Here is a 258,921-nt window from a genome sequence, read left to right as displayed (position 1 = left end):
GCCCCGTGTGGGCACCCCGCTGCCGCCTCTGCCCTCTCGTTTCGTTTAATGAAAATAATCCTCCGCAGCACAAATGCAATGTCCTACCTGGGTGCTACAAATGAAATTGTAACGCTGTTTGTCATCTATAGGGCCGCATTGTTTGTTTTTGAAAGCGAGCTTTGTTAATCAAAACCACATTCGTCACCAGGCAGCCCTTTCCATCTTAAAATGGTTTTGCAAGAGCATTTCACACTCTTGGGCGATGGCCCAGCACTCTCATGTCTGGACATTGGCACCCGTGCAGAGTCCCAGTGACCGCAAACCCTGCACGGATGCGATGGCAACATCCGATGTTATCCCAGCTCATTCCAAGGCTCTCCACACACCCCAGCCCAGCTCTGGTGCTGCTCAAATAGGGTGTCCACATCACCATACTCAGTTTCAGAACTCTTATTTCACTGCAGCTGGCAGTGGATAAAGAGATGATCATGAATGTAGTGCCTTTTTTTTTTTTTTTTTTTTTGTGGATAGAATTTCTGGATTTTACCTTCAGTCTAACACCTGGGATATACCATAGGCAGATTTTGCCTACCTGAGCAACATCACACAAGCAGATGGGGTTCATCAGCTCCACAAAACCTTGGGTAGATCTCTGGGTGCAGGATCCTCTCTTAGTAGTCATTTTCCTCAGGGTCAAAGCCATGCATTTTCCTTCCTTTGTGAAGAAAAATATTTAAATACAGGCCAGAGTTATGTAAGGAATCCTAAATCTCTCTAGAAAGCCAGGCAGCATATTTGTAATTGTAAATCACTTGGTGTCCAGCATTTATTTGTGTAATGATTTTGGTGGCCCAAGTGGGCGACTTTCTCTTCTCACTAATGGTTTGTAGGCTGTCTGCTTTAGCTATGTAAAGAGGCAATAATTTGGAACACTCTATCCAGTCCAGCTCCAAAATTTGCTGAAAGTCAAGAAATTTAAGAGGCGAAAAAGTGTCAAGGCACTCATTGACGTGTTCACGCATTATAATCTTAGATCTGTTGGTGCTTCCAGTGGAGTTTGACCTCTTGATACTCTGATTTATTTCCCAGGTGAAAGGAGATAAGCAGTAACAGTGTGTGGAGGAAGGGGAATGGGAATATGCACATAGCCTAAGGCAAGAGGAAAGGGAACTCTTCTGGGACTGGGGGACAGCAGGGGCCTGAAGAAGGATATGTGGGAAGTCCATGAAATGGGAATGAGAGGTGTGACGTTCAGAAAGCTTGTGTGAGAAACGGGGGAGGGAGAATCCCTGAAGTGTGCGTTGTTTGGCCCTCAGGAACTACAAACACTGTCTTCCCATCCATCTGCCGAGCAGCGACAGCGCACTGAGCTGAAGTCATCTGGCTGAAGGTTTCCGTGGTCTGGTGTTCTCCAAATGTTCAGTGGCAGCTCTGGGGTGCCAGGCTCTCTTTTTCAACACGATGACGTGCTCAACTGGGGGATTTCCCGAGAAGTTCTGCTCTGCAGGATCGACAAAGTGAATTCTGGCGGATTTGTGCTTTAATAGTTGTCCCCCATCTGTTTTGTTCTGGTTTCCCTTTTTTCACGAAGGCGAACACCCTGCAGGACTGCACAAAGGCCTCTCACTCTCTGTGATGAGCTTTAGCCCTTGCAGTTCTCTTGCCCAAATATGCAGCTGGATTCAGAGCTACAGGGGACACTTCCAGAGTGTATGGGAAGGAGGCTCTCACTTTCAGAGGTTTCCAAGAACGGATGTTGGGTAACACGGGGCAGTTGAGCAGGTTGTGGTTTACAGCAGATTGTTCGGTGAGCGAGCTGAGCTCAGGGAGTTGGCTTTGGCTTCTGGGAGAGCCACTTCTAAACAATAGCTCTTGTTACACTTCCCTTCCCAAAGTAGCAAGAAAGACTGGACAAAACCCTAACTTTCAGGTGTATAACTGGAGCAGAACTGAGGTCTTGGTTCATCTCTGTGTTTGAATAAAAGCACACTTCTGAAGTTCTTCAGTGACAGCTGCTCGCAGCCAGTGGCTCCATAATCCCAATGACTGGAAAGTCTTCTCACGCCCGTATTTTTAAGATGCATCCTTAGAATAGTTGAAATGACTTGTGACAGGGAGTGCTCGGCCTACCAAGCACATATAAGCAAATATTTGCAATAACTGGCCCAGTGTTTGCACAGCACCAAGCACACTGCCTGGACTCCATAAATAATAATACTTGGCACTTGCAGAGTGGTTTCCATTTTCAAAGCACTTTAGTCATAACCCTTGACACCTATACGGCCTTTTACATCTTTACAAGAATTAATTAATCCTCACAATGCCCTGTGAGGTAGGTATGCACTGTAATAATAACAATAACAACAATTAATAATTCATGCATTCTACTCAAAAATCACTTCAGGGATTAAAATGCATCTGTAATACTTGGGGTTTATTAACATTTTCCAGCAAATAATAAAACCCATGCTATTGTGTTAAATCTATATAATATCTATCCATAAATCTTGTGCAGATTGGAGCGAGACTGAAGGCACAGCGAGGCACCAGCACATCGGCAGGAAGCAGATGGCTGGCTCCAGAAAAGTTCAAGCCCAGTCCACGCACAGTCCAGGTGCCAGAGCGGAGCTCGCCACGCACGGCAGCGTGTAAATAAATACCAGCGAACCAGGAAGGCTCTTTGTTCATTTTTAGCTCCTGTTTATGCAGGGGCTCCCCCAGCCTGGCTGTGCGTGACCCCATCCTGCACAAACACAGCACCAGGAGGGTGCAGGCGCTCCTGGCTGAGGAAGGGCAGTGACTCAGCACCGCGCTGAGAGGGCAGGGAGGAGCCTGGACAGCACCAGGCAAACACTTTCCCTCCACACTTTCCCTCGTAAAAATTACCATAGTGTCTTTGATATGCAGGCAAGCCCCAGTTAAACCTGATATTTAAACCAGCGGGACTCAAACCCTGTTGCTTTAAACAGAAGAACCATCAGGCTCCCACGGGGGAGCTCCGGGCTTGGCAGGGCAGCGGAGGGACGGGGCTCCCCACACGGAGGGATCCCCCACAAAGATGCTTTTGTCACTTTGCATCCCAAAGTGGATTAATGTGAACCACAAGGGCACTTCAATCCTAATTAGCAGGTACACTCACACCCTAGCAATTCCACCAAGACTTCCTCTGGGTCAGAAGCACTGAACAGTTCGGCCTGGAGGCCTTCATACTCTTAAGACCTTTTATTTTTCCCTTAATTTGAGGGAGATATCAAGATTAAGGAAAAAACCCAAACCTTTTAAATTATTTGTCTTTGAATTGTGCATACTGAGAAAGGAAACGGAGGTTCACTGGTTTGAAGGCAGCGGTTTTATTTCTTTTGAGGCTGCTGACAGTGACTCTTTGCAGGAGAGGGCATGCTGGAAAAGGGCTTCTTTCTGAGAAGAGAGCATCTTCTGCCTCACCTTAGCATAAATTTATTGGTAATTCATCATTTATTGATCATATATGGTAGAAAATGTCCAACACTGGTGATCAACATAGCAGTACCACTAGTTTCATCAGTTGCTTCAAGGCATACACACAAGGATAACCCTGTAGATCTCCATGAGCCAGGGAGGAGTCAATCCAAAAACAATCATCTCGTTGATACACTTACCAGATCGATTTGGGAGGCTTCTGCTTCCCAGAATAAACAGCAGGAGCAGAGGAACAGCATGACCAGGTGAACAGCCCCTCATTCACAGGCAGCTGATGAACTGTGTGATCCAAAGCCACGAACTGATTCTTCCAGAAGTTTCAGGACAGGAGTTATGCTGCTCAGAGCATGTTCAGCTCTCACTCGGTGCTCAGGCATGTGAACTGTTCAGCACCTCCCTGGTGCTCAGAGCTTCTGCTGGACACGGCTGCTGGCCCCAGCCCTTCTGCACAGGGGCAATTTCACGTTGCTATTTTCAAAATCTACCACAGGACCCCAAAAAATAGTACAGGTGAGCAAGGTCAGGGCTGCTGCAGGATGGGGATGCCTCCCAAACAGCCTGGTCTCACTGTTTCATTGCTGCCGACCTCCCACCCAGAGGCCCATCATTCCCTGAAGGCTGTAAGAGGAACACAGATGTGTGTGTTGAACGTGTCACACCAAGGAGAGCTTGAGATCAGTGCCAGAGGAACGGATTTTTAAAGGAAAATAAAGAGATGCCCACTGCCTGAGCTCCTTCAAGCACCCTGCACCAGATTCCTGCACCTTGGCTTCTACTGGGCCACATGGTCCCTTCTTATTTTTGGAGAGGAAAACCAGTGGGTTTGTTGCTGCAGTCCCAGGGCCTTCCTGCCCATGGAGGGCTGTTGTTTGGGGCAGAGAATGTCCCTGCCCACCTGAGCTCCCACTGTGGTACCTGGCACAAGAGAGAGGACAAAATAAAAGCTGAATGGCATCCCTCGCTATCCACAGTCCAGCCCCAGGAGGACTGGTGGAGGTTTCACACCAGAAGAGGAGAAAAATGAGTGAACAGCCTGGAAAGGTGCTGATACAGACCTCACTCTGGGAAGTGACACACACTGACCTCAGCGGGTTTAGTTACTGCAGGTGCAGCACTGTAGCTTCAGTGTGAACTGGGTTTGTTACAGGCACAGAACAAATTTGTGTTTTGGCTTTAATAATTTGCTAAGGATTGGAGTTTTTTGTTTTGTCGGATTTTTTTTTTTTTTTTGGTTTGGGGTTTGGGGTTTTTTGCATGTGTAAATACGCACATTTTTTAAGATGGAAAGAAAATGTTACATCTCAGACAGGAACATGAAGAGGCCTCTGTTAACTCTGAAGTTATGGCAAAACTGCCTTCACAGCGGGCATGTAACTCAGATGTTACGTCCTACAGTGGCTAAGCAAATCCAAACTTGTTTTATTTTAACACGGTTACGAAAAAGGGTGTGTCCCAGCTGCTCTGGCATACCTCTGAAGTTTCAAGCAAGACATATCTGGTCCTCGTAGGAGATCAAACAGATTATCTCACAGGCTCAGGATGTGGTTGCAAAAAAATTCAGTCTCGTAAGCGTCATAGTGAATCATAATGTAATCTACATTACTTGGTGTAATTACTGCAGAGTAAATAAAGGCACAAGTACAAAAGCTAAAATATTTGTTATTTACCTTGATCTCTGTCACATACTGTTTTAATATTTCCTGTGAGTCCAAGAATCCAGCCAACCTGAGGGAGAGTTCTCTTTCTTGCCCATACTTAAACCCTGTTTTCTTTGATTATACCAACATTGTTCTGGATTTTATGTGAGGGGAGGACAGTGCCAGGACTGATTCTCTCCCTAATCAGAGTCCTGAAAGACTTCTCATGTGGCCTTCAGCAAGCTGTTTATTATCAGGGCATAAGCTTCTATCCATAAAAAGAAAAGACTAACACAGCTAGTAAGGGTGATTATATTATTGTTAACACATAATTATCTATCTCACAAGAAATTTGGGAGGGTAAATTAGTGTTTATGAAGTATTTTTAAGATGATAATATTATTTATGTGAGGGCTATATATTATGCCTTGAGGACAGCAGTTGTTGAAAACCACCGTCTAATTAGGTTTTGCTAACGATGGTGTCAAAAAAGTGTAGGAAAAAATATCAATAGGTACACTTGAACTGGTTTTATTTCTTAAATTATTTGCATCAGCTGCTTTCTTGCAGACAGATATGCTATATCCACTTAGACCAGATGTTAAACATTGTTTTCTAGCATATTAAGCATAAAATGAATGATGAAGGTGGCAGTGCCAAAGCACACCCTGCAGTATGTTATTAGACAACTTGCTCCAGTGATTAAAGCCCTTGAAGTCAATAGAGGTTTTGTAGTTGTTGGGTTGTTTTGTTTCCCCACCCCGCTGGGCAGGGATTCCATCCTGGATCTCCAGCCTTGTCTTTCACTGCGCATCACTGATGTGCTTAACACTTAATTAAAGCACACCCAGGATTTATTCCACTCAATCCCCTAGCAGAGGGTGACTGCAGGTGCTCAGAGGGAACTGACAGCAGCATAAGCCCAGCCAAAAGGATGACTTCACTGGGGCTTGCCGTATTTCCCCTTTTTTCAGTCAATTATCTACATTTTATTGAACATCCACTTATTTCAGTTTTATTCTTGAGGACTTCTGATAAGGTATCAAACTTCCCCAAGCAGGCTGTAATCTTCACCCCCTCCCTATGACAGTAACTGTGAGTGGCTGCAGTAGATTAAGCAGCACATTCCCACAAAACATTTCCAATACGAGACCAAATTTTATGAGCTGTGCGAGCATCCTGTGTAACATTCCTAGCAGGTCCATAAAACACTTCGGGGTATGTGCAAAAAGAAAGATCAGACTGGGTAGAGCAGTGCAATTAGGAATAGCTGTCAATATTTCACAGTGCTTGATGTGTGCCATACCATGAGACCAAAACACTCCCATAAAAAAAAAAAAAGTAAAACAAACACACAAACAAAAAACCCACAACAACAACAACAACAACAACAAAAAAAAAAGAAACCAAACCAACCAAACAAAAAAAAAAAAAAAAACCAAAACAAAACAAAAAACAAACCCAAATCTCACAGTGGAAGAATGAACTGAGAATTATTTCCTCAGCTGAGCCAATATTTCCTACAACATGGCTTTCTGTGAGTCAGCCTTTTTGTGCCACAGAACTTAAAATAGCAAAAGTGAGATAACAGTAGGCTTGTTGGAAATAGAAATTTTCAAGGGATACAAGCAAACACACAGAAAAAAACAACTTTTGGACCTAGAGAGTAGTGATGAGCATGATGGTGATCTGCTGGTAATAGATTACTGCAGGAATATATTAAATAATCCTAACAAAAAGTTACATTTATCTGAGATTGTAAAACTTGGAGAATCCCAGGTACGTGGGAAGCACACCACAGGGATTTCAGCCACTGCCCAATCCTCCTGCAGCACTTAGGGCAGAGAGCACAGCTCCCTGAGTTGTCTCTTTCTCGCTCTTTGATAAGCAGGAGTGGTTTCATCCCAACCCCAGCACCTCCTTTAATTTTGCTTACGCTGCTGAGAAGCCCTGGGCCAGCAGAGAGGAACCTAAGGCAAATTCCACATAGTTCAGGACATGAGTCAATAAATATACATTGAAGAGGAGGGAGAGTATTTCCAGAGGCAGAGTGAAGCAGGGCATGGGCTAGCAAGTACGCAGACTTGTTGGCCACGTACACATCAGTGGTTCTTCAAGGGCTGTACCTGCCAGAAATGAGTTTAAAGCCCAAATGAAATGCATGTCCCTCCAAACCCATCACCTTCCCTATTTGCTTACCTGATGTGCAGTGCACCCACATAGAGAGTTCCTGCTGGGAGCAAAGATCATGCACCCACTGGTGGTAATTCTGCACTGTCAATTAGAAGTGATTAACAGGCAGAAGGGGTGGAGCCCCACTGTGGCCCCACTGCAGCCTGTATGAAAATTAAGATTGTTACAATGTACCCAAAAATAAAAAAAGGCACCTCCACACACCCCAGGTCTTGGCATAGTTGGGGTTTTTTTTCTTACTGGCTTAATGAAGTCTCCTCCACAAGTGCCCTGTGCTCGTCAGATTTCATCTGCTTGCTCATAGTCTGTATGGATAAACTCCATCTCTCCATATTTAGGTTCAATATGTAACATTTGCTAACTAGGTAACATTTGGCCATGGGGTGTTTTGCAAAGAAGTGGCCCCACACAGATCCATGGCACTTTGTCTTTTATTTTTAATTTCTTCCTATCAAACACGGATCCTGTTCTGCAAGGCACCAGGCAGAGGCAGCTGCAGCAGATGTGTAATGTAAGCAAAGCAAGCTGAGGCACGGATACTGCCTGCATTTACACAGCAGGTTATTTTTAAAGCTGAGAGCAAAACCTCCATCTCCTGAGCCTTGCTGGGGGAAGGCTCACTCCATCCAGGCTGCGTCTCGGCGCGAGACCCAGAGTTTCTACGCAAGCACCTTCTTCCCCTTCATCACTCAGGAATTTTTATTTTAAAAAGTCTCCTAGGACATAAAAAACTTTTCATTTCCCACATCCTGTCATTAAGCAGCTGTACTGCAAACAATGAATGATGACAAACCAAAGCAACAGTTTTAACTGAAGCAGGATTACGCTTGGCATCGCTATTTGTTATGTGGCTTACTGGACAGCAAGACAAATGTGTGCTTCTGCTGCCCTTTCCTGCTGCCAGCTCCATCCCCTATTAATACATAATGGCACGATTGGAGAAAACACCGCAGCAGAAATAGCTGCAGGATGAGACCCCAGAAATCAAATGATGTCTGGGCCAGCAAGGGCTGGGAGTCTGCAGTTTTGGATAGGAGCCTTGGTTCCTCTCACCTCTGGCACTGCCTCAGTGGCTATCTGATGTTTCAGGAGGAAGAGAAAGATTTGGAAAAGCCTTCTGGTCCGTGGTGCCCCTCATGCACACACACACACACACACACAGAGGGAGACAGCTGTCCTGACCTGGGGGAGCAGCTCACCAGAGAATTTTAACCAAAATCCTGCTTCCTTGCACTGAATTATTCTTCACTGAGTAAGGTGAAAACACAACCAACCCACGCCTGATTAATTATCAGACAGTACTTGCAGAGGTTTAAGTAATATCACACTTTGCTCGTGCATCCTCCAAAGCCTGGCTGGTAATGATGATATATGGCTGGTAGCAGAAATGCCATTTAGAAACTGGAGGTACAGAAACATCCACCGAGGAGGCTGCCAGCATTACACAAATGGATGTGGATGTACAATCACATAATCCTGCACCAACGTGGCACTTGTGAAGCAAGAGGCTCAAATCGCTGCTCCCAGCAGGGCACAGAGCTCCCTCCCAAGCAGGAGGGATGGCAGCCCCTGGGCAGGGAGTGTGAGCCCTTCGGAGGGGTCACTCCAGCCTACAGGGTCAGGCAGGACCCTGCTCATGCCACCCCCTCCCCGAGCACAATCTCAGGCATGCTGGCACCCAGGACCCCCTCAGGGATCACAGCCAGGGGTAGGACAGACCCTGCACATACGAAGCAACATTGAGCAATGTCTGCTTGGAATCATTCTTGGGTCCTTCTGGGCCACCTCTCCGTGCAAACACAAGACCCATTCAGCCCAGGTCGTATCCGCAGTCGATCAGGAGTCAATGGGATCATTCATGTCCCAAAAACCCTGCACACACGCAAGTTGTTCCTTTGGCAGCAGCCTGGAGTGACACTCCCAGCCCCTGTCATTGCAGCATTCACACTGTTTCACCTCAGTGAGGTCCACAGGCTTTGGGTAAACATAAATAAAGGCAACATTATGGCCCCATTTCAAGTCCAAGGTTGCAAATGGTATTTCTATTTACTATTGAGCATCTCTTTATTCATCAGATACATTAGAAAATCCATTAAAGAAGAAATTAGGGATCTAATGACCTGCACAGTCATTCAAACCCAGTGTTTCAGATACAGGCATCAAATATAGTTCGGTGCCTGCATCTCCTCTTGGCTGATGACTCACTGGAGGTGGGAGCAGCGTGATGAGACAGCCTTACTCACCCTGCACACTGGGAACAGGCTGGGAGCACTCACAGCCTGGAGCCATCCCAGCTGCCCCGCAGGCAGGAGAGGCCACGGGGCTGTGCCATGGGCAGACAGGAGCAGGGTGAGGGCAGAGAGAGCAGGGAGAGCATAGAGGGCAATATGGGCAGTGAGGGCATAAAGGGCAATATGGGCATAGAGGGCACTATGGGCAGACAGCTGCCCATTCACAGTCAAACTGCTGGGAACTGGGGCGGCTGGGAAGGCGAGAACAGCGTGGATGGCTGTGGGATGGCTCTGTGTGTGTGTGTAGAATGGAAATACTTAGAAAACAGGAGAGCACTGCAGCACATCTGCCTCGTCGCTCAGTCTGTCCTGCAGGTGCAGTGGGGACAGTGACTTACCTGCAGCTCTGCAGGGAGTCACCACTCAAGGGCAAGTTGACAACAGCGCTTCACTGTAGCCAGCCTGAGGTGCGAGCAGCAGGTCCCCTTGACCTCCCATAGCAGCTTTGAGCTGGCACATCCCCAGCTCCTTCATGTTCTGCCATCACAGCACTACAGAGAGGGCAGCTTTTCTGATAGGACTTTCTGTCTCAAATCTCTTCCTAATAGCTGACACCAGCCAGGTTTCCCAATCTTAAATTTGCAGTCAGCTCCATAAATTGTTTGAGTGCCGGTGTTGTATATACAGATGTACACTTGAACTGTGGCTTTGTGCTGCTCCATTTCATTAAACAAGCTGAACAATTCAGCAGCTGGTTTTATGCCTCCAGGCACTTGGGTCATCTCTGACTTTTACTTGTCTCAAAGTTCACATTTGCAATGAATGGCTTCTCTGGACAATGAGATAAAGGAAATGATAAAATCTTCCCCGATGAAGTGGCTCCCACCAGCACAGAGCAGGGAACAGGCAGGGCTGGGACTCCCCTCACATCACATCTGAACTGGGGAAGAGCTGCACCATCCCCAAATCTCCACCCTGTTCAGTGTGACAGCAGAAGCCAAGCCACAGTTTAGCTCTCCTTTTCCAGAAGTGTAAGAGAGTCCTTTTCTGCCTTGGCTGCACAGCAGCGTTTGCTTCCCCCACACCCCAGCGAGGAAGGTTTTGCAGCCTTGAAATTAACTGAAAAGATCTCAAGCAGGAGCTCAGCTCAGCAGCTCAGAGCTTGTCACACATCACATCCCCATCGCTTTCAGCTGGGTCTGAGACTGTTTTGCAAGTGACTAACGTGGAGCTGCAAAAGATTTAAAGCTTTCTAATAAATGCCATGTCCCCCCCTTCACTGCACACAGACACAGACACACACACTGCATTATTCTAATGCCCTGCTAAGCTTTCTAACTCCTTCTTACATCACACGACATAATCAGCCATTTGGCCCTGAGTCAGTGTTTCCATGAAGCAGAGTCAGTGTAAAAAGCTTTCAAGGCACTGGGATTGTTTTTGCTTCTGTAATGCTTTAAAAATGCTATATCTTGGGACTGAAGACTATTCAGTGAAAACACGGCATTTCTGGACGCCTTTCAGTTCTTGCATCAGAAATGCTGGCGCTGGGAACCAAATTGTTCCCATATTTGAGCTTGGTACCAAAACATCAAGGTTTTGTTTGTGAAGTTTGTAAAAACAAATGACTATAGACTTGAATATATTAATCACGGGGAAACGGAAACAGCTCGAGAGCACTGTCTGGCCTGCTTTGTACTTTACATAAACAGCAGGTCTTTGCTTACCAGTGGCCACATTTTGGGCCAGATGAAAGCAATTAGGATGGTTCACATGTGTGTTCAAGGCTCAAGGCAGTATCGGGGCATGGCTGTGTTCCAACCAGCTCTGAAATGCCAGAGCCCATAGGTGACAGAATTCAGGGAGGTTTAGATTAGATATTAGGAAAAAATTCCTCACAGCAAACTGCCCAGGGAAGCTGTGAAGTCACCATCCCTGGAAGTGTTAAAAACACATGGATGTGGCACTTGAGGACGTGCTTTAGAGGTGAACATAGAGGTGGTGGCTGAGTTGATGGCTGGACTTCAGGACCTTAGAGGTCTTTTCTGACCTTAACAATTCTATGAATGTCTTTAGGAGTCTTTTGAGGATCTCTTTTGGGATGCCCTTCCAGCTGCTCTATGGGAATTGTATTCCAGCTTCTCAGCAGACATGTCCCAGCACCTTTTCCTTATCCCTAGTGACACTTGGGTGCCATCAAATGTGGTGTGGGGACAGGAGTGACACACTATCCATGTCATTTGACTGCTGATAAATGTATTTCTCATCTCTGCTTATTACATGTAGTTACTCACCACTGCCCTGATTTATTTTGCTTTCCAAGGGGAGGAGTAGTGGAAACACTACTCAGGCCAGCAGCAAGGACAACAGCACGCAGGCATTTTGGAGTATTTATGTCCATTCTTAGCCATCTCCTTCCTTTTTCTGTTTTTAGAAGCCAGAGTGCAATTTTTGCACTGGTTGCAAAGATTACGTGACGCCAGCTGTAACTGCTGACAGGTTTAAATGTCATCTGAGAAAAGGAGTGGGGAGGAAGGCTGTGGTTTGAATTCTAACAGGGAGAAGGAGCTGGTTGGATATTGCTGGTTTGGGGGGGATGTTTAGGAAAGGACCAGAAAGTCTCTTTGCTCTGAAGCGATGCATGTAGCCAGCAGGAACAATGTTTTCTGGAAAAATGATGTATTTGTAACAGAAATCTTCACAAACAGGTCTGCTGTCCTGTTGAAAATAGTAATTTTTTTTTTCCTAACAAAAAATGCTTCCTTTTTCCTCATGGGGAGAGCTCCCAAGCCCAGCCTCATCCCCAGTGAGGCACCATGACCAGGAACACCTTGATTCCTATTTGAAAGGACATCACATGGTGACACAGGGTCTGTCTTGGCCCACAAAACTACCCAGCAAGAAAATCTCCCAATCAGAACTTTTGGCTTTGAATTGAAAGGTTTACTCCCAGATCTTCAAGTATCAACTTTTCAATTTAAAAATCTACATTCTTTGGGGATGATGTTGGGGGTGTTTGTTTGTTTGGTGTGGTTGTTGATTTGTTTGTTTGTTTAGGTCCAGTAGAAAGGACAGTTAATAAATTCCCTTTCTCCTTGGGGTAGAGGTGAGCCATGTGTTGTCTCTGAAAACCAAATAATAGCTCCTGAGTTTATCTCAAAAAAAACCTCTAAATTTTTTGATGGTTATTATTAAGCGACAAGTTTTATCTGCTCTTACCATCTCAGTACTAAGGGGGAAGTTGAAGAGTTTTCTAAGAACTTCTTAAACTGCCAGTGAAAACCAACATTAGAGATAAACCACGGTATCTGAAAATCAGAAAATAGCTTCTCTCCAGCTGTGTTATCAAGCAGCAGCACAGCCCTGTGAAGTGCATTCATTGTGCAGCGACTGAAGAAAAAAAACTGGGGAAAACACTGGGAAGCACGAGGTGTATTTTTGGATGCCCACTGATGTGCACAACCTTCATCTGAGAAAGGAAAAAAAAGCCCTTAATCCCTCAGATATACCAGGATGTCTCCAGATTATCAGAGTCTAAAATTGGAAGAGATTGAAAAGTTATATATTTCTTTTATTTTCAAGAAATGCCTGCCAGAGTCTGCAGAAAAGCACTTGGCTGCTTCCAGGGGACAAGCAAGGACCAGCCATGGTCCCTCCACTCAAGGTAGCTGTGTGTGTGTGTGTGTGCAGCACAGCAACCATGATAATATTTTCACTGATAATTTACACATATCTAGAATTATAGAGTCATTTAGGCTGGAAAAGACCTCTAAGAACATCAAGGGACCTGAAAAACCATCTCATTCCAACCCCCCTGCCATGGACAGGGACACCTTCCACCAGCCCAGGTTGCTCCAAGCCCTGTCCAACCTGGCCTTGAACAATTCCAGGGATGGGGCAGCCACAGCTTCTCTGGGCAGCCTGTGCCAGGGCCTCCCACCTTCCTCTTGAAATACTGAACACAACCTTGGGAAGGATAAATATTGGACCCAATTCAGCTCTGACCAGGCACATGCTATCTGTGGAGACAAGCCACAGGATCTCATGGACCTGTAAAAGGAGTTTCCAGCCCTGGCAGCCCAGAGAAAGCAAAAAGGTTCAAGCAGCAGATTTATGAGCAGCCTGAGCCCAGGGTTATCCTGCATTTTGGAGGCTGAACTGAAGTGGTGAAGGAACACCAACCTCATCACCTCATCACCAGCGGTGCAGGGCAAGCACTGGCTCTGAGCCATCCCTTCTCCATCAAGGGCAAACAGAGCCAGATCTCAATGGGGGCTAAAGAAGGCTCATTCTGAAGGCACAGCAAGATGCCACAGGTGTTATCTTCACACAATCACGGACTCATCAAGGTTGGAAGAGACCTTCGAGATCACGAGTCCAACCATCAACCCAGCCCACCACAATCACCCCTAAAGCATGTCCTCCAAGTGCCACATCCAGAGGCCTCTTGAGCACTTACAGAGACAGTGAGTCCACCACCTCCCTGGGCAACTTATTTCAATGGGTTTTTTTAGTGAAAAAAATGGTTATAATACTTAATCTGAAGTACCTTCTCTGACAATTGTTTTTTCTAATCCCCAGCCCAAGGTTTAGCCTAAGGGTAGAAGGTAGAGGCATGGCAAAGGCTTTTAGAAAAACACTGGTGTGTATTTATTTCAGTGTAGTTAGTTTGGAGCTACAGTAGGATAAATGGGCCTAAGACCTAGTTTAGATGTTAAAGGAAATGTATCTGACACTGACTTCAATAGACTAATTCCAGATTTATATTACACTGAGCCTAGAGCCAGTGAATACACAGCACAGTGATAATTATAGAGAGCAATATAGAAAAACAAATCACCATATTAAGAGAAACAAATAGATTCTGGAAAAGTGCCATGTTTTTAAACTGGGCCACAGTGACTCGGCCTGGTCGGTGCCTATTAGATCATCCTCATGTCCAGGCATTTGGTTTCTATATCTTAATCATGTTGAGAAGCCCAGGCAGAAGAAAGAAAAAGCAATTATCTTTCCCTTAAGAGAATGGTGTGTTTAAATAATAATAATAATGATGAAAGGACACTGGGCCAAATAAAAACCACAGCAAAATGAAGGGAAAGGCAGATTCGATCTGACAGGACTTTCTCAGGCTTCCAGAGAGCATTTTCCCCTGCCCTGCAAACCCCCCTCCCCCAGTCTCCCCAGTCCACACAAAGCCAGAAGTTAAAGGTAAACATCTGTTTCTGCTTGCTAACCTTTCTTTCTTTCCTTAGGAGGCTCTTACTGCTGACAGGGGCACTGCACGTATTTCACTCAAAAGATCAAGCGAGGATAAAGGGAGCGGTTTCCTGCTCCTAAAAGCCTCCCGTGCCAGCTCGGTCATGCTGCTTAAGCACGGCCCTTCGTCATCGCCAGCATGAATGAAAAGCCAAGGCAGCCCTGGGACACCGAGAGAGATCTCTTATAAATCAGAGCACAGAGCTGACTCCTAGCTCTGACATTACCAAGCCACCATTTTTGACCTGTTTGTCATCGTTTGGTCCTCCAGGCATAGTCTCTGCGAGCCACAGCGTGGAGAAGGGTTGGGAGCAGCAGGAATTCCCCTGGGAAGCGGTTCTTGCCCTTGGTTCTTGCCCTGCATGCAGCAGCACATCAGCTCCCCATCCCAGCCACATCCCTCCTGCCTCGCCTGGGGCTCCAGCGCTGCCCCTCTGAGCTGCTCCCCGGGCCCTGCATCTCCCTGTTATGCAATGCCAAGTGACATTTTATTTAGGCTGTTTCAGAGGAGCAGAAAGAAAAAACACCACGCAATGCTTTCCAAATGCCCTCAAGCCCTACTCTTTCCATCCCTACTTTTCATCTCCAGCCGTGGAGGCCCGTGAGTGCCCCTCTCTCTGCCTGGGCAGACCCTGAGCCCCCGCTCCATCGCCCTCTTTCCCAAGCAGGGGCGCCTGCCCGCCGGCTCCGGCTGACCCGGCACACCCCTCGCCCTCTGAAACGTTGGAGAGATGAGATCATCCAGAGCAGCTCTAAGACAAACATCCTGACAGCCCTCGCTAACATTTTCCACAGGTTTCTCAAGCTCCATTAGCTCTTGCTAGATTCTATCGTGCAGCAGTCGCCATAATTAATGGCTTGTGTACTTTTGCACACACGGGTTCTTGTAATCCCACTGCTCCTTTCTAAGCAGAGTCAAAATCACCATCCCAAGGCAGCAAACATGGTCAGTCAATCCATAGCTTGGCAATCACTTAGAACCTGTTTGTTTGACAAATTTCCCTCTGTTCTTCCCACCTATATATATATATTAAAAAAAAACCCCATGGCCGCCTGCCTTGTAAGGGGTGAGGCATAAACAGAAGGGCATAACCCAAGGAAGTAACTCAACTAAAAACCTTCATCTCAACAATTTACCCACAAGGCTTAGGGACCAAGGAAAATAGACCCAAACTTTCTTGTCTGGATCTAAGCCTTGCCTGCAGCCATGATGAGAGGAAGTGATGGAAGCGAGAGGAGAGGGGCTGCCCTATGGAGGCAATGCTGAAAGGGAGATAGAAGAATGCAAACTGTGCATCTTTCCATTCTCCCAGGTGAAGGCCAGCACCTCTTCCTGCCCTGCAGCAGCATCCAAATGTGGCTCTGGTGCTAAAAAAATGGCTGTCATGGGGGGATGTTAATGGGCACATCAGCAGCACCTACAGAGTCATCATTGCTGGTGCCGTGGTTCAGGCAGGAATTGCTGATATTTACAGTGGATACCGTGGTGGTTTAAGCAGTATTTGGGTTTAGGAGCCATTACATTATTGTGAAATATGCACACTGTTGGTGGATGCTTAAAGTGCTGCTACGCTGTGGCATAAACTCAGTATTAATTTTGGCTCCGCAGAGGAAATTGAAAATGGTGCCCTTGAAATCATTATACTGAGTGAAATTCAGCAACAGGGGAAAAGACAGCCTGGAGGGAAATAAGAGAAAATTTACTTCAGGCGGCCAAAAAGATCCCGTGGGACTCTCTCAGCCCAGGCTCAGGGAGGTGGAGGATGTTGGGGGCAGCCTGGTAGGACGTGGGGGCTCCAGCATCAGAGCCCCACACTGTTGCTGTGCCTTCCTTAGCCCCAGCTGCTAGAAACCCTGAGAGCCCCCAGGGATGATGCTGTGCCTGTGAAGTGTCATTTGCTCTAATTTTAGCCCTGTTTATGTAACTGCTGTGTGATGGGAAGGTGCCACACTCCTGGAGGGGCTGTGTTGAGAACTGTACCCACACCCTTAGAGCAGGACCTGTGTCTGCCAGGGCCTTCTGCCCCATGCTCTGGATGCAGGCAATACCTGAAAGGATTGTACCTGAGTCTTACAGGCTGTACCCTGACAGGCAGTAGATTGTATAAACACATGTATATATGTGTGTGTATGTATTTTTTTTTTCAAATCTGTAATATCAATAATGTATATAAAAATAAAGAAACCTACTTCAGCTGTCACCCCAAAACATCCCTCCCACTGACTCCACATGCCCTGACCTCTCTGGAAAGAGCTTTGCAGAACCCAAATGACCAGCCCTGGTCTGTGGGCACAAGGGATTCAAAGTCTGTTTGAATGAGCATCAGAAATAAGTGGGGTTTATTGAACTGAGATAAATTCTTGGAACTCATCCACGTAGAAAGGAAATGCTCAGAATTCATCTGAGAGTTGACTCAGACCTGCCCTTTCAACCTCATATCCTGACATTACAACCTGTCTATAAAAAAAAAAAAAAAAAAAAAAAAAAACAATAAGAAGAAAAAAATTCTCTACTGGGGCTTCAACATATAGCAGAACTGAGCCCAGAGAAAGAGGAAACAGAAAACTACAACCCTTGAATAGCTCCATGGGAACCACTGTTGGTGTGTGCTCTCCTTCTCTGGCTTAGGAGAGCAAAGCCCTGCAGCTGGAGCTGAGGCAAGCACCCGGCTCTACCTGGGCCCCATGGGACCACACGTCACAGGCATTTTAGTTGGGAGCTGACAGGGCAAGCAGCTGTTCCCACTGCCCCAAAGCCTGAGATGAGCTGCAGGGGTGTCTCCAGCACAGCAGCATCCCTGGTCCCCTCAGCTCGTCCCCCACAGCTGCGGGGTGCAGACCACGGCGTGATGGAGCCGGGGCAGGGGCTCCCACGCCTGGGGGGACAATCCCCACCAGCTTTTGGAGGAAAGCTGTGAGCAATCAGTGGATTTTCTTGTTCTCTCCCAGGATTTGCAGGAGCGGAGGTCTGGCTTGGTATGGCTCAGCTTAGTTTTCATATATATAAAATTCTGCTGGCAACACAGCTGCCCCTTATTTAATGCAGATTGTGTGCACTCCCCAAGTAGAGAAACCATTACCTCACCGACTGGATACAATTTCTCAGCTCCCAGCCTTCAATAAAAATTCTAACACCTGCAAACTTTTTAAACAAATTATGTATATTAGAGCAGAACCCCTTCCCCCCTCCACGTTCTCCTGAACTTGCAGCCGTGTGTCTTGAAACCAAATCCTCTCCAAGACATCTGGTCTGTGCTGGTGTGGTTATTACAGGCTCCCCTCTGGTGCTGGTGGCACTGAGCCCATGGACCTGCTCCACAAAGGCCACTGTGTGGCCAGGGCTCCCTCTGCCATGCTGGGAATCCAATGGATCACTTTCAAGAGCGCCTTAAAAAAAAATAAAAATACTAACATTTCTGTTTGTAAGTGCAAAATGAAATAATGGACAGCAAAGGGTGAATCCTCAGCTTGCTTCTGTAGGTGTGGATACTGATGTTAGAGGCTGAAACACCTCACAGAAGCTTTTATCATAGATCTGTGCACAGGGGTACCAGGAAAAGTGTCTGAGCTGCAAAGACCAGTAAGTAGAGGAGAACAGAGGTCTCCAGCTTACATTCTTGGGTGCAGTCCTCTGAAAAGCTGCTCTGCCCCCTCACCCCAGCAGTAAAAGGTGTACACTTGAGCACTTGAACAGCTGCTTACTAAGAGCCAGGCATGTTTCCACCAGACCCAGCACCCAGAAGTGCTTAATTCAGGTGTGTGCCAAAAGATTTGCTAGAGCAGGGCCCAAGAAAAGGCTCATTCATCTAAAGAAGCCCAAACTTGTTTTCTTTTCCCCCAGATCTTCAGAGCATAATTCCCTTCCCAACAATAACCTGAAAGAATGAGAAAAGAGCTGCAACCCCCCACGTCTTCCCACATCCTTGTGCGGCAGGAAAGCCCGAATGGAAACCTCATGAGCAGCCTTGGTCCTGGTGACATTTCCAGCCCAGTCACTAGGTCAGAGAGAGCATGGACAAGTTTAATTAAACATCCAGACTGTCTGGTGTTGCTTTATTATCACCTGAGCCTTCCCACTGCTTCTCAAGTGAGACCTGAGGCACAGAATCCTGAAAACGAATTAACAAGTTTATTTTGGTTGATTGACCCAGACTTTGGAGCCATAGGAGAAAGAACAAGGGCTTGAAGTTCAGCAGAGCTCGGTGCCAAGTATCACTCCTCAGTGACAGCCCAGAGCTCAGCAGGAGATGTTTGACTTTCCCTACCCAACGTCCTGTCACCAGCAGCCTGTGCAAACCATGCAAATGCTGCAATTAGTATCAGAGATAAACCAGATCCATTAGTAGATGGAAGGGGAACTCAATCTGTTTTACAAATGGAAATGAAGTAGCAGCCTCAATTATAGGATTTTTAAAAACATGCAATTTAGCAAAATGTTGATTTCCTTTTCGTTTACTTCGTTCTTTGTCTTTCAGATACTTCAGCTCAAGTAGCAGGCAGTATATTAAACGACCAGATTTTGGCAATGTATTTAATAATCAAGCTCAAATAAGTGCTCTTAGGAAATAATTTTATTTACAGTTCATCTGGGGAAGAATATTAAAGCTTGAGGATTTGGCTAAAATTATTACCCTACAGTAACATATTTTGAAGGAAGGCACTTGGGCCATGGATGACTTGTACTAGTGAGTCAGAGCACAGCATTTGACCTTTCAAGAAAATTCATCATCTGTTTGGGACACAGGGTAAGTTTTGTCCTCCAGCCAAGCTGGACAGTCACCACCACAACAGCTTTAGCACCTCCCTTACCCCTACTGCACCATGAGCCCAGCAGGAAAGTTCTGGGGTTCCTGGCAAGGAGCTGAGTCACTCCTCATCCACCAGCTTCCCTCCTCCATGCAGTTGCTTTATGCACAGATATATTTCACCACATATTCTGCAGCAAGGCTGGAGTTTGGGAACACTACATCAAGATATTTCAGCATGTATATGCCTGTATAACAACTTTGTTTTTTAATTGGTCCAGCCCACGTTACTGTTTAAATAATTGAAGGTGCTCAGCATTAAACATATTTTGCCATGCTTTCCCCATGGCACCTTTCCCACTCCAAACTGTTTGGAAGCTGAACAGAGACTAAGCATTAACTAATTAAATTTCTCAAAACAAAGGTTAATTAGTGTGTTTGTTTTGGATTATGTACGTATTGAATTATTAAACACTATATGGTACCATAAAAAAAAAAAAAAAAAAAGGAAAGAAAGATAGAAAAAGGGCAAGCTGAAAGGAGGAAACATTCCTAAGCCAGCTTCTCTGGCTGCCTTGCAGCAATATTAACCATTTGTTCACAACCCCAGCATGTGCTTAAAAAACACACAGTCTTTCTTTAAGGCTTAAAGCAAAATCCCTCCCAATGCAGGAGGAAGGTCCAGCAGCCCTGAACTGTGACTATGGCAGACTCATGTCATTTTAGGACATTGCATAGGGGAGCTGCACAAATCCCATATTTGGCTCAGGAAACGTGGTGCTGGACACCTCACCTGACACACCTGCTCCTCTTCCAGCCCTGTCTGCTGTGCCTGACACAGCAGCCACTGAAGACCAGAGGTCCCTCCCAGGGCCTGTCAAACAGCAGCATTTCTCTTCTCCCTCCAAAGCACCCCCTTTCCTTTTTGGTCCCAAGGTGGAAAGTTTGCAACATGCAGCCCATCTTCCAAACACTTAATTATACAATTATCTGCCTGCAGGCCCAAGGTAATGACTGGAGTCCAAGAGCCAGACCACACTAAAAGAAACAAGCTGGTGAAGATTCACCCTGATTCCAGTTCTCACTCATACAGTGGCCCTATAGCTGAAACATCAATCCCAAAAAGGATACATGGATAAACCACTGGCAACAAATCAGAGGCAGAGAGATACAGGCTAATACCCATCACATTGTAATTACCTGGCAGTGTGCAAATACACCTACCTGCCCCAAGAGGAGGACACACAGGGCACTGTTTTCAAAGCACAAAGGAATCTAAAAAGCTTCCTTGCATTCTTGAGATTATTATGTAAAGCTACACTTCATATATGCCTGGCCTACAGCAACGGGGACAGTGTCAGGTTTATCTACGTGAGCATTTCCAGCATGCCTATCATGGTGGGTTTGTGATTCATTCTGTCTGAAGAGTCTTATGACAGCTGATATGAGAACCCTTCTTCATCACCAGAATAAGGCTCTGCATTTCAGCTTTCAGCTCATTTTCTGTACAAACAGGAGTCCTGAGTCAGTTACAACATGAATTTCTTCTTTCAAAGCATCCTCCATTGCTGCAGTGAGCAATAACCTGTGTTGCTGCCCAAACAGCAAACAAAAAGTGGACTCACAAGCATTCTCCGATGAGAGATGACCCCTGATTTGTGCTTGCCTAGAAGCTAAGCAACACCTATAAAATCGTCTTCCCTGTTGCCCCATGTAAATATAACATAAAGTTTAATATAATATTGGAGATGCAGCTTCCCAGGACTCTGTCAGATGAACTCTGCAGGAACTTGGGGCTGAAAAGGACAGTTCATTGAGGATGGGTGTCAGAAGCAAAAATGGGTCAGTTCCTGCTCTATCACTTTGTGATTGCTGGAGCACTATCAGGAGGTGCAATCAGAGCTGCAGCTGACACCTCCAGAGGAGCCATAAGTGCCTTCAGCTGCTTGTTGTCACCCTGATGTCCTATTCCTATCCTTTGAGGTCAGAATTCCTCCTCAGTCCTGAGTCTCTCCTGGATTGCCAGTTATTTGTCACCAGACTTTTTTTTTCAGATTCATTACCTGATCAGGGGGCCAAAGTGGATAAACTCATTTTTACAGCCATTGCTTATGAATGAATGCAAATAAAATTGTCCCTCTGAGGGTTTTTTCCCCTCTGCTTAATATTTTTTCCAATGCATTTTTATCAAGGAAATAGTCTTTCTGCAGATCTAGGAAGACAAACCTAATTAAAGTCACTTTATTGAGGGACCTGATACCAACACCTGCTTTAAAGACAAAACTCCCTTCTTTTTAAATTCAAATATTTTTGTTCTGCTGTAGAAGAGAAAACATATCTTTGAATGACACATATCTCAGAAATCTGCTTTCATTCCCCTTTCCTCCTTCCCTAACGATCTTAGGCTTCACATTCACACCCTTTGGGAAAATTGCCTGGGAAACTTTTCTGATGATTCGCTGAAGGTCATCTACAGTAAATGTGGTACAAAGTGAACCCAGATCTCAGGCTTTGCAAATGTTCATTATGTAAATTACAGGAGCTGTGAAGATGGAAATGAGGCATACAGATGCTGTTATGCACGAAAAAGCAGAGGGGAAACTTCAGACTTCACTACAAAGGCAGTTGCTGTCTGTAGGCACTCTCCTTCCTCCCCACGGTTATTTCCAGCATGAAAAGGCCTCAGGTTCTCTGTGGCTGTTGGTTCAGAAATGACTGGCTCCATGCTCCTCCATGTAGGTCAAGGACTGGGATAGATCTTTAAATTCACCACACATCTGGGGAGAATCACGGGACAAATGCAGCTGCAACCTGGATGGGAGGAAACAGGGAGAGCCCCTGTGCAGGGCATTTATGAATTCCCATCCAGGACCCGTATTTCTGGGATTAGTCTCGTTGACTGCCTCAGCCAGGGCTAGTCCTGAGGAGCAATGTATCTGTGTTGTGAACTGCAGTGCAGAGACGCTCGAGTGGAGGAGATAAAGATTCAGCCCTTGATTTCGTGCGTCCTCGGGCACATTACTTGGAGGCCAGATTTTGAAAGATGTTAGAGATCAAAGGATGAAAAAAGATAACCAGATTCATTTTCAGCTCTATTCCTAGGCATGTGTTTCCTGAACATTTCAATAGGAAATAAGCATTTTTGTGCTTTTTAAAAAATAATTCTAAATGCCTTTGGGTAGGTGGTTTCATCATGAGGAGCCAGCATACATTTAAGTGGCAGATCTTAAATTGCACATTGTTTCAGTTTCCTACCAGGAGAGTATAAATCCCCTTTTCTTCGATTTCTCCCAGATCTTGCTCAGGTTTGATGCACAATTCTCCTCTAAACAATAAATACTATTAAAGACACTCCAAGCCTGATTTCAAGCAGCAATGAGTGCTCAGCCAGTAACAGGAGCTACTGGTGTTCAGCTCTGTTGAAACTCAGCTGCTGCATCTCATGTTCAGTTCCTCAAAAATGAAGACATCAGAAAATTCAAGACTGGTTTTGGTAATTTTGCCCTAAAAGCTCAGGAGGGAAGCTGTGATGCAGACATATTGATGATGAGGTGGAAGGACAATGCCCAGCCAGGTGCTCTCCTGTCAAGGGACTGGCATTATCCAGGGCAGATGGAGTGGGAGAGAAGGGCTGAGCCTTCCCCCGTTAACCTCACCATAGATCTGCTGTGACCTGCAGCAAAAAAAGCAAGAAAAAAAGGAGAGGAGCAGTAAGACAACACTGGAAGGGAAATTCCAACTCCTTGACCTTGGGACAACCTCACCCTGCATGTTAACAGACAAACAAATGGGGAAAAATGATGAAATTGCCTCAAAATGAAAAAAAAAAAAAAAAACCAGGAAAAAAAGATTTGTTGAGTCATCCAACAGTGTTCGAATCAAGATATTTTCTTAGCAACTGTGCTAAAAGACTAAATGTAACACATTCTGGTTTGGCTTTTCCTTCGGCAGCAAGATTTATTTGCATTCACACATGGGGATCTGGTTTACAATAAGGCTCTCCAGCCCTTTCCTTTCTTTCATTGTTTCCATCGTGTATCTTGGATAGAAAATCTCCTTTGGTGAAAAAATCCACACCAGACAACCCCAGGGCAGACCATGTCCCACAGTGCCCATCTCTGCTTGGAGAGGGTTTTGTCTGAAGGGCTGTTTTGAGAAGCAGGAAGGTTTTGCCCTTGGCCCCATGCTGCAGAACCTCACTCCCCAAGAGGAGGAACTTGTCCTCCACCAGCCCCAGGTTTCGCAATGCACTTAGGACACATCTTGCACTGGCCTTGATTTATGCAGAACTGTTGGCTAATCTCTTTTATGTAATCACCAATAGCTGTTCCTAAAGGCTAAGTCCCCAAAATGGAAGGAATGAATTAAAGGAGACAGATGTGGTTTGGCCGGCTCCGTGTTCCGATTACAGCCTCAGAAATGACCTCGTTAGTTTGCACCGATTTAAGCAGGGGTTCAACCACACTGCACACCCACCCCAGCAGGAACATTCAGCTTTCTGCCGTGCAGCCCAGTTTCACAGTCTGATCCCGCTCACACCAAAGCCACTGGAATCACTCCAGGTTTATTCTGCTGAAATGCGATCAAAGTCTGGTCAAAAGTCGCCTGAGTTTTTGTTTACCCCAGATCCCCTTGCTTGGCACTGCTGCAGGCCTTGGGAGCTAAAGGAATGCCATTCCCCCACAGAGCTGGCTTCCTTTGGTCACCCAGAAAGACTCGAGGAAGGCAAAAGCCCTGAAGTTCCTTCTGCACCATCTCCAGGTCAAGAATCAACCCGAGCTCAGTACCCACTTGGCCCTCGTGGCTGCACATTGCCCGTGTCTGCAGGCACAACGGGATCCTGAAGGAATGATATTCCCAGCACGTCTGTGATGCACAGCCCTGTCCATCAAACAGGCATTCGGGGGTGGGCAGGGTGCGAACAAGCCTGGTGAGAGACTCAAAATCCTGGAGAGAAGATGCAGTGTCTGCTCAGCCATCCCCCCTTTCCCGCTTAGAAGTAAAGATGCCTTTTGTTTTAGGGACGGAGCCACAGCCTGGCTTGCACACCCTGGTGGGAGACCCTCCTCAAACCCTCCTCTTGAATTTTTCCCCATGGAAAAATATTGCCCAGCAGGGCTGCATTTAAATTCCCTTCCTTCACCAAAGCTGCCCTGTTGTGACCCACTTCAGGGGTAGCTGAAGCAGTCCCACAAGCCTTAGAGAATTATTTCCCAGTTTATGTAAACTGAGCACCAGCTCAGTAAAAACAGGGAAGATTTATGCTTGGCAAACATTTCCAAGGAGCCAATATTTCCCCGTTACTTAGTCGTGGCTTGTGAATACAAACCTCACACAGCTGGTACCTCCACTAATGATCCCATTACAATATGTATTGAGCTGATACTCTGTGATATCTCATTGAGGTATTCATCCATGTCAGAAAGGATTTGTCCATAAAAACATCTCCTCTCACACCATCACAGGAAGCTGCATTCATTCCTGCTTCCTCTGTCATCTGATGCTGCCTAATCCCACTCACTGACATCAATCACAGGGGGAAAATAAGACAATTAACTGGCAATTAATTAAATTATAAACTGTAAGGAAGAGCAGAATATTTGTAAACCTTAATAGCCTTATTAACATGCACATTACCAGCCAGTTGCACAATCCTACGGCTAAGGGTATCTGTGCACATCTGTGACATCACACAGACTTTAATCAAGGGGTTCACCTCAGAGGGCTGCGTGGTGGGATGAGGAACCTGCCTGGCCAGCCTGCAGCTGGGGTGGTACAGGTGCTTTACACCTCCCTTCCTGCAGAAAGCTGGAGTGAGGATCCACAGAGCACGAGGGGTGCTGCAGCATCCCACCAGCTGTGGCTCCTGCGCCTTCCGGACGCAAAGGTGTGAGGATGGCAATCTCCCTGTTTCGTGCATGAAACAGCCATCTCAAGGGGTGTGGAGGCAGCGGGGAGCTCTGCCAGCCCCTGGGCTCTTCAGATGAGTGTACTGACCTGCAACACCTCAGAGGTGTTGCACCCTGCCCAGGGCTCTCTCAGGGATGGAGCAGGCACCCAACCATCAGGACTGGTGAGCCTTGACTCCATCCCAGGAGGGATACTGGCATTTCTGCTGCAAGTCCCAGGACAGGGCCTGATAACCCACCAGTGACAGTAACAGTGGATTGTTGTTATAAAACACACGTGCAATGTGGCTTTGGTTGAAGCTGTTTCCTGGAGGACTAAAGGAAGGTAAGTAGGAAAAAAACAAGAGCAGGTTAGGCACCTTCTGCAAGGTCACAGCAGCTCTTGCAAGGCAGTGGCAGAAACTCCATCACTGGGGAACTGGGCTCAAAGCTTAACGAAGCAAGTGACAGGGCCTGACCTCTGTTTGAATGTCATGAGATAGGAGGAAAAATCCAAGCCAACACAAGCCGTGAGCATGAAGCCACAGCCAGACCCAGATGAGGTACCAGGACTGAAAGCGTTGCAGTGCTCATGTTGGCACAGCATCACTGCCTGGTCCTCAGGTCCCCTGGGAATAACCTTCACACAACACCCTCAGGGTTCACTCACTTTTTTCATACTATTTCTCTACTGGTTTTGTCTTGGAAAGGTGACCAAATCAGTCCATCCAATACACACCAAACCCTTGACTTCTTCCTAGTCTATTTGTTCTGAAAGAAGAACCACGTGAAGCAGGAGAGTAACCTAATAAAGCAGGGAAATTAGAGTGTAGAAGATGGATGGAGCTGTAAATCAGGTCTGCCTCCAAGAGCAGGTATAGCCCAACGAGGCCCTGCCATCTGCCCTCTCTCCAAATCAGCCACATCCCAAATCTCAGCTGTGTTAACTCTGGTTCCAGTCCAGCGTTATTTCTGTAACACGTGAACTGGGATGACATGCACCCAGCCCGTTCATTTATTTGTGGAGTGTGGACTGCTGACTGATGGCCAAGTGCTAATAAAAGCAGTGCTCTCCCTCCTGTGCCATTCCATGCTGGATACTGGCGGCGGGCTGGACCTCTGGGCACACGGCGCTCGCTGGGAGCAGCCGGGGGTCATCAGTGAGCAGCGCCTTCACTTTTTCATTCTTCATTTTGATGGATCTGCAATGCCACATTGTTTTCTCTCCCAGTTGGGCTCTATATTTAGGCAGGGGTTCTGTCCTCAGCTTGTGTTTTCTGGTGAGGTTGGTAGCTAGCGCTGCTCTGCTGTCGGAACGCCTGTCTCCCTTGTCAAAGCGCGGCTGTTTTGGGGATGCGTGAGGCAGTCAGATGTGACAGAAGCTGAGAGGTTTCTTTCACAGCTAGGAAGGGAGAGGAGGAAGCCAAGCACTTCCATACCCACCCTAGGAGCTCCGGTCCCTGGAGAGGGCTGGTATCCAATGCCGGCTGGTGCTGGGAACACCCACGTTCAGCTAACCTGACTGCAGTGTTCACTGCAGGATAATTGGCTCTGAGGAGGCGTTACAGCAAGAAGAAAAAAAAAGAATCAAAGAAGGTGGGACATCAGACATTTTAAAAATAACCCAGGGTGAAGCTCCAAGAGGCTGAAATGACCAGGGGCCAGATCTGGATTCCCTGAGCCCAGCTGAAGCCCGGGGTATTGCTGACCTCTGTGGAGTCTGCTGGGCTGGCGCTGAGGCCAGTGAGATCAGGATCTGGCCCAAATCGCCTGGCCTCCTGCTGCACCCCATGTTGTAACTATCCAGGATGTTGACACATTCGACTTGCCACTCGTTTGTGGGACTAATTACACATTCGCATTTGTCTGCGCTCGCTCGGCTCCTAGCAACTGCAGTCACAGTCCTAATTAAAATAATAGACTGAGATTGGTAACATTACTGATTTAACAGGAAATTAGAAGAGTTACATTCGCAGAGTTTAGGTAATTGACACCAACAGCGCTTTCGTTGTAACGGGTGTTCTGTGATTGATTTCGTTCCCCGGTCAGACCTAAAAGCAGCCTGGGAGCATATCCCACCATCAGATTACAGTACAGGGGAATTAAATGGCTATTACACCACTGCCTGCTCTAGAGCTGGCAGCTGTGGGCTCGGGCACGGCTTCGAGCTTCCAAACCAAACATTAGCCCTAAAATTATAAGCCTAATGGAAAACAAAACATCTTCAGCACAACATGCTCAGTTCTCCTCACGCAAGTGTCCCTGCACGGTGCCCATCTGACCACTCCTGCCTGGGGAGGGGGCTGCAGGAGCACAGGAGCAGCTCCTGCATCCTGGGATGTCTCAAACACCAATGCCCTGGAGGTACCACAGGTTCCCATGGGCAGATAGAAAGGCTCCAAGCACGCTGGTGACGGTGGAATATTCTGGGCACACAGTGGTGGAGCTCAGAGCAGGAGGCGATGGGGAATGTTCAAGGTGTGCAAGATTTCGTGGCCACGTTGAAAGGAGAAGGGTTTCCTGTGCTAAACCCAACCTGAAGCTTGCTCCACATGAAGTTCTGTGTGTGTGGATAATATTTCCAGGCAGCAACATTCTCTCATTCTCCTTCCCTCAGAAAGAGAATTGGATTTCTGGAGATGGCACTGCTCGTTCCCACAGTGGTGTAAATCCAGCTGGGTCCATATGAACCTCAGAAAGATGACTCAGTGACTTTTTTCTGTTAAGGAAACTTCTGACTCCACAGTTTTAGAAAGGTTTGGGTTGGAAGGGACCTCAAAGATCACCTAGTTCGAATCCCCCTACCTTTGGTGGTTCATATGTGTTATTCATTAAATAAATCCTGGCATTTTCCACAAAACAGGCTGTTAGGACAGAGTGATTGTCTCAAAATTGAGGTGGACTCTCTCGGTGCCCGTAGTTGAAGCTGGGGCTGGTATCTTGTGTTGGCACCCCTCTCCCCACAGCCTGGGCCCACAAGGGCAGATGGGTTTCTAACCTGCCCTGAATGTCACGTCTCCTCCAATTCCCTCCAGTGACGAGGCTGAGCTGTCCAGCAAGTTCCCTACGCTGTGTTGTGCTGGGTAGTTCCCAAAGGCCAGACCTGAAAAATGAGGATAATGAGAATGGACAGTTCAGGGAGATTCCGAGGGTGAGGAGAGGGGTGTCCAAAGGGCTTTACACAATGTCACCACTGTGACAAAGTGTGACACTTTATTAGCTACCCCCCCCAGCAGGGCACCTACAATGCTTTTTGTGGGACTCAAAACCACTCACTGAGTTTGACCAGTGACTTCCCAATACTGATTAACAGCTTTTGTATACCAAGAAATATAACCTCTGTCTGAACATCTCTAGATTGAGACACTGTCTTTGGACACACACATAAGTCTGCTTTTGAAGAAATGCACTGCCTGTAAATTATAATGAAAACTGTGTATGAAATGTCAAAATTGCACAAAGTTGCATGAATATTAGTTAATAGTCATCTGCTCCTTTGGACTCTTTTCTATTTGCAGACTTGGAAATGTGTTAGGAAGAACAAAGTACACATGGTCTGGACTTTCGTATCTGATATTAATCCCAGCACAACAGGGCTATAAAATGTTTTCATGAACATATATGTCTTCTGCAGAGAGCTTCATGGGATAATACTGCCAGGAGAGATGCAATGTAGGAAATACCCATCCACGGTTTATAAATCCTATCCATCTCAGCATGTCTCGGGGAGTATTATCAGGGCCCTGGAGAGCTACTGCAAATGCTACTCTTGCAGCTTGCATGGATAATTGTTTATAAAAGTCTTCCTTCCCTTCTGCTGTGCCTGGGAACGATTATATCCAGAAGGCATTTGTTGTGTCCGTCTTGTTTGGCTCCAGCAGCTCCCAGAGGTATCACACCCGGGATGCTCCAGTAAAGCCCTTACATTCCTGTTGGGCATGAACAAGAGGATGCAGCTATGCCACAGACTCTTTTCCCTGTGCTTTATCCAGCTTTTAGGTGGCAAATAACAGTCTGGGCTTTAATCACCCTGTGAGTGCACTGAAATGCACTGGGGCATTTGCTTCTGCAGTGTTTTTGTATCCTAGAGATTAAACCTCTCTGCTGTTAGCAGATACTTGACCCCATAAGTAAAATTAAGTGTCATCATCTTCTCCCTCAGTTTGCACAGCACCAATGGAGCAAATTGCACCTGGGGCAGGTGGTTCCCACCCTGTGTCCAATCCTGCTCTCCTGGAGTCTGTGGGGAAGCTCTGGCTGATCCCAATGGCCCCAGGAATTAATATCCTATAGGTTTGGGTTGGGGGGAAGCCCCAGCTCCAGACACCGGGATCCAGCCGTGCCTGACCGAGCCAGGATCCGCGGCACCCCGGCTGCCTCCCGCTGCCATAAATCGTAATCCTCGTGGCACAGCCAAGTTGGAAACACATGAGAAAGCTTAAAGTAGCTTGTTTGAACACTGAAAAAGCAGGTGGTAGGCTCAGTTTGATCCCGAATGAGGCGGTGCTGGCACACTGCGCTGGCCAGGAGAGCGGGAGCAAGGCAGGGCCATGTGCAGGGATATGGCAGGTGAGCAGCGGGGTGTGTGAGGGAGACGCGGTCAGGGGGATGAGTGAGGGACAATGCCCTTGTCACTGTGCCCAGGGTGGAGCAGGGCAGCATTGACCCTGTCACGGTGAGAGAAACAGGCTGTGGCTGCAGCCGGGCCAACACTGATGGCCAAGGCAGGAGCAGGGCAAGGGAAGGTGTGGGGAGGCCATCCCCACACACCCTGGCCACAGCGCCGGGGGCTGCGCCAGTCCTGTGCGGCCACCTGAGGCCGCCGAGAGCCTCAGGGGGTGACCGCAGCCACGGGCCCCACCTTGTCACCCACAGCAGGCACCGAGGAGCGGGGATAGGAATGGAGACAAGGAGGTGGATAGGGATGGGGACGAAGGTGAGGTCAGATGATGAGGGCAAGTACTGGGATGAGGATGGGAATAGGTAAAGAGGCAGGGATGGGGACGTGGATGGGCAGGGGATGTGGATAGGGGCTCCCCATGCCCCGGCGCCTGCCGACACCAGAGTTCTGCTCAGGATCCCTCTTGCCCGAGGGCAGGTGCGGGCCCAGATCCCCCTGAGCACGTCGCCCCCCGTCCCGGCGGGCCCCGAACCCGCGGCCCCGGGACCCTCCCGCCGCCATTTCGCGGCGCCGCCGGGCGCGGCCCCACCTGCCTCCCGCCCCTCCCCCGCCCGCCGCCGCGGCCCGCGCGCCCATTTCCGCCTGGCCGGGCGCCGCGCGCGCGCGGCCTCCCCGCCCCCCTTCCCCCCCTTCCCCCCCCCCCGGCGCTCAGTCATTCACGGGCACGGGCAATAACGCGCTGTGACGTCACCGGCGGCGCGCGGGCACCGCGCGGGGCTGCCGCGCGCGGGGGAGGGGGCGGGGCCGCGCCCCTGGGGGGGTCCAGGGGAGACCCCGCGGGAAAGGGCTGAGGGGAGACCCCCGCGTGGGGGGAAGGGCCTGAGGGGAAATGGCGGCAAAAGGCGGTGCCCAGGGGAGACCCCCGAGGAGAAATGGCTGAGCGGAGACCCCCGAGGGGAAGGCCACTGAGGGGAGAGCCCGGGCGAAAGCGCTGAGGATGGGCCGCTGAGGGGAAACCCCTGAGAGGGAGCTGCCGAGGGTCACGGTTCTCATCTCTCGGGGTCCGTACCCTACTCTTATGTGGCCCCCTCTCAGCCGCCTGTCACAACCTCCCTCCACCCCTCCATTTGAACACCTCCTCTACCTCCATCCTCTGCGGAATGCGCCAAAAAAGGAGGCAGGAGGCCGCTGGCACGGGAGCGTGTGGTGGGGCCGTGTCAGCCATAGCCCCTTGCACAGCGGCCCTGGGCTAGCCACACGCCTCAGTGGTCTGAATAAAGCCGTTAGATACCCTCGTGCTACTGACGGAGGGACCCCAAGGCTGGAATCTCAACAACATCAATGTTTTTTTCTAAATACACAGAGTCCATATTGAGACACACATTGTCTGAGCTGTCCGAGCCCATAGAGGGAGGGGAGGGCAATAAAAGGCATCATTGGGCTTTGCCTTCCCGTTCCTATACCAAAGATAGAGAATATTATAAATTTAATAGATCTTTTTCATTATTCATAGCTTGCTTGTGGAAAAAAAAATCATAATAGCTTGGTGTGATATGTCAGGCATCTATAATTCATGGCACTGAGATCACACAGCCGCCATACAGTGGGAGTTCACAGAGTGAGATGTTTGTAATTAATCTGTGAAAAGAAAAACAAAGGCAGTAAACTAGGAAGGACAATAAATGAGGGACAGATCCTTCCACCGCACTGACGTGGGATAGCAGTCGGCCCAAAGCGTGAATAATCTTGGCTAAAACCTGTAAAATTAGCCAGGAAGTGGCTAGGAGATTTACAGTAAATAGTAAATTCATCTGGTTCATTAGAAGTCAGGCAGACTGTGTTGCAGTTTGGATAACATGGTGGTAAAAGCAGCAGAGTGGTCTGTGCTTCAGCTGAGCTTGGGTTAAAGTATGAGAAGACAGGAGCTCTCCAGCTCGGGCTGGAGGCTGTGCAGGTGGTGCAAGGCAGCACTGGCACCGTTCACTGGCAGCCAGGGCACTCCCTCCACCTTCCCCATCCCACGGGCTGGGAGATGCCGGCTCAGGGAAAGCTGGAAAGTTTGGGATCCCCTTGGAGATTTGCATGGACCTCGTTGATTTCAGCAGGCCGGGGGCACGTACTTTGAAGTGCTTTGCTGAGCAGGGAGATTTCTTGGAAGCAGAGCCCGAGCAAGGACCCAAACAAATTGTGCTGCTCACAAAGATGCGCTACAGTGATGGAATGAACCAAAGTCCCTTCCTAATTGGAAACAGTGAGCTGGAGTTCTCCAGAACCCCCTTCCTCTAGCTATTGTCTATTTTCATCCCTGTGAAGCTAAAGCTGGTTGCTGTACAGCTTAAAAACTCCCTGTGGTTTCTCACAATAGACCAGCCATCTATGTTGGTTTTCAAATGATGCAGGGAGATTTTGTAAGACTGCATGGCCAATCAAGGAGGAGGAGAAATTAATTTCTCTAAAGTGGATGCTACAAGGAAAATGGAAAAATAAATTCTCATCTTTCTGAGGCTTGTCTATGGCTTTAACCAAAAAATGCTGGTGCCAGGTCCATCAGGCAAAGCCGTGTGTCACAGTTAAACTGCTTTAAACTGAGATGAACCAGCCACAGGGTAGAGGGGCATCATGGTGAGGCAGGAGTGACTCCAAGAGGAAGCCCAGGCCTTGCTCCCAGGGAGATGTGATAGTGCCAGTGCACGGATGCTGGACGCCAGAGGCACTCATTGTTTTGTTTACTCATTCCTGACTCCCTCAAAAAAATAATTGGTTTTCTTTGGTTGCTTGTTTGTTTGTTTGTTTGTTTGACTTTTTGCATTCTTTGGATTCAATTTCTCCTGCAATATGGCCTTAATTTACACTGAGAGGATGCATGTTTATTTATGCACCTTTTTTTTTTTTTTTTTTTTTAATTCTCATTTCTCCTAGGCTGCCAGCACTGTGAAAGGACAACAACCAGGTGGAGATGAGGAACACCATGTCTATCCTAAATCCCCACTGCCTGTACAGCTCCTGTGCCAACTCCGACCTCTGCACAGTCTGGATTGGTGCTGCTTTGGGGCATGTAGGCTCCATATAGCATTAACAGAGAAATCCACAAAAATTCCCCTCTTCACAGTCCCCATGGCATTGTTGGTGCAATCCCAGCCGAGTTTGGGCTCTGCAAGTCTCAGCAATGCCCTCTGGTGACATGTCCCAAGACACCACTGGCAGCACACAGGTCCTCTGCCAGCCAGCCCACAGCTGGTGGAAAAATCACCCAGGAGGGCACTTTCCCCACTCTATAGGTCCTCAGGGAACAGTAAATAGAAACTGGGAATTTATCAGGTTCTCCAGCTTCTCGCCTCAGCCCGATAATCACTTTTTGCCGCATGAGTCCCAGCAGAATCCCGGTGTTTTCAGCATCTGGCAAATAGCTTCAGGGAACAGCTGAGCATCCTGTGCTTCCTGCTGAGGCTGTGAGCAGTCAGGAAGGGCCCTGCAGCCCATGGATTAGGTGCCCTGCTGAGATGATCCAGTTATAGTGCAGCAGGACATACCGGAATGAATGATTTTGACCCTAGCTGGCTCTAACATCGCCATCCAAAATGTGTGTGATTGTGCTTATCCGCCCCAAAGGAGCATTGCGAGGCTGCTTCATTGTTGTGGGTATGGTGCTGAGAGCTCCTGGCACAAAAGACAGTGCAAGTGCAAAACATTTTCCTCTTATTTTATTGGCTTTGCCAAGGAGCCTCCCGTGGAAAAAAAGAGCAGCCTGGTTACCTAAACTGTATCCAGCCGTGGATTCAGGGCAGTGCTGCACTTTGCTGTTGTTTCTCCTGTGATGTTTGTGTGGGAACAGTCCGTGAGGGAAATGGCACAAGAAATCCCTGTTATAAAAGGAAGAGTGGACAGATGGGTTGGAGAAGATGACTCTGTCATGACAATCTTCCTTCCTGTCTACAGTGCAGCAAACACAACACGAGCTTGGACTGAATTACTCCAAAACATCACATGTGAGGTTGCCCAGGATTTAGCAAGTGGGATCCACAGTGCCTGCACAGATCACATCTAACAGCGGATGGCAAGACGTACAGAGCAGCAGGCATGCTGCTCCAATCCAAACCCAAGGAATCCCATCTGCACCTATCCACCTGCCAGTCCCAACCCAAGGAATCCCATCTGCACTCATCCACCTCATTTCACAGCATGCACAGCCTCAAAATGTGCCTTTAAGACTTAGTGAAAAGATGTTCCTGGCTTAGCCCTTAAATCCTTGGGAAAAGGCTGCTCTCCCCTCTCTGGGCTGCCTGGCACCTCTGTAGCCATGGTCATCATCTTTATCCCCATCTTCCCCTCACCTCAATCCCAGTGGTAGGGGTGCTGCCTCATGGCTACTTTGACATGGCAATATTTCTTGGAAGTTTGGTGGAAGCTAGAGCAGAGAATTCCCTTGGCTGCATCCAGGTGAGGGGAGAGACAACAGTTTCAAAAAACATCTTTTGAATGTTCACATTCCCCTTTAAAAATAAAGGAGCTAGGCAGGCAGAGAAAGCCAATCTGGGAGTATAAATAACCAGTAAATGGCAGGGTGTTCACCCTTCCCACACTGGATTACCTAAGGCGTCGCATCGCCTGCTACAAGCTCAAGATGCGGGAGCTGCCAGCAGAGCAGTGCCGTGCCTGATAACCGGAACAGCCCACAGGATTGCGAGCAGGCATTCACGCTCCAAACGTAAACAAGGCAGAGCCACCTCCTCGCCACTTCCAGTGCAGCCACCCTGCATCCCGGGGGGCTGGAACAGCCCAGTGCCTGAGATCAGCCAGGGCAGATCAAGGAGCAGCAGGCGTGTGGCAGAGGGGCATTATGGAAACACAATACAGAAGTAGTCCAAGCTTCCATGTTTTCTCAGAATTGGGTACACAGAAAGCACAGGGATCCTCTGCTATACCCAGGCAGTGCAGGAAAGGCACTGCTATACCCAGGCACAGTGCAGGGGGCTGTGAATCCTGGTTTGGCCTCCTGTAGGGTCACAGGATGCAGAGCTTACACTGTCCCTCGTTTGTTGCGGCTTCTGGCACACATCTGCCCTCTGAGCTCAGGACTTCCCCCAGTGCCTGCCTTCCCAGCAGAATGCTGAGCTAGGAGAGAGCCAGCAAATTACCACAGTCAATACCAGTTGTAATGGCACCTTCCACCCAGGCATCTTAAAGCACTTGGCAAAACCCGACCAGCCACTGTGCATTCTCTCCGCCCTCACTGTGAGGCCAGTGAGCAGCAGTGAGCAGGGTTACGTGTTGTGTAGTGGGTGAGCAAGACCCAAGATGGGCAACGACATCCGTGTGGTGACGTGGCCGAGACAGCAAACAGCACAGCAACCAAAGCCACAGCAGCATCTGCTTATGATCACTGATCATTTTGAGCTGGCCTCTGCCTGCAGATCAGTTGCCAGCTTTTGATGCTGTGATTCTCTAAATAGAAATCAGATGAAGTCAGGTAAACGTATTTTGTACCTGTCCTCTTCCTGCTTGGGACTCATATCCAAACTTCTCATTTTAACCTTGTCTTTATGGTCTGTCGAAATCAAAACGCTCGTGCGAACAGCCTGAAACACTGGGGATTTTCAGCTCAGATCTGAACTTGAAGCTGTTCTCCCAGGCTGTGCAGCGCTTGCTATTTTTAGCTCCATGTCAAAAAGTTAAAGCAGCACATGGTAAGATGTTATGACTCTTAAAATTACTGTAAGAATGTTCCAGGGAATGGTACCAATTCATCAAAAGTAAGTTCGTTGCGTGAGATAACGCGGCGACCTTTGATGCTGTATTGAGTTTGTGGGTCACTGGTTATTAACGTTGCTGCAATTTGTTGAGCAATAACCCAGTGATTACGGAAAGGGAAGTAGCTATTAATATGGTAAAAGGCACACCTAAGCGAGGATGTTTACTCCTGTAGGCTGATGGGGGGAGGGCTAGACACCCTTCATGATGTTTCTATAGCTCTTTTTTTTGATACTAAAGATAAGGACCTGTTCTCCCTTCCCCCAAGACCAGCAGAGTATTGCAGCTGGAAAACAGTACCCTGTCATTTGAAGTGAAGGACGTGAAGGCAGACCACAAGCGAAACGAGGCCTCTTCGTTGGCCATGATGCCAAGGCAGTCTGCTCTCAACACACACAGAGGCTGCAGGATGACCTCTCTTTAACACCCACGTTGTGTCAGGTCTGATCCCTGCTTCTAAAGCCCTCACAGGAGCATCCTGTAAGAAGTCATCGGTGGTTTTGTGCCCAGGGTGACAGTGGCCCCAGGAAGCTGAGCATGAGGGATCTCTCTCTGCCTGGCACCTTGTCTCACTCACCAGTCGTCTCCCAACTCGGGGATGTCTGTAAGCCCCACTTCCAGTGTTTTGACACTGGGATACCCCAGGTTAGATCAGTGATGCTGCTGAGATGAGCAGGAGCATCTTGCACAGCAAGAAAGGGCAGGCAATTGTTCCCAGCAGAGAAGACAAAAGAGAGAAAATGGTCCTATGGGACAATGGATGGGAAGAGGAATTTAAGGCCAGAAGCATCTTCCACACATAGTATGCACCAAACAGAAATATGTACTCTGCAGTGAGATTTTCACCCATCCACACCTATGGATGCTGAGCAAATGTCAGCACATTCAGGTGGACTGCACTTTGTTATGCTTCATTTCTGCAGGAAGGTCTTCTGTTCCCCCTGTGAAAACTGCTGGAACGACACCCAGAGTCTGCAGGACATACAGCCTGCTCGGAGAAGAACTGCAAAACACAAAGATCTGGATATCAGGGAAGACAGCAGAGGGGTTTTTGTGGCTCAGACACAACAGTGACAGGAAGGAAAGAGCCTTGGCTCTTCCCAACAGAGCAGGAGCTCAGGCATTTACTGTTGTGGGTTGCTCATAAACCCCACCAGTCTCAGGCTTGTCACAAAGGTGTAGTGTTACCAAACACTCCCTTATCAGCAGGGTGGGCTGATTTATAGTGCCACATACAGTTACAGCTTAATAATAACAATAAGGATGGTTCTCAGGCATTCCAGCACACTACACCGACATTACCTTCTTGACTTTGCTACATTTACTTCTGATTTACAGTCACATAAACAAGGTGAAAGTCAGTCACCTCAGTTTCAAAGAGAGAAAAAAACAAGAGGGCAGTTTCCAAAAATGGCCTGGATTTGTCTCTGCCTGCATTCAGAAGCATCTATTTTGGAGCTCCCATAGTTAAGTGAGCTGTGAGTACAACTGTCCTCTCAGATTTGTTGATAAATGACTCCTGACATTCCACCTGAGTGTGGAATGTGAACTTCCATTGGTGTAAAGCTCCTCAGTTTATTTTGTGCTGTGTGTTTGTTCAGGTTTCTGGGACTATTCCCTGCAGGAGCACCCTTCTGCTCTTACTCTCATCTCTCAGAATACACTGGTTTCCTCAGTCCTTTGCTCACCAGCACTTTCCTGCCAAGATGTTGAACCTCAACCATATTCTTCAGGTTTAGTTCAAGGAGAGCCGAGCCCTCATGGATTGCTCCCAGCCAGGCTCCTAATTAGCCATCCTTGGCTAAATTTTCACCTAGTTTGGCCACGTGTTCCTGAGAAGCCCACAGGGTTTGAGAATCCATGGCCCTGAGCATTAGAGCAGATGCTGCATCTGCTTCCCCCATCCTCCTTGCAGGGCTTCCTTCACCTGCTGGGACTGATGTGGAGAAATCCAATTAAACATTTATAGCTCTGTAACCTCTTGGCAGGTTTGTGAGGCAGCTTCCCATGTCTGACCTACACAGAGCATGACTGAGCTGTGTTTGCTCTGTCACCTTGGCTTGACCCCCAGCCCGCACAGTCACCAGCAGACCTGTCCCACACCAGTAAAACAAGCCCCTTAAAGGCTTAGGGCAGGGGCCAGAGCTGCGTGGGCAGACATTAAGTGACTTAGGGCTCTCAGCAGCCTGAAGTCAGCTCCATGTGCTTCATCTTACTGTGGGAATCGGACTTCAGATAGTCCCCAGCATTAGTGATCCCTGGTGCTTGGTGTGGGCAGCCTGTGCTTTGTGCTCTCACAAAGCCCACCCTGGGGAACAGGGGCTCCTAAATCCCATAGCGGGTTGGTTGGGTGAACTGCAAGTTTGTCATGGAGTGCCCCACTGAAGCTGCTAAGTGGGGAATTTCAGGGGAAGGGAAAGGGACAGTGCCTTGCCTTTGGGTTGCTGTTCCACCTCAAGATGCCTCTATTCTCCCCTGCTGGCATTAGTGTGGGGAGCTCTTGGTCCTCCAACCTGCAGTATGGCTGGAGAAGGAAATCTAGATGTGCTGGCAAACATTTTGAAGACAGAAAATAAATCCATCCGTCTCTGTAAGAAATGCTGCCCCCAAGAGAAATTTCTTATCATAGGCAAGGCTAAGTGCACAGGCACCAGTGAATTCACCACCAGCATTGATTATTTCATTAAAAATTGCTCACTTGCTTTCTTGTATTTGCTTCTGAACAGAAATGAAACACTGGCTCCTGAAAATAACCGTAGTTAATACACAACCAAAAACCTGACTTGCATATGAAAACACTGGATTTTCCACAGGGCCTTTTCCACTCTTTAAGTTCCTTTAAAGTATGAGCTCCATTAAGATTATAAAAATGTACTGCCTTAGCTGCTGGATTTTTTTACTGTGCTGACAGGAAGACAACTGCTCAGAGGCTGAGTGAGAAGAGCAATCTCAGTATTAACAAACAGTCCTGCACTGACATTGATGATTGATAGCAGATGAGGATGTAGATGGAGAAATGAGGGACTTTCCAAACTGTAAAACAGGGAAAGGAAACCAGGCTGACATACCAGGGCTACAGCTACGTAAGTCAGATGCCTTTGGATACCCAGCAAAGCCTCCTCAGTGCGCTGAAGTCATGCATGGCTTCCTCAGTGTTGTGGAGTAGTTGTTTAGTGGAAAATATTGAAAAGGATAATTTACCAGGTCTTTTGCACAAAGCATACATCTCTCTACCTACATGGCAGTAGCTGTTATTCAGACACCACTAGAGGTGAACTTTTCTCAGTGTGACACTCATTGTGGTCTTCTCTGGTCCAAAAGGGAAATTTCTCTAGGAGCCCATAATTTGGCCCATTAGTATTTTTAATTTTATTGTGTCGTGAGCTGATGGTAACTGGAAGAAAAGAATTCATATAAGATTGTGACTAACAGTAACTTTTGCATTGAAGCCAAGCCAGGCCACTCTAATGGTGCAAAAAAGGTGCTCCCTCCGGGTCAGGACATTTTCCAGTTTGCTGTCCCAAGGCCTTTTCCCCGTGGATCAGCCATGTGCAATGGTTTACAGCACAACTGCTCTGGGGCTGCATTTACACCATCTCCTTCTCAGTGTGGAGTGATTCATCTTTGGAAATGCTGGCTCACGGATGCCATTAGAGGAATGCTGCCCACAATGGCATGCTTCATGGTTCCTCCTAACCTTTGGTTTTCTGGTGACATCAAATGGCAGGAGGGATGTTTTATGATTGCCTATATTGGTATAGGCAAGTGTAAGGATGGGGCGGGTAAATGGGAAAAACCCTGTGTCTCATTCTACAGTGAGGAGGAAAGCAACTCCACGGAAAAAAAAAGAAAGTAGGAGATAAAAAGGTAAATATTTCCTTTGTCTCTAAGGCACAGTCAAGAAAAGGCATCATCATTTTGCTCAGACACTGGTGTAACCTCATGTTTCCCACAAAACATATTTCCCCGAGATCAGTTTGCGCGTATCAGGTTTTGCCCATGAATACTCATGAGACACAAATCAGTCCTTTAATCCATGATTAGAATGTCACCCCACGCTCTGTGGTTGCATCATGATTTGGTGTTACTGTTGAATGGATGCTGTGCTATTTAATTGTTTTTTGCTTAGTGATCTGTTCGCTCTGTTAATATTTAATTCTCTTTTCCCATCCTTCTTTCTAGCCCCAAAAGGCCTGAAGAATAGGAAAACATCTTTCATTTTCTCTGGCTTCATGTGCTATTGTAAGAAAATACCTATTCATGATCTCCTGTAGGTGATAATGATAATATATAGTCATAATGCTGGAATTCTTCAGTGGTTGCCAATGCTGCTTTATAGCTGAGAAAAGAAAAAAAAATTGACCTGATTTGAAATGAAGCAGGTTAGTATGCAGGTTAGTGTGCTTTATTTGCCTTTTCCAGTGGTTTGGATAATGAACAAATTGTCATCTTGGCATATCCTCTGCTAAATTCTGAGCTGAGAGCTGCACATGAGCCTGAGTGACAGCAAGGCGCTGCCCGGTGCCTTGTGTGCTTTGCAGGGGTGAATTCATGAGGACAAATTAGATCTTTGATTTATCCTTTAAACAAAAAGAAAGGGAAACAGTAGCATTAATTTAAACGAGCTGTAGCTGAATTGCATTTTTTGTAGTGATCAATATTCTGGGCATTGTAAGCAGCAGCTTTACATAATAAATAGCTGCATTATGTAATGCTAGTTAAATATAGAAATGGTTATTTTATTACCTTTAGCACACATAAAATAGAGAGTGAGAGAGCTGGAGCCCAGGAGCTGTCTGAGGATGCAGAGAACAGCTGGGCCTGGCTGTGCACAGCAAAAATAAAGCCCATAAAGCCACACAGCTCAGGCTCTGGGTCAACGTCAAGCATTTCGGGGGGGGTGGTGGGGAGGCAGGGGCAGGTCCTGCTCTGAAACACGGCACACCCAGGAGCAAAACATCTCTGCACAATAAAGATGGAAGATTTATTATGAAGGAATGAAATGTGCCACTTTTGTTCTCCCTGGTGTCCCCATAAAGCCTTTGTTTGACAGGCTGGTTTGGGCTCTGGGTAGCTACAGTCCCTTCCATGTGGCTGCTGGCTGCTTTGAGACCAGTTGTGTGCAGACTACAGATCAATTATCTCTCTGCTAGGGATAAACAAGTGTTTCCCTTTTTCCTCTTCAGTAGCATTTGCTATTATCCCAGAGCATAGGAGCCCTTTCTTTTCCTTCCCAGCCACACACACACACACACACTGGTTACTGGAGGGAGGGAGCAAAAGAATTCAAGTTTGTTGCATTAATCTTCATATCCTGATCCTCTTGCAGCCTGCTGCTGCCCATTCACAACAGGCTGGAGGGATGAACCCTTTTGTTATAATTATGAGACATCTCAATCCCATAAACGCCCTGAAATGAGAGCCTCTGGAAATGGGAGTTTGGAAAATTACAGCTGAAGAAGGAAAGTCCCATTGTGAAATCTTTAGCTAAGCAGGAACACTCTTGTTTGGCTGTTTCATAACACACAGGGAGCTCCAGTGGGGGAAATGAGGAGACTTTAATTAGTGCATCAGAGCTGAGATGTTCCTTGTGCTCGCTGGGGCTGGCACCCATTTATCAGGGGCGGAGGTGCTCTCAGAGGGGGCTGGAGCTGGAGCCAGGCTGCTGATGTAGTTAAGGGCTCTCTGCACTGCTCTCTGCATTGCAATTAGAGGGCTCTGAACTAAAAGTTAATCTAAAGCACTGTCAAACTTAAGTAAAATTCAGATCTAGGTCATAGTTCTACAACAAGAGCCTGTAGGTTCTTAATGGACTGAACCAAAATCCTTTCAAAGGATCTTGAAGAGCATCTGGAGATGCTTTTTAAAAAATACAGATTTTGACAGATATCAAGAATACCTCTAATAATTACATGTATTTGATTTTATAAACTACTGTGCACAGCTTTAGTATAAACTAGAGTCCTGCCCAGCATCTGTTGTGCATGTAAGTTTCCAGACTACTGAGCAGCATGTAGCCACTTCAGAGAAATCAATAAAAGTTATGTAGCTGAGCTGATGTGAGAGACAAAGAGTTAAAACTAAATCCCATTTGGAAGTAAACTTTTTGAAAGCAGTGAATTTTCTCAAAGGCTGACTGCTCTTGATTTGCGAGGATGTTCCCAGTACTGATTTCAATTAAAGAGAAATCCTCAGGCATTTCTGCAGCTCGGCGGTGTCCTTTATTCCAGATGGTTATATATTGAGTAATAAACAAAACAAACAAAGACTGTATTCTGCAATGAACTGCATACATCCTGTGCAATCTCTGGGAAATCAATAGGTCAAGGTCTGGCCTTGGATTGCCTCAGTATTGGTTGTCAATAATTCCCCCAGCTTCAGTGGACTTTACATTGTAAGTGAAAAATGAATGCAAAGCTGTCTGTATATTCTCCTAAAAAAAAAAAGAGAGGAAAAAAATAATGCTCTAGACTACACTCCTTTATACAGAAGCAGAAATAAATAGGTAGCCAACACTGTAAACTCTGATTTATTTGCTAGGCCTCCTGAAATCATGAGAGTACATTTTGAGGAAAGCATTCAGCCAAGCTTTGGGATCTCTTTCTTTCCTAGAGAGATTTCTTTCTTTCCTTGTTGCATCCCTAGCTCCCGGCTCTCGCTGGGGTCTGCAGTTCTCAAGAACAAGACTTTGTTTGTACAGTGAGGGTCATGTACCAGCACAACAGCAGTGGGCCTTTAAATAGTAGTGACGATGATGGCAGTAATAATAATAATAATAATAAATAATAAATTGCCATTAACAATTTGGGTTTTTTTGCAAGTGCTGAGTTACAGTTGCCTTTCATCCTGCTCCTGGTAATGTTTTAGTAAGTGTATGTTTTCCACCACAGCAAGCAGCACTGATGAGTGCCAAGGCTGAGCTGGGCACTGGGAACGTGACTTGGGCTGTGTTTCCTCCTGTTTGCCTCCTGCCCCACCAGCCCTGAGGCCCGTGGTCACACTCGACGCTGGGCCCGTCCTGGTGGTGCTCAGAGCTGAGCTCTTTGGATGTGGTGCAGAGCAGCTTTCGAGGTTACACAACTGGGCTTTGTGTCGTGCTCACAGCAGAAAGGTACACGCTGAGTTTGTGCTGGAAGGGGGTGATTTGTGGTCCATCTGTTAATTAAAAAAAAAGTGTGACAGTATGAAGTGTTTGTCACCCTGTGAGGCCAAAGGGACAAGACGAACCCGTGGTCCCCTGCACTGGGAGAGGGAAAAGGCAGAGGGGGGTGGTAAAAGCACCTCAGACACAGTTGAGGCCCTTGTGACAGAATGAAGAAACAACCTCAAGGTACCAGGGCTGTGACACTGGTCATCCTGCTGCCTAAGGGTGAACAGGCAGCCTTATACCTCTGGCTTTACACTTCCCTGGAGTGAGAAAGTACTCAGATTGGAGATATTTTAATGTTTTCCTCTACTCCTGGTGTTACTAATCCTTGTTTTTAAATAGATGGTATTTTCATTCCCATTTATGCCAGCATAACTCAGGAGTTAATCTGGGCAAAGTCACCTGGCTCTATTGAAGCCTGTGGAAATGCACTCACAGGAGATCACAATCAGGCCCTGTGCTCACAGAAAACACTCACTGCACTGGGAGAGCAGAACCATTCTCTGGTGACATAAATATCATGAGCCAGCTTTTGACATGGGCTCTTCCTTCAGGTCTCCCATGCTCTGGTAAAGCCTGGCCAGAGCTCGCCCAGAACGTGCATGAGACTCCATATGCCCTTTAATCCTCCCCACATACTGCTTCCCAAGTCTTCATTTGTATGCATGAATTTGTATCTCTCACTCTGGCCATAAAATCTACAGGATTTTAAATTGATCTGAAGTCCCAAATGCTTTAAAAGAATTTATGTTGCATAATTGCACGGGTTTGCCTGAAAACAAACAATGATGTATGGCTGAAATACTCTCCCAGGAAGATGACTCAGATCCTTCCTTGTGACTTAGACCTTGCTGGGCTGCTGATGGTGCAACTTGTAATCTCTGCTCTAGATGCAGGACAAGGGAAGGCAAACACAGGAGCAATGCATAGAGCAAGGGGCACACGATCAGAAATCATGAGTTCTTTGGAGCTTTTGGAGACACTCAATGTTTTCATTTATTGCAAATCAAGGTGGGACTGGGGACTGTGGAGAAGAAAACCAAGCCCCTGATGAGTTTTACACCACACCATCCCATCTGTGGGTGGGGGAATGCAGCTGGTTTTGTGCCAGTTGGCAGAGCAGCCGTGTGCCTGGCGGCTCCCACCCGTGGGGACAGCCTGTGGACAGCACAAGACACTGAGTGGGGTACCTGGATCTGGGGTGGATGGGTGAGTTTCCCACCCCAGGATGCCTGCAGTGATGCAGCTTCACAAAATGCTGCTGCTTGGAATGGGCAGGTTTGGGTGTTTTGCAATGCAGGCGCTTGCAGGCAGGTCCCTCATGTCTGGGTGTCTCATTGCCAAGTGCTGAGCAGATGATCCTGGCACCTGGGCTGCTTTGTCTGTACCATACAAATGTTCTTGCCAGCAAGTCAGGAGTTCATGTGGGTTTTGCTGTCACTGTTCTCACTTTAGACATCTTCCCATACTTTGTTTTCAGAAAACGTGCTGTATGTCCCAAGGACACACAGCACAATCTGACTGTTGGTAATTAAGTCAATTTTTCAACCAGGGCTCAAAAAGCTTTACTTTGTGAATGTGACACTCCACCAGTGTTTAAATGTCCTTCAGCCAGAGTGGCCTGGCCCAAGAAATCCTAAGCAGGTGTTAATGTGATTCTAAAGAGCTGCTTTTGTTTGGTACATACATAAACCAGTTTGCAGAGGTGGCTTTGCAGATATGGGGATTTTGCCATTTTTGTGCCGTTTGCAGATTTGGGGATTTCCGTTCTGAGCACGCACTGAACCCGCGGCTGCCGCTCTGTGTGAGCTGGTGTTCTCAGGGTGGTGGCCTCAAGTGGATGGCTGCCTTCCTTTCTGTCATTGCCAGCTGGGCTTGGACATCTCAGGGTCTGTAGCTCCCTGTGAGCACTGGAAGTGTGGGGCATACTTCGGTGTAACTTGATGCAGTTGCAGCTTCTCAGCCCTGCCAGCACCCTCCACCCTTCCTTTCCTAAACTGAAAATATCAGGTATGGAGTTACCACTGTGGAGCAGACTCAAGGAACACGTCTGCTTTCCCTTCCAAGCAAAGCATAGCACAGCAGTCTAATGCCGTCAGTTTGCAATGAAAGAATATTAAAAATAGAAAAAAAATAGAAGGAATAAAAAGGTTGACTTCATGGCAGAGCATGAAATAAGAAACTTTTTTCTGCAGGCAGTGCCAAGCATCATCAGGGAACATATCAATTCATAACAGCTGTGGGCAGCTATTTCTGTCCCACTATTTTAATGGGAGAAGCATGGTGAAAGTTAACAGATCTGTGTCCAGCAAGGTTAATTCCGAGGTTACCAGATTATGATGCAAAGAAAATCAGCTGGTGTTTTTCTGTCTCGCTATGAATAGCTCAGTTACATTATTGCTACCGGAAGGGTAGTCAGCTCTTCTCAGTCTGTGGTCTCCCACTGTGGGGGGAGGAACCTGTGAAAAATTGGTTTCCTTTCCAAACATACCCTTCTGCCTTTCTCATTCAGTGCCTACGTAACCAGAATGCTGAAGGGGTGGCTGCTAATATCACAACTGCTTGGGATTGTGTTTTGCAGGAGTCACTCTATTCTGTAAACCTAATGATTAAGTTTTGTTACCTTTAAATTTTTTGAGACATAATAAAAACCTAAAGAGTTGTTAAAATGCTTTCAGGCACCATTTCTGCAAAAATGCTTGTGATTTTCTCTTGCACTGTATCACAGCTCCTGCTGCAAAATGATTTGCATGGCCCTTCCACCCTTGTAGCATCAAAAGCAATGGCAGCATGAGGCCACCATGCTTTTCCCAGCAGATTTCCAGTCCGAACACACGCAGCAGCTTAAAAGAGGGGAAAAAAGACATGCAACAAGGAGATTCACACACAGCTCCATGGAAAGGGGTTTGCAGAGAAGAATGTCTTGACTCCTGTCTGCAGCTCTTTCTCCTGTCTGGGGAGGCTGTAGCCAGTTTGTGCTGTCTGATTTTGATGTACACTGTGAAAATGGTTTAGTTTCCTGACTGTACACATGTAATTTACAGAGATCTATTTGCAATGATGGTTTAGAAGTGAAATGAAAAACTTTCCACCTCACCTTTAGAGAAATCAGTCTAGAATAGAGGTAACCATGTAGTTTCATAATGTGCTTTGAGAAACTGGATAAGGTGTCTGAAGAAGAGCAAAATACTATTGTTGAGTACTATTAACAAGGGGATAGATCAGTTTGAAACTCTGCTGATGAAATAATTCCATCAAAATAAATCCAAAATTATGTGTTCCCCAAAGACTAACCAGGTTGAAAAAAACCCCACATCGGTGGCCTCACCTTGAGTGCTATGTGCAGGTTTGGGCCCCACAATATAACATATAAAGCTAGTAGTGATCATAAAAAGGAGGGACACAAGGATGGTGAAGGGTCTGGAGGGGAAGCCATAAAAGCAGCTGAGGTCACTTGGTTTGTCTAGCTGGAGAAGAGGAGACCAAGGTCAGACCTCATCAGGGTCTGCAGCTTCCTCATGAGGGGAAGTGGAGGGTGACCAGGGGCAGGACCTGAGGGAGTGGCCTCAAGGTGTGTCAGGGAAGGTTTAGGCTGGATATTAGGAAAAGGTTTTTCACCCAGAGGGTGGTTGGGCACTGAACAGGCTGCCCAGGGAAGTGGTCACAGCCCCAAACCTGACAGAGTTCAAGGAGTGTTTGGATAATCCCCTCAGGCCCAGGGTGTGATTCCTGGGGTGTATGTGCAGGGCCAGGAGTTGGAGTCTGTGATCCTTGAGGGTCCCTTCCAACTCAGTATTTTATATGATTCCATAATATTCTATATTCCATAGAGTTGTATAATTCTATATAATATAATATAATATAATATAAACAAGAATATTAATAATATCTGTTTTTCACTCTGGAATGGCTTTCCAGTTTTATTGTTTATTTTTTATTACAATAATAGAAAATAAAGGCATCTCAATAAAAATTAAATGCTATGATCTCTCCAGAAGGGTCTTCCTTTTAGTTTTGAGGAGAGTTCCAGCTGTTCTCTTCTGAATCAAAATGAAGCCAGACTTGAAGATGTCAAGCTCTGCAGTGAGCTGGAAGGTGCAGCCCCAGCCCAGTTCTGCAGTACCAGTTTGCTGTGGGGCTTCCCCAAGGATCTGCTTCATTGCTCAAGCTCCAGAGAGAGAAGGTGCCCCAGTCTTGCATTCATAGGGCAAGTCTGATCCCAGCTGCCTTGTGGTTGCTACGAGGAATAGGAAGACTAGGTCATGAACTTAAAATAATGTTCTTTGATTCTCTCAGGCTATATATAAACTGCCTGGAGGATTCGTGTTGCAGCCTGCTCCAGCAGGATCTCGGTCGCCTAAGTGCTCGGGGAAGGGAATTTTGCTATCTCTGGTTTTGGCAGTGGTGTGCAGCCAGACCAGTGACCCAAACTTGCATGTCCAGGACCCTCACTGCTCCCTGTGCCCAAAATACCACCTGGGACATCACTGCCAGCTGTCATCTGTGTTTGGGGAAGAGGAATAAGAGGAGATCCCTGATTCTCATGCCTTCCTATAACTCAAGGCAGGGAGCAGGGAAGAGGATTTCTAGAGCTTTCTTCCTCTGACCATAGAGTCTCAGTGCTCCAGCTGTCACTGGTTAATCAGCATCTTCCCCGGTGCAGAAGAAGAATCTGACTCATGACTCAGAGTCACATCCCCATGCCTGGCCTCCTCCAAGGGAAATGCTGCCCTCTCCATGGGGATGGTAATTCCAAAAACATGAAAATAGCAGGGGTTTAGGGTTGCTGGCCTTAAAACAGACTTTCAAAAATAGTTTCCTCAGATGTTACCTTGAGCAGTTTCTATGTATATTCTTGCCAACAAGCTCTTGTTAGAATATTTGTGGAAAATAAACTCTGGCGAGCCATGAGCAGAGCCAAGCAGATTTAAGACAAGCAAATATTTGTGGGAAAGCTTGTGTCTGTTTGCACTGTCCACCCAAGACTATCATTTAGCATTTTCCATGAGGACGTAACTTCCCTGAGGTACCTTTTGATCAGAGGAGAGATCAATTACCATGTATCCATTTCCATGTTTTTCATTTGTGAGGCACCAGTGGAAAGGTCAGTATTTCCTTCAAGAAGAATTTGGTTTTGGCTCAGAACTTTACTTGAAGAGTTAACATTTCTGAAGCCATGACCTCAAAACCACAAATAGAAAGAAAAATAACGTAAGATAGATGAGTGCAAAGTTCTGGAAACCCTAGCGAGTGAAAAACAAATTTCAGCATGTTTTGTAACCATCTTCTGGAGTTAGGGAAAAAGGAAATTTTAATGAAATTCACCCTAAAGCCCACATAAATCTGCTTGGTAAATCACAAACACACAACTGAATGTAGGATGAAGGCTGGGTCTGTAGTCCTCCAGCTCTGAAAACCTTTCCCAAACATAGGAGCAGGAAAGCTGGTGTTGGCCACCAGCTAGGCCTGGCTGCTGGACTCCAGCAGGACTCATTCCCCTGAGCAACTCAGTCAACCTTGAAGCTCAGCAGTATTTTTCTCAATGAAAACCCCCGTCCCTTTGTCGTTTCCCACAAATACACTGTGCAAAAGGATGTTATTTGTCTGTACCCAAATAAAAGGATGGAAGAAAACAAAATTAGATCAGTAATTCCACATGTGTAAAATGCCATGCAAACACTGCCAAGCTTTTCCAAGTTAGAAAAGGGAAAAATCAAGCAGCTGTGAAAATCAGTCCTGATTTTCACAAGCCTCCAATAGAGATATCCAAGCATGGGAATCCCTAAACCTGCATGAAGAGCTTGGAGTTATTGATGTCATTATCTCATGAGAAGGGCCTAGAACTCAAGAGAGCTTCTGCTTCTCTTTGCAGCTCTGTGATGGAAAAAAGGATAATTATTCCAAAAAAACCATCTCTCATGACACTTCCTGGCTCCTATTTCTGTACCTCTTATAGTAAGGTAGTCAGAGTTGAATAAAGCAGATGAAAAAATGGGAGATGGCCATGCAATATCAACTGAGATGGAGCAAAAATAGAGGGCATCATCCATAATGCTTTAGGCCAAATATCCTCACATCCCACCCTGACTGATACAAGGGTCACTGCTGAGTGGTGGTGCTTTACTGTAGTAAAAACCTATTTAATAGCTGGGGGTACACGTATGCACTCAAGTGGTTTTGGTGTGGATTGGAATTTTATGACTGGAAACAGGATCACAAAGTGCTCTATCAGATTGGAAGGAGCAGAGTGTTGGGGGGGTCTGTGTTAGATCCAGTTTCAAGATAACACCAGTGTTCATGGGGAGCAACCCTGCTTGAATGATTTCAGCAGGTGTCCCCAAATTCAAGGAGCAATGAGCAACACAACTACTTGGCAATTAGTGCTTCAAAACTTTGCTTAAGGAGAAAAAAAGAAGTGAGAAACCTCATCTCCTTGCCTGCAAGCACGCCGTGCTTTGCATGAGCAGTGCTGTGCACGCTGCTCAGGGCTGATGGGACTTGTGGTATCCAGTTGCACCCGGGTGAAAGCGAGGGGAGACACAAAAATAGCTCTGCAGCCCACACCCCACCCACGGGAAAGCACAAGTCACCCAAGAGCAGTTGCTTGCTGGAGCAGCAGCTGCTGGAACAGCGTTCTCTGCAGCTGCAGCCTGCTGGGCTGCTCCAGGGTGAAGCTGTGCCTGGGGACGAGGATCAGGCTCTCAGTTGCACCTAAATCTTCGTGCAACAGAGGATTTGCTTCACCCCATGAGGCCATGTTGAGAGTTGCTCACCCCATTGCCATCTCCCAAGCACGCTCAGTGTACAGGATATTAGCCCCACATGCTCCCTGCTCCAGTTTGGCCAAACCAGCCTCAAGCTAGGCAATGTGAGTTAAATAATTTTTCCCAGGCCGTGTGCTGTCCTTTTTTCCCTGTGGTTTCTCTTGGAGTTTCCAAGCAGGAGAGGTCTTATCTGGAAGCTCTCACCCTACTCTCAAGCCAAGTTTCTGGTGCTATAGTTGTCTTCCCCATCACTTTGGACCCTCAGGGTAGTTTCTGCAACGAGAAAAAATAATGCTGAGTAACAACCATTCAAGTTTGTCCATCCTCAACAAAGGCTGAAATTTGTTTGAAGTGTAAGGTGAGCTGCCTCTCCTAACCCCCAAACTTGAGTCCCCAAAGGTGCCATCTCTCTGGCCATAGTCCCTTGTTCAAATATTGACTGGGGGCAAACCTCCTTTAAGTTGCAGGTAAAGCTAGATGTAGTTAGGAAAGGGATGGTGTCACAAGCATCTGACTCTCAGGACCAAATTTGGTGGCCCAGCAATGAACCAGGACTTGTTTGTCTTTGGAAGCAGATCCCACGTCCTCAGAAGCTGCTCCGTTTTGTGGTTTCTCTCCAGTGATCCTCAGTATCTCCAAGGATGATATCCCAGGGCTGTCATTCACCCAGTGCCATGTTCCCACCATTTTCCTCTTCTCCATGCCATGGTCCCTGCTTGCCAAAAGGAGAAGGCATTGGATTACTCCAGCTCTGTTACTCCTTGTGTAAGCACTATGGATATTTTTGACTGTCCTTTTCAATTCCTGCTGAAGTCGGTGCCACGGGCAGCTCTCTTAGTAGATTGCTTTTGTGATTTATGTGGGTCCAGAAGAGTCCAAGGATCATTTATCTTCAAACCAGGAGAGAGATGAAAGAGTCATGGTAGTAAAATTTCCTGCAGAGCCAGATCTGAGCATCAAAGAGGGAAAAATGTCATTGTTTTACTGAGACATGACGACGTGAGGCAGGTTTTAATGTTAGGGTATTTTTTTAACTGCATAATTTGCTTTAAAAAGAAAAAAAGTTTTGGGAAATGAAAGGAGGGCAAGCGAGTTTGGTGGGCACTGCTAGGAGGCACTCTCTGGTGAGGGGCAGAAAAAGCCAGGAAGGAGCAGAGTCCAAGGGGCACATGCTGCTCCTGGGGTGTGGAGGCAGCACTGGGCAGGCTCAGGCTGGAGCTGCTGGGTGTCCCTGTGTGGCCACGGTGCCCGAGTGCAGCTGATCCCAGTACAGGTGTGCCATCAGCCCTGCCCCAGGGTGCCTGAGTGCAGGGGACAGGTGTGCCATCAGCCCTGTCCCACGGTGCCTGCATGGGGCCATGTGCTCGCATGGCACAGGGCTCTGCCCCAAATCGTCATGGGCTTGCTCTGAATGTTGGGGTCTGCACAGCAGAGTGGCTGGGCTTGTGTTGTGTGTTGTCCAAGAAACTGTGAATGCCTGGAAGTGTTCAAGGCCAGGTTGGACAGGGCTTGGAGCAACCTGGGGGCATTCCTGCCCATGGCAGGGGCATTTGGTCTCTTCCAACCCAAACCATTCTACAGTTCTATGAAAAATAAAGTTCCTGATGTCAGTGAGTGCAACTGCAATATGGAAACACCACTCAGCCACAGTCCTCCTCCTGTGCTGCCAGTTCAGCACTGTGAGGGTGCATCTCCATGACCAGCTGCTGAACCAGGGGTTTGATGGAGCATCCCCCAACCACAGCAGTGGGTCCTGCGGGTGGGGTGAACATCTCCTGCCCTCACTCTGCATCGGGACTTACAGCAAAAGCATGTATCTTGGGAAATCCGATCACAGCAGAGCATTGGAAAGAAACTGAGAGGAGGAGAGGGATGGGAAAGGGTCTGTTTACATTTGCAGCAGATGCTATCGAGAGGAGAAAATACTTTTATTTCCCCTGTGGACTGCCCGTTGATTTTCTTGCGGCAGGCACTAATGGGAAATAATAAAACCCATTTTAGTCAGGTTGTATCTAGAACACTTACAGGTCAAGCCAGCACTCAAAACAGACCGTTATGGAACATAACACATTAGTTTGTCACCAGCGTCTACAGTGGCCAGGGGATTTTTACCATTTGAAATTGAATTTTATAGGTCAAGGCCTTTCGTGGGCCTTGGAAAACAGTGAGTCTTGTTAAAGTTAGCATGAATGTGAAGGCAGTTACTGGGTGTGGAGATACACAACCTTTGTGTTTGTTAGCAGTTTAAAAAAAACAAAGGAGACCCATGGTAGGAACTGTGATGCAGCTATAACCTCCAGAATATGCTCATTAATTGTTATAGACACAAATATTTCAATATCATCTCCCAGATACTAAATCAAACCCACAAAATGCACAGGAGGCATCTTTCATTGAAAATTACATCCTCTCAGCTTGTAATTTAAAATTCACAGATGACTGTAAAGGAAGCTTGGTCACAGAAGCCTGAGTTTCTTAGAAATGAGTCAGAAGTTGATCATTTGTTTAGGAGTTCAAGATTCAGATAACCTCAAACATCTTCTATGTGGTTTTATACTTCATGGAATAAATAAAGCAGGGATGTGACGTTGTGCCTGAACTGCCACACACAAACACACACACACACACAGATATGCACACACACTGGTGCCTCTGTTTTCTTCTCGCTTGTGTCCTATTGCACTGCCCAGTCCTCATGGGCTGTATGAGGGCACCCATCACTCACACAAATTGCCCAAATTAGAGAGAACTGCTGGCACTGAGGGCTTTATGGTGGTGCCAAATCCACGTGCTGGCTGGCTTTGGCCTCGGGTGTTCCAGGCATTGAACTGGGACCACTGGGATGGTCTCCAAGGTGGGAAGGGAAGCCTTGTTTCTGCACTTTTCATTTCCTGCTGACTCACCTTCCATGTCAGTTGTGATCGTGATTAACAACAGCAACACACCCACCATGTCCAGGCTGCCAATGCCCCTGTGAGCTGAGCTGACCCTCACTGAGCTGAGCCAGTGGGGAGGTGAGGCCATTTCCTTGCCATGACAGGCGTGGTGGGGCATCCTGTATTTGTCTCAAACACTGAGGAGCAAAGTATTACCCCATCCTCTAGTGAAGGCATTTTTTAAGTGAGGTTTTGGCACCATGTGCAGGAGCTACCTACACGCCTTGTGCGTCAAAGCTGTGTGCTGTTAGTCCTTATCTGATCCATGTTTCGCTCTGCTGTTACTCCCTGTTGCATTTTCTCCATTGCTTTACAAAGCAGCATCTTCCAGGAGTGTGCAAAGCCATAGCCCTCTGCCAAGGGGCGTCACTGGATCAACCCTGCCCAGTGCCTTTCTTGCTGAGTTGGCTCCTGTGCTGATCACACACAAACACCACAGTGCTCTGCTCTCCTTCCTTTATCTATTTTTAACCCAACCCTAAGTGTGCATCTCAGGCTGCTGGTTGTGTTGCTAGTAACTGATGGTAGGTGGAAAATCCATACAGCCACTCTGTTTCCCAGTGATATCCACTGAAGTCTGGAATCACTGTCATTTCTGCAGGGTTTTGCTGTGATTCAGCTTTGGTAAAACCCCCTCTCAGGGAGGAATGAATAGCATGGTGTGGCTGTGCTCAGTATTGATTGACATTTTTGTCTTTATGTGGAAAGCTGCATGGGCTGCTGGACAGGAACTGAGAACAGCAAATATTAAAGCTTCTAATGTTTAGATAGCAACAGAGATCTCTAGTTCCTCCTGCACATAATGAAAACGCCTCCTGTGTGCTGTGTGAGGTGCTTGGATGGGCAGTGAGAGCCTCTGCAGAGAAGGTGGAAATGTGAGCCCCTCATGCAGGTGGAAACAGACAGCATGGAGGAAGAACTCCCAAGGCAGAGCGACATCAGTGCCAGAAATAGCACTTCTGTCTCCAAATTGCCATTGCACAATTCTGCACAGCACCTGGAAACCCCATTGCTTTCCTTTTTCCCAAGGCTTTTATTATCCTAAATCTTCTAAAACCTTCCTTGTCCACAGAGAGGAAAGATTACCCGGTAAAATTCAAGGATATAAAACTTGGGGGAAGGTAAAGAAGAGATCAGTTTAGAGAGTGTATGAAATGAGAAGTAATAGTTCAGGTCTGCAGGCTGCTTTTGCTGACTCTGGCGGAGGCGCGCTCGTTTCAGAGCGCTGTGGTTTCCTGCGGGCCTGCCGAGCTCTCTGCAGCACTGCCCGACCACGCTACCTGCCAGCAGCACTTTGATCAGCCCATTTTCACATGACAAAAAAATCACGCTGCCTGTCCAGACCTGGTCCCAGCTGATGGTGGTTTTCACATTGAATCAAGCACTGAGCTCTGCTTTTTGGCTGAGCTCACCGTCGTGTCCAGCTGATCCATCCTGCTGAGAGGCAGCGAGCAGAGAGCAGGAGCTGCTGTCAGTACGGAGGGCTTGCAGAAAGAACCCAAACAACGAGATCCATTTGGCTGTGCTCATGCAGTGTTGGTGCCCATGTTGGAATCACGGATGACTAGAGAGGGAAAAAGGCCTCTGGGAGGTGCAAAGGGTTTCTGTGGGTGGCAGGGAGAGATTACCCAACACAGGGAGGGGAGTGAGTTTAATCAGAATGAGTGAGTGAATCTCCTTGCTGTAAAATGCAGTGACTGCAGACCCACAGCTCACAGCAAGTGCTGATGGAAACCACCCTGGCTGCACGTTTGATGCAACCCTCCACCTAGTTGGCAATTTCACCTGTGTTGCAAGTGCCAGTAGAGCCTCACGGAAGTTAAATCTATGCAACAGCTTCAGGATCAGACATGCTGATTTCTCCTCTGCTACTCCAAGGCTGTTGCACAAGCCTCCAGTGGAGAGCAGAGATGTCCACTTTCTGCATAGCACACAGCCCCCCCAGGATGGGCTGTTCTGCTCAGCATATGCTGTCACACAGTGCTCAGGTCACACTCCCATTCCCAGATCAGGTATTTCACATCCATGTGATTCCTTGAACTTTATTTTTTTAAAGTCTCTTCTGCTGCTGACTCAACAAAGGTCTGTGCAGCATAATGAGAGAACTTTTCTAATGACTCATAAATTTTTAAATTAAACATAAGATGTTTATTGCAGAGATGCACGGCCATACATTATGCATCACTGTTTTAATACAATAACATAATTCTGATAGAAATTATCCATGTGAGCTGCAATCAATTTTAGCTACTACCCTTTGTGTGCTTTGCAATCTGGTCATTCGGCTGTGGAAAAGAGCTTTTACTTGATTACTTACACTGTTGCTAATCACTGTGGCTTTTGGCACTGCCAGGGTGTCATTTTGCTGCCTGAAATTGCCAACAGTATCTGTGGAGGGACCGGGTGTAGCTGTGGCTGCCCTGCCAAACCCCTGTGGCTTCACCCAACACCAAGGAATGTGCAGACTCCAGCACAACACTTGGATCGTTGTTTCATCAGGGTGGGCTCTCATGGGCTGCCACCAACCCTCCTCTTGAGGCCAGGAAAACAGCACCATCTTTCCTCTGGCTCCTGGGTCACCACTTGCCAGAACCCCATGGCTGTGGCCCTGTTTGGATGTGTGGCAATCACCAATTCGCTGATGCATCCCCAAATCCTGTACTCCCTTTCCTGGGTGGGCTTCAAATTTGCCCGTCCTGGGGCTTTTGCTTTGTCTCCAAAGGGAGTGTGCCAGGGCAGTGATGGGGCAGTGGTGGTGCTATGCAGGACTGAAAGAGAAAACAGTGTTCTTTATGTTATATGATAAGAAAAAATCCCAAAGGGGAGACTGCTGAAATCGTAAGGTCGCAGTAAGGATGTGAAGATTTGGAGGCTTATGCTCCCTGGGACTACATTTGCGTGGGTATTATACTATTATTTTTCCTCCTGAGTTTCACCAGCCTCTGTTTCAGAACCAGAGAAAGATACCTAGAATGAGTTAATTAACTCATTAAATTAACTAAAAATTAACTCACCTTCAGGTGAGCCTGAAGGCTGAGTTAACCCCATGTGCTCAGGGTCCTCTCCCTGGGCAGGACAGCAGCACTGCTCAGTCACCCTCCTCACAGCAGTGCTGCTCCTGCTGCCACAGCCTGGGGAAGCTCTGGCCAGGCCCTGGAAGCCTGGATCAGGCTGACCCAAAGGCTTGTTGCTGTCCCCAGGCCAGGCAGGTCCCCACGCTGCCCGCAGTGCCAGCCTGCCGCTGGAGTCCCTCTGCCTGGAGGTGAGGCAGGAAGGTTCCTGCCCGCCTTTGGCCATGGCTGGCTTTAACATGAGGACGTATAAATCAGAGTGAGGACTGGAGCTCACAGCCACCAGCTCTGGGCTGCGTTGGGCTGATTTATTTTGTGTGGGAGCAGCAGTAGCAGTTTATGCCTCTAGTGCAGATTACAAGATAAATCTGGCTTTCAACGAGACCCACTGGTGACTGACACTGACAGAGCTTCTAAATCACCGCAGCTGCCGGGACATAGCCGTGGGCCAGGTTTGGCCCTGCAGGTCAGGTCTCTTTTTGGCTGGTGTAAATCAGCAAGGCTTGGATTGAGATGTGGTGTCAGGTTCCTGTGCTGGGCTCGTTTTTATTTAAGTGTCTATATGGTAATTCCAGCTCAGAGGGACACCTGAGGGCTGCAGGCCTTCTCTGCTTGAGCTGCCAGCTTTGCCATGCTCGGATCTACCTTTTGCAGTGAAAGCTTTAAGGAACAATCAAAATTCTCCTTGTGGGTGCCACACATAGGCTCTTTTTCAGACCCACTTCACACTGCTGAGGTCCATCCATATGAAATGAGTATCATCCTTAGCACTAATATCAATTACTAATATGCTCCAAAACTTTTACACTGACTTTGATCTTACAGACAGATTGTCAGCCAGCAGAAGCTGGCTTGGGCTCCCTGAAATGGCTGATGCTGTTTGCTCCTGGAGATTTGCAAAAAACATATGAATGTGGCACCTGAAAGTATGATTTAGAGGTGAACATGGTGTTACTGGGTTAATAATGGTTGGACTCAATGGTCTTTTCCAATCTCAGTGATTCTGTGATTCCGTGATAATCTGGTCTGGATAAACTCTCCAGCATTAAGGTTGTGAGAGCCTCCAAAGAGGAAATCCTCACTGTGCTCCAACAGGCACTGATCTCTTCTGACACACGTCCTGCTGCCATCAGTGCACGTGGCATCACTGCCAGATGTGTTCTGCAGCCACAGCCAGGGAATCTTCCCTTGGTGGGACTGATTTCACCTTTCCAGGAGCATGCACCCAGAGTAGGATCAGACCTGCAGAGTGGGCAGGCACACTTGCCTGCTCCATCCATGGAGCTGATCCTTGTCCAGGCATTGCTGTTTGACATTGTGGGAGCACAAGCACACATGCATCCTGTATCAGCATCATACCCAGACCATAAGGTCATTTCTAGACAGATTTTATCTGGACAAATCACACCATAAATGGAATAACCTCACCAAAATCCAGTATGTCAGAAAAACAACTGCTCTTTGACATTAATTCTGTTTTGCTTCTCTTAGCTTTTTGCTGAGAAACTTGGTCCAGGACACACCAGAACGCCTGGCAACAGTCTACAGTCTGGGCCAGGGGTGGAAAAAGTGAAAAACCAGCTCTGTTCAGAATGAGTTATCCAGGGAAAGCTACATGTCTGCTGCATCCCTCAGCATGCACCCACTTCCCAGCCTGCCACCAGCCTGGCACAGCACACACTTGGCTGTGGTGTGGGCATAATTGTGGGTGCACTCATCACAGCCAGCCAGTGGAGCCACCACCAGTAAAATAGGTGCATGGAATTTTGAAGGTTATTGTATTTTCTATAAAAATCCAGCAGTTCAGAGAGGATCAGGAAGAAAAACACTCCAGTACCTCCATGATGGACTCAGAGATCGTGGAGCATGATGGATATGGAGATGGACGTGAAACCCAAGGCAAGCAGAAAGGAAGGGAGGTACTTTCCATAGCTTCTTTAGGTCTCTGTGAAACTAAAGCTAAACCACAAAAGTGCTGTTGCTCCTTCTTGGCAATGTTCAGAGGGACTGGAGATACTGAAGTGCCTTTACAAGTGGAAGGAAATATCCTGTGGGTTTGGGGTACATGTAGTTATTTATTAATTTAGTCATCATTCTAAGGAATTCACTTTACTTTAGATAAGCATCCATTTAAAGCCGATTTTTCTACGGTTGCAAATTATCTCTGTGGCTTTCATTACCATCCTGATTAGACCCCTGAGGGCAGAGCATCAGCTGCTGCAACAGGACATTGCCACTGATGGGCCTTATGGCAATTAGTGCGAGTTGCAAATTTATCTCTCCAAGTAACTTAGTAGCTAGATGGCACTGAAGGTATTTTGTGGCATCTACTGTCTCAGGTATGGCAAAGAGATGACTAATTTGCTTGTGAGTGGTAAATATTTGCAGAAATTAGCATTATTCATTTTCATTGCTGTCGGACCAAAGTCTGGTTGCTACTGTCACTGTCTCACATGGCTGCTGTGACTGCAGTAATGTCTCAGAGTGATAAGCAATTAAGACCCCTTCACTAGCCAGCCTGTCACATCCTGGCTCCATAGACACCCAGGGGGAGAGCTGGTGCTAGCACGTGTTAGTCACCTATTGCAGACCTCTAGATTCTACACATGGACACAAGGTAAGACAGGCACAAATGTGGAACAGTTTAAAAAAATGTTGAAAAAGGCTGGGTGCAGAAGAAATCGTCATTTCTGGGACTGTTTATAATTTGTGACTGACTTGGAACACAGCTTTCATTCCTCACCGCAGAGGGGAGTTGCCAAACTTGGGAGCAGCTCTGGTTTTGAAAGTCTCATGATTTCATCTCCTTGGCTGCTGGTATGGTGCTCCAGGACCCTTATTTATTTTATGATTCAGGCAGAAAGTTCTCAGTCAGAATCACAAAATCATTACAGCTCAAACAACATGTTCAGCAATTCAAGACTATTTCTCACCCACGTTCTCCCTCCCTGCGCTGCTCCGCTGACTCCACCACGGTTCTTCAGAGTTTCTCCAGCTTCAGAATTACCTTTTGGCACTGCTCCTGGTGAATGAAAATAGGAAGCTGGATTGCTTCACTAATGATCTTATTTCCAGTTTGTTTCAATTATGCCTCTTTTCCAGTGGGTGTTAAGCAGTTGTTCTGGTCTCACTGGTTCAAGGCGTGTAAAATATGTACAGAAGGTTGTGCATAAGAGGCTCTTCAGGGAAACAGAGGAGCTGTTGTCCTGCTTTCTGAGGAGAAAGCTGGTCCAACTATTCCAGCACTCATTTGGGAAAGAAAGCCTGCCCCAACAGCAGTGGCACTGGAAGCTGTGGGACCCTGCAGTAGCACATCCCACTGCTCACACAGGGAACAGGCTCCAGTGCAGGTGGCTCAGGGGTTGCTGGGGGCCACCAGAATAGCCCCTCATCATGTCTGTGATGTCCCTTTCAAGCACAGGCCATGGAAAAACCCTTCCCAGAAGGCAAATGCTGTAAATGGGCCATTTGGGAATGTAGGTTACCTCTTGCCTGGTTAGACCCAGACTAAGAGTTTTGGGGTGTTTTAATTCCTGCCTTCATCAGCCCTCCCGAGAGCCTGTTCCCCTCAGACCTGTGCTCAGAGACCACAGTGGCAGGAGGGGACAGGGATATCTTTTCCTGATGTCCCACTGATTTGGAGAATATTTCAGAGCTGCCTCAGTGGACCCAGCTGCCTGACAGGAGATACTTCTGACCTACTTGACTGTGCAGAATAGTAGGAAGAAAGAAGATGGTTACATTGCTGGATAAAAGGAGCTGTGCATCTGATTGACCTAATTTTGGTCTTTCTTGCACTCTTTTAACTCCACTGGCTTCAGCAAAGGAGTGCTGATTTACACCAGAAGAAGCTGACCCAATTTCCATGGCCTGCAGTTGCTGTGCATTGGGGCCACGGTGACATTGCTGTCATCCAGTGCCCCATTTTCCCTTGGTTTAGGTTTCTGCAGGAATTCAGGACCACGGAAGCACAATGAGTCTAAATATGGACACAGCCAAGCTGGGATGTGGGGCATCAGGAGCCAGGCAGCCCCTGCTGTAACCTCTCTTTTTCTGTCTCCTTAGAAATTCACAGAGCAAATCACAATGAGAAGCCCCTCTGTGGGATATACCAGGGCTGCAGGATAACACGAGGGTGAGGTTGGCCAGGTGGGTGGAGGATGCTGCAGCTCCATCCTCTCCTAGCACTGTGGACCACCACCCTGGCTGCTGGGCTGTACCTGGATGCTGTATCTGTGTGAAGGTGAAGGACCCAGAGCTGTGAAGATCCCCTCCCTCCTCCTGCTTCACTTCAGCTGTGAAACCCTGTGAGAGCTGCATCAGAGGAGCCTCGGTGCTGAAGTTTGTTAATTAATATGCTACAGTTAACTGTGTCAAAAGCTTCCCTCAGATCAGGTGAAACAGCTCCTCACGTTTCTCTTTGATGGGAGGCAGGGAGGTGTTGGCAGCGGGGCCGAACGTGGTGGAGCAGGCACCGCTTCTGGCAGCGCCTGGGCATGAACTGCCCTTCCTGTAATTGCACATAAACCACAGGAGACAAAACACCACTGCTCTGCTGCTGCTAATACCATCAGGTGTCCTCTAATAACTGGGGAAAAGGGGTCCTGCCAGGGCAGCGCTCACTCCTTGGGACCATTTCCTATTATTTGTGGGGAATAGCAGCCTGAGGTGCTTGGTGGGCATTGACGAGCAGCAGGGAAAGCAGGAATGTCTCCTTGCCTTTGCTTTTATCTAAAATCTGCCTAGGTAGGCTCATTAATTCCAGTTGGGTTTATTGGATGGATTTGAAATCAAAAACCTGCGAAAAAAATATTGGAAAGAGATAATTGTGCTTTATTTCTGAATGCTAATATTTTGAAACAATCAGGGGTAATTGCTGTAAAGCTAAAATGGCTTAAAAAATCCTCAAAAAAAGGTGTTCCAAGTAAGTGGGCAAAATAAATGAGAAACACTAAAAGCCATTAGTTTTTCCTTGCTCTCTGTCATCCCTGGCTCTCCTCCTTCCAGCATCTTCAGCCTCTCAGTCAGCTCAACAAACAGAAATTTTTCACTCAGTCTCAGCATTAAACCCCTCGTGCCAGTTTGACCTTGTCAGGGATGACCACAAAAGGACACAGGATCTGCTGTTTCATGATAAAGTGTAGGTTTAGTTGTCTCAGGGTCATGGAGGGCTGACCAAGTCAGGTCATGGGGTTGAGGTTTCTGGCCTGGGCCGCCTCATCTTACAGCTCCTGGTGTTGGACTCAGTTTACAAACCGGGTGAGCTGCATTGCCTACATTTTCCAAGGTCAGTCTGACCTCCGGCTGGAGATGTGGCCACTCGCCTACTAACTTGGGGAAGGAACTGAGAGCAGCATTTGGAGGCAGTCCAGTGCTGTCTGGCTTCATGACATTCCTCTGTGTGTCCATGCATCATGATCACACCATCCTTCCACTTCCAGGACACACGTGCCCAGTTTTAGGAGTTTGAGTGTTGGAGGAGAAATCTGCTCCCTCCTGCTTCAATCCCAGGCTGAAACCATCCCTGTTTGTCTGTTGTAGAAGCACAGCAAAATGCAGAGCTGTTGTCAGTGCTGTCAAAATGTGAGCAAAAGGCAAAATTCTGAGAAAAGCCTCTGCTTCCTGAGCCTCCACACCTTGAGGAGCAGATGGGCCAGTGCTGCCAGAACCAGAGGCATCCCTGTGTTTAGGTTAGATATTAGGGAAAGGCTTTTCACCTCGAGGGTGGTTGAGCACTGGAACAGCTCCTCAGGGATGTGGTCACATCTTCAATCCTGCCAGAGCTCAAAAGGCATTTGGACAAGACTCTCAGGCGCATGGTGTGATTCCTGGGGTTGTCCTGTGCAGTGCCAGGAGCTGGACCCAATGATCCTTGTGGATCCCTTCCACCTCAGGTTTTTCTACGATTCTATAGTTTTCTGGCCACTTCTGCTTCTCCTGGTTGCCAAAGGCAGAAATCTAAGAGCTTTATCTGATATAGCCATGCAATGGCAGCTCAGGAATCTCAGAACTCTGTTGCTCCCCAAAGAGACCCTGAGGAGTGCTGAAAACCCCACTCACACCAATCCCCCAGGGGAGCAGCAATAGAATTAAGATTTAGCCACAGCCCTGGGTTATTGGGTTTCTGCGCAGACCCTGCCATTGGGAGTGGAAATCAACAAAGGGAATTTCTGCCCTCCACACCTCGCCCAAATAAAACAGCCAGCTGGGCTGGGCGTGCGCTGGGATCGGATGATGGGAGTTTATTACTGCTGGCAGCAGCCTCGGCAGCCCTGGAGCCTGCAAAGGCCTTAAAATATCTGCTTGGGTTTTTCTGGAGCAGCCATGAATCCTTCTGAGGTTGGGTGAATTTTATGGCTATAATCAGATGCCTCCATTACTCATTTCTGCTCTTTCTACCTAAAATGTCTGACAAGTTCAGCTGCTAAAGGCAATCTGTAAAAACAAGGGCCTGGACTGTCAGATCGCCCAAGCACGGCCTCGTCTCTTGCCTCGGCGCTAATGAGAGACAAGGTTGTGCTGCCAGACACCAGCTGGTCAGAGAAAGGAGACAAAGGAGAGCTGAAGTGATAAACTTCTCAATTTAAAGTGACATTTTCTGTGCTAACACCACTCAGGTTCTGGCAGCCTTTGCAATGTTAAAAGAGACCCTAAGAAGGGAGAAAAAAAAATAAAACCCTTTGCCCTTGATTCTCAGATGTCTGGTCCATACGATTTAGTTTTAATACAATAGTGACATGGTTTGGTATTCCATCAATTAAATTCAATTGTCAGGGTGATGTAGAAGGGAGCCTGAACTGAATCCCCAGGTGAAAAACCATCCACCCCTCCCAGTGGTTTTCCCAGTGATGGACACGGACCAGCAGGGCACCAGGTTGGGAAGGCTGAGGGAAGCACAGGATATGACCCTTCCTGATCCCAGCATTGCTTTTATTTACTTCCCCCATGTGCAGGAGAAGCACCACAGGTGGAGCAGCTCCAGAGCTGTGTCGACCTCCTGGCTCTCCCATCATGAGGTGAGATAAGTGGGCGTCAAATTTTGCTGTGTATCATTAAGATGATGTATTTGAGTTGACCTGGAAATGGTTGTCCCCTCCCAAGTGCAACTCATCGGGGAATTTTACAGGAATTCCTCAGGAAATTAGGGGGTGGAATCAATAGTAAGGGAAAAAACTATTTTAGTATTACTGTGAAAAAACACAGAACCTGGCTTCCCATGTCCCAGATGATGGGTGTTTTGGGAGGCTCTATCTAACCACAAGTTGGGTTTACTCAAAAGAAGCCCATGGCAAGGTCAAAAACTCTGTTCCCATGGGGCATTTCCAAACCTCTCCATGTCCCAGCAGCACAGAGGAGCTGAGGATGCCCAGATTCTTGTGCTGGTGTGTGCAGACACATCAGGCATGTTCTGGAAAGACTGGAAGTTTATCTCCACCAATTAAGAAAGAAATGGTCTCCAGGGCAGCCAGGCAGGTTCCAAAAGCACTAAATCACTATGCAGGAGACTCCTGCAGGACTGGGGGAAAATATACCCATTGCACAAGTAATCTCACTAATAGACTTACAAAATTCAAATGTTTTGCACAAAAAATGACAGATGATCTCCAAACAAATAACCTTTCAACATAAACACAGCAAGAAAAATTCATTAAGTGCCTTTTAAAAGCATTGGATTTGACTTTGAAGATCTTTTTCAGATGTTCTTCTCAAGCAAACCAAAACATCAAATAATAATTGTGTAAAGGCAAGTGCTATAATAATAATAATAACGCTGAAAATGCATTATGCATCCTTCCCTTTGATAAAGGTCTTTGTGCTTTTATGAAATGTTCATTATCAGTATTTTTGCCCTGTATCTGAAGAAGAGAAGCTGGTGCTTTAGAGTCTGAGCTCTTCAGCATGTGTGGCAGAGAACACAGCCAATGGGGCATTATTTCTGATAGACTGAGGCTATAAAACTATCCTTCATGTTCCCAGAAAAAAAATATTCCTGTTATTTATTAGAAATTAAAACCAACTTGGAAAAAAAAATCCTTTTTTGTAACAGATTTAGCTAATGTTCTGTTTTCTTATAGTTTATATTAATAATGATTGCTCTAATCTTTTGCTGTATTTCAACAGTTTCAGCAGGTTTATGGGGTAAGATTGTTATTATTTACCTCAGTGACTGATTTTATGGAATAACTGCAGGTTTTCGTGGAGGTACATCAAGTGCTGAAGTGAAGGGACATAAAATAAAACAGCAGTTTTCTCTGCTAATGGAAGAAGAAAAAAAACAGAGGGCAAAAAGGACATAATATATATTTAAAACATTAATATAAAAGCGTTAATGTACAATAAACTCCATTTAGACTGATTGGACTGGTGTTTTTTTATGGTGTTTATAATGGCTATGGAAAAAACACGGAGAAAGTCACATCAGGGAGTGATCCAGCACTGGTGTCCCAAGAGAGGACATTGTCTCTGCTTCCCTGTTGTGATTTTGAGGATACTCTGAAATTTTTAGTTCTTACACCACTGAATACAAATGTGCCTCCTAACTGGGGCTGGCCAAAACCTCCTCAGAGACTGGAATGGGAAAAAAAACCAATAAACCCTTATAAAAGTATTGCAGTCCGTGGGGCTGGCAGGCTGGGACAGCCCTCCCATCCCTGGCACAGCAGGAATGGAGCTCTGGGTATCAGCCCCTGCTCTGAGCCACTTTGGCACTGGAGCTCCAGGAGCAGTCAGGGATCACATCCAACATCCCATGAAGTCAAGGGGCTCCACTTCAAAGCCAGGAAATACATTCTTAAAAGCTGAAACCAGTTTTGTAAACACTTAGGCCTAAGTCTGGAAACCTCTAAGAATGTTTTGGGGTTTTTTAATTCTTATATGATAATTGCAAACATGTGTGCCCTGCTCCCACTGCGTTTTGGAAGCATCTGCCTTTAGATGAACAAGCCCTGCTGCTCTCTGGGCTGGAAACTCCCCAAATCTCCACAAACGTGCAAAAGTGAAACCTAAGAGCCAGCACAGCCAATATTGAGGGTTTCAGGAGGCACAGCCTGTGGTTTAAGGCTTTAAAAGCAACAATTGCCCAGGCTTTCAGATACCAAAGGATTTGGCAATGGGATTACCATAGCAATCAATGGCACACGAAAAAGCGAGCACAGAACGTGATTTTTTCTTTCCCTGTTTGAAGATTTGCTGTGGTCAAAAAATGATAGCTCTATTTTTTGCAATAAAAAAGGGTCTGCAATGATTTCTCAGATAATTGCAGCCATGACGGATCTGATACATCACACAACTCTCATCCTTCCTCAAGAGCAGCGTGGATGAGCACTGCAGAGCCCAGGCAAGAAATAAGCACCTTGCAGCTCCTAAACACCATTGAGATTTTAAATTTGAACATTGGGAAAATGTGGAATAAACCAGGTAATTTTTCTCCCAAACAATGACCCACATTTTTCAGTCAACTTGAAAGCTGGCTGGAAATATTCAAATTGTCAGTTCTGAGAAAAAAATTCAGTTTTCCCTGGCTCCTCCCAGAAATATTAGGGTGCACCAGAATGCAGAAGTATAAATGGAAATCAAAGACACAAAGAATTCATTGAAAAAACAATCTGTGTACTTACCCAACACAGTTGCAGTCGTTTCCTGTGTTGTCCTTGCAAAATTAAGAAATGCTCGGAGCTAACCCTTTAAGGGATTGCTACAGACACCACAAAGGAAATTTAACAGTAACTTGGAGGGATTTTTTGGTTTATGATGTTATTCCTTAGACATTAGGAAAAAAAAAAGGAATTGTTTTTCTTTTACAGAGGCACTAGGACAAAGACGGGATGCACATAATTCTGTATGCAGATGACTGTTGTTGCTTCTTCTCACACAGCTGTAAGATTTGTGCCTTTGGCACCCATTGCTCCTGATAACCACACACTTCTGATGCTGTTTTTTAGCAGTGAGCTTACCATCTTCAAAATTAGTCATTGCAGAAAAATCTGTATAGTGGCAGGGATGATAAAATGAAATTGTCATGAGAGGGGATGAAAAACCTAACAGCCTGAATTCAGGTCAAGAGCAGCACTGATTATTTTGAAAGAAGTCCTATATTTATAAATCCTTGGCAGTGCCATCAACTTGTTTGGTACCAGACAGTGAAATTAGGATTTTCTCTTAGATGAAACCCTGACCCAAAAGAAAAGCACTGGCCTGTACATTTAGTGCCGTACAGGCAGTGAGTCTGTGCTCTCCTGTTGTAACTCAACCAGCCAGCTGCAAAATAGGCTTTTCGTGCCCCTGCTCTGCCAAACCTGGCTGCCAGTCAGGTCCCTGCCTGCACTGAGCCCTGCAGGACGGGTTGCTTTGATGTGATCAGATAAATCAGAAGAGCCCAGGTACACCAGCTCTCTCCAGAGCTGCATTTCCTCCCAGCCTCCTGCGGCTCCAGCCAGCCCCACTGTTGTTGACATGACCTCGGGGGTTTCCAGCATTTCCCCAGAGGGAAGGTTTCACAATGGGTTGAAGTTCAGACTGAGGAAAGGTTTCCTGGTGTGCTGCACTGTTGGCTTTTATTTTTCTCAACACCAAAACCCTCTGTCCAGCCCCCCCTCTTGCCCCTTGGATATTTTCCTCTTCCAATGCAGTCATGCAACCCTTAGTGCCTCCTCCCACCCTGGCCAAGCCCCTCTGCCCAAGTGCTTCATCATTTTTCTTGCTCTTCCCTAATTCTGGCCACTTTGTCAGCACTCCTCAGCTCATGAGCTGTCCAGAAATACCAGGCTGGTATTTTCAAAGCTGTCTGCAGGAACTGGGTGGCTCTTTTTTTTTTCTTTTTTTTTTTTTTTTTCTCCTCTGCTGGCGTCTAAATCTCCGAGACAACTCAAAAATCTCAGCCTGTGGATTTAGAGGACAGGGAGAAGGAAGCACCCTTCCCACATGAGGAAGGCGATGATGTTGCTTCAGGCTCAGCTGAGTCCCTGGGGTGGCTGTGCTATGCTGGGACACCAGGAGTGTTGCCCCATGGCTGCACTCAGATCCCAGCACTCCAGGGATAAAAGCATTGCCATGCTCACATCACATGCCACGGTCGCATCAGCCCTTCCATTGTCACACTGCCTGTAGGACACTCTCTGCAGGCATTTGCTGGTAGTAAAGAGAGACAGACACAAAAAAATCTTTAACTGAAGAGTTAACTTTGTTTAAAAAGATAGTGACAAATCATATTTCTCCACACAAATCTGTGCTGAGCCAGGATCCTCCCTTGTGTAACTTCTGACTTCAATAGGCAAGGGCTGGTCGCAAGCCGCAATTAGAGCTGGCCAGGAAACGGCGGGTTTTGTCTCATGGCAACTTCTGAGGTTTCAAAATCTGTTTATGTTCTGCAGAGGAAACGAAATCAAAACATTTCTAATATGAAATGGGAGCCTGTCAAAATGTCCGTTTTCTGTGCAGCAAGCTCCTCGTTTCGCTGTGGCTTTTCCCCTGCCCTCTCACCATGGCTGGGGCACAGGCTGTGCCTGCAGCTGGGAGCAATCACAGGGTTGGTGTGCCTGGGTGCCAAATGCATCCATGCTCAAAGCCACCCATGTGTTTTGATAAAAATAGATGAATTGAAAACACCGTGACCACTCTCTCCTGGAGCGTTCAGCTTGTTTGGGATCAGGCTGACCTGGTAATGCATTGTGCCAGCACCCCAGGGGGACAGGGGCCAACCTAAATGGCCCACTCCTCTTCTGCTCAGTACATCTCTCCAGAAGGACCTGAAAAATCTGATTTTTTCCCTAAGGTCTAGCAAAAACTTTTAAAATATCTGCTCTGTGGGGATATGAAAGGCCCAGTGGCATACTTGGCAGGAGTGAACATCTGCTTGGGAATCGTTGGCATTTCCTCTCCTGCCCCACATGTTTGCTGACTGTGCCTCCACTGCTCTCCATCCCAGATCCACTTCCAGCACTATCCATCCCAGATCCACCTCCAGTGCTCTCCATTCCAGATCCACCTCCAGGGCTCTCCATCCCAGATCTGTCTCCACTTCTCTCCATCCCAGAGTGGCTCAGTGCAGCTGAGGGTTCTGACATAGCTCATAAAGCCACACCAGAAAAGCTCACTTTGTCAACCTTTCCATGAGAGCTGCTAATCAATTCATGGCAGTGAGTGAGCATAGTAAGAAAGGGTGAAGAACTTTAACAGGGGCATTACCTTCCCAATAGCCTGAGTGCCTTCCATAGCACACTTCAGACATAGAAAGCCTTTCTCCAAATAGCTTTCTGCTGGTTATATCACCAACAGAAAATAGTGAGGAAGGTGGATTTCTACAGCATGACACAGGCATGTCTGTGCTGCCCTGAGTTTGTCCTGTCCTGACTCCCTTCCTCCACTGCCAGCCCAGCTGGGCACCTGTTCTGGGCACTTCCCCAGGCACTTGCCAAACCAGAGATACAAATCTCAGCACTGCACGGTGGCAAACCAAGGAGCATGATCTGAGTGGCTTTGAGCCATCAGTTGGAGGAGATGGTGGATAATGAAAGGATGAGAGCAGGAAAACCTCTTTCCCCAAAGTGTATGTGTCTGACATTAAAGAGCCTGAAAATTTCTCAAAATGCTTCACCTTTTTTTTTCCCAGACAGCATCTTTCAACCTAAAGGTTTCAACCTAACCCTTAAAAAAATTACCTTCAATCAGCTGAGGGCCATAATCTTTGCTTTGCCACTCTCTTTGAACAGGCAGGCACTTACGGACAGCTCTACTGACACAGGGAGACAGGTCCCAGCTCTGCTCCTTCACATTCCCCAGAATAAACCCGTGTGTGCAGAACTGGAGACCACCCTGCTGTAGGTGCTGCACCACCCACATGCCCCTTCCAGAGACAGGCTGAGAAAAGAGCCAGTAAGTCCCTGAAGGATTTGTGAAGGAGAGCCAAGTCATCGGCAGTGTGCAAGGGCAGAGAGGACAAGCAGCAACCCCGGGGCCAGGGGACCTGTTGGAGCTGTGGGTAAGTCAACAAGGAATGCTGTGCTCGTTTCATCTGGTAGCATTTGGTCCATTTATTTTAATTGCAAATAAATGCAAAGCAGAAAGAAAGGCTTGTAGTTATTGTTGGAGCAGAGAAAACATTTTCTACTAAGAGAGGGCTGGCCTTCAACCATCCAAGTAAAACCCATTGCCTAAACAATAGAGCTCAAAAGATGAGCAAATTGCTGTTTATGGGCTGTTCCAGATCCATACCACTCAGGACGAAGCCAGGACTGAATACATGAGCAAATTTGCTGCCTAACTCATTACAAAAACAAGCCTTCTGTGGGATTTGAGCCATTTTAAATCATTCACTCAGAGCAAAGAGGAAGGACCAGAGCAGCAGCAGACAGAGCAAAATTAGTGAGAGCATTATCAGTCCAGATTCACAAATGCTGGTGCAGGCAAAACACATGTGAAGGTCACAGCATTAATGTAGCTGGCTTGTGTAGCCTGAAGAAACAACCCAGCCAGTGCTAAAGCCAGCCAGCCCACCTCAGCGTGGGGAAGGGAGTGTTTCCCCACGCACATTCCAATTCCCGTCCCAGCACGGGCTGGGAGTCCTCCCTTGTCACCCTTGTGTGTGCTGAGCAGCTGGACCAGATTTTGCAGACTCAAGCTGCTTTGGGAAATGCAATGCCTCGTTGGCATCGGGCTATTCAAGCTGGTGCCCATTATGCCTCTGCCATTAAATGCTATGAAAACAGGCATTGTGCACGGAGGGGCTGAGCAAACCTTGTTATACAGTAATTATGCAATCAGTGCATCATCTCATTTCGGTGGCTGGGGTGTGGAGGGAAAGTTTTTGTTCCTCGATGCTTGCAGGGGTCTCTACAATGAAATGCATACAGACATATTTACAGCCACTGGCAATGAATATTCTGAGCAATGCTGACTATATTGAGCTGCTGTGATGTTGAGAGTGACTTACAAAAGCCCCACACATCTGGTTAGGCTCAAAAAGACTCTTTGACTCAATAGTCAGATTTCTGCAATTGAAATGCTCTACGATTAATGGCCCCTTCTGGAATAGGGTAGGAAAAAGCTTTCAAAACCGAATAAAGTTTTGGGGTTGGAGTTTTTTGTTGTTGGTTTTGGTTTTTTTGGTTTTGTTTCTTTTTTTTTTCTTTTTTTTGAGATTTTTGCAGCTCTTCCCCTGAATTTGAGAGGAAGCCAAAGCTTTTCAAAGCTTTTCTAAAACAAACAAGCAAATCAAATTCCCTCTCCACCCTCCTGGAGAGAGAACACCCTGGATGAGCAAATCACCCTTTAGTAAGATGCTTTCCTGCTGGTGCAAGTCCCACAGGCAGAGCAAAAGCTGGAATTTGGGTTTCTTGCCCTTCATTTTTTCCCATCCCTGGTGCTCTGCGTGGTTTGGACTCAGCTGTTTGCTTCAGCAGGGGACAAATTTCGCCGGGGAGGATTGTATGGTACAAGCCTGCTGAAAAACAGTTTCCAAAGAAAGTCCAATCAGGATGGGTGTGTTCTGTGAAAACTTCAACTTTCCCTGTATCCACAATTTTTACAGAACAGTGCTGGTGGAAAGGCTCCCTTTTATTGTTTCTTTCTATGGACACACAGTCTTGTGGCTCTGCAGGGCAGAAACTCAAAGAGCAAAGCAGAGTACAGGATTTCTTCTATCCAATGGGCCAAATTCTGCACTGGTATAAATAGACTGAACTCTGCTCAGGGGGACCATGGCCATTTATACCAACAGAGGACTTGGCCTGCAGTCACAGCCTGTTTCTTTTTTTAAACCCCAGGAGACATGACCCAAACCCTGTGTAGGCAGACTCAGAGCCTGGCCACCATCACTTTCTAGGCACTTTCTATTTTGGTTCCAGCCCCACTCGCTGCTCCAGCCCATGCCCAGGAGAGACCTGGGGAGGACACGGGGACACGGAGCAGGTTTGGAAAGCCCAAGGACATCCCCATTTTCTGCTGGGTCTCAGGAGACAAGCTGTCAGATGATGCAGCCTGGATCAGCCTGGAGAAGATCAGGAGTAGATTTGGATGAGGTCTGTACTCGGGCTGTGGGCACGTGTCCCACCTTGGCTTTGCACATTGCAGATGTTCATGGAAACTCCCTAGAAAGGACTTCCTTGGCCACTTCTCCTGCACTGCCTGCTCCAAACTGCTGCATGTTGCAGTTCTCCATCCCTTCCCTGGCCACCCCACAGCTGTTCCCCTCTACATCCACGTGCAGAAATTGCTGCCCATTGCTGCTCGTCCTCTCCCAGGGATGCAGATCTTCTCTGGTCCCTTGGCAGAGGGGCCCTGGGGACTGAAATGAGGAGCTGTGCTGTGTCCCCTCCACACAGACTGTGGCTGGGGAATCCCAGAGCTGCCACAGAGGTGGCTGAGTTTCACAGGGGAAGCTTTGAAGGGCTGAACAACTTTTTGGGGTGACCATCAGGGCTGCAGGTTTGGGCTGGCACCAGAGCTGAGCAGGTTTTCTGCCACTCACGAAAATGGACTTCAGAAGTTAATAGATTTACACATCTGCTTTTTACAGAGCATTTTAAAACAGCAACTCCTGACCCCAAAAAAAAAAAAAAAAAAAGACAAACCAACCCAACCAACACACAGAAGAATTCAATAAATCATTAAAGCGCTGCATCCACAAGCACAGCCATGCCTAACCTTTCAGCTTCTGCCTTTCTGGGTACATGAAAGCCAGAGGTTGCCATGGCCAACCAGCTGAAGGCTGCAGATGAGAGTCAGTCATTGCTCCTGTGAGCCAGCACTGCTCACACCCCAATCTTCACTCCCACTTGTGGAAAATCACTTTTGCTGCTGCCCCTGCAGAGGTGGCAGTGCTGGCTGGGGCTGCTGGCACAGAGCACTCCCCCCTGCCCTCCCCAGACTATTTTTAGGTTGGTTTTCTGGTAAAATAAAACTCAGTGTTCTGGCTCTGTTGATGTGTTCCTGGCTGCCTGTCCATTGGCCCTTGAATGATTTTTGCTTCCCCTGGCCAGGTTTGGTGACACTGATGCTGGCAGGATGAAGGCAGGCTCCTCTTCATCACTTCAGTTCCCAGCCCAAGGCAGTGCCTGTGCTGGGTGATGCTTCCCATACAGGACACACAGCCTGGCATGGGAAGATATTTCCACTCTCATCCTCCTTCTTTTTTCTTGTGTGACATTTTTACTTCCTAAAAAATTGCATGTGCCCTCTGGACAAGTGATTAAATTAGAAGATCAACAATACATGAAGAAAGAGCAGGATCAATTCACAGAGAAGTGGCTGAAAGCAGTTTATTACATCTTTTATATTTTTTTTTTTTTTGCTGGGAGATCATTTGCCAAGTCATTAAAGGGAAGAATCAAGTGAATGGGATGACCAGCAACAAAAAACTGCCTTATTCTTAACAAATTTGTATGATTACAGTATTATTTTGAAGAAAATAATTTTTAAAAGAAAGAAAGAAAAATTGGATGAGATTGCTTTTGAGGTCAGATTCTGGACTCAATTATCCCAATAGCTCACTGATTTACTGCAGCAATTCAAGCCATCATGTTCACATTTTCCATCAAATTAGTGGACAGAACTCTGATGGCAGCTTGTCTGATGACAGACTGTGTATGTACATCCAGTGCTTACTTACCAAAATACAAACCATCACCATTTTCCCTGCTTGCACCCCCAGATCAGGAGTCTGAAAGAATATTGTGCAGGCAGTGTTGCAGTGCTTCTTGCACCACCTTACATCAACATCCACCTCCACCTCCTTTTACACCAACAGAAATTCAGAAGCCAGGTAAGAATGAAGTCCCATTTTCAAAGAAAAACCTTCCAAAATGAGAGAGGTTGCCAGTTTTTGTCAAATAATAATTTCCAGGTGCAGTCAGCTGTCAAAGCACAAGATGTGCTGAACTGGGCTGGGAATAACACTGCTGAAATCACAAAATATACTGCAATCCCAGAGAAAGAAATCCTTGGAGCTCCAGGAGGGGCATCAGCTTTGTTGCCTTACCCTGGTTTCCTCTTGCTCTGTTTTCACCTCATTTGAGCTGCTCGTGACTGGCAAGAGCATCATCTTCTGCTGGAATCTGTCTGGGCTCAAGATACACAAGCCAGAGAAAGATCCAAATCTTGTCAATTTCCAGCAGACAGGAGATGATAATGCTCTTGAAATACGTCCAGCGTTTCAAAACCCTTGCCATAAAAAGGCAGAGGATTATTCAATCCTGGAAAACAGCAGTGTTAGACCTTCAGAGTTGGGTCACCACATTTTCATTGAGAGCTGGATCTTCTGCTTTTGCTCCATCATCTGCTCTTCACATGACCCACTCAGCAACCACATCTGATTAGTCTCTGTATGCCAGGTGCTATTATTTTTTTGTTTGAATTAATGCCTCCTGGTTTTCTTTGAATTAGTCCTTCCTGGGTGTTTTTTTTTTTTTTTCCTTCTATTTCCCATAATATAGCTGAATTATCTTCTCTTACCCAGAGCTTGCATGCCTGGGTATTCCCTTTTTGCACAAGCTGCCTTGTTGTTGTCATTTTATGGCTGGGATGGGAGAAAACAAAACTCATTTTCATGCAAATCCCCACTGTCTATCAGACATCATAGTTGTCAAGCAGGTCATTAGAGGCCTACTGTGTAAAATGAAGATTACTAATTAGAGCTGAAGAAATAATTTGCAACAAATAATTTATCCAATGAATTTAGATTTTCTTTCTCCTTGTGGAGTCTCTGCAAGCAGGTTGTTTCTTTGCCAGAGTTGGGTATTATTTGAAATGCTTTTAACTCATTATGCTCATGATTGATTCATGTTTTTCAGTGTTACTTTTTTTGAGCTAGATGGTTAATCAATGTAGATCACAGGATTTGAGATTTACCTCCTGGCTCAGGTGTCAAAATATGGCTGAAATGAATAAAAATCAGTATATGCTTTAAAAGTACATTCCATGAACCCTGATTTGTGTTTCTGAATATCACAGCACAAGAGCAGGTTGGGAATTTTCCATTAAAATACATTTTTCTAGCAAAAATAAGCTACTGCAAAATCTATAATTTCATCCTGAGGAAATCTTGTGTAAGTCAAAAAGACCCTCCAGCCTGTGGTGTATTATGCAAGTCTTGCGAGTATGTATCAACAAAAATAGGAAAACCAAGGAACTTATCCTGCAGGGAAAAGGGGAGCAAATGCATCCAGCTGCCAACAGCCTCAAAGGCCTTGTAGGACCCTACACACATTAATTATAGAAGTAACTGGAAATGAAATCTTATGTGTTGTGATTCATAGTCAAAGGAAACAGGATTTAGCAAGACCTGATCAGTTCACTACAATGGAAAATGTCAAAACATGGATTTTGGATAATTTTGATTGACCATTTCTCTTCAACCCATGACACATTCTGGTACTTTGGCTCAAAATGTTCATCTGATTCAGCTTGAAAAGAGAAGCTGAAAATTTCTATTGATTTTCATCCCGTTACAAAAGTCAATTTTTGCAGACATTAATTCCAGTTGATACATTCTATGAACACTCAAAGAAAGGTGGAGCATGAACAAAGCTTCTGTCTAAGCAGAATATTCACAGCCTCATGTGGCCAAGTGAACACTGAAGGGAGGGCAGCAGCTACTCCTAATATTGTGGTTGCTCTTGTTGTGGCAGTGGATGGGGTTCCATCATCTCACCTGGTTTCACCCAGCAGAAGAACAGGAGCGAATCCCACCAAAATCTCCTCAAATTGTTGCCGAGTCTATCAGCAGGCAGCAAGCACAGCTGGAAAGGCAGTGACACTTGCAGGAGGTTTTACACAGCTGGGAGGGTTTTAACCGTTTCTCTCAGCAAGTTATTAAAAAATGTGTATTTGAGGGGGCTGAGAGAACAGAAAAACAAACCAGGCCTAATTGCACCAACTCCCAAAGAACAAGTCAGTTAAGGTCTCTGAAGGAAGAGGCTTCATCTTCAGCTCCCAGAAACAGCCTGTGTGCCTGCTGCAGCTGTTGTTATTTTAATGGGGACCAGGATTTGAGTTGCAATCCAGTTCTCCATGCTGCTTTGGACTGGGCAGAGCTGGTGCCTCGCTGTGGCCGTGGGAATCTCGTTATGGAGAGCAGGATCCACCTCTGACTCCAGATCCATCATCCAGCTGGGAATCAGCCTGGCCATCTGGGTCAGGCTGCCACCTCACTGAAGGCTGCCTTTGCAATCTCTCCTTGTGCTTTTATCCCTCAGCTGAAATTGTTAATGAACCCCCAGAATTAGCCCATCCAAGTAGTTTATTTATGGGTTTAGTCCAATGACCTGGTGAGACTCGAGGTTGCTGCAAATGGTCCTGTGTAATGCAAGGCCCAGCCAGCCCAGACCCTGGCACTGGGTCTTAAATACCTAAAGACATTCTCAACAGCATTATTTCTGTATTATTATTTTTTTAATGCTGAACTGTGTGTTTTAGAATACACAGCTGTCTTTGTTCAGAATAAACCAAAAATAGCAGATTTTCCTCTGCTTAGCTGGGTGTTAAATTATTTACATTTCAAAACCCATAAGTAGAAACAATGACTGCATTTCCAGAGCCTGCTCCTGCTGTCAAATATCCTTTTCTCTTCTGCAACCTAATTTAGACTTCCTTTTTAGAGTTGCAGTTTTGCTCCGTTTTCAATTATGTTAGAGGAACCAAGATTTCAGGCCATTATCTCATCATTCCCGTGAACAGCAACACAAGATGTGCATGTGCTGCTGGGACACCAGGCCTGGCTGGGAGGACATGGCCACTGAAGTAAATCCAGAAGAAACCACTCTGACACAGAGGGTACTGAAAGCCCAAGGAGAAACCCCAAGGTGGGACAGGACGCAAGGTGAGGGCTGGTCTCTTCTCTCACAAGCAATTGGATAAGGGGAAATGTCCTCAAGGTGTGCCAGGGGAGCTTTAGATGGGATATTGGAAAAAAAATGTCTTCATGGAAAGAGTGTTCAAGCATTGGAACTGCTGATAAAGGCTGATAAAGAAAGTGGTAGAGTCACTGACCTCGGAGAGGTTAAAAAACCACATAGATGGCATTTAAGGAGATGATGATGGACTTGTCAGTGCTGGATTAGTGGTTGGACTCAATGATCCTGGAGATCTTTCCACCCAAGTGATTCTGTGATCCTGAGATGCTTCTTGGGGTCAGGGCTGCAATGTTAAACCCAAAGCCTGGAGAGCAGCCCAGGTGAACAAAAGTGCTTTGATGGGGCTGCAGGTTGGGACCTGAGCAAAAGATGTCTCAAACACCACATAATTTCACCAGGTTGCTTCTCTGAAGGGCTGGCTGAGCCTTGGCCTTTCTTTTCTAACCCTCAGACTCCCCTTGGCACCTCCCTGCTTCCCGATCACCCTTGCCAGGTGCTTTGCCCTGTGACTGCCAAAAGCCTTGCGCAAATGCCAGCCACCTTTGCCCTGTTCCCAGTTAAATCCCTGTGTGCATCACCACCAACACCCTGACCAAAAACCACTGGGGCCTGAGTGTCAGTGTGAAACAAGGATAAACCTGGCAAAGGAACATAGACATTAGGTCTATTTTCCTAGACCTATTTGTTACTCTTGTAGCAGAACAGCATCCCATTGGTGCCTACTCTTCTTGGACACCCATAAAAGGAGTATCTTGCACCTAGCTGGAATCTCAGCATTGCCAGCCCCTGTGATTTTAATACCAATCTTCTGATATTTGGAATTTTTCATAAAGCTGTGGCTCTTGGATGCAAGTAATTAAGTGAAGCTCATCTTTCGCTGAGAAATGAGAAGCAGTTTCTAGTCTGTGTTTTTGAAAAGCTGGAAAATGTGCCTATAGGCACAGACTCCAAAAGGCAAATTAAAAGAACCAATATGTTTTATTTCTTTTTAAAACAATTGTGATTTAGGGAGGGGAATGGGGGGCTCAGTTCATGATTTATAGATTCTGCACTTGGCAGCTCTCCAGTCTCAGTGGTGGCTCCATGCAGATGGATCTGGGGCTTTCTGAGAGATGCATCGTGTTTTCCACCTGGTTCCTCACAATACTTTTAAATAAATAAAATATTTTTTAAAAATCTCTGTAAGATGTATTCTACAGCAGGCACAATTTAAAAACTGCACATGCCATTTTATAGCCTGGTTCAGATCTGACCAGATCTAATCTCATTGTTTCGATTCAAATGGGAGATACTGCCATGCTGCTAACATGCTGAAGGACATGTTTAACTGGGGGGGATGACACTGACGGTTTGGTGGCACTGTGCATATTCAGGAGGGCTCAGTGCTGGGATTGGCCCTTTTGAAAAATCCTGCTGTGGCATTTGCATCACCTCTGTAAGTTATTTCTTAACCTCATGGCGCTGTGGCTTCCTTTCAGACCAGGAGAAGCACCTCCCTCCCTGCTGTGCTGTCCCTCTGTGGAGACAGGGGGAGTCCCCCGGGGCTGGGCTGATTCAAGAGCACCTCAAACCTGCAGACAGCCCCAGCTGAGCCTTCTCCCAAAACTGCAGTTATCTTTGGAGAGAGGCACCTGTGTGGTTTAGGGACAAGGCTCTCCAGAGTTCCTTCCCTCACTGGCAAGGATGGGGCTGTTGGGTGGGATAAAGCATTTCTGGTGGCATCAGACCCATCACCTTTCCCTGAGGCATCCTCTTATCCAGAGAAAGGGCATCGAGCAGCCATCCTAGCTCCAACAGCAGGGCTGGCACAGGGCTCTGCATGGGTGGCTTGTGCTGGCCCTGGTTTCTGGAGCCCCTCCCTGTTGGGGCTGCAGCCTCTTTCAGGGTCAGGAACTGCCCATCAGCTCCCCTTTCCTGCTCCCCAGCCTGTTCTGACCCAGAGGTGGCCTCGTGCCTGTTTCCAGACTGAGATTCCTCCTCCAGGTGCTCCTTGGGGTGTTTATGCTGTAGCACTAATCCGCAGGAAGCAGCAGGGCCGTGCTGGTGTTGGCCGATCCTTGTCAGGGATGTTGGAGGCCACCATGGACAAGGCTTCTGCAGGGTTTGGGGCTGAATCCCCGAGCTCTGAGCACACCCCAAGGTGCAGGAATCAGCAGCATCCCAAACCCTTCTTCCTAACAGTGGGGCACATCCTATTCCTGCACCCCTTCCCTCTCACTTCACACCTGATTTTTTTGGTGAAAGCCATCCAGGCGGCCGCAAGCAAAGCAAAACCCCACCGAGGCTCCTCTGCCAGAGAGCCTGCCTTTGCTCATGCTGGGGTGCAAACCAGAGCCACCATGGCATGTCTGGGGTGTCACCGTGTCCGGGGTGTCACCATGTCCAGGGTGTCACTGTGTCCAGGGTGTCACCATCTCTGGGGTGTCACTGTTGTCCAAGGTGCCACCATGTCCACAGTGTCACTGTCTCTGGGGTGTCACCGTGTCCGGGGTGTCACCGTGTCCAGGGTGTCACCGTGTCCGGGGTGCCACCATGTCCAGGGTGTCACTGTCTCTAGGGTGTCACCGTGTCCAGGGTGTCACTGTGTCCAGGGTGTCACCGTGTCCGGGGTGCCACCATGTCCAGGGTGTCACTGTCTCTGGGATGTCACTGTGTCCGGGGTGTCACTGTGTCCAGGGTGTCACCATCTCTGGGGTGTCACTGTTGTCCAGGGTGCCACCATGTCCACAGTGTCACTGTCTCTGGGGTGTCACTGTTGACCAGAGTGCCACCATGTCCAGGGTGTCACCGTGTCCGGGGTGTCACCGTGTGAGCATGAGGATGCTGCTCTGAGGTGGCCACAGCTGATGTTGCCTGGTGAGGCGAAGGGAAAAGCTCCACCTTAAACTGCAGAGAGCACCTTAAGCTTTCTCCTGGCCTCCTGCCACCGAAAATGCTCCAGGCGGAGCTTTAATCAGAAGGAAGCCTGTGCTCTGCACTGTGGGGGAAGGGGTGGCCAGAAGGACATTTCTCCATTGATTCTTCAATTTTAAAAGTTTATTTCTTGCATGGTGCTGGGCTTTTTTTGTTGTTGTTGTTGTCGGTCTGGCTATTTTTTTCCCCCCTTGACATAGTAAATTTCAAATTGATTTTGCAATCCTGTCTCCCCCATCCTTGCACTCTCCCTTTCAAAGGCAATTGAGACCAGAGGCTCCACTCGCCACCCTGGCATCCCCTCATCCCCTGAGATGCTCCCTGGAAGGGTTTCAACAGCCGGGCGTTCAGCAGGGACGCTCGGGGGTGGGGGGAACTCCATCCAAGGACATCCTTCCCTTCTCCCCTCCCCCCCAGAGGCATATTTTGGGATCAGGGATGGTTCTGCTCCCGGGGGTCCTCGGATGAAGCCTGATGCCCTCTGCAGAGCACCGAGAGCCCCTCCAGCTCTGGGCTGTGTCCCCAGCCCATGAATCTCCCCCAGCCCAGCCAAACAGGGTCTGTTTCTCACCAGGCATTTCCTGCTAATCAGACCATTAGTCCTTGTGCTGATTAACCAGCTAGTTCTCAATTTAATTAAAACATATGCTTTTTGGAAGAGCCAGAAGTTTCAATCATATTTTATTCCTATCATTCCAGATCTGATTGGCACCAACCATAAGCATCAGCAATTAACCCTTTCCCATGCTGAGGGGGGCATCTAGCTGCTAATTGACTATTCTCCCAGGGAAGCTGCAGATTTTTATAATGCTGCTTTGCACCAGAGCCTGAAGATCTCAAGGCATTTATCCTTTCTCGGGATTTCATTCAAATACAGAGGCTTTGCAGGTCACACCATCCTCCTAGGCTGCTGGAAAGTGGGAGACTTCAGGAGCCTAGTAGGAATTTAGGGCAGGGAGGGACATGATCTGTCCCAATTAACCCGAGCTGTGGGTGTGTGAGAACAGAAATGCCCGAATGTTAGTTCTGCAGTGAAAATTGTGAGCGCTGGGCTCACCTGGAGGAGAGCCTGGCCATGGCCAGCTCTGTGCCCGTGGAGCATCGGCCCCACATGCTGCAGGGGAATCTGGGACAGGGCTCTTTTTTTAAAAAGTAAAGCTTTGGTATCTCATTACCAACCTCAAAAATATTTGGCTATAACTTACTTTTGAGGTTTGGGCTAAGTCCAGGTACTCCATCAAGAGAAAAGTCGAAGCTAAATAAACGAGTTCAAGCTCAAACCTCTGCAGCCCCGGCCGGGGGCGTTCCCCTGCCCCCGCCCAGGATGCCTGGGGTGCTGGGAGAGCCCTTCTAAGAAAAACTGCTGCACAAAAGGCTTTGCAAAGTATTTTCCAGAAACAGTTAAAGGGTGATCTTTCGCCTTGCAAAAAAAAAAAACCCGAGCTAATAATTCGCTCCTCTGCGTTTCCCCATTATGGCAGGCTGTGCCTACTGGGATTTATTTCTCCCCTCCCCACCTGACCGTGTTTCCCACGGCCCCTGGGGGCACAGCCTTGTGTTTTATTTCACCGCCAGCCTGGAGCAAATGGGATCTTTGTAAAACATCTTCCTCCTTGCTTTGTGATCCCTGCCCTGCTCCCCTCCTCACATGCCAGGTTAAACCCCCCCAGTGCACCCTGCAATGCAGGGACACCCTAAAGCAGTGTGGGGGAACCCTTGGTCACCCCACAGCCCCAGTCCTGGGCAAATTTGCTCTCTGCTTTGCACACTGCAGCCAGGGTCCCCTTCCCATGGCACCTGCTGGCCCAGCACTGTGCTGGGTGTACAGGGTTCCCATGGGATTTAGGGAATTGCACAGCCACTGCTTTTTGTGCAGATATTGCTTCCATCAGGAATGGTTTCCTATATCCATCTTCCCAAACACATGTGGCCAGATAGAAATAAACAAACACAGATTCACCTGCTGGAGAAGAGCTGCCTGAAATCTCTCAGATGGGATCATGTTCAGTTCCAGCAGGAATATCCGTGTGGAAGTGCTGGGCAACCCCTGGCCCTGGCACTGGCATGGGCTGGAGGTATTGGCCTCTCACCTCAGCTCTCTGCTTTCATTGTGGCCACCCCCTGAGAGCTCTAATGGAATAAGGATCATAAAATCATTAATGTTGGGGTAAGACCCCTGAGATCATCAGTTCCAACCATTAACCCAGCCCCACTGCCAGGCTCGCCACCAATCCATGTCCCCAAGTGCCACAGCCGCTCATTTGAGCACTTCTAGGGATGGTGACTCCACCACTTCCCTGTCAAGGTGGTGCAGCTGTGGCAGATTCTGTTTTCCACAGCCAGAATGTCCTCACCCATTCTGAGCACACGAGTTGCATTTGCACTGGAGGAACTGCACTGTGCCTGTGTGTGCAACAGCAGAGCGAGCTCAGAGTCACCCAGCTCTGCTTCTGCCCACTCTCTCTGCATGGGAACAGGGTGCTGCTCCCTGGCCTTTGGGGTGATCCCCCAGAATGGTGCCTGGGGCTGCTGGATGCCCTCTCACCACGGGCTGCACACACAGGAGCTGCTCTGGAGGGCCATCCACGAGGGATGCGTTGTCCCTCTGCGCTCACAGCACATTTTTCTGCTTGAATTACTGCACCATCAGCCAAATGAGGAGGGACTGTGAATGATCACAAAAGCCAGGGAACTCCTAGGGTTCAGCATGCCGGGAATATCAAGCTACTGTCTGGAAAAATACAAAAAAAAAAAAAGCTGTTGATTCATTCCTGCAGCCCCTGACATATAAATTAGGTAACCAACATGACCCGTGACTGTTTCTCTGAGAGACTGGCTGAGACATGACAAATATGCCCTTCAACATACCAGGGCTGATTACTAAGAGTGCTATGGGAATAGCTCAGAGCCTCACAGTTACATTAGAATAAACAAGATGCCACTTAAGGAAAACCACGGTGCTGTTGGAAAGCTCTGGGGTCCCATCTGCCTGGCTGCAAAGGAGCTGTGCTGGGAGCCCTTGGCATGGCAGGATATTGGTGATATTCAGAGAGTCTTTGGGGAAAATCCTTGCTCTGAATGATAGGAAAAGGACTGTAGACTGTTTTTTTTGTTTGAAGTATGGGGTTCAGGTTTGTGTGGGCATCTTTCCTGGTCATCACTGTGGACAGAGGGTGTCCCTCTGGTGAATTCCCACTCTGCAAAACCATGAGCTCCTGTGCCCAGGAGTCAAACTTCCCCAGCCCTTGAAGTCATGCTCTCAGTATAGCCGCTTTTGAAAGCAGCTTTCCAGGCATCCAAAAAAAAAAAAAAGTTATTTTGTTGCCATCATGCTGGATTTATTACATGTTGACAGAGCTCAGAGCAGGGCAGCTCCTACCCCCTGCACAAAGCTGCTGAATCACTGGTGGAAAATGTTGGGTTCAGTGCTTGCTGGGGAGGGGCTGGACAGAAAATGCTTGTTTGGGCTATTCCCTGTTTGTCTTAAGGCCATAAAGCCTGCACATGTCCCAAAGACTGAGCCATGAAGTCCCAGTCTCAGGAGATGCTTGAGGGGTCTTGCCAGTGCTCAGGTAACATTTCTATTCCTCTCTCAGCTGCCTGACCCATTTCAATCCTTGAGCTCCAGCGTGCAATTTCACTCTGAGTGGCTTTGTTTCAAAGGGTGACCAAACGGCAAATCAGCCCCTCCAAATCCCCAGTCATGCGCTTTACATTAGGCAATTAAACTGAGCAATAAATATCACTTTGTTGTGAAAGAGCCTCCATTTCCTTTCCTATTTTAATAACAATAATGGTCAAACTTCTGTTTAAGAAACAGTTTCTGGTTCTATTAGGAAATGTGCCAACCTATTCAAAGAGACACAAGATTTGTATGGAGAGGTAACAGCTTTTATTAAGCCAAATTATATAATTAGTAAAAAAACAGCCAAGCTTTCAGGAACACAGTCCTTTCTTCGGGTCTGGGGAGAGGCTATGCTCCTGGCAGCTGCAGAACAGCTGTATGTCAGGATTGCTCTAGCCCAGGTCTCTTTGATCAGCCTGCTCTGCCTGGGGCAAGGTGTCTGGCACTGGCTCCCACACTTTCCTGGGTTTAAGGGGGGCAGCTACACTTTGGGCAATGTTTCTCCTCAGGTTACACTGAGCATAGTTTCAGGATTAGGTATATATATTTTTTAATTTTTTTTTTAATACTGCAAGTTTGCATTTATCTTGCAGCTTTTGGGAGGACCTCTGACCTATAGCAGCCCTCTCTTTCTCAGTGTTGCAGCCATGCAAGCACAAACCTCTGTTAAATACATGCTAGCCCCAAATGCCCTGTCTCAAGCTGTATGAAAAGAGCTCACATTTGGGTTTTTTTTTTTTTAATGTAATTTTTTGAACCTCCAGTTTGAGCACACAGGATTCCTGCCATTTCTGCTGGCACAGCCTTTGCTTCATCTTTCAGACTGGAAGCCTCTTGGGGCAGGGACCATGGTTTTAATTATGTACAGCTCCCAGCTGAGCAAAACCATCAGTCCCCATTAAGAGAATAAATAATTACTTCAGTGAAACACAACTCACTCCTGGCTCAAACTCATTACTGAAGTGTTCAGAGGTCGTGGTGTGTTTGTAAGCATAACTTAAATAAGATATGCGGGTTGGACAACCCATCAGCAAAATGTCAAATTAGCCTCCAAATATATTTTGGTGGCAGATTTTTCAATTTATCAGTAACACACATCCATTGCTGTCTGCCACTGCACTGTGTCCCTGGACTGCACACGGGGATGTCCCAAGAAGATTTTCAAAACTGGGGAGAAGAGCCAGATTGAGCTCCTGGTATCTCACAGGACAGGTTTGGGTCAGTGCTCCTCAGCAAAAATGACATGCAGGATGAACCCTTCTTCAGCAAGGTGCCACAAAAACGTGTGCAGGTTTAACACCCAGGTTGGCCAGGTGCTGGGGAGAGGATTCCATGCCTATGTCCCATCACAGCCCTGTGAATGTGCAGAGATTTTAAAAGATGAATCACCAGCAGAAGTTAATTGGGTTGTGTCTGTCACCTCCCCTTTTTCTGCCAGTCACTAATTTACAGAAGAGCAAGATCTAGATGGAAAGAGGATAATTAAGATGGGAAAATACTCCACAATTCCCAGGAGAATAGTACAGGTGGCAGATTGGAACACAGGATTCCCTCTTGCTTTACTTTGTGCCCTGCAGTTCCTGAAGGGTGTTTATCCATGAGTTATTTGGGATCAGACCTTGGAGCAACAGACTGCCCTGCTCCCTCCAGGACTTGTGCCTCTGGACCAAAGGTTTTTTCTCCTCTCTCCCAGATAGCTCTAGAGAACAGCTGATACTCTGCCATGGTGTTGGATGCTCACCCCAGCAGGGTCCCAGATCATCATCTCCCATGGTCATGGTGTCTCCTGCCGTGGCTCAGCCTCCCCTTTGCTGGCAGCATCTTCTCATCAGGTACAAGAGCTGCCAGACCCATCCTCCAGCCACTGGAGGATAAATAATAAAATATTCCCTATTTTATATTGCTCCAAAGCTTTTGAGCAGCTGTTGCAGGTCACCTTCAGCTGAAGCCTCCATGCCCAGCCACGCTGGACCTCACTCCAGGTGTTTCTGGGCTGCTCTGCTGTCTCAGTCACACTTTCCTCTCACAGTTTTATCACCTGGATTTCCCCAAGAGTGGCTGTTGCCTTTGTGAGCTGCTGTGAGTGCTCAGGCACTGCTGATCAAACAGAGCAGTCCCCAGTTGTCCTCAGGCACTGTTGGCCACACGTTCCCCATGTGCCCCATCCCTGGGGCAGCTCTTCAGCTCCTGCGTCTCCCTGGCACTCACCAGATGGTGACACCAAGCTTTATATCCATAAAGTATCACCTCATGGATATCTTATCCAGGAGGTGACATGGAATATCCACTTCAAACCCTCCAGAGCCACCAAATGCCACGTGCTGAGTATTAGGCACGGGATTGTTCAAAGGAAAAGGATAAAAATCACAAATGTTTAAACACTCAGCAGGCAGACACCAGAGAAGCATTGGACCCACACAGTTAGGAATCTTTTTGGGTAAAAGGGCTGAGATTATTGCAGGAAGTCAGAGAACAATGCTTGACTATTTAAGGACAACTGGTGTTTCCTTTCTGAACATCAGCACTATTTATTTGTTTTGGGGTCCAGCCAGATCCCATTTGATATCTGCATTCTGGTTAAGGTGGAAAAGTATTTGCAAGGGCTTGCTCAATGTTACCAAAACAGAACTGGCCTATATCTCTATTCATGTTCAATGGCACCTTGGAAACCACCCCTGATTGCCACGAGATGTTATGGATACCAGAAATACAAATTGATTCAAAAAGCTGTAGAATTCTTGAAAAATGGTCCAGTGAGGCTGATTAAAATTAAACATTAAAATTAAACATCACAGGTCACCAGCAGTTGGGAAGATGCTGCCCGACCACTTTTGCATTGTCCTAATGTTCTTTCCAAGCCACCCAGCACAGAACATTGAAAAAGAGAGGATATAAATGAGCTTTTGCTATGACCCAGCATGATACCTTGCCTGTGCAAGAGGAGCATTTTCCAGCCCCACTCTTTCCTGAGCAGGGCTGAAAAGAGCTTCCCTGCCAGCCCTACCACTCATTTCTGATTTTCTCTATCATAATGTCAGATTTCAAAGCAACATCCAGAGTTGATCCCACGCTGTCTTCAAAGGTTTTGTTACCAATATAGTCTAAAAGGAGTATTTAGGTCTAAATCAACTGACATCTTGAGGAAGAGAATATGGTCCTGTTCTGCTTCCAAACAAGATGTCTTTCAGTCTGTGAGTCTTGAGCTGTAGCATCTCTGCTGTAGAAGATTTCAGCTGACCTCTAATTCTTCCTCCCCATCTTGTAGCTTTCTGTATTAACCAACACCACGCCTGAAAGGTCCTTAAAGAGCTTTCTAGTGTCTGCTTTTGAGGATGACACCTTTTCAGGGGGGAAGTGTGGCACAGGATGACATGAAATAGGAATGTTACCTCTTAAAACTTGCTGAAAGTTGCTTTCCAAGTCCCTTATCTGAGCATGGAGGAATTTTCCATCCAGCCTTCACATCCTACTGAACAGGAGGGCTCTTCCCTGCTCTGCAGTGAGGCAGTGGACACTGTGCTACAGATACTGTGTTATCTAAACTAGGGTGAGATCCCTGGTTTCCAAACCCAGCACTGACATGTCTCCAAAGAAAAGGACAATAAATTCATGGAAATAAAAAAACCCAGCTGTCAGATCACTGTGGTTTCCTCACAGGTTGGCATCACCACTACCTTGGGGGATAATGAGCACAACCAGCCAAGCACTTGAATTTCCACACTCTGGTGAGGTCAGGGCAATTTTCTCCTAGAAGGGAACAGGAACCTCATTCCTGTGTTCACAAGTTAAGGCTGCTCCTCCTGTATTTTTGAATAATTCTGTGATTCCCCTCAGACTTAGGAATGAGGAATAATTTCACACCAGCAGCACAGCATTTCTTATGCTTTATCTCTAACCTCACCTGACATGTAAAAATTTCCATCACCCCATCATAAAAGCAGAGCAGAAAGCCCAGTGAAGAGTCATGGGGCAGCGCTGAGGGTTAACTCCACAGACTTCAGTGATTCACAGGAAAGGACAGGGCGAGCTGTGCTTGCATAAACAGTTAAAGGTTATTTCCAAATATTAACCATGGCAGCAGAATTCGCAATTTCTTGGCCAATCACAGGCAACGTGAAAACATCAAAGCTTTTTTCTGCAAATCAAATTCTGGTATAACAAACTATTTAACCCTTTCTATTAAGCAGAAATCAAGGAGCCACAGCAATTAGGCTAGAAAAGGGGAAATAAGCCGGTGAAGCCAAAATAGCAGTAGCACATTTGGCCAGCCCTGCAGAAACGACACAAAACTGGCTGGATTCCAGTGTCTGGTTGCTTTGCAGCTCCAGGGCAGGTCTGGCTGTACAATCTTTACATAGAAATCAGACTCGCCCACTCCTCCCTCCTGCTTTCCTTACAGCAGACAGCGGTAGCGGGGGGAGTCCGTGGGCCAGATAAAGTTGCCTTGGTGCTTATTCCATTAGAGGCAAGGAGATTTTCTCCGGGTTTTTAATTAGAAAAAAAACCCAGCCTGGACCCAAACACACGTCTCCTGCCCGTGTGTTAAATGGCTTAATTTCCCCTTCCCTTCTACTGCCCTGCAACTGCTTCTATTCCTTATGTCATCGCTGATGACAGAGTTTGCTCCAGGCCCTCAGTAATGAAGTGCAAAAAAAAAAGGTATTAAAAATACAGGCCACTTCTCTGGCTGGCTGAGGGCTGGCTTTTAGCACAGGGGAGACGTGAGGGGAGAAGGGGGTGTTTCTTTCTTCTGCCTAAATAAAGAAAGGACTCCACAGGGCAGCCTGGAGCATCAGGCACTGCTTCCCCCAGACAGCTCCTGCAACCCCCAGTCTGGGAAAATTGTTGGTTTTGGCTTCATTTCCAGCTGGCCCGATCTGGGAACAGGTATCCCACAGCTTGCAGTGCTCTGATGTTGATTTACAAGTGCCCCAGTTACAAAATCAGAAGTCCTGAAGCAATAGTAGCATTTATTTACAGCAAACTTTCTCTCTTAGTCACCCATTAGCAACTGCAAGCTGTTAATGAGTGTCTTGCTACTGTTCCATACCGCTTTGTGGTCAGAGCTCATAAATTCACTTTGAGTTCACAATCTCATTAGGTTTCTTTCCTTATTCCTCTTAATTTCTGGTCTTTTGGGCCGGATTTTGTTCTGACAACTGGTCCTGATTTGATACATTAACCTCACTGAGGACACAGTTACATTTAAAAATGACATTTTGTTCGCACTGCTCATTAAAGTGCTTTGAGTATTGCAGATGATCCAGAGGCTCACAGCCCTTAAAACTCTTTGTGTTGATGTAAAGATCATTTTGTGTCTCTGAGGAGAGCCATCCCTCTGATGCACCTCTTCATGCAAGGAAACATGAAAGTGACAGGCTGTCCTGTGGCACCAACGCTCAGCCTGCTGGAGGGCAGATGTCAGCCTGGGCTGCAGTTCTTGTGTTATTCAGTGTGTCCCTGAGCAGGCTGGTGCCCTCACACAGACCCGTCCCTTCTCTGTGTCCCCATCACGCCCTGGGCAGCCCTGCTGCTGCTGGGGGATTGCTGGAACTCCCCAGGGTACCCAGGAGCAGCAGCCCTGGCACCACGGGCTGGGTCCAGCTCACCCCACAACACCCAGCCTGTGCTTTGTTGCCTTGCTCAAAGCAGGCATACAGAGTGCCTTTACACCCCCAAAAACAAAGTCAAGCACTGGTGACTTAACCAAAATCTAGAAGAGCCCTAATTCTACTGAAAGCCTAAAAAACAAAAGAGGAGAAGTAGAAAAGGCCACTGTTAGGGACCCTCAGTCTCTTTATAGGAGGAATCTGAGCTGCCTTAATTCTCTCCAGCTGAGCTGGAGGCTGAAACCCATCATCTTCACCTAGAGACCAGAGCCCTCTGCACTCACTGCTCAGGAGGAGACCTAAGGGCTCAAGGTGATGTGGAGCTCATGGGGATCCTGCCTGCCTGATGTTTCTGCAGCTCTGCTGAATTACTAAGTGAAAGTTAGAATTGTTTGGGGGTTTTTCCTTTGTTCCTATTGTTTTAGTGCGCTGTGGTCACATTCCTGGGGCAGTGTCTGCTTTTCAGATTGGCAGACTGTAGGTTAAGCTTTCAATTGATTTATGGCTTGTTTTTCTAGGGTGGTTAGCTAGCTAACAGAAGAGAGCTAAAGGATACACACAACATATATTATCTTGTTTTCAAGATCTTTCCAAGGGTTTTGGCTCAAGGGCTAATGGAAGGCCCCTCTTCCATGTGGGAAAAACATGAAGTGGGAAGAAAAGTGTACTTGTACTCTTTGGGAATTGGGGTTTGGAGGTGTTTTAAATTATTTTGTGCAAACTTCAGATGTCCTTATACACTGAGCAGCTTGCAGGCTGGTGTGTATTCTCATAACAGCCCCAAGAAATGAGGAATTACTGATTCCACATTACACTCAGAGAACTGAGGCTCAGCAGGAGATGTGTGAGGGCTTGCTAATGGCAAATGCAGAGCACTGAGCTGCCTGAGCTGCAGCAGCATCCTGCAGCAGAGCCATGAGTGACTGCTGTCCTCCCTCCAGGTACCACTGCAGCTCCCGGTCTGACCTTGGCTTAACCCAAGGTTTCCTCCCAGAAACCAGAGCTCCCTCCCCAGCTTCAAACCAGAGCTTTGGACCTGTCCTGGGAAAGGCTGAATCTCTGCTAAGGAGCAACAGGCCCTCTCTTTTCTGTGTTTTCCTGTGGGACAGCCTATAGAAATAGGCTATATTATATGTATACACAGCCTAGAGAATAGACTACAGAAATTCTGTGTTTTGAGTAGGTACCTTCTGGTAGATCGTGAGCAGCTTTGGGGTAATCTACCTCCTCAAGTCATTGTCCTCTGCCAAGAACTGTGTTCAGGAACACTAAACCAGAACCAAAGCTAAACACAGGAGATGCCTCCTGAGAAGCACAGCGCCAGCAGCAATCCTGCCCCAGCTCTGCTGCGCTCTGCTACAGGTGTGAGAATAGACAGCAGAGCAAGAGAACACCTGTGGCACAGTAATTGTTGGCCTCCACACCAAGTCTGGAGGCAGCCCAGCCATCCTGGGCCCTTGAGGCTGCCCTAAAATGCTCCAAGGGCTCAGGGATTCCCACATTCCCTCTGCAGCCAGCTTCACACTGCAGCTGAGCACCTCCACGAGTGAGACCACTGCTGCTGTTACCCCCATTGCTGCAGATGGGTTGATGTGGAGCACCCTGACCTGGTGGGGATGCAGGGTGTGCAAAGCCTGGTGTGATGCCTGAAGCAAACCCTCACTCTCAATAACCTCATTTTTTTTCTTTAAGAAACGATGCAATCGTGCCAGTGCATAACCTAATGTTTTGTAGACCTGTGGGATATAATTATAATATTACTGCCAATAATTATCACTACCAAAGACCCTACTTCATTCCTCAGCACTAGATGAGGTCCAACAGATCTTGGGGAAAGCGAATATGTTTAACTGGGAAATAAGAAAATGGAAGGAAGAAGAAAATCGATAGGATCCTATCATATGGCTCTTCTTAGCTTTCGATTTCCCTCCCCCAAACGTTTCCAAAACAGCAGGAACACGACTTGGCTGTAGGTCTGTATTATGCAATAGTGATTTCTTTGTTTCCTCTCACTTTAAGGTTTAGCAACAGGGAAGAAAAAAACCCTCCCATATAGAAACGGGGGAGGGGAGGTGTTAAGACGATGCTGGCTCCCTCCGAGCTATTAATGGTGAATTGCATAACCACTGCCGAGGGGTTGCTAGGTTTTACCACGTCCCTGCTCCCTGTTAAATATTAACAGAGCTTGTACTTTGGGCGGTGTCGCTGCTGCCGAGCCTGGCTACGGCCGCCAATCCCATCGGGCCGGGTTTCCATGGAGCTGATGGCATCCCTTGTCTCCATTCACAATGGAACCTCCCGGTGCTCGGCTGAGCCCATCCCCGAGAAGGAGGATGTGCGCACGGGCACAGCAGTGTTTCTGTGTTTGTTTGGTGCCTCCTGGATGTGCCTTGTGGTGTTTTGCCCTAAAACCAGCCAGGTTTGGAAGTGACGCCTGTTTTGTCTGTCCTGGTAGATCTGCAGAGCCACAAGGTGCCTTTAACCCTCCTGGTGCCAGCCCTGGCACAGCCACCTGTGCATCGGGTTCTGCTCAGTGGTTGAAAGGGCAAGCTGGGATAGGACAAGGGGGAATGGTTTACCCTAAAAAAACGGTAAGGCAGAAATTTTTGAGATGAAAGTGGTGAAACACTGACATAGGTTGCCTGGAGAGGTTGTGGATGACCCATCCCTGGAAACATTTGAGGTCAGGTTGGACTGAGGTCTGAGCAAACTGCTCTAATGCAAGATGTCCCTGTTTGTTGCAGGGGGTTGGACTAGATGGCCTTTAAACAACCTTTCCAGCCTAAAACCATTTTATGATTCTCCCCTGCTGTTCCTCCTCCTCATCCATCTCTCTTCTGTTTCCTGGTTTAAATTAGACTGCAAAATCTCCTGGATTAAGATGCAAAGAATAAACGCAGTATCTCCTAACCCGTGGGTTTGCCTTGTTTTCCCCCAGTAACATAACTCTCATCAAAACCTTTCTGATTTACATTTAAAGCATTTTAATGGAGTTAATGGCGCAGATTTTCAACACATTGGCTTCCTGGGACCAGTTTAGGGCCATGCTGGGACTAGTTTTCATCCATGCTGGATGCTGAGAGGCTTTGCTTGCTGTTGGTCTGTGGAGCAGGGCAGTGCTGGATGCTAGAGATCTGCATATTCAATGTGCATGTGAGCTCAAACAGGTTTTTTGTTATGTCTCTAATTAGGCTAAGTAGGGTGTTGGATTCAAGTGCTAATTAGAAATGACCACTCTAAAATACATTAGGACATTTAGGGCTGTGTGCTGTTTGCATATTTGGGTGCCAGCTCCTGCTGACCTTTGTGTGAGTGATGTGATGAGTCCATCCACTTTTTAACCAGTCACATTATTTTATTTCTTCTCTTTTTACGACAGATACACCATGCCTAAGAAAATGAGTTTCTAGCAATGGAACTAAGCACACATAAGGCATGGGGTTGTCCATGGCAGAAAGGGGAAGGACGTGTTAGGCAGTGAGAGGAAGGAACTGGCAGTCAGGATTGGTCCAGCCTCTAAAAAGTGATGTGAGTACTGAAAGTGGGGGGGATGGGGGTCCCTGGGAGTCCAGTGTCTGCTGGAAAAAAACAATTAGTGGAAAAAAAAACAACCTCTGGCTTCCTAAACCTACCCTGCAGGGTGCACCTGAGGGCAAGGCTGTGTGCCTGTGGCTGTGGCTTGGCAGCACTTTGGTCAGTGCCTCGTGGGGTGGCCCAGGCACTCTGTCACCACTTGAGGGGAACGGGAGGGCAACCCAGGTGAGCAGCCAAGGTGCAGGTCTGAGCTGAGAAAACTGTTTTTAAATGTTGCATTCATTAACTGGTGCTGAACTCCAAGCTCTCCTTAGCTGGGCAAGGACTGTTGGGTTTCAAACTGTGCCAGCTCCTACACGTTCTGCATGCCAGACTGGTCCAGCCTTCACTGAATCCTTCACACGTCTGGCTGATCTCCTGCACCACAGGGACAAAGTCACGCTGGCCCCGTGTCAGCTCTGTGGTGTGGCACATCCCTGTGCCCACAGCTGGGCTCGCGTCCCTTCCCTTCCCCCATGGAGTGCCTCCCCTCTGCAGCCACCTGGGACTGGACAGGAGAGTGCTGGAGCAAAGCACAGCTCAGGATCTGCATGAACAGGTGGGAGCTTGGGCTGGGGAGCATTCCCAGAGCAGGATGTGGCCAATGCCAGTGCCCTGAGCAGGAGCTCTCCCTGCTGAAGCCACAGGGCTGTCCCTCCCAGCACAAGAGCTGTTCCATGGAGACCCACATGTGCAAACAAACACATGCCAGCTCAGCACTTTTGAAGACTGTTAAGAGATTCTTTTCAAGTACAGGGCTCAGCACACACTGTCCTTTTATTTCCTTTTGTAATTTTTTTTTCCCCCAGTCCCTTGGGAATAATTAAACACATCCATGCAGGCAGGAAGGCCGGGCTGGCTGCTGGCCTGGCAGACAGGGGGGCTCTGAGCCCTAAAGATGTGTCCCTGCTGTGGCTCTCTCCTGCACACCCCCAGTACTGCACAGGGACTCATCCACATGGAAAAACAGCCTTGAAAAACAGCCTCACTAAATTTTCATTAAAAATTCATAAGCGTTTGGGCAACACTGAGTTGTGTGAAGCCCAGACTGGAACACAAACAGGCTGCACCTTGCCTGAAGTCTCAAAGCAAAGGGGTTTTTGTAAAGCTGGTGTAAACCCAAGCTGGTCTAGGTCCAATATTTGCTTGGCTCCAGTTCAGATTCATTCCTGAATTTGAACTGATGAACTTCCAGCCATCAGGTACATTTATGGGGGATGAACATGGACACATCTATGGTTTAACAGAGCCATAATTTCTCCCTGAATGCTTTATTGTTTGAAATTCATAAATAAGGTGAAGTGAAAAGGACAAGCCCCTTTAATCTATGAGTGGTGTGCTAAATGACAGTGGTAAATCTCTGCTGGCTCCATGGCAGGTAGAGCTGATTTGCACTCCCAAAATGGCAGTGATTTTATCCCACAACACTGAAGGTGTGGAGATTATATTTTTGAGGGGAAAAAAAAATCAGCCCTACTCTGGATCAGGCTTGGATGGGAGCAGTCAGCAAGGCATTGCAAAGAGCCTGGGTGTATTCTGTTATCCTGGTGAGGGAAATGCCCACCCTGCACCGGCCCTGAACCTTGTCAGGCTCCTTTCTTACCTCATCCTCCACATTTCTTATCGCTCCTGATCTGTTTATTGCTCTGGTTTGAATGCTTTTATAGCCTGCTAGACGAGGCTGTCTCAAGGCCAGTGTGTTCAGGTGTGCCAGAGAAAGCTCTGCCCCCCGCAGCGTGCAAACAACCCCACTCCCCTCCAACACTTGGATGATTGAAAGTCATTTTCATAGAATCTTGGAATGCTTTGGGTTGTGGATCATTAGTTCCAACCCCCTGCCATGGGCGGGGACAACTTCCACTGTCCCAGGTTGCTCCAAGCCCCATCCAGCCCAGCCCTGGACACTTCCAGGGATCCAGGGGCAGCCACAGCTCCTCTGGGCACCCTGTGCCAGGGCCTCCCCACACTCACAGCAGATATTTTGATGAGCATTACACAGCAGTGTGTGATCTTTAAACCCCAGAAGTTTACACAAGATGCTCACAGGGCTGCCAGTGCTTTAAACCACCCACCTTTTGTGTCCCCAACCAAAGGGTGTCCCCTGGGCTGGGGGACACCCCGCTGGTGTGGGGCTGCTCTTTCAACCTGTATTTCAACCACAGTCAGGATGGAATGAGAAAAATCAATAAATGCTTGCAGGTTGAAGCATAAATATCCCTTCTGTTTAGGGCATTAATATTTATCATTTGGTGGAGAGCTTGCGCACGGTGTTTTAGTGTGTTTTATTTGCAAAGCACCCTGGGGTGGTTTTACACAAAAGTTGCTGTATTGAATTTTCTCGTGATGTAGTATTAATTTGTACAAACTGCAAATTGATGCTGACCTGGTCTCTGATGGGCACAAGCTCTCAAATTTTAATTCATATAAAACCTGGCCCCAATCTCAGCAATGTGAGCTTCAGTGCTGGGGACTGAAGGGAGACCCTCTGGGAACTGTCAGTCAGAAAACAAAATTCTGGAAAGGTTTTTCCCCTCTGTCCATCTCTTAATGGCTCTAGCTGAGATGTTTCAGCTGAAGAAAACTCCACCCCTGCAGCTTCTGCTTTGAAAAAAAAAAAACCATGAAAAATCTAACTCAATCTCCTTAAAAAAGAGGGATTAATGCTTTCCAGAAAGAATTTCTGTCCTCCTTTCAGTCCCAGTGGAGTTTTCTGTTAGGCAATCAATAAGTAATGACCAGGAAAAGACTTTAAAGTCCCTTGTTGCTGTCATATTACCAGATTGTGCATCCCAACCTCAAATCGAGTGAGCTGAGAAACTGAAAAAAAGAGAAGAATGAAGAAAAATCGGAGGAGGATGAGCATGGACTCACCTTCCATCATATTCCCTGCCAGGGGTCTGCTGGGGAGATGCATTTTTGGGGTGGAGCACCACAGTGGCTCTGTTAGAAGCCCCAGTCCCCAGGGTGGCCCAGGCCCTCCTGCTGTGGGACCCGATGGCCACGAGGTGTCCAGCCCTGTGGGACACAACAGCAGCACTTCAGCATCCAGAGAAAAAAGTCCTTTAAAGGACTGTGGGAAGTTTAGTGGAAATAATAAATTTGGGGTTCTTCCTTTATCCTTGTGAGTATTTTTTTTTTCATGAATGTGAGAGCTGGAGAAGTCTTTTTAGAATTAAATTGGTGTTTTATTGGAAAAAGTTCTGGTGTCCTGGGGGAGAGATAAAATTGACACGTTATTGGCAACGTGGTTTTCAGCACATGGCTGCATACCTGGCTGTTCTGCCAGGGCTGAGGATGTCTGGGCTCAAAGGAAAGGGCTGGGAGAAAAGGAACCCAAAAGACAGACTTTTGGAAGTGGCCAAGTGCATGCTCTTGCTTGCAGAGCTGAAAACACAGGAGTCCAAGTCACTCCAGGAATCACAGTATTTTTAATTTTTTCCTCGAAGTTTTAGAAAACTCAGACTAAGCTGTATTTTCCTCCACAAATCTCCCAACATTTTTTGGCTTTCTCTTCCCAGACACTTTATAAAACCATCTCAAATTCTCGCCTGGAGTTGGCCTCTCTGAAATTTATTTCCAGTTCATTGCTGGCCAATAAGGGTGACAAAGTGTGTTTCACGAGGAGGAAAACCCACTTTGTGGTTATTGAGGGCCAGACTCGGAGACCAGATCCAATCACACAGCAATAGTATTTGCAGCTGTTTGCCCATGACATTATTTCCTGGGCACCTGGCTTGTACTTACATTTAAGAACTTGTAAATCTGAGGAAATCTTGGATTAAGGTACCAAAATGTGCCTGCAAACATTTGTGCCTGCCATTTTTCAGCTGTAATAATGGGAGTCCTGTTAAAGTGAGGATGAAAAATTGGTCCTGTGTCAATAACCCGTATGAATGATGTTAGAGAAAACTGGCAAGTCATCAAAAGACCCTGTTCTCCATTTAATTCTCTTCCTAGCTCATTATGGATTATCACGTTTTGTCTAGTTAGTGGCATGATTATGGAAATAGAAAAACTGTTTCTCTCTGCTTCTTATCTAAAAGATGAATGAGGCACATATAATTGGCTTAAGTTATCATTTAGCAGTGAGCTCTCCTGATGCAGGGCTTTTATTTTGTCCTCAGCCTGAAGTCCTGAGACACACTGAATGGCTGCTGTGCTCCCCTGGTTGTTTTCTGTCCCCAGTGCCCCCATGCTCAGCCCAAAACAATGCTCCTGTTAAGGGCTTGAGGTACTTTTGTTGCCAGAAAAATCAGCTGTAAATAACTCATCAGGTGGAGATGATCATCAGGGCATAAATCACCAGCACTGAAACAAGAGCTGAACGGCCTGAGCACATCCAGGGAGCCTCATCCACCCTCCCCTGGGACTCAGGGCTCATCCTAAACCTGCCTGAGCTGTAGCTGCACCTATGGTTTCTGGGATCCCAGAAATGGGATTTATGCTCCAGGCAACACAGGCTCCCACCTCCTGGAAAAGAATGAGGGATTTTGAAAGCATTTTTCTTTTTAATAATAAGAGAGAATAAAAATGGCAAGAAAAGGGGAGGTGCCATGGCCAGGAAGGGTTTTTCACCCCCACGTTAGGCTCTGAAATGTTGGAGGTGCTCTTAAAGAAGCACTTTCCATTGGGATGCTGGGCTCTGGTTACAGCTCTGGGAGCTCATGGGGACCACTCAGTTTGCACACATTTGGGCACTAAATAGCCAGGGTTTGGTGCTTAAAAGCATCTGCCAAAAAGTCCATCAGTCATGAGGATCACTGCTGCTGTCATTGCATTTCCTGAGGCCTCAGGGGACACTGGCCAATGAAGGTAATTGGAGACTATAAAACATTAGGAAAAGCCATAGCAATTTTGAAAAGGACCTTTTTACCTTCCTGTGGTCTCTTATATCTTCACTCTGAGAGAAAATGTTGTCTGAGAAATAAAGGGGAAATTTGTTCATCTCGACTTTCACAGTGAAGAAAGAGCAGTGGGAAGGAAAGAGGATGCTTTCTGTCTGGCTTATAGTATTGGAGCTTAGTTCTCCTCTAAGCATTTTATCCAAAGCCTATTTTTAATAATGCCAAAATAATAATTGCTGAAATTCCTCTTTTTTTCTTTTTCTTTTTTTTTTTTTTTACATGCAGAGCATCATTGGCAAAAATTTTTTCGCAGCTTCCCTTGGCAGTCAGTTGGAGCAGCAGAATTTGATGGACCCTGACGGTACTGGGGGACAAAGGCAGCTTTAGAGGACAGAAAACTATCTGGGCAACAACTCTCTCAGCCCAAACTGCCTCTGTTGTGTTCCTCTGTTGCCTGACAATATGCTCTCAAGAAAACACAAAATGTTGTTCTCTTTGTGGAAAATTCTTGCAAGGTTTTTTTTTTTTTTTCTTTTTGCATGTGTTTACTGAAATAAGGAAGGAAAAAAAGCCAAAAAGGAAGCAGAAAAAAAGCCCAGGAAAATTACAGAACTTTTCTCTCCAAATTACCTCTGTTGTAAAAAATGTTACAGAAGACTTCACATTCTAAAAATACCAGCCAGCTCCACGAGCTGTGAGTGAATGTAGACCCAAGTGAGATGAGGATCAGGCCTAATTTGCTCATAATTATGTTAAACCCATATAAAATAATTTTCCATTTTTCTGGAACCAACCCCCAAATTGCACCTTTAATATCTAGGAATATGCCAGTGAACAATCCATTATATTGTCCTCCCACAGTTATTATTTTCCAAAGTGACAGGGAGATGACAGGAGTCTGTGGCTCCAGGTTGTGAATGAGCAGCAGGAGCAGATGGGTTTGTGAGAAGCAGCAATCCTGCTCTCCTGCTAAAAATGCTACAAACAGGAACCCCCAGCTAACGTGCCCCGAAAATGCAGAGCAGTGGAACTGTCCCCAAGCAGAGGATTTCACAAGGCTTTCCAGGAGGCATCAATATCTGTGCAATAAGGAAATGGAGCTGCAGATGCTAATGTAGTTATTGCACTTTGTAAAAAAACACAGGGACAGCTTCAATTATCCCACCATCATGTACTAAATAAGGTCGAATAAGCAAGGTTTAAGATAACAGGAGGAGTTTTCAAGGCCATTAATGTGCCTCATGGGATTCACCCTTCTTTTGGGTAATGGGGAGCTCCTGCTTGTGTATATACAGATAATAAGGATTTATAGCATCATAATGTGCAGTGTTTTTTCGTAAGGGACACGATGAAAACATGGCAACATGACAGGAAATATTTCAATTATTTAGTTGCCTACTGGCATGCCAGGATGGGGCTGTCTCTGGTGCTTCATCCTCATCTCAGCCTTTTGCCTCCTCTCTCTGCCTTGTCTCCCAGCAGCTCTGGTGTTTCTGCTTCCAGGAGTGCACAGCCCCTCCTTGCCAAGCAGCTGCCTTAAAAAAACAAAAAGGAGAAAAGTCATACAAGGGTCTCTTTGCCATTCCCAGTTTTCCCAGCAATTTTACAGGATCACAAGTGGGCTTCACATGTCCCTCCATGTGAAGGGTCCAGCAATAGTTCTGCTGGTTGGAGCTGCAGTGGAAAGGAGAATAACTCAGAAAATGATGCTCTTAGGGTGAATTTTCACAAAGGGTTCTTCCCATAGTCCTGGTGGGGACTTTGAAGGAGATCTGAGCAGAAAGGGCAGGTACAAAACCAATGAGATGCTGGAGGAAACCCTAAGGAATCAACAGGTGAGTTCTTCGCCTCCTTTCTAACCAACCAAAGTCAAGAGAAGTTTCTCCATCTTTTTCCATCTTCCTCTGTCTTGTGGGCAGTTTCACAAGCAATTTGGCATCTCATAATTTGAGCTCTTCATTGTCCTCATTCACTGTGATTTTTCTTTTATTATTATCTCTCTACTGTGCCAGTTTTCTGGACCCTCAAGCATAAATGTAGGACCCTGCTGCAGTCAGCTCTTCACCATGGTGTGAGCTGTGCCACCACTCACCCCTCAGTGCCAGGCCAGCCTGCCAGACCATGGAAACTCTCTTGGCAATGCCATCACCCCATCTGGGTGACACAATAAACACAAAACCTGACAACTGGACTCAAATGAAATATGTGTGCTGCAATGTGCAAGCATGACTCAGGCACTGCAGCCAGGCACTCCCTGGAGTCTGGCTGTGTCCCAGAGACATTTTTCTCCCTGGCTTTAGTTGACACATCCAGGCTTGTACATTATGCTTATATTTTTGACAGGTTGTGGTGTAAAGAAGGTTATGATTTCCTCACTGGGGGAGGACCCAGGCTTAAGAGGGCCTGGCTGACCTTTTAACTGGCTTCTGAAAATTGTTCTGCCTCTTCCCTTCTCCTGCCAGTGTGGGACAAGTGCTGGAACACTTATCCTGGATCCTACATCCCCCTTACCCCTTCTTCACACATGGCTGTTTAAAGGCATGATAGGGGTTTGAATGCCCAGCCCATTGACATGGAGCATGCACACCCTGCAGCTCCAGGCAGAAATATTTATAAATCAATACCACATCCTCTGCAGTGCTAGTGCATGCTGCTGCTACACATGGGTGCATTTTTGGGGAAGGGGAAGGACATGCTGGGAAAGTGGCAAGGTTGGACCACGATCCCCCTGGCACTGGACACTGCAGGGAGAGGGGAAGGGGAGGGTGGGCAGCACCCACAGGCAGGGAGCAAGGACTGGGCGAGGAGCAGTTATCCTGTTAAATGAGAGTTTTACTATTTCCCTCAGTGAGAGCTGAATTATATCCTTCAGCAGGAGCAGAGTTCGATTGCTGCTTTTGAAAAATGTAGCTGGAATAAATACTGTATGTGTCCCAGATGGGGTTTTCCCCTCACTGCATTCTCTAATTTCCTTCATACAGGAGGAATACTTGTACTTGCTGCTTTCCCTCCTTATGCATTTGCTATGAGGGTTTTTGAGCCCAAAGGCCCTCACTTTGAATAGAAATGAAGCTTCTGGTGTTTCCTCTATTTAAGGGAGGCAAGCAAAGCAACTGGAGGATGTATTGCTTCAGCCCTGACCTATTTCTATGCTCAGCACATTTTTTCCCCTCCACGGACATGAGGAATTGTCCCAAACCCTGGGGCTATTTTCTGCTTCCAGTTCTCTGGAATGCCCCTTGCAGCAGGGCTGGAGGGGAGCAGACCTTCCTGAGGGGCAGCAGCACAGGGCTCTCTCCTTTTGCTCCCTGGGAACTGTAAGAAAAATGTCATTTATCAGGGAAGGTGCTCCACACGTATTTAACACTGAAAGGGAATCTCAGGAGCAGACACATAAGGCAATTACATGTGTGTTTTTCAGTCCTAATTAGACTGAACTCCATAATTGTGAGATGCATTTCTGACTCTTTTTTTTTTTTCCATTAAAGAAATACCCCCCTCTTTTATCAAGGCTGAGCTAAACCCCCAGTGGAAAGGTGAGGGAAGGAGGAATAATTAATGATGATGAAGATTCTGCCTGCCATGGGAGCACTGCTGCATTTCCCATTAAAGTTTCCCCCTGCAGCACAGGAACCCCCTTTGTGATGCTCCTGGGACCAGAGGGCTGGCCAGGGCTGGGCTGTCCCCAGCATGGGGGCAATTAAGGGACTTTTAAGTTGTCACTTCAGCACAAAGGGGTGTGTTTAGCTCCATGGACTCCAGTGATCTTCACAGGTGTTGAATGTACAACAGAGCTCTGAGGGGATGGACATTCCATTAAGAGTGTTGCTACCCTTAGCAGTTATTTACGTGATGGAAGGGGCTTGGAAGGGCTGAGATGTGCATTGGTAAGAGGGGTGTGATGGTTGCCATCTTTCCAGTAGGATCAGTCATCCAGAAGAACCCAGACACCCAGACTGGGAGGATTGGGAACAGTAAAAGATCTGGGGTTTGGGTGATAGGGCTCAGCTTGGGGCAGATCTGAAATCCACGATGGCAATTCATGGAGGAGAATAAAATATTTGGGAGGGGGGATTCATACAGTTTTAAGGCAGCTCACCTTCCTTCTGCCCAGCACAGGCACCGTGGTGCCTCACACGGAGCAGGCAGGGGCACAGAGGTGACGTTGCTGATGTCACACGTGGGCAGCATCGGTGACAGCAGCAGGGTGGGTCAGCTCAGCAGCCTCTGCCCAGCTGGGTGCAGATGGTTTTCACCACACACCAGCATGACAAAGGCACCTCTCCAGAGCTGAGCCATTCCATGCAGTGGGGGTGTTATTTAGGATGGGGAGATGTGGGGGGGGTGACACAGCTTTATTATGCCTCAGAAAAATAAATTCGGGAGAGATTAAAAAAAAAACCCACTTCCATTTGAAAAGAGGGAGGAATAAGGCAGATAAAAGATATGAATTTTTCCTCCAAGACAGACTGCTAAATAGGCTCTTCTTGTTCACTGAGGCTCAGTAATGCAAGTTGACAGGATATTAAGGTTATTCCAGGTTCTTCTGTCTCCCAGGGTCATAAGCCTTCTGCTATGCATGTTAATCCATCTTAGCATTCCTCCGAGTAGCTGCATAAGTAGGGCAATCGGTTTAGTATGTATTCTTTCCATTTACAGCCTAGTTGGGAGGAGAAACCTACTAATTAACAGAATACCCCTAGAAAATCAGGAGTCATTTTAATAATAGAGAGACTCGGCACAACGTTCTGCAATTAAAGATAAACCTTCCTCTGAAATATTTCAGGGGTGAGAGGAGGAGGCCATCCAAGAGAGAAGGACCCTGGAGGCGTTTATCCTGCAGCTCTTCCCTCTGCCCTTCTCTTGCCCTGGCTGCTGCCACCTAAGGCTGGTGAGCCACATCCCTCTGTGACTGAAGAGAAAACAAGAGCCTGAGTCTCACTGCAGCTCCCTGCCAGCTCGGGATTTTCTCCCAAATGGCAGCTGAAAAGTTCCTGTCCATGCTGTGCCTGAGGATTCTCCCACAACGTGGGCATCATGCCATGGACTATTAACCCCCTTTTGCCACAGCCTGTCTGACCAAGCCATGCCTCCCCAGCCCTTGGTGTGCCACACACCTGAATATATCCCCCTTTTCCCAGGTGATTTAAAACCCCACAAGATTCAAGCAGCTGCTACAATGACATCAGTGAATAATGTTAAAAATAATAGTGCTCGTTTTGAGGCTGAAAAGTCAAATAACTGCCCTGAAATTTGCCACTTTCTCACCTTGTTCAGCATGAATCATTCCCAAGTTCCCAAGTGCTTTCCAAATTATCTAATATTATATTATATTATAATATTAGATAATATATTATATTATAATCTCTAATATTGCCTGAAAACAATTTCTCTATCTTCATACTTGTGCTTGTTTTGGGGAGTACCTGAGCACAGAGCAGAGGGTGACCAGAGCTGGGGGTTCTTCTGCCCCCCACTTCTCAGCTGCTGTGGCAAGAGGTCCTCTGAGACTGAATGTAGCAGCATTCAATTAAAATGAATTAGTAAAAATAACTATAAAACTATTTTGCTTTTAGCTGCCCTTTAACAAAATGTTTTCGGATTTTTATTTCCTTTTATCATTTCTGCAAGAAATGAGAAATATTTGCCCTGATCTCTGCTTGAGCCAGAGGTTTTAAGCAGGCAGCTGTTCAGATACTTCCATCCTTAAGTCTTCCAGCAGTGATGGGAACGCTCTTCTGCTCCCCAGCTGGGGGATGGGGTTTGCCTGACCCTGGATAATCTGTCCTTTCTGCAGCTATGAGCTGCAGGAGAAAAAAACAGATGTAGCACTCCTTGATCTCTGACACAGAGTGAGTTAAGTAATTTCACCTTTAAGGTTGGGATTTTTTTTCTGAAAGAGAAGGAGACAGCTCAAAGCCAATATCCCCTTCTAGGGAAAGACTTGATGTAGATCAAAAAAGGCACCTGAACTACAGCCAGCAGAGGCTGGTGGGAATAACCCCACTGCTGACACGGATTTGGGATCAGGTCTCCATGTGTGAACACTCTACCACATCTACCAAGGCTGGTCACTTTCCCAAAGCATTTGCTGTCAGAGATATGGGCAAATCTCACCACAAAAGCAATGGCATTCCTGAGGACAAGGAAGAACTGGGAAAAGGGTGATATTTGGGATCAGAGATCTCTGTAACACCCTCAAAATCAGTGGTGACGTGGGGCTGCACCAGACACAGCACGGCCACACAGTGCTTGAACCCAGCAGGGTTTTATTCCTGGAGAGGAGATGGAGAATCATAAAATATTCTACATCTCCACTGTCAGAAACTGGAATACAGCACGACTGTGAAATCCAACAGAGAAGGCAGGGGGAAATTCAATGAGTGTATGTATAGATAAAACTGAGATTGTTTTCAGTTATTGAGATGAAAACATCTCTTTTCTTGTCCACTATCAGCTTTGACTTAAGTAACAGACTGTAACTTCAGTTTAAAAAGTGCCATGGCTTTGACAGCACTGGGGCTGCCATCCACCAGGGACCTTGCTCAAGCCTCACTGTTCACAGAGAAAACAGTCTTAGGAAAAAAATGAAGTAAAAAAAAAAAAAGAAAAGAAAAAGCTATGGTGTAACATATTAGTGGACTAATTTTTACTTACAGGTGAAATATTTGAAATTCAGGGATTGACTATATGCCACATGCTAAACAACTTGGATGTCCAAATGACAGAACTCTGCCTTTTTGGGAGGATCAGAGATATTTGCTTTCCAGCAGCTTTTCCCTCAGGTTTTGTGAAGCAGTCACAACAGTCTGTGCTACCAGGGGATGCTCCTGGCCCACTCTGAGTGCACACTGGGGCGTTTCCCCATGCCCTGACTCTGCTGGCTGGACAGGCAGAGGTGTGCTCACTGACACTTCTCACCACTCAGCCAAAGCCACTTGAAAATACAGATGGACTTGCTTAGGAAATCCTGGATAATATTCCATCTCCTTCTCCATTCTGGGGAAACCAAATGAAATAAAATGATTTACAGAAGACAGCTTTATCCCCTTTTATTAACAAGATATAATGAATCTGTGAATTCATGGAATAACTCCAGTGATTTTGAACTGATGAGCAAAGGATGAGCTGGTCTCAAAAAACAAAATGCCATTTAGCCAATGGAGTAAGCAAAATAATTAATGATTGCACATTTAGAACAATCAATAAGGTGGTTACACAAGATATTATATGATCCAAGATTAATTAGGGATGACAAATTCCCCAGAAGGATGAAACATAGGACAAATATGAAATCTAAATGAGAATCCAGTTAACAACTTGCAAGAGGAGCTGATTGCACTTGGTGTTCCAGCATCCCGTGTTGTTCCAATCAAAGATCTCAGCACAAATCTGGGCATTCCAAGATGGACATGTGCATTGTGGGATACATGAAGTAAAAAATCAGTGGGCATGTCAGGAGGCTGAGAGGTGAAGGGAAGGCTGAGGAGGCAGGAGCCTGCCCAGGTGATGGGGCTTTGCTCTCTCCAAGCAGAGCTGTGTCTCAGGGCTGCCTGCAGCTGATCCTCTAGCAGCGGCCTCGACAGAGCTTGGGAAAACCTCCAAGGTTAATGCAAGTGCTGGAAATCCTCCTCCAGCATCTGGACAAGGGCAGGAGGTCCCACACCCAGCACTTTTCACTGCTCTGCCAGGGAGGCATCTGCCTGTGGCCAAACAGGGCAATTCCAGCCCCTAAATTCACTCTGCTCAGCTGGGGCACCAGGACAGGAAAGGTCCCCATAGCCTGTGGCTCGCACCAGTCTCTCATGATAGTGATACAAGGCAAAGCTCATGCACTCCATCTTCTCCTCCCTTATTACACATCAGCTGAGTCATTCTAACTGTGTGCTTTTCTAACCTCACTGAGGAGGGCTGAAATATTTGAGTGTAAACCTCATCCTTGGGGGTTTAAAGTGATTGCACAGTCTCAGCTGACCAGCAGCATTCCTATGGAAGTTCCACTGCCCTGGGATATTGCTACATGAGCTCAGCCCATCCTGCCTCATTACCCTCAGAGCTCTCCAGCAACTGTTTTGTTGTTTTTTCATCCTAGGTAGAGAAATCACAGACCTTTCTATATCATGTGAATGGGGATGTTGCTTTACAAAAGGCTTTGAGAGTTTGGTTCCTCAGCTGCAGCTCTGAGGTGTGTGGAGATGCTGATGCAGACTGGGTTCTCTTTAGCAGCAAACCAGTCCGTCCTCTGGGAGCCAAAACTGGGATGCAAGGGATGATCTGACACGTAGCTCCAAAGGTATGTCATTATATCCCAGCAGAGAATGAGCTGCCTTCATGTTACATGTAGTAAATCACTTCAGATTAGTGCAGTTTAAAGCCAGGTTGGGGTGTTCTTAATTTAGTGGAAGCACCTCTTTATAAACCAGTATCACCATTTTGGCCAAATCAGGAGCTGGACTTGGTGACCCCTGTGTGTCCCTCCCATCTCAGGATATCGTGTGATTCTGTTGCAGGAATCAAGTGCATCAGCTGGACCAGGCCAGGAGTCCCCCAGCCCTGTGTGTGGTGGTTGGTAGCAGCCTGCACAGCTCACACAGCAGATTATTCTCATTGTCTTTTTCCCCCCAAAGCTTTACATTCCCGTTCTCCTGGCAGCTGTGAGTGGTGTGAGCCCCCCTCAGTCCCCCCCAGCCTGTGAGCTGCCATCCCTGACTGTCTGACCCAGATGCTGTAACTACCACATGGGTGGCCGCTGATTCTTGCACTGAGAGCTGGTTTAAATCATCCCAGGCTATGAGTGAGTCTATTTATTTTAACACTGTGAAGCTTGTTCATTCTCTAGACAGTGTGTTAGGGCTAGGGGCCAAAATCCATGCTGATGTATGGCTTTCACCATCCGATTTATAATTTAGTGCAAGGGGGCTGGGGAAGTGTAAGCCAGGGCAAAAGATTGTGAAGAAGCTTCACCATGCTCCCATCTGCACTGCATTTAATTTACAGGGTAGATTAAAATCATGGAACATCTTTGACCTCGTTTCGTTTGGGTTGCCTGCAAGATTTAGCTTTTGTTTCATCTTTTTGCTCCTGGGGACCGTGCAGCCAAGGGGAGATTCATACCAGGAGCAGAGCCCGCAGTTTCTCTCCTTTTGTTGAAAGACACAGCGATGCAAAATGGGAATTAAACCATTTTCTCAGTGCAGCCAGATCAAAGTTGAACTGAAGGAGATGCCAGCTCTTCTCATTGATTTCAGCTTTGCTCCCCTGGGACTGGCAGCGCAGGAAGGCCACATGTGCAAGAAACTGGTGCATCAGCTGAGAATTTCTCAAGCCAGTGTTTTTCTTGCAGCCAGGTGTCCCACAGGACACCCTCTCTGCTCAGCTTCTGCCTGATGGCTCATCACCATCCTCCCAGGGAAACTGCATCCAGCATGCAGCGTGGCCCAGGTGCATTGCCGTAGATGCAGCCATGCCTCTGGCTGCAAACAGCCCTTCAAGGTGGGAGCTTCTCACACCCTGAATCATTTATGCCATCACAGCAATTAGCTGCCATAACCCAGAATAGGTGCTTGAAGTGGGACAGCTCTCCTCTGGTTTTCTGTGTATTTATTCACCAAGGACATGGCCCAGTTCCTCGGCACCACCTGGCCACACTGTGACCCTCCAGTCTTGTGTCTGTGGCAGCTGGACTCAGATTTTCCTGGCATGGGGCAGAGTTAAGGTTACTGACTGGCCTTTCCCTGCCCTGGCCACTATCTCTGACATTTGGGAGATCTGGGGGGCTGGGAATTCTCTAGCTCAAGCATCCCTTTGAGGTGACAGCTGCTACAGCATTCAGGGTGACACACAGTCTCCTAGGGGAGCTCACAGAGCTCAGGGTGAAGCTGGATGGATCATTTTGATAGCCCAGCAATTGTTTTAGGATAAACCAAAAAATGCTAAAAAGCAATGCTAAGCTGGGCAGGGCAGTGCCCTGAGCAGCCCCCACTCCTGGTGCTCTTGTGCAGCAGTGCTGCACCAACTGTATTTTGAGCTCACCTTGAAGGACATTAATTCTCCTCTTCCCATACCTCTCAATTGTTTTTCAGCCTTGGAACAAAAGCCTTCATTCAAAATAAGCTTTTAAATCTGGTTGTGGTGATTAGTGAAACATGCTTTAAATCCTTCACTACACTGCGGAGCTGTAGGTAAAGGATTCTACAACTAGCCTTGCCACTGGTTAAAAAGCTTCCAAGTACAGGAGTAAATTCACACACACACAAAATCTGTTTTCAGATACAGTAGGGAACCCATTAAGCTTTGTGTGGTTATGCAAGCTGATACAAATGCCTTATTAATTAGAAAATCAATCATGCTGTCCAGCTGATTGATGCTAATCCTGCACCGAAAGGGGGGAACAATACTATCATCAAGACTATATCATTTCTTCCCATTACAGGGAAGAGGACAAGACTGCATTTCTAAGTGATTCTGCTGTAATGAGCTGCAAGAATATACACCATGTAGTAAGGGCTCTTTTAAGATGTGGCACATTATTTTGATCAATAATACTCAAATTCATTCTGGATCCTGAATCTAAGGAAGTTTCATTTGAAGATTAAAGGAAATTATAATACGATCAGAGACGATCACAGAGGAGGGGAGCTGTAATTATCCAAGGGGCAGCATTAATAAATAGGAATGAGTCCAAACCCTGTGAAATCAGAAAACAGCAAGAATACACTAAGGCTGCTGAAAGTGTTTCACAGCATCCAGCTAATGCATTAAAAAGGATAAAATATATTACTTAAAAAATAAAATTAGTATCGGTTCAAAATGCTAATGTCAGGCAACTATTGAATGATAATTGAAGGACCCAGTCAATTCTTCACCTGTCCTACATTACTCTCAGTCAGCCCTGCCAGCTTGAGGATTGGCAGCAAGTGGTCATAGCAGCCATATTCCTGCCGTCCCAAAGCTGTGTGGCTGGCCAAAACCTCCTGAAAAATACTGGCTAGAATCATACTAAATGACTGGGAAATGGCTGGAATACACGAGTCAGGCTTTGAAGAAGAAAACAGCTCATTATCATGTAAACGCATGTTGTCTTGGTTCCAGGCTAATTGTTGTATAGCATATCCTATATAACACAAGACAAAGCCCCAAGGCTCACAAGCCAAGGAAAATGCAAATTACACCATTGACAAAGCTGAAGGCTCCATGCAACTTTAATTGAGGGGAGGGTGAAATGGTTTTGTGAGACAAATGAGCAGGGAGGTAGCATTAGAAAGACAGAGCTCTCTAACACACAACTAATAGGCTTTAACATGGCTGAGGAAATGTTCACCTTAGCCACCGAAAGTCAAGGATATTCACACTTCCAGACCTCACCATGATCATTCCGTGCCCATGGTATTTAATATTTCTGGAATAGTTCATGGAAGTGCTCCGCACTCTGATGGCAGTTTCCTTTTTTTCACGTGTTTATCACTGTTTGTTGTACAGGAGAACATTGAAAATTCAACGAGGATTTGGGCCTTTCTTGGCTAGAAAATGTCCCAAAGGCATTCTTGCCCTGTAGAATGACCACTGTACATTCACTGTGCTGATACACACCACTTCCAGGGGCTGGCAACTCCCAAAGGCTGGGATTTAACAGATCAAGGGCCCACGTTAACCTGGAGTGCTGGTCTCCAAACCAAGGGGCTCCAGCCCATGGTCAGTAAGTGGGATCCACCTCTGGGTTGCCCAGAACAATCTGCAAAGCCTCTGCCTGCTGTGCCATGGCTGCTGGCCTTCTGTGGTGGATGATCTCTCTGTCCAGAGATTCAGGCATTCCTACAAGACATTTAAAGGAGGTGGGAGATGAAAAAGTCACCCTTTTGGTGTGAGGAACAGGCATTGAGAGAAGGAAAAGAGGTGTGAGGTGAACCACTGGAAGATAACAGAAGAAGCAAAAAATAGAACTGTTCAGCCAGGCTTCTAACTGATGCAAATCTGAATGATTCACAAAGAGAAATCCAACTATTTCAGGGGAAAGGCACTGGAAATGCCAGATACATAATGTGGGAAACTGGCTCATCAAGTAGTTGTTACTCTTCCACGGAGAGGCCTGGGTGAGCTCTTTGGAGGAGCTTTGCAGAGGCTCTGGAGACACAGTTTTGCAATGGTTCCTGCTGCCTGCTACAGCCTCACCTAGTTTAATTCCAGTATGAGCAGGCCCTCCACATGTCCTGGGCTCAAACACCAAGTGGATCTCCATGCTGTTCCATGTCCTGTGCACGCTGCAGCTGAGACATTTCCAGTTTCACAACGCAGGAACTCAGAAATAGATGTAAATTTACACGTTCCACTGCAAACAGATGGTGTCTTTGGCTGGCTTTCGCTGTGTTCCTCGAAGGTAGCACTGGGTTGCAGAAGTGGATCTTCCTGCAGCAATCTCTTCTTACAGGGGTTTTAGGACTTGTTTTGGTTTCCCATTCACATGGCACACTGGCAGGGGCTCAATGAACATGGGGGGAATTGCCAACCTACTTCCCGTGCCCAGAGATGTGATAACTGCTGGAGATGGCCACAAAACAAAGTTCTGGTTCTCACTTCTCTGTGGCACCCAGCAGGACTGGCATGAGCAAAGAAGATACAGCCCATATCCAGAATTTGTAGCTAACCTGAAAGTCTCAGGAGGACACACTGGAACTCCAAAGTCACCTCCTTGTGCAGATCTGGGGAAAAAACTATCTGAAGGAAAATGCCTGCTAGCCCTGCTGATGCTGAGGACGTGACTGTAACATAGGAATATTTGGCCAGGTTGCAAAGGGACCTTCTCAGTCCACAGCAGTCATTGGCTGTGAGGATGTGTTGCCTCTGGAAAAGGACAGCTCAGGGAATGGTCCTCTCAGCAGAGCACATTTCAGTCCAATTCCAGCACAAAAGGTCATTCACAAGGAAATGGTATCTGGTGACATGCTTGTGGGGAGATCTTGCTGCAGCTTCCTGCTTCAGGGGCTGGAGAGAGCTCGGCCACTTGTGGCCAGTCTGGTCATCAGCCTTTGTGAACAATCCCTGCTTCCTCCTGCTTTCTGCAACCAAAACCAATTTCACTGGAGTGCAACAACCCCAAACCTCACAGAGAAGGTCCCTGCCCAGGGTGAGGGGGAAGGGATCTCCCCGCACTAAGATGATGGTTCCAGAGCCCAGCTCAGCTTTGTGTCCAGTGCCACTGATGCCTTCCAAGAAACTCATCATGGTCAAAACCCACAACTCTGCATCTCTTCTGATTCCCTTTGCACCCCCACACCATTTATCCTGGGTGGGATAAGCCAAAGCACAGCTACCAAGGAGCATTTGGGCCCAGTGACAGCTTTGGGGAATCAGTGTTGGCTGAGTTCCTGGGACTGGTTACACAAGGGGAATGTGGGCTCTTTGAATCACACAGAGAAAGGCTTTCCAGCAGTGAGAAACTCAGGAGAGGAATACTGTGGATTGCTTCAGCTTTTGAGCTGACACTGAATTTACTGGGGAGGAGATGAAGGAGAGATGGCAAGAAAGAAGAACAACCCAGCAACAAATGCACTGGGGGAAGCAGCTCTGGGTATTTCTCAGCCATTCACTCAGAAAGTGAAGATATGCTGCTCTTCAAGCAGCCTATTTAACACTGGCACTGCACAGTAAAGGGAACCTTGCCAGCATATTTCATTAAAATACCTCTCCATCAGTTAATAATCATTCTCTGTGCTTTAATAGCACTTCCCCTTCAAGATTTCCAAGTAAAGCCATAAAAGTCAGCTCAACCTTGGGAGAGAAGTATTCTTAGAGATATTTTAGATGCAGAGAGATGGAGTGACTGGGAGATGTTCCCCTAAAGTCCTGCATTGCTGCCCCAGCCCCTCATGACAGCAAGTCTTTATGCATGAAGTCAGATAACCCAGTGGCTGTTTGCATAATGATGGCCTGAGTTAATGGCCAAGCCAGAAATCAAATCCAGGATGGGTGGATCTTTTCCACTGCTTTTCCCCTTCTAATAAAAATTTCCACAGATGCTGTAGATGAGAAGTTATATGCCAAATTCCAGGAATAAGCAAATTGAAAACAAATTTGCTGTGTGATCCAGTAAAGTGTGTTTACAAGAGGACTACTGCTACCGTTGCTGTCACACTGGTCTGCTGCACAAGGAGACCTGAAATTGGATGAGCAGCACCCTGGTTCCCAATTCCCCCTTTTGCTGCTCTGTGTAGCTCAGAGGTGGCTTTTTCATGTGGGTCTATTGGCCTTTGAATAGAAACATCAAATACTGATTTTTCCAAGTCAGAACAATAGTCATCTTCTTTGATTTTTGTCTGTGGTTCAGACAAAGACATTTCCCAGGAAGTGGGAAATTTCCTGGCAGTGAAACATGGTGGGGAGTCCAGCAGTCTGGGTTCAGATCTGAGCTCCCAAAGCAATAGCAAGGCCCACAAGGGCTTGTGTGCCCTAAGCTCCAAGTGTTTCACAATTACCTTTCCATCCCAGACACTCTGGAAACACTGATGTCTACCTTCCACCCTCAGAGACATGTAAGTAGGAAACCACACATATTTCTAGTAAAGCTGGATGTAATCCCATATCAGAGAAAGCTTCTTATGTTTTAATATTTAGCTTTAAAATATTTATATTTATTTAGCTGACTATAAAAAAACAAACTCACAACCAACAAAGCCTCAAACGCACAGAGACATTTTCTACATAAGGGAATTCCTTCTCAGGGAGCTGCCCTGGTTTGCAAAAGGGAGACCAGAGGAGATCCAGAGGCCACTGGAAGATGCTTGAGAATATCATTACGGTGGTGTAAGATGCCTGGTCTTTGTCTAACAGCAGCATGCTGTGCACAAAGTATCTGAAGTCATGCTTTTGGCAGACTGTGAGCCAGGTTTTGAGGGCACCAGCTGAAAATGTTGTGGGTAATTGTGCTAAGGAACAGTTCTGTGTATCTTTGATGTCGTGGGGCTGCAGCCTTTAGAGATAAGGAACAGAACAGCACAGAGCATCTTATCTGGTCAGGGTCAAGCCTGCTGGAGAGGACAGAGTCAATGTCAGAACAACATCCTGCCTGCTCAGTGCCTGGTGACATGCACAAATATAATTTTTTACAGTACAGATGTCCAACCCCTCTTTTTTTCTGCCATCCGACCTGGCTGGCAGCCCGTGGCAGGGAGCTCCCAAGCCCTGCACTCCTTCTCCTCAGCCAGACCAAGAAAGGACAAGATAGGAAATGATAATAGGCTTTTCCTTCTTTTGATACAAATGGCCAGAGGAAGCACCACCTTTTAAATTAGCTGTCATTTGGGAAGCAGTCCCAGGATTCCCAGCAGAGCGACTCTGTCCCAGCTCTGCTCCACAACTGCAACCAAGGCCACCCGGACACCCGGCACAATGTGATGCACAGATGTTGATAAATTCTCCCATGTGAAAAAAATATTAAGTCATTACAAACAAAACAGCCTCATAAACAGGGCTTAGGAAAGGATGATAAATCAAGTTCGTTAGGCAGCAGAGCTGGTACGAGCCGCTGCCTCAGCTAATGCAGATTGAGAGTTCAACACATGCTGCATAGATCAGCATTTTAAACACATACCGTTTACCAGCCTTAATGAATACTAAAAGCCCAATAAGCAGGAGCCAGAGCCACTCAGACATGGTTCCATACAGATGTCGGCAGCGTTGTCTTTCATTTTATTTGCTAATGAGTTATCGATAGCAGTAATTTGCTGCTGATAATGATGCAGGTTATAAAAGAGAAAAATTAACAAGTTCTGTTAAATGAGGAAACAGGCTGTATGCCCTGCTCTGTCCTGCTGTGGGAGCCGATGCCAGGTGGAGTTGCAGCAAAGGCATTGAGCTCCCTGGTCAAGGCAGAGCTGTGGTGATGCTCACTGATCACCACTGGGATGCTCAGAAGTGATCCTGGGCAGAACCCCTTCTCCCAGCATGGAGGGAAGTGATGAACCAGCTGCTGTTAGCACAGCTCTAAGTATTGCTGCAAGGGTGGAAAGAAGGGAAAAGGGCAAGTCAACGTGGTGTGGGCATAATAAAGCCAAAGGCTGAGACCACTCTGCTCCAGCATTAGGAGGGGCTCCTTCTCCTAGGTTACATCCTCCTTTAGGCTGGGGACTCTGATAACCCTGAGCTCTGCTCCTGACCCCACCACTGCCTTCCCCAGATCTTGACTGGCTCCCCTGCTGCACAGCTGTAAATTCTGATCACCATCCTCAGCCAGGTGTGGGAGTACAGACACATTAATATAGGCACCGACCTGCCCAGCTCACTGTAAGAACTGATTTCATACCGTTTGTGAGGAGCTTCCAGGAGGTAACCCCAGACATGTGCAAAATATTAATTTTACCCATTACAACTAATGGGTGACATTTTTGATAAATGCAGAAGGCAAAATAACTCAAAGGAGCAGCTCCTTACTGAGGAGAGAAAGTGTTAGGAGGAAGGCAGGGGTGACCTTTCCTGAGAGGGGACAGCAGGGGACCAGGCGTGGCCTGAAGGTTGGTGCCTTCAGCAACCCCTTCCTCACACCTGGCCTCACATGCACAGTGATTTGTAGAAAATCTGCATCTGCTCATCAAGCTCTGAGGTAGATGCTGTAAAATATCCTGCATTTTGTAGGTCAGATGAAGTTCTGCTCTTTGCTGAGCACCCTGAGCTGCTGGGTGGGAGCAGCATTGATCAGTTCCTGAAGTGCTGGTTCAAACCAAGCTGGGCAAACCTCCAGCTGCACACAAAGTCAACTGGGTGCTGCCTGAAGGAAAACACTCTGGAATCTCAGCTCTGGGTGCTGGCAAAGGAAAATGTTATTATGGTTGGTGGTGTTAATGAGGGTCCAGCCTCTCAGTCCCTCGGATAACAGGTGGTGAGTGTGTGGTGAGACACTGGCTGTGCATCCCTGAGCCAGAGTTTTTGTAGGGCACTGATGTGTGCAGCAGACCCTGCTGCAGTTTATTTATCCTAGTGCTGGTGTGGTTACCCCCTCCATGGATGCAGAGCACTCGGGCACTTCTTGGAAGAGCAGGAAAAGCATTGCTGAGTTGCCCTATTTTCCATTTATTTTCTATAAAAGGAAGTCACACTGATCTACTTTTTCTCTGCTGAAAGTGAATAGATATCCCTGGCTCTCAGCTGGAAAAGCCTGAGGAAAAAAAAGCCTGAGAGTATTTTACTGTTTGCAACCAATGCTCTCCAAGTCCAGTGCCTGCCACTGGCAGCTCCTTGGAACTCTGTGGGACCCAAAGGGACAATCACTGTGACACAGAAAGAAGGAAAATAGTCACAGATGTCATCTGGGGGTGAGCAGGTTGCAAAAGGTTTTCCAGCCTGGCCCCACTGCCTGCCAAGCACAGTCCGTGGCTCTCTGCCTGGCTGGCCCATGAGGTGCTCCTTGCCCATTTCCCTGTTTTGTTCCATGTTTCCTTCCAGCAGGATGAGCTACATCCTGGGATGGCCAATGCAGAGAATCCCATGGCTCTGCTGGAGCCAGGGTCAACTCAGCTGGCACTTTCTGCTAACAAACCAGGTCCAGATTGTGGCTGGAACACTGCACAGAAAAAGAAAAGCAACCTCACCATGAATGTGGGGGTTTCACCTTCAGCTGTCTTCTTTAATAGTTTTTAATTTAATTCAGACTAATAAATGCATTAATGGTTATAGCTTTAGGTTTATAGGTTTAGGTGCCATTAGTTAAGCCCTGACACTAAGGACTTCATGAATGACCCCAGTCAGGCTGCTCCTTGCTGTCTGCACCTCTGCCACCACAGGGAAATTAAGGGATAGATGGAATGTGGATCAGAACCTGCAGGCAAGAGACTGCTATGGAGTCCTAATTTAAGCCTGAAATCTTTGATTTTCCCTCCCCCACTTGCTGTTTCCATCGTGGTGCTTATGGAAATTAATTTAAAAGTATTGTGCAATTAAAAAAAATTAATGGTTTCCTTCCTCTGGAAATGAGAGCTTTCTTCTGAGCAGGAGGGAGGGGTTTGTGAACATGTCGTTCCTTTTTAGGGGGCTTTTCTATCCTCTCATGTTTTAATTAATTTTTCTATAGTTGCTTCATTAATTGATATTTATGTATTGCTTGTTGTGCATAAATCCTGGAAACAGCACATAAGAGGATGTTCTCATTACAGCTCTACAAGTGCTTGGCCAATACTGGAATATTAATAGTTGGAATTGCATGGAAAAGTACAGTGTGTCTCCCTTTCTCTGAGGTCTCTGTCCCGTATTGTGCTTTCAGGGAATTAAGAGTTGCTTCAAGAAAGGCATTTTTTGTGTGCTGCAGGGACGCTGTGTCTGTGGAGGTAAGAGCCAAAGTGATGGGGGTGCAGCTGAGGCACAGCCTCTGCAGCTCTGAGTTTTGTGGGTCTTGTAAAACTGAACATAAAGTGCCTTCATGTGCACACCTTTCCCAGCCCTGCTGGCTGGTGGTTCCGCTTCCCACTGGGAAGGCCAGGCAAGAATCCAGGCAAGGCTTTTCTGAAGGGATTTATCTGTTCCTCTTTAGCATTTGTTTGCCTCTGGACAGTTGTTTTGTTCCAGAAATCTCTCAGTAAGTGGGGACCACTTTTGTCACTGTGTGCCAACCCTCATCCCCTCTGAAATCTGCTTCAGCCCAGCAGCCTTTCCATCCAAGAGGCCAATTTAACCTTACCAAAAGTAATTGTCCCTGTCTGAAGAGAAAAATAATTTTAAAAGCCCCTTGGAGCAGACTCTGGAGCAGTTGTTCTGTGTCTCTGGGATCATGGCTATGGTTTAGCAGAGGCTCCCTCCATCACCCACAGGTGTGAGCATCCTGCCATGCCCACAGGGGTCCCCCTGCCCTGAAGCATGTGCCCCTGGTGTCCCTGTGTCCAGCCAGCTGTGGCCCAGTGGCACCAGAGCACAGCAGCTGCCTGTGGGACCCCAGCTTGTGCTGACACTGCTCAGTGCAGGGGGGTCCTGTGCCTGGAAATCAGGGTGTGGTGTCTCTCTTCTCTGTGCTCACAAGCTGTTTCTAGGTTGGCATTTCTCTGTTGTCTCATGGCAAAAAAAATCTCACCCACAGAGCAATCAGCCTGTATCCTCTAAAGGCATGGGGCTGCTTGAGAGGCGAGTTATGATCTGCCCATGGAGCTATTGTTATTTGAGATTTTATTAATCATTTACTACATTTTATGAGGTTAGTCACCTGCATCATCTCTGGGCTGACACAATAATTTACCACTACAAGGATGAAAAATAAAATAAAAGATCATTTACTGGCAGCTCACAATGCTCTTACGAGGTTACAAAGGCAGCTGGTGGAAAGAGATTTCTGCTGGGGAATGAAAATAAAACAAAAAGGGATGATGAGGCACAGCCAAAAGGGTATCACTGAAGATCAGTTTTATACTGAAGCGTGTGATAATCAATTATTCAGAAACATGGTGTTGAACTATCTTTCCCCATGGGTTTATAAACCTCTCACTGGCTTAGCTCTGGTAACAGTTATCCAGAGATATGTAAGGGTATCTCTAGAAGCCACAAGGGGACATTGATATTAGGCACATAATGAAGATAAGGAGGATATTAGACAGCACAAACTAGCTTGTCTCCTGCTGTAAACGTACATTGCTCCACCAAGGTCAGTGGTATCTCTGCCAGCTCTCTCCAGCTGGGGGTTGGACCCACAAGCTGTCACACAGGACTTGGAAAGGCACAGGCATGGGTGCCCCCATGATGCTCCCTTTCAAACTGGGAGCAACAAACAGGGCTAGGCTTTGGGGACACTGCAACTTTTCTGCCAGCTCTGCTTCTTGTAGCAGGACACTCAAGGCAAACCAGGACAGTGACCATTCTGTGCACGGGCAGGACAGGGACACAGCTGGCCCTGGGGAACCAGCAGAGTGCTGCACCCAGGGGAGAGGAGATGGACATGAGGCTCGAGTCTCCTTAAAAGCATTTTTCAAAATAATGGATAAATTATTTACCAACTGTAAATGGCCAGGATAAATCTGTTGGTGAGCAGCAGCACAGCACAGCACAGTTAGTTTTGACAACTGACAATTTACAGTCCTTGGTAGACCACTGTTAAGGATATTACTCACTTAAGCCTCCCAATACAGTACTTAGAGCATAACAAACAGTATCCCCAACCTCTCCCTGTTCAGGAGGCCATCTCCTCCTGGCTCCCCAGGACTTGGCTGTCTGGCTTCTCCAGCAATGCCTGGCGCTGAGCCCTGCCAAAACAGAAAAACAGCCCTTCCCCCACTTGAAGCACGAATATAAAAATATGCAAAAGTCACATATTTTGCAAATGCAGAGTCTTCCTAGCAATAATTAGCTCTAAACATTCCCCTGTCCTGTATAATAAATGAACAGCATAGTAAATGTTAGGAGAATAATTCATTATTCATCACGAATAACAAACGAAGGGGAAAATTTACCATCCGCTAATATCTGAAAGGGCCCCAGCTCTTCTCTAATCATGTAGGGATGCTGGGTGCTGAGCAAGAGGCCCCTGTTCAGCCACACGGGCCCCACAGCTGCTGCTGGGGTGTGCCCTGGCCTGGTGGCCAGCAAAGTGCCAGTGGTTCTGTGACACAAGCTGTGCAGAGAGAATCATGGAATGTCCTGGCTTGGGAAGGTCCCACAGGGATCATGGAGCCCAGCTCCCAGCCCTGCACAGAACCCCCCAAGAACCCCAGCATGGGCCAGGTGAGCTTTCACACGGACAAGGATGGGGATGCATCTCTGCTGTCCTTTCCAGCCCAATCTCTTTCCCAAAGCCCGCTGTCTCCCTGCACAACTGTCACAGACCTGGGCATGTCACACTCCTGCAGCCCTGGCAAAGCCTCCTGTGCAGTGCTGTGCTTTGGCTGTGACAAAGAGCCCTGAGGTGACAAGCAGCAATCAAAGGCATGGCCACAAGGGTAAAAGGGATGAATATTTTTTGGCCTCATCAGCTCTGTGGCACACACAACACCTGTTCTGCCTGCCTGGCTGGGCAGGGGGTTCAGTGCTCACACCACATTCAGCGCTGCAGCCCAACCCAACCTTGTTTCCTGCCACTATCCATCTCCCTCTTTACCTCCCTACCAGGAGCTCTCCTTTTTCCATTTCACAATATCAGATTTCTTTTTCCACGTCCACAGCCAATCCGTTCTGGTGTTGCCTGTGCCCTCCAAAGAACACAGTGCTGGATCACTCCTCCACAGGATTTAACCCCCTGCCAAAAGCTCCCTCTTTTGCCCTTCTCTGGAGAACTAAAAGCCCCCCTAATACCCCTTTCCTTGGGATCTTAACACTGCTGCCTGTTTGGGGGTAGCATTTGTGTTCTCATTGCAGTGTTATCTCTGCTGATTATTATTTGTTTATTGTTCTTCCCTCACTTGTGTTCCTCCAGTGCTCCAGATGACAGACAGCACATAAATCACTGTAAGGGAGCATGGCAGAATGAGATGAAGGTGTACAAATTGTCTGTGTGTGCATGTGGGCAGATAAGGAAAGCTGGAGCATCATTTTGGTGCCTTCCACAGCCAGGAGTCACACTGCACAGAGAACACAGGGAATCTGTGCTCCCAGCCCAGGCATCCCCTGCATCCCTGACTGCTAAGGGTGACCAAGAAAACAACCCTGGAGAAACAGATTCCCTAAAAATCTCTCCATGTACCATGCTTGCCAGCTGTCCTGACACCAGCAACCTCTGCAGATTATTTTAACCTAGGATTTATTTTAAAAAATGGAAAATGCACATGCCCCATCCCTGGAAGTATCCAAGGCCAGGCTGGATGAAGCTCGGAGCCACCTGGTCTAGTGGAAGTTGTCCCTTTCCAGAGCAGGGGGGTTGGAAGAAGGTAATTTTAAAGGTTCCTTCCAACCCAGGCCATCCTGTGATTCTTTAATTCTATGATTCTGCATGCACCTGGTAGATCTGGATATAAAACCCCTGCATTATGATTTTAGGAAGTTATTATTTTTTATTCTAACCTTACACCTATAATATTGTTCCTGGATGTGAATAAGCACCGAAACATAAAAGGTTAGTTAAAAGCATCTGTCTATTACACAGTAACAGCCCTCATGTGGATTTAGCTTGGTGAAGACGTTTAATGTTTTCCAATGATTCCAGCTCCAAGTTTTGCTAAACTTGCACTTTTGGAGACTATTTTTGAGTGAAGACTTCCATAGGATAATCAAGATAATGCCGGCAAATTGACTTTTGACCTACACTATCTCAAAATATTCACAAACCTGCTGACTAACTGGGTATATTTTTGGTTCTGTGGACTTTCCAACCCTGAATGGAGTGATTAGCAACAAAAAAGGGTTTTTATTTAAATCACTGGGAGCTAATGAAACTCTGGCGTGTGCCAGCTGCAGCCTCAGACGGATGTGCTGTGGGGCTGTGCTGAGGAGGGTTTGGCACCTCAGAGGCTGCCACTGTCCATAAAACCCCACCACCCCAGCAGGACCTGGGCTTCTCTCACCCACCCAGACACCAGGAGAATCATGCAACACCCCCAGTCCAATAATATTTAACCATGTAGCTGATGATCAGACACCCAGAGGAAGGCTGGAAGATGCTTTCTGAAGACAAATGAGATGAGAAGAGTCACCCCAAGCATTGCAGCCACCTACCAGCCTTCCTGGGGGGCTCCTTCCTCAGGGCTGTGTAGAGGGATCTTTCTGTTTCATGGTTCCTTACACAAAATTTCTGGCTCTGGAGGACTCACAGATTTCCAGGTGTGTCATGATTTTATGGCTAGATCCCACAAAACCTCCCTGCAAAAAGCCAGCAGAGAGGTTTTTCAGATACCTACAGAGACCTGCAGATCAACAGGGTCCCTACAATGATCCATCAAATGCATTTCCCAGAACCTGTGATTTAGACAGGCTGCTTTAATGAGAATTACAGCACTCATCTGAGCACACATGAGGGGGTGTGAGCTTTGGTTTGACCCCCAAATATGTGCTCCTCAAAGACAGCAAGACAACCCACCTGCTTGCAGCTCATAGCACTGACCTGCAGAGTGGGACCCTGGGGAGGGTTGAAGGAAAGTTGATGAACATTTTGACCCTTTTAATTGGCATTGTGCCTTCTCAGGCTTTATCGGTCAGCTTTGAAGTCTCACCAGCTCCCTTGTGAGGAATTCACATTTGGCACGCCTGCATGAGACATAATGTGGCAACAGAGGTAGCTCTATATGTATGGTAATTTTTAGAGTTGAGTGACATTCCTTGAATGGATAAGTTCACTGAAAAATGCAGGAACCAACGGTATTTGCGAAAAAAATTAGAAAGTGTACAAATGTTTCATTCTGACATGTCAGAAAGAAATGGTTTGGAGATATGGAGACATTTTGCTTCAACATCTTCAAAACAAAATATTTTGACTTTTTGTTTGGAAACAAGCTTTGTTGTTTAAAAACTGACCTAAATTTTAGGAAAGGATTTTTTCAACCAGAATTCTATAATAGAAAAAGACCATCTCTCTTCCTGTTGAGGAAAATACTTGAGTTTACTCATTTTCTCCCTGTTTTTGGATTTGACGACCAATCTAAAAAATCCATATTCATCTACTTTTCTCACTGTTTTCACTCCTGTCTCATCTCCAGCTGCTAAAAGGAAGCAACGCCTTCATCCAACAGCCTATCTCTGCCTTTTCTCAACATCCCTGGTTTTGCTGTGCAAAAAGAGGGGGCTGAAATGGAGCTTTTTCTGTGCCTCAAAGCATGGTGGCACCCTGGGTATGTGTGACCATTGGTGACTCGGTGGCCCTGGCACAGGACATGGACATTCCTGCCCACCCCATGGTCATCTTCAGGCCCCACTGCACCTGGGTTTGCCCCCAGCAGGGCTCTGCCCTTATCAGGGCTTTATTTAGCCAAGCAGGTTAATGAATAACCCCGTGGTTTACCAGCAAAATGAACCCTTGCCTGTGTCTTATCACCCGATCAGGCACACAGAGGGGGCAGAAGAACAAAGAGGGATTTGTTGTGTTCTCTGTTCCTCACCGCCTGAAATGGCTGAGAGGGCTCAGCAACGTGGCTGTGTGGCTTTTGAAGGCTGATTTATCTGCTTTCTGCTTCCCTTCCCACCCGTGAGTTTCGATTCCAGAAATAGCCTTGATCAAACAGTCGCTGTGGGACCGGCCCTGTTTATGGCTGGCTCCGTTTCTGCTCTGGCTCTGGCACTCTCACACCATGGTTTTGCTGGTGTTCAAGCTCACCTTCCTCCCCAGTGGTGCTCGCTGCAAAGCAGGGACCCTCTCAACCATCAGGCACATCCTTGTGCTCAGGAGGTTGTGGTGGGTGAGCCCTGTGCTGCAGAGCCAAAAGGCTCAAGGACATCTCGTGTGGTGCAGCTCTTCAGATGCTGCAGCTCCCCGAGACACCTGAAGCCACTCACAGCCTTGGGGTATCTTATTCTAAGGTCTCTTCATTAGCAGCAGATGAATTTGGGGTTTTAGTGTGCCCACAGACAGGACAGTTTTGTGGGAAAGGGCTGTGAGCTGCCTGCAGCACTCACACTTTCCTGTTGTGGCAGTCTGAGCACCACTGGAAGCGTATCCCGACCATGGAGCGGAGCCAGGACTGCAGCTGTGCCTTCAACACCTCCTCAGTCTCACTCTTTCTGGGCCTTGGCCACCTCATCTCACTGGTTTAAAAGTTCTTTTGCCCAGAGCCTATCTGGACACCAGACACAACATTGTCACGATGGGGTAGCTGGACCCTGCTGCCCCAGAAGCACATCCACCACTTTTTGCCTCCCTCCCTGCAGCTCTTGGGGATTTTGCTGCAAGAATCAGGATAGCAAGCAATTCCTAACAAACTGTTATTTCCTTCAGGTGGTTCTCATGCCCTTCATGACACCAGAGCCTTTACCTGTCTGTAGCTAGACTCAGCAGGAGGAAAGGGATGCATGAGCTATACCAGTAAGGAGCAAATCAAGATGCATTTCAGTGCCCTGCCCAGCTCTGGGATTAGAAAATTCTGATTAATTCACTGTGCATTGTTAGTGCCATTTTCTTCTGTTTTCATATAATCATAGATGGTTTGGGTTGGGACTTTAAAAGATCATCTTGTTCCTCCCTCTGCCATGAGCAGGGGCCTTCCACTCTCCCAGATTGCTCCAAGCCCCATCCAAGCTGCCCTTGGACACTTCAGGGATGGAGCATCCACAACTGTTCTGGGCAGCTTGTGCCAGTGTCTCACCATCCCACAGTAAAGAACTTCTTCCTAACATCCAATCTGAATCTCTCTCTTTTAGTTTAAGACCATTAAGGCTCAAATCACTATCTGTCCATGTAGCTTTAAGTCCTGGGAAAGCCACAAGGAGGTGTCCCCAGAGCTTTCCTTTCTCCATATTTTAGTCTATTCCCCTTGCCTCCTACCTGTCTCTGTTTCCTGTAAGCCCCGGTGCAGATCGACTCTCAGTGGCTGGAATGGAGCAGTGACAAATCTGCAGCATGGGGTTCAGTGGCCTTGCTGCAGTGACTCAGAGTATGCATAGCTGCTTTTAAAAGCAGCTCCTTTCTCCACAATTCAAAAATAATTTCCAGTTCTATTATTATTCTCAGCCCAAGGCAACTGCACTGTGGTCTTCAGTGCAGACAGCTCTGCCAGTCACTCCTGTTAAATACACTGAGTTCTCCTTCCACTTTAGGGTTAATAAAAATTAAATTTGCATGGCCAAATATAAGCAGGGATTTCATTCCCATGAGACCATGTCTGCATTATTGAATCCCAGTCTTTTTCATGTGAAACAAAAATACACCAGCCATATTTTTTTTATGAAATAATATCCCCCTGAATTATGTTTCAGGGGAAAAGGGTGAGTTTGGGCTTTCCACTGTGATCACAGCACTGAGGAATGAGTATTATCCAGGTTCCAGCAAGGGAGGGGGAAATAGATGCAGAAGACACATGCACAGCAGTGCTGCTGCTGCTCTTAGCAGAGTCAGGATGGGTTTGGAGACTGGCAGGCACTGGATGAACACCCAAAATGTCCAGACTTTTGCAAACTGTGCTGGAGTGACCCCTCAATGCCATATTTGTAAATATGTAATAACAAATTCCTCCAAAGATATTGTCTGTGTTATTTGTGTTCCATGAACATCTGCTCCTGTGTCGTGATGCTAATGAAGAGGGGAGGTTTGTGATTTGATATGTGGGATTTTTCACTTTCCACTTCCCATATCAGCCTCAGAATCATCCTCAGGATCATTATCTCAGGATAACCCATAGCTTTAAAAGAGGCAAAAAACCATCAAATAACTCACTCTTTCCCAACACTTGCCCTGGTGCCAATCCACAATGTTGAGATGCCAAGCTGTGGCTGTGTGTGCTGCCATGGGGTAAGGACATCCCTGGTGGGGCTGAGCCAGGGAGAGGGGGAGAAGCTCAGCCCCTGGCATGGGCAAATTGCCTTTGCAGAGGAGGAAAACCTGGAAAACCTACTTTTAACACAACAAAGTCCTTAAGAAGAGGCAGAAAACCCCCTGTCATCACACTCTGGATATGGCAGAGCCAATGTGTTTATTGTGGCTACATAATAATTATGATCCATAGCAGTAATGAAAATTAATGATTAATAACACAATGTTAACAGTTATGGTTATTATTTCTGATCTTCATACATTTTTTATAGAGAATTTCACTGCTAGGCCTTCCATTAGGCAAATCTGCTTTCACAATTGATGTTATAATAAGAAATAGGAATCACCAGGAACCTTGTTCTATATTACCTCTCTTAAACATGAAAGTAGCTATTATTAAATATAGATTTATATGTAAATAAACAATCATTTTAAATTATTTTCATGGCCCGAAGTAGCATTTAGTAGGTAATAACTAAAATGCATTTAGGTCAAAAATAGTTAAATAGTTTTAAACATTACTCTTTTACTGGCTTTTTGTTAAGACAAAACAAAGGCATGAGGTTCCTGGGAGAGTTATGGTTACAGAGGGAGTGAGCTATCTGAAATACAAATTGTCTGCCTTATCAGACTTCTTTTAAATGGCTTTTCTTCAAAATTACACAGAGTTTTGGAATTTCCCCTCCAAATTCTGTGTCTGCACTTTTGGCACTTGCTGTACCTATGTGGTTTCATCCCAGAAGGGTGCTGCAGACAAGTGTTGAATCTGCACAAATGTTTCCAAATCAAAACAGTCAAAGTGCTACTCTATTTCCCTGGTTCTCTGATGTTTAGAAATAAACATTGGCAGTGCTCATTTAGGGCGTTCTGGAGCATTTCTGCGCATGTCAGCAGCACGCTCTCTCCCAGGCTGGTGGAGCTTGCAATTTTCTCTGGTGACTCAAAAGTGCAGGCTTGGAAACTGTATTTTAAAAAAGGGGAAATAAGACAAAGTGCTGCATGGGAGACACCTGCAGCAGCTGTTTACTGCAGCCAGGGCACCCTGGTGGCGCCTGGGGACAGCCAGGAGCAGAGCCCGGTGCTGGATGTGGCACAGCATCACCTGAATCCCAGCCAGCAGACAAGTGCTCCTCCACACATGCCCTCAGTTCTCTCCCTGTTTTTGTCTTTTTTTTCTTCCCCCAGCTTTCATAAATCTCCAGCCCCTTTGTTGCACATCTTATTGTCTCCTCTCTCTCTGGAAGATGTTTTTTCCACACCTCGCCTAATCCTATGTGTAAAAACTCCTTTACATTCCTGTTCTTTGATGGCATGCTTTGCTCTCACCCGGAGAACAAATTCTAATATCTAAATTTCCAAAAATTATTTCGTTTAATCATTCCCTACTTCTTATCTTGCCTGTCTTGACTCCCTTCTTACAAGTCTTGATTTGCTTCTTTTAAGATTTACAGCGACGTACAAATTGTTTCTATTTGTGTCTGTGAAGTCAGTTGTGAGGTGTCTGGGGAAAATTTGCTTTAAAAACATAATAAGAAAATAAACAACATCAGGGAAAGCTAAGCTGGCTTATTGTCAATCCATTTTCCACCTTAGGAGGATTTCTTTTTTTTTTTTTTTTGCATCATTTCCATTATTGCCTGATTTCCATTATTGCTGTTTTCTGGGAATCGCTCCAATGGTGGGACTGAAGGGTCATAATTGGGTGGAATACAGGGCTGGTGATGCCAGCTAAAATGTGCACGCACTGTTCTTTCTGCTTAATGTTACCAAGAGAGCAGGATGCTGGAGAAAATGCATGACCTACTTTTATCCTCTGCATTAGAGATACAAGGTTGTGAGGCTGGTTTAAAACACATGCAAAATCCAAAGGGGATCACTGCCATGGCTTCCATTTACACTGGTGTGAGTAAAATCAGAATTGCAGAGCAAAGATAAAGAGAAAAGTGCAAATATTTTTGTGTCTGCAGAATGGCTCCACCCTGCTATTCTTGGGAAACTTCATGTCCAATGCTGCTGTGAAATGGCATTCAATCATCCCCAAGTGCTTTTAATTATGTTAGCAATGTTATTGTTGCTGTTATCATCTAAGGCTATGACTGAAGCCCTATTTATACAGAAAAGTAATATCGTTTGTTGAGCTGATACACCGATAGGCTTTCTGGCATATCAGCCTGAAAAAGAGTTTGTGTGCCTGAAAACATACCTGCTTTCTTCCCCCAAACCATCAGTTTGGTCTAATAAAATGTATTACCTCTCCTTGTAGAATTTGTCTCATTTAATTATATTAGCATTGAAAACAGCTAAACCAAATTGCATGAGATAATTTGTTTTGTCCCAAACCTGTGCTGTCTGTTCCAGCTGGGACCCTCTGTTTCCAAACAAAGCTGGAACACTAGCTTGCAATTATTACCAGATACATATTAACTAGTTTTAATGAAAAACGTCAGATAAAGCATAATGAAAATCAGATCGAGCATTAAGCATCAGGCTTTGAATCAATCTTTGAGACAGGACTGAGGATGACAAGGGTTGTGTCCAGCCCTACTTCTTGGTGCCAGCACTGGGTGTGAATGGGACCCAGGTCTGTCCCAGTGAGGCAGCTCCTGTACCTCCACCTTGCTGCATTGTTATTTTTGTACTGACCCATTTCTCTGTCTGGCAGAAACCCAAAGCAGAAGCCCCAAAGCACTTGAGCTCATTGTATTTCAGCTCAAGACAAGCAAGAATCATCCAAAAATCTTTGGCCAAAATTATTTCTAACCAAGTTTCCAGCCAAATTTGTAAGCTCAAGGGAGTCCATGAATCATAAATAAGCAGCCAGACATTTTCTGTCTAACTTTGCTTCTAATTACAAATGGGCAAACATAATGGATGGAGTCATTAATTGCTCAAAAATAACACTGGGAGTTTGATGTAATGGGATCAATGCTTAGATACAATGATGAGGAATAAAAGTATTCAGTGCATGGGCAAAAAGAAAAGCCTCCTGGCTAGCAAGATGGAAACAACTTTTAATTCTTCATTGTACCTTGACTACAAGATACATACTGCAGTGTTGAATGTCATGTTTGACTTTAGGCATTAGAGGATGGCGTTGTTTTGATCACGTGCACACTGGCCTGCTCTTCACATTTATTTCTCAGGAGTGAAGATTTTATTTCCTGCAGAATTTGCAGACTGAAAGAATTAATCTTTTGTATGCCTTCTTCCTTGGAGAGGTTTTTTAGAAGGAATATATTCAATAGCTTTCTATCTTTTTGTGTAAGTGCTTGCTCCCTCTTTCCCCTTCTCCACAGCTTGTTTACTCAGGGAATAAAAACTTGACCTTGACTTTAAGGTCTTTGGTGTTTCAGACTGTGCAGTCAGCAGAGAGTAGGGGGAAAAATCGATGTGAGCCGTATTAGACAAGTGTAAGAGTAATACATAAGTGCTGGGAACTCATGCTGGAAATGGAAACAGCTGAGATAGTTCTTAAAGGAGAGCACATCCCACTGATGCATCTCTTGTGGTTAAACCCCCACAGCCCATCTTCTTCTTTCTGCACCCTTTCTCTCTCCAGCTGTCTAACACATCCTTGGGGACATAAGAAGACAGGGATGAACCAAAGGTACCCATCTCAGCTTGATGGGAGCTGGACTCGGGGAACAAAGAGGCTCAAATCTTCACCTCCCACCAGATCTGCCTCTGCATCTGTGACTCTGGATATTACAGGGCTCCTGCCAACATCTCAAATAAAATGCATGTCAAAAGAATCAACAAGGCAGGTGAAAAAGGACAGCACAGCAGAAAAGAGAGGTGGTGCTGTTAATGAGGGTGTCAGTGACTGATCACATTGTGCTTGTCACCAGTGGGCTCACAAAATACCCTGTATATGCTGTGTTTTGGGAGAAACTCTGTTGTTTCCTTGCCATTTCTTGACTTATGGGGTGAAATCCAAGTTGAGCTGTCTCAGTGTACGGTCAGGACATTGACGTCCAGGAGGCAAAGCCAGACTTTATCTCCCAGCCGTGCGTTTCCACGAAGCTGGATGGATCATTGCCATTTAAATGCAATTCATGTTTGCTTCAATGTATTTAAATATCAGCGAAATGTCCTCAGCAATAATAGCAGAGTGTTAATAAATATGAGTATGAAATTCTTAATTAATTAGATGACATTAGATTACCAGTTGTGTTCTCAAAACAGCTCAAAAGTACTCTTTTAAAGGGAATTAATATTTAATAGAAAAAAAAAAGCAACAGCATACTGAAGTCTAAATTAAATGTGTGTGCCTTCATGGCTTTTACAAGTATTTTACTCATAATTTAGTCTGCCAAGGAATTGCATCATAGGTGTTTTCTGCAGCAGTGGGTGCTGCCTTAGGAAGTGCACTCTCCTTCAGAGCCTGATTCCTCTTCTTAAACAAGGACCTGGGCACCTCTCTGTGGGCAGGGAAGCTCCTTTGTCCCCTCTCCTGCTGTGGGCAGTGGCTCCATGTGCAATTTGTGCCCCCAGCAGGAGTCAAATGCCACATTTCATGGGATTATCAGGTTAACATTCCCACACCTGGGACATTTGGGGTCACATCCCAGGTATGGCAAGTGATGGTCATGACCAGGGAAGATCCCCATGCAAAGAATCTGTGAGGTTAATGCTCTGCATGTGGAAACAGCTGACTTGTCACAGCAGAAATGTCTATTCCCCAAATAAATTAAGCCCATGTAGGTACATCCTTATTTGCAAATAATCTATATGTGTCATGAAATAATTTCCATTTTCCTCCTTATGTAGCAGAAAATGAGGCAGAAGACAGCTGAAGTGAATTTCAAGCTGAAGCCCTCTAAGACAACCACAGTCTTGTCAAAAAACCCATTATTCAGGATAACTTGAGAAACCAGCTGCTAAAATTCAGTCACTTTTTCCAGGGCAGAGAAGTGTATTGACCCCATCTTCAACACAAATAATCACCATTAGATCCCCTTGTTTTTAAAATGGGTTTCTACAAACTATTATTTATCCTGCTTTCTCAGGACTGCGCAAATTAGACAAAAAATAGCACGAGGGTCTCTTTTCACTTTAACCACATAAAGCAAGTATGAATAGTTTTGGCCATGGTTTATTTTCATGACTGTTTCAGAGCTCCAGATGTTACTGCTCTAACCCACCCTCCATACCAGCAGGGTTTTGTTGGTACCACTCTGTTATAAACACCACTAATGGTAGCAATAAGAGCGAGGACATCATAAGTCATCTCATCCCCTGCTTCAATTTTGCCCTTGCAACACCACGTCAGGACATTTTGCTGGAGCTGGGGGGAAGGAGGAGTATTGATTTTCTCAAGATTGCTGTTTTTTTCTCATCCTGTGTAATGCCCAGGGTTGGTATAAATTGTGCCGGGAGCACGGCGTGGTGCAGGCATGGCTGGGGCTGGGGCTGCAGCAACGCCTGCTCGCTCAGACACTGCACAGCAGGGACCTTGCTGGAAATCTCAGTGTATTTTTAGTTGAGCTATGTGAGGGATGAAAGTAGGGCATCAACGCTCAGCAGAACTGCACAGACAGGTTTTGCATACGGAGCAAAGCTGGAGAACGCCGTGGGGGTTGGGCTTCTCCCTCTTTTTCTTTCATTCTGCTGACTTTGTGCAAAAGTTGAACGTCAGGTTTTACCCAGTGAACTTACATGAGTTTGTATAATAGATGTGTGGGGGAGAAACTGCCTGTTCAGAGCCAGAGCAGGACCAGCCTGGTCTGCGTTGCCAGTGACCCCATGGGGGACAGTGAGAGAGCTGGGGAGGGAAGAGGTGTCAGCAGCTTCCTCAAGACATCCTCCTGGTGTTCCTGGCTGGGAAACCGAGCAGGAAATTGGCATCACTCCGGGTGCTTCTCTCCAGCCTTATTCTGTGGTCTGGAAAGCAATTTGAATGGAAAATGAAGAGAGTTTGAGGAAGGAAAATGGGACACAAATTAAAGGAGTGTAGTCTGGGCTTGATAAACTCTTCAAAATGAGCATTTCTCCCCACCAAAAGGAAGTATTTTATTTTCCCTGTAAAGAGACAAAATGAACAGCAGGGACTATTGTTGTGGCAAGAACACCTGGAGATGTGCGAGCTGCAGCGAGAGCTCGCTGGCAGGGATAGCAATGGCATAATTTGCAGCAACATCTGCAGTTAGCCCAGCAACCACCTCTCCTCATTAATTAGCAGAAGCAGCAGCTTTGCCAGACAGTCCCATTGGCTTTTGCCTTGTTACTCTACCCCTCAGCTAATGAGCCATCCTCTTCCCTTCCTGCTGAGTGAGGCCAGTCTGACTGAGAACGGGCACAGAAATCCAGTGTGCAGGAAAGGGGGTGGCTGGGCTTGCCATCATTTTGTATATCCACCCTGCAGGTCATATTTAATCCAACCACATGATTCAGTAGCAGTGGGCTCTGGGCTTATGGACATAATAGCAGAGGTTCACTGATGGCTCCCCAGTCTCTCCCTGTGTATCTAATTTTATGCTGCAAGGCATGAAGCCATGTATGTACAGGCCTGGCTTTCCTCTCTGAAACTGTTTTAGATTACACACAGTTTATTCACAATTCTGCTTTGATCCTCCAAGCTGACAAACATGTTCTTTGACTTTGCCTCATTGTGTCTGCCTGGAGATGATCCATGACACTGTCCTTCAGGAGTGATTTGGTTTCCACCAGTGAGACAATATCACAACCCAGCTCTGCTTAACCCCCATTTCCACAAAATAGTCCAGTTATGCAAGAAAGCAACACGGGGATCAGTACACAGAGACCTGGTGGGCATCTTTGCCTGGCCAGTCCATGTCATCTCCACAGGGCGCTGTCCCCGTGGTGAATTACCGCAGCAATGGAGAAATTAATACAAGGCACAGGAAGGCAGCAACCCTCAGCAAGTCCCTGGGAAGCCCAGCTTTCTTGTCCAGGGTTGCACTTATGATTAAATGTCAACTGCTGCACGTGGCTGTTACCTGGGGAGCTCCAGATCTTGCTGCAGGGGAGTTTCTGTCCAGTGGTGGCTGCCCATGCCCGTGGTGGCGCAGGCAGGCTCCTGTTTGAGCCTCAGGCAGTCTCGCTCAAGTCATTTCATGCACAGTTGAATTCTTTGCATAGTGGGGAGGGGGACTTATTCCAAGAAAACCCGATCCAAAATGATCAAGGTGGCTTAATAACACGAGGCAAATGGCAGTGCTATGGCCCTGCTAGACAATAGCAAAACACATTCGGATGCGCAGCTCAGACCTTGCTGCATTACACATGTAATTAGGTTGTTTCCATGGTAATGATCTAATTATGGTCTTCTTGGCTTTGTGTAATCACATTTGCTGCATTTTGGCAGAGCTGTTTTCCTTATTTTTGAACTGCAACACTTGGCAAGATGTTCTTTCTAAAGCCGAATAATAATTTTTGCCTGATGGAAACCGACAAGTCTGTGAGCTTTTATTTAAAGCAGGGTTGAAGGTACAAGACGAGACAAAACTATATATATAGAATATCTATAATATATATGTATATATAAAGAAGAGGTTTTATCCCCGTAATTTCTATTCCTCCTTCCTTCCTACCTTTTTTTTTTTTTTTTTGGTAAGTACTTAAACTAATGAATTGTAGCAGTGGCTGCCACATGGGAGTGGAAACTCCAGAGACCTCTTTTGTGTTCCTGGGGTTAGGGATAGACTGACCTTAAAAGCATGAGATTACACCTCTCTTTGCTTTATTTTCCATGTCTGGGGGTGATACTGACTTCAGACAAGATGCATATGCAAAATGTGCATTATTTCTGATAAACTCTTGCATCTCCTGGTAAGAATGATACCTTAGAGAGAGCTGGTGAAATCCTGGCCCCATAAAAATCCAAGGGCAAACTCCTATTGATTTCCACAGTGATGCAATTTCCCATGGGGCTGTTCAAACACCTTAGGAAAAACATCAGACAGAAAAAGCCAAACCTAGCAGTCTGGATTCCCCACCCTGCTGCCCCAGAGCTGGGCAAGGAGGGCGATGTGAGACTTTGGGGACACAGGTGGCGTCTCTTTTCTCCACCATGGCACTGCCAGGGAATCCTGCTGACGGATTTGTTGCTCCCAAGTGGGATCCCCTTTACCAAACCCATTCCCCCCCTAGAGATGAGCTCATTCCTCTGTGTTATAGGGCAGTTTTGGGCAGGCACAGAGTTCAAGGCTCTGCCAGAGCCCATGCTCACAGGGATTTACTGTGGTCCCTGCTCTGTTGTGTAGGAGAGGTGCTTATTATAGCCTTTAATCCCTCCTGAGGCAACTCCCTCCTTGGAGTCAGCTGCAAGATCTGGCTGTTACTTATCACTTATAAAGATTTTTAAAGCTTTCTTGCAAAACAAAACATATATTTCTGGCTTGAGCAATAAGGGATCTAGGGAAAGCCAGGAGATGAAAGGTCAAGCAAGAGGAGCTTGTGAAACCACACTGGAGCAGAACTGCAGGTTGTAGTCAGCCAGGAGCTTGTACTGCAATTGACAGGGCTATTCATGGAAAGGGTTTTGATTAGAGTTGCCATGACAATGGGAAACACCTAAAAAAGATCTATGAAATGTTAAATCGGCGTCAAGCCAAGAAGTTAAGCCAAATCCTGCACTCTGGTTATTCCTGTGAGTCAGTGCCTTTCATCACAGCCTTGCTAAAAGAAGGATTTGCTCGTCTGACTTTGAAGATTTGGGAAAACAGGTATGAAATGTAAATTATGATGGAAAAGATTCGTGCTGTAAAGAATTCGCTGTGGAAGGATGTTGGAAATCTTGTAAATACTGTCTGCAGCTCTTGCTTACTGCACTGCACATACACACAAGGAGTCCTGTGATTCTGATGGACAGGTGGGGATTGCTGTGTTCTGAATGAATGCAATATAGCACCCACTCTGCATGGCCTCCAGGGTCTAGGGATTGAAATTTCCATCTCTAAACCTTTACTGAGAGTTTTCAAATCCAAAATGAGTGGCACTGAATTTCAAGGACCCAGCAAAAATAATTCACTTTTGAAAGCAAAGTGTTTTCTCAAGATATCAGAGGTGAGAAAAAAACCTGGTGTTGCCAATTTTTGAATGAGTAATGATGTGAGGGAGAATGGGGTTTTTTTCCTTCATTAAAGGTATCTCTGGATACAGGATTGCTGGAGCTTCTATCAAGACTGTATTCCCCTGTCAGTTTGGGTTTTTTTAAATTTTTTTGCAGAACTGACCATACTGTTGGCCCAGAGAAAGAAAGTTATGCTGTTGAGCCATATGCTTTCCTGTTATGTTCTGCAGAGAATAAAGTGTGATTAGCTATTGCCACTTCAGTTTTAGCATATTGACACCTCTCAAATGCCAAGATATGCCCAAATAAGCCCACAACAAATGCTTGTGAATGGACAGGCAACTGCATAGCAGTCATGGTGAAAGTCAAATAACAGCAGTGGGGTGGGGTGGGGTCTCAGGTCTGCTCTGTCACTTCTCCTGGTGATGTGAATGCCTTTTGTGGGGATCTTTCACATCTAATTTGACTTGTGCACCTTCCCTGAAGAACACCCTGATGGAACAGCTGCCCAAAGGGGACAGGTTGGATCCTCTGTATTTTATCCATTCAGGACAGCAGTGCAGGGTACAAAACACAGCCAGGAGAGACATCATCTCCTGCTTCTCCTCCTGTCCCCACCCTGTCTAACAGCAGAGCAGCAGAAAGGACAGGCTTGTCTCCAAAGGGAATAATGGTATGTTAATGAGAGCCCTGCTCCCTGAAACTGCTGGTTCCTGTGCCTTGGCTCTGGTTGTGGTATTGGAGAACATAGAATACCATATTTTACTGTGCTGGCTGCACAGATCCCCCTGCTGTGCAAATCCTCATGTGTGAACCACAGTTACCACCATCTCTTGCCTTCCAGGTATTGCATGCTTGTTGGGCTGAAATCCGAGCTGAGGAGCCTGTCCTGCTTCCCACAAGCCTGTGAATTTCATTAATGCCACCAAGGGTTTTATGTCTGCCAGTACCAGATTCCCCCCCAATTTATTCTGCCCTTGTTCCCTGCTTTTGTAACCCAGATATTTGCATAAAGCAGAGCAGCAATGCCAAGTGCTGGTGCCTCTGTTCCTGCTGCACAGGCTCCATATGCTGCCTATCTGTGTCAATTCAGGGAGCTCTGCCATTGCAGGAGGACAATTTTCAGACTGTGTGTGTGTAAATTAGAGCTGACAGTCTGCAGCTTTAATTCATGGACTGAAGCTGATCTTTGCTCACACCCTACCCATCAGATAACCTCAGCACCATGATCAATACAGCCAGATAATTACAGCTAGCAGAAAAGCTAAGTGCAGGTTTCCAATGGTTTTTTTCATCAAAACGAAGTCCTAGGGATATGTTCCTGCCAAGGCTCAGACAATTCTCCTTTATTACACCAGGAGCTCACACAACCCTAATACTATATAATACTTTTTACGTGAATACCCTTAACCAGAAATTCCCTCTCATTTAAATCTAGCTCCTCTATCTTGGTATGAGTCTCTAATTCTGCATGTGTAGGGGGAAACTGTCCCTCTGTTTCCCTGTTGATCTAGTGCCAAATCCACTGACGTCAACAGCCAGGAGGAGAATGACTGAGAAAAAGGAAAACCTGATCCATGAAACTTCAGAGATTTCTGAAGAAAAGCCTTTGGGCTTTTCTACCTAAAGCTGGTTGATATTTCCCACTTGCACCTGGCCACCCCAGAACTCGTTTTTCAAACACATGTTCTCCTTTTGCTCTTTATATATTTGCTTTTCCAGCTGTCATGTGAAGCTTGTCCTTTGCAGGCACTGACTCAGGAGGAGATCCTGGCAAGCAGAAAGCCATTTCACACTGCCCTGGGAAACACGAGTCTACCTGGGGATATCCTGATTTTCTGTGTCAGGTGGAGCACTAAGGACGACACTGCTGCTGACCACAAACTTTGACTGCCAAGCCTAAGGATATGTCACTGTTCAATTCATGGTGCCAAGTGAAACATGGGTGTTTTTCTTGTTTTCACTTTACAATATAGAGAATCAACAAAGTCCACAAGGCATGGATCAGGGTACCCCAGTCAGGACCCAAGGAATAACTCAGTGATGGATAAAAACTCACCCCTGTGCACCAGAGTAATGCTATAGGAGAACCCTCTTCATGGGAAATGTTGATATCCAGCTCTGACTCCAGGAGCATCTGGAATTAAAGAGCAGTAGTAAGCCTGCAGCAGCAAGAAAGCGAATTCACTGCAATCATTATTTGCACAGCCATAAATTCTCTGGGATGAGAAACTTTCACACAGTTGTGAAGAAGCCATCATCAACACGGGCTCTGGTGCACATGCACACACACAGAGCATATGTACACACAGAGAGATCAATAGATTGCATATGGTGCACATGGCATAATTCATGACTCCTCCTGAAGGCTGTCACAAATCTGAGAGGTATTGGTTAAGAAGAGTACTGGGGTAGTCTTTTAATTAGTCCACAGTTCGGCTGCATTGTAAAATTTACTCCCTGGCATTGCATCCAAAATTGATAACCTTTCAAATCAAAGGAGCATCTCGGAGTCTGCGTTTTTGCCGATCAGAGGTGTTAATGATAAAAGCACAAGCCCAGAAAAGTGACACGATAGACAATTGCTCATAACATTCAGAAATGTTTCTCAGGCCATGGTGTTATCCTATAAAAATCAATGTGAAAATATATGGGGCTCCCAGATGTCTTACTCATATCTGCAGATTAGCTGCTTGATGCTGGTGGAAGGAAAGCTGCCCTTTGCTCCTCTGGGGTGAATTCTTCCCAGGAGTGCTGTTAAATGAGCAGGGTTTGGCTGTTACAGGGCCTCCAGCTCAGGCAAATCCGTACAGGAAAGGAACAATTCATGGTGAACTCAGCCAGAACTCAGCACCCTCAGTGAGCACCAGCAAAGACCCTGAGAGGACGGTATGGCACTGGTTTGAGAGGATTTGGGTGTTGGAATAGATGACTGTGGCTGTCTGCCACACAAATAGTTTGCTTCAAAAGATACATATTGTGGTCTCTTGGCTTCGTAGCAGCTGTTGCCAGATGTGCCCTACTTTTTGTTAGGATAGGAAAGAGAAAGACATTATCTTCAAAGCTGGTTTGGAGATATACTGAGTGCTTCAGTGCAGAAATAGCTGTTCTCTGAGCAAGTTTATGTTGTGCAGTTGTTCCTTACTGCTGGCCAGTCACATTGTATGGCTTTTTCACACCTCAAAATGCTGCTGAAGTTGATGGCAAAAGCAGAGTCAGGCAAGCTTGTGCCACTGTCTGGAGCTGGGGCTGTCATTGGTGTAACAAATGTCATCTCTACCTGAAAAGTAATTTATGCCAAAAGAGACCCAATGTGCGATTGACTGGCAGGGAGCTGTTGGAAAACATTTACAAAATGTAACCTTCCTTCATTCCCCAAATCAATTTGTTTTCAGTTATTTTGAAAAGTTTATTTTCAGTTTTGTCCAATTATAGCCATTCTTGCAATGAGCTTTCCTTTCAAGCCACATGGTTCTTTCATATTGAAATTTTTCTTTTGGAAAATGTCTAAAAGTGAAGTGCATTTCAATCACTGAATACTCTTTACCTTCAAAAATATTGAAAAATATTGCTTAGGCCAGCCACTAAATATTCCAGGGTTTGCTATTCAGTGATTTACAAACTCAACTGATGAGATACTTAACTACCACTACAGCAAATTAACTGGAAAATCTTTTGCTCCTTAGGGAACGGCCCAGAAGTGTCCAAAGAAAGGCAGGAACACAAGAGGCTTGTTATGACATCAGACTTACTTTTTTTTCTGTATTTATTACATCTGTAACCATACTGCAAGTAGTAGATTAGAGTTTCCCATAATAGATACACCCTAAATAGTTTATGGGGTCCTAGAGGTCACCATGTTTGGTTTGTTCATTTTTATTTTCATCAGCCCTGGAGGGAAAGTCCATTCCCCAGTCTGTTGAGGAATTTGAGGCTACTGCAGGTGGTGGCAATTGTGGATAAATATGGCTTTCTTTGCAAAAAGTAGTGAAACTCTCTCATTACATTTGGTGGTGGCTTTTCCTTGTGACTAAAAGAGCTTTCAACTTCACCAAAGAAAACAAAGAAAGGAAGAAAAGCCTTTTGTTCATGGGTATGTAATGACAGGACAAGGAGGAATGGCTTCAAACTTAAAAAGGGTAGGTTTAGATTGAGTATTTAGAAAAAATGCTTTACTGAGAGGTTGGTGAGACACTGGAACATGCTGTCCAGAGAATCTCTGAATGCCCCATCTCTGGAAGGGTTCCAGGCCATGTTGGACAGGGCCCTGAGCAGCTAGTGGAAGATGTCCCTGCCCATGGCAGGGGGGATTGAAACTGGGTGATCTCTGAAGTCTCTTCCAACCCATACCATTCTATGATTCCATAAACAGAAGGAGCTTGGTGGATAGTTTTCCGTATTTCCAGTAACTCTTCCCACTTCCAGAAAACAGTCACAAGAAGAAGAGGTACCACGCTTGGATATACTTCAAAGTGCTGGTTGCAAATGTCACACTGGCCCTGCTCCTGCCAGTCTGCATGTCCTGCAAATTGCCAGCTCCCTCCAGGGCCTCTCAGCTTCCTGACAGAGCCTTGCCTGGGAAGGGTTTTGCACCTGTGGGGAGGGACCGGCAGAGGTGTGTGGTTTGGATGCTGCTGGCTGTGGGTAAAAGCCTGGCAGCAGTGGAGAGCCTGGGGAAAACCCATTAGTGAAGAGCTGAGGCACCCGATGCTGTTATCACTAATGCCTTCAGCACAGGACAGGGTTGCAATCAATTTCATAATAAATCAACCCCATTTTCTCATATGAACCAATTTATCTGCCAGGCTGACTTGCCAAACACTATTAGAGGCTGAGGTCAAACTGAAAAAGACGTATCATGTTTTCAGCTTCCCCTCCTAACTTTGTATCTCCAAGGCACACTCTGCAGTCACCGGTTCTCAGCTCTTCCCCCTCCCTGGAGACTTCTGCTTCAGGAGACTTTCATTTAGAGACGATGCAGACACAGCAGGAATTATGTATTTAATGCCAGCCACTAACACGATAACTAAGGCTGAAGCTATCACCTGTCTTTTGTCACCCCCGTACAGTATTTATGGAGATAGAATAAAAAGATTATTTGAAAGGCTTGATTTGCAGCAGAACCAAGAAAATCCTGGTTTACTACAACCAAGCCAATGTTATGATTTTTATCTGTATTCATTTAGACTACAGCTCTGGTGGAGACACCCATCTTAAAGAATTAGCTACGGTAAACAAGATAGGAGAGAGATTTGAGAATGTTATTTATAGAAGGAATCACACAGAGATGGCCATAAAATGAGTAATACATAACAAACATGGATAAGGATACACAAAAGAAACAAAGGAATCTCTGCCTTGAATGGTCATTGCACAGCACAGGCTTGTGGAAAATTCACGTACAGGGGAGTGAGGAGCTGGGAGCTGCTGGCAACCAGGAGCCTTGGGCTGCACCAGATGAGAGCACACGGGTGTTTCACTGTTCATCTGACATTACAGAGTGGCCCAGCCAGCCACTGCCACTGCCAGAGCAGCCGAGTATCGATTATCCCATCTGGAAGAGTTAAGGGGCTGCTGAAAGCTGGAATAGCAATAATTGCATCAGCAGTTCCCATCCTGGGCGAGCGTGCACGTGAGCAGGCATGGAAACAAAGGGGGAGAGGTGCCTTGCAGGGCAGGGGCAGCTATGGATGGCAAAAATGGGCTTAGTCTAAAGAAAAACTTGGATCAGGAAAACAAAACCAAAACTGCGGGACAAAAATGTTAACTTGCAGCCAGGCAGATTCAAATCAGGTACAAATCAGGCATGAGGAATGAATTCTCCAATAACACAATTACCATGGCAGCAGCACAAATGCCACCAACACCCAGGCATCCCTGGCAGCAGCTTGGCTTTTTCCATACTTGTCTCCTTGCAAATCCCTACTTGCACCACTACTTCCATTAAACTAATGGAAATAAAATCCAGGTTGCAGCATGTGTTTAAGGAAGTGCTTCACAATTTATGATGCCAACAAAACAGTCAGAGTAACTTTGTTTCAATCAAAAAAGAAGAAAGGATTGCAAGGGCTATTAAGGCTCATACTTGTGAAAAAAGAAAGCCAAAGCACTTCAAATGCAAATCTGGGTGAAGCATCACTGCTCAGAAAGGGCAGTCAGCAGAAGTTTCAGTGATACAGGCAGTTACAGGAGATGCCAAGGAAGGTGACTGGTTTGACTCTTCCTTGCAGAGGAAGGAAAATACACCTTCCCTCTGGTGCATTTTTTGAAATCTTTGGATTTTCCACTTACAGCACTTACCTACTGCACAATAACTCAAACTCTTTTTATTGCTGGCTAGACACTTCTAAGACATACCCCTTAATATTTTTCTCCTAATGCCAATTAAAAAAAAAATCCTCCAGGCAGAAAAGAACTGGTCAAATCTGCAGTAAACAAGACTATTTATGATGGTCTTTAAAATATTATGGATACAAAGGCATGAAAGGAAGGATGTACTCTCCTAATCTTTTCCTTCCAAAGAAGCTGACCCTTTTCTACCCCAGACTGTGTTTAGCTGATGCATATCTTCATATGCAAATGTGATTTGATGTGAAGCCTGCTGGACTCAGTAGAAGTTTCCTCTGGCATTTATCAGCACTGAGCCAAGTCCATACTACTAATGAAATTTCTTAGATAGCAATTACAACATTATGAGTGGTGTCACCTTAGTTATAAATACAGAGACAATAATATTCAGTTTGACACAACCTTAGCTTTCCTGAAATTTTGGTCCAGAGGGTATCTCTGGATATCAGGGTATCTCACTGCTCAGCCATGAAGTTGACTACAATGAGTAAAAAGCAGCAGGAAAGTGGGTAAAATGGTGAACCTCTATTCCATTTATTCTGAGTGGAAGCACAGTGAAAGAAGTCGGTTCCACAGAGCAACCACAAATTACTTCACCACAGCCTCAGAGATTGTAAGTGGTTTGTGCTGGTGATTTGGATATCAACAGCCAAGAAAATGCAATAATATTATTCAGAAATTTCACCCATGTGATTTTTGTAAAATGCTAAAATTGGAAAATTGCAAGGAAAATATTTTAGGTTGTCACGAAGTTGTTCCTTCTCTCCTTCCCCCCCACCCCCAAACCCCTCAAAAACAAAACCCCAATGGTCTAGAAGCAAATATTTGGTTGACTAAAGCCTGTTTCATCCCATCTTCAGTTTAAGCTTCTGAAGGAATTAAAAATAGAAACTTTTAAACTAATTAATTTAAAATACTGCAAAGAAAAGAATGAAATTTTCATGTCTGGGTGCCAAAATGAATCGTTTAAACTTTAGAAGTCTATTTTCATACACAGCTTTTGTTCAATTAAATTGTATTTTCTGAGGACTTTTTTCTCCTAACCAAATTGTGAATGGGGAGTGGATTTATGCACAGCAACACATCTGGATAAGGGGCTCTGGTCAGCTGAGATGGACAGGAGGCAGGGAAGGTGAAAATGAAGGCTTGCCTGGAGGCTGGGGATGTCACCTGGTGTGCTGAGCTGTGTCCCTCAGCAGAGGGTGGCTCCACCACTGGATCAAAGAGAAGCCCTGCTGACCTTTAGGCTGCCCTTGCCCCACCTTAGCCTGGCACAGGTCACAGTAGCTCATTCTCCCACTGACTTCCACACGATGCTCATTTGGGAAATCTCCCCTTATAAATAATCATGGCAGGGAACTCTGCAATAACAGTAAAATACCCGCTATGAAGCAAGTTGCAATTTCTTCCCCCGTATAAACCTATCTGCAGAAAATGATACCACAGCCACTTATGTTAAACTGTCAGTGAGCACATCCCTTAAAAGCTTTTATTCTGTTTTTAATTTACAGCGCTTGACAAGGAGGAGACTTGAGTGTCGCTGGTGCCGATCCCGGCGTGGCTCAGCCCATTTGCTCTGGCCAAGTGCTGGGCCAAGTGCCCGACAGCCCCAGCTGTATATCCTGGTTTTTCATTAACAGAGATTGTCACTCCACCACCTCTGCACTCTGTTTTTATCTGCCTACTGAGCTCTGGAAACCATTAGGTGTCCTTCTCCATTAGGCATTAAAAACAGGTAGACATGTTTGAGCAAGAAGCTTTCTCTGGTTGTGTGACACTTCCTCTCCTTTTTGCCTAAATGTTCTCATTTATCCCATAATGTTTTAGACACTTTGGGATGGACAGTGCACCAGGAGTGCTGCGGTCCTTCTGGTTGTGGCAACTGGGAAGGACACAATCCCAGGAGGCACCACTCTCACACAGAGCAGCTCACAGCTTGTGACCCCTTGGGCTCCATCGACTGCTTTGGGGACATTTAGGAAAGACAGCTAAGACAGAGATTCTGCTTTCAGCTGACTTCAATTTACTGCAACTGTAGCTGCACTTCCACTGGAAATCAGTGTCTGCCATCAATAAAGCTCAGAACCACGTTTAAACTTAAGGGAAAAAAAGACCAAACTTTGGGATACTCTGTAGGTGAGCCTGCAAGCAGCTGCTGACAAATCCTGATTTTTGCAGGAGAAAATATCTGCACTTTTTAAAGAGTATGGACCCTGCTCTTGCTTGGTACTGTGCCAGGGCAGCAGTGTCTCTCCCAGACCTTCACCCCTGTGTGATCACCACTGCATCAGATGCTTCAATGTCACAGTGTCAGCTCATTAGTACAGGGAAAGAGCTTCCCCTGATTAGCAGTGCTGTCTGATCAGTAGGTATTTAAGGAAGCAGTCTCTGAGTGTTGCTTTCTGCAGTATGTATTAGGACAGCCCAAGGTTTCTGACCCAAGATACATGCCTGTGGTCAGACACAGATGGATGTGGGACAGGGAATCATGGTTGTGACTCCTGAACTTGGCCCAGGAGCAAATTTCAGGAGCAAATACTCAGTCAAGCAATGTGGAAGTCAAGAAAGAAAATCCTCCTGCTCTGGGGAGACAGGGAAAGCAAAGGAGATGGCCTCGGCCTTCCTTCCTGCCCCTACACCCACCCACCATGGTCTATGCTAAGGGAGCATTGTTAGAGATGAAAGCTCCAAACACCTCAGTGAGGCAGTGTGTCAGGGCCTCTCCTTGCATCTCCTCCCTCGGTGTCAGCAGAGTTCTGTCTGGGCTGGTTATATTTATAAAGCTGCAGTGAGCAGTGTGAGTGTTGCAATCAGCTCCCAGTGCTAAATATGGCTTTGGCAGATACTCTGGAGCTTCTCTAAATCCCCTTCCTTAGGGAAGGAGAGCATCTCAGACTGTCTATCACCCTGGCTCTGGCCAGCCTCGGCACGTGGCAGTGCCTGCTGTCCCCAGAGGCTTTTGGCAGGGCTTCACCTCAGGCAGCAAGGCTGCTAGGAAGGGAGGGAGCAGGTTAGAAACAGAGGGCTGAAAAAAACCATGAGGTTAACCCCTGGTAAAGCCACCTGACTTTTATTCTATTCTTATTTATGCCCTGGGCGTGTCAGGCTGGTCCCTGCTCAGTTTTGGGCAGCTTGTATGGCTTGGGCATCTGGGGCAGCACTTGCTGGATTCCTGGGTTAAAAGCATGGGTTTCAGATGGTGGTGGTCTCCAAAAATCAGATAGAGATGTTGTGAAATACCAAAAGAAAACCTAAGAGAAGCAATATGGCTGGGCTTAGAGACCTGGAAAACCTGAGGCCTCACAGACAGCAGTGAAACCATCGCTGCTGTGGCACATATTTGAACTTCTGCCAGGAGAAAACTTCTGAGGTTTAACTAACAAATGGAGGCATTTTTCTGCCACAAAGAAGCACTCTTTTGAGTCTGGGAAACCTAATCCACTTGCAGCACTGATGGCTCATGGAAATGTTTGGCAGAGGGAGCGGAGCAAGGCAGGGCAGGGTGCCAGGGATGTGGTGGAGTGGAGGTGTCCCATCCAGCAAGTCGTGCTTCCACCCCTCTTCAGTTCCTTTTAAGAGGGGCACAAGTGTCTACCAGGGCAGAAGTGCCTCCCAGGATGATTACAGGGACTTTTCAGGAGCCTTATGGAATTTGTTTCAGAGTGCCAACATCCAGTGCACAAGAAATTGCATCTTCTCCCAACAAGCTCTCCTTAGAACTGGTATTGTCTCTCTGTGACTCAGTTCCCTCTGCAGGTCATGGACACATGCCTTACATCTTGTATGTGTTATAAAAATAAATACATTAAAAATTGCAAGATACCCAGAAGCACTGTAAAAAGCACAGGTAAGATCAAGGGGAGTTTTCCCATCCTTGCCATCTTCCCTGCCTACACATTAAATAACAATGAAGATGCATTAATTCTGTCATCACTAGAAAAGGGACACTTGTCCTTTCCAGTAATTGTTGGCTTCCAAACATCACCCTGACATTCCTATCACTTTTACTCTTCTCTCTTGAAATACAGGATTTTTTTGGAATATATTTCTAGCGTAGGCAAAAAGCACAGAACTTCTTACAGACTAAAGTGTGTCCTCCAGGCTAAAGAGTCGTCCTCCTTTGTCCTGAGCCTGAAATGAAGCCCAAGATGAAACAGGATGCTCAGTTGCCCACCTGGGAACCTCGGGACAGAGGGGCCAGGGCAGAGCCTCTCTGGTTGCTGAACTGACAGGCTACCAGAAGCCCCACTGGGAAATGATTGATTAGTTTTGCCTTTGCCATCTGCTAATTAGCTAAAGGAATGGATTTGCAGATCCAGAGAGCTGCCCGAGGGGAGGAAAACAGCCAAAGACGTTGGTACCCTCAGGTCAGTGCTGACAGCATGCAGCAGCACTTGAAGCTCCCAGCGAGGAGCAGCTCATGGGTCACGTTTCCTCCAGCCAGGAGCCACTTGCTGCCCCTGCCCTGCTGCCTCCATGGTGGGAAAGGAAGGAAGGGAGAGACCCTGCTCCAGTGCTTGACTTTAAAAGTCGCAATGACTTTAAAATGAAAGTGAGGGAATCCATAAACCCCTACATGTTTGCATGGTTATTGTCAGAGCAGAGAACTGCAGGATCACCCTGGGGTTGAAATCCAGCCCCCAGCTGTACTCAGGCCTTGATATCTGGGAGCAGCATGGGCAAGTGAAGGGCAGGGTTTGGTGCCAGGACTGGATATCATTTCATGTGTTATGTCCATTTGATTGCCTGCTTAGAAATTATAAAAATGTACTGTATTTTAAAACTGCAGTCATAAGACAGCAGTTTCCATCTGAATGATAATGAAACACACTCCAAGGTTACACTGGGACTTCGCTGGTGCTATTAGAGATCAGCTCAAAGCTACAAAAGAAAAAATATATTGCACTAATAAGTGTTCCTCGTGTACAAGTTCCCCTACAGGAGTAATTAAATGTGACTCTTTTTTTTTTTTTTTTTTCTTTTAGATGGCTGATTTGTGGGATAGCTGTCATATTTTTGTCTGAGGCTCCAAAAAGAAAATTTGAAGACTGCGATATTTTAAAGACAGTGACTACTCAACATGGGGAGAATTCCCACCTGGCTATGACAGGAGCTACTGCTGGGGAAATGTGCTGCCAGGTCCCTGAGTGAGGCCACAAGGGTGAAATTCAATGTACCACAGAAAAACAATGCACGGGCTTGACCCTGCTCTCTCCTTCCCATGGAAAATAGCTCAGGGCTTATGGCTGTACCTCCCATGGAAATGCTTCCAGAAATGGGAGGCTCAGCCTTTCAGGATCTTGGAAAGTCTCTGAATTGCTGGGAGGCATCACCCCACACTCTTCCTGGCCATGCAGATGAATCCAGCTGTGCAGCCAAGGGAAGAGCCCAGGAATGGAGCTGGGGGTGCAGTGGGGATCCACCTGCAGGGTGCATCCAGCAATGCATCCCTGGCTTTTGACCTAAGCTGAACACACACCTTTTGTCAAGCACTGGAACAGGCTGCCCAGGAAAGAGGAGGAGTCACCGTCCCTAGAAATGTTCAAAACCCTTGGCAGGGTTAGGTAATCGGTTGGACTTGATGATCTTGGAGGTCTTTTTCAACCTTTCTCACCTGGAATCCTACATAAACATTAATCATCATAGGGGCTGGTATTTCAAATGTGACAAATTGCAAAAGAACTGCATGAAACTGCCTATAATTACACCTCTGTGGCTCAGCAGATCACAGCAGGCTTTTCCAAGTGCCCAGTAGCCATTCCCCACCCGTGAATCTGTGCTAGAGAGGGAAAACTCACCAGCAACGTGGGATTGTCACTGACTGCTCTGTCCAGGTCTGGAGGTGAACAACTGCTGCTCCAGATACTTGGGCTGGAAAATGGGTAAGAACTGGGAGAGCAGTGCAGGAGTGGCAGGATAGGGGGAACCTCGGGGTCTCCTCTGCAGAGGAACAGTGACAGATTTGACCTGATAAGGGAGAGAGGGGGTGGCCAGACAGGTCCACTGAGCATTTTATGCCACTGAGGCCAAAGGAATTAGAGTGGGGGCTGGGAAGGAAAAGCTTGACTCAAGCTTTCACAGACATATATCCACACAATTAAGGTCAGGGGCTTATGGCAGTCAGTTCTATTTCTGTTGTTTATTTATTTGTTTTCCTAATGGTTTGGTTTCAGTGCTGGATGGCTGCATTTGAGCCCTGCAAGCTGCTGATTTTGCAATCCTTTCTCTCTGGTGAAAGTGTTTTGTTTATATTACCAGGCATGTGTTATTTCAATTTTTGTTTATATCTCCTGTATCAATCAGTGAAACAGTCTCAAGAAACAAGGCCAGGCCAAGGAGAAACACGCAGGTTTTGTTTGGACTGAGATACAGCATTCCTGAAAATTGGCTGCACCTCAGAAAAACTCTGCAGATAATGGTATTTACTGCTCCCCTCCTTGCAAACAGAGCTGAAACCCAGGCTTTTCCAATGAGTGACTTGATAGGGAAGGCAGAGCTGATTAACCCCTGGCTTCCCTCACTTTATTAGCTCTTTGGATGGTAAAAAAAACCCTTTTCTGGGCAAGCTTCAGGATGGGCTTGGCCACCCTGATAGTCTCTTTCATCCGTGCTGAGGGCTGGTGCTCAGTACCTTGCTAACAGGGCAGGAGCATCCATGGATGAAACCAGACCTGTGAACAGATCTGTGTACATCCATTTCTTACCTCTCCCTCTGCCTACCTCAGAAAAAAATACTGTCTGCTCAGTGTCTGCTGGCAGTGCTGTGCACAGGCAGTGGGGTCAGACCCCTGCACCACCAGGGCTCAGCCCCAGCACAGAACCCTGAGCTGATGGTGAGCACCAGCACGGCCAAGCCTGCAAGATGGGCTTGTCACCCTCAGCTGGGGGTGCTGGTAGGAAATCTCTGGGCTTGGCAGACCCTGCAGAGGCTCTCCCTGGCTGTTGTGATCTGGTCTGTAGGCAGAGAGGGGGAGAAGAAAGCAGTGAGATCACTGCCACTGAGGACCCAAGCTGTATTTTCACTTTGGACTTGAGGTTTTCGCCTATTTGAATTAAAACAAGAGATTCTTCCAAAAAGCAAACAAGGGGAGGGGGGAAAGAGTGCCAGCCTACAATTGCTGGATAGGTCAAAGAAATGGGTTTTCTAACAGGAATGTGACAGCTCAAGGATTTACAGATGAAAGCTTAAGGACACGTGCATATATTTGTGCCTGAGATGAATGTAAAAGAACATAAATACCAGTTAAAATGTATTCAAAGAAAAAACCCAACACTCTCGTACTCCGATCATTACAATTCAAACAAAGCAATTGTCAATTCCCTAGCAATTTATATTTAAATGCACAATATAATTCTCATGCTAAATTGTCTATTTCCAGAGTAGGCCTTACCCAGAGTGTGTGGGGGAGGCGGGAGAGGAAGGCCATAGCTGGACCTGTGGACAGCCACTGGTCAGGGGGAGCTGTGCTGTGCAGCTGAGCTGAGTGACCTATTTTTCTGCTTTCCTCAAACAAACAGGGACACTCACTTTTCAGCAGAGAAACCCAGCGACATTTTCACCTCAAAACCAGAGGAGATGGGTAGATCTGGAAAAACGGGATCAAGATCAAAATGTTCAGGGGTAGCAGGGCCTTAATATGACATTCTTACACACAAGCAGGTCCCTCATCAGACAGAGAGGTCTTGTCCTATTCCGTGCTCAAAACCAAGCCCTCTCCCAGAATTCTTCTTATTGCAACATATTTCTGCTAACAAGATAAGACTTGCTGTAACATCAGCCTGCCTACACGTCATCCACTGCCTGCTTCCCATCTGTTAGTCTTGATATTTCCTTAATCTCTTTCTCTCACACAGCTCCATGAATAGTTCCCCTCTGTAGCACAGGGAGTGAAATTGGAGAATGCAGAGCTGCTCTCTGGGTAAGGCATATATTAGTTTGAAATGAGAAGCTTAAAGGCCCAGGCAGGTTGGCTATTCCCTGAGACAGCAGAGAGAAACGCAATGAGAAAATGGAGGGAGAGCTGAATTTGAAGTGTCTGTTCTTTAATTATAAATGTTCTTCCTCCAAACAGCTTTTCTTAACAGCTGGTCATCAATTACGCAGAGTTACTGAGGTTTTCAGACAGGAGATCAATAAATGGGATTTTTTTCTTGGCCAGGAGAAACCATTACATAATGGCTGTGTTTCTTCCCTCTGCTTGCCAAGCTTTCAGGAACTGGCAGGCGTTCAAGACAGTGAAGCTATTCTTAGATGAGGGGCACAGCATCAAGCTCAGCAGGAGCAGCAGCAGCAGCGTGGTCCCCACTGCCTGGAGCCCGGGGGGGCATCCAGGGAGGGTCAATATGGGACAGGACACATCAGCCCCCCCACCCTGGGGAGGGCACAGAGCTGGATGTGGCTTTTGGAGGATGTATGTTAATGAATCAACAGCCTCAGTGCAGCAGCATGTCCAAGATGCTTTTAGAAACATGCCAGATTTAAATAAAAACAGACCAGACAGATGGACAGGCTTCCAGAGCTATCCTCTGCTTCACAGAGGAACCTCAGGATGTAAGGCAGAATAAATATACCTGTGTTGTAGCAACTTGAGAACTGTACACCTTTCTTGTCTGGTTTATATGTGTTATTTGCAGTGAAATCAAGGCTATCTGCACAAAAAAAAAAAAAAAAGAAAAAAAAAAAGAAAGGGAGAGCTGCTTTTTCACAGCCTGCAACCTTTGCTGCGTGTTCCACATAAATCAGGCTGCTGCTGTTTGCTCTAAATGGAGGATCTCATCTGTGTCTTTGCAGATGACCTGTCTCACACAGACATGACACATAAGCATTTCCAGAGACATTTCTGTGACCTGCTATCATGCCATAAACCATCTGGCTACCTCTATAGTAGCAGAGCTTAAAAACAAGGCCACTCCCTTTGCAATCTGTGGCTTACAAATAAAACAAAATTCTGTGGAAGGGTTGTGCTGCCACAACCTCGGGTTGTCACGTGCCAGCCTGGAGCTGCAGCAGCGTGTTCCAGTCACAGCCAGCACTACATAATGAATTTGTCAGCTCCTCATGGCACAAAGCTGCTGTATGGGGTGGTGCACATCTACCAGCCCTTCCTCAGGTGAAAGCAAGCAGGGTAAGGTTCATTAGGTTAGGCTTAGTAGAAACATAAACCTAAGAAAAAACCAAATTTTTCCCCTGCCAGGGGCTGAGCAGGGGAAATGCACCTTTTCCACTTCTGGAGGTCATCAGCATCAAGCAAGGAGGGCAGGACCAGGGTGGGCTGAGAACCAGCCTGAAACCACTGGTGTGAGTGTCTCTCTTGTGAGCATCACCAGCAAGATCCCCACCAGGGTGGTCCTTGGAGGTGTTCAGCAAAGCAATGCAAAACCAGAAAAAAAAAACAAAAAAAAAACCCCAAATATTTTCATGGCCCAAAACCAATGTGAGACTGCTCAAGCTGCCAGAAAGGCCTGGTGCTCTGGGGAGAAATGAAAAGACGTATTTCAAAGCCCAGCAATAAAAGCACATTACAGCACCTGAGCCAAAACGTGCTCTCAGTTCACCTTCCAGGGTAAGATCCAGAACAAGGCTTGGCTGACATCCACATGTATAAAGGCTTGGTCTCAGAAAGAAGGACTTCCAAGGCTGTTCCCAGTACAAGAAGCTAGAGCACAAAGGCATTTGTGGTGTTGGCTTTCCCCAAGCCCCAGGGGTCTTGCTGTGATAGTTCCAGGCATTACATTGCTGCAGATTTTCTTGTCTGACCCGTGAGCAAAGCAAGTATAATTCAGTCATCTTGTATCTGACAGCTCTTCTATCTGCCTCTGCAGATGATTTCCCTTAAAATAAAAGTATGGCATCTACTGCCAGGTAGTCAGTGAATCCTGTTTGCAAGCAAGATAACTAACAAAACGCCTTGAAGAAAACTAGCCAAATGTTTAAAACAGCCCCTGAAGCAAAGGCTTCACAAAGCAAGTACACATCACAAGAGCAGCAGTGGCCTCTGTGATATAATTTCCAAGATTAATTCATGCTTAATAAACAGCACAATAAAGCCAGTTGATAGCAACTCTTTTCTCCAGGCCAAGTAATGCTTATTGCCTTTATCCTATCTGATGCATATGCAGAAGGGAACTTGTGCCAGCCTTGCTATGAAAAGGCAAATTACACTTTATAGGTGAGACTGAAGAAATAGATAGAAGTGTTTGCACAGGGTAGAACAGTAACCTGAAGGGGTCCTGAGGTAAGACCTGGTTTTCAGGGGGGTTCAAGAAAATCCATTTTCCTAGAGGGGAGGAGGTAGATCCTGCCTGGTATAGGTAGAGGTGGCATTGGCATCCCTCTGTTACCCACAAGAGAGAATCAACCTGCAGCAACTAATCCTGACCTGGAGGGGTCCTGGAAGCCCCTCAGACCCCTTTAGCACCAGCCCCACCACAGACCTGCAACCCTTTAGCCCAGCAGCATAGGCACACAACCTGCACTCATCTCACACTTCTCAGCTCCTTCCCAGCCTGCGAGTCGCTTGTGTTTTTCACTCTGCTCTGGGTCACCCACATTTGCTTTTTCCCTGAAGAAGGGGAAAAATAAATTAATGAAACATCACAGCATGCAAGACGCCCTCCCCCTCACCGCCTGGCTTCTCCTGTTAGGACTGCCAGTGCTTCACCTCCTATTTGATGTAAATTCAGCACCAGACAGAGAGGCATGGTAGTTTCTGTGGGCAGCAGAAATGAAAGGGAATGACAGAAGCAGAAAAAAAAAGAAAAAAAGAAAAAAAAAGGAAAAAGAAAGATCTTACAGCTCTTTGAATGTGCTGGCTCTTTGTTTGAGGTATACAAAAAAAAAGACCAACCTGCTGAAGGATTTGTGTCCTCAAGATAATAACCTGTTCAGGAGACTTGTCTCACCTTTCAGTGGAGTTCCTCAGAAGGGATCCCACCTCTCAGGCGGCTCCTGGACAACAGGGTTATTTTTGGCCACGGCTGAGATTCTTTTCTGAGCCCTTTTCACCCCAGTTTTGCCCCAGGACCCCTGCTCACCCATGGGAAGGAAGGCAGCCACCCTCCCTGAGCCGTGCATGCTGCTGGGCTGGAGCAGGAAGCCCCTGCTCAGGTGTGGTGGGAGCATCTGCAGGAGCGCCCTTGGGAGGGCAGGAGGGGCTGTCCCCACTGCAAAGCCAGGACACCAGCCTGCAGAAGAGACAACAAGCAGATGGACGTGTCACAGGCCAGGCCCTCATGGGATGAAGATCAGCAAATTGTCCCCAGACCTGTACCCTTCAGAGCAATGGATGTGTGCTGCCTGCAGGCTGCCAAGAAAGAGTTAAATTCCATGATTCAGCAGGCATCTGCTCAGCTCCCAGGAAAGCTTCTTTGCTCAGATTTATGTCAGTCTTGAAAGAAGGGAACCAGACCAAACTAAAGCAAATCAACTGCATTTTAGGAAAATATCCTTTTTTCCCTGAACTTCTGAGAATTTCCTCATTACATCTGCTATATTAATTTTTTCCTTTCTGTGACACAGTACTGCAAACTTCTAGTCCTGGGAATAACTTCAAAACATTTAAATCATTCTCCATTCTGCAGCGTTTGGATGTTAAAGTACTTTACAAGTGTTTGTGGGTGTTGGCCAAGATTTTCAAAAGCAACTATTTTATTCTGTGTGCCTGCATTTTTGGATGCCTCCCTGCACTGTAAATTTCTGTAATGGGGCTTCATTTTCAGGGGTGCTGGCCCACTCAGCCTCTGCAGATGGAGTCAGAGAAACAGAGATACTTATCTTTTTTTAAAACCTGATCTTTAATTTGCCAATAGCTTTGTGAGAGAGGAATGGTCAGGAGTTGGGGGATATATCCAAGGTCACACAAGAAGGCTGGGACAAGCCAGGCATGAAGTAAACTTTGCTCAAAATTACCTTAATTGCAAGACCATTCTTGTGCTAGCTCCAGCAGAAAAGAAGTACTGTCTTTAAAGGAAAAGGTTATTATTTTCATGACCAAAAGAGCTCTTAAGGAGAAACAAATGCACTCTTGGCAACTAAAACCAAATCTAGTATTTTTTTTTTTTTTTTTTTTTTTTTTGGTTTTGTGTAATTTTAGCTTTCTGGGAAAATAACGAAGATACTGAGGGCAAAAGATGAAAACAAATGTGGGATCAAACAACATTTTGCCAGAAGGGCAAGCCCGGAGTCCTGGACAGTTTGCCAAATAAAGACAACTTGGCTGATAAGAGTGGCTCAGCAAATGAAGCATGTGAAGAAAAATTGTAGTAATCAAAAGGGGCCTCTAGTCTCATTTATTTATTTTTTTTCTAACATATGACAATGACACAAAGGTAGAAAGGAGATATGACATTTAGGCTTTCAAATCATCACTGCAGCCTCGGAAAGGGCCTGACTGATGGATTGGGTTAATTAACTATCCATTCCTGGAGTGTCCAGCACAGCAAAGGCCGGCTCAGCTGTGGCCGGTGCCACACGCAGGGCTGGAAGGATCTCATACAAAGAGCTTTGGAGCAGGGAAAGCAGTTCCTGCTTAAATAACTCCTAATGGAGGGCTGTGTTTGAACAGCGATGAGAGGCTTTTATGTGCCTTCAGCGCTGTGAAAGAGCTTAAAACGTGAACTCTCAGCTCTCTCCTGGCCAGAGGAGATGAATGAAGGTTGTCATTGTTCAGGGCGTCATCACCATCAGAAGAAATTTTAGACTCCGCCGGGAAGGGGAAGCAGTTTTTCATCTGAGAAGCCTTATCTGTTGTGCAGAGCTGTAGTCAATACAGATTTTCTCCCGGACAGAGACAGTACAGCTCATTCTTGCCCCACTCGTGCTCTGTCTGGCTGCTCAGGTGCCATAGGTGTGCTCTGCAGGACACCTGAAGGACACGGTGACAACGTCCCCGTGGCAGGGGAGCAGAGCCAGCCCTGGTGGTCCAGGCTGTCCCACTGAGCTGTGAGCTGCAGGGTGCTGCAAGGACAGGGCAAAGGCACAGAGCCTGTGTGTGCAGGGCTGTGCAAGGGAATGGCAGCCCTGGGAAGCCTCCTGTGAGCTGTTAGAGCAGCTGCAAACACTGTGCTGACACATATCATGTGTCACTTTGGCCTTTCCATCAGCCAGAAGCTAGAAGGAGCAAAGTTATTATTATAAAGTTACTGTTGCTGTTCCCTTCCGTGGCTGCAATTTCTAGACCATATTCCTTAGGGAACGCAGCATTTAATGGGATCCAAAGGCAGGATTTAGCTCATGGCAGTGCAGTGGTCAGGAGGAACAGGTTTGGGGGCTAGGAATGCTTATTTGGTGCTCACTTCTTAGTGAGCTGCTGATACAAAAAGAAACGTGATTAGTACACAGTTCTTGGGGGACTTCTGCAGTCCTGACTGCTCAAAAAACTATTCTGTTGTTCATTTATGCTCATATTAATCACACCTTATGACCCAGAGGGTGGGGTGGCCTGACTTGGACCTCCATATACCTGTGTATAAGCTAATATAGTTGTCCATCTTCCCTGGTGAAGGAAATTCCGTGGGCAAGGGATACCAGTAATCACTAATTCCTCTTCTGAACAAATTGAGTGTAGCAAGACTTGACCACAGTTGCATTTTTAGCAGATTGAGGCCCATGATTTCAGACTGAGGTACCTTTCCCTGTACAGTCCTGCTGCAGGCTCACACTGGGGTATTTTTGTAGCCATTTCTCAGAAAGGGATCCCATATCCCTCTGAAAAAAAACCAAACCCTAAACGGGATTAACACTGTCAGTGTACAGAAAAGCAGTGGAGTGGATAAAAGGGATTGCTAGGCTCTGAATTCCCCATCTGCTGGCTGCTAGGTTGTGACAGGATGGTCTGAAATTTGTTCCAAGAGAGGAGTACATAGCACAGAGCATTTCCAAGAATAAGGCTCTTTTTCCAGGAATTAATTCTAAATTTCAACTATTCAAATTAACCTGCCATGAGGCCCCCAGAGTGTGCACTCACAAACAGGAAGCTCTCCACTCATGGGGAAAAAAACACATTTCTGAATCCTGCACTTGACTTAAAGATGTGAAACCTGTAATTCTTCTACTAATTTTAGGAATGCATGGTAGGAGCAGGAGGCCAGCAGAAGCTGAGAAGCCTTTTGCTGGCAGCAGTCAGAGCAGAAACAAACCAAAAATTAACTAAAACAGTGCACACTTCTCAGAAAACCAAGGAATTATTCATGCAACGGAAAGGCTTTTTTTTTAGTGGATGAGCAAATAATTTTGCATAGCTGATGAACCTGAAAATTGCAAAGGAGAAAGCAAAGGGAACTTGTTTCTGAGGGTTATAATTTGCTCAGTGCTGGTGCAAACCCTTTCAAAGTGCCTTGCTTTGGCCCCTCAGCCACAGACCCTCAAGGAGCAGAAGGGAAGGACGTGAGCTCTGCAGCAAAGTGTGAGATGTTCCTGGGACTGAAAACGCTGGAGATTATTGGTGCCCTCACTGCCATAAAGAAACAGCCCCAGCAGGGGAGGTAACACCCGAGGAGACGGCACTGCTCATCCCCACCCCACGCCTTCCTCGCCTGAAGCGCTGAGGAGCATTTTCACACCTGTGAGATTTTCACACCTTGTGCCCCACGTCTCCCCCAAGTCGGTCAACAAAGCCACAGCAAGGTGACAGTCAGGAACAGGGTGCAGGTTATATCAGCCCTGAACACAGCTCTGTTCCAGGCACATCAGACAGGCCAGGGAGGTGGCCAGGGAGCAGAGGAACAGCTGCTTTTCAAGCCCTACTCCATCCCCCATGGTGGTGGAGCACAAGTTTGCCTTGCCTCAGTCCAATTCCTGTGTCCAGCTGCACAGACACAGCATCTCTGGAGATACAGTGGATGTGGCCTCACTGTTTTTGCAGAGGAGACTAAAAGTAATTGAACAAAATCTGTTTTCGATTAAAGAGACTATATCTCATAGAGCTTTTTTCTTTTTTAAATTGCACTTAAATGGCTTTTATGTAGCTTGTTATTTTGCAATAAGATTAACACCAAGGTGGATTGAATTACCTGTTAATTCAACACATAATTTACTGGTACCTCCATGTGCCATCCAGGATATATTTAAAGACGTCTTGACAACGGATCCATAGAGCACACAATAAGGACATCATTACTTAAGAAGATACATCCCCAAAGAGACACATGACATTAACCCCATCTGTAGATGAGTAATCAGAGCTAAATCAGGAACATTCCCATTTAATCTAAAAGAAATGGTGCCCTATAAATTCCACATACAAAAATCCTAGCAATTTACCACATGATTAAACCATAGTGATTTTTTTTAATATACAGCAGTTTTGCTGAAATATTTTAACTTGGGATCCTAAAAAAAAGATTTATAGCTCTGAATGCAACGCTCCTGCTTGGAATAATCAATACTGATTTTAATATACTTTTTAAAAGATTTAGTTCCTTGTTGCGGAAAAGATTTAAATTGCAGGGTGCCAGCAACTGATGAATTATGATTTAGGGCCAAATCTGTTTCACTTGGAAGAATGGTGATTTTAAATTCAATGAAGTTTCTCTGATGAGTAGAACAAGGAAGTTTTGGCCCACATTTTTCTTGAAAACCCACCAATAAAGTAATTATCTTGTCACGCTGTCAGCCATGTGTATTTATGGCTGGGAAGCTTCACGCCCTGTAGACATGTGACAAACAGGCACTTTCTCTTCCCCCAGCTCTTCCCCCAGCGCTGCCTTGTGGCACAGCGAGGGTGGGAGAAGCACCAGGAAGGTGGATGTGGGGTCACACCCAGTGCGCGCACGGCTCCATCCCTGAGTGTGTTTACTTTACACACCTGAGGAATGCTCTGCAAGGTTTTGGTTTCAAATGCTGGGTAACAGGGAGCCTGGTGGGACTTTCCTCACCACTGCACGCTGAGATGGGGTGAGAGCCCAGCCAGGGGCCACCAGCCTCTCACTTCAGTGCCCTGCTCTCACCCGAGCGATTAATGCTCTACATCTGCAGCACGATAGTTGGATAAAAACCTGGTATTTAATCTTGTCCATCCCCAAGCAGTTCGTGATTGCTCCCCAGAGTCTATTCATGAGCGCTTTGTTCATTCCAGCTTTAAATGACTCAAGAGCTGATAGGGACTCCACCACCTCCCGTAGGAGATAAATCAGTACACTTAAATAAAAGACAAGATGGTATCTAGCATGCTGTTCCTACAAGATTCACCATTAGTTCCTACCCCAAGGCAAGCATGAAATAAACATTCCCTGCTCCCGGGTTAAGTGCCTGCCTTTCCTTTGGTACAGTGTGGTACGGATTGTGCTATCATCAACATAGGAAATTAACTTCTCCCCGACGCTGACAGAGACACATTTAACATACATAGTTTGGCACCACATCCAGCATTAATTTCCCAGCCCCAGACACGAGGAACGGAAAAGCTTTATTAGATCACTCAGTCCTGCTCACTGTTAGGCAAATGATTTGCTTCTTAGTGACAGCCCCTGGAGTTTTCTCCAGTCCAAATTGTAAAATCCCGCAGCACAAAGATCACCTCCCTGTGGACTGCACATTTGTCTACACGTTTGTATTTACATCTGCATTTTCTGCATCTTTCTTAAAACAGCCCTTATTTTTCTACATGCACTTTGAGGATACCCTTTCACTAATTCCTTCCCGCTCCTTTTTTGGCCCTGCTGTAGGATTTTTCACAAGTTAACCAATCCATCTCCTCATAATGACTGTGAGGTTTTCAGATTTTACCTCTACTAGCTAATGTCTTTCTCATGCAGAGGCCTGAAGGATGGAAGTGGCATCTCCAGCAGGTTCCCCATGGCCAGTGGGTAGATGTGCCCCTGTGAAAATGCCTTTGTTATGTCCTTCCTCCACCAAGGCCAGATCCCAAAGGTCTGCCAAGCTCCCCATTTCCACCAGCACCCTTGCTTCTTTCTGTGATGAGATGTATTGTTTCTCTTCACATGGATTAACTGCAATTTTCCTATTTTTAACATTAATGTTATTTTACTCTAACCACATTTTCCCTCATATCTAGGCAATTACAAGACAATTCACTGCAAATTTTCATGGGGATAGTTCATTACGTACTAGAAAATGTACAATAATGAAGCGTGAAAAACATGGCAGCTTGCAGTGGCATTTCCTTTTCAGACTGTGAATAAAAGTGGAGAAATAGTGTTCTGTAGAGCCTAGGAAATCTTTGAATTAGGAGAGAGTAAGATTTTTTAAAATTAAAAAATAGGGCAGAAACTTCCCATATAAATGATGGTGTGACTAATAATGTATCAATCCTATTTTTAATTCCTCCTACAGCATTTCAATTGCCTTTTAATTTTTATGATTTTGCAGGTTAAAAAAATCCCCAAAAAATCCAAAAAGAGACGTAACATGTGGCTACATGGTTGGAAATCCATGGCTCAATGATATATGTACTGTAAATGTTTGCTTAATAAAAAAAAAAAAGGCAAAATTCAGTACCTGAAGGGTTAAATCATACTCCTAAATGTTGATTCTGCTATCTGAATAAGCACCTTTTGCCAAAATTGTCCTTCCTCAGAGTGGAAGATCAAACATCGTGGTGACAAATTGGTTTATCTCAGACCAGGTGCTCAAGTCAAAAGATGCTTTCAAAAAGGACAAATCTCAGGGAGGAGAGAAATGGCTGTGATCACATTGGGCTCTCCTACACGAGCAAGCTCCCAGCACACACAGACAGAGCAGGCACTGTTACAAGAAATTGTGCAGCAAGCTTGCCTCAAGCATTCCTCTCTCCCACAGGCTGTATAATAAATGCAAGAAATGATTCAAAAGGACCATTCTTGCTTCCCTCAGACATATTTTGCTAAACCATAGCAATAAAGATCAACTCCACCAGTTTCTTTTTCTCCCGCCTCATGTCTTTCTGCATCTGTCAACATTATACTTCATCTAAAGAGTGGGTTTTGTATTTTACAGCTCCTCACAAAGAGGCAGGCAAGAGATGGATCTTACACCAGGCACAGACGTACTGGGGACTGGGGGGAGTGTGGGAAAAGGGTGTCCTAAAGGTTTTGGGGACTCTTGTACCTCACTGCTAGCACTTGATGCAGGCATGTGTACGCACCAAATGTAGTATTCCATCACATCAGGTCTGCATCTGCTCCTCCCTCCACTGGAAGGAATTCAAAATATTTTCTGGTTGCTGCCCTTTAGCTATCAAAGGCAGCACTTGGAATAGGAACAAAATATGTAATGGTTTCAGGAAAAGTTGCTTCTCACAGATCCCTAAAAATGGAAATAGTTTTAGTAGCAGTGTCGGAAGATGGGGAGGACTGGGGATTTTATGGAAGAAGGGGGCATTTGAGGAGCCTGCAGGCAGTTCACACTGCTCACTTTTAATGCCAGAGCTCATCTCCTGAGCCTGAGGAGAGCAAAGGACAGTTTTGGGAGCCAACATGTTAAATGCCTCAGGCTTTCCAGTATAAAGACCAAGAGCTGTGAACAGGCAGAAGTGTTGCAGCAAGCTGCCCATGGACCTTGCTATCGTGACACAAGAGAGGTTTCTGTTGCTGGGGCATCTTTGCACATCCCTGGCTTTCCAGGAGACAGTAACATTATTCCCTAGCAAAAGCTGTCCCCAGGTCTTAGCATTTGCCCTCCAGCAGCTGATTCTTTTAGCTTTGCAGGAAATGATCCTGCACACCCCCACCCCCAGCCTCTGCTCTGCCCTTGAACAGAGGTTCCCTGAGGATCTGCCTGCAGTGCTGAGCCTTGCTTTCCCTGGAAACCCTCTGGGGAGTAAAGCCATGGGAAATGCTGGATTTACCTCTGCACCCTATTGCCAGCTTGGAAAGGAAGATAGCCCATTATTCCAGTGGGCAAAGAATTAAGTTGTCAATTATAAAACTGAGAGAAGGGCTCCTATAAAGTGAAATAAAGGAAGAAAATGCAGCTACACATTGCATTTAACCAGATTCTTTCTGAGCTGTTTCAGAGCCTCAGCTGAAGCAGTGGTTAAGCTCCAATCCAGGGCTGGCTGCTCTGGGGCTTTTCTTCCAGCCAAGGGTGCTCTGTCCCTCTGCCAGGATAATCCTTCTAGCTTAAAATAGGCTCTTGCTGCAAGGCTCTCACAAACATTACCAAATCACTGATCACAAGCAGCAGTCCCTTATGCATTTCTTATTAAATTAACAGCATTTGCTTTGAGTTCCTCATGAAAACCAAACATGGATTCTTCACAGGGAAGAAATATTTGGCATTTTGGTGATTTCAATAACCTTGTTAACTTCCTCTTCTTCCCAAGAACAGAGGCTAGTGTTGATTGGGGCGTCCTGATGAAAAAAAAAAGGCCATTTATAAAACATTATACTCAAATGACTGATGAAAACAAGAAGGATGTGGATAATCACAGACAAAAGAGATTGGTAAGCACTAGAGAAGAGTCCAACACACATTGTGTGGATGAGGTAGGTTGAGGGGCTCCAGTAAAGGATATAAAGAAGGGAGGACATCACACAGTGTGATCATCGTAGCGTCCTGCACAGGGCCATGAGTTGGACTCGATGATCCTGATGGGGCCCTTTCAATTTAACACATTTCTATGATTCTGTGACTGAAATATATGTAAATTGCTAATTTACAGCATCATTTTCATTTATTCTTCATCAGCTATAGGCAGCACTTGCATTTAACCCTAATAATTCACCATCCTGTATGCAATCCTGGTGTTGAACCCTAGACCTTTCTAAGGTGAGACTGGCACAGAATGGGTGCATGGCAGTCATGTAAATGGACTTAATTTCCAAGAGTCTCCTGACATGACTTTCAAAAGCACTGGGAACTAGAGGTGTGCAGAGTCAAAAAGAGACGGAACGGCGAGGTAAAAGAGGAACTCGGGAGTCTCTAGCTCCATTTCCTCAGCTATCACCAGCAAATTCCCTTCTTCTGCTTTCTCATTATCAGTGTTTTTTTTGTCAGAGTTAACATCTGATGGTCACTGCCCTACTCAGGGGCCCTGCCCTGCCCTGCCCTCGCAGGGCACTGCCCACCCAGCTGGTGTCCCTGGAATCAAGCTCAGCAAACTTCTGGAGTTCTCATTTCTCCTGGAAGTGTGTGCCTGGGAATGCCCAGGGAGTCTCACTTAGCAGAACAATGAAACACAGGCCCATTACTCTGCCTGTCAAGTTACTTACAAGCTTCTCCATCACTGCAGTACCTACTGTCTTTATATTGTTGTGGATGAAAGGAATTTATCCCCCAAGGTAAGGAGATGTTAGCCCTAGCCTATGAACCTTGAGCTAGAGGCTAAGACCACACAGGGAAGTTTGTGGCTCATTGGGGAAATTCACTGTTCTCTAAACCAACTTCCAAATCCTGCTTTCCTCATCAGCTCTTCTCCATTTCATTACAGCACATCCCTTGACATCAAATAAGGCTTTTGCATTTATTTTTCTTTTATGTTCCAAAAAGAAACTTCTGGCAGTCTTTCGTGAATTTAATATTTTCTTGAAAAACAATATTTTCACAATGATCTCTAATGAGATTCCACAGCCACCCCCAGAAACAGATCCTGTATTTCCAATTCTTGCATGAAGCAAGGAAGGGGAGTAAGAAACCACATCATTTATTTTTTTAAGTGACAGAAAAATACAACTCAAACAATCTTTCTGAAACCTTGTGAGAGCTCAGCTCCATTTGGTCATGACAAACACTCCTAGGCTGCATATGCTCCTTGAAAGTTTAACTCTGTCTCCAAACCCACTGAAATGAATGATTTTCCATTGGGGTCTACCTGTAGAAAAATTCTCATACACATCAGAGGGGCAAAACCAGGTCTGATCTGGTGCAAATACTCCTCTAACAGGCTTTAATGCCCAAGTGTGTTTATGTGGCAATGTCCACAGACAGTGAGGAGCTTCCTCCTCTGGGAAAAATTGCTTATTTTCTCGTAATATGGTCCATGCCCAAAGCCAAACATTTGCTTCTCGAGATGTTCCTACTCCCTCCAGATAAATCATCCTGGCAGGAATGACTCAGCAGGGGATAAATTTCATCAGGGGCCAGGATATCACTTCATCCTTCCTTTCAATGTAATCGGAGGTTTTTAATCAGGGACTCCTTCTGATTACTCCCAAGTGCCATAAACAACCAGGATTTGCTATCATGCCTTTGGATTATTACCAAAATCTTAGTGATATAATACACACCATGCAAAAAAATTATTACCACTGCAAGTAGAGAAAATGCTGGCAATTAAAAAGCACTAACTTCCATGCTGGCTGCTTTAAACAAGTCCTGCTATTATAATCTCCGATAATAATTAATCCTTATTCCTTACACAATCCAGAGGTCCTCTCACAGATTTGAAGAAGCCGCATTTGGGTTTGTTTGTTAATTTATTTATTTCTTTATTTATTTATTTTAAGGAGTGTGGTCATCAAGAAATCTGTGAGACCCAAGGAGTTGATTGATCACGAGGTCCTATCAAATGTCAAAGCTGGCCCTCACTGACCTCCCATCTATTCAGAACTGCTTTGATTTAATCTACAAGCTGGCTGCCTCTCCTGCCTGTGAGTTCTGTCTGTAACCCATGTGTCAGTGTTTTGAGATATGACCTGCTTCACGCTTCATTCATCTCGTCTGAAGGACGGAAATTAAACTGGAGGGTCAGCGAGGGGCACAGCTCAAAATACACACACATTAAACTGGAGTCTTTTGTTTGGGCCCATCAGAAGAGTTAGAGCAGCCATCAAAAATAATATTCAAGTGGAATTGATTTTCTTTTCCCTATTGAAATTTGTAATACTAATAGATGTGGAAGGGTGGCAAGCCTTGTCACAGAAGGAAAAATAATCATGGTGCCTTCCTAAAAGGCTTGTGACACTTTTAATCGTATCAGTTTATGAGTGTGTGAACACCTCCAGGTTTAGGAGTGTGCAAAAGGCAGTATTTCCATTGTACATCCAGCATTTCAAGCCTTTTTACGCTGGTCATAATATTACATCTTGAGCTGAAACACAGCGGGAAGTTCACAGCCTGGATCACAGTGTTTTAAACCTCATCCATCTTCCTTGGGTTTTGTTATAATTTGGAAAATGCTTAGCTCCAGTTCTTGTCCTGTGGAACACAGCCAGCAGCTCAGATGGATAATTCTCAAGGGTGACCACGGATTTACAGAGCAATTTTCATTCTGACTTTTCCTTGGCCAGGAGAGTGAGTGTGAAGGATGAAGCCTCAATGGCCATGCGAGCCTTCATGCACTCCGACAGCTCTGTCACGAGCTGGAGACTCACAGATGTGCCCCTTGCCTGAACTGCAGGGCAAGCCAAGGCTCCTTCAGGCTGGCTGCAGGTGGACCAGGGGAATCTCAGCTCCAAGGGTACCAGGATGCACCCTGAGATGCTCATGAACAAACCACATGCACCCCAGACACTCAGTGGGACATGCAGCTGAGAAAGCAGATGTTTCTCTTTGCAATCCCTTCTTTCTCACAGGTGTGTAAAAAATTCCCAGCTTGCAGACACAGTTTGTAGAATCACAGAATATCCTGAGTTGGAAGGGACACAAAAAGATCATCACTCCAACTCCTGGCCCTGCACAGGACACCCCTGGAATCACACCATGTTCCTGAGAGCGTTTTCCAAACGCTTCTTGAGCTCTGTCAGTCCTGACCCCTTCCCTGGGGAGCCTGCTCAGTGCCCAGCCACCCTCTGGGTGAAGAATCTTTCCCTAATATCCAACCCAAAGTCCCCCTGACACAGCTCCTTGCCATTCACTCAGGTGCTGTCACTGTCGCCACAGACAAGGAATCAGCGCCTGCCCCTAATGAGAAGTTGATATCATGGTTGATAAAAGTTCATTGCACCAACCTCTTGGGCATGTAGATTGCTACAAAGTGATGGCATTTAACTAAAGTCCACACTAAAAAAAAAAGAGCAAATAAAGGGGCTTGCACACAGCACTCCCTTGAGAAAACTGGTGATTGTCACCATTTTTGTAAATCATCTTGTCAGTTCAGCAATATAAAAAAGCCCAAATCCCTCTGTTTCATGTCTTTCTTCAACCTAGTATCTGTTAGAAATTAATTCAATTAAAAACCCTAACAATTTAAACTAAAAAGCTCAAGGAGACAGTGTTTTGGAGGGTATGCTGCTGCTTGCAAATCTGCCTGCCAATCAACAACAGAAAAAAAATATAGTGATTTGTAAAGATGTTTCTTCATTGGAAGAAAAAAAACAGCATGATATTTATCAAAGGCACATTTGCCCTTGAGCCTGAAAAAAGAAAGCATGAAAATGCCTTCAAATTCTTTTTAGTTCTAAGGCATGTCTTTTTGTTCATGCTTAACTGCAGAAGAAAAATTAGGAACAAGTGTGTGCATATCAGTGCATGTGTTAGCATAGGCTTTAATTGGCTAGGAGTAAATTAATGGCTGCTTGCAATATTTCTGGCAATCTGTTATAAGCTATGTAAATTTTTAAAAGAGGTTTCTTGAAAAGGCTGGCTGAAATCCTGTAATTCATATTCTGCTGGGGGAATTGATTGGAGAAATAATAATGAAATGTTTTACCTCAGTGATGAATCTCAGTTTTGTAGCACTGCAATTTTTTAAATATTCTTGTAAATAATGCTATGAGTGTTTCTAAGAATAATCTACTTGAAATAAATATATCTGTCTCTGAATTAATAGCATTTTTTCACTGCTCTTTTTTACCTCTTTTGTAGGCCAGCATTCCAGGGGTTCATTGCAAAGCCAGCATTAGCTTTGATATTATTATAATAAATTAAAATTCAACATTTGTTACCATGTGACCTGCTCCCACAGATTTTATTATCAGTTTTGCTACTGAATTCAGTGGGAATTTAATCAAATCTTTAAGAGGAAGTTCCAGTTTTATAGAGAGGAGTTGGAAATGGCCCAAGAGAGCACTGACACTTCAAGGTGAGCCTGCCTGGGTTGTTTTGGTGGGAGCCACTAAACATTGATTGGGACAGTGGAAAAACATCTAACTTGGCTGCCCAGGGCACTCATTAAGGCTGCAAGAGGAGAATTAAAGTCTCACGTGAGGCAGATGAAGGGCGTGGGGCTGAACCTCCCACAATCACTCTCCTTCAGCACACCCAGGGAAAGGGAAAAGCTCCCATGGCAAAGAACCAACTACTGAACAACCTCACTCCACTGATGGATCCAACAGCTGCCCCTGAACCACACAGACCATATGGGCTCAGTGACCAGCTCTCAAGAGCACAACACAGATCTTTCAAAGGTTCACAGTGCCATACCCAGGGTTTCCCTCTGGTTTCCAGGGAAATCACAGTGATTGTGCTCCAGTTGAACACACACCATGTGCCCAAGCAAGTTCTAATTGCTGTTCACCTGGGGGATGCACAGGCAGAAAGAGATGATTCCACTTTTCTGGGGAACAACCCCAGCAGCAGGAAATTCAAGCCAAAGAGTCCCATTCCTGAAACAACAAAGAAAATTGGAAAGTTTTATTGCTTGTCCAAGGCAGGTAATACTGAATGTCTTTCAAGGAAAGCCCCAAGACAGGAACTGGCTAAAAAGCTAATTACTGGTATAGCTTTTATTATGGCTGTAAGTATAGCTCCTGTAATGTGCCTGACTGCCTTAGCTCCACTTTTCTCTTATCTTGTATATCTGACATTTTCCTTTTTATTGCTTAGGAGCATGTAAGAAAGTATCTTGTACTGTCAATAATGCTGTTATCCTTTAATAAAAAATTAGAAGCTACCAAAAAAAAAAGAAAAAAAAAGAGTGAGGGAGGGAAAGAGAAGGCTATGAAAAAATATGGCTCAATGCCTAGAAAACTTCAATATGCTGTAAAGGGAAAAGACTGCTAATTAGGTCTTGCACAGCCTATTCTAGTCCCCTCTGTGCTGCTAGAAATTTAACCCAGCTCACTTGGCTGATGGTTGGAGAAGTGGGAATAGAGTGTGGGAGCTCTGAAATCAGATTATTGAGATGATCTATGAAGTAATGAGTCAGTGAAATGCAGCTGGATGCAGGGATTTCACTGTTGGGCTCAAAACACAGGGAAAAGGTTCTTAAATTAAACAGAAGGCTGGTCCACCCCATGGCTCATCATTACACTTGGCTGTACTGAAGCCTCCCACCAGACTGGCCCCACGTTTGCTTGTGTGCTGAGTGATGCAAAGCAGGGGAAAAAGGCTTTGGAAAAGCTGACTGCTACTCCAGATGCTCTCAGAGATCAGCCACGCTGCTTTGGAAAAGAGGAAGAAAATGACACAGGGAATACCACGACAACTCTGCAGACCACAAGAAGACCTTGTGAATGCCCTCCTTGAGCTTCTAGCTTTTAACATCTCCATCCAAGCTCCATATTTCTCTGGGATAAATAGGAGGCAAACCCGTGTAGAGTGAAGAACATGAACTGGAGTTTGGGAAAGACAAATGGGATGGAAATGCATCTCTCCGAGCAGTCCTCCTCAGAGGTCTCAGCTCTCCTCCTTGCACCTCCTATGGCCCAGGTGGGCTTTCCCAGGAGCCCCCAGCTGGATCTGGTCCCTGCTCATCCAAGAGAAACCAGGCAGGAAGTGGTTCTCACGCAGGACCTCCAGCACAGCTGCTCACGTCATTCCCACTGTTTTTCATGGACCTGCTGTTTTGGGAACAGCTGCTCCCAAGTCATTTAGGTTTGATAACGTGGGGTTTTCCTCCCTGCACTTACTAATGATCTGCCTGCAGCTTTTGCTGCTGTTGTTATAATGACCTGGGTAAATCTGTCATCTTGCAGAGATTTCGATGACTTGAACTTGGTAAATGGTGTCCTGATAATGATTTCACTTGAGAAAGGTGATATTTTGAAATCTAACTACAGGAACTTAGCTGGAGATCAGCAGCTCAGTTATAAAAATTTACAGACAAGAAAATTTAGTTTGAAAAATATGAGAACTTTAAGTATTGTATCTTTGGGCAGAGGCAGGTGAAATAACATACACACCTTCCCTGCTACCATGGAGCAATAGAGATGAGCTCATAAACAAGCAAACAGCTACCTGCTAGCCCAACCAGGCAGTAGGCTTGGAAAGATATATGTATACACGAAAAACACATGGCTTAATTTGCATACTAATTAATCTGTAACACCTTATTTGCATATATATTAATCTGAAGGTGCTATATAAAATACTTACTTTTAGGGAGTGCTAGTGCGTACTTGACAGCCATGATAATCTTTATTTTAGCTTGAGAAAGGAATTAAGGATGACTTTGGCTAATATTAAAATGCAAGTTCAGAGAGACAAATGGAAAACATCAGCAGCCTTGGGTCACTGGGGTAAACTCCATCGTGGCTAAGGAATTTATTCAGCCTTTGCAGTTCAATGAGGTGACTCAAAGAGTCAGAGGGGTTCATCACAGCCCTGTCTTCCCCTGGGCAGGTCCCTTGTGCCATCAGCCACAGAAATATGGTAATTCATGCTGAATTTAAAGCTGCCTCTCCTCCCAGAAACTGCAGCAGGCATCACAACAGACAAGTGCTCACGGAGCTGTCTCAGCTCAGCCAAGGCATGGAATGGTGATGGGAAAAACTGAGGTGGTTCTGCTCAGCTCAAAAGTCTGCATGGGGCTGAGGTGGGCACTGGATCATTGTCCCAGCCTGGTTGTGTCTTTACACCAAAGCAACACAAACCAGATGTGCTGCTTCATCCCAAATGCATCATTTTGTGCAGTGATGGCCAGTCTGAAGGCAGTTTCGTCAGGAAAACTTTGGAGACAACAGGCTTCCAGGGCACGTTGGACCACATGCAAAGCTGGACAGAAATTCCTGCCTTTCTGACCCATGTGCTTGGGCACATGGTTTCATTGTCAGGAAGGGAATTCTCAACTAGATGAGTTAAAAAATGCCTAAACCCATTAAAAAATGGTTTAGTGGAATTGGTCCACTAAATCTTTGACCCCAGACATAGACAACTTGTGCTCACATTACTGTGGGGTGCAGGTGGGCTTCCACAGCTTGTCCCAAGCAGCACATAGGGATGAGGATCTCCTGGCTGGAGCACTGTCATTGCCCTGCCTTTCGAGAGGCATTCCTATCACAGGAGAGAGCACTGAACAGGAGCAAGATGATTTTAAGACAACTATTATTTACCATGCAAGCTGTAAACTGTGATTAAAGGTGCTCTTTTTGCTAAGACACAGCTCTTTTTTACTGCAAGCTCTGCCTTTAAATTCTGCTGATATTTTGAAAAGGACAGGCACAGAGGGAGTGCAGTGGGGGCTGGGAAGCATCTCCAGGCAGACCAGGCTGAAATGGCTGCAAGCACAGTGTGCTTTTCTCCCTGAGGTGAAGGAGACGACTGTGGTGACCAAGGCTTGATATGGCTGTTGATTTTGGGAAGAAGTAGTGTTTGCTTATCACAGAAGGGAAAGCACATGTACTGACTGATACATTCCCAGGGAGTGTTATAGATCCATTTAATCCAAAAAATATTTAGCAAATCTATACTGAAATCAGTTCCCGAGCAGGCTCATATGTTACAGTGCCATGGCAATAAAATCAACCCTATGTGATTCCTGTTCTCCTCAGTGGGGTGACTTAAGGGACTCAGGTTATGAGACCTGGCAGCTGGACATTACTTCTGGGGACCTTGGCTTGCACCATGCAGCAAGAGGAGGGAGAGGGGACACGAAGATCAGCCTGCTAAACACTCCTGCTCAGTGAGATCTTGCCCAGGGGGAAACCTTGCAAATCCTGCAGCTTGCAGAGCCAAGGCAGCAGCTCACGTGGAGGCAGCTGCCTTCCCCTCTCCCGTGGCCACAGCTGTGCTGGAGGTTCAGCCGGGGCCAGGGGAATCCTCCATACTCAGGGCTGTTCCCTCTCCTCTCTGCAGCTGGTCCCTCTGACTGCCATCTGGAAATACCTTTCCTCCTGCCTTGGTGCCAAGGAACAGCTTGCTTACACCTTGCTGCTTCTGCACAACCCTCCATAGCCCTCCTCCTTGCCAAATTCCTCCCTGCAGTCCCCAGTGAACGGCACAACTCCCTCGTTACTGATTTGTTTTCACTGCCTGCCTACGAGCTTTCCAAAGAGTGCTTCAGCCTTAGGAAAACATCCTTCCCCTTAGCAATCTGGATGCTGTTTGCCTGGCAAAAGCCTTCAAGGGATATGGATTCTGGACCGTCACAATTTTAAAGAGGGCCTAGAGAGATCATAGTGCTAATTTTAAACAGATGGCCTTGACACTAAGAGATACCTTGATTAAATTAAATCTGTGCTCAGCAAAGCTGTGGCGTAGCTACAGTGCCCCTATTTATAGAGGATGCCATTGTGCTGATGTCTGTAACATGGACTCTGCTTGGGTTCAGTTTCTTATCGCCTGAAGGGAATAAACAGCACTGGGAAAACGCAAAATCTTCTTTTTTTTAAAGTGAGTTAAGCAGCAGGTAAGGCGTTCTCTGCAAGGAAGGCATTACACCCACGTAGCAAATGCCATGGGAACGGAGGAGCTCCCAGCACCCGTTCCCAGCTGCTCCACGGGGAGGTCCCCAGGGAGGCCCGGCCACACCGGCTCCTGCACCTCGGAAAGCCCCGGAGAACCCGATGAGCCGAGAGCAAACATGCAAAATATGCACTTAAACGTTAAAAATTAATGTTGGCATTTATTTAGAAATGAGAGCTGGCAGCTCTCCAATGGTTCACCAAGTGCATTAACAGTCAAACGCCCATTACTTCCTCCCCTTCCCACTAACAAGAGTGTTTTGAAGAGGCGAGCTCTGCAAGCTCCACAGCAAAGCGCATACCCCTTCCTTTTTTTTTAATTTAAGCTGCTAAAAGCAAAGGCTATTTATAGACAGTGGATCAGAGACAGGCTTGGAGAAAATCTAGATGAGCGTGCTCTAAAATTTAGAAGCGAGGAAGGATTGCCTCAGAGCCAAGGTTTAAAGCACAGGAATGTGGGCTCAGAGCTGCCTCTGTGCATCCCAGCACCCAACAGCCCTCTACTGCTCCCCCCAGCCCTCCTGCAAGGCTGGGATGCCTTGGCACACTTCTGCATTCTGATCTTCTCTAACAGCTATGAGAATCACATTAACACAAATAATGTTCCAGGCAAGCTCATCCCCAGCTTTGTCCCTACGTGTTTTCCTGACATGACACTGACCCTAGAATTTCCAGCCAGAGCTGTCCCTCCCTACACCAGCCACAGCTCCCAGACAGTTTTTTGTCAACAAACACCAAGCCCAATGCTTTTGCAGCACCATCTGTGATATTTGGGGTGCAGTAGTTCCTTGAATACAACTGTGCAGTAACGAGCACGTTCTGCAGCTGTCTGTTGGACACGGGAGATGTAACTACAGAGCTGCTTGGGGAATTTCTAGTGCATCCACTGTTATGGTATCACAGCATTCAGACATATGAGCTGACAAATTTTGTGGCTGTAAACAGCAGAGGCTTGCTGAGAATCTGGACACTGGTGTGTAAAATGGGAATACTTTCCTAACGTGAAGACAAGTGAAATCCGTATGGTCTTTCCAGGAAGTCTCTCAGCCCGCTGGAAAGCCTGCAACTGCTATATGGGAATAGTGTAATTTCAATATTGCCAGATCCCATAAGGACTTAGCAGTGAACACTGCATTAAATACTGGTTTCAGAAGCCGGATTTGTAAGCCTATAGAAAAAGGTTTTAGGCTATGCTGCTGGAATGAAATGAGAAAGGAATATCTTTATATAAATCTTTTATGATTATGGGTATGTCATCTATAGACCTCTGATTTTCAGACCTGCTCTAAGTAAAGAAGACAATTATTCTCTAGAAAGAGAATCCAGGGAGACAAAAATCACCACCAATGATGCAATTCTGAGCAGATAATAGGTCAGATTCTGTGCTCTTTTACAAGTAAGGAAAGGCGGAATAACTGGAGCCCTTGGCTTCAGTCCCACAAAGTTACCTCAGGGTCAAGCCAAAGCAACAGAGATTAGACTTTGATCCAATTTAAATTTTTAATTATTTTTCCCCTCAGCATATGTTTTCTTCTGAAAAGAGGTTGTGGTTTGGTTTTTGAGGAAAGTGTGCTGAAGTGCATAAGGAGCTGAGTCCTGCTGTGCTGGTGATAAAGCTGTGGGGAACCACTGGGGCTCCAGAGGGAGGGACCAGGAGGGATGAGGCCCTACATGGATCCACTCACCCCTGCTGCAAGGGCTATGAATGCAAAATCCATTCCTAATGTGCCACTTTCCACATTGTTACTGCTCCCATAGGTTATACTCATATTACTACACAATTTATACCCAAGTGGGAAAAGCCCAGCACCTCCCACACCATGCTGGGGACCAGGAGGAAATCTGGGGCTCTCCTGTTGAGCAGCCACTCCTTCCCCCTGCCCAAAGCACAGCAGCAGCCTCAGGGCTGGTTTGAGATGAGATTCCTGCTTTGCTGACCTGTACACTCCTCCCACCCAAAGAACCTTTGCACTGCTTGGGAGAGAACGAGGTGGATTTTACCCAGATGGCAGAAAAATAACATTGCAGATTACTGCCATTGAAAGCCTTGTTAGACTCTTGCTGTGCAATCTCTGCCTTATATTTTAGCAAAATGCTTGCCCTACACTCCAAAATCTCATTAAAAATCAAATTTAAAATGGAAACATTCACCTCTTCTATCTTATAAGCTTATTGCATGTGTTACATGTGGGTGGTGAGCATGTTAGGTACAATTTAGAACATAATTTCCAGAGAATTGAAATGTCACCAAGAAAAGGATTGTAAATAATGAAAGTTTGAAAGGAATCTGAGATCTTCGTAACAGATAATCACATTTTAATTCTGACTTATGGCTCATCCAATTGCCTACAGTTAGAGAAAAACAATTCCTTTTTCTTATTATATGGAGATCAGATGAATCAGATGAAAAGCCATCAACATCACAGCTTGGAAAACATATACCAATGTTCAGTGATGTGAGCAAAGCCCATGAAACTGCTTCAGTTTGTGACCCTTTTTATTGGTTTTCCTCAAATATTTATAAGAGGTCTGTGCTCATAAAAACATTAGTTGAAAAGTTTTCTAGAGATACCACAGATCACAGAATTATTGAGGTTGGAAAAGCAAGTTCATGGAAGGACTCCTGCTGAGTTAGGCTGCTAGGAAAAGCTGGAAATCTCTCTTCCTCTCTGTAGGCTTTTCAGAGAGTCAGCCAAGGACCAAAATCAGTATTAGATCACATGGTTTCCCAATCACAGGGTTGGAAGGATGACTATTGAATGGGAAATAGGCAGAGTGAATAGTTTATCCATAGCCCCAACAGGCAGGAATATGCTGGCATAATGCTTCAGATCTGATTTGAATATAAAAAACAAAATGCAGAGACATCAAACACTCTTTTAGTACAATTAGTAAAAGTAAAATTGGACAAAATGCATATAATAAATTATTGCAAATGCTTTGCCTAATGACTGTTACCACAAAGACAGGCTGCAGTGTCCAAGAAAAACAAGGGCAGAGGATTTCAGTGCCTAGACATGTTCTGATTTGGTTTAAGCCTGTTTCTCTCTTGTTGCTCCCCAAAACCTTGAAGCTTTGTACTAAGGAATTGCCACTAACTGGGGCTTTTTGCAGCTGAGAGACCCACTCAATGAAAATTTCTGACACAAGCCATCACCAACAAGCTAAAAAGGTAATAGAAGCCATAAAGATAAGATTTTATGTGAAGCCCATCCCCACTGCAAAGCAAAGCTGTATCCCAGAGTGTCCATCAGCCCATGGGCAGGGAGGGAGAGAGGACCTCAAGATTCATTTGTCTCCCCCTCATAACTTCTTGCCTTTTGCCACAGCCCAGTGAATTTCCCAGCTCCCCTTGCCCAGGCCTGCTGAGTTATGCACTCACAGATGCTCATGCATGTACACACACCACTCAAAGGAGGGAAAAAACCAGTGCAGAGCAATTTCCAAATAGCTCATTTCACTCATTATGCTCTCCATGTATCTTCCTCTTGGTCCTCTGCCATCCTGCTTTTTGCTAAACAGAATCAAGATCAGTGCTTTCTCATTTTCTTCCTGAAAGAGTCTGTACCAAGCTATGGCAAACACCTTCAGTTACTGACCCAGGAACACTCCACACCCATGGGTGATGTTACATGATCACAGAGCAAGCCCTCACTGCTCCCAAAGGCTGCATCCCAGTTGCCACTGGCCTTGCACCAGGGTCCCTTGCTCGCCCTGGGAGGGGCTGTGCAAACCCTGCTGGGTGAGTGTGTGTGTCCTCAGGTAGCCAGGGGACACCCAAGACGCACCACAGGTCTGCAAACAAATCCTTTTCCTTTTGAGTGTCTAACCCAAAAGTTAGGGAATAAAAGTTTTAAAAAAAATCACTTTGCATTGATGCAAAGCAGCATTTTTCCATGTTTTCTTGGCAAGACATAATTATGGTAACAAGCCAAAAAAAAAAAAAATATAGGGTATCTGTTTAAGATCTGACTAAACAATCCATTTGCATTTGTTAACCCTTGGCCTGATTGAAGCTGGGCTGCTCTGTACATGAGAATACCATATTGAATATTTTAAAAAGGAGTCAATTTCTTCCCCCTTCCCTTATTCTCCACCAGACAAACTCCCAAACAGTTCCTAAGCACCCTTAGCATCTTCGTGACTCCCTTTCCACCCACGTCTTCCTTTTTCCAAGCTTTCCTTTCTGCTGAGAGCCCGCCTCCCTGGGGGGAGATGCTTTGCCATAAAGACACAATTGTTTGAGATCCCAGTGTTGGCCTAGTTCAGCATTTGATGTCATTCCTTCAATTACCAACACTGAATTGCCTTTGTATTAAACGGGACAAAAACAAGGAAATGAATGAAAAATCACATCTACGACGTGATACAAGACCCTGTCAGAAACCATCAGACATTCCATCTTCACTCATATCCCCCAGAAAAAATAACCTTTCCACAAATTTAGACCTCTCATGTCAACTACAGGCTGCCCCAGGTAAACACAAGGAGACAGAGCAAAGAATGGGTTTGGGGCTCTCCTGGGATGCTTTGTGACAGCAAATGAGACCATTTTACTGCTCAAAAAAAAGAGTTTTGTATGGATATGGAACGTTTCCAAACAAGAGACAAGGTGAATTTCTTACACACTGCAAAACTGAATGATAATTTTTTAAAATAACTACATATGTTTTATTATCTTGGACTTTTTAATGCCTCACATCACTAATTGTAATAGTAATTATTAGCTCAGTTAATGAAAGCTTTGGAAACAAGATTGTGTGGGAGTATTTCAAGTCATGAGTTAAGTCTTTTAACTCAGCAATTGCCAAGGATTAATTCAGTTTTCTGTTTAAGCACTGAAAAGCTGGAATATTATTTTCTTGAACTGTGTTTGTGCTTGGCAGTTCTGAGTTAATTACAACTCCGTGAATGCCTTTAAATCAAATTCAGAGGTTTCCAGGTGTACATACCATGAGGTCCTGGTAAATCCTTCAACATCTGCTTGGGAAAGGATTACTGAACTTGAGTGATGATGCTGTTCTTCTGAAGGTCTGCCTGTTATGTATCTACAGCCATTAAAGGCACTACCAGTGCAATGGCAGTAAAAAGCTGAGGCTTGTGGAAGTTCTCACATAAATAAGGATTATACTCATGAATGTCTGGTTTGGGAATCATCCCCCTTAATTCTTCTGGATGGAGACAAGGTCTTGGTCAAAGCCCTGCAAAAATACAAGTTAATGCATAAATCACCAGTTCACCAGCCACAACTGGTGGAAGAAGCTGCACTTCCATAAGGAGCTGTAATAACCACAGCTTGTCTCTGAGCTAACCTGGGCTGAGATTTGGCCCGTTTCTGTCATTTCTATTCCACACGTGGCTCCCTCACCTGAGCAGGGGGACTGGAAGAGAGCACCAAGAGAGGGATATGGGGAGAGCGAGGAGGTGCAAGGGACACGCTGAACCTGAGGAGCTCTGTCTCCCTGAACACTTTGTCCCACACAGTCAGGGCTGGGGACAGCCCAGCACTCAGCAGCTCCTCCTCTCCTCTCCTCTCCTCTCCTCTCCTCTCCTCTCCTCTCCTCTCCTCTCCTCTCCTCTCCTCTCCTCTCCTCTCCTCTCCTCTCCGACCACACGGAGTCTCTTCTCTCTCTAACACAGAAGGGCTGAGAACAGAAAAGAGACCAAAAGGGCTTTTTTTTTTTTTTTGGTCCTAGTAGCAATGATTAATTTCTTCAAAGCACCGAGAGCATCTCCTGGAGGGTGCTGATCCTCCTGCTGCCCATGACCATGGCTCCTTATCTATCCTTGGTGGTGATTTTCTCTTCCCTAAGGATGCTCCCAGCACTAGCACACCCCCAGGCTGCTTCCTGGCCCAGTTACCCTTTGCTTTCCTGGTTGAGGGCTTTGGCATCTGCTGCCCCGGAGCCCTCCCTGGCCCAGGGGACAGCAGGGTTTGCCAGCACAGCAGAGCACTCTGCAGATGCCACAGTGGAGGAGGAGCCACATCACCCCAGGGGAAGGAGCAGCCGTGTCAGTAAAGGCACTGACATCTGTTCTGGGCCTCGAACAACACATTTTACAATTCCTGCAATGCACTGAATCCCACTCCTGGGTCCTGATCCTTGCTTCTGGCACAATTTCTGTATTTTCTCTACTGAGACTCAAACATAAAAGACAAAATTTGGTCTAATTTCCTTTTTTTTTTCCCTTTATGTCAGTTGCTCACAATCTAGGTGAGCAAAGCGGGATGCGGATCCAGCTGGAGAGAGGCGTCTGCTTGCAGCCCTGATGCAGACGCCTGCACAGACAATATTCAAAGCACAGTCCCATACCAGATATATCCTGTGGCTCACTCACTCCAAGCTGGAGATGTTGCCTAGGTTTCCACTCCATGCTGTGCAGGAGAGAAGCCAACCAGCCCTGGGATGTTGATGGCATCCTGGTCTTACCAAGTGGCAGAAAGGGTGGCAGCTACCTTGAAAATGCCCAAATCACTGAGCATATCTGACCTTCTCCCTTGAGCCTGGCAAGGAGATGAAAGACTTTCCAGGCTGAAAATTGTTGGAGCAACCTGTTCAGAGACAAACCTACTCAGCTAGAATCTGGACTGGGGCCAAAAAGAACTCCTCGACTTTCAGCTCTCTCTCTCAACTAGAACACTGTATTCCCATATTTGTTGTGGTCTATTACTCCTTATTGTTAAATCAAGGCTTATTAAAAATTAACATCTGTTAACCAGAGACACTAATCTCATCCAGACTTTTAAAATTCTTGAGTGCCAATTACTCTGGACTGCTAAACCAAAAAAGTGTAACTCTACTAAATCTTGTTGAGCATTTTCTTTAGTGGCTATTAATCTGAAAATTATTTCCTTTTCCTCATCTACTGTGAGCACAGCTCTCTGCTGCTGTTTAAAAACAGCACAGAAAATTTTAATCAAACTTGTTTGGTTTTTCTCTGCATCATTACACTAAATTAAATCAATAACTTTCAGGTGGGAGGGAGAAAGCCATGATTTTCTTGTTAGCTCTTTGTGCAATTATCTTTCTTCATTAGAGACATCTGAGACCCATGCCAGACTATATATTAATATATAGTCCAACCTTTAAACTGCTTTTTTTATTATTCATGGTTTTTTGAGTGCTGTTGCTAACTGTCACATCACAGGTCTGGCAGGTTATAAGTGGGATCATTAAAAATAGCTCATTTTAGTAATAACACAGCACTATTCATATTTTATTTGGTATTTAACAGTCCACAGGAGACTCTCATGCTTTCTCATTTGCCAGATTGTCTCTTCTAAATGTCATTGTCAACCACTCACATCCAGTTCATCCTCCTGAGCAAAATGGCTTTCATAAAGCCTACCATAACCAAAGCAGCTAAACAGATGGCAGACTGCATCCCTGCAATTTCCTCAGGCTTGAGTTCCATCCCTTTAAAATAATAGCTCCCCTTGAAGTAAGGATGTTCCTTTGTATTAAAGCATGAAATACAATAATTACAGAGGCTATGCAGCAATTCACTCAGTCACTGAATGAGCCAGATAAATAAATGCAGGAGCAGGTAAGGAGGCTGGGGAGTCCTACACCCACTGCCCCAAGGTGGTCTGGGCTATATGCTGGGAACTAAACTCAAATTTAAGTTTCTGTGTTTAGACTCACTGGAGCAATGTTTTTCTGGGACTAATCAACTCCCTGTGTTAATTCCTTATGACACAGAGGAGAAAAGAGTGGACATTTCAACACGAGAATTGGAAAGCAGCTGGTGCCAAGGAAGTGACGTGTGGCTCTGGGACAGCCACTGCTGCCCTGGCTGAGGCTGGTGCTTGGCCAGACATGTGAACTCACAGGAGGACTGCTCATCTTCCCAAAGGTGCAGCCAAAGGACTAAAAGAATTCTGTGTATCAGCCCCTGCCCTCTGCTTCTCCAGAAGCAGCTTTCTATTGAGCTTTAACCCCACTAACGTGCTGCTCCTGGTCTTTGAGAAGCCCCAACCTTGAAATGCTGCCTGTGAGTATTCTACAAACCAGCTAACTTGAAGCCTGGATTACAAAGGGGAGTAAAAAACGTTGGTCTGTGCTGCCATGGCTCCTAGTTTGGGATGACTACTTCTGTTTTCATCTCCTTGCCCATCTGATTTATTTAGATTATAAACTCCAAACCCCACTACACTTTATACAGTTGCTAGTGTAAGGAGATGCAAATCTCTGTGTGGGTAACTGGGACTTAATCAACATCACAAGAATATATCAGTTAAACTGTTTCATTCAAGGAGATTAAGAGAAGAAGATTATACTATTATTAAACTTTTTAAAGTTCAATAAATGCTGCCTACGTGCCTGTTCCTTTTTCCAGGGATATTATTTTGTTGCAGGTTTATGCAATGTCCTTGCAATGAGCCTCAAAGGTCTTCCAAAGGATCTCCCTTCTCTGATTCAGCCACCTCTGGGGCTGGCCCATAACAGCTGTTCAACATCACACTGGGGCACGAGTAATAATAATACTCACAGCACTGACATAGCGTTTTATACTTTCAAAGCACTTAAACTAATTAGTTACAGAGCTAAAGTATGGGTTCAGGCAGGATGTGAAAAAGAGAAGTATATCCAGTGGAAACTACAGGGGGAATTTAGGGAAATGTAATGGAATTACCCAGTTTGGAACCTGGCCAGAGCAGCACTGCTGCAAACACCATGGGACCTCTCTGAGCACACGTGGTCAGGACCTCAGCTTCGTGTCTGCTCCACAAGATGAGGACAGCCCTAGCAAAATGTGCTCAGTCATCAGGTACAGGAAAGGGATTAATATACAAAATCCTGTTGCTTTCTAGACACCTCACAGCTACAGGAGCCCATACTGACTCAGACCTCAGGAACTTCCAGATATTTTCAATTAAACAGTTCCAAATTTTGATAGTATCTACAAATAATCCACTTCATAAGTCCATTAACTGGTCTTAATTGGGTTAAATTCCCCACGCAATTACTCATCTCAGCCACACCTAGTGGCTTTTGACTCTGTCAGATGTCACCAAACCAGAGATGCATCTTCTGTGGATGTTTTCATTTTTTGCAGTTTTTGTAGAAGGCTTCACTGGCTGGATCTAAAGCACTCCCAAGAGCATGGGTACATTTCACATTTCCTTGTAAGCAGAGGCTTTAAAGGCAGCCTTTATGTTATGCCCAGTCAGGCAGGAACTGCAGACAAAATTAGGGCAGGGTGCTGGTATACTGACTGTATCAGATCCCAAAGTGACTTCAGCAGGAGCTGTGCTATGGACAGAGCTCAGCCTCGAGTGACAGGGTGGGAGAAAAGGCTGTGTATGCACAGCCTGCCCTTGGGAGAGGCTGGGGCACCACCAGGCACCCCTAGTCCTGCTTCACCCCTTTTCTGGCTGCATATGGCAGTAAATAATCACTACATAAAAATGTTACAGTTTATTCCCATGGCCCTCCACATTTCCTAGAGAAATGAGTCAGCTTCTGTGCTCGTCAGAGGTTGAGAAAAGCCAGGGGAAGTCCAGAGGAGGTCTGACTTCCCAAAGCAGCAGACACCAACATAGCACCCGGCTTTGTTTCAGTGCTGTTTTGTTATGTCTCTGGTAACTCTGAAGCTTGGGCACCAAGCAGGTTGTCACCCCCTGAGCTGTCACCCCCCATTACCCTCAGCAGCACTGAGGAGCACTGCATCCCTCTCTCCAGCACACGTCCCGCTCACACTTCCACACAATTTTCTTTTACATCAACCCATTTTACTTTGCTAGATAAGTTATCTTTAAGGGAAAGGAAGGGAATTAGGTTTCATCAACGAGCTTTTCAACAAGTTGTCACCAGCTCAATGATTTAGGGTAGGCAGAACACCTCATATTCCCAGCTGCCCTCATGGCACCGCAAGCTGCCAGCCAGTGTGGAAGCAGAGCCCACTACAGCAGCTGGAAAGGTCAGAGTTGAAATGTTTTCACAGAAAGATAATCAAACCATAAGATAAATGCCTCATCAGGAGGAAATGTCAGCTCCTGAATGAGGACAGTTATTATATAAGACATTTCTTTACCTAAAGGAAGCAGGTTAATATACCTCCAAATTACTATTTATCACACCATATAATGTTCAATTTCCAGTGTAATTTCCACCATGCTTTCTATTGCATGTGTGGAAATCAATTCAGAGATGAGTGAATCCTTTCTCCTCTGTGTTTACAGCAGCAGGTAAACTAATTAAGAAAAGCCACAACAAAGAGAAAGACCACGTAACAAAGAAAAATAATAACATGAGATGGGCTTTTAAAAAAATGCCAGCCCTATGCAAGTATGTTCAAATTTAGCATATCACTTTAACACATCATCTTTTGCAGCTTTAATAGGAAAGACTCAAGAGGGAGTGTGCTTGGGTTCCAGCAGGGAAGGCAGAGGGGCACAGTGGAGAGGAGCTCAGAGCAAAGAGCTTGCTAGGAGCACAAAAGACATTTAAAAAAATGTCTCGAAGGACTCATCAGCAGACGTGAGGTATAAAAGCATGAGAGAGCTCACACGGGAGCCCTGGGAGAAGAGTCAGAGGCGGCTCCTTGTGAAGGAGGCCGACAACTGTGTGAGAATTGGAGAGGGCTGGAAAAAAAAACACAAAAGCACTGCGAGGAGAGAAGGCAACGCTGCTCAGAAGAGCTGAAAAGTTAAAGCCAAGTGCCTTTAAGAGTGCCACACATTAGGAGAGTGATGGAGTGACAGTGGATTTGAGAGTCTCAGAACGAGGAGTAATTTCCTTTCAGGAAATATGCGACCTTTAAAAAAATTCCATTGATGAACACTTTCCAACAGGCTCTTAAAAAAAAAAAAGCAAGCAACTCTTTTCAAGCTTTTAAATGACTTGCAAAGCAGCCTAGATTATTTTTACTGCAATGTCCTTCCTTTCCTGGGCTGAAAGTCCTCCTTCCCAGGCCTGCTGCATGCAATTACAGGAGCCTGCTCACAGGGTCTGCTGAGACCAATGCCTCTGAAAGGTACCTGGGTACCCTGCACAGCCTCTTGGTACCTGGGAATAAACCTCACCAGCCTAACCACTTCTTCAGCAATTAAAGAGAAAATAAATAATTCTCAGATGTGCTGCTTAGAACCCCACAGGATTTACACTGAAAAATTGCCAAGCTCTGGTCTGATTTCACTCTCATTTTTACAGCCCAGCAAGTTTGCATTTCCAAAAGGTATTCTGTGACCAGCTCCCAGGCATCTCACACCTGATCAGGAGATCCAAGCCAGATAGATTTCCTCCTCAGCAACTCTCAAGTCATTCAAAAGATATATTTTTTTTTTGCCTTGCTGACAAGATCTACTTTGGGCCATGTTGTTTCTCACCCACCACCTTGCTCTAATAACAGTTACATTCTACAATTTTCAAAAGCTGTCAACATCATCGATCTTCCAGACTGAATGCACTTGTCTTCTATTATATGTGTTGAATTGCTTGTGCCACAATTAAGTCTTTATTTGGCTTAAGGCAGTTTACCTGCATGGCAGCGTGTCATTTGCTCTCTAGCAGAGTAATAATTGTGTAGGGCTAAAAATACATATGTACATTAAGGAAAAAAAAGACTCCAGCAGGGTCTTGTAAGATGGACACTCTCTGCATGGTAAACTATCACTGTGGTGAGATAATTGGTTTGGTTTGATCAAAATTGTGTGCTCTTAGAGAACAGAGTGTCTGGCAGTACTCACAGCTCAGCATTAAAAGAGAAGATTGCCTTTGTCAGATCTGTCATGAAAACTGGAAAAGGAGAGACTGGACTGCACTGAGCAAAAATGAAGGGATGTCCTCTAAATCCAAAAGACTGCGTGCCTTATTTATCCTGGTGCTGCACATTGAGTCTCTGCTGTAAGTTCTTTGTGATCTCTTTTGATGTCTTCCATTAAAGGGAAGGAAAGCTGCTAGCAAAGACGTCCCACAGAAGGCCTATCCATTTCTTCCTGCCTCTTTAGAAGGGCCACAGTGACCTGAGCACTGCTAACTCATGCAGGCAATGAAAAATGAAATCATGCTGCCTGCACTGTTAATTGGAAAATGCATATTGTTTTATTGCCACCTAGAAAAATGACTGTTCAGGTCTACAGCTGACAGACTCCTGACAGACTCCAGCTCTGCACATAGGAAGGGTGCAGAGAACATGGCAATTAGCTGCCCTGATGGCCTCATCTCCAGCCAGAGCACTTCCAAGCACTGGGTCCTGCTTGGGCTGCAGCACCTGCTCCAGAAAAACACCCCACCTTGGGGGCAGTCCTGGGCACGCACAGCTGGCACTGCCCAGTGCTGCTTTTTCTGAAGCCACCTGTACTGCTCACAACCAGCATGCCTAGCAGCAAGTTGCTGGTTATTGATCACATCTCCCAGACTATCTGCACCTGGATCTTTTGTGGTGACACTCTAACACTGCTGGCATTTAATAAGATCCACGCCCCACTTGACAGACATTTGTAAAAGATGCTATGTTTTGATTTGCAGAACAAAAAACAAATTTGGTCTACAATCCTGCCATCTGGTGACTCCAAATAATTTTTTTGCATATGGTTACAAAGCCTTGTGTCTTTTACTTTGCTTTACCACTTGTCATTTATCTGTCCTTCCACAGCCCTTTATTCTGTGTATTGCAAAACCCTTTGAACAAAAAAGGTCTTTTCAGCTGAACACAGCACTTTTGTCTTCATTTTACAAGCAAAGATATGATGACGTATAAGGGCAAGAGTCTTGGCCAAAATCACTGAGCACGTCAGAAAAAAAGGATGCAGTCCAACTCCCTGAATCTTCTGCTTTCACCTTCAAACAACACTACCGTCAGCTCACTAACAGGCTTGTTTTGTTTTAATAAGGTAAACTCCTCTGCTAAAATAAAACCAGAAAGAGAAAAAAATCAGATTATGTCTTCATGATATTAGACAGGAGATGCATCATTATCTTGACAAATGTTGTTTTTGTGCCACTTCTCAGTGTAGAAAAATAGAAATGGGCTCAGAGAAGAGCTGGCATCAACCCTGTGCCAGGTGCCCTTTCATTCCAAACTCTGCTTTCTCTCTTAAGTCAAACAGCAAGAACCTGCCTGTTGTCCCAGCCCACGCAAAACCAGGACACCTCCCGATTTCAGGCCTGGAAACAAGAGGAAAACCCAGCACAGGGGCTGAGTCGGTACCACTGAGGGATGCAAACAATCCTTGATTAAGATTCAGATCACGTAATTCACGCACACGTGCTCCCCTGCAGCAGGCACAGGGCCAGCTCCTCCCTCTGCCTTCAGGGCAGCCACCAGAGCTTCACCTCCAGAGCACACGGGCCACGATGCTTCACCTGCAAAGTCCAGCCACAATGGTGGGAGCACTGGAGATGTCACACAGCCTCAGACTTTTTCACAAGTGGGGGAAAATACAATCCCAGAGAGTGACAGGATGGTTTGAAACATCCTGGATGGATGGATGGATGGATGGAAGGAAGGAAGGAAGGAAGGAAGGAAGGAAGGAAGGAAGGAAGGAAGGAAGGAAGGAAGGAAGGAAGGAAGGAAGGAAGGAAGGAAGGAAATAAATAAATTGCAGCTCTCTAGGACGTGAAATTGGATACTCCTCTTTCCTTCTCCGAAGGGTCTTGAAGTGTGACTTGTCCCTAGAGGTGCAAATATACACTGAGGGTATCCTGCTTGATATCCTGCAAGGAAACTATAGTTCTTAGCAAAGAGGTGGTTAAACAACCAAACCATCTCTTGGAAGCCTCCTCTCACACAAAATATTTTGCAAATATTTTCATTCCTAGCAAAGAGCTTGTGTGAACAGAGGCTGGTGCTGATTGAAGAGGAGGAAAACTGAGCTAAACTGCACCTTCTGATGCTGCCAAAGAGTCTAAAACCAAAAGTGGACTACCAGGAACAGACTGGCCTCAATGTACTACCACTGAGATCCTTGGATGGACAAAGAAGTGTTCTTATCACCATTATTGCTTTTCCATGTTTTCCTTAGGGGGCTGAAGCACATGGCACCTGAATGCCACCAGCTGCCCTGAGGTCAGTGCCCCAAACCCTGAATCTCCAACACAACTCCACCCCAGGTCCCTCTCAGACCTTCACTGCCTTCCAGAAGCTCTGCCTGGATCCAGAGAAGAACAGGGGCAGCCCTCTATGTCTCAGACAAAGAGCCTGTGTGATCAAACCCTCCCTTCCATGATCAAACCTTCCCTCCAGACCATGTGGAGACAAGGCTGGAGAACGGGTGGGAAGCCTGAGCACCAACAGATGAACACACACTTGACCATCCCAAAGGATGGAAAGTTTGAGGCTCTGAGGTTTGGTCCCAGTCCCATACTGGGCGTAACTGTGAAAGCAAAACAATGTTCCCTAAAGTCAGCATGATGAGGCTTTCTCCATAACTGTTATTTATAGAGGGCTGGGCCCTGGGAGTGAAAAGCTGGGGAGAATTTTCATTCTGCCTGAAGGACTCGCAAAGATTAGCTGACAAAGTTTAGTGACTGGGAATTCTGCCCAGATTCAGCTTCAAGGAAGGAATTAGCAAACTGGTTTAATGGATCAATCTTTTCACTCAATTTCACAATGTGATGGTGGAGATGTGAAGTTTGAAGGAGGATGTGCATGTCCCACAGAGATTTTCCACATATTCATGTCTGACTTGCACACCCCCATGTGAAAGTGAGCCACCCCCTGCCTACAGCAGCCTGGCAGGATGTCAGAACAGACCAATCCAATTTTGGGGAAAATAATTGATCCAGCTGCCTAAATCTCTGCCATTTTCTCACTCCAAGAAGTATATTTTTGCAATTATCACACATGTTGAGCAGCAAACACAGATGAAAGTTCAGTTTTGTCTCAGTTCACTGCTTGACAGCTGTAACAACATATATATATGTATTTATACATATATATATATATATATATATAAATATATACACATAAAACAGTGCTCCCAAATGATTTCTGCTGAGGAGGAAGGCTGCATACTCTTTGCTTTATATGGATTTTTCCCACTATTTGCAAAAAAAAAATAATAAGGAACAGACAAAATAAAATTTAAAAAATAGAGAAAGTAGTGAGAAATAGCAATTGCTCTGAAGGGGATAGAGGGGATGAAGGGAATGAAAGCAAGTCATTGATCCAAAATGCTCTGCCATTTGATAGCCAAATAGCTCACTTCTGAGTGCTCTGAGACCTCTCAGCACAGCTCTGACACCCCAATGCTCTGGGTGATTACCCAAAGCTCATTTAAGCCTGTGGGAAGGAATCTGCCAACCCAACTGACTTTGGTTCATACTTTAGCCATGCAGATCATAAAATTTGGAAAAAAAAAAAAATCACACGAAAGAAAGGGTGTGCAAGGTCTGAGAGAAGGGAATGTTTCTTGCATTAACATTCCTGAAAAAACATTTCTCCTGCAGCTCCCACTACAACCAGGGCAGCAAGAGCTGGTGTAGGGAAGCCTCTCTTTGGGGTAGCACTGAAGTTTGTTTGTTCACCTGTGACTGAACATGGCCTTAAATACTGGCATTAATTAGGGAGAAAATGCTTAAAGCAGTTTGGATCCTACAGTTGCCTGGGGTGTTGCGTTGAAGGGGAGTGAAAACTTCAGAGAAGTCCATCTGCAGCTGAGCTCAATCTTACATTGCCTTTTTATCATGGAAAAACCTGGGAGAAAAGGTCAACAGGAACTGAGACAATTTGCCTTTGGATCTCTGAGAGCCACCCAGTACAGCCAGCTCTGTTACACATCTGTTGAAGCAGCAAAAGGCAGTATCACCTAGGTCACTTCTGGAAACCTGGAGAGAGATTTACCAATTTGTAGTAACAAATTTATTACCACTCTGTGCCCTCTACTTACATCACCAACTCTGTGGCTCACATTGCATAAATACAGGATACAAAAAGGAAGGAACCAAGATTGTCATTATGGACCTCACTCTACCAGCAGCAAACCCCCTAAGAAATTACCTTAAAAGTCACAAATGTGGCCATTAGATGCTGCCTGTGTCTTTACTGAACACCTTGGTCACGGTACTCTACCCCTGGACTCTGGGCAAGCTGAATCCCCAATGACCTTGGATAGCACAGGTGTTGCAGGACCTGCCCCAGGCTCCCAGGGCACAGAGCATCTCACTGATTTACCCATAAAAAAACAAACAAAAATATCTCAAAAAAATCCCCCCCAAATCAAAAAAAAAAACAACTAACCAACCAACCAACCAACCAAAAAAACACCAAAGAAACCAACAAAAACCAACCCCATCAGATTTTGAAAGTGAGCCCCGTGGTGGTGTATTTAATGCAGGAGGGATATGGAGTGATCGACCGCCTCGGAAACACTGTGGAGGTAAAGGGAAACTTTAGTTCTTCATTTAGGCAACTTTTCTCTTGCATTTGATGAGCGTGGGGGTAGGGGAGAGCTGAGAGGAGCGCTCTGGCTCTCCGCACACACTGCCCCCGGTCCCCGGCTCGCTGGCAGCCGCGTTCCCATGGATACGAGGATTCTCTGCCGAGGCTGCAGGCGATGCGAGCGGCGGGAGTGACTCGGCTGATGCCACAAACACGGAGCGGATTCCCCCTCCCGACCCACGGATCCCATCCCTGGGTGTGGATAAGGGGATCTCTCCCCCACACCACCCCACGCTTCACCGGGATGCTCGTGTGGCACCGACCGCGCTCTGCTCACTCCTCCAGCTGCGGCCCCGATTTTAAACTGGCATGCAGGCAGAGAATGGGGAAAATACTTCCCTAAAAGAAACCCCTAAACTGCCCCCTAGAAAGCAGCCAGAGGTGATGCTATGGCTATGGTACATACTGGGGACAGAAAATTCGATAATGTGGGGAATACAAGCAGGGCAGGCATCCTGCTGAGCCACAAAGAGAGCTGGTCTATTGTGGAACACAAGCAGGAATCCAGGGTGAGACCTGAGAAGGATGGTGGTGGTTCAGCTCACCAGCAGCAGCAGCTGGAAGGAGGAAGAAATTTCAAGACCCAAGGGAAAGGTGGGGGGCACACAGCACTGCACACCAGGGAACACCCAGTGAGGGAGCAAAGCAGCCCCTGCCATTCCTTACTGCTAAAGCCAGGATGTGCCCACATGGAATATACTCTGCACATTGAAGTACTTAAGAAATTACTATTTCCCAGTAAAAGAAGCAAGAAAAACATGTTTATTTAAAAATAATCTGGAATTTTCTTTTCCAGGGCATCTTTGGCGAAAATAATGGTAATAATCAGATATGGGGCTGGAAAGAAACAATTACTTAGTACATCATTCTTCTCAAAGCAGACCTAACCCTGTGTACATACTTCTTCTCAAACACCCCCACATGGTTTTAAAGGTCTCCCATAGTGGATACACATGCTGGCCCACAGAAAATCGACTCCATTCTCTTTTGAAATTCAAGTTCATCTTGTTTGAAGGACTTTTGTCATTGGTCACCAGACCACAATTTCACACTCGAGTTATTTTTCCTACTCTGGAACACCAGAACCTTCTCCAATGTCATCTGGTGGCAGGCAGCGTGGGAAACAGCTCGTGTTCTCTGCATACTAAATCTCCTTCCTCAGCCTTTGCTCTTCCTGACAGGAATGCTCCTAAGAGCCTGCTCTGGGAATGATAATTAGTTTGCTGATTAATCATCAATGCTCAATGATAGAGTGTCATTCCTGCTGCTTTTAGGTTTGGAGGGAGCTGTGCCCCTGGGCAGGAGAAAGCTCGGGATGGTTCGACATCAGCCTGGAGAACAGCCCAAGGGACGGGCAGGCCTGGAGTGAGAGCATCACCCACCCACACTGGCTCTCACCAAAACCAGGCAGAGCCTCCAGCTCGGCCTGCAGACCTCACCTGGCTCTTCCCCTTTCTCCAGCAAAGCACTTTCACATTTCCATGGCAATTCTGGCGCTTTCCGCCCCCTCGCAAAGGCTGCCTTTGTTCATACCAGTTGTAAATTTGTTTCATTTTCTCCTGGAGCTCCCACACCATCAAGATCAAATTTAAGGTGTTAATTAAATGGAACGTGTAACACTTTACAGTCCAACAGACAGCAATTTGGGCTAATGGCAATGGCTGGAGGTGGGTTACAGCTGTGGGCAGGGCAGGCTCTGATTGCCCCCTGTTGGCTTCCTCCAAACCAATATTCCAGTTTTTCTATATATTCTCCCACTCCTTGGATTTCAATAATTATTTGACTGCACCTCACTGACAGCACACTTCAATTTAAATGCTTTACTTGTCAGCTTATACGTGCATATCTGCAAAAATAATTCTCCGTGTTTATGGTTTTCACCTCCTCAGCCTCCCAGGTGTCTTTAAGTTCAACTTTATTTTTCCTCCATCTTAATTCAGCAGCTGCAGAGGAACACACAGCAACTTCCAGGTTAACTGGTTGATGGGTGTTAGCCAAACATCGTAGAGAGTTCATGGTCGACCACAAACTCATTTGAGGCAACAACAAGCACACCAGGTCACAGTCTGCATGACAACAAGCTGCCTGCAGCAAAGTCCAGCTGCAAACACCTCTCAGAAAAACCCCAGAGTGCCCCAAAAGTGCCCCTGCATTGCCTTGATCTGTGCACCCTATACACCAATATGAAAGATTATTTTAAAATAAATTTTTGCTTAGAAAATCTTTTCTAAGAGTGGTTAAGAGAGTTTTCCTGATAATCATATGGCTTCTATTTTCTGCAAGTTTATATGAAAGGCTGAGCTGATTGCTCGGACAGCATAAGATCTCTTGTAGGTCTGAACTGTCTAAAAACAGCATCAGATTTTCCAAACAGATTTACCATCAGTCTGAATACTTTTCGTTATAGTTGGAGCAGTTCATAAGGAATTTGGTATTAGATACTGGAAATGAAGCCTCTTTCTTGTTCAGTTATTTGGACAAGATACACACAGATGGCGGTGTCTTATTTTGGCCACTCTCAGAGAAAAAGTTTGCAGTGTATTTATATGTAAAAGTTCAAAATGTCTTTTTATGCACTTTTTTTTGCCATCGACCTCTAATTCCCTGCTTATGCCAAAATCTTTGCAAACAAACTGATCTGTTACAATCTCCTCAGAGCAAAATACAAGATGGGTACAAGCATCAGCAATGCCAATCCAGGGTTTCATTTACTTATTCACAGATAACTTGGTGAGGGATTTTCCCTGCTTCAGTTAGCAGCTGCTTTGCTTTTTTTGCAGCAAAATCATCAGCTTCAGTTTCTGTCGTGGTGCAATGGCAAACCCAGGAGTGAAATGGGGGATAAAGTCAAGAGAATGCATTAAAGTAGTGCACACTGCTGCCTGAAGCTGTGCAGTTCAGCTCCTGTTTCCTCAGTCTCAGCTCAGTTTTTAAGCATAAACAGCTACACTGCTTTACTAAAATGAAATGATAAATGTTAAAAAAAAACCATCAGAACCTTTTTATCCTGGAAATTGCTTTATAATATGTCACCACATCACCACACTCACGTGGTAACCAACACCTCACATGGAACAGAACAAGTTAATTTTTCCAAGGCTGAATCATCGCAGAATTCATCTGTAATAGGCCATGCAGAATAAAAAGCTAGAGATGCATTTAAATACCCCCAAAGTAATTTGGTTAGTCAATGAACCACAGTATCTTCTCCCCACTCTCTGGTTCACTTGGCATCCATCACTTTTATTTTGTATCAGATACTCATTGTCTGGAGCGATAACAGAGATGTGATCCAAAGAAAGGAGCATCCCATTGAATTGCTGGCACGGAACGTAACACTTTCATTATGCAGCATTGTGGTGCAAGCCAAAATACCCTGTTTTAATGTGTTCTCTGCAAAGAAATTATGGCACCCACATCTCTGCTACATAATCTCAGTATGTTATTAAAACCAGATTTGAGTTCATCCTGGGGGAGCTATCATGGGTGGGTCATAGTTTTAAACTCCTATTTTCACAGATGGAGATTATTTGGACACCTCTTCCTTTTTTCTTTCTTCTCATTTTTCCCCCTCCAATTCTTGCAGAATAACATTTTTTAAATTGACATCAAGTTTTCAGATTTTCGCAGCACAGAAGCTGTGAGCACAGTGCTTACTCCTGAAAATGTATACTGTGAAGCTGACAGCTTAGGAAGAGGTGAAAATTGGATAAATGACTAGCAAAGATGGCACGAATGTAACAGAACACCTTTCCACTTGCAGCCATGGGCACCACATGTAGCCAGGGAACTCAGTTTCCCTTTCTGCCATGGCCTCTCTCCTGCAGCTCCAAGCTCAATTGCATTCCCCTCCCATCTCCTTCCAACAGCTGCCTCACTCTTCTCTGCTCATCCCCACCCCAAGCATGTTCTACAGATGAGGTGTTTGGTGTGTTGCACAGCACAGCATAATGGTTAAATATCTACAATTATTTCCACCATATTTCTCTTAGCAAAAACTCACAGTCTGGCTGATGCTTACTCCAAGGTACAGCGACCCTACCCCACCACTGTGTCCCTTCTGGCACGTGTGCCAGCAGAGAGAAATCAGTTTCGTTCCACCATGCACCCCAGCAACACAGATTCTTGGAGAAATCTTCAGCAGTCTCATCTCTCAGACATAGGATCTGGCACCAAAACTTCATTCAGAGGGAATTACCTGGCTCAGAAGGAAGGCTGAAGTCAGAGCCTCACAGCTTACTTCCCTCTCTCCACCCAGGAAACCTTTAAATCCAGCAGGAGAGTGCCAAGCCCATCACCGAGGGCTTAAACCCTGCTCACAGGTAGCTCTAGGCAGTTACAGCTGCTCTGCAGTCACAGGCCTGCTCCTCATTTTAAATATATATGTATAGGATTTCTCCTTTAAATTTCTGTAACCTATTGATCACAGTGAAAGCTGTGAAAGGTAAAAACACAGAGAGACCATGGTGGATCCCAAATAAACCAGGAAGGGCAGGACAGGAAGCTGCAAGAGAGAAGTTGGGGGTTTTGGGATTGTACTTGGAACACAATAGGGAGGGTTGCCACGGTGAGACCAGTCCTGGTGGTGGAGGTCCCGTGGGGTGCATGGAAAGTGGCCAAATGCCTTTGGTTCAGGACCTCTAGCGCTTTCAGATGAAAGGGGAAAAAATCTGTAATATCACAGCCTAATTCCACACTCTGTGGAGAACATAAGAAAACCTGAGATGACACAGCAAGAATTGCTCATGCAAATCACCAGTGGGAGCTGCCCTGGGAAGCTGCAGCATCCTGGGCTCTCAGCAGGCACCTGAGTGCTGCAAACCTCTGAGCGCCTAAACCAGCCAGGGCTCCAGTGCAATAGCTATCACAGCTGGGGCTCGGGGGTTTGACTTTTACTCAGACACGTCCAAACTGTTTTGATTCACGGACTACTGGCTTACCCAAAAGGTAAAGTTTAAAGGTTAAGTGAAACAGCAACAAAACCAAAGCCAAGAAGGATTCTTATTGACTTTTGAACAGGGTGAGGGAGCACTCATTTGCACCAGCTCTCCAGAAAGGGAATAATTGTAAATAAACATCCTCCACACCTTCCTCCCACACATGAAGGCAGACACACTCTAAGCTGTTATCTCACTTCATTCAGCTCCAACAGCTCCCAGTTTCAAGACAATTAACCCTTTTATTATTAGTTCCAAGGTATGGCATGCTGGCATTTTGCTTTTATATCCTGAATCTTCCAGCTCAGGCCAATTAACCTTGTAGGACGAGGAGGGAAGCCTGAAAGGAGATCCGTCAGCACAGAATTGCACTCAGGCAGTCCATCCATCACATGGGGACACAGGAGCTCAGCTGGGGGAGAAGCACTGTCCCTTCCCTGCTTGCAGAGCCAGCACCAACACAGGCTTGTCCTGCAGCCAAGAGCCACTTGTGAGGAGCTGACCAACCTCCACGGACTCAGGCACCATCATATGTACCCCTACAGAGCACTGAACACTTCTGTGGATGTAACACCCCACTGAACCCTAAAATCCCCACTCCTGACAGCATTGTCTGTTTAGGTCCTTTTAGCCCAAAATAATGCCTATGGCACTGACCAGTGCTGGGGAATAAAGGAGGCAAAGCTGCTTCCCACCTAAGCTCAGCAGGACCTGTCTCTGCATTTCACTTCTCTCTTCATCACTGTTATTGTTCAGAGAAGTGGGGCCACACAGTCAATGCAGATCTGGGAGACATTTTCCTTCCAAATGAAGACACTACTGCACAGCCACTCCCTGGCCATCCAAGCTGGTTCTCCTGGGCAAAGCTGACCCAGAAACGGCATCAGGGGCTGACAAGCTGCAGATTTTTCAGCTGTGACAGCCACAGAGCTGTCTTGCTGCAGCAAAGAATTTAAGTATATTGCTCCTGTGGGCTTTTTTTCCCACTTGTACAGCCACAGTGAGGGTGCTGGGCTTGGCTGCAGAGCTGTGGTGCCTGCATGAGCACAGCTGGGAGCTGAGATGAGGCTGGGGACCAGAAAATGCTGAGCCAGGGTTTTCCCCCCTCTGTGCCATGTGCTGCTGGGACCCAGCCTCTCCACAGGCAGGGAAGTGCTCAGCTGCTGTTATGAAACACATCTGAGAATGGGTTTGTTCCACAGCCCAATTATGACAGCCTTGACCTGCTGTGGAGGCATCCCAGCTCTCTGCCAAGCTGGTGAATCAAGGGATGCTGAGCTGCCAAGTCCACCAAACATCAAAGGAGATGAAGCTGTTCCCATGGAACTCATTTTGCTCTCTGGCCACAGAAACATTTCACCAGAGCTTCCCTTTGAAGAGCCAGGCAGTGAGGTGTAGCAGGATCCCCAGCAGCTCCTCACCTCAGCCAAGCAGGGCTTTATCTCCTCTGCAGTATGAAAATGTCTCAAAATTATTGTGAAAAGTCCTTTGCAAACACAAAAGGAATAAATAAAAGAGAGGTAAAAATGGCTACGAGAAGGGGAAAGGTAGTAAAAGAATTAAGGCCATTTGTGAATGGTTTGAATTTCCAAATAAATTCCTTACTGGTTGCCAGCTGTCTGGGTCCTGAAACTTGGCATAACTACAACAGACACTGAACTTGATACAGACATTTGGTTCCCCATATTAATCATGTAGAGTAGAAATAGAATACATCACTTTTGTGTTTGCCTCATCAGCTAAGGCTTTATCCCCATTAGACTTAATGGAAACCTTCCCTTCACTTTCCTTGTGGCCAGTATTTCAGGCCCAGAGCACAGCTCCAGGGAGGCAGTGCTGTGAGGAAAAATCCCAGGCACCTGCATCCTGACAGAGAACTTCCAACAGTTCAGGCTTATCTCCTGCGTAGTCAGGGCTAAAGTGGGCTGCTCCTTTATCCTTTACAGAGGACAGAAATCCTAAAGGAACAAAGCAAAAGGACATCAGAATCAATGAGCTACTTGTGCTGGAGGAGACAGCAAGGTGGAGGGAGAGCTGGGGAGCTGTGGGATGGCTGGTTCACCCTGGGCAGTCAGGACATCCCCCTCTCAGGGAGCATTTGCTGGACTGGATTATGTCAAGTGAAGCAAAACGGTCCCACGTGATCTTAAAATGTGTTAAAAGGTCAGTGCACATCTCTGTGGTACGGTGAGAAAAACCTTTTGGAGTACTGCCAGCCTTGCCCATGGTGCAAAGCCAGGAGGGGAAGAAGAAGTGACTCATTGCAGCATCTCTCCTTTCTCCTTCAAACACCAAACACGCACACAATTACCCTAAAACCAGAATGTGTCAGGGGGTTAGTATAACAATACATGTCTTACGCCAGTATTGTTCTAGAAGTGTCTTTTTTTCTTTCTTTCAGCTACTCCCACAGGGCAATAAGCACAATACATGTGCATGCATCTGGTGTGCCACAGACATCACAAAATGAGTCAGGTCCTCAGCTGGTTTTATTCAACTTGGCTGTCCTGATGGTTTTAATATTTTTTTTTATTATTATTTCAATTCCTCCTTCCAAACATTCTCCCTTCTCATATTCTGTATGCAACAATAGAACCATAATATCTAATTTTATCATAAGCATCTCTGCTGTATCTCACAAAAGAAAAATAGATGTGTAGATGTTGCTGACAAAGCAGCTGTGTCTGACTGGCATTTTGTTTAACAATTCCTGACATCGGATTCCAAATCCTACCTTCACTTTCCTATATAAAAAGAGTTTCTCCTTCAATTCTGGTTATCTAATACACTAATCCTGAAAGTGTGCTTTTGAATACCTTCATGCTGGGAGTGGATTCTCAGGTTATTCATGGCTGACACATGAGAACAAGTCCCTTCCTCTGCGCTCACAAGTCTGCACATCACATCATTCCCCTGCACCACTGATCATTTTGTCCCATTCGAGTTACCAGGGTTTATCCTCCTGCTGGATAGAAACCCTTCTGATTTCTGAATGTGAAGCTCCTCCTGGAAGTATTAATTCCATGTGGAAAAAGGGAGCATTTTACTTAAAGTTTTTGTCATTGGTCGGGGGAGAGAAAGCAGTTTTATTTAAAAGATCCACTGATGACTTTGGTTTTGGTTTCATGTTGCATTCCCATACCTGGTAGAAGTCATCACCTCCTTTTTCTGACCTGGAGAATTATGTTGCATCTGGCCATGCTGCTGCAAAGGCCTCATGTGGGTTCTGTCTTACTGAACAAAAACACTGGATTCTTGCAAAATGTTACATTTTGCTCCATTGGAGTGCATCCTGACACAAGAATTGTCTTACCAACTCAGATCAAAGGAAATTCTGGCCCAAACTCAGTGCCTGCCTCACTGTGGTCCAGGAGCAAAGAAAGTTACAGGAAAAACTCCTTTGCCTCACTAGACTGTCCTCCCTTCCAAACGTCTGCCACCCAAGGACTTTCTGGATGTTCCCTGTGAAGTCAACAAAAAAAGTCCTGAACAAGTTCCAGCTGCATGGAAAGCATCCATTTCATTTGGTGCTCACCATTTTCATTCTGCTCCAGAGTTTCCCTGCAACCAGACCCTGCAAAGAAGTGCCAGAAAGAGGGACTCTCATGACAAAGTTGCCATATGACTTCATGACTCAGTCTTGTGGCAGCATCTCATGACAGAGTTAGGGTGACAACATTCAGTGTGGCCATTTGTCACCCTCTAGAGGTGGCTCCTGCCACCCTTTGCCCCTGAGAAGGCCCCAGTAGCTCCCAAGGACAGGAGCTGCTCATTCATAGCCAAAAATACCAGGTTTGGTCTCCTGGTCCTGCACCCATGCCACGGCAGGGTACTGTACACAAAGATCTGCCTTCCATGCTCCACACAGCAAATACTGAGACCCTTGAAACACACTATTCTTGGACCTCCTGTGAAAGAAATCTGCTCCTGTGACTACTCCTTTATTTAAAGGATTATCCATTAAAAAAAAACACCATAGTGCATGGCCATCTTTTACCCCCACAAATGAGCTCCCATGGTAATCATAAAATCATCTGATGGTTTCCTGTTAATCTGGAATGACAGATTCAATTTCTGTATGCAAATACTAGATCTAGGGAAAAAAACAAGCCAAATTTTAAACTTTTCCCTGTGTATCAATCTACCAGAAGTGTGACAAATAGAAAAACAACTTAGAAACTCTCCATGTGGCTCATCTTATATGTGAGTGTATAAAAATAGACCAAAATCTGCAGGAAAAGGAAACAAAATCCATTATCATCCTTTTCTTACTTCAGAAACCATTGCAGTGGTTTCTGAAAGCACACTCCAATGTGCTGGGATCTCTGTGAGCACAGAAGGCAAGGACAAGTGCTGGTTTCACATTACTGAGCTAGAGACTGCGACACCACTTCCTGGGGATCAGCACCAGCCTCCTGCTCCCCATTTGTACAACCCCGACATGTTTCTCCCATTTATTGCACTGAATTTAAAGGAAGAATCTAGACAAAGCCAAAGGTTCTCCTGTTCTTTGGCATCTCTAAGTCACAATGCATCAAACCCCTCTGGCTCTGAGGAAATCCCCAGATGAAGTGCACAGACTCAGCAGAATCCCAGCTTTTGCTCCCAGGGGATGTGTGGTGATGGTCCATGGCCTGGATCTGCAAAGCCTACACTTCCAGCATCCAACTCACCAAGGAGCAGAGCTCCCATAAAAAGCTTTTTCCTGTCTCAATACTTGTGGTGGAATGAAGTGTTTTCCCTAATAAAGCATTTCTTCCATAATAAAGCATTTCTTCCTTGCCTGTGACCATTCCCAGCCAGTGGGGGAAAGGACCAGAGGCTGGCTGGCAGCAGAGCCATTCTCTCTGGCCCACTTGGCTTTGTCCCATGGAAAACCCTGGTGTGTGGGAGGAACACTGAAAATCAGCTTAGCAAAGGGACACCAGGAACCACTGCAGGTGTGGCCAGAGCAGTTTGCACAAGATGACCACTGCATTATGCAAGCTGAACTGAAATACTGGTCAGAGGCAAATCTGTCAATCTCCTTGTCTTTTCCAGTGTTTCATCAGAAGTTTTATGCTGCTGGAGAACCATCCAAAGAGTCAGGGCAGCCTTTGGAGTGCAGCAGAATTGCATAACTCCAGCTATCTCACACATGTCTGTGCCTGTTTACACAAGAGGGGAGTCTGGTCTTGTGGTTTCAAAAGAGCAACCAGCAACTGATTCTGAAAGATTGTTGTTTTATTCTCAGCATTCTGAGAAGTCAGGTAAAAAACCCCACAAACTCTGGAAATCAGGTGAATTAAGTTCCCTGCAAAACCTGCAATTTCTGCAAGAAAAAAAAAAATGTAACACATGACTCCAGATCTCACTTTCCCTGGACAAGCAAGTGATAGCACCTTCTTTAAATTCAGCAGCACATTTCCACCTGGGCAGAACATGAACCACTATTCCCATTTAAAGGGGCAGTAAAAGAAACATGCCTTTCCAATAAATCTTGCGCCTCTATTCCCCTCTACCCCATTAAAAAACATGGAGCAAAAAGAAACTCTTAAACTTTCACATACGAGATGTGAAGGTAGAATATTAAGAAGACACAAAGTTGCTTTTTTTTTTCCTAATCTCCAAATTAGTAAGAGGATAACTCCTCAACACTGACTGTATTCCAGTGCACTTTCACCTAACCCATTTAAATTCTCAACCCTTCTGAAGTGGCAGGACCTGCATGCTCCTTTTAAAGGGTTGTTTTGAAGTGCTCAAGGGAGTTTGTTCCTCTATATGAATAAATTTAATACTCCAGTTGCATATATTCCTTCCCCCCGACATTGTTGTTTGGGACTTGCTTGGGAATCCCAAAAACAAGGAGCATTACTTCAGTCAAACTCCTCCTCCTTCAGTCAAACTCTTCAGACCAGGCTTGTCAAATATTTTTGACATTATGCATTTCTCTCATACTGGCAATGCTTTGGATCTCTTGAAGCTTGTCAAACAGCTGAGCTTAGTTTCAAAAGTCAGCTGTGAATGGAGGTACCTACCCAGACAGCCCTGCTGCTCTCTCAGGCCAGCTCTCACCTTTCTGCACAGCTGCTCCCTCCAGCTTCTCCTCCCAGAGGTAACATGTTTGTGTGTTTTTTACACTTGCAAATATAAAAGCCACGATAAGAATCTCAGTTACTAACACGATGAAAAAGTCAGAAAGAGAAGATACAGCAAAAATGGCACCTCTCCCAGACAGCTGCAGGACAAACACTCTTCGTTGAACTGCAGTCCAAGATTTGTTTGGGATGATGAATAAGGTCTAATGACAGATGATTAGTATCTTAAGAGCAACTCCATTCCTCCTGCTTACTCCATGAGTCTAACAGAGCTGACCTTTTCATAATTCCTGGTAATTTTCACATTACATCCTGAAAAAAGATAGCTAAAATGAGTGTGCTGAAGTGCAGTGTGGGACCAGAAGGGACACACCAAGCAGGGAAAAAGTGTGAGCAAAACGTGACAAATTACTAATCCATACCTTCACAGACCAAGGTTCAAGTCTGATTTGAGATTTGAGTGATGTATGTTTGATGGATTCAGCTGAGCTGTATCAGACAGAATGGGCTATAATCCACTTTATAACTGTCACACATTAGTTGATAATGCTCAGGAGAGGATTGGTGGGGCAGAATGACACGACAACAGAACAACCTCCATCACCCACCTTGTACAACCTATAGATTGAACTCAGATCAGAACTGTGTTCAGGACTGTTCAGGACCTCATCACAACCTACTTTGTTCAGAAACCACATCTCAGTTGCACAAATAACTTTTTTTTTTTTCTGGCCTGCCTGGCATTTAGAAAAGTTTGAAAATAAAAATTGTTTAGGGATGAAGAAACATCTGAGTCACTTCAAGATTTCTGGTAAAAGGAGGTAAGGCATGAATTTTAAACCCACAAATGTTCACTTCAAATAAAAATTTCAAGACTTATAGTTTCACGAATATTGAAATGAAACATCTCAGTCATTCTGCCTTTTTTTTTTTGGTGACAGGTCAAGTATTATCTGGGGCTTATATTAATTTTCAAAATATGTTGGTTAAAGCAATGTTTCATTTTTCATCCAAAATTATCTTGAAATTACAACTGCGTTTCATGTTTTTTTTACTCCATAGGCATCCTATCTTTCCAGGAGGCACATGGGATTAACAAAGTTGAATGTAGGCTGGCAGTGATAGGCCAGAGACACAAATAACTTTCTATCAACTTCTGTAGCCCTCAGGTTTATGGGAAGGCTGCTGCAGGTCCTTTCCTCACATACTCAGAGAGCTCCTTACATGGGCAACTTCAGTTTGCAAACAGTAATACCCATGTCCAACAAGAACTTTTCCTGCTTGAAAAGACACAAAGCTACAGCTGAAATAGTTGTGTCAAGAGCAACCAATTGATCAGGTCTGTTTCTTTCAGCTTTGGGTTGCTCAGTCTCTTCCTTCTCATCTGCCTTTGTGAGCATCTCCTCCTTCAGTCTCACTCCCTCCATTTTCCTTGATTTACTCTTCAGCCATTGCTGGAAATTGGACACAAGGAGAAGGATTGCTGGCAAAACACAAAATATTACAGGGCAGGGGTCTGCAAGAAGCAAAAAAAGACTTTTCTGTAACTACTGTGATTCTCCTTAACCACAGCATTAATCCCAGCCATGCAGCTCATTTCTTCTCCCACTGCTCTCTTGAACTGTTCCCACTTAGATTGAGAGTTTGTCAAAGGATGGACTCTGTTCCTGATTTGGGAAATGTTAATGCAGAGTGGCCTTAATAAAATAGTGCCAAAGCAGTTCACCTCACATCCTCTGTGCACATTTGTGAAGTGCCAAGAACAGTTTTTGGTGTTGTACGAAAGTAATAAAGATAGATGTAGTTAATAAACAGGTAAGTTCATTTTCAGCCCTCTGAGCTCCTCGTTTTCTTTCAGCATAAGCCCATTTTTTACAGCTGACTGCTGTGATCTTCCAAGGGATGTGCTGATGTGGCTTGAACCAAGTTAATTTGCTTCCTTTTTCTTTTTTTTTTTTCCAGGATTTGCAGATGTCATCAAAAATAAACAGTACAAAGAGGGGGGAGAAAGAATAGGCAATGCAGAAACTGATTCAGAAACTAATTAAAATAAACCATAGTTCTCAAAACCTCTTTAAATTATTCAGATGTCACAATCCAAGGAAAACTGTTCTTTTCTAAGCATTCTGCTTTTTTACCTTCCTCCTCCCTGCTGAAATAACTAATCTAATTAAATGTTGAAGCTATCTCCAAGTGAATTCAGGTTAACACAGACATCGTTTGGGAGGCATCCAAAGATCTCCAAGTTATAGTAGTTTTGGAGAGTAAAGTGCATTTTTTTTTTTTGGCTAAAAGTGATGAAACTCAGGACGCAGGAACTAAGGGGTGGAGGACCTGGTACAGCTGCCAATAATCCCTGGCCTTGGTCAAAGCTCTAACAGCACTGTACAATGAAGGGAGCAGGTCCAGCACATCTGGAGACTTGGGCATGGTTTATGGCTCAGGGATTTACAGCCCCTTTCTCTCCGCTTGCCGTGGGCACAGAGGACAGAGAGGCAATGAACAGCTTCTGCTGCACCACTCCAGCCCCTCTTTGTCCATTTGTTTACTCCAAAGAGGATCAGATGAACACTCAGCCACCACTGCCATCATCTTACAATGCAGGTACCAAGCAGAGGGATGCTTGCTCAGCTTCAAACCATGACACTCAAACTGCTCTCCTGCCTCATTTGCAACAAGCAACACAAATTCCAAATAGATGAAACTGTAGTGGATTAGTGAGTCTTTGGAGTGAATTCTTAATCCAAAGGGTGTTTCCACCAAGATGGCAACTTTCCAAAGCCTTCTCTTCATTTCACATCTCCCAGCAGGGAATGCAGCACCCCTAAGAGCAGCACAACAGGTCAGCATTTACCCACCATGGCAGGACACCTTCTGCCAGACCATGGGTACAGCTGAGCTCTGAGACTTTTATACCCCCAAAAGACCTTCAGTTTTGGGTGCTGAGAAGAGAAAAAAATCCTCTACCTTGACCTTTTGTATCTATGTGAATATTTCAGGGAAACACCCAAGGAAATTGCTGTTTCAGGCTGGTTGTGGGGATATTTGTGCTGGCTGAACCTGCTGGCAATGCATTAAAAGACTGCAGCAGATCATAATTCTCACTTAACCTACTTTATATCTCCAGCAATTATCACTGCTGCTGGTGCACTCCTTCCCTAACTTACAGAAAATACCCAATTCAGTTTCTTTGATGCTGCACCTCATTTCCAGCCATCCCAAGACATAACCTCCAGCATGGGGCTTCCCCCACCTGAGGAACCACCTCTCACATCCCTGAGTGCTTTTCTCGGTATTCTTCTTTGTCTTACCAACAAAGGTGTAAATCCTCCACCCATTTTTGCCCCCAAACCCTGCCCCTGCCCACAGGTCTTGAGCTTCCCTTGCCCCAGAGCAGAGCTGGGAGCAGTGGTGTCTCCTGCAGCTGTTAATCTGTCATTAGTGTGCCATAAATCACCCAGATTTACTGCAACCATTACAGAACCTCAACAGAATGGAAAAAAAATCATTTGCTTTACTGTCAACATAAAAACTTTTTTCTCTTCATTGACAGTTTTATTTAGAAAAATCTCAGCTATATTTTAATTTGGCTCTAATGATATCTCTCAGAAAGCAGTGTCTGTATGTTAAAGTTTACTGCAATAGCAGCTGCTAATTTTCCTTTTTCCACTTTTTGGTTTTGTTTCACAGATATTTTTTTAAGAAAGGATGCTTCTGGGGTATTTTTGTTCTTGTGAAAAAGCACATATTTCTGACAACCTTGCAAACTGGCTAATTATCAATGGTTGCTAAAGATTCATCCATGGTACCATCAGCCCTGGAATTAAAAGGGACATATTTAAATCTTTATCTAGGGGAACACCTACAAATTTACTTCACAGAGAGAATGTTACACATTTTAATGGAACAGCACCCTGCCTTTGCTCTGTGAATATTTCTCTCTCAATAACAACAAAACCAATGACTTGAAGTCAAAATGCAGAGGGCTAGGCAAGCACTTTTGTATCTCTAATTTCAGTGAGCAGACTGGATGCTGAGAAAGGAGGCATCACTAATGGTATGAAATCCTGTTTTCTGAAAATAAGGAAAACAAATGCAGGCATCTATGCTTTTGAGCTCATTCTATCTTTTCTTGTGGTAGGTTAGCCAGATTTTCCTGGTTCATGACCACAATGAATTCATTCATGCACAGGGAGAGTACATAAAACAGCAGCCAAGGCTCTCTGTTTAGCCAAAACCTTTCTGCCTTCCATAAAGCATTTCCTTTGGAAATATCAAAGCTTCTGCAGGGCTCAGCTCTGGGATTTTGTAAATCAAACTTGATAAAAGTCTATAGGCTGGTAGAAATCCTTGCTCATAGAAAATGCCTTGCAGCAGGCCGGAGCTCTGCTTGTCCTTCCCTCCAGCCACAGCAAACAGCTGCAGCAGCTCCCTGGAAAAGCTGGGGATGGGGGCCTGGAGAGAAGTCAGCAGTTTTGGGGGCAGTTCCCAGCACACCAAGGTCCACATAAGACCCTGAAGAGTATAAAATTAACCCACTACCCTCTTCCTTTAAAAGTTATGTGTAGCACAGCATTCTTGGTAAAAAAATTGTCAAAAAAAACCCCAAAACAGAAAAAAAACCCCACAGACTGTCAAATAAATAATGTTGGTAAAAGAAGTTCCAGAGGGATTGTGCTGTCTTTGACTAGACACGGACAGCAAAGATGGCAGATGGATTGAACTTCTTCAGAATCTGGTTTTGTTTGTTTTATTTTAAATTGTAACAATATGAAACTGATCTTCCAAAACACTTTCTTTTTTCTTTTTGAAAGATGAAACCCCAGAGCAAGAATATTTGTGCTGCAAAAGAAGTTTCTCAGATGAATAGCTTTGTAGAGATGAGGATAGAATTGCCTGAAATAGCTTTGTTTTGAAACAATACATTGTCTCACAGGAATTTTAGACATTCTTTACGAAGGCAGCACTTGGCATTATATTTCATGCCTTTCAAAGTATTTATTTTCATAGGAAATGAAGGAAAGGGATGGGAAATATGTTTTTCACCAAACTGACTTTGTGGTTGTAAGGATCTCAAGCAGGAAGATGCTTAAGAATGGACAGAAGAAAAAATATTATATCCTATTCATCCCAAATGGCAACAGGAAAAATAAAGAAACACTCTCTCCAGATTATATGCATGAAGAAAGATTTTCTTTGAAGAAACTCTTCTCTTTATTGCTGAAAATATGTTTCAGCTTGACTGATGAATGCTGGAGAACTGCATAGGTGAATTCAGGAGACCACAGCTGAAAAATATCACACAAGGATATAACATTCCATCAGCTCAAATATAGTCTCTAGGTTTTCCTAGCAGTTTATTTTCTGTGTCAGGCATGCTTGTTAAACTTCTTTTTTTTTTTTTGTTTTTAATCTGAAGGGTCTGATCTGGTGGTCTGGTTCATACCCATCTGTCTCTAAGGTCCAAGGCACAAGCCCCAATAGCCCTGTGGATCCACTATTGTGGTCTGGATTCATCTTAAAAATCCACCAGGACTCAGATTTCACCTCTGGAAAATCAAGTCAGTCAATCTCCTTGTGGTTCCATCAACTGTTGGAAAGCACCACAAAGAAAATTTGAAAAACCCACCAGGTACACAGAAAATTTCTCTTTCTGAGCTGGAAGCCACACAACTCCATCCTCACACAATACAGTAATTTTTCACTTTGTAGTTTATTCCTGTTCACTACCATCTTGCCAGAGGGCTGGCTCACACCTCAGCCTCCCAGCTTCATTTTCAGCTGGTAGTTAAATCCATCATTCAAATGATTTTGCATTTGCATATTTCTTCTGAAGAAAGGTCCATTGTGGGCACATTATTACTCACTCTCTATTTCCAGTATAAATTTGAAGTCACCTCTTTGTCCCTTGTGCAGCCCACACACTGACGCAGCATCTTCTCACACTTCTCTCCCACACAGGCAGCTCATGAAATTACACTCCTAAGCCACGAAGGGGATGATGGATGGCTGGCATTTCTCTGTTTTATGCAGGACTGGCTTACTCAGAGGATGGTAAGAGAAGTTTTAGCTGGCCCAAGCACCATGCAAGATGCACTGGCTGCCTACATATAGATCCTTAATTGCTTAAAGAGTTGACTTCACAAAAAATATTTCTTTGACAGACAGCTCTACAGGCAGCCTTGGGCAAGAAAGAGGTCAAGGAACAGAGGCAGCTGATTGCCATCTGGAGCTCACCATCACCAATTCCTCACCTGGGTGCTGGAGCTGCCCCAGAGGAGCACTGCCTGGGGGGGTGTGTGTGCCAAATGAACAGTAGAAGGTTTCTAGAGGATACAGCTGCTGGAAGAATTCACAGAGAGGTGGGAAGAGATTTCACCAGAGAATGGGAAAAGTAGAGCTGAATGTGGTATTTGTGCCCTTGTCAGATAACACTAACATACAGGAGTGAAAAAACAGCAGTAGAAATCCGTTTTTCCACTTGTCCCTGCACATCAGTAATTATTTGCAGGAAATCATCCTACTCCAGACACGCTGGTAAAATACAGTCTCAGCCCATCTTGCTTTGATGTTGGTTTTTTTCTTTCCCTTGCCAAGGTGTGGAACACGAGGCCAATAAATCTGCCTTGGAAAGGGAAAAAAAAATATCTCAGAGAAGCTGCTTCATCATCTTCCTTCTGCTTTTCTCTAACAGTCAGTGTGGCAATATCCGCTGAAGTTTAGAAAGCATTATTGTTACAGGATGTGTGGGAACCACAAATACCATTTGAGGCCAAGTTACAGTAAATCCTATTCTTAGTGTCATTAGTGGAAGTGCTTCCTTCTCGTCACAAAAGCAAACAAAAGGAGGTCCATTAATTTTTCACTGGTGGAGCAGAAAGGAGGCACTTTAGAAAGGGGGAGGAAGGACTCCAGTCATGTACCCAAGTGATTACAGACCTTGGCACGCTGCTGAGCCCAGAGGCTGGACACCAGTTCTGTCTGTCAGTGGTCCATACCAGAGTTCTGCTTGTTACTGTCAAGTATCTTAAATATAAGCTCAATTTGAATCTGTAACTATGTTTGTGTGAGCATGATATTAGTTATTAAGACCAAGTGCAAATCATTACTTCTGCTGTTCCTGGCCACTATCTACATTACGGGAGAAACAAATTTTTCTAATATTTTGAATATAGTAAGACACAAGACAGTAAATATTTAACTTGGTCTTAGCGTTTACAATCCCTGGACTTGGTATTCCCCTGATTTATGCCAAAGTGAAGTAGGTTCAAATCCATCAAAATCAATGGAGTTAAGCTAAGGTAAATCAAGCCCTCTATTACAAAAAATCAATTTTCCATTTGTTTTAATACCATTAATTTAAATGAACTCACTTGATATTCTCATACCTCTGATATGTGCATGCAATTTATGCCAGGAGTAATCCTGGGCAAACCTGGGTGCTTAGGGCTGCTCAGCCCACTCAGATTTGAATGACTATTTCTAATAGAAGTAGTAACAGGATTTATTTTCTGATCTTTTATACTGAAGCCAAGAGCAGGACATCCAGTTAACTTAAAAACAATGTGGCAGACCTCAGCCAATCAAGCATGTTGCTGCTGCCCACCTCCTTTACCTTGGGGTCCACTTGCATTCCATTTTTAACTGCACACCTATTTGTAGCAGGGCTGTGAAGGCTGGAAGAATTGTCACTCAGAAGTCAGAGGCACAGACCCCCCTCCTGAGCCTGTCTCCCTGCTTTGGGGGTTAGCTCTGACTGCTCCCCTGGTCTTCCTTGCCAAGGTTCTTGCCTCAGGAAGTCACCAGAGCATGGTTCCAGGTTAACTGGATCCCATATAAGATAAAAGAGGGAAAAGAGCTAGATTCCACTTTCTGAAGTTCTTGCAAAATGCCTCATCCACTGACAGTGCCCGAGCTTGAAAATACACCTTGCTAATGCCACTACAGTAAGGAGACAAGAAAGCATTACATGAAGAGACAGGGCTAAATAAAAAGTGGGAAGAACCCTCCAGAGAAAAAGGTAATGTTCCAAGGAGAAGATGCTTTTTAATTTTTTGGGTTTTTTGTTTGGTTTTTTTTTTCTTTTAAACCAAGAGGTGCATGTGGGAAAAAGGAGTGATCAGCATGGCTAACTGGCCACTGGGGGCAGAGAGAGAAGGGCAGTAGGAAAGGTCATGTTTGCCTCGAGGTCCTGGGCTCAGCTGGGATGTGGGGGTTGATTGTCATGCAGCTGAAAGACCTCAGTCACCCTGCTTTTGACCCCTCTGGAAACGTGGAAACTTAGTCCCTAGGCTCATCTCTGATACCTGCTCCCTTGAGCATCAGACCTGAGGAAAGGATTGTGTGGGGAGTGTTTCTCCTCCACTGGCCTCAGGCAGTTTGTCCAGATGTGCTTGGTCCTGTGGCTCCCATGAGGGCAACAGCCACGGGATGTCTCATTCCAGGACACGTGTGTGTATGAAAAGGGACAAAATCTTACACCTAAATCCACGTGGCTCAAATGGCTTCTTCAAAAACGTCACCCAGGGCTGCATACAGGGCACTGACAGATAACAAGAAGCATTGTCTTTGATAAATAGGAGATCTAGTCCCCAGAAAAGTCCATTCCTCATTGCTTGACCATATTGTTGTGAAGATCAACAGTCACAATGAAACAAATCTTGGTGTGTCTGCATTTTCTTATGGACATTAGGCAGATTAGCAGGATACTTCCAGCAGAAGTGCCATAAACAGAAATAAATGATGGTTTATGTATCTTGTGAGCTGCTGGTATTAGAAGTTTAAATATTTGATCGGACACATACATCTTCACAATTCTTCTCCTTGGCTGAAAAGGCAAACAGAGAGTGGCCAATAAGAACTGAAATTAAAACAAAGACTTCTTTTGAGAGATAGCTGCAGAGAAAGGGTGAGGCTCTGAAAGGCCATGCCAAGACCTGAAAAGTCCCTCTTAATGAACCATTATGAATTAAAATTCACATTGGCTTTGTGAGGCACCACAAACAAGGGACCATGTTTTGGGGGATGGACACAGTTCTTTTGGCTGTGAGAGGAAACACTCTGAGCCTGCCTTGAAACATGTCTTGGCTTTCTGCAGGAAATGTGCCCTGACAAAGTTTTGCCAGTGTTAGGACATGTCAGTGCATCACTGCAAGGACAAAGACATGAGAACAGCAAAGGCAACAAGGAGAGGAGAGGACGAGGAAGTGAGTTGTGAGAGACAAGGGGAAAGAGAACAATAAGGAAAGAAGAGCAAATTAAGGAGGGGAATGAAAGCAAATACAGGAAAGCTGCTGAAAAGGGGCCAAGGAAATCATCCCCACACAACTGCGTGTTCATTTCCATCATTGTTCTGCTCTGAAGTCTTGGTTTCCAGATTGTGCATCACTTCTGGCTGCCCAGAAACCCAGCCCCAGGAGAAACAATGCAGCTGCCTGGGCCAGTGGCCAGGATGCTGTCTGCCTAAGAACATTTTTATTGAACTTGAAGTTACAATTCTTTGTTTCTGAAAATGTAACATTTGATATAAACCCAGCATGCTGACCTATTCCTTTTGAAAACGTAGAAGTCATTTGAGTTTTAGATCCAGCTTTTGATTAAAAAGCTCTTAAGGGAAAACCTCAAAAAGATTCCCATGAAAATTCCAGGCCAAACCCATTTTCTGGCCTTTAATTTCCAATAACCAGGGAGGAAACAACAATAAAAGCAGGGAATAGAGACACTATAAGTAACTTCCACAAGATTATTCATTTTCCTTAGTAAGGGTCTTTAACAGCATGACAACTCATGCAATAGATAAGCAGAAACAAATTCAATAGAAATAGGAAACAAATGGAAAACTAAGAAGAAAAATAATTTGATAAAGAACTTGGTGAAGGGGGAGGGAATGAATAGGTTCCTCACATAACACTACTGCATGGGGTTCTTCTGCCCTTTATGGGCCATTTCTTTTGCCTATGTCTTTTTCTATGACAGAAAAGGCTTTGGGGGTTGGTGGAGCTCCCTCTTTTCCTCTGGGGATGGAGCTGGTACAATAAGGAGTCCAGACTCTTCCTGTGTCTCCTTCAAAGACATAACTAGAGACCCCTCCATCACTCATCTGTCTGTTCTCTTTGAAGCAGAGATCCTGGAAGGAACTGGCAACGGGATGCTGTGGGGGATCAGAGTAGGGAAGATCTTCTGCTAAAAATATGCTACAGACATGGAGGAGATCATAGCAAAAAATGTCTGTCTGGGGTTGGTTCTGTTGCACTTTTAAATTTGGATTGCAACTCTCCTTTGTGAAAGACCCCCCCAGTATGTAGAAGAATCTGTTTGTTTTTGGAGTTGGTTTTTTTTTGATTTTGTGGTTCTCCAATTTTGGCAGGTCTGTACAGCAATAGTTCTAGACCTGCAGCAAGGCATGGTGTGATTTGCACTCTTAGATCAAGTGCACCTTACAGTATTTCTACATGTTATCTTCCTTATATTCAACATCATTGTTTTAGAATTTTAAAAAATATCACAGCTAGGTGATACACTCAAAATTAACAATGACTTAATTAAAGCACCACCTTTCTGCTGTCTTTCAATCTGAGAAAATAAATGCTCCCACTCTTTCATGCCCATCATTCCAGCAATTGCTGGGGCTTTGTTTTAATGATGATAATCTGTTGCAGCTCAGACACAGAACTAACATTTTCCCCCAGACACCCAGTCATTTCTTTCCTTGTGTGTGTGCTTTATTTTTTATGGGGCCAGCTGCTTTGTGATCAGTGAAATGTCAGAAAAATCATCTTACCATAACAAAGCTGAAAATAAAATATTCAAGGAAGCAAACTCCCATGGAAATCTTTAAAGGCCTAACAAGGGAGAATTCTCATCTCTGCACACGGGTGACTCACTGAAGTAAATGGGAATTACGTGTCTGCATCAAAGATTTCAGTATGAAGAGCACAGATTTTCTCTCAGCTTTGGCCTTTTGGAATGAACTCACAAACAAGTTTTGTTGAAGATTCTGGATAGAGATAGACTTGCTCAGTGATATCAGCCCTGAACCAGAAGGATTTGAGGGAGGTACAGTATCATCCTGTCAGGATTAAGTGCATGCTTAACATATTACCTCCCTAAATGCTTTTTATAAATCGAGTGCTCACATTCAACTGTCCAATTTTAAAATGGAATGAATGACACTTAAGGGCCAATACAGGTGTGCCTTTGCAAATGTAGAGGTTAATTGACATAAAGCTTGTTACAAGACAGAATATGGGGAAAAAAAGCTGTTTCTGTAAATATTGCAATTAAACAGAATGTTGTTTTTCTAATTGTTGGAGAAGAAAGCCACAAATTACCAGGAGGAAAGAAATTAGAGCAAACAGATCTGCAGGAAAATAACCCTATGAAAAATTTACAAAGATGTACTCATGATGCACCAAATTATCCTCTCGGGTTTCATAATTCTGCGAGCGAGTGCAATTAGTTAACGGTGGTGTTGTTATAAAGCTGCACACTGTGGCTGCCTGGCTTTGAAACTGCTCCAGAAACCAAAGCCTGACGCTGAACAACCATTGTGTGTGGGTATTAGGCAACAGGAAATCTGCCTGATGATAACTGAGTTCTACCAAGCCCTGCAGCAGCCACTCAGACACTATGTCCATTTAATCTGCAGATGGCAAAGCAGATACGCCATTCACAGCTGCATGCATGAGGATATGACATCTTTGTCTATATTAATCTCATGGCTGGCTTCACATGACTCATTCAACCTTTTCTTCTATTACATGAAAGGGAAGTTAACTAGCAAGACCTCTGGTGATTTTTAAATAGGTCCAGCCCTGCTGTGATCTACACTTCAAGCAAGAGCTCTTCTCCCAGTTCCTCAAGCTCTCATTCCACACAGTTGTGCAACTCCACAAACCCCCCCGTTTGTGCCATTAGCTCATTCCCAAAACAACCTCTGTAAAACACACAGGCTGCGATGCCAAGAACATGACAAGGGGGTCAAACATACTAAAGCCTGCACTGGGGGAGACAACCATGGGCAGGCTTTGTTTTCCCAGTTATCAGTAGGGAGATAGAAGACTTCAATATATGAACAACCTTAATTTGAAAAAAAAAAGAAAAATCTGCAGTATCTCTGTTCCACAAAGATAAGCTGACAGCTAAGGCAAAACATGGTTATGCCCAGAGGCAGCAGGAGCAGTGTAACAGGCTCCCCTGCTCTCGTCATCCTCTGTGGCAAGATTAGGAAAAACACCATGGGTTTAGCTCCAAGTGGTTCACAGGGGAGCTCTGCTGTTCAGAGCAGCTCGATTTTGAGATCTTGTGCTCTGCTTTTCAATCAATATTCAGAAAAATACATCTTCAAAGTGGAATATCACTGGGGGGAAAATATCAAGCTTTTCATCATCTTTTCCTGCAAAAATGCAAAGAACACTTTCAAGGTTTGAGGACGTCCACACAATAGTACTATTTTCAGTTATAGTAGCTCCTTCCAGCCTCAGAGGAGATTTTGTTTTGAAGAGCAAGAGACATTCCCCTCAGGACTCTTTCCTCAGAGAAATATCTCCTAGAATTAGGCAAGATACTGAAAGTGAGGTACAGAAGAGAAGCAGAGAAATTGTCATGGTTGGCAATGGACATATAGACCCCTCAGGGCAGGGGTTAGCTGAGGATACAAAATGATATGGGGAAAAAACAAAAGAAAAAAAATCTTTCTTGAAGCATTTTCATGAGGACAAATAAACATTTTCATGCTAAATTCCTATTTTGAAGTTCAGAGACCACATTTTTCCATAATAACCTCTTTCAGCCTTATGCAAATAAAAATAATTAAAGAAGAGTGAAATGTTTTCCCCATAAATGCTTGTCTCATGTGGGCAGAAAGCTCCAGTTGCTTACAGAAAAGCAGAGAATCCAGGGTCCAGCCATAATGACTAAGTTTCCAAGATGTTCTTGTTTGCATCTCTCTGCTCCATTAACAGTGTGCTGCCTGCTGAAAGCTGAGGCAAGTAAACTCAGGGAGCAAGTTATCTGTAAAAAATAATTTGTGGAGAGAACATCTGCTCCACAGAAGTGGAACCAGACTCTAATGAAATGTTTTAAACCTCCCAGATTAGTACAAAGAGCTGCAGGCTTCTGTAAAATATAATATCATCTCCACTTTTTCTGCATGTAAAAACAAAAATAAATACTTAATAAACTTTAAAGTATTTGAAGATGTCCAGATTCTTTAGGAAGGTTAAATTAAGCTTTTCAGGGGCTTTTGATGATCAATAGTTAGATCAGCTCTGTCATTGAAGCAGGCTCACTAACTATGCTTGAGAAGACTTTTAACTTCAAAGATTGATGTGCTTAAGGGATAGTGAAAGAAATGATTTGTTAGAAAAAAGAATCTAAGCACAATCAGTAAAACTTTGATGGACACCTGTGTTGATCTGGGAACTGAATGGCAGCAGCCACATTTGTAAGTTATCAGGTGTTTAAAACACAAGGGAGTAACTAACCTCTTGCAGAACTGGGAAACAGGAAACCAATGGATATCCTTGGACTTTGCCAAGTGCATCTAAAGCTGTGCCAGATTTTGGTGGTCAAAAATGCAGAGCTTCCCAGCACAGCCCCCTTGTATGGAACAGATATGTGTACATATATGTGTGTATATATGTTAATGTTTTTCTATTTTCCTAAAAGAAGAGCAGAGATGCTTTTGAGTATTCCTAAAACTCTCCAGTGACAAGAGCTACAGTGCTGTCCCCTGGCAACCTGTGCTTACAAACATCTTTACCTCTCCCAACCCCCCAGTGCATTGAGTTAGGAGAGCAATTCCTTTCCTCTAACAGATCAATGCTTGTGGCACACAGATGAGCAGTGGTTCTTATTCCTTAAGCCAACTGTGCTGTTACATTTTTGTGTGCATCAGATGCAAAATAAGGTGCTGATACCAGATTTGGAAATCATGAAAAGGCACGGGGCTTAGAGTATGACAACAGAGACCACAGCAAGAAGAAATGACCTGGTTTGTGCTGCTGGTTCCTCTCAGGAAATACCACAATGCAGATACAGAGATGGGCACTCACATCTCTGCTAAGCAATCTGCAGGGGCAAAGGTATTTCAGTCAAACCTAGAATTTAATGTCCAGCATGGGGGTAACACTGGATTTAATTCGCTGCTTGCAGCTCTGGCTAAAATTATTTGTCACCTTACCAGGAGGTAAAGCAGCAGGATTCCATGAGATAACCTCGTGGTTACTGTTTGCAAGGAGCTGCTGTGTTTTTACCATCCATCCATTCAAAGTTACTGTGCAGTGTTTCTCAAGATTTACCCCAGTAAATAACCTGTGAAACCTGCTGCAAGCCACTCACCACACAAGTCACTATCCCTGCAGGGATTCCCAGCAAACAGGAGCTGATACCTCCTTTGGAAACAGCCTATCACGGAAATCTTGTAATATTGCACTAAGAAAAGCAGAAATGCATTTGAAATTGCTTTTCATCCCTTTACAGTGCTGCTCTTACCTCTTCACTCCACTGGTAGGAAAGGGACATTGGCAGCCACTGTCAAACCTGACAACAGAATTAACAGCTCTGGTAATTAGCAGGAAAAGCCCCTTGCCAGGCACAAAGCTCAGACTGTCGGGTGATCTAAAGAACTTCTTTCCCCCCCCAGGGCCAGAGTAAGGGTAAAATCATAAAAATGGTGAATTGCTTAGGATATGAAAAGAGACAGCTGAGCTACAAATTTTCGCTTGGCAGATTGTAGTCAGATGTGCTATAAAGACATGGCTTAACCTGCACCTCAAAGCTTGTTAAAAACAAAGCAAGCATCTTAGAAACCCAGCAAATTAAATATACTGCAGACCTGCAGACAGTTAATGGGAATAAAGGAGGTAAAATGGCCACTAGCCACACTTTCAAAACCATTTGAGAATTTAGTACTCATCTGAGCTGTGTGTTTGAATTGGAAAGCATTCCTCTTCAGATAAACAACACCTTTTTGGAACACAGAAACTGAAAACTTTTCCAGGTAACCTGATGGTGATGATTTTCTTAAATTTTATTTTTGCTGCAAGGAGAAAATTTGGCCTCCCAATCAGCTGCTCTCACTATTAAGAATGCATAAATATCAATGCAAAACAGGAATATGGAAACAGTATGGAAATACTCTTGAGGAGTGACAGATCACCTATTGGCCTAGTCTGGAACTATAACTGAAAGTTACCATGAAACCCTCTTTCTGAACAGCTATTAAAAAGAAAAAATTGCTGGCAAACCAGAAAGGTCTTGTCCATTTGTAGGCTTGAGGGCTACACCATATCAGGAGCAGCCTAGGAAAAACCCTTGGAGAATATGCATGGAAAACACAGTGCTTTATCACCAGGATTGACACGACATAGCAAAGCAGCACAACGATACAAACATTGTGAAGGAAGAAGTCCCCTCATTTGTAACTAATTAGACTTTGGATAATACTGCAAATTAGTATTTGTTCAAATTCTAAACTAACGTTTCTTTGTATTTGAAAGCATTATTTTTATGTATGTTAATACTAAGCAAGAGAAGCAATTCTGTGTGTCAGCAGCGACTGTAGAAAATAATCAAGGAGCTGTTGTCCCTTTTGTGCTTCTAATCTAAATATACAGAGAAAGCACTGGGGAAAGGAAATGTTGTTATTCCCACCTTAGAGCTGGAGAATTGAGACAGATAAGAACTGAGCAATTTTCCATCCTTAGAAGGGAAGTGTGTGTCAGAAACTGGGACAGAATGCAAATTTCTACAGCTATTCTCAAAACAGGTTTGTTGGCATAATTGTTTTTCGTCTGCACATGTTGCCAAATTCTGAGAAACGTTTATGGAAAGCAAACCTTAAATATATGTATTCAGCAAAGAGCCCTCTCATGTTAAGGCAGCGGATGGAGAGAGTAATCCTGTGCAGCTGATTTCAGAAAATGATAAATAGTGACAAAAGAAAATGGAAGAACACATGATCCAAGCAAAGTGAAACACAGTTGTGTCAGATCACATAAGCCCAAACTGCTGTGCCTGTGTGGAAGGTGATACCCAAACACAGCTGGGTGGTCTCTGGGCAAAATATCAACTCAAGTCACTGAACTCAGCAATGTTACTGCAGCGAGCTAAAAACATTGTAATACACTGATTAACAAGGTGAGATCTAGATAGAGGGGGAAAAAATGACATACAAATGCATGGGGGTTTTGCTGAGAAAGAATCCCTATAATTTATGAGTGTCATAAGCTGATAGAAGACAAATATAACAAAGCCACGCATACGTTGCTGGTACCCCACTGAAATAAATGGGTTTCCACCCTCTGGTAGAGATAAAATTTCAAGACTGGGTGTGACTAAATTCAAATGCATTGGGATTTCACTGAGGAAGACAAAATTACAGGGTGATTGTGCTGCAGACCACAGCCACAATACTGATGTAGTTTGACCTTTTATTGAAACCCTCTCCAGAAAAAAACACACTGTGCTTGATTCCAATGTCCAGTTTTGTTACAAATAAAGCTATTTTATTAGGAGCAATTGAGTTAAGTATAGCACTTAAAGATATGTCTCAAAGGATTGCCTACTCACAGTTATTTTCTGTTTATGGATAATAATAGTGGGTGGTTTTGCAATTAGGGTTGCCTTTTCCTAAGATTTTAAATAAAATACCAATATTTATGTGCAACTGCTTCACTGCTCTTAAGAATAAGAATGGTTTGGGTTGGAAGGGACCTTAAAGATCAGCCAGTTCCAACTCCTCTGCTGTGAGCAGGGACACCTTCCACTAGACCAGGTTGCTCAGAGCCCCATCCAAACTGGTCTTAAACAATTCCAAGGACATGACAATCACAGCAAATGGGTCCAGTGCCTCACCACCCTTAGAGTACAGAATTTCTTCTCATATCTAATCTAATTCTACCATCCTTCAGGCTAAAGCTATTTCCCATTGTCCTATCACTTCATGCCCTTATGAAAACCCCCTTTCCAGTGTCCTTGCAAGCCCCCTTCAGGTGCTGGAAAACTGATGGAACATGTCCCCAGAGCCTTTTTAGCTGTGCTATTCCCTGAATGCTTATGATTTTTCATCCCATTAAACAAAAGGAGACCAAGTGGAGCATTTGTGTGTCTGTTCCCTGGCAGTGGCTGACTCAGATCCAAGGATGATGGGTGGCTCTGCTCGCCCGCTGCGCCCTATCAGATCTTCCTTGTGATGACTTTGCCTGATAGACTCAGCAGAGTTCCTCCCAGGATTTATCAGCAAAAGCAATGTCAGAATAAGACCCTGTGCACTCCTGCTACAGCCTGTGGCAAAAACATGATTTCCTATTTGGGAGTTCCTAATCTATCAGACATTAATTAATGGTATAGACTGTAGATAGAGCTCAGTTGAACAAACTCGGCAGAGAGGAATCTGAAGCCACTCCAATGTCCCAAGGGCTTTTCATAGCTCTGCCCTCCTTACTCAGAAATGTCATTCTCTAAAGTAGGTCTTACATCTTTAGGAGATGAGCATGGGGAAGAGCTCTCTCATCTGGGATACAGAGACAGTTTCAGGCAAAATAGCAGGAGTGGCTGCTCTAGTTTGATGAGGGTTTCCTCATTATATTCAGTGCATTTCAAATGTGAGAGTTTGGTTTTGTAATGATATTTCACATCATCTTTGAGCCTTCGGGGGCTGGATGTAGGATTTCAGAAATAAATATATTAGCAGGAACAATTGCATCTTAGAAAAAAAAAAAAATAAAAAGAAGTTACAGCTTTCCTGATTGATAACTTCAATATGCCACCTACAAAGGCTTGTGTGTCTCTGCTCTGGAGTTTCCCAGGCTCTGGGGTACTTCAATTAATTGTCATTTATATAACCAGTGCATCCCTTTCTCAGGGGCAATGAAAGCTCTGACTCAGGAGAAAGTCATGAGATCCTTTTCATCACTTGGGAGCAGGACCTGTGACTAAAAAGCATAATATTTCACTAGGGTTTAGTCTCATCTCTGAAGCACATTGTAACAGGCAGCATACTTTGCTGCCTAGTTTTTGTTTGCTGACTTCAGGATTGTACTTCAAAAGCTCCCTGTCCTCCTAATAAAAGTGCTATGCCTGTCTTTTATCATGTCCTTTGTTGTAAGGTTTAGCCCATATTCCCAGATGGAAGATGAAGAGTAGGAAAACTTATTCAGCATGACAAAACAGTCATTGTGTTATAAAAAAGTGTAGTGTGTATATAAGTGAAAATGTTAGAGGGAAAAACTCCTAATAGAGAGCAAACCTACTGAGATATGCTTTTCTTCTAACAGTGCCCCTGCCCAAAAACAGAGAAAAGAGAAACAGAAGAGACAGGTAGAAAAGGTAGAAAGAAAAGGCCCGTGCACATGCAGGTTTAAGGAATCCTGTTGAACAGGGTTGGAGGATGTGACAGGATATGTGCCTCATCTGCTTCTCATGAATCCTCTACCCTCAGGTCTATAAACCTCATGTACCAACTTTATTGGGGTAAAAGGAAGATGGCAGCTAAAATATTCTTTAAAGACAAAAGTTTTGGACAAAAAAAAAAAATCTGTATTTGTAAGAAGCTTTATTAAAAATGCTTTTCCTTGGCTGATTCCTGCTCATCCAACTAATTATTCTGAGGGGTAATAGTGATTTGTAGTTTTATCTTCAGGATACATTTTTGATTGAGTTTGAAAAAGTAACATTTTAATAGATAGGCTGTAATCTCAGGATTATTTATGTCTCGCTATGATTAAAAAAAATTAATATTTGTATGTAGCAAGCTCAGTCTAGTCTTAGTGCTCTTCCTGGTGAGAGTTACACAATACTCATACCTACCTCCTAGGTCTGATTTCCTTAACAGCACTTTGGACTGGATTTGCATCAGCTAATTAGTCATTCCAGAACAGCACAGCAAATACCTTTCATTACTAATCTCTTTTTGTGGTATTTATAGTGAGATTTAGAGCAGAGCATGAATATCTTCCTATGCTACTCTGAAGAGCTACTCTTGCTTCACATAGTTTTTGTCCCTTAACAGCCTGGTTTACCTGGGCTCTGATCTGCAGAGCCCTGGCAGGAGGGCACACACCACCCCAAGCTTCTTGAGAAAGAACAGTTATTGACTCACAGCTGTGTGTCAGATATGGAGAAAAAAGATAAAACATGGCATAATTTCAGGAACATCGGTGGCATTGTTTGTCATAGCTCTCGATGAACCTGCTTTATCCTTTTTCCCTTCCCTCACAGCTGGCAATTTAAACTGGCCTCTAGTCCCAAAAAATCCTCTTATTTATAATCTGGTTGGCCTTAATCTACTAACTCAAGCTCACGCTGAATGATTTGTAAGATGTACAAAGCAATTTTTAGCCTCCCACAAGGAATCTGAGCCATTTTGTTCTAGTTTGTTAATTTGTCTGTTTCAAGAGCACAGATCTCTGTGGATCTGAGCAGGTTACAGATCCCTGGTCCTCACACACCTTTGTTAACCTGAAGTGTCTCCAGCTTAAAGAAATTTATCTCTTTCACTTGCTCATTTTACTACTTGACTTCAATCAAAACTATCTCCACTGAAGTCATTCTAGAGATTTCATTTCTCTACTTAAACACACCATCTATCCTCACTTGTACCACCTCCCTCCTCCTACTCATTTAAATGGGCTGTTATAGCAGGGCAGATTAATGTCACCATCGTCTCCTTGATTTAAATGGTGTTTGATTATATCTGTCAGGATATACTTCTCTCTAAGTATGTGCTCTTGCCTGATGTGTTAATCTGATGGAGTAAATGGGCCTGGAGACATGGCCTAATCATTGCACAACATTAAATAGTTAAGGCAAGGTTCAGGCCTCCAGGTACAGACTTGCTGTACTGGCAGTCCCTGCAGGCAGAGGAAAAAGTGCCAGGTTTTGATGATATAATGGCCAAAGCACAAAAGAAAAGTAGCATTCTCCAAGCATGAGGTAGTCAGCAAGAACCACATTTTCTACATTTTTACATCCATCTCTTTTTTTTTTTTTTTTTTTTTTTTTTTTTTTTGAGTCAGTCTTAGTAAAAGCTGCTTTGTCTCCAGCACAGTTTTGAAGCTGGTACATCAGCCATAAAAGCTACCTTTCCTAAACCTAAGAAGGAAAATTACATTTTCACCCTAGAGCCACTCTCTCAACACTCTCCTGGGTGAGGAGAGACCGTGTCACCTCCTTCAGCAGAGACAGCTGCAAGGTGAGGTGAAAGAACAAGACCCTGGCACTGGGAAAAGCCCAGGGAAGCAAAGCAAGGTCTCCTGTTTTAGGCCAGACCTAACTGAGGAGATCTGGACTCTCCTTCAGAGCAGCAATTATTTTTGTTGGCACACAGTGTAGATGGTGCACTGCAGACTCCTAAAGGCCTTACCAGTCCTCAACCATAATCAGACACTTTATACCAACTTCATCAGCAAGGTTGTCCAGTCTAAGAGTACATTTTCTATGGAAGAACCTCTGAAAAAGTGGCAAAATTCCATCATTTCCTGAAAACTCCATAAACTCGGGAGTTCATTTTAATTCCAAAGTAGAAAGCAAAACTTCAATCAGCAGAGGACTAAAACTTCAATATTTTTTTAACTTTCTACATTAGTTTTTGCTTAAATAACAGCTGAAATAAGCTTTTGAGACAAATGCTTTCAGATGGGAAAACTCATTAGTAAAATATTGAAACAGACTAATGACATTATTGAGGGGCTTTTTGGCATTTTTATTCTATTAATCATTTTAATCAAAGTTAAACCAAAGGCATTCTAGTCTAGTTGAAAAATAATTTAAGTAGAGAAAGTTTAGAAAATTCATGCAGAAATTTTACTGGGATCTTGAGTAGGAACTCAATGCCATTAAAAGATACAAGGTTTAAAGAAAGCCCCAAAATAAAATGAAAGCCAGAGCAACCCCCACAGTACTTATTTTGGATTACATCTTTTGGGACAGAAGTATTATATTTTGTATCTCTTTCTCATGGCACTCTCAGCCTCAAAGACACATCCCCGACCACAGCTCTGCTGCACACTTCCATGGCTGTGCTGGCCTTCGTGTTACTGCAATCCTCACCTACACAAGAATTCATGGCATTACTTCATTTTCCACATCTCAGCCCAGGGCCAAATCTGCTGAAAAGCCCCCTACTGAAAACTGCTGCATCCCTGACAGATTCATGCTGTAAAGAGGCAAAGAAGGGAATAACACGGGAAATAGCCTTCTTCCTTTAAATAAATACATCGGATAAGGATGAAAATCTTCTCTGCCAGAAAAATCTTTCCTCACATTTGTGATAGGTCACAAATGAGGAATCAAAGAAACACTGAGCATAGATGATGGCATGAAGGCTTCCTAACAACAGCAGATGCACTAATTTTTTTCCTTAGCAGCAATTTTATGACTAAGCATAATTTATGAGTGATAGCAGAAAGGAAACATAAAGCTATCGGCCTAATGTATGACTGTGGTCCAAAATGCTAAGAGATAAATGCACAGGGAGAGAAGAAAGTCTGGTCTGGGGAGGAATTTTTCTAGAGCCCTCTGGTCAGGGACTTGTTAATCAGTTTTTTCCAGCTGACCCAGTAACAGGTGTACATACTACAGAAGCAACCACCATAACTTCATGTTTCTCTAGCCCCTCCTTTCTGGATGGATCATTATTTATATACACTAGGCTGTGGGCTAGATGTCCCTTACAGGAATTTACAGTCTCATTTTATTCATGGCATTCTGTTACTGCAGTGAAAAGAGACATTTATATCTAGAGACAGGCAAGCAGTAAGAGTAGCAAACAATGGGGGAAGCAGTGCAAGAAAAAAGGAAAAAAACCCCAGATCCCAGAGGTTTTATGTACTGAGAAGTTTGGGATGACTTTCTCTAGCTACAAACAGTTATTTTAGGGTGATGGTTTATCGTGTTATACTTTATATCAGTACAAATCCTTCCTGTGCATATTCACTATGTTCATATTCATTCCTCATAAACATTGGATTCAGCCTGATCCAGCTTTCCCCCCAGTGTGGGATTGTGGTTGTCCATAGGCCCAATGCCAAAGGATGCCCACAACAAGGACTGCAGGACACTTCATCCCCTGCCCAGCTCTGGCAAACAAGACAGTCCTGCAGCTGTGGGAGAACAGCTGGAGTTGGGTCAAATACTGGAACCATCTGCCCAGGGAGGTGGTGGAGTCACCATCCCTGGATGTGTTTAAAAAAAGACTGGATGTGGCACTTGGTGCCATGATCTAGCTGAGGTCTTGGAACATGGGTTGGACTCGATGATCTTAAAGGTCTCTTCCAACCTAGAAATTCTGTGATTCTGTGATTCTGGGTGGCCCACAGTGCAGGTGAGTACATGCCATCAAGGAGTGATGCCCGGAGCAAAGGAGGCAGCCCCCTGCCACAGCCAGCTCTGCCTCCTGCCTGTGACCCCCTGACTGAGCCAGGCCCTCAGCAGCCCCCCTGTGAGAAAGGTGCACGGACCCCACAACAAACTCCCTTCACAATCCTCCAGGAGTTATAGAGGGAAAGAGGAAGAAGTGATATTGCAAATATCACAGAGCATTGAAATTCCCAGCCCTTGACCTCTTGTTTCATGTTTCATTACCCACAACAGCAAGGCTTCCCAAAGCCACCTGCAACAGAGCAAAAGTAAAGTGCTTTCTCTGTCTCCTGAAATGAGTTTGTTTGTTTGGGTTTTTTTAACCAAGAAGGTTTATTGATGGGATAAACGTGAGGGAAAGTGCTACTCCTAATTACATCCTCATAAACAAAGGGGGTTTGGGGAAAGTAGGAGAAACACATGGGATTAGAAGAGCTAGAAAGAAGGCTTGAAAGGGTCCTCCTTTCTACAAAGAGAAATTAATGGCAACAGGGAAAAAATTGAGAGAGAAAATCCTGTAGCAATAGGAGTAGCAGTGATTCACCACTTCTAGAATTAGATCTGGCAGTGTTATGCAAAAGCCCACCCATCCATTTACTCTTTTTCATTATCATCATCAGCTCATCCTGGTAAGGGGATAGTGATATTTGCAAGGCTGATACACAGCAATGATTTCTGGTTAACCAATCAGGCTTAGCATCATTTACATTGCTACTCTCACAGAATGCCTCTACAAAGGTATTTTATCATCTTGTATTTTGTATTATATTGTGTACATCTTGTATCTACCCTTTAAGCCTTAGTCCTTTCACACACAGGCTGCACAGTTGACCATGCAGGCTCCTGTGTAGCCAGTTCTACATCTTTAATGCACACATGTAGTTGTGAGCTACTGAGAGGCATAATATTCCCCATGAACATGGCCCTTAGCTATTTTGACAAAATCCACAAACAAAATAAAAAAAGATACTGTAGTTACCACACAGAAAAAAAAATGTTTTTCAACTACAACAAGACTGTGCCTTCAATCACAAGCCAAAATATTTTTTCCTGAACTATGTTCTAATGCTGTTCTTTACACAAACACTGATTGTGTATACAAGATAATAAATGTTGGGAGAAAGTTTTTAGAATTGTTCATCTAGAATGAAAGGTGGATGTTTCCTAATCAAAATAACTGTGCATAGAGAAACGAATGAAAGGAAAACAAACCCAGCCATTATCCACACTTGGCCTCACGAACAAAGTGTTGGGCTGAGCCAAGCACTGGTATCAATTTTCTGTGCTTAATGAAAAGGTTTTCCGAGATGTAGTCCTTTCTGCTTCACTGTGGATTGACAATGCATTCTGACCTAATGGAGGCTGATTACTGTTTCCATTATGCAAGGCTGACAGAAGCAATATTTCTTCAAACCACAACCTGTTGCTGAGCACAGAGTTATTGTAGTGTGACTCTAGGCTACAAAGGCCTTTTCATATCACATGTTCCTCATCTTCTTTGAAGCACCACACGTCCTCCCACGTGATGATGGGAAGACCTGTGGGGCTGTCCTGCTGTCACTGCTGGGATATCATAGCTCAGGATTAAAAATAGAACCATGTGGAGGTTTTGGTTCAACATGAAAACCACATGTGACCCACACTTCAATTCTCTAAAGACAAAAAAGCACAAAGCACCACAATTGAGAGATTAACCGGGTGGGAAGTCCTCAGCTCCTCCTGATCTCCCCAAGGCTTAACTGAGCACTACCAGAACTGGCACAAGAAACCACATCCTTCTTACAAAGCAGCAAAGAAAAATTTAAACTGTGTTACTGTGTACATCTCGTCCCTGTCCAAGAGCTGTTTCTATTTGGAGCATTTGGGAATTTACCCAAGCAGGGGCAGAGCCTGGGCTGCTCAAGCCAGGCCTGTGCTCAGAGCCATTACAGAACCCTGCCACTGCCCACTCTCAAAGCCTCTTGTGCACTTGGCGTCTTGTTTGTATTTGTTGATCACAGGCATCAATGATCTTTTCACCACTTACATTTCACAGCCTCACAGCTAAGGCCAGGCTCTGATAGCACACTGGATACTCATTTTGCTGGGTGCACCATGGGCTGCACATCCCAAGGAGAGCTTCGCATGTCCCTTCCCCGCACAACAAGTCAGCCTGGCCAGTGCAGGGTGCAGTTAAACTCCCAGGACTGTGTGAAGTACAAAACCAGCAGGCTGGTGTGCTGGCACCAGCTGTTCCATAGCAATGTGTCCTGGGCACCAGGGAAAGTGGGAACTGAGGAAGTGAATAGCCAGTGTTAAAGTGACAAGCTTGTGGAAAGGCTTTGAAGAAAAATTAAAGGTGGAAGGCTTGGTACCAGAGGAAGAAGAAAGTGTATTCAAGGGGAGAGCAAAGAATCCAGCATGTCCCAGGTCTGAGCTGTCATTCAGAGCTGCTCTGAGGCTGCCCAGTGTTTTACATCCCTCTTTCAGCATCAGTGTGCTGGGCAGACATTTCAGGAGAGGCCCTCCACAGTGCTTTGCTCTTGCCCGTGTGATCAGTGTCACTACAGCTTGTGGGAACCCTCAGTGTCCTCTAAATTAGATGCATCCTTGCTAAACCAGCTGTGAAACACGCTTGTGCCTGCAGAGCCTCAGGAAAAAAGGGAAAAAAACCCAACAAAAACTGCCACCAACATGAATAGAAGCCTTTTCCAAAGAATATTAAAGGAGAGCTAACATGCTTTTCACATGTTGGGTGGGGAGGCCTGAGTCAGCTTGAGGAAGTGGTTGTCTCTACACCACCTCAAACCACTCAGCCTCTGAGCAAGTCATCTCTCAGAGAGAACAAACTGATGCTGGAATAGATTCCTTAGGTTTTGGTGCATGCATTTGCTCCCTGTTTGGATTATATCCCCCCCAGTTACCTGCTATCAGAAAGACATCACAGCAAGTGGCAGAGCACAGCCAGTGCTGGAGGGCATTGCCTGGACCCTGTTCCTGTGTGCTGGGCAGCAGAACTCATCAGTCACAGATCTCTCCAGCCTCTGCTGACTCTGAGAAGAACAAAACATCTGTGATTGCTTGGAGGATTTCTCCCTACACTTATGCTGTGGCCAGGGCTTCACCTGCCAAATGGTGTGTTGCTGGGTGCTGGGATTTTGTTAAGCTGCTCCCAGAGCAAAACCATTTGTTGCTTTTGAAATAACTAGAAGAGTGGGTGGTGGGGAAAAAAACCAAACCAAACCAACCAACCAACAACAAAAAAAAAAATCACAAAACAAAACAACAACAACAACAAAAAAAAACAAACCCCAAAACCTCCAACCAATAGAAAGAACCAAACAAAACAAAAGAAAACACATTGCTGCATGTGATTATTCTGCAGTAACATAACTGCTGGCAGGGTGCCACCAAAGACACAGCAGCTGAAGGGCAGAGCCACATGAAAAGCCAGACACCAGTCAATTGCCAGACAAGAGTCATTACTTGTGCGCTTGTGGCTTTATTTTTCTGGGGACCAAAGGGGACACAAGGGGACATACAGCTGCATGAACTACAGGGTTGACATTGCAGGTTATCCCCCTCTGTTAATTAAAACACACTGCTGTCCTAAACTTGGCCAACATGAGAAACTCACAATCTTTTACAGCTCTGCACAGCAAACAGCCACAGAGAGGACAGTACTTGGCTTCTCCACAGGCCACTTGTCACCTCCCCTGGTTCTGTGCAGCCAGGCCCAGCACCCAGGGGTCCAGCTTTGCCTGTCAGTCCAGCCTGAGACAAAGGGATTTCCCTAAACAGTGCCATCCCATCCCCTGAGGAGTCACTTAATGGCACCCATGAGCAGCAGCAGCACAATGTCCTGTCTGTGGAGGTTTCCTGCTTAAACTTCAGAAGATAGAGAAGGAAACAGATAAAGTGACCTCTTTAAAATCAAGTAGAACCACGAGTGAAACCACAGCTCTCCCTAGCTCTGTGCCACAGATTTATTCCTGGAGCCACAGACCACAGCATTAAGTTGCTTGACTTCAAAAGCTTGTGTGGGTGAATAAGAGCAGCAACTCTTTTTAGCTCCCTTTTGCCATGTAAGATAATCCTGGTATATCTCACACATCCTTGAAGCTTCCTGTCATTTGGCTGGCTTTCCTGTATGGGATACTTCTGCTTATCTGTTTACCACCTTTCCTGGTGCTCAGGGCAGATAGTTTGGGTTGTGAATTATTCAGAGTGCTGCGCACAGTCAATATGAATTTTGTTTGCCGTTCTTGAGCTACTGAGATCCCACATCAGCGTGATGTAGGAATCAGCTGTGGGCACATATGGATAACTGTGCCTTGCCATCACTCTGCAAAACTGTGCACTCTCCTAAAACTGACTGAGTGTGGCCCATGTAATGCTTTTGCCAAGGAGAAATGTGCTCACAAAACAATTCCATAAGACAGGCAGCCACACTGGCATTTGCATATTTCTATGCTTCATTTAAAAGGGTCTGCTATGTGTTGTGGCTTATTTTCCAGGCAAGACTAAGTCATATTTTCCTAACTCTTCAATTTGTAGCAATCGCTCTCCTCCAATTCCCTCCAGTTTGAGCATTGCTGCTGCAATACGCTTCCATTTAGAGGAACAAATAAGTGGCACGGCCCCTTGGAAACTGTTACCACAGGTATTCAGGAAATAGCTGGCAAAAGCACTGCTGCAGTTCACAGCCCCCCTGGGGCAAGCACAAGACTGGCACAGTGCAAAGCCAAGCCAAAAAAAATTCATAAACGCAGATGAAAAGAAAATTCAGCATAATCCTTTTCCAAAGCCGATCCTTCGTGAATCTTGGGGATGACAGGCTGAGCTCTGGCTTGGCTTTCTGCTGACATTCTAATGGCTGATAAGACTTTGGCACACCAGCAGCAGGGAATTAGCTGGGCCTGCAAGAGACCTCCAGCTGCATCTCACATAACCTCAGCAGGAAACTTCACTGCCTGAAAGCAGCACTGCAGCACCCTCAGAAACTGCTCTGCTGTACCTGGGCAGAGCTTTGGGTCATGGAAACAACACCACCCTGCAGAAACATGCTGATTATGGCAACAAGGCAAATCAGGAAAGGGTACAGCAGAAACACAGCGAGCACCTTGTCTGCTAAGTGCTCACAACCCCCCTGCCAGGCACACTGCCCACCAGTCTGGGGGTCCTACCTGCTGAAATCCCACTTTCTTTCATCTCTTTGCAGATTAGGCTGTGGATCCCAGGTAGTGGACACTGCCTGCTCTCTGGTTATTCAGAGGAGTTTCCTCAGCACTTTACAGCAGACAGGTTTTTGATTTTTTTTTCCTATATCCTGGTTTCAAACAGGAGTTTCAGCTTCTGGCCAGATTTATTTCTAACAATAACAGCCAGATCCTTGTTTGCTGTAGACGATTATCTCCATAGAAAATAAGGATAACACCTCATTGAAGGTTGTGTTACAGGGAGCAGTATGATCTGACAACCAACTCAGGTCTAGTCAGGCCAGGATTTGGAGATCCTGGGGTAGAAATTATGCATTCAAATTTCTGTCAATGTGGTGCTTGACTTTTAACCATAGACTCCTGTGAAAATCCAAGCACTCTTAGACTGCATGATCTTTAATCACATATTATTTTAAATATCTATTACTTGTCATTTCCTCTTTTGGACCCGTGTAGAAACAATTGTAAAGAAGCTACCCAAAATCAAGCTAATACAAACCTATGCAAGCCTGTTAGCTTCTAAGTGGCCACACTGACTTAAATGCAAAGACTCCAGCTGACTTCATGGGAAGCTGAATCACGTCAGTAATGAAGGCTGTGAATTCAGGTTTGGTTCAGGCACACAGAAGTTCAAAGGCTTGTCTAGATCTGTTGAAAAAATGAAATCACCAAGAATTCTGCACTTTGCAAGAGCAAACGCTACCACAAGAGTCTTGAAAATGAGGATACTGCAAGACTAACCCTTCTCACAGCACTGCTGCTACACTGAGAATTGAAACAAGAAAGGCAAAAAAGGAAGCATTTGGTATAGAGGTGAACACAATCTCAAAAAGAGGAATTTTTCCCCCCCTCCTGGATGCTCATCTTTATTTTGCTACCTTTCTGGCATTGACTCTTTTCATCAGGAGAAACAGTATGCTCCTCTCTACTTTCTCCTGTGCTAGCCTTGCTCCACATTACAGTCTTGCCCACATATATTATTAGTTATATGTCCATGGCAATCAGCTCCTGTCCTCAACAAAAGGCTTCTGCTCCCCTATTAACAATATTTCACCCCTGCATAGATAGATACAGAATGACAAAGGCATCTGAAATAATGAACAATTCAATGAAAGCCCCTTGGATTTTCCTATTCTGCCCATAGTACAGGACAAGAATGAGGAGATATTTCATGAAATTAGAAAGGCTGCAAAGGCTGATACAGATTAAAAGGGAAGACTTTTCCTCTTTAAACATGGCTTATAACCAGTCTGTGAAATTAACTGCAGCCTACTCAGAGCAGGGGAAGAACAAGATCATATTTTCCATATACTTTTTTTTAAAGTGGAATCTAGTGACATTCATATCATCAAAGCTCGTTTTGAAATAAAGTAGCAAGGAAATATTTTAGTTAAAAGAAAATATGAAACAGGAGGAATTGGTCTGCATAAGGCCATTGTGGGAACTTTCAGTTTTCTGTCTGGATTAACAATGCATTTGAGAGAAGGAGGCTCAGATTAAGATGCTTGAAAGGCATTCCCCTGGAGGGAAGGGTGAGATGCAGATGCAACAAGCCAAAGCCCTTCAGATGTCTAGGTAGGCTCTGGAGTAGGAGGGGCAGCTCTGTCTGTCCCACGGTGGGAAGGGCAGCTGGGGCAAGGCAGCGTTGTCTTGCTGAGCTGAGGCACAGGATGAGGATCACGAACGACGGGCACAGGGGACACTGAGCTGGCAGTGCCTGGCCAAGAGGGGCAGGGAAGTCAGGGTGTTGAGCCTCTGCCTTCCATTGGCCAGGCAACTGTGGCCAGAAGCAGCCCAAGCCCTGCACTGCTCTGTGGGCTGCAGTTTGCCAGACAAACCCATCAGGTCCACCTTCACCTCTCGGGAATCTGCACTGTGCTACATGCAGCCAAGCATCTCTAATGAAGAAAATTAAAGGTTGTCTTTCTCTTAGTAAATGTATCAGTGAAGTTAAAGCTCAGCTCCTCTTGTAAACTTGTTTCTGTGCTATAAATCCCCAGTGCTGACTTTTAATGTACCTTATGCTGCTCCTCACAGCACTGCTGGGCACCACCTTCTTCCCCCACTGGCAACAGCAGCTGTCCTGGCTGCTGTCTTTGGGCAGTGGGACAATACAAACATTATGCTGGACTTCCCCACCAGCTCCTTTTTGTAAGATGGAAATCTCATGGTGTATTACTCAAAGATTCAAAAGCTCATTGCAGTGGCTTAATATCCACTGGCAAAATTAAAAGTGATAAGGGATGTTAATCTTCATGCTCCAGGGTATAAACTAATTACCATCTGGAGTCACAGGAGGAAGCTTTCCTCTATATACTGATACAGCCTTTTACTGTTGCCTGGGAAAATGATGAGTTTGGAAGAGGTTGTTCCTCTCTCCGATGCATTGACCTTTGTCAAAGACTGGATTCTCAGCTAGTGGATCAATGGCCTATTTTGGGATGACATTCCTGTGTTGATATATCACCTTCCATTCAAATTCATCCATTTGGTTTAACATCCATTAGCAAGGTAATGCCCCAGAGCCTTGTATTTGTCAAATTGTTTGTTTACCCTTTTTATTCCGGAGATTAGTGCAATCTTACATGCAAAGTGCAAGTGAACACATTCATGGCTCTGTCACTTCCCTCTGGTCTGAAAGGTTCCTGTTCTCCCGTGCCTTTTGGAGGCAGCAGCAGTGGTGACACTGGTACAGACCTAAGCCTTTTATCAATGAGCAGTGTGGCAGGTCTATTTGTTTGAGCCCTTGCTGACACCCACACTCTCTGTAATTCAGTCTGACAGATTGAGGCCATGTTCCAAATCTCACAAAAGAAGCAGAGGTGGGTATTGATTTTTCTGTTATTGTTGGCAATTTGCTGCCTCATTCCTTTAACAAATGCAAAAAAAAAATTTAAAAAATATATATCTACATGTAAACAGGAAGGTCACAGCTGCTGGTTGCAGAGCACACAGTGCTGTTCCCCTGTTCTTCTCCTCTGTCTCTCTGACTCAATGGGCATGTTCCACAGACCTTGAGCAACAACACTGGATAAATATGAAAGAAAGTCCAGAGTGCTGCTTACAACCCAGAGGAACTCAGCAGAAGCATCTTTCACACTGAGACTTTCAGTAACACTCCTGAATCCCGAATCAGAGCAACCTCTGCTTCTGCAGTTTTTCCTGCACTAACCCTGTTGTGGAGAGAGCCTTCAGGTTCAGATGGAAACCAGGCTCCTCAGCACATTATGCTCAGGCTTAACCCTAACTCACCTCAGGTATCATTTGTGAGGCCCGTGCCCAGTGCAGATCCTACACAGATGTGCTGAGTGCTGCTGGCCACATCCCCTCACTCCAGGCACCATGAGAACAGCTCTGACCAGGTGCATGCCCATCCTGGGCAGCTGCTGTGTCTGTTTGGCAAGCTGCACATCCTATAGCACCTTAGACCTGATGTACAAAGATGCTGAGGTACCAATCTCCCATCAAAACCAACAGAACTCAAACACCTCAAGCCCTTCCCTAATCTACTCTATTGGTTCCTGTGCTTCTGGGAGCTTTCTAATCTCCAAGCATACTAAAGTAAACAAAAAGATAAATCTTTATGGGTCTATTGCTTCTATTATACATCATCCTGAAATGTTCAGGATTTCCCTTTGTAGAGCTAATTTAGGACAGAAGTTGTGCAGATTCAGGTTTGTACTCCTGGACAGAGTGTGCTTCCAGGTGTGGAAATAAGCCATTTGTAGTTACTGTCAGTAATTTATTATCAGTGTCTTCAGATTTCTCTGAGAAGATGCTGAACATGGCTTTGTGTTTAACACTGTGTTAAAAAACCCAAACAAATAAAACAACAGACAGTTTTAGTTGCTCAGGTTTAAGTGGTTTTGTTTCTTGGGGAAGTGGGATGACGTGGAAAGGCTGGACTGCTCCCACATATCCTCAGTGGAGCAATGGATACCAAACACTGAACACTTTAATGGTATGTTGATGCCTCTAACATAATTACAAAATATATCAGAGATTTTTTTTTTAGCAGCCTTTCAGACTTTAGGAGAGAGCAGTAATATCTTGGTGCTGTGAGCAGAGCCATTTTCACTATCACAGGGCTTTGACAACCAGCTTCCTACGCAGTTTGTCATGCTGAATGTCACTAATACCATCTGAATACTGATACCGTTCACGACTTTTTGTTATGCTGCATGTAAAGATTTTATGTATGCAATTCAGAAAAGGCATTGATAAATGGATATAAATCTTTGGAGAGGCTACTGAAAAAACTCATTTAATATCATACTGATGTCTGTGCTGTGTTAGGCTTCAAAAATATTTTCTACCATTTTTATGAGCTCACTGAGATTGCAGTGATTGTTCTTAAAGATGACGGAAAAACACAGTAAACTCCTGGGAACACTGACATAAATCTGGAGTAACTTTGTTGCTTCTGATGGAGCTACCTGTGCATTACTGGGAGTGTTATTCAGCCCAGGGACTGTGTCATACCTGCACTTACCAGTAAGAAGAAATGAAGCTACTGAGCTTATTGCATGTGTTTGCACTTTTCTCTTTGAAATCCTTGGCTTACTTGCCAAAAGAAGTATTTTCCCTTCTCCATGGGAAGTGTTGTGCATGCCTTCTTCTGGCTCTGGCTCTCAAGGAGCATTTTCTGCTCTCCCAGAGGATGAGAAAGGAGCCAGCAAAGGGGAACCTGCTCCTTCATGGCTCACTGGTCAGACAGAGGGAAGCTTGCCCACCAAAATCAGCAGAAATCCTTATTTCCCTTGCTCCTGTCATTGCTGGCTTGCACTTCCAGTGAAGCCTTGCTCCCATCAGCTGGCTCATGGAGAGCAGGAGGGCAGGTCCCTCAATGGCCATTCTGCAGCACTGGCCTCAGGGCAGCAACAGGCTGGGCAAACATCTGCTCCAGCCAGTAAACACTGAGCTACCAGCAGGTTTGCCTTCACCACTTACACCCATACCTCTTCTACTGCCTTTTTAAAGTTTTACATTATTATTTTTTTACCTCTGAAAAAAAAAAAGGATGCTTTCAAGGAGATAAATCTGTGCTCCCAGGCAGGAGGGACTCCTCTTTGAAAGGCATGAGGTTTACTTGCCACAGAGCCACTGCATTTCTGTTTTGGGCACCCTGGCCTAGGGGTGACAACAGCGGTGAGGTCACTGCACTTTTGCACCTAAGGATGCTGGCACATCGATGAATGCAGCTTATTATCACTCCTGCAGGCCCGGGAAAGGGAGGGTGTGACTTTGCACTGCTTCCATTAAGGCTGTGCCAAGAGGTGACTGCAGAAGCTGGAGGGGGCAGGATCACACCGGGCTGGAGGAACAAGCAGATAGTCCCAGCACCAATGCCTTCAGCAAATATCAAAGCAGAGAGAGATGGGAGTGAAAATGAAGGCACAGAGAGGTGAAGTGATTGACCCAAGGTCAAAGCAAAGCTGTTTGCCAGAGCTGGAAGCACAGCTCTGCTGAGTCCACCTGTGGAGCTCTGCTGATACCCTGAGCAACTTTGCCGTAAGTGAAAGAAATTCCTAATTTGACAGTATTTATATTGTGTACAAGTGTAATGGTGAGCTTGTCATGGCAAATTTCTTGGTCTTACATGGGATATTACTTCTTCACAATGCTCACATTATCTAGCAGGAATGTCTTACAAATGCTATTCATGATACACCTCAGGAGCATGATAAATAAAACATAAATGGAACAAACACCCAGCCACATTAATGGAGAAGGCTGGGGGACTTCAGCTACCCTAGAACTTTTCCATTTTTCTCACAGAAATTGTTTCCACAGGTATTTTGATTTAAATTGGGCTGAAAGGGAGGAAGGAAGAAAGTTTAATCAGAGGGTTGTCAACAAATTACTCAAGAGTGGTGGGCAGCATCACTACTCGCAGTTTCATACAGTATGTGTCTTTCCTACAGATAAATTGTTCCAGGGCTGTCTGGAGAAGGGGGAAGGGAGAATTAAAAAAGACCACTAACAGGTACAATATTAAATTTTTAACTTTGTTTTGAAAAAAAGAAGTTGCTAGGAATTTTTTCTTTGCTGGCATAAAAAAACTTAAACTGGTACAAAATAGGATCCAATGTAGCATTGACACTTAATTATCACACAAATTTCCTCACTGTTGGGAGCTTATTAGAAAAATGTTAGAAAAAGTTGTGCTAACCTAAAGGAGGAAAACCATGGAAACACTTTCTGCTGTAATAGATACAATTGCTGATACAATAGACACAATCACCTATCAATTAAGCATCTGAAGAGCTGTCAGCTTTGCCTCTTGACTTCTCTATCCAAGATCTTATCTTTCAGCAAGAAGACCCAGCCAAGGATGAAAAAAACCTAAAATATTGTTCATCTCGGTGCAGTGCAAATTTGTCAACCTAGAGAGAGTTTTCCTCCCCAGATTAACTCTTGTGAAGACACAGGAAGACATGCAGGATTTCAGAGAGAGGTAACACAAAGCCAGGCAGTTCTTTCTGCACACCTTTGCTTTCTCCCTGCCCACACTGCCCTGACAACAGCAGAATTTACAACGGGAGGTGAGCCAAGTGATGGCAGGGGCTTGGCAGCTCGGTAAAAGGGATTTTAGGGTAAGTTTTGGTAAACAAGGGATCTTCAACAGCATTCCTGCACTCACAGTTGTATTGCTGACAAGCTGGTGCCCCCAGGAACCTGGAGGAGTTTGGAAGCAGAGGGTGGCAGAAAGATTCATGCCTGAAACAGGCATGGACTTCATTGTACTATGATAAAATGATACTGCACACATTCTCTTAATCAAAAAATAGGGTTTGTTCTTTCTTTTAAATAAACCACTAATTCAAGTTTGATAGTAAATACCTGCAATAACACAAGTGGCAGAAGAGATGGAGAAAGCTGGCCCAGAATACAAAAAGCATTATAACTAGAAGCAAATTAAGAAGTGCTTATAAATTGATAGTGTTAAAGTCTGGGGAGCAGTAAATGAGGAACACTCCAGTCAGTTATAGAAAGACTTAGATCATTTAGAAGCTAATAGCAAAGACAGTTCAAAGCTGACAAACACAGAATAATGAGGACTTTAAATATCTAACACTCTCTGTGAATCTTAAAATGCACAGATTAAAAAGGTAGGGACCTCCAAAGAGACAATCTAAGGGTTGTTTTGGGGTTTTTGTCTGTTTTGGAAATGAAGAACAAAATTCAAGGTCTTTCTTGGGAACAAGTACTTTAAGTAAGTGCCCTTACACTGGGGAGAAGTTCAGCCAAAACAGTTAAATTGTTTAGGAGATAGCATAAAATCTAAGAAGAACAGCAAGAATGATTTAGAACAAAATTATTTGAAATCAGCAGAAGTAGGCATCCTGGTTAGTTATGTATTCTTTAAAATTGTAATAAACATCTGAATTCCTTTGCAGATATGGCCTTCAAGCAATTAGAAGTCACATTTCATATAGTAGTCAACATATTAAGGAGTTCATTTGCTTAAATCATCCTCTACAGTGAGACTAAGGCTTCTGAGTTGCTTTAGTGCTTTGGAAGACACAATCTCGTGCCCCAAACCCAGTCCATAAAAATCACACCCTCCAGTTCATTCTGCCAGGCCCCATTTCAAATTTAAACACACTTCCTGTGAATGTTCAGAGAGTTACTTTCAAAGTCTACAAGATCCTACAGCTCATAACAGAAACAAGCAGATCTATAATTACTAGGAAGGTGTTTAATTAGGTGTTCTAATGTTTTTCTTTTTTCCTAAAATAATGTTTCTTCCCAAATGAGACAGCTGACACGTAGCTCCCAGCAGATCCTGGCTCTTACATGGCTTTTTCAAAAACATAAAGACCAGAGTCTCTTTCTCCACAGTGGAGCTGTTTCACAGAAGTCAAAAGATACCATTTTCACAGGGTCTTTGCACTGTGGAATCGTACTCTGGAGCTGACTCACCCCTCTCCAAGCTGACCAGCCTAGCCCTACATCACAGAGACGAGTTCAGTGACATCTCTGAACAGCTCCAGTGCTTCACTAAAGCACTAAACTGGTTCCAGACTCACAGCCCTCCCTGGCCTCTGAGCTGCAGAAAACACAGCAGCTCCACGTAACCAAAATAGTGGTTGGTCACCATAAATAACATTGATGAGAACTTTACTGAGCTCCTACAGCACAGCATACAAACTTGGCCAACAAACATCATTAAGCTTTGCTTAATAATCTTGTAGCATTTGGCAAATATACTGTTCAATAAGTGCCTTATAAATTTAATAATTTAATTTTAAGCCTTCCTTTGAGATATGCAGTTCTAAGGGTGAGCGTGTGTTTTATTATAAGAGATTAAAAAACCCAATCAAACAGAGTAAGTGATTAAAAGACCTCAGAAACTTTAAATAAAAAGGAGGGGGAAAAAATCAGACCTACTAAATATGCTGAAAAATGGTGCTGAAATTTTCCTGGCTATGGAGTTTTCAGCCATTTTGTGGGCTAGACAGTGTCAGGATGTTATCTGCAGGTATTTAATGGCCAGTATGACTGTGTTGCTATGTCATATATACATGAGATGCATCAATATCAATCCAATCAATCAAGCAATAAGATATAGGGCAATTTTTGAAAGACTTCACACTCCTAGAAATAGTTTTGCATGTACTGAAAGGACAATAATAAAAACCTGTGCTGAAGTTGTGAAGGGAACTATCTCCCATCAGCTGATCAGCTTGTTTTCATTATGTAAATGAGAAAACTTGAACTGGAAGAAGGATAATTAAGTAAAGCATCTTGTATTCAGGACAAATTGATGAAAAATAGATGCAGTAATATATGTAATGAATGACCAAGTTGTAGCATGGCAGATTAAAAACAAGAGGAATCTAATCTGTAATTATCAGAAGCACAAAATGTAATTCCTATAAAGTTTCAAAATTCACCAAAGGAATGAAATAAAGGCACAGAGTAACATGTCCTTCCAATTCACAAGTGAGTCATTGGAAAACAGATTAGAAGTTAAAGTGGAGAATTGAAACTGAGAGAAAGAATAAGTAGATTTTTATAGCTGTGTTCAAGAAGGGAGAGTTAAACTAAAAATACAAGATTAAATAGGCCAAGTATGCAACTGCTGCTGCAACATCACATTCAGAAACCCCAGTGAATTAAATAGCTACAATACAAGAGAGATCCCATGTTGCAGGTGTGTTGTATCACATTCTCAGTTGCTACACCTGGCCCTAACACCACTCATTAATCTCTAATGAGCCATCTCCTCTCACCAAACACAAGGACATGGACAGCTCAGAGCATCCTAAATGCTTTGTCCATCTTTTTGCCATTGAAATGCAGCCCCTTCCCAGAAATTATGATGATGCAATGCAAGGATCATATGCTAGGATGGAGGAGCATGCCAGGAAATAAACATATTTTCCATAAGGAAAACTGAAGTATAAAAGTCTCTATTTTTTAAAAAGGGGAAAGCTGATTTTTTTTCCCCCACTGAAAAGAGACTGATGCTGTTTTGAATCTTTTCAACATTTAGGTATTATCCAAAAGCTTTTTAACCAGTTTTGCTCTAATAGACACAGAAATGAAAATTGAGACAAAGATATCAACTGATGGCTCAGACTGCCCTAGTCAGCAGACCCCCTAACCCAGGATCTGCACCTCACCACATGAAAAATATTATTTGTTAAGAAACAGCCACACAAAGGACTTTCCCTTGCAATATCTTGTCCAGGTAACCCACTCCTGGCAGCCTTACAATACTTCAATTTATAAGGCTCAGAAAGCTGAAGGAATGCCTTTTGAATATCCCTGAACTGGTGCTGGTCTGTGTGAAATCAATAGGCAGCATTCATTTAGCTGGAGGTTGAATCCACGCCAATTGTGACTGAACTGGAAGGTCAAATAAACACAGATATTTCAAGATTAAGGTTTGGGAAAATTAATTGACCTTTCATACTCTTCTCTAAAATTACGTCTTTAGTTCTGGGACCAAATAAGGGGAGCTGGTGCTCCACAGTGTCTAAATCATGTTGCTGGCATGCGAAGTTACTGCCCATAGCTTTAATTTAACGAACGATGGCATCGATGACTGAGCACAGACATAAAAAGGCTCTGTAGTTTCCCCACAGTCATTCATATTTTCCAGCCAGTCCAATGGGTTTTGGACGAGAGAGAGGCAGGTGTCATGTCCTGTGCTGGACAAATAAGTAAATAAGTGACTGTCATTGGCAAAGCTCTGCTGCTGCTGCATTTTCATTTGGCATTGGTACATGCATATGACAGAGGCAGTCCCTTCCCACAAGGTTCAGCCACCTAAATAACAAAGAACAGGGATGAAAATGCAAATATATCTTGGTCCTCATCCTTGGCCTTGGTCAAACATACCCATGGAAGCCACACCTGGTTTTCTGGTCTCAGATGTGCACCTCCCTGTCGTCACAGAGAAGAAAAAGATGAGCTCTCTCTTCAAAGAGAAATCAGCCCCAATTACAATAACTCAAAATTCCTCAGTGAAGAGGAGCTTTCTGAAGCTGGGCCAGGCATGAAGGACGAAAGAAAACCAGTGTATACAGTAAATGTTTCATAAAGTTTCTTCAAAGTTTCTCCAAATGATCCAATTTTTCTGCTATTTATCTGGGCAAGAAGGAAAATACAGCTCGCCTGAGCAGATTATAGTGCTGCTGCAGGATTAAGACTTTAAGCAAGTCTTGTCATCTTTTATTAGGCATAACCTAAGAACACACTGGTAAGGCATAAACTGCATTATTGCTAGGTAACGTGAGATTTTTCAATTATTATTATTCCAGTCATCATCGTGCTAGAACATGTAGAGATTTAAAAGGCAAATACCATAATTATACCCACAGGAGAAGCATGTGTAGGGGTGCCCTTGCTGGGTTCATAAGTAGGCATTCTTGGCAGGCCTGGTTTCTATATGAAATGGTTTTTCTAAAGAAAATGCAGCAATAATTCAGACTTCCATTACCACTTCCTTCTTGTAAATATGCAAATCAATACATTAAGTATAGGTGGTCTTATCCGTCTCATTTATTTTAGAAATCCTAACAGGGCTACAGTTTGGTAGTGATCTTACTGACATTCAGGGTCTGAGTGGTGAAGAGAGAAACTCACTTTTCCGACTATTAATCAAGTATCACTTCTTGCAATTCAGTGGCTCTATTTGAATGAAATTCAGGTCAAGAAGCTGTGGGAAATCAATGAAACTTTGTTTCAATAAATTCCTGAAACTTTGGATAAGGTTGCCTTTGTGCAGAGTTTAGCCCAATGCTGCCAAAGGCATGGGTTGTGTCCAAGACACGAAAGCAGATAAATAATTTCTCCTCATCTTCCATGACCAGCAATTTTGCCCAAAGCCCGATCCCAGCACTTGGATACTTCTAAAAAAGAGAATTATACCTCTTCCAGTTTGTTGCGATGCCAGCCAAACCAGTAGTTCTGGCCATACCTACTGCTACCCCTGCTTTTCCCTGCTGTTTGTAGACAGTTTCAGTCAATATGACACATTTTTCCCCCTTCAATCCATCTCTCTGTTGACCTCTGAGTGACCCCAAACTGGAATGGTATTGGAACCATTTAACATTTCAAGCAGCACAAGTGCCCAGACCAGCTTCTACTGAAGAACCAAGTGGAAAGGTTTAAAACACTCCAGCACTCAACACCTGGGAATATTAAAAAGATCCCTACAGTAGAAATCCTGCTCCTTGTCAGTGAACATTACATACATGACATGTGAATGAGAACCCTCAAAATAAATTAACTTGAATTTTAAAGGCCTTTCAGCTGGCCCTAAAGGCCAGCTCACCACCCCCAGTGCAGTTTGTTATCTGAGAGTTAAAAAACAGCAGGAGCTGCACAGCCTGGAATGGTCCTGGAAGAGTCTGGAGCTGTTCTGCTACAACAGGAGGGGAATCAGGGATAATTACAGGCTGAATGAGTTGCATAATACAGTGTGCATCCTCAGCAGTACATTGTGTCCTGATTACCAGCACAGAAGCTAGAGCTGCACTGATATTATGGTTTTAAATTCAGCTGTTTTTTTTTTTTTTTTTTTTTTTTTCAATTCCAGAGATGGAACAGAACAAAAATTGGTCAAGGGCTCAGAAAGAAAGAATAGTATTGTCTTCTGGCTGGCAGTCTGACAGCCACAGATTTCTGTGTAGTTATGTCTAATAAATAGGTGGAAAGGCCTTTGAACAGGCTGGATGCCTCTCCTAAGCTCTTCATTAGAAGCTTTAAATTTCAGGACACCACTCTCCTCTAGTTTCCAAGGGGTCAGGAAACCTATTTTCAGTGACTGCTGCCCATGGGATAAATAATGCCAGGTCCTGGCAAAAAGAGAAAGGACGAAAAGAAAGAAACAGCTGCACAGTCTGATGCTCAGAGGCTGCAAGGGGATGGATTTTAAAATGAATGTATAACCTGCCATGTGCTAAAATGTCTAAATAGGCTTTGGGTTCAGTTCCAGATCTTCAAAAGGAATGTTTTCAATCATGTCTTCACAGGGGTTTGAAACTTCCTATTAGCCTACTCCCAAAATGATCTTTCTATTCACACCTTCTAGAGAGGCTTGTCCCTTGCTGAACATCCTCTCTTCTGGAACTATCCCCACCATCTGGACAGTTTGTCACAGCCATTTTCAGTTGGTTTTCATGCAGTTTCTCACTGTATTGCATTGCAAATGGATTAAACTAATTTATCTCCTTCTTATGTTAACAAACAATTTTTAGTGAAGTCATGGCTTCCTTCAAAGACAATTTTCCTTTTCATATCTTTCTGTACGTCTGATGCCCAAAGAGCCTCTTCCAGATTTCATTATTTAATCACTTCTGATGGGAAAATCAAAGGCATACAGGACTGATAAAGCTGAATTTTCCTCAGAAGCAAACATCAAAATGCCCCACCATTGGTTTGGCACAGACATGCAGGTATTCAGATCCAGGTGTGTGAATATATATAGATATACAAACACTTGTGATCACCTTGAATTTATGCTCTCCAGAGTAATTCTTCTGAATGTATGTGTGGTGTATGTTATTCAGGTTGATGTATACAGTGCAGAATTTTAATTTTCATTCTGAATTAATTAAGAATTAATGACTACTTAGAGTGCTAGTCATGTCTTTAAATGCTATTTTTCTCAAAGGAAGGCAGTGGCAGAATAAGTCAACTCTGAATAGTACAATTAGATGCAGCTTCATGAAAAGCATGAAGAGTTCAGCACATTAAAGGATATTATTTTACTGAGCATGTTATATGCAGCGAATGAACCTTTTGTATGTCTGCAAACCATTTAAAATTAATTTATTTTTCATTCTGTCTTACATATTGTATTAGAACTTCAGCTAACCAAGTACCCTTCATTTCTTCAGTCATTAAAATTAATATATTACCATAGTCTGAAGTAGGGCTGGACCTAGAGTTAAAACAGCTTCCAGCATTGCACAGCAGAACTAAATGTTCTGAAGGGATGCAGAACCCTGTGGTCATCATTTCTCCAATGTACTACCAAGTGTTACACCATTCCCCCCTCTCCATGGGAGGCTAATCTGACAAGGAGGCAGTAAGGAATTTTAAAAGAAGCCTGGTTCAGCAACATTTCTGCTGTACAGGACTCCCTGTGGGTGTGTTTCTTGGGCTGGCAGTCGGAGAGTGTGAAAAGAAACTTTCAGCTACAAGAGATATTTGCACCTGGGAACGAGCCCCTGAGGCAATCCATCTTCCTTGGCTGGAGGTGAGGGTAAACTAAACTGGGATCCCGAGAACCACGTTATTGCCACTGCAATCTCCACTGAGGATTACGAAGCACTGACAGGATGCTTGTCACCCAGGGTTAAACGCATCCCACGGAGAGGAATTACACAGGCCCATATGCCACGTTGCCAGAGCCAAGCAAATATTTTTCAGGCAAATATTTTATTCACAAAAAAGGACTTATTTCTCAACTGAAGTGATTTGCAAATGCAGATAAAATTCACTGAATTGCCTCAGTCCCTTTAGTAAAAGAAGGGAAAACAAGATTCTAAAAAAATAAAAGTGCATATTTTAGCTGGGTAGTTTGAAACAACAAGTCTCATCTTTCTGTTTTGTATCAGCATTCTTTCTTTTGCAAAAGATATTCCAAGATCTCCATGAGCAGAAGCCTTCCCTCCCTACATATTGGGTCAAAGCTTAATTTCACACAAAATTATTTTCCAAGGTTTGTGGGTAAAGAAGTAATCGTTATTGGAAAAGGCAGTTGCTGTTATAGTTAGAATACCCCAATGTTTTGGGACCTGATTGTAATTCAGGTAAGTGTAAAAAAATATTTGTTCAAGTGAAAACTGCAAGGCTAGGCCAGTTTTTACGAACTGTGAAACCAAGGTGCTAAAACATGAGCTGTGTGTCTTGGGCAGATGAGAACATGAGGAGAGAAGCAGAAAATGAAAGAACATCCACTGAGATCCTGCAAGAAACAATATCACTGCTTTGCAAAAAGCTTCAAAAATTCCCAAGCCAGCAAGACAATTCCCATCTTAAAAATTAGGAATGTTCTTACCCATATTGAGGCTTAAATTTGCTAAGGCTAGGGATGGGATTTGGGCTAATTTAATCTAAGACAATGGGAATACAGAAACTGTGCACAGAAAACAAGGGCAGCAAGAGACAATCATAATAACAGAGTTCAAAACCCTCCAGGAGATGAACAGATGATGCCAGTCATCAGCAGAACAAAGGAAAAAAAAGGAGATGAAAATTGAGGGGAAGAAGCATTTTTACAGCTCCAGCTAAATAAAATCTCTAACTCTCCTACAGCGTGTTAATGTTTATTGAGCAACAGAAATACAAAGAAAAATGAGACAGCGAGGTTACAGCCACCCACAGCTGTCCTCGGGTTGTGCTTGTAGGGGTAAAAGATGAAGTGGTTTAATACCTTCTAATAAGATTGAGTCATAGCACCTCCTCTCATCTGTGGCCTTCACATCAGCACAATGGCAATGTCCTCACCTCAAGGATACCTATGCTGCCACAGCTTTCCATTGCGGGAGCAGAACACTTGGGAGGGAAATCAAATATTCCTGCATCAGCCAGGCAGTGTGTCTGCACTTCTGAGAAGGATTGTGTGAGGTGGGAGCCTGGAGAGCACAGAAACAAGCCTGCTAAAGGAGAGGAGCCCTCCTCACCTTACAAACCCACTCACACCCAGGACTAGGGCCCTGGGCACACACAGTCTGGAAACACAGGTTTGGACACGAGTGGGGATGCAGCCACGAGCAGGAGACAAAGGAGAATCTGCTACAAAAGCAGAATTTATGATAGTCACCTCCTCTATCAAGCAGATCCCCAAAACCCGCGAACACCTATTTTACCACACCACTTCTTCCATGTCAGCGCTGGGGCTTGAAGACAAAAAGAGAGGTGCCTGCAGGTCCCATTTTAATTCATGTTCAGAAAGTCCAGAAACACCAGAGATATGTTTTCATTCCATCCTGGTATGCATGGGAACATAAATTTTGTCCTTCTCTGCTATATCACCATTCCTCAAGAACCCCCAATTATTAAGTGAAAAGGGGGAAATCATTTGCAGGAAGAGCAATTAGTGCTTTCCTTAGATATCCTCACTTGGAAAAACCTCTCAGCCTTTTCCCTCCCACCTCTCCCGAGGCTGAGCTCTGACAATAGCACTGCTTGTTTCCTTGTACTCTTAACTAGAATATGGGACATCACACAGCACTTGCATGATTCATGAGGAATACAACACACATCTTCACTTTTATGAGCAGCAGTATATTGTTGTCATTTTACAGACGCAAAACTGAGATGCAAGGGGATTTAAAAAGGGAAAAAAATCCCTTTGTTCCTTGCATTTTTAGGATAATTACTTTCCACACACATATAATTATGACAGGGCCTTAGAAATGGAGCCTTTTTGTGCCTGGTGGCCAAAGGCTCAGCAGCTGAATGGCCTTCCATACATCAGTGGGGCTGTCCCAGCAGCAGGGAGGGCAGAATCAACACAAGAGTCATGAGGAACCAACCTTCATGGGGTCTGGGCGCACACAGGAGCACATACTCTGTTTGGACACTGGGAACCCATCTCCAGAAGGCTCCCCATGGCCTACACTCAGCATGAAGGATGAGTATGAATGAGGGGTTTGGTGTTCCCAAAGCAGGCAGCCTCTTCTTCCATGGGGAAGACAGGTCAAGCTGTGATGTCTCTGCATTCTGTCTCTTTATCACTATCAGGAGATGTTATCAGCTACCAAGGCAGCAAAGCCACTCCCTCCCTTAGAGGTGATAGCATTGGAGTGAATGGCTCCTAAATCTCTGCTGTTTGAAATCTTGAGTGTAACTTCTACTTTCAGCCCAAATGATTAAAACCTGGTGTGATTAAAAATAGTAGAAGCCATAAGCAGCTACAGTCAGCCTCTCCCATAATGGAAAGCCAGTAAACATTGAAAGATGCATGTTCCAGTTTGGGTCCTAAAACAAAGAAAAACACAAGGTTTGGGATTTAAAAGGGTTTATGTTTGCCTCTAAGCAGGCACCTTATTCAACTTCTTGCTCCTCAACCCTACTCACTGGTAAGTGACATTGGCAGCTCCTCTGAAAATGTGTCCAGAAAAAGAGCTAGAAGCAGCAACATAAGCATGAAGATTTATTACCAGATTTTGACTTGAACTGGACTTGTCATTTTTGTCCATGACAGACAGGATAATCTTCTGAGAGTGGTAGAAGGAAACACAGATCTGAAGTAGGGAAAGATGTTTTGTAACATGTTTGCTTTTCCTTTCTCTCCTTTTTCCTTCCTCTCATCCATGATAACATGCACCCAGAGAAGACCAGTTCCACAGCTCTCCAGACCCACAAACCCTGGCATCAGAAGAACTCCTTTGTCTCCAGCACAGAGAGAGTTAGCTGAAGTGTTCTGAACTGAATGAACATAAATACAATATTTAACAGCACATAAAGAAACAGCAATACCAGCAACTGTCTGATGAAACGTCACTAAAAGCATCAGCATTCATCAGAGTAAAATAAATTTTTAAAAGAAAGAAGAGAAGAAAATGAGACCAAATATTTATGAATTTTAAGTGTATCTGCATTCAATTCAGTTGGTTTCAGAAACATGATTATCAATAGACCAACAAAAGTTCCAAGTGAAAAAAATCTCACTAAATATGTCCAGAAAAAGGTACAGTCCCTCTAGATTCACTTAAGCTGGAATGTAATACAATTCCTATTGGGACAGATGGCCAAGTGATGTCAATTTTAGATTACTTTCTTTCCTGAAATAGAATCTTATCTATATATGCAAGTGTGTTTTCCCTCCACTTGGCCACCCCCCCCACTTTACAACAGGTTTTACAGGATTAATGACTGAAAATTCTCTTGGAAGCATATTACTCTGTGAAAACCTTGGCCTCCATACTTTCAGAAAGTAAATTTTAGTCATAAGGTGGGACACAAAAGCATGAGACCTCTAAGATACTGAAAACAACTGAGTCAAACTTCACTGAGGGCTTTCAATTTACAAAGCCTACAAGCCAACTCTGTTCTGTATTTTTCTCCCAGTCTTGATTTCCTGTGCACTGCCTTCATGTTTTCCATCAGGGAAAATAAAATGCATCCCCAGACTTCAGTTTTGATAGAACAACTCATCTAAAAAGCCCAAGGTCAATGTCAATAATACCTCGTATGTTTTAAATGCAGTGGAAACAATTGTGGCAAAACATTCTCCAGCCACGGCTGTGATTCAAACATGAACTGGGGCAAGGCTAACTCAAAACAGATGACAGGAAATAGTGATATGTAAATAACAATAATGTGAACAGTGGTTTATGCTGTCTGTGTTGAGTGAAATGTAAGCAACCAGTCCATTGTATTTTCGGAATTTTCCAAGTTTCAGCCTAGTGTTTTAGTATCAAAGAATATTTACCGTCTGTGATGTGAAAATTTTAATCAACCAATGTCCCATTATAAACTGTGTTTTTGAATATGACATTTTTAGTAATTTTAGCTGATCAATATATAGGTAAACATGACAATCCTTTATTGCTAAACATATTTATATTGATATCAGTAGTATGGGACTTTGGGTTTCTAACCCTTTATAACTCAGAAAGCTCTGTATTGCTTGATTGTCTAATTCTGTAAAACAACAAACATGAAGGAAAGTTGTTAATTTGGAAAGTAACCTGGAATCCAATTCTTTCAGACAATTTATTCTCCAAAACAACTCCCACAACTTCAAATATTTAAGAACTCCAGTGCTATTTCATTCCCAGAGTGAGTTCATTTGAAGTCTTTATTTTAAAGCAATGTATATCGGCATTGACTGCTCTGAAATTAGTTTAAGTTAGATCAGAAATAGACTTATTGCCTATAAAAGTCTTATCTGTTATAGATCAGTGGTTAGCTCATGGTTACTGGAAAATATTCCTCCCTCCCTCTTTAATCCTGCTCTAATTGGCTTTTTTCCTCCTTCTTTAGAAAACAAACACAACACAGATAAGTAAAAACAAGAAACAATTAAACTTCCCCACCCCTATAATTCTGCATCAGTGCAGATTTCAGATATTGTGACCCAATTCCCTCAGGCCTTAGATCCAGGAGTAAGACAATTCTTTCAACACAGGTCAAAGATCTATAAAACAATGTTGCTGGAAGGAGCTGTAGCAATGGACTGTTCAAAGCCATCCAAGCCCCAGTGAAAAGGAAACATTAAGAGCCAGATTTAGGAGTCTTCCCGAATTTAAGGTAGATGAGAATCTGGCCCAGAATGAACAACAAATCATTTGTAAATTCCTTTTCAAATAAGAACTGCAACATCTCACGGGTTAAATCTGTTTAAATATGATTCATTCTACTTTTGCTAAAAAGCTATTTTTCCATCATCTTACTCCACATATTTCCAGTTCTGCGTGGGTCTCAGCAGATAATGAAAAATACAAAATGCCTTTTTCTTTCCTTGGACTCAAGAAGCTGAAGATTTCCTTGGCTCAGAGCACCCAGCCCTAGGTTACCTGTTACTAGCCTGTGGCTGGGACTCAAGTTTCATCTTTCTGCCTGAGCAGAGATGATGTGGATATGTGCATTGCTTTAACCGTCTTCTTAGTCATCTTGGTGATTATTTTTTCAGATACACAATACCTGGAAGTATGCTGGGTTTTCCTGATAATACATTAAAATAAATTTCCCTGTAAAAGTAGTGCCGAAGTTTCCATTCCAAGCTGATAGCAATCACACAATCTAGGCCAGAGTTTACATCTGGGGTAGACCAGCCGAGTGCTATTTAAATCTAAAAATATATGACAATTTATATCAGTTGAGAATCAGACCAGCTGTTTTTAATGGGGTTTCATTTAAAGCAATTAGAAAATGTAAAGTTGGAAATCCTATCATCTCGTTAGTTTTCCAAGGGCTATTATCTAGTCTGTATCGCTTCTAGAGGAGTGGAGATCTTCTCCAATTACTCATTCCTAATTCATATGCCAGACTCTCCAGCTTCTCCCTCCACGACTTCCCAGGACACAAAGAGAAGCTGCTGCATCACCTAGTGGCTAAAGCAAAGCCTTCAGAGGAGCAAGGACACTCCTGGGAAAGGGTTTCTTCCCCCAGTGCTTCTGTCTCTCTCTCTCTCTCTCTCACTTTTATAATGCACAGAATTAAGTGCATGCAATATGTAGTTTTTGGTTGGTTTTTTGCGGGGGTGGGGGTGTGCATTTTTTTATTTAGAGTACTAATATTAATGAATACCTAAATATATGAAAATAGCTCTTCAGTGGGAACTACATTCTGTTACAAGGTAGAAAGCAGAAGTTACCACACAGAAGAGGAGTCAGGCAGGTCCTTCCCAGTTAAAGACTTCACCTCCTGACCCCAGGCATGGCTTAAGGCACCAGAGCAGAAAATAAATGTTTCTCCACTCAAGCCCAACACAAATGCTACTTGTGTCTCACAGGCTATTCACCTAGTCCACAAAACTGGAATGATTTCACTGCACATGAATTACCCTCAAATAAATCTCAGTCCCTGAAAAAGAGGCTCTGCAGAAAGGGTGTTCAGCATTATTTTAGATGCAGCTGAAGGACAGACTTTTTCCACTATCACAGTGGATTTGAACAGATTGTCACAACTCAGGTAGAAGGAGAATTTGCCATACCATAACTCTGAGTGCAACTATTAAAAAAAAAGCTGAATTCCACATTATTGTTGCTAGAGAAGTTGAATTCCATATTATTATCATTATTAGATATGACTGAGAGTTTTTTCTTCAAAGTGATTTGCAATGAGAAAGCAAAGTCAATTAAGCAGACCAAAAAAACCCAACAAAATCAGATTTTCCCAGACTGGAATTTGCCTTGGGAAGTACTTGCTGGTCTCTTCTCCCTGTTTAGTACTTTGTGGAAGCTGTTAAAGGGAGTGGAGCATGCATTAGACCACATTGCAAAACCATCTAATCCTGCACTTGGATAGAGGCAAGAGACACCTGAACTACATTTTCCATAACATTTTCCCATAACATTGCACTGGATTTAAACAAAAGGTTGAGTATTTCTCTACTACAGCGCTCTTCAGAACTCCCTGTTCATAAATTTTTTCAGTATTTATTTCAGTTCAAGACAGAAACATGGCAGAACATCAGGATTTGCTATGGGTAATGATTTCCAGTGTTGGCATAGCTCAAATAATATTTATATTTTACAGCACAGGTTTTCTCCCAGACTATTTTATGTTTCAGTACTCCCAGAAGGACAGGACAAACATTTGAAATTTGCAGACAATTATACTCTTTTGATATCTTAATTTTGATAGCAACCCAGAGCATTGTTACTAAATACAAAGTGAGGAACACTCAACCCATGTAAAAAGTTACAAGTTACCCAATACAGGTGATTGGCTTGGTTTCTTGTCACTATTTTTCTCCCTCTAAGTGATAGGGGAAAGCAAAGAAAACTTCTAGGAACCGTGCATCCTAGAGGAAAATGAAATGCTTCCATAGACAGGCCACAGCATAAAGTCTTTTGAGTACCAAGAACACTGCCAAGTTTTATATCCTCACATGCAGGTTGTTAATACCTGTGGTATTTTCAAGCCTGACACCTGGAGCTCCATGACACACATCAGACTTTCACAGCATCCCAGGAAAGCTGCCTGCACAGTCTTTGTCAGACACTTCCTCTGATTCATGTGCTTATACGACACGTGCTTATATCACTGTTACTCTGGTTAATAACCTGACCCTGAAAACTGGAAATATACCACAAATCACCACCATGGAAGAGCTTACGTCTCAACTTCCTGACTGGATTCAAAGTTCAAATGATAAACTCATCAGTGGGTGTACTGCTTTCTGTTACCAGGGGAGAGCTATTAATCTTCCAAAAAGAACTGCAATGACTTACTCCGGATGATAACTTTGTGATGGGGAAAGCAAGAAAAATTGTATGGCAATCACTGCTGACCCCTGCCATTAAAATGCCATTTAGCAACTCTTCAAGCCAGGGCTTCAAACCCAGTGGGCAGCTCGCCAACGAGATCAAAGTCAGTGGGAGCTCTGCCCAAGCGAGTTAAGTATTAATAAGTGCCCAAATAAGGCACTTATCCAGAATGCAAATATTTCTTCCTTATTCAGCATGTGGAATTCCCATTGATGTAAATGAAAGTACCATGTGTGCAGACAATGCAAACGAAATCTACAGCATGGATCAAGGGAAGGAATTTTGCCTGCAGTGTTACGAAATCTTAATCATTCATCCAGCTCGAAAACCCCAGGCTGCAGCAAAAAAAAAGTTGCACATATTCTGTGTGAGAATCACACATCCACCATCTCAAAACCTTTTGAACTGGAATAGAGCTGTTTTTCAATTGCCAAGGTGAAGTGAAGAAACTTGATGGGTTTTGCACGGTGACAGAGAATGAGGTTTATCAAATAAAATAAGCTATTCCTTATTTGTGAATAAAAGTGTCAGGATATTTTTAAATTACCTTAGCTTAGTTCTATACCTCAGAAATGCAGGGTTTCTAAAGCTAATGTGCAGGCACACTGACTTTAGCACCACATTTATAACTCTTTGAACAAGAATACAGTACCCGCCTCTGTGTCAGTCCTAGAGGACAAAAATACATATTTTGGTTCACTTCCCTGATATGGAAATCTGAAAACTTGCTCCCCCGTGGCCGAGTTTCAGAATTAGGCTTTATTTACAAGTAAAACAAAGCTCGGGTGGACTGAAAGACACATCATTCATAGACAATGATTTTGCTAGCAGACCTAATGGATCTGGACAAATGACAAACTGACTGAAATACATCTGTAGCTAAATGGCTGAGATGTGAATCATTATCATTCATGGAGGTCACACTACCCAGGCTTCAGCAGTGTTCTTCTGACTGTTAATAGTCTTGAAAATGTTTGCAAATGCCCCAAGTTGCATGTTGCTTTCTAGTTGTCATTCTCCATTTGCTACTCCCTGTCAAAATGTTTCAGTCATTAAACCAGAGAGCAGAAAATATACCACATGCCCAATCACACATTGTGAATAATAAGAGTAGGCAATTTGTGAACAAACCCAGAATCAGAATAGAATTCATGAAAACAATTTAGCAGACATCTGAAAAACAGATCTCTTTCCAGACAACAGCAGCGATTTGCAGGTTTCTTCTTAATTAAAAAGGGAACAGTTAAATCCATCAAGCTTTGTGTTTTGAAAAGTGCTATTATTATAATCCTAATATTTCATCTATGGTTCTGCTTTCAAAGTGGCTTTCAGGACACTACTTCAATTTACCTTTTCTGTTTTGACCAAAATAACATTTATTAGGACTTCAAGTCGAAAATGCTTATCGAGAACATATGACAAAATACATTACAGGGGAATATTGACCACCTCAGAACTAAGAATTCTATATCCAGGAAATTTAAAGAAAAAAAGTTAAATATTGTAAGAAATCCAAGTACGTAAAGATAACCAAGAGTTGGATGGGATCAGCTTTAATTCTGCCCATCATAATTTTTAAAACATATCCTGAGAACTGACTGGAAAACTCACTGTTCAATATGCACTATGCAAAGTGGCTTGGAAGCTTCATCTCTCTCAGAGCCTCTTCTCTAACTGAACCAGCATGCAACCATTTTGCACCAAAAGCAGATGTGACAATCCAGTTCTGATTTCTCCTGAAGTCACACAACAGAGCTAATAAAGAGCTATTTTTGCAAGCATTCCTAACACCAAGTCTGACTATTTGCAGAAAGCCAACCCAAAGTAAAGTAAATGCCTCTGAAGCACTGGTAAGTGGGATTGCTTTTGGGGTAATCAGCCACACAGCTCCTGCACAAATAGAGTAAACCACCACAATGCCTGCACTCTGGTCATTGCTCAGTTTTCCTGTTTGTTTATTGATATCCTCATGACTTCTCTTTGGACTAACATCAGCACATCCTATGGCAAAACACAGCGTTAGACCTTGAAAGTGCGCAAGGTACAGCATAAATCTGCATTTCCCACATCTGTTCTCAGTCCAGACCACCCCTTCCCTGGCACAGGAGTTTTACAGATGATCAGATTCCACTTTCTGTGTTCATGGTGCTTATTCTAGACAGAATTTGTTTCTTCACAGAAGATGAGCACAAGGCTATTTAAGCCACAATTAAGCCCTCAGAAATAGGCCTTCAGTGATGCATAGGCTGCTGTCAGCTCCCTAAATTTCACCCTATGTAATTTCTGCCATCACCCACTCACATTATGTTATTGTCTATGGCTTCAGAAAATTGCTACTAGTGCATGCATAACTTCCATTCAACAAAGAGTCTCAATGATTGTTTTCTTAAACGCCCTCTGAGCTTCCCATATTGCCTCTTGTGCTTTTACAAAGACATTTCCCCAGTATGAAATCTCTCTCCCATCTTGTTTGGGAAGGAGAATGATTCAGAGTTCACCCCGGAACATCTCATCAGGGAGAAGGAATTGGCTATGCATCATTTCCATTCCTAACACTATACTGACCTCTAGAGTAAGAAGCGCTGCACACCTGGCAAACCGGCTGGGTACAAGGGGAGGAGAAGAAAGCAAGACGAGGTCTCTCAGAAGCTGTCTGCCCTCAGGACAGGTCCCCGGAGCCAGGCACTGGGACAGCACAGAGCCCTCGAGGCTGAAGCAGCTCTGGTTCAGCTGGCAAAATGGATTAAGGGTCTGGCTGTGCCTTATCCTTCATGAGCAGGACCAGGAGTCTCACAACACCCCATGCAGCATTTTACACTTTGATTCACATCCTGAGGATTAGAAAACTTCAGGCTCATATAGACTGGCAATGGTTCACACAGCTTCAGCTCTTTCCTCTCATTTTCACTTTTCAAACAATAGTATTTTAAGATCTGAACGTGTTCTGAGCTATAGCTCCTCTAGGGAAAGCAATAAAAAATATGTTCCCAGTTTTCTCTAATGATATCCATTTCCTTTGCCTTCTCTTTTCCTTTTTCTAAGCACTCAACTGAAATATTGATTACAACATTTTTTTTCAAGTATGAGTGAGCTCTCTTCAAGAAAACTTTTCAAGGGTTCAAAAGCATATTCCAAACAGACTCAGCTTGAAAGTAGGGCTCACTTGTCTTCACCTGGATTTCTCCAGGAAACCCCTATGGACTCTTACTGGTGAAGTATTGAAATGTGAGCAGAAGACAGCTGCTTTACACCACATTGACTGGACTGTCTCTTAGGTATAGTCAAGAAATAGAAATGCCTAAGAGCACATTACTAAGGTTGAGAGAATCCATTAAGAGCCACATGGCTCCCATTGAGGCTCTGGACAGCCCACAAGAGCAATATGGACAACCCCTGCCAGGTTCAAGAACTGCCCACAGAATCAGCTGGCTGGGTTACACGGTCAGCCAAGTGCCTAAAAATTTCATTTTACATCCTGAGCACAAAGTTCTCTGGACTTTTGAAGCTGTCTTGCCATCAATTAGAGATGTTTTGATGAGACGGATTTGCACAGTGATCACCTTCAACAATTTACAGTAGTTTCTCATATCCAGCAACAGTATTTTTTTTCTTTTTTTTTTCAGTTTAAGTCAGTTATTTTTGCTCTCTTCCTCCCTCAGGTGAAGTCAGATCACTCTGTTATAAACATGCATAGTCACAGGCAAGACCTCTGAACTTCTGCTGACTGGAAGGCAGAAAGCCACTTCCTTTGATCTTCTGCATTACTGCAGCAAAGCTCAGAGAAAATTTAAAAACAGCACTAGTAAAAGTTTTTCTATTAAAAAAAAAGATTGTCTAAGAATTACACTGATACTTTTAAAACCCTCCCAAGATGTATGTGGCACTACAAAAAGCTTTTCTGTGATTTTTAAAAATAGCAACTTCCAATGAGACGTTAAATGAAAGGAAAGCCTCATGCTTAGAGATTTCAAAAGGTACACAACTTGTGCTGATTTTCTGCATTAATTCCCTTCAGGATCAAAAGCAGTGTGTACTTTCCCACAAAACCATGAAAAGCTCAATTGTCAGTAAATGCAGGTCAGCATTAAAGTATTTCAAGCAGCCAGGAGCCAAGCATGAGCAGCAGGTGAAATGGCAGGGCCACAACCAGCCTGGTGTTAAAGCACAGGGGGCAGAGCTAGGCAATAAAGGGTAAAACAGGTTTCTGCAAAAAGGTTTGTTTTTTGGTTTTTTTCCAGCAAGTAGCTGGATGGAAGCACCTGGCAGCCTCCAGCAGAAGGGGCTCAGTAGCTCATGCTGAGACCATCCTGCTCTGTGGAACAGGCAAGCTCTGCACCCCCAGAGCACAGGCTGCAGTCACTCACAGCAAAGGCAAACACACAGGTACTCACCCCTCTGCAGCACAGCTGGCACCTCAACTGTCCTCAGGGGCAGAAGAAGAATGCAACGAGGGGAATCAGATCCCTCAGGGGCAATCCCCCTGACTAACACAGCCTTTGCACCCACCGAATGCCTCTGAAGACCCTTTCAGAGCTGTAAAACGTCCCCTTGAAGATCTTATTGGGCAGCTAAAGATGACCCTGTCCTTGTGCAGCAGGGAGAAACTGTGGAGAGACAATGCAAAACACACTCTCAGCCACTGCAATAGGGCAGCAGGTGCTTTGGGTTAACCTTAAAGACTGGCAGGGAAGTCAGTATCAGCCCTCCAGCTGACACACCTTAAACTGCATTTTGTTTTATGGAGGGGACCCATATGTAAAGCAATACACAGAGTTCTTCTCTGAGCCCATTTTTGGTCTAGCTCCCAGCACTGTGTGAGCCTCCAGCAGTCCCAGGGTGTCTCTGTACTTGGGTGCTGACATTTCCCACTCCCAAGCCTTGGCACACATCCAGGCACACAACTGGCTGATGATGGCAGCTGGGGAGCAGGAGTCATCCTCAGCACGTGGGTTCAAAGAAGACAAGCAGCTTTGGGGGCTGGAGATGTGTCCCTGCACCACTTTGGAGTTACACACACACCCACACAAGGGTGTGATGCAAATTACACCTTCAGAGAAAGTTCACAGCAGGGTCAGTGTGGGGACATGGCTTGCACAGGCTGCTGAAGATTGCTGTGATGAGATATCAGTGATGGAGCAGCTGCAACTTGACCTAGGAGGAAGCCACCAAAGCCTGCATTTTATTTATGTTTTACATGCTACCTCCTAAAATAAAAATCAATATGTGTCAGGCTAGTGATGTTTAAATGGATAATTCCCTTTCTAGTGAACTGATGCTTCCCTTTGCCTGCATGATAAACAGTTCTGGGAACACAAAATAGGAAAAGACCTTGGAGAGGGAATGAGAGGTGCTCAAGAGACTTGAGGTTTCAGGAGGAGGCAGAAGACCAAACTCACTGGCAAACTGCTCAAGGTCAAAAACCAATGTGCATTGTCAAGATGTGCTGCTTTGTTTTTTAATCCCAGAGTTAAGAGAAAGGGAAGACCCCACCCATTGTGTGCATCCTCCAGGGCAGCACTGGAGTGGGACAAGTAGGTAAGTAACCAAAAGTCAACAATCCAGAAGACAATGTGAAAAGCAAAAGGGAGAGTGAGAGGACAAGGCATGTCAAGAAGGGGAGCCCAGATCTTCCAGCAGTTTCATCAGCAGCTGAAGGAAACACTCTGCATGGGGCAAATACACAGGTCAAGGGTGACTCTTCATTCCTGCTGTCATGTGAGATGCAGTTGTCTGTTTCAAGAGCACCTTGGCTGATCAGCAGCCAAGAGGAAGCCTAAAGGCTGTTTAGTAATTGGCACTATGCTGGCCTTTCTTGGTTTTCCTCCTAACCACCATGCTGTTTCTATCTTTTTTATTTTACATCTCTAAATGTGTTTCAGTCTACTGCTGACCCAGAAATGAGAAGAATTAACCCTGTTGCTGTTATTCATTACTGACTCTCTCATTTTGTAAGTGCTTGGCTCTTGAGTGAGGAGCAGAGGGCAGTGGCTCAAGATGCGTGGGCCAAGCTGGGGGAAACTCCAGAAAGTTTTTATAAGTACAGGTAGAAAATATGAATATAGATGATGACACATTGGATGCTGTGTTGTGTATTTGTTTGCAAGACCCTCAGTGTGTGCTGGGTTTGTATCTGTGCTCTGCTGTGCTGCTCCTTATTGAATAACTTGCATGTTAAAAAGCAGTGGTGTTATCCTCCCTGCAGTGGCACACTCTTGGCTGCCAACCTGTGTGATTAGATCAGGTCATGAACGTACAAGAAAATGCATCAAGTGACAGCACCGGGGACATAGGAGTGGGGCAGGACAAAGCCATTTTGTGAACAGGAATATCCCAACTTGTACTGGACAAGGGCATTATTTGACTGATTTTTTTTTTTCCTATTGATAAAATTGGGCCAACATTTCTACTGGGGACAGAGAACCACTGGCCAGTGTATTTATATAATACCACTCTCTCCACCCCCCCTGGAAATATACACAATATGCTGCTATGGTGGGGACTGCTGGTGCCACAGACCTGCCAAGGGCACTCAGGAGATCCCTTTGGCCCTGCAGGGAAAGGATCCAAATCTCAGAGAAGTTAAAACATGTTTGACATCCGGGGCAGTCACAAACTTGTTGTTTTGGCTACACAGCAGTTCCTCTTCAGGAACGGGCAACAGCCATTTTACAATGTCATTTCTCAATCAGATGAAATCAGTTTGCAAAGGCTACCAGAAGAAAAAGTCAAATTCTCTTCCAAAATCTCCCTGTGCTGCCAAATCCTTTCTGTACCAAAACAAGCATCTGTCTGGCCAAGATTTCCCTTTGTAGTGTCAGCTTTAACCTAGATCACTTTCTTGGCCTCCTTCTCTGAAAAAGCAAGATGGGACTGAGTAGGATGAGGGAGAAGAATGGGCAGGCAGCAGCACCAGCTCCAGAAACAGTGACAGCTTTTCATTACTTTATATTATTGCACAGTTATGGCACAAGTTGCATGATACCATTCTTGGATGAATAGCTAGAACTTCCTAAATAAGGATTACAAGTGATAAATAATTAATGAAATAACAGATAATACATGACAGGCATTTAATACCTTTTCTGGGAACAAATGTCAAATAATTCAATTCCTCTGAAAGACAGCAATTACTTAAACGTGTATGTGAGCAAGAGAAGCCTGGTGTGAACATCTGAGATGAATCAATAATGATCATAATGATCATGAATGTGGTCAAGATGCACAGTCATTGAGGACTGAAATAATGTCATTTGGACATGAGCAATGCTTTTGTAGCATTCAAACAGTTCTCTGAAGGTTTTATGAAGTTCTAAAGCTTTGTAGTGTCGGGCTCCTTTCCAACTTTTGGAAGCCAAGTATCTTGAAAAGTTCAGGGGGAGTAGGGGGAGGCAAAGAAAGGAAGCAGTGAAGAGGGGAAAACATAAAACATCATGGAAGGGCCACTTCTTTTCAGCTCAAAAGAATCTGTTGGGTTAAAAATGGCAATTTTCTCATTATACCCTGAGGCCTTGCTGTCAGAGGTGTGAGCTCTGAATCCAACAGTAATCCTCTTTAAAACCACACAGAGGATACTGTGTGCTTACAGTGACAGCCATGGGAAGAAATTTCCAGGAATACTTTGAAACATTACTGTTTACTCCTCCCTGTGTGAACAGAGAGCCTGTGAACTAAACTTCCACAGAGACATGCTTTTAAACAGATTTGAAACTTGTGCTTTTTGTCCTCACGTAACTTCCACTAGAAGCTGAACTTTATTTGTAAGTGAAACTAGTTTGGGCCAGCTTCAAGGTCCACCAGACGAAAATTAATAAAGTCTCTCACTACATCAGCTCAGGGTTCAGCCTCAAGGGCAGATTTTCAAATGGTTCCAGGGAAAATTTCAAGTGTTCACTGTCCCTGGCTGTTACCAGAAATGCTCAACACCTGATGAGGGGACACCTGGCACCCAGGCTCAGACTAACCCCGAAGGCTGAGTTAGAATTTGGCCACTTACTTGGGTGCTTATATGGAAATGATCTTCTCTGCAAATCTTGCCTAGGGCAAGCAGTGCTCTGTACAGCCTCAGAGAACAGGATTTGCCAGCTTCCAGATTTGTCTGGGTTCCAAAGCCATTACTCGTGTAAAAGTCAAAGAAACGAAAAATAAACAGAAGGTAAAATAAAATGAAGACACAACATTACCTTAACTCTATTAAAACCTGACTCAAACTGTTAACAGCCTCACCATATTTACTGATTGTCAAACAGCATCAAGTCAGTATACAGGCAGAATTGTTTGTGATGTAAATACAAAAGGGTATCCCAGACAACTGTAGCATTCCCTATGGCAACATCCTGTGAACTCTTCAGAAAATGTAAATAAAAACATAAAGTCATGTCACTGTGCACAAAAACCCTGCAGAGTGGATGCCCTACAGATATGAACTCTGTAATAATCTCTCCTCCTGGAAGCCTTGATGATTTTCTTCCCACAGCTTTCTGTGTGTGTATCTGAAAGGAGTTTCCTTTATTTGAGGGCTCACATTCTGTTCTGGAGCTTGTTAGTGCAAAGGAGACAAGTCTAATTTTGCTAATCCATGCTGTGAACAGAGTCAAACAGCATTTCCTACACTGCTGCCAGTATGAAACAAAATCACACTTCTATCAGGTTCTTGATACTATCTCACAAGATAAACTTCTGTTGCTAATAATATCTGACACTTCTATGTATGAACACACCAAAAATACTTCAGAACAAATTGATCTCTGGTGTAACTGTATTGAATTTACTGGAATTAAACTAGAACTAGGCTGGCATGTTAGGGGGTCAAGGCAGTAAGTCAGAGAGCCTCTTTTCCCTTGAGGCTCACCAAACAGTCAAAGTCAATGGTGCCAAGCAGAGCTCCCAACACTTCCCTACAGCCACCAAAGGCTGGAATCAGAATTGCACAACACTGAGAGGGAGCAGTTTTCCTTTTCCTTCCTTCTCTTTCTTCTGCAGAAATCTGGGCAAGGAAGAAGGGCTCAAGTCAGTGTGGTTCTCAGATTCCTCATTCCAGGCTGGGGCATCTGAGTGAGAAAAATATATATTCATGACAGGTGTGTATCCTTTTCCTGCCTTGATAATTAATGCACAAACTCCTCCTGCCTCCAGTGGAGAAGATGAGAGACAGAAAACTGTCAGAAATGCTCTGAGGTTAGGAGGAATATTTTGCAGATATAAAGTTTGCTCATCTGACAAAAGACATTTAAAAAAAACTAAATTCTCCCAGGCTTCATCTCCATGTCCTGGAACCTCTCTTACCTGGCAGTAACAGCTCTTCATGTTCCAATAAGAACAGAAAGATCACATCAACCTCCTGAGGTGTGCATCTGGCTGAGGTATCACTGGGTATTGGGGGAATACTCTTGGTTTGCAATTTATGCATCAGCTCACAAGGGTTCATGCAACATTTCATCCTAAATGGCCTGCTCAAAGTAGCCAAACCCAGGAACTGCTTCCTTTCTGGCAAGGTGTTTTACAGTACAATGTGAGTTCAGCAGACTGGAAATTATAATAGCCTATAACCTTATTCAAGGCTGCTCTGACACACAAACAAAGGTTGTATTTTATACATCTCCTAAGTGCCAGGACAGCAATCTACAGACAGCAATTTACAGAACGTTCCTGCAGCTCCTGCAGACAGCACCAGGACTTCAAGAAAATCTATTTCCAGCACCTAAGGGAGAGGGAAAGGCCCAGTGGTATGGAGCCTGTGCTCTGGAAATCATAATGCAGCAAAGGTGTGAGACCCGTGCAGCAGACCCAGCCAGAGATCCCGAGGGGTTTGGATACCTAGCAAGCAGCAGCAAGCAGCTGAGTGACCACAATGTGAAACTGCCTCTTTGGAGGAACCCCAGCCTAAGCAGTGGTTTATGTGATTTTATCCAAGAACAAAAACACCAGAGCTACACATTACAGATAAATATATATAAAAAAAGCAGGTGAGCCAATTTTTTTTCCTGGGGCATTTTCCATTAAAATATTAACAAAGTAACATCAACATAAGAGAACCCCAAGTTACTGCAGGAATGGGTCACACACACCCCTGAAAGAGGAGAAAGGCACAGAGGGGGCTGCAGGTGCTTGGTTGTTTCAGTCAGTCTGCACTGATAACCTTCAGTGACTGTAGGTACTCAGACAGGCACATTTGAGGCAATATTTGTTCATTTATTGTTATATTTATTTGGCAATAAATGGCGAGAATATGACCATTATCAATGAATAATACTTCTATAAAATGGCTCTACACTAAAGCTATGACTCTGGAAGCAGATCTTGTACTGTGTATAATAATTAGAAAATATCTGTTGTTGAAATAACCTTTCTAAAAAGAACATTGCAGGCCCAGGTGTCCTCTGTTGATGTCAAAGGAAATCACTGTCACTCCAAAGAGAAAAGTGCAGTGAGAGAATGAATGTTTGGATAAGTGCCCATGTCTTGGACATACCATATGGTAGCCATGTCTTGATGCTTTGGTTGTATTAAAATATTTGTGGCATTTGCCTGAGCCACATGGAACCTCTCAGTGCCATTTTCAGCCCCACAGAAGGACAATTTGGAAATTATCCAACATAAACCATGACAGCAGTTTGGGGCTGCCATTCCCCAGTGGCCAAGGCTGCAGAAACTTGGAGCAGAACTGTATTAACCTTACCCACCCCTATTACCCTGGGGCTGCCCTCCATGCCCACCACTCACATGTGCACTGCACAGATATTTCAGTCCACAGATGGAGGCTTTACAGGGAAAGCACCTCCTTGGAGTACACAGGGAAAAACAGTGGGAACAAGGCTTAGAGGCAGCAGGTTCACAAGAAATTATACCCTAAAACTAAATGCCAGAGATGGAAGATGCACTGGGACAGCAAAGTGAAGTTGAAAGCAGAACCACAAAGCTTTAAACATTTAGAACAGCAATACTGCAATGGAGAAAAGCACAAAGGCAGTGTCAGAGTCAAGATGAGGTCATAAAAAATCAGCTTTAGGATAATAAGAAGATAGGAGACAACACAGGGAAAAAAACAGGAAGAGATTACAAAGAAAAATCCACTGCAGAAGATCTGACTAGCCCTTGGTGTGCTGCAGATCTCAGTTCCCAAGACAGGGAGCCAAGAGAAGGCACATGCAATGGAAGTGCCTTTGGTAGGAATGCCAGGAGGCTGACAGCAGAGCCCAGCAGAGAAATTAACTCCTGGCAACGGGGCTAAGGACAAGAACATTTCCATGTGAATAAAGGACAGCCATGGAGGTCACGCTGAGCACAGAGGCCCAAGGAGGAAAACACGTGGATTTTTCAAGGCATTAATAGGTCTTTTGTTTCCTTTCCCAACTCTTACACTGGCAGCAATCACATACCCAATTGCATCTATGCTAAAAACCTAAAGGAACTGGTCAATAACACATAGTTATCTCAAAGGGATTTGGTCATGTCTGCTCAGGTCTTTGTATGCTAATTGCAAGAAAATAATCTTAAATTCTGTCCTGTTTCTCTGGGAAGGTAAATATCAAGTTTGTTTGTTTGTTCTCATATTGTAGCTGATGTTTCCTCTCTTGTTTTCCCATGGTTTACTCATTCACATCACAGACAGCTTGAGTTACAGGATTCAGTTTCCCCCCTATTAAAATGCAGCCCTTGTAGAGTGGAAATTGCAAGGAGAGACCTTGAACAGCAATGCTGATCAAAAGTCTGCAAAACAAGGTGCAAAATTTACCTGGGTAGGCATCCTCCAAGGTGGTGTTGCATAAAAGAGGTGAATCCAAGCCATCAGGATACTGGGTTTGGTTTTCACCTGAGCAGCACACACGAACTCACTACCAAAGCTCACATTTGGGGCTGGCATTGCTGAAATTTGGGATGACACTGCCCAGTACTGCTTCCCTCCCACTCCTACACAGCCAGCGTTTCCTTCCCCTGTCAGCAAATAAAATCAAACTGCCACAAACAGATGAAAGCACAGCAGATACTCGCAGGATTGCCTAAGGAGAGAGCAGTCCAGGGCAGGCTGTGCTGAGAGGCAGTGCATCCCAGGTATGGCCCATGGGAAAAGCTGACAGATTTTGCCTCAGGCTAAGCTGGATATCATGGATAGATAGATAGATATGATGGGTGGATAGATAGATTAGATTAGATAGATAGACAGATAGATAGATAGATTAGATAGACAGAGCTGGGAGGGAATCAGCAAGGATCCCAGTTAAGTTATCTGCTTTTGGGTATAAAATCCCAGGGTGAATTTGTATCACCAAAGGGAATTTTAGTGAAGTACTGACTGGGTTTGGAAATATGCCTTCCCCTTCCCAATGTAACCCAACAGTGTGTTAAGAGTGTTTTTTATCCAGAGGATGGGAGGCTATCTCTTATGCCCACTAAACATTGCTCACAACCTCTCAGGAAATTTGGCTTCATGAGGAATCATCCAATATCTTAGAATAGCCTCTGGGTCAGGGTCACTTCTTTAATCTCAGCTGTTCTAAATATTATTTCCATGAAACATATCATTCCTTTTGTGCACCTAATCCCTGGAAGTGTTTGCCTGGCTGCTTTTGCTGATCTTACATGAAACAATCTGTATTTTTAAAGTCCTGGTTCTGGGTCCTGTTTTTTTATAAGAAATGCTCAGGAAATGTAGCAGAAACATGTTATTTATCAAATATAATTTCTATATGTAATGTTTATATGTAATTTGTATATTTATTTATGGTCTCTTTCCAGGTTATGCAAAGGTGGCCTATCCACTGGAGTCCAGACTGGTGATTTTTGTTTTAATTGATGGTTTTGAAGATGCGTCATGTCCTCAAGCCCATTTCATTATAGGATTTTCAGCTAGGTCACATTTAAACTCCCAGGGATGGATGGCCTAGAAAGCCTCCAGAGAACTGTTCTGACAGCAAATTCTCCTGTTAGGATTTTTCAGGTTCTTGCAAATCTGCGTTTGAATATCATCACTCTCTATTTACATTCATTTTACCTGACTGAAGGTTTCCTTATTATTACATTTGTATTTTTTTCTGTAGGGTGCTTAAGACTAATCAAACATCCTTTAAATTCTTAGAACTGAACAGACCTGGAAGTTATCCCTGCATGTAAGGTCTTCCAAGGTGTTCAGTGTCTTCATGGCTCTTCCACATTTTCAGCATGCATTTGGATCTGCTGCCAGGAGGACTTGACACCAAAGGCACTGAGAAAGGGCTTACAAGGGGATACACCCCTATCCTGTACAGCATTCCCACCTGGAATTAGAGCATTACATCAGCCCTTTCCACTTCCCACACTCATGTTTTTAATACTGCTGTCTCTGCTGGAATCCCCTGTTGACAAACCATAAAACAGGAATGAAGAAGAAGAGCAAGATCACTTATTAGCATGCAGAAGTCATTAGAGAGAATACAGATCAAGTAAAATTTAGTGGAAGGGGAAAGTAAATTAAAACTGACACCAACAGATGTTTATGAACAATGGACAGAAAAGAGACTGTAAAGATTTACTGTGTCTCACACAACATCAACAAGAGATGCACCAGTGAAATTAAATGGCAGCAACCAAAGGAAGGGATGATAGAGAATCTTTTTTTCCCAGAGCACATAATTAATTTGTGATGCATCTGCTATGAATTACTATGAGGTCAAATTAGCAGGACTCAAAAACATTCAGCTGTTTCTATCAATAAGAATATCCAGATACTTTGAACCATGAATAAAATGTAAGAGGGAATTTCTGTAAGTGCTGAAACACAACTTCTATGCTTCTCTGAAAGCACAGATAGTCAAGCACCAAAAAACTATCACGTGAAGGGGATTTTCTTGAAGAAAATGCGGAGTGGAGGTGTTCTGGGTCTTTCTCTTAAATAAGGAATAAAATAACCTGGAAACAGATAGGGGAAGAAAGGTAAATGGACATACTCAAAACATCAAAAGTCAAAGGCAGTCCCCAGAGGCAATACAGTGATGCCTGTATTGTACAAGGGGGGTGTACACACTGAGATGTAATTACACAATTAATTTTAGTTAATTACAAAAGCTAAATATATGTCCTGTTCAAATATTAATAAAATTAATACATAAAACTATACAGAGAGGGGACAGCAGGACAATTTCAGTATTTTAGGTAGTAACCAGTCCCTGGATTGACTATGAACCTTGTTCTTGTTGCACACAGAGCCACAGAATAAGAATTAAGAAACAAATAAGAATTTACCCATGTTTCTGGCAGTTCTGCTTTAATAATGAGGAAGAAAATATTTTGCTTCAAAGGCCCTTTGAAAGCCAGTAGCTTAAATGTAATTGTGCTGGAAGTACTCCCCTGATTTTCCTTCGTAAGGTGACCAGCTCTGTGAATAGTGAGAAAGCACAAATCCATTGCTGGCAATTACTCCAAACAGCTGTACCAACCAATTTAGATGCTGGGAGGCTTGTAAATTATGTTCTGCCATTAACCTGGCTCAATTATTCAGAGCTGACATGTCAAGCTTTTAACCAGCTACAAAGGAGCAAGGCCAGATGCTCTTTCTGAGAGAAAATTATAAAGGAGGGGAAAGTGTGCTGTCATGTCACTCCATGCTGTGCCAAACCAAAAGGAACATTCTTAATCCAAAAAGACTAAAAAAACAAGTTTCTCTGTTCTTCTAGAGGTCTGGCATTATACACAGGGACTTCAGTGGTGTAAGTCAATTGTCCCGTCCCTCCAAAATCAGTTCTCAGCTCTTGTACAGTGTTTTCAGTGCTCATTCTTCAGCCTTTGGCCAGAGGCTGCTCTAGGGTTTGCACAAACACTGCTTTGGAGGGGAAGATGCAGGGTACTCCTGCCCAGGGAGCAGCTCCCAGCTTGGAGACAAGCAAGCCAGGGCCGGGGACACTTCTGTCCCTCATGGGCCTGTGTCCCAGGGCTGGGGACACTTCTGTCCCTCCCGGGCCTGTGTCCCAGGGCTGGGGACACTTCTGTCCCTCATGGGCCTGTGTCCCAGGGCTGGGGACACTTCTGTCCCTCCCGGGCCTGTGTCCCAGGGCTGGGGACACTTCTGTCCCTCATGGGCCTGTGTCCCAGGGCTGGGGACACTTCTGTCCCTCCCGGGCCTGTGTCCCAGGGCTGGGGACACTTCTGTCCCTCATGGGCCTGTGTCCCAGGGCTGGGGACACTTCTGTCTCTCCCGGGACTGTGTCCCAGGGCCACCCCTACCTTGGCAGTGTGGATGGAAAGGTTTCAGGTTGGCTCCTGGCTGAGAGGAGCTCATACAGGAAAGCTCCTTCAGAAAACAAGACTTGGAGGAGATGCTGACTGCAGTTTTCAAGGAGCACCAAGGAAGGGCACAGGCACACCTGCTCCTTTGGGTCTGAGGAGATTTGGGGACCAAGTGGATTCAGACCTCTTTTAATATTCCATGTGGGAACCAGATGATTCCTTTCTCCCATGATTGGCCTCACCAGCTCATTACATGATCTGTGTGTCTCCTCACGTAACTCACAACTTTTTAAAAGTCCACCAGCCCGTGGAGATGGCAAACAGCAAAGCAAGATGTCACAGGGTTACAGGGGCACGGGGGTGGGGCCTAATTTTACATTTATTAGGACAACTCCTGCAGCAGCTCTTTCACACCTCTGCTACTGCATGCAGCAGTTTCTGGCTCTGTGCTCAAGCCAGACTTCATTTACCCTGGTGAATGGAACCTTAATTTCTCTCAACCTCCCTGAAGTAGTTCCAGGTTCATTCTGAGGCAAGGGAAGAACCTGATACCGGCTTTTGGAAAAGGAATTTGCTGCGCCTTGGGAATTTTCATACACATTATATCCATCAGTTTTCCTTTCTGACTAACGTTTGGCAAGATGTACCTGTCAAAATTTTTAAATTCAAACCAAATTGTTTATTATTTCTTCCAAGCCACACATTAACTGTCAGCACAAAAGTTTCCACAGAGCCTCTGTGGGCTCACACATGTAGCTACCCTATGACCTACACCGTGGAGCAGCCCTGGCTCTTGGAGAAGCTCAAATCCACTGAGACAAGAATGTGAAAACACAGCTGGGCCCAGCAGCTTCTGCTGCTGCAGTAAATCCCTCTGCCCCTCCACACATCTTCCTACCCTGAAAGTCTTTAGAGGTGAAATCATGAGTTTTCCTTCTCACTGCAGTTCTCTTTTGGCACTAAAAATCCTTCTTGAGGCAAGGACAGTTTGGCATATTTTCCTTGTCTGCCCATCAAGCTCTTAAAAAATTAAGTTATTAATCATCTGAACATTCACCTCTGCTGCACTTGCTGGCCAGAAACTCCCATAGGTGGTTATTTCAAATATGA

At 45.0% G+C, this 258,921-nt stretch overlaps 1 long non-coding RNA gene across 2 annotated transcripts; it reads right to left on the bottom strand.

Annotated features, from left to right (window-relative positions):
• Positions 1–96,674: 96,674 nt before the first annotated feature.
• LOC119704434 lies at positions 96,675–219,045 on the bottom strand. Of its 2 annotated transcripts, none has more exons than XR_005257973.1 (4): positions 218,912–219,045; positions 133,524–133,601; positions 128,089–128,313; positions 96,675–97,621 (listed from the first exon to the last, which is right to left on the bottom strand). It is a non-coding gene; the product is annotated as an uncharacterized LOC119704434 (long non-coding RNA). The 2 variants fall into 2 exon arrangements; XR_005257972.1 differs by lacking the exon at positions 218,912–219,045 and adding an exon at positions 162,145–162,229.
• Positions 219,046–258,921: the final 39,876 nt, after the last annotated feature.

Source organism: Motacilla alba, chromosome 9 (assembly GCF_015832195.1).
Source record: "Motacilla alba alba isolate MOTALB_02 chromosome 9, Motacilla_alba_V1.0_pri, whole genome shotgun sequence".
In the NCBI taxonomy this organism is placed as follows: domain Eukaryota; kingdom Metazoa; phylum Chordata; class Aves; order Passeriformes; family Motacillidae; genus Motacilla; species Motacilla alba.
Note: the sequence above shows the minus strand (reverse complement) of the source record. Positions and strands in the feature narration are given on the sequence as shown.